Below are 245639 nucleotides of genomic sequence, written 5' to 3' on the forward strand. Positions count from 1 at the left end.
GTAGTCTCCAAAACCGTTGCGAGTTTGGCAATATCTCGCCAAATTAGCGAGATAGTCAATGTTAATAGAGTTGCTCCTGTACTCTTATTTTTCGGGCAGAGCAACGTCTCTTTAAATTTTCCTGTGACATTATACAGAGAAAAATACAACAGTTTCACATATAATTCCACTAAATTATCTGCATATGTACAAATTTGTAAAATATGTATAAATATTATCTGTTTCAATATTTATACATATAGCAATATGTATAAATATTAAAACAGAAGAGAAACACGCCAAAGTGAAACATAAAAGGAGTAAATCAACAATCTTGTTTCTAGCGTAGTTCGAGTTCTTGTCAGCATCTACGCCAAACAGAAGGTTGTTGCTTTGATAATTTTATATAAAGGTTACTTTCATAAATGAGGGTCTGATGATTACTGCAGATATCAACCCAAATGTGTCAGATGCAGCGGCCCCCACTACATTAAGGACTGCCCGGACAAAAATACCCCGATAAGCCCCTCTGTTGCACAAATTGCAATGAGATTCACACTTCTAGCTTTAAAGGGTGCGAAAAGTACCCTAAAAATGAATCTGATAAAAGCGAGAAACCTAAAACTTTCTCCAATAGGATCATAGAAGGGAAATCGTACTCCCAAGCTATTTCGACAAGAATATACTGTGAAACGATCAACGAAGCGAAGAAAGTATTCTCAGACTTGGCAGACGTGGTAAGTATTATTAAAAGTGCGGGTTTCCTCCAATTAACCCAGCAAGTCAAAAACTTGAGCAAAAACAATCCGGAAATTGAAAATGTTGAAACTGATCATAATGGAGACACAATAACACGCCGAATAAATACTAATTCTGAAGTCAAACAACAAAAATCAGTGTTATATTTTCAAAATTTTCACAGGACTAGTTTCGATGGTTTTACGGAACCACCATCCTCAGCTGCAAAACCGCAAATGAACAAGATAAGAAATAATGATTAGATAAGATAAGAAAGCCTGGACAAGAATAAGCTGTAGGGTTTATATTTATTTTAACTAACATTTATTTTAAGTTTAAACTATCTTTCCTGTCAAGCCTTACTTTCCCCTGGAACTGCCAATGCCAGAATATGTAAATTTGAGTAGAACACGCAAGCATTCAAACTATCAGCGGAAGTAGTATGATTTAAATAGAAGGAAACAAGTTCAGTTAGAGTTATTCTTACTTAGCGAGCGCGGAGGTAGTTATCGAGAATTGAAGAACCCCGCGTTGCGGCCTATGTGCTTGGAGGGAAGTAGTGGCAATTGTTCCAGTGAGCTTCAAGTCTGCTGAATTAGCTGCGGTATTTGTAAAACGCGGTGAGTTAGTTATTTTAGAGAGCCTCGTAGTTAGAATATTGTCTTTACTTTCTTTTCAGGTTTTTATTTTTATTTGACTGCCTAGTGGGCACAGTCTGTAAGCGTCAAGAGGACGCCATTGTAATTTATTACGTTGAATAAAAAAGGACTTAAACCCTTTACAAGACTCTGTGGTTTATACAAGCTTTCACAGTCACCTCTTGGTTGCGTGCTAGTTAGAGGCGCGCAACGTTATATTGGCGCCCGAACACTTATCGAACTGAAATGGCCGAAAACTGGATGGAAGCCGCTGGACAACACCAAGAAATGACAACGCAGTTAGAAGGATTTGGATACCTGGTCCAGACTTTGAGAGCATCAATCAAGCCAAACGTCTATTTCGACGGAAAAAATTCGGTGTCCGTATTTTTAGAAGGTATAGAAAACCACTTTCAGCTCTATCCTGTGCCTGAAAGACAAAAAGCTGCTATTGCCACATCAGCACTAAGAGGACAGGCCGCGCTATGGTGGAAAAATATAGGCAAATTTCTTCTAGGTGAATTTGGAAGCCCGACGTATACTTTTGAAAATTTCAAAAAATCGTTAGTAAAGGCCTTCCCCATAGTGAAAGATCGCGCACGGCTGGAAGCCGAGCTATATAGTTTCTATCAACGGGATACAGCACAATTGACGGACTTTATTTTACGAAAAATCAAACTAACGGATATGTTGTATGGGAAAAAACCTGATGCGGAGATAATTGAAATAATATTACCAAGATTGTTACCCGCTGTCCAAGACTACTTTGAAATTAGAAACCCAACCACATTGCAGGAACTTTTCGAATTGGCGGTGAAATTTCAAAATCGCAGAATAGCGGAAAGAGCGAGAGGGGAAACATATTCTCAAAGTACCAAAAGGAAGGAGGAAACCAGAAATGGAAATCGCTCATATGGGGGAAAAAACTATCAAGCTAACGCATCGAAACTCGAAGGTCAAGGCCCAAAAAGAAAATTTGAAAATAAGCATCCGCGTACCCAGAAGACACAGATTGAAAGGAAAGCTTTAAACGACTAGAGGGGCCTGTGAAAGGGAGGGTCCAGACCCCGGAAGTTTTAGAAAAACCCTCAAATAGACATCTAAATACAGTCATCGTAAAAAACTCACAGCTACCAATTATACAAGTCCTGGTTGGCGATGTACCAGTAGAAGCCCTCATCGATACAGGGGCAGAAGGAAATTTCATGAGTGAAAAGTTCTTCAAAAAGAATTTTTTTAGGATACGACTCTTTAAAACCAGAAATACGGAAATTATAGCGGCGCAAGGAAAAACATGTCACTGCATCGGGAAAGTATCATTAAACTTACAGATAAAAGAGGAAAATCTCAAAGTATTAATTTTTGTGGTGAAAGACCTCCAACACTCTCTTATTTTAGGTATGGACTTTTTAAGGGCCGCGAGGGCCAAATTAAATTTTCAAGATAGTTCCGTGGTGCTGGAGATGGACCAGAGGGTGGTGGAACCTGCGGAGACACCTGAATTGGACCTTAGCCATCTGAATGACCAGGAAAGTAAAGCAATACAGCAAGTGGTGAGTAATTTTTCTCATTTGTTTTCAGAAAAACAGGGAAACTGTCAGATCGTGACTCACAAGATTCAATTAAATGCCGAAAAACCTTGTAGGACTAAACCGTATCGCTATGATAAACAAAAATACTTAATCATCGAAGAACATATTCAGGAGATGTTAAAGAATAAAATAATAACGCCCATAAATAGTGAATACGCGAGTCCAGTCGTACTATGTAGGAAAAAGAACGAGTTTCCTCCTTCGGATAAAAGGGCTTGGAGGTTTGCTATCGATTATAGAAAACTAAATAGCATAACTAAATTCCCAGTTTACCCTTTGCCGGTTATAGACGAGATCATTAGACAGATCAAATCGACGAGATATATGTCTACTTTGGACTTAACGTCTGGCTACTATCAAATAGCTATGAGACCCGAAGATATACATAAAACCGCGTTTATAACAAAATCGGGCACTTATGCATTTTTACGCATGCCTTTTGGGTTGTGTGGGGCCCCATCAACATTCCAGAGAGCTATGGACATTGTTCTAAAGCCTGTCCTAGGAAAATCAACCTTAATTTATCTAGATGATATAATTATAACGAGTAATACGTTGGAACAACACATTAATGACCTCGAACAAGTTTTTAAATTATTAAAAGAGGCCGGGCTTACAATTAATGCCTCAAAATGCAAGTTCGCAACTAAAGAACTTAAATATCTCGGTTATAAAATTTCGCAAAAGGGTATAGAAACGCAAGATTCAAAAATAAAAGCTATTAAGAATTTCCCACCGCCCAACACCGCCAAGAAACTTTCGTCTTTCCTTGGACTATGTTCTTACTATCGATCTTTCATAAAAGATTTCGCTAATATTGTTGAACCACTCTTAGTAATCAAAAGAAAAAAGAGTAAATTTACGTGGACAGCTGAAGCTAACACAGCTTTTGAAAGATTAAAAGAAGCGCTTATTAATGCCCCTGTTTTAAAATTCCCTGAGGGGGACGAAAACCTGGAAATTGCGGCAGATGCATCAGACTATGCGGTGGGTGCGGTTCTTATGCAAAATAACCATCCGCTGGCATTTTTTAGTAAAACATTGAATCAAACACAAAGGAATTATACAGCTACAGAAAGAGAAACATTAGCCGTATTAATGGCTGTACACAAATTTCGAGTTTATTTCGGCAAATCGCCAGTAACAGTCTTTTCGGATCATGCGGCTGTTGGTAGACTTTACTCGGGAAAAAACCTAACGCCCAGGTTAATAAGATGGGCTTTAAAACTCCAAGAATATAATATCACAATAAAATATAAACCGGGTAAGGAAAACAATGTAGCTGACGCACTTTCTCGTATAAAACTGGACGATGAAGGTAATGAACTTAAATGCGCTGTGTTGACTTCAAAAATTTTAGATTCTAAAGATACGGTTATTACTGAACTGAAAGCTGATCCTGAATTTGGAAATATCTATGCTTATTTGAAAGACCCCGAAAGCTTTGAGCATACAGATATCGATGCGATAAGAAATAGAGCAAAAAACTATGAAATAATAGATAACTTATTATTCTATACGAAAACAACAAACGAAAATCTTGAGTATAAGCCAGTCATCCCAGCCTCGCTTCGATTAAGCATTTTGAAGGAGTTGCACGAAAAAAAAAAACAGCGGGCCACCTCGGGGTCAGAAAGACTATAAAAAGGGTACGCGAGGCGGTATATTTCCCGCAATTATACAAAATAGTAACGGCGTATGTCAGGTCCTGCAATCAATGTCAGTTAATAAATGATATTAATTACAGCCCGGCCGGGTACTTAAATAGCATTCGCGCTACATTTCCGAATGAAATTTTAGGCATAGATCTCCTTGGTCCCTTCCCCCAGAGCGAGTTAAATAAAAATCGTTTTCTTTTAGTAATAGTAGATCATTTTTCAAAATGGATAGAAATTGTTCCACTTAAACGCGCGTCAGCCAAAACAGTCGCAGATGCATTCTTACACAGATACATTTTAAAATACGGTGCACCGATAAAAGTCATTAGCGATAACGGAAAACAATTCATTAGTCAAATATTTGAAAACATATGCAATGGACTTGATATACGCCATATCAAAATGGTTCCGTATAGACCACAGGCTAACATAGCAGAAAGAGTTAATAAAAACATTGTAAAAATAATTCGCAGTTACGTTAGCACACATCACAAGCGCTGGGATGGCTACATAAATGAATTAGCTTATGCTTTAAGAACGGCATATCATGATACTACGGGAAAAACTCCAGCAGAATTATTTTTAGGCAGAAAGTTAATTACGCCTTTAGATAAATTATTCTTTGTGCAACAAAGAACGCAGGAATTTAGACAAAAAGACGTGCAAAAGCTAATTGATCAGGCGCTTAAAACCTCGGATACGGCAAGAAATAGGCAGAAACTTTATTATGATAGAAAACGCCGTGAAGCAGATTTTAAAGTTGGGGATAAAGTATTGAAGCGGAAATTTTCTTTATCAAGTGCCCCAGACAATTTTATGGCAAAGCTAGCTCCAAAGTTTGAAGGCCCCTATGTAATTCAGGAAATCAAAGGAGTAGTCTTATATCTTAAAAACGAGAGAGGGGAAATCTGTAAAGCAAGTCCCGACCAGGTGAAAAAAGAGATTTTAGTTAGTAATAAGAATTTTAGTTCCAGTGCCGCCAGCTTGGCGAAGAATGAGTAAAGTAAAAATTTATTTTCTCTTATTCATTTTATGGTAAATTGTAAAAAGCATATGTATTAAAAATTTGTAAATGTATGTAAATACTTGAAGGTTATGTAAAAGTAGAATTTAGTCTAGAAGCATAAAATTGTAGATGCTAAAAGTGAATGCTTAAAAGCAATGAAGTCAAAATTTAAGTAGTAAATTGTAGATAAAGTCATGCTTTAGAGCGAAAGCCTGCATGTTTAAAGATGAATGAGAAGGAAGTTAGAATGAATGTGTTTTGTAGGGTTCTCCACCTACATTTGAATTTTTAAGACTATTAAAGTAGCTCATTGAGTTGTAGAATGTCGAGTAAGGTGTGTCTATTTGGTTGTTGAATTCTAACAAATCATGGTGGTTAGGGAAAGTGTTGTAAGACTAAAACACGAATATTCCCGTTTGACACCACACATGGTGGAGAGCCAGGGTAAAGTTAAATTAATGCTTGAAAAATTGAATGAATGTGAAGTAAGCAATAACTAAGAAAGACGAAACGTTAAAAACAAAAATTTATTGTGTCAAGAAAGTGTAAATTATAATGTATGTAGAAAGATACTGATACTTATTCCTTCCAGATGCTGGAAGGAAAGACCAAGATTGATTGATGAAGTCCAGGAAAAGTTGCTGTAAGAAGAAAGCTTTGTAACGAATAACAGAATTTTAATATATAATTGTTACATAAGATTTTTTTTGTGTAAACGAGGCTTTCGCCAGTTAGTTCAGAATTAGATAAACTTACAACAGGTCGTTTGTAGGACCTGCTTCCAAGTTTTCCAAATTCTGGCAGCGGCAAATGTAGGGTTTATATTTATTTTAACTAACATTTATTTTAAGTTTAAACTATCTTTCCTGTCAAGCCTTACTTTCCCCTGGAACTGCCAATGCCAGAATATGTAAATTTTAGTAGAACGCGCAAGGATTCAAATTATCAGCGGAAGTATTCTGATTTAAATAGAAGGAAACAAGTTCGGTGAGAGTGAGATTCTTACTTAGCGAGCGCGGAGGTAGTTATCGAGAATTGAAGAACCCCGCGTTGCGGCCTATGTGCTTGGAGGGAAGTAGTGGCAATTGTTCCAGTGAGCTTCAAGTCTGCTGAATTAGCTGCGGTATTTGTAAAACGCGGTGAGTTAGTTATTTTAGAGAGCCTCGTAGTTAGAATATTGTCTTTACTTTCTTTTCAGGTTTTTATTTTTATTTGACTGCCTAGTGGGCACAGTCTGTAAGCGTCAAGAGGACGCCATTGTAATTTATTACGTTGAATAAAAAGGGACTTAAACCCTTTACAAGACTCTGTGGTTTATACAAGCTTTCACAGTCACCTCTTGGTTGCGTGCTAGTTAGAGGCGCGCAACGTTATAAAGCAAGTGGTGCCATCTGTTGGTGAAACCAGAACTAAAACATAATTTCTTTAAAGGCCGAAGGCAAAGATGGATTGTAATTAGGATCGTTAACTAGAACAAAAAGATTTTTTGAATGTGAAATGCCTCTAGAAAATCCAGTTCTCCAATGGAAGATGTTTTTCGAATAATTTTGGCAGCAGAAAAATTGAAAGTGTGATTTTAGGACCAACAATGTTGAGCAACAGAAGACTTCTGTGGTTCCTTTTTTCTAACATATGCCTCATGTTCCTTGACGCGAAATTTTAAGGCTCTCTTAGTTTGGCCAATGTAAAAAAGCGCCCATACAGTGGATTAAAAGGGCGCCCATACAGTGTGGTTTGATTTACACGAATCCGTTCTTTTCGACTGGGTTCAAATGACGTATCCTACAACTCAATGCGCATGCGTGGTTAATGTTGGTGCGAATCAAGGTCCGTAGAAAGGTTTCTACGGACCTTGGGTGCGAATAGCTCAAGCGGCTAATCGCACCGCTGGTGCGAATAGCATCGGCCGGGAAAGCACCAGGTAGAAAAGAGACGCATGCGTGTGAACTGCCGATGTCTGAGTGCAGGGTTGTTAAGGTTACTTCGATGTGAAAGAAGTAGAGTAACAGTAAATTCAAATTTAAAAATCAGCTAATAGTCAAATTCAGCATAAATCAATTTAAGTGAAGTTAACTCAAAAATCTAACCGGCCTAAGTATTCAAATATCGGCAATTATAATGCACGACCGAAGACTACAAATCTCCTCTGAACTAGCAGCAACTAAGTAACGTGACCTAGAGAGGGGAACATGCTTAGAATTAATCTGCTGAAACCTTCCCTTTAAAGACTACCTCATTTACATTCTGGTCAGGAAATGGAATCAAAAAAAAAATGATAGTAAAGATCCAAAACATAAAATAATTGGATAGTGAAAAATAACAAACTAATGTTTGTGAAAACATGATGATCACTGGCGAAGGCTTACTAAGTGCTTTGTTGCTCACTATTCTCCACGATATTTTTTTCCTTTTTCAGTGATAATAAACGTTACATCTATGAATTTATTTATGGAAATATGTTACAACAGCCATTTAAAACGAAAACATAATTTAATATATTATTACCATTTATTGAATAACCCATTCCTAATTTCAAGGAGCAGAAAAATTTTCTGCTTCCCTCACTTACAGCTAAAACTGAAGGTCTTCGAACTACAGTCTTTTGCGAGCTTGACCGTGGCCTTCGAGAACAAGGCCTTACAGCTCAGTGACGTAGAGCGCGTGATGTCAGTACAGAGAGTGCACCCTTCTTTGGGTTTGAGGGCAGCGTTGGGTCCAAAGAATCTATAGTCCCCTAGAGATTCTTTGGTTGGGTCAAAGGTTATTGTTAGTCGCCATTGCTACGAGAGAATCTTGGCATATATCGTGCTTTTTTCGTAGTCGGACACTTTAAATTTGAGTTTTTTCCAATTTGTGGGTTGTTCCAGAAGCAATATAATGTCTTACATGTCTTCAGTGCCGCGATGTAACGGAAATTACAATACATATTTTCGCTTTTCCTGTTGATGCAGATGTGAAAGTGGATACGTGCAATAAAACGGAAGGACTTCATTCGGACTAAAAACAGCAGGGTGAGGTTTCATTACTATGATTTTATTGATATTTAAAGAAAACTAGATTAAATATTCGATACGTTTAATGTGTTTGTTTTTAAAGCTAAAATGATTTCTACTGAAAAACTAGTGTAAAATATTAAAAAAATAAACAATAACTAGTGTAAAATATAAAAGTAAACAATAAATTAATTAAGTCCATAATACTACAGGATTATTTAATGTATAGTAAATTTTGTTTCCTGTATTGCTGAAACGCTTTGCATTATGATTATATATTAATCATATAGCATTAAATGATTTGTAATATCTAATTTATTTCAGTTTTATTTTTAATGTACTTGTCATTATAAATTTAAAGATTTTAAAGTAATAATGTTTTTCATTTAAAAATTCAAATTTGTGTTTTTCACATTACCCTTTTTTTAAACTTTTTTTGCCATTTTTCAAAATTATTGTGAAAATTGTAATTAAAATTATATTTTTAAAAATATATAAACAAAACTTGAAAACAATATTGTTGCACCAGTTGCTTATAAAGCTTAGAATTTTTTTATCCTAAAATTTTGCTGTTACGTTTTTTAAATTAAACTTCATACATTAGCTACATTTTTGAAAAGCTATAGAGTATATGATGTTTTAAATGGATACAATAGAATAAAGATTAAATATACTGGGAGAATGAAGTTCTTTTGCAAGGGACGTCCGGTATCTTAAATTATCATTTCACTTTCCTGATCTGATATAGGCTCTACCACGTGCGCTTCGGTAACGAGATGTGGAAACCTGGGCTAACTGCCTTGCAAAATTTAAAATTTAAAATATAATTTTGCAGTGTGTTCCTTTCAAAATGTTGTCTATTAAATTTTCAGTGAATTATTATTTTTCCCCCCTTTACAATTCCTTAACGATACGCATAAGTGATCCAAAAAATCAAAACTCACACATAGGTGCAGGCACAACTTTCGAAATTAACTATTATGATCATAAATTCTAACGTGGACATATCAAGATTTCGCTAAAGAGTAATATAGAATAGTAAGAATTAATATTGCAATTAAAAAAAGTGTTTAATAAAGACTGTCGGCAAAATTAAAGTAAAATGATTTTCTGTGACAGATTAAAAATAGATCTTTGGTTTTTATTCTGTAAGAATCTGCATCACTGCAAGTTTAATAATTATTTTATTTTAATAATAACAATAGCCCCATTTGACAGTTTAAAACAATGTTGACATTAAAAATTATCATTAAAAATAAATTTTAATATATTTATATCGATAAATAAATGATGAAATATTCCTTTTTAATATTTAGTTTATTGTAAAAGATCTTCTACACTAAAATTTGCTTTAAAAATTAATGTAATAACAGAAAATGCTAGTTCTTTCATTTTATCGCCATACTGAAGAAAATTAAATATTATTTAAAAAAGTTTGTAAGAAAAAGGTTGGTTCTTGTAAAATGCTCTTTTTTTATTCATATTTTTCACGTTTACATGTGAAAGAAAAATAATATGAAATGTTTCGTTTGCAGTTCGAAGACCAGTGGCGTAGCGAGCATAACTGGCGCCCAGGGCAAAATACCTTTTTGGCGCCCCCCCTCTCCCGAAAAAAACACGGTAATATGATGAAAATCTTGTTTGGAGACCATATGGCGCCCCTCTGCGAGCGGCGCCCGGGGCATCATACACCCCCTTGCCCCCCCTCGCTACGCCACTGTCGAAGACTTAACATTTTCGCGTTATGAAGTGTTGGAAAGTTTATCCAATCTATGGAAAATAAAAGGAGACTAATATAAATAATTATTGAGCATCTAGGTGAAAATTTTTATCAAGTATTAAGAAAAATAAGCTCAGATATCTGAAGTCTTAAAGCATGATATATAATAAATGTTAAGATAGTACATTTATTTAATAATATCATCTAATTTTACATCAGAATAACATAAAACTAACTTCTCTGATAAATTAGCGGGCTGTGGGTTCACTCGCTTCGAATGCAGGAGAGAGATTTCTTCGCACGCCTCATCGTGACGTCACGAGAGAGCTGGATCAAGGTAGAGCTACTAGAGATAGTAGTATATATATAGTATATATATATAGTAGCCTTTATAGTAGCCTTAGATCAAGGCCAACTGCGTTGTAGTGTGGTTGTGGTGTAACGAATTGTTCCAGTCCTGAAAACGAAAGAAATATATTTCTTTTAATGTGTACAACTTTATTTACTTTATCCCATAGAAAATTCCCTCCAAAGTAATCTACAGCAACAGGTGTGTGTTGTTTCTCGAACGTCACGGCTTGACGCTCCCCTCACGGTGCGAGTGGGGGGGGGGAGAAGTATGCAAACAAAACTTCAATAGCGTGAGTACGGACGTTATGGAAAAAAGAACCAAATGCATACAAAAAGTTAAAAAAAGTAATAAGATCATAAATGCTGAGCAGTAAAAGCTAATATAAGTGAAGAAGAAGAAAGGAAAAAATCCTACCTTGATCACGGGATTTCAGATTAAGTCCATAATAGAACATTTTAAATTCTTGGAAGGAACAAAGACAGCAAAAGAACATTTTTTTCCACAACAGCTGGAGAACGGTAACGCTCATCAATGAAAAAAAAAAAAAAAAAAAAAAAAAAAAGGAAAAACATTCCGGTCTTTCCAAACTTTAAAATAAGCACATTAAGAAAAGACAAATTTAGGAACAACTCCAGAATGATCCATTCTCCCAACTCCAACCCCCGTCTCCATAATCGCTGTGATGGACAGTTCAAGTTTCTGTCGACGGACAAATGCTTGAAGTCCATGGTTGTTGATGATAATACTCATAAAGTAAATTAAAGTTTACACCCCTTTAGACTGTAAATTGTACTTCAACCGAGTGGAAGGTTATTTCCTCCTTTTATCGCAATGGAGTAAACAAGCCACTTGTATCCTCCAAAAGGAGCGAAAAATAAATTTTAGTATTATAATTAAAATATAAAATGGTTGTAATTTCTTACGAGTGGTTGAACTTAGGCACTTACTTAGGCACTTTATTTTGTGCGGCCCTAATTTATACTCTAATCAAATATGACTTGATATCAGTGTTGATCTGTTCTAAGGTATCGTGTTTGTTGATATTTGGTGTTGGCTGAAGTTGTACATTATCTATATATTATATTTTAAATTATTTAGCTTTTGTATTTTACCGGAACAAGAAAGTTGGTAAAGTAATAAGTGAACTTCTTAAATCCAGTTGTTTAAAACTACCTATCAGAATTTTCATGATTATTAAGATGTTTGTAAATACCCCTGTTCGATTCATATGGAAATTGAACAATTTTCGTATTGTGCGGTACTCGCAGTTCTTTACATCATTTCCGAAGGTAATTTTGCACCATGTTTTTATGTATTTCATTCTGCGTGTATTTAAAAATTTTTCTGTTGTAATATGAAATTTAGGTGGTGACTGAGGAGTAGCTATCTTTCTATGCTTCGTAAACCATTTCAGTCCTAAGATTTTGATTTATCAGTAGCGCACGAAACTGGTGAATATATCAAAAAGAAATTTGTATGCAATAAGTCCGGGAAAACCGGTAACTGAACAACGCTCTAAAAGCCACTGTAATTTACTTGTAATATAAAATAAGAATAACAATAACAAAAAAGTTTAAATTTGGAAGTAGTATTATAATGAAACAGCTAATGAAAACCAATAATAAACAAATTTTCATGAAAAGATCGTAGAATCGTGGGGCAAAACATAGAGGTTTTATGTATCCCATGTCATTTTCATCTTAGGGTTGGTTTCTCAAGAAGTGTAAAAAAAAGCCCCCCTTTTTTTTTTGAATTTCCTGTTTGTTACATTTGTTTGCATTACTCTTTTTTTTTTTTTTTTTTTTCTTTTGCAAAATATGGTAAAATGAAAAATAGATACTTTTGAATTGCTGAAATGTAAAAAAAAAGTCTTATTGCTTTCATCAGACTGATTTGCTGAATTTCTTCAGTACTATTATTGTTTCATAAAAGGTAAAAGTATTATGAATTTTATGAAATTATTACATTAAAAACATCACAGTTTCGTCATTATTTTGTATGTGTGTGTGTGTATATACAGATGCTTAGAAGTAAGAGTCTAAAATTTGATAACCAACAAAAAAAAAAAAAAAAAAAAAAATTCCCTACTTCATTGATATATAAAAATTCCACAGAGTAATTAATTTTTCCATGAATTTAAGATAATATTTTTACCATGTACTCAACTGTTAATCACCCAAATTAGCAATTATTGTTTTGCTGTTTCTTCAAAAATTTGTCTGAAAATGTTGAGTTTTGATCTGTATTAAAAATATGGGTAATTTTGTATTTGACTTACTGAAGCATAAGAATATTTTGCTAAGTTAATTGAAGCATGAGGATATTTTGCTGAGTTAAAGTAACTTATTAAAGCATAATTTATGTTCTCCTGTGCCCATACAAAATAGATTTTATATTTGCAGAACCAGAAGTTCACATTGATCAGATTTCCTAAAATGCTATGTTTTCATTAATAGTGTCTATGATCAGTCATTTAATAGAGTCTGATCAGTATTTAAATAAGCTACAGTCGCATTTTTTCAAATATTCTGTGCAACTCATCTAGTAAATTTTGGTAAAAGTTTACAATTGGGTGCCACTTGTTTTTTGGCGATTCTTTTTTGACGCCAAGATCGGCGCCAGGAAGACACAATTTCAAGATGGCCCCTACGCAAAACCAAAATAAGAAGTCAAAGAATTGCATAAACTCTTATGTCCATGTACACATCGATCTGTTTTCACTTAAAAAAAAAAAAATCCAAGAATTGCACAAACTAGGCATTGTGCACTGCTTTAAATTTGTCCATGTACACATCAGTCTATTTTTATTTAAAAAAAATCAGGAGGCTAAAGCAAAGTTAAACTATCATGGTAACCAGAAATGAGATTTCATCGCCAAAATTTTACAAAAAATTGTCGATAATCGAAGGGGCACCCAATTCTACACTAGAGTCTAAATTTTTCCCATTTCATACTTTTGGTCTAGAAATATTTGTGTGGTTGGTAGTGCAAGAGCTTACTTTATTTTAACTCCTGTATTATTTAATACACACACATATATATTATAGTTGTTACAGGAGTAAAATTCTCTGTTCATTTAAGATAATGGAAGGACTTTGCCAGTTCAGTGTAGCTGCTGCTTAAAATAATTTTCATTCTGTGAAGTGCTCATTAGAGCTGAATTTTAATATTTATTTAGGCAATATATTGCTGCTTCAGAGCTAATTTTATTGTTTATTTAAGCAATCTTTTAATTTCATCACTGCATGAGAGTATTATTTTAATGTAGGGAAAATGAAATTTTATACTGATAGGTCAATCATGAACATTGTTTATTTTTTTATTTAAGTTTCAAGTGGTGAAATTTATGTCTCTTGAGCACTTGCAAGCATATATTTGGTAAAAGTATATTTACGGGTACCCCTTGTCAAAAATTGCCAACCGAGTTTGTGCAGTTCTTTGACTTGTTATTTTGGCTTTGTGTAGCAGCGATTTTAGCGCCAAAAATCGTCGCTACACAAAGACAAAATAACAACTCAAAGAATTGCACAAACTCGGTATTCATGTGCACATTGACCTACTTAAACAAAATCGCAGAATTGCACAAACTAGGCATAGCACACTCCCTTGACTTTATCCATGTACATGCCGACCTATTTTCACTTTAAAAAATTCAGAGAATTGTACAAACTTGACATTGTGCACTCCCTTGACTTTGTCTATGTACACATCGATATATTTTCACTTAAAACATCAAAGGAGCACCCAATTCTAGGTAAAACTATACAGAACATTCAGCTACTCAGGTTACCATAAATGAAACAACAACTTCATGATAATACAAGGGCTACCCTTCAGTCTACTCTTACCATATATTTCATATTCAAGTAATGCATTTTTTTCATGTTAAAATATTTTAAATCAGAAGTAATTCGACCTTACAAATCTGAAGTTCTAATCTGTTTGATAAAAAAATTCAAGTTGTCTTTTTCTTGCATCATGTGTGTTGGTATAATGCAAATAAAAAGTGTTCTTGTGTATATTATATCTTAATATGTAGGAGATAGAGTGTATATGAAAAGTATGTTATGATGGCCACTCGCATTATATAACAGCATTGAAAAGCTTTAATATTATTCTGATCTTTATTTTCATTCTTCTTGTATCTAAATTGAGAGTACTTGCTGATTATGTGCATCGTGATAAAAATTTCCTAATAAATACTGATGACTTTGTGAATTGGAGACAAAGATTTGTTTAGCTTGTTTACACCTCATTAACTATGTTCCACTCATAAGTAATATTAAAAACAGTATTTTATGAGGAATAAAAATTTTATGAGAATGAACAAAAGTCTGTATAGCTGATATGTACATTTATACAGCCAGAGACTACTGTTCAGTGAAATGACAGCTATATATATAAAATGTGTAAATCCACATGTACTCAAGCATGTGTTATAGTACACATATGTATGAGTTGGCTGTTGGTGCATGTCAATTTGAAAATGCAACAAAAAAAAAAAAAAAAAAAAAAAAAATTCTACCGATTATTGCAACTATGAGTCAAAGTAATCTGTCAACTCAATACTTTTTTTTTTAAAGTTTATTTTAGTTCTAAATGAATTATATATTTATAGATTGATCCTAATTCCAAAGATCATGGAGGAAATTTGGTTGCTGAAGTACTTAAGGTAACTAGACTTTTTTTTTAATTGTTTTCATCATTGTATTTTAAATATGCTAATTATTTAAAAATGTTTAAGTTTTTCACTTATTCTTTGAAACTTTCTGTGTAATTTTGTTAAATAACAATTAATTAAATGTAACTGTGAACTCTTCTAAACATCCTCTTTATTTTTTTATACAAATGATTGAAGAATTAATTAATTTTCATAGCCACCCTGGATGAAATTAATGGTGCTATTAATGGTCCTAACTTTATTATTGTTTCATATATTCCAATACTTATATTCTAAAGCTACTGAGTTCTCTTTAACTTTGCTCTAATGCACAGTATAGTAGGTAGCAAAGCCTCTTTACCATGTATCTGGTGATGATGATGATGTCGTGTCTATGGCAAAGTGCAATTATATAGCTCCGAAGCTGTCAAAGACAGCTTTTGCAACCTTGGCAGCTCTATCAGTATAAAGTAGGTCCACTGGGTCTTCAATGCGGATGCTAAACAGTCGCCTGGATTGCCGGGCAGCTGAAGATGTGATAGCGAGACAGTGGGATGTCATCTGGGCAATGAGGACAAATGTTGGTGTAACTACGCTGTCCGTCTGCAGAAATCCTCATCCCTTTTAAGTGATGTATCTGGTCTTTGGTTCATATGCCGTATGCATTTAAGCAAACTGTACAATACAGTGAGTACATGGAAAAATCTGGCACGACAGGCTTATTTACTAGTTCATGAGGTTTTTGTCTTTCGGCTTATTAAATGAGCTCGTATTTGACCAGAATGAATGTTGCGCATGCATTCAGTTTTAGTTCTAATTTTTGCATTATTCAAAAAGAAGGAGTAAAATACTTTTATAATTATTAAAAACATAGTCACGGAATTTTGATTTCTGTCTGCAGAAATAAAATGGATTTGGTAACAAATTAATTTATTATTACATTTTGAATAATCGAGCCCACCAGTGGGCGAGTAGTAAAGTTGCTAAACACTGGTAGTTCAATCCGAGGTTTGAATCCCGCAAATGGACTGGCTGCATGGGTGTTTTTTTTTTACCCATGTGTAATGTGTGGTGACTAGACAAAAGCCCACTGGACGAAAGCGCATGCGCCAAAAGACCCCACTAGACCCCATGCGACTAATACCCAAACCGATGAAAGAGCACATTGATAAAATCCCACATTGATAAAGCCCGCATAGATATAAGCCCACATTGATAAAAGCCCACAGAGATATAAGCCCACATTGATAAAAGCCCATACTCACAAAAACCCGCACCAATATATATGCTACATTAAAATGAATTTTTTTCCCCCTTTTTTCTTCAGCTGCACAAAGTAGATTAATGAATAAAGATAAAAAAAAAAAAAAATAATAACAAGTAGAGAGTCAATCAAAATAATGTAATTAAAACATATATATGTAATCTATTCAGGAGCATGAATTTTGATGGCGTTGAAGTATTGATCCATAATGACTAGAAAATTGGAGGCGAAGGCAGATTAAATCTTCAGGTTTATTTTCAGCAACATGTTGCAGCTACACATAAGTCGGCACATTAAATGTGCCTGTTCTAAAAGGCTTACATTTTTGATAGATTTGCAGCAAAAAAGATGAAGCAGACAGACTGCAGTCCAGCTAAGCCTGGGGAAAGAAAGTGCGTAATGTTCAGGATGAAATCTGAAGTCAAACTGAGTTAGTTTTGTTTCTCAAAGCATTTTGATTCGATAGTTAATATTGCTGCAAAATTATTATTGGCTGCTTGAGCTTTAGTTCCATTTACATCACCAGAATTACGTAAGAGCCACATGACATAGATTTTTCTCGAAATGACGCAGTGCAAATAGATGTTACTCTTTTTAGAAGGAAATTTAATTTATGCTTCTAATTTAATCTTTTACATATTCTTTATTTTCCTTACATATCCCCCCCTTCAAGAAGAAAAAGGCGTTAAAGCACTAGCAAATGCAAAAAAACATAAATCATAAAATTTTGCCTGTAAAGTACAATTTATAAATATCAATTTTTTAAAATAAATTAAAAATTTTTAGAGTCCTATTGAATTTTTCAGCATTTCAGTTCAAAAGTTTTTTTTATTTGAGAGTTCACATAATCATAATTCTTCAGGTAAGGTTCTTGTTATCACAGAATATCACAAAATAAAACTTTTACATAATCGTTACTTATAATTAAATGTAGCACACATAAATATTTATGATACTAATTTCTATACTGATAAATTATATTTTAACACTGTAAATATAATAGAAGTAACAGTTTCAGAAATTATGGTTTGACTGTTAATATCTTTCATTTACAATTCCTGATTTTACCAAATTGGAAGGCTTCGCAGTACTTCTAAACAAGCATATCCATCAATAGGGCTGTCCTTTTGAACCAGTCTGTTCTATGCACTGGTGGCCCAGGGTGCCTAGGCAGTTATTTGAAAAGGCCTCCATTCCTCGCATAAGGTAACTGGCCTTTGAGAACTGCACTAATACATTCCACAATAAAAAAAGTATAATAATATTTAAAAAAATTACAGACACTCATAAGAATGAGAGCCTCCAACATTATCTTACATGAAGAGGGTAAAAGGAACAACTGTACAGAGGTAATTACAGGCCTCTGTGTAGGAACCAGTACACCCTCATCATACTTCATATTTAACATACAATCACCCATAAATTTTAACATGTATTTACCATAATTTCATATCACGTATCTGCACTAATTTCACTTATTTTTTATATCAACTTTATTTTTAGAATAATTATAAAATTCCTATTCAAAATTTTCAACAAAATTTCAAAAATATAAAAACTTACCTTAATAGCCTTCCTGAAAATAATTAAAAATCTAAGAATTATTTACTTATTTTGCTAAATTATTAGAATTCAAATTTCTAATATTATTAAATTATATTTCTTTATAGCACAGTGTTCATTTTTAATGTCCAATTTATTAAGGAAAAAAAATCAGTTCCCAATGTAGATTCAGTTACGCAAAAGCAGAAGCGAAAATAATTTTCTGGCACCTACTTTAAGTGTAAATGTAATCCCATAACTGCGAATTTATTCGCATAAGAGCCGGATCAAGATATGCAGTTCGATGACCTTGAAAGCACTAGAATGATTTGAAACGTTGACACTTGGAAAACATTCGTCATTCTACAATAAACAAACCCTGGATTAATTTTGAAAGGCTGGCACTAGATTTCATTTTTAAGCACTCGCAGCAAATCTATTATTCGATTTTTTTTTTCACATTTTTATATTGCTGTTGAATTACGTTGAACTTATTAAATCACCGCAAATGTTGAATTAAATTTCAAAGCATGGATTTTGACTTTAAATACACTTGTTTGTGAACGATTCGATGTAGTTGACTCGCTGATACCAGGTTTACCAGGTTGCGCACATAGATTGACGAAGCCATACGTATATTGAAGATACAGGCATTAATTAACTAATTCACTTTCACAGTCATAGCCACAATTTGAATGATAACACTTCTGTGAAGAACAGGCACATTTTGATGATTTAAAACACTTTTCTGTTTTTCTTCTAAACATTTAAGAGATTGCTGTACACTGATGTTAGCACTTTTGGACTTGCAGGTACTCGATATCCATTATGAATTTCCGTTACACATAGAAGATAGATGATATATACAAAAGACTTCCAATAGCTTGGCGAAATTTATCATTTGAAGTTAGGAGATTTTCTTCCTTGTTTAGGTTATAATAGTTCATTTCCATTGGTGTGCTAGCGTGTTTTGCTTCTTCAAGTTGAAATTGCTTGACAAGTTGATTTATTTTATTTTTCTGTGATAAGAGATAACTTCCATCTTCCTTGCGATTTATTTCCATGCCTAAGAAATATTTAGCTTCACCAAGATGCGTTATTTGGTAACGTTTCTTTAAATCATTAATTGTTTGAAGAATTAGTCCTTCTTCTGTAGAACTTATTAGGATGTCATCAACATACACTATTAAATTAATTCTTTTATCACGAACCACTTTTGTGAAAAGACACGGATCTGCTTTGCTTTGACTGAACCCCAGATTCTTCAGTGTATTATCAATTTCTGCATTCCAGCACCTAGCTGCTTGTTTGAGACCATAAATCGACTTCTGTAATTTACAAACTTTATGTCTTTCTTCCGGAACCACGAATCCTTCTGGTTGTTCCATATATATTTCTTCATTTAAGTTGCCGTACAAAAAAGCTGTTTTAACATCTAGTTGATGTACCTTGGCATTATTATACGCAATCACTGCCATATTTTTGAGTAAATCCTTTGGCTACTAAGCGTGCTTTGTATTTTATATTTTTATCAGTTTCATCATATTTTGTCTTAAACACCCATTTGCTGCCTACTGCATGTTTTCCTGGTGGTAATTCTGTAAGTTTATAGGTTTCATTTTCTTTTAGAGAATGTATTTCTTCTTGCATAGGCTTGATCCAAGCTTCTTGTTCACGTTTTGGTAAGTTTAGAATTTCTTCAAAGCTTTCTGGATCTTTAATTTTAAGTAAGATTGATTCTTCGTCTTCTGCTTTATAAGAGAATCTTTCCGGTGGGACCCCTTTGGTTGATCTGCTAGAAACCCTTCTTTCTACATTTTCTTCACATTTAATTAACTCTTCGGAACTTTTTGAATCTTCTGTAAAATCATCGCCAAGAGATGTTTCTTCATTATTTTCTTCATCTTCTTGCGAGTTATTGAAGTGAATTAATTCTAAATCTTCAGCATTATTTTCTGCAAGTTTGTAAGGTAAAGACGCGTTTTCTGAAAATTTAACAGTTCTACTTGCTATTATTTTTCTTCCACCTACATAAATCCTGTATCCCTTACTTCGTAAATCGTATCCTACGAATATTCCTTCTTCAGCTCTGTTGTCGAATTTACGCCATTTTTGTTTGTTCACATAATAAAATGCTGTACAGCCAAATACTCGTAAGTGACTTAAGTTTGGTTTTCTACCATTCCACAATTCATATGGTGTTCTATCTGTGGCTTTAGTTGGTAACCTATTTTGAAGATATGCAGCAGTAGCTGCTGCTTCAGCCCAGAATCCTTTTGGTAATTTAGAGTTTATTAGCATAGCTTTTGTCATTTCTATTAAAGAGCGATTTTTCCTTTCTGCGACGCCGTTCTGTGCCGGACAATAAGGAACCGAAGTTTGGTGAAAAATGCCGAGTTTCTTTAAATAATTTTCAGTACTTTCGTTACAGTATTCTGTACCATTGTCGGATCTGAGAACCTTTATTTTCTTTCTAAATTTATTTGTTGTCGATGCAACATACTGTTAAAGTTTGTCGAATACTTCATCTTTTGAAGTAATAAAATAAATTTGAGTATAACGCGAATAGTCATCAATGAAAGTTACGAAATATCTTTTCCCTCCTAAGCTGTTGACTTCAATTGGCCCACACACATCTGTGTGCAGTAAATCCAGTGGATTTTTAGATCTAAAATTAGTTTTGGGATAAGGTGTTTCAGTTAGTTTCGCTTTTACACAAGTAGAACATTCAACACTATGAGTGCATTTGCCAAGTTTAATGCCGTCTGCCAAATCATTTTTCTCAAGTGTTTTTATGGCATCTATATTTCTGTGGCCTAATCTTTGATGCCATTTTAGTATACAGTTCGTATTTGAACATGAAACATTATTAGCTAAGTATAATTGGGTTTACGATCAATTTATATAAACCTTGCTGAGCGTTGCCGTCGGCTACGAGTATATTGTTACGCTTTATGTAACACTTATTACTATCAAATGTAACAATGCAACCTTTATTGGTAACAGATTGAACAGAAAGTAAATTACTATCTAAACCTGGTACATACAATACATTTTCCAATTTTATTTGTGTAACCTGACCCTTTAAGTTTTGAACTTTAAAATAGCCTTCACCAATACCATAAGAATTTAATTTAGCACCATTGGCTACAGTTACTATTTGTTTATTAGAGTCATTTAACTGAGAGAAAAAATTCTTATCACTCGTCATATGAGTTGAGGCTCCCGAGTCGATAACCCATTCTTGCGTTTGCGTGTTTTCATGTTTATTTTCCACTTTTAGAACTTGATTAAACTGAATCTGTGTATTTTCAGTTTCAATACTTTTAAAATACTTATTTTCTTTAAGTTTTGTTATGTTTTCTACACTTTGTGTATTTGCTATTTGGCATGCATTACTTTTATAATTTTGAGAATAATTTCTTACTTTACTATTATTTACATCTGTTTTCGGGGAAGTTCTAGCGTTGCGTTTTAAATGAAAACAGTCATTTATTGTATGGTTATTTCTCTTACAATAAGTACAAAATTGTGTAACATACTTTGGTTTATTTTCGCTTTTACTTTTTAAAGCAACTGAATCGTACTTTTGAACTTTCTTAGTTTCCACACGTCTACAATACTCATCTATTAGTTTGTTTTTAACATATTCTAGCAACAATTCAGCTTCCGATTTACTTTCTATTGCAGTTATTAAGGAGTTGTATGAATTTGGTAAAGAACATAGTAGTATTGCTATTAAGTTATTTTCTTTAATTTCTTCACCTATACTATGCAGCTTTTCAGCCAACTCTAGTACTCCTTTGATATGTTCCTGCATTTTAGAACTTTCATTATATCTAATGGAATAAAGTTTTCTAAGAAGAAATAACTTATTTGTTAAATTTACACGTTCATGGACACATTTTAACTTCTGCCAAACTTCTTTTGCAGATTTACTATGTAAAACATGGATAATTTGCGAATCCGAAATGTTTAGACATATTAAAGCTTTAGCTTTACGATCATTCTTTAACCAAATATCAGTATCATTTTCCGGTTTTTCTTCGAATACAACATCATCTAAACCTTCTTTTATTAGAAGTTGTTTTATTTTAAATTTCCACACTGAATAATTTTCATCTGTTAATTTTTCTATACAAATTGATTCTTTTAGAATAGACATTATTACTTGTTACAATTATTCTTATAAACTTTGTAACTAGTTTTTTTTTTTTTTTTTTTTTTTTTTTCAACAAAGAGTTTTAACACTTTATGCCCCTGGAATCTTACAACATTACAAAATTTCAATTTCTCAATCTCATAATCTTTTGTTGGTTGTGCATTAGCACTGAAGGCGTAATGAGTCCTTTTCCTCAAGCACAGAATTAAAGAATCATAAGTCAAAAGATTAACTACGAAATCTTTATTTAATAAAATAGGATAATTTTGCTTAACTTAAGCATAACAAAAAGTAATAATGTTCAAGGACATTAAAATTGAAGCATTCAAAAGAATAACTTACATAGAATCATCATCAGTACTAAATATCATTAGGCTTACCTATATTAGGCAATAAGAAAAATAAACAGGAACATACTTTGCCATCGTACCTGAAAGAGAAGAAAGTACTACTGGATTAGACCTTTGGCCAGGTACAAGTAGCTAGGGTGAAAATCAAATATACTGCATTGCACACGAGCTTTACTTTCTCTCGTCAATATATACCTTGGCGCACGTTCGTTTCGTATGCCTTTCGAGTTTCATTATGCAAAATACCTAAATTTATGCTAACAGTTAGCAGATGTTTCCACTAGAATTCCAGCGCACTGGACATGTGTCCTGTCGACTCAGTTGTTATTCAGGAGCAGGAATTTCGATGGCGTAGAAGTGTTGATCCATAATGACTAGGAAATTCGAGGTGAAGGCAGATTAAATCTTCAGTTTTATTTTCAGCAACATGTTGCGGCTACACACAAGTCAGCACGTTAAATGCGCCTTTCCAAAAGGCTTACATTTTTTATAGATTTGCAGAAAAAAAGAAGAAGCAGACAGACTGCAGTTCAGCTAAGCCTGGGGAAAGAAAGTGCGTAATGTTCAGGATGAAATCTGAAGTCAAACTGAGTTAGTTTTGTTTCTCAAAGCATTTTGATTGGATAGTTAATATTGCTGTAAAATTATTATTGGCTGCTTGAGTTTTAGTTCAATTTACATCACCAGAATTACATAAGAGCCATATGACATAGATTTTTCTCGAAATGACGCAGTGTAACTAGATGTTGCTATTTTTAGAACAGAGAAAGGAAATTAATTTACTCTTCTAATTTAATCTTTTACATATTCTTTATTTTTCTTACATACATGTATGTGTAACTTTGTTATTATATTTACGCTACAAATGGAAGTGTCCTCGTATGAGTCCGACAAAGGGAGGTAAAAGGGAAGTAATACTGGCCACACTGCTTCTTTTAATTCTACAAAATTATAAGGAGTATAAAATGTAATTTTTTATCATATACAGAGAATAATGTATTTATGAATAATTTAACAGTGTATGAAATTTTGCATATAATCAATTTAATATGGAGAATTAAAGCCGAACTTTCATTTCAAAGAAAAAAATAAAATCACCGTATCCTATTAATATTAAGAAAACATTTGTGTGCACTATCACAAATACTGTTTTCATAGTGAATTAAAAGCACGGTTTCAAATAATCTAGTTAAATTTTGACAACTCGGATTTTATATAAATTAATTTCATACCCACTTGAAATTTAATTTTTAATCATAATAATTATTGTTCGTAAAATTTTTCAGTCATAGCTATTTTGGGTTTGCTGAAAATGTGTGCTGTTTTTAAGTGGGCATTCATCTTGTGGGCTTTTGTCATGCAATTTTCTAACTAGCTGATGGCTATTCAGGCGGGAAACCATTGCTTTCCTTTTCTTTTGCCCCCAGCTGAGTGAAAAAGCAGTTAAAGAGAGGAGAGGCATGCTTAAATGCTTTATTCCCTATCGAACCGGGTATGCCAAAGAACAGCCTCAGAAGCATGGTCCATGCTAAGAAGAGAGGGGTTGGCGAGAGAGCAATTCGAGGTTAGTAAGAAATAAATTAGATTTTAGATATTTTTTGTTAGTAACTAGAAAAAACAATATCTGAAATTCCACTTGTAAGTTAAGTTAATCCTTGTTTTCCATTTCTTTTAGTCTAGTTCTTGAATAACTTTTCTCTAAGGATTTAGTTAGAATTTCAATTATTTTAAAATTTTCAATAACTGCAAAACGAAAGGAATTAAATATTTCTTAACCATTTTAAAAGGATAATTCCCTGTTTTTGCAGTAAAACAGCAGAGTGGAAAATATGCTAGTTCCTGATTCGATAGTGTCTCTAACAACTTTTTAGTGAAACATGCCTGTTATATCATGTTATAAACATGCCTGTTAAAAGTGCCTGTTAAAAGCCGTTGTTTAAAAGTAAAACTACTGAACAATTTCTAAAAAAATTAAATTATTACAAATATTAAATTTACGTAAAAGTAATATTTTTCATTTTAACTTTCGTATGCTTGAAAACGCATTTAACTATTTGAATGATATTACTAACGAAGGTTTCTGAACTCAAGAACAAGAGAATTTAAGAACCATGAGCCCAGCATTGTAAGAAAAGTAATCTTGCACATTAAAAATAAATTTTATTTCAATAAAAAATATGTTACTTGATTAACTGTAAACGCTTAAAAAACAATTTATTTTAATTTACCGTAATTATTTATATATAAAAACTTTCAGTGAAACAAATTTAAAGAGCATTTAGAAACTGGATTTCACTGGAACACTTTTTTTGTGAGTTTTATGCTGTTATTACATGTTAAATATTATTTCGCCTAGATCAGTGATTCTCAACCACTGTGCCGTGGCACTTTTGTGTACCTCCAAATTCTTAAAGTGTGCCACCAAATTTTAGAAATGTATATACAAGTCATAAAAATTATAATGTAATCTTAGTATACGGTACACATGGGAATTGGCGAAATTCGGTTTTTGAGACATTAATAAGCACACCAATTGTGGTATCCAAGCCGATTTTGGTGCCGAAGACCTTCTGTATTTGAATTAACTTTGAATGAAGAGGAGAAACTAATTTTGCTTTCTGATAATCGAGTTTTAATTTTAAAATATTTGGAAGAATAATTTAATCCATTTTGGATTAACAGTAAATGCGATTAACAGTAAATCATAATTAACTTTGCTGACTAGTAAGAAGTCACCAGCGATCTTACAGAAGGTCATTGACAATTTGCATGCTCCCGTGAACAATTAGATCTTATAATTTGTTTGTTAGCTCCATTCTTGAAGCTAACATTCAAACATAAAAATTAAATAATTATTGGGGTTAGTTTCACAAAAAAAATTTCTATTGATTTCAACAAAGAAAAAAAAAAAAAAAATTGAGCATTTGTTGAGATAAGCAGTATGTATAACAACTTACATACATTGCATTCTAAATGTGAAAAAAATTTTTTGATTGGTAGAATGTATCTCATCTAAGACTTAATCATTTGCTTTCGATTCGCAAAACTTTCAAGCCATTGTTCCCTTGAAAATAAATCTGAGAAAAAGTTCAAATATCGGAAAAAATAAATAATTAGTTAGATCAATAAAAATTAAATAAAAGATGAAATAAAAGCTGTGTATTAAGAAAGCATCATTCATCCAATTCTTAAGCTTTTCATGTAGGCACAAGGCTTACCAGCAGCCAAATGGTAAAAACGATGAACACTTTTAGTTCGGTCCAGGGTTCAAATCCGGTGGAAAGGCTGACTGCATGGGCGCTTTCATGGTTTTCCCGTTGCATAACACGTTTACGAGCGAGTTTCCTTTAAAGCGTCCTCCATGAAGGCATGCCTTCCCTTGGCTTAGTGCCATTTCGTCCTTTCTCTTTTCATGCTGAGTTCTAAATAGTGTCGTTTCGTCAGCTGCCATCTTCACTTATTCTGTCTTTTCCATTTTAAAAATTTTTTATTGTTCATAAAGTCATTTTATGTCTTAAAGAAAATATATATTCAGACAAAATGACTCTTACTACATTGACCTGACTTAGCCTTTGAGTTCTAATATTTATTAAACATTTCCATTAGATAAATTTATTCCGAGCAGAATAATGAATTTCAGGCATGTTCAAGAGACGTGTTTTTGAATCTAATTCCATTTTTGTCATATAGTGTCCATTTTTAAATTTCATTTACTTTTAAAGAAATAGAACCACTGTTCCTCTGCTTTGACAGAAAATCAAAATGCAGCAAGTTTATAATTAAGATGTACATGTTTTATTAAAAATATAGTGAGTCCTCTATAAACGTGACCGTTCATGGTTTTAAAGGATTTTGGTTGTAGATATGATGGTCTTAGAAATGTGATATTCAGTGGCAATGTTTATTTATGTTCACAAAAAATACAGGTCTCTTTCAAAAGGCAACCTCTTAGAAATGTCGTATATAGATATACACTGAAGTGACAAAAGTCATGGGATACCTCCTAATATTTTGTCAGTCCTCCTTTTGCCCGGCGAAGTGCAGCAACTCGACATGGCATGGACTCAACAAGTCGTTGGAAGTTCCCTGCAGGAATATTGAGCCATGCTGCTTCTATAGACATCTATAATTGTGAAAGTGTTGACGGGGCATGTATATATTGGTCACGAACTGACCAATATATATATGCCAATATATAGATAAATATACATATTGGGCACGAACTGACCTCTCGATGATGTCCCATAAATGTTCGATGGGATTCATGTCGGGCGATCTAGATGGCCAGATCATTTGCTGGAATTGTCCAGAATGTTCTTCTAACCAATCACGAACAATTGTGGCCCAGTGACATGGCGCATTGTCATCCATAAAAATCCCATCGTTGTTTGAGTACGTGAAGTCCATGAATTGCTGTAAATGATCTCCAAGTAGCTGAAGGTATCCATTTCCAGCCAATGATCGGTTCATTTGCACCAGAGGACTGAGTCCATGCCATTTAAAAACAGCTTAGACCATTATGGAACAACCACCAGCTTGAACAGTGCCTTGTTGACAACTTGGGTCCATGGCTTCGTGGGGTCTGCGCCACACTCGAACCCTACCATCAACTCTTACCAACTGAAATCGTGACTCATCTGACCAAGCCACAGTTTTCCATTCGTTTAGGGACCAACCGATATGCTCACGAGCCCACGAGAGTCGCTGCAGGCGATGTCGTGCTGTCAGTAAAGGCACTCGAGTCGGTCTTCTGCTGGCATAGCCCAAGGAAGACAAATTTCGCCGCACTGTCCTATCGGACACGTCCCTCGTACGTCCCACGTTGATTTCTCTCTGGTCTCGGTCGTTTAGTGCAGGTGGTTGGCCACTGCGCTGTCCATGGTGGGATGTTATGCCTGAAATTAGATACTCTCGGCACACTCTTGACACTGTGGATCTCAGAATGTTGAATTCCCTAACAATATCCGAAATGGAATGACCCATGCTTCTAGCTCCAACTGCCATTCCGCGTTCAAAGTCTGTTAATTCACGTCGTGTGGCCATAATCACGTCAAAGCCTTTTCACATGAATAACTTGAACACAAATGAAAGCCCTGCCAAAGCACTTCGCATTTATACATTTTCTATGCGATACTACTGCCATCTGTATATTTGCATATTGCTATCCCATGACTTTTGTCACTTCAGTGTAATTCACTATAATTATTTTCTAATGGATAATGGAATTAATTTAATCTAATGTCAATTAGAAAACGGCTATTTACAATAGGAAGATTTAAAAGCACTATAACTGTAATTTTTCTTTTACAATCGGTTGTTATATAAGATTAGCTGCTTTCTGTGTATTTTTCATGTTTTATAACTGATATCCATACGTCTTGAACAAATATACAGCAAATGCAAGACAAATTATTAAAAAAGTTGCAATTTGAAACATTAATACTAATTTTCTATTACTATACATAATACTATTAATGAATGATGAATTTATATAATATGTATACTTAGTATCTAAAAACGATGAACTTTGAATCTGATGACTCTATATATATTCATGTAGTTACAAAATTTTATTAGATGTTATTATTTGCATAGTTCTTTGTAATCTTCACAAACCCTAATAAAATGCTACATATTTATTATTATAGATTGAGATGCCTGTACTTAAATTTCTAGATATGTTGACTTCTAAGAGTTGTTCCATCCTCCCCACAAAAATAAATAAATAAATAAAATTAAAATTAAAAACATTATTCCAAATTTCTGTAGTTGAAAGATTAAGAGGTTACACTTGGAATTAATTCATTTTCTGTCAGGGTTTCAGCTGGCAGTTTTAATTTAAATCAGAAATCTGAAAGAAAATATTTCTAGAATATCACCAGATTATAATTGTTACATTCAAAAAAGCTTTCAATGAGAAATATGTTTAAACTTTGATAATAAGCTCAGCCTAAAGTAAAGAATAAAATATCTCTTAGCCAAATTTTAATTGTGCTTATCTGTTTTAATATTACCCTACTAAAAAGGAACTAAAAGGAAAACTAAGAAGGAAGAAAATAAAATTCAAGTGTTTTTTTAATTAAAAAGTTAATATTTTTTATAATGAAACATAATTATATTTAATTTCAGCCATATTACCTTAAAAATAGCATTTGAGAAACTTCACAATGATATTTTTCATTTTCACATACACATACCAAAGTTAAATAAGTAAATAAATAATAAAATGCAATTTCAGATTTATCATCGAAATATTATAGCTAATTACTTAATCAGAGAGCAGAAAGTTTGCTTTCAACCTAATAAGTTAAACAAATAAAGTAGTGAAACAGACATATATTTGAGACATTAAAATTCAGATCTGGATACTCCATTTATTATAATTAAAATTATAAATACATTTTATAGTAATAAAAACCATAAGTCCCTTTTGATTATGTGCACATTTATCAGTGTATGCTTTTTCTTAGCATGAGCTTATATCTATGTGGGCATTTATCAATGTGGGCTTTTATCAGTATGGGCTTTTATCAATGTGCACTTTTATTACTGTGGGTATTTGTTGCGTGGGCAATTATCATAGTGGGCTTTTGTCGTGCGTGCTTTCGTCTAGTGGGCTTCTGTCTGGGAACCGTAATGTGTATATGAGCTAGTTTCTCTTAGAAAGTCCTCCAGAAAGGCTTCCTTCAACCTAGGCAAATAGTCTTGAGGCTTTGCCATAATCACATAAAACAAACAAAACCATTTTGAATAATCAGAAATCAGAAATTAATTTGCCCTTGACATTGCTTAATATTGCCTGTCGATAGCTACACTACTGTCTAAAACTTTGGTCAAGATGCAAATGCCAATGCACATATGAATTGCTATGCACATGGAAATGAGTTTCATTAACTTATGTAGAAAATTTAAATATAATTTTTATGTTCATGTTATGTTTATTTTTATGTTTTATTTGTCATTAAAAGTGATGTTATTGCTTTGCGTTTAAATCACTAATTTTTTTTTTTTTCTTTGTGTGATGCTCTTTTTATTTTGCAGTCTCATAATGTTACCCATTTATTCACTCTGATTGGAGGGCATATTTCACCACTTATTGTAGCTTCTGAAAAATTGGGTATCCGTGTGATTGATACTAGGCAAGAGGTAGCTAAAATTGTTAATTATCTGCTGAATTCAAATTTACTGCAATAAAACCTACATTGTGAAAAAACTGTACATATATTTCACTGTTTGCTGAACTATTTATTCAGAATTTTCTCTTTGTATTATTGGCCATAGGTTACTGCAGTGTTTGCTGCAGATGCTTTTGCTCGCATCTCTGGAACCATTGGAGTTGCTGCTGTAACTGCTGGGCCAGGTACATTTATTATATTTAATATGTTGTAAATAATGTTAAATTTTTACATTATAATTATTATTCCTACAAAATAGTTCTATACTAGATTTAGAAGCAAGCTATACAGTATCTTTTCAGAAAAACATCCAGTTCGTTTTTTAGACTAAAAAGTGTTTTCATCATTGGGAAAGCTGGGGGCCATAAATTTTTAGTATCTATGTTCTTAGTAAAAGTTATCAAATTTTATGAATGATCCAAACTCTGGCAACCATGTGTATAACTACTCTTTATTTTTTTAACAAGCAATTTTGACATTTTCGTTGTATTAAGTTCTAAACAATTTCTGTAAATGAATCTTTGTTGTTTTTTTTTCTTAAACTCAGTTTTTCAGTATACATTTGTGGGATTTATCTGCAGTGGAAAAACTGCAGTAGAATTCTGCTGAAATGTAGTAATTGCTGCAGAGTTGTTAAAGAGAACATTTGTTTTGAGCCTATTCTTGAAGTTATTTTTATGAAATTTTCACCATAACATAGGAAAAGAAGATGCTTATAAATAGATTTACTGACTGAAAAAAATAAAATGCAGGTGCAGTAAATAAGTAGGTTTATTGATTTATTTTCTAATCAAAAGTACACATGTAATTATATATGTAATAAATATTTTTTTGCAATTATGTAATTTGTTTTCTTCTGTAAAAGTTCGCTAAATTGTGGCAAGGTGGTTGCATTAATACTGTTATGAAATGCCCAAGTGCGGTAAGATAGCTTCCCAGTAAAGCAGGTTTGGGGTTGCCAGAAAACGGCAAGGAAATGCAGGGTTGCCAGATTTGTCACAGAGTCACCATTTTGGCGATATGCCGTAGACGGAGGGAGAACATTCTGGAACAAATTCATTCCGGTTTACCCCCTGAATGTTCTCGAAGACAGGTCAAAAACTATATAAATCTCACCTGTACGCAAAGTCTGGAGCTATACTCTAGCGCTTTGCCGTGAAACTGTCTTCACTGTTATAGCCTGAAAGCTGTGTTGCTGATTGTTTCAGCGTGTTTATCACAGTTTTTTAATGACTAACGTTTTTAATGACTTAAAATTTCTTCATACTTAAGATTGTTCTATATTTTGCATTAAATGTGATAAATTTTTTTCCTTATTTTTTCAGCAACAGCCATATTTAATTTAAAAATAAAGTTTATTTCTGTATCAGATGTGTATATGAGTGGAGAGGATTAAGGATTATTAGAAATGAGCTGCCTTTCATTAGTATTTTGGATGTCAACAAACTTGACAATTCAAGATTATTATGTAACAATTTTAACAGTTAAACAATTGGTGTTTTGTTTTAAAGTCTTGAAAGGGGGAAAAATCATTTTCCTAAACTTTAGAAGAGTGTTTATTTTCATGTAATTACATCAATCGGTTTTTAAATAAAGGGCCAAGTTTAAGTTTGGTTCAGTATAAAGGTGTAGGCTTAAAAAAGGAGAATCAGTGAATGAAACTATGTATTAAAAATATGAAATAACAATTTTTGGTGTTCGTTTTTCACATAGTCTTTATATTTTTACAGTATTTTTCTCAGAGATGTTCAAAAAGTTGTAATAATCATTGATTTTGTTGTGATTTAAGGTAGCTCAAAGGATTAATAATAAAATTCAACAAAATTGCAATCCTACGTATTGTAAGCAGTGAAAGCGCAAATTTCAGAATTTTCCTGTTATCTGTCTCTTCTTGTAAAAATAGAAAAAAAGGATAAAAGTAAATATTTCTCTAATTTTTATGATTGATTGATGATTCTCTAATTTTGATTTTGAATATCTCTGATGAAAATATATATTTCTCTAATTTTGTTTGAAATATAAAATATTTGAAACAAATCTGTGACTTCCTGAAATAAAAACCGCTTTGTAACACACTTTCAAAACTATAGTGTTGTTTGACAGTTTATTCATTAACTGCTAATAGAAACTTTTGTTGCTATCATCAAGGTAGTGATAACTTACTTATAAATGTCTGCTTCCTTGTTTCAGAACTGCCTTCAAATCTTTGACTTTGTCTGTTAACCATATGTATCATTTTATTAGCTTTTGTATTATATTGTTTTATTAGCTTTGTATTATCATGTATTTTTTATTAGCTTTAGTTTGCTTCATGTTTTTTATTTCTTTAATGGGCACCAAGAATTTTGGGTGCTATTCCGTTTTGAGGGCCATAAAAAAATTGCAGCGAAAATGTATGCGCAAAAGTGCCCATTTAACAGCGTGCCAAATCTAGCGTACATGCTGATTTCAGATTGCATAAGTTTATATAGTTCTATATTTCTTAAGACGCCCTTGAGATACTAGTTTAATTTTTAAATCCTTTTTTTGATATCCTAGGGATATAACAATTTGGGAATTGCCCATGACAAAACGTCTGCGATAGAATTTTGAGTAAAGTGCAGAATACCCACTACTTGACGTGTTTTTAAGAATTGCACATACTCGGTATCCATGTATACATCAACTTATTTTCACTTTAAAAAAAAATCCCAGAATTGCACAAAAATGGCACTGCACACACCCTTGACTTTATCTATGTACACATTGACCTATTGTCACTTAAAAAGTAAAAGAAAAATGACAAAAATCCAATTGTTTTTACCCTTGTAAAAAGCGGCAAACAAATAAGTGGGCGATTCTGCACTTTACCGAGAATGTTTTCAAAGAAAAGGCATCATTCATTATAGAAAATTATGTTTGAACAACCAACGAGCTGACATTATGCTTTAGCAATAACTAGGTAGCGAAATAGTAATGCAGGCATCCATTCAGTTATGTTTAGCAATTTTTATATACTAAATTATAATAGTGATCTGAATAGTTATTTACGCTTATGCTTCCATTCAGTCATGTTTAGCCTTTTATATATAAATTATAATAAGAAAAAATATTATATGAAATTAACCTTTCATCTAGATTAAAACATCAATCTTAAATAGTTATTTACTATTATACTTCCTTTCTTGCCTTAGAGTTGCCGCAATTATTTTTGGCAGCACTGGCATCAACAATAGTTTGGTGATTTTTTACGGCCCTCAAAACCGAATAGTACCAAATTTTGGTATGTAATGAAATGGTCAGAATATTATTGAGCAACTTAGAATTGTGTAATTTTAATGTGATGGAAGTGTACATCACTAAAAATAGAATTAATGTGCTATGAGTTCAAAATTAAATGATACTGTCTTAATTGATGCTTTAAATCAGGGACTTCTTCAGCAGCAGAGGATGTTGCTCACTGTGCTAAATGTAAATACAGTTTAAGGAATGGATAACTTTGGCTAGAAAAATTTCTCTTAGTTCCAATTGTTCTACCTCAGAGTCAATAAAACAAATTCAAACAACACAAAATTTTCCAACTCCTGGACAAAATGTACCATCAAATATGTTTCAACCAAGTTTTTACCAGCCGAAGTACCAGGTCTCCAAGACCATTTTTTAAACCTAGATACAATAATCAGGTCTGGAGAAATTTCCACCCTCAGCAAATCACTTAACCATATAGATCATTTCTTTCTATAAATTATTACAATCAAAATTCTCAACATATTGAGCAAAGCAGAAAATGCTTATACAGTCAAATGTCTTTAATCCGGAGATTCCGGATTATAGATCATCAGTTTAAATCTGGTTAGATGGCATGCAGAAATTATAAAATTAAAAATGTGAAACCGTAATTTATGAAATAAAGAGCAATTAGGATATAAAGGGTATCAAAATTTACAAAAAAAAAAAAAGTGCTTGTTTACTTTATTAAACATTTCTTTCAATGCGCGCATGCGTAAAGCATACATTACGCATAGTCGAAATTAGAAAATTGCAACCAGAAAACTATTTGATTTGTATTCGTAATATTTATAATGACGAGGAATTTGATTTAAATCATATCAAAGACGGAGTACATCGAGATGATACATTATAAGCCGAAATTATAAGAGGAATAAAATAATAACATCTGCTCTGAAGATAAGGATAGTTCTGACAGATCAACTTCCAATACATTGCGTGCCGCGACGTCCCCCCTCCCCTCCGCACAGAGCAGCGTGAAATTGATAAACAGATTTCGTAATGGTTAGAGAATCAAAGGAGTCTTTATCCATTTTTTTGCACCAATTCCACTTTTTGTTTCATGGACATCGAAACATGCTTTCCATTTTTGTAGATCCAGCATCGGAAATACTATTTGAAATAATCGAAAGTTCGAACTTACTTTTATAAAATTGCTCTAACAGTCTGCAAAAAATAATAAACCGGTTCCAATTCGAAGATTAAGGAACAACGCAATCTGCAACATTAACTGAAATACGTAATTTTAGCTTAGGTTATACCGTGTGCTGTACATTAAACGCGCATGCATAAATGTATTATGCGCATATGTAAAGGTATTACGCGCATTGCATTGCTGCACGCGCAACGCATTTGTGTTGACGCATGCGCAGAAAGTTTGTAGCTTTGAGGTCCGGATTAACGACTTTTGACTGTATTTTAAAATAAATGTTCAAATTAATCAAAAAGAAGTACCAGCAGTTATTGACATTGATACCCAAATAAATAATTTCTGAAAAAGTCTTAAATTCTATTGATGCAAAAATTGAGGTTGTACAAAATAAAATAATCCTAATACTTGACTGTGTCCATTAGCAGGAAGTCTTTTTATGACTAAAATAATTAAGTTGTACAAAAAAGGTAAAATTAGTAATACTATAGTATTTTATGTTGTAAATTCTAGTTTAACTTATTTATTATCATCATCTTGTGTTTCCTTATTTAAATTATATTTAAATTTTAATAATTATGAAGAATATCAATTTAAGCATATGATAAGTAAAGGTGTTCAACTAGATAAATTTTTTCAGAATAATTTTGTATATCAAAATAATATAAGTACTAAAAATTTTTATGATCAGGTTGAAAATAATGAATTTGATAATGATCAATTGCAAAAATTAAATAACTATAATCATATATTTGCTAAAAATAAATATGTAGGTTGTATTAATATGGAACCTCCAAGAGTAATTTTAACCTCAGAATTACCTATTGCTTCTCAACAATACAGAACCTTTCCCAGATATAAAAGTGAAATTAAAAAGCAAATAGATGAACTGTTAAATGCTGGTATAATAAAACCCTTTTAGGGTTCCAACCATTTCTCTAACACCTAAGTGTGTAGGAATCTTGTGAACTGGTAAGCGAATAATCACTTTAGTTCAGGAACAGAGACGTAAACTCAGGAAGGGTTAATTACCCTTTATTTCTCAAAATAAGAATTTAACAGTCGGCTCCTTTCTCAGAGCATACAGAAAAGCATCCACTTGGGCTTGAACTCAAGAGTACTAAGAAATAAATCTTAACTAATGCTTAACCAAAAAGATATAGCTGAAGCTATCAAAATTCTAAGTAGTTGGCCCGTAAATATCAACTAAACTGGTGAAGCTATCAAGGGCCTGAAATATGGTCGTGCGTAGTAATAGCTTAGAGAGAGTGTAGTCACAAGGCAAATGCACGCTAGTCAGAATCTCTGGCTCTCTAATGAAGTCCGTGGCACTTCGACTTAAATAACACTGTTACTCATTTGCATTAACTGTTATTCTAAAAACACATTCTGGTAGGAAATTTTAAGCTGATATTAGGAGGGATAGGAAAGTAGCTTCAACTAAAGATAACTGTTAAAACCTTAGGATAAACCTTACACCCTCATTTTAGTCCTTACCCTGCACCTGTGACTTTAGCTTTTAAAAAAGATGAACAAAATCTAGATTATGTATTGATTTTCGGAAACTTAATCGAATTACTAAAACTGATTCAGAACCTATTCCTAGAATTGATGTTGTATTAGATCAATTAACAAATGCAAAAATATTTTCCACATTTTACTTACCATAAGGTTATTGGCATATCAAATTAAATGAAAAAAGATACTGAACAATTGGCATTTACTACAAATTTTGATTTGTATGAATTTACTAGATTACCTTTTGGTTGGAAAAATTCCCCAGCTGTTTTTCAAAGAACCCTTAGGCAGATTTTAAACAAGTATTAAATTCAGTTTGCTTTAAATTATTTTGATGACGTTATAGTATTTTCTCTAAAGTTTGATGAACATCTTAAAGTTATATTTGAAATATGTGAAAAAAAGGATATAAAATTGAAACAATCTAAGTGTAATTTGGCTAAAGAAAAATAAATTTTTTAGTATATGAGGTTCAAGCAGGAAAATATCAACCCAGCAATACAAATATCGAGGTTATTAAGAAATTACAACCCCCTAAAAATGTTAAAGAATTACAAAGATTTTTAGGAAGTTTAAACGTATATCATAAATTTATTCAAAATTATGAAAAAATTAGAGCTCCTGAAACGAATTTATTTAAAAAAAGATACTCCCTATAAGTGGAATAATGAGTGTCAAATAGCTTTTCAAAATTTAAAAGATGCATTAATTTCAAGGCCAATTTTAACTTTGTTTAATCCAAAATATCCTTGTCATGTATTTGTTGACACATCTAAAGAAGCTGTTGGTGCAGTTTTAAAACAAGAACATTTAGATGGCAATCTACATCCAATTGCTTTTCATTTTAGAAAATTAAGGTCTTAAGAACAAAATTATGCAATAATTGAATTAGAGAGTTTAGCTATTATTGATGTTATCGATAAATTTTATTATTATTTACATGGTAATCATTTTACTGTACATACTGATCATGCTGCTCTAGTTTGGCTAAAAATATTAAACATCTTTCAGGTAGATTATTTAGATGGTCTTTAATAAAATTACCTATGTATGACTTTGATATTAACTACAAGAAAGGTTCTACTAATGTTGAAGCTGGTTTGTGAACTAGAAACCCAATATGACTTTGATATTAACTAAAAGAAAGGTTCTACTAATATTGAAACTGGTTTGTTAACTAGAAACCCAATTTGTCAACATTTAAGTTTGCAGGTTAATTTATTATCATTAGGAGAAATTAAAGAACATGAAAATTTAGATAATGTAGGCAATCCCAAGTATAAGAAAATTAATGATGTGTTAACTATTAAAAAACAAGGACTGGTAAAGTTGTAATCCCAATATCTCTTCGTACTAAACTACTTGAAAAAGCACATCTACAATTTGGGCATATTGGTGTGTCCTCAATACTAAATTTATTATCTCAGTATTATTGGCCAAGAATTGTTGAAGATGTTAGAAATTATTGCAAACATTGTGAAGTATGTCAATTTAATAAGAAGAGTAAACAAAAGAAACTTTGTCTAATGCAAACTTTATCATCCATTAGTGAACCTTTTGAAATATTGTCTGTTGATACTGTTGGTGGACTAAATTATTATAATTCTGCTAAAATATATATTCACATAATTATTGATCATTCTACTAGATATATTTGGACTTTTGCTCCTAAAAGTGTAACTTTTGATACTTACATAAATTGTTTAAGACAAATTTTTCAAATTCAAGTACCAAAGAAAATTTTAACTGATAGGAATGCTGCTTTTTCATCTTCAAAATTTAAGCACTTTTTAAAGAATCATAATGTAAAACAATTATTAACTACTGCAAATAGACCCAAAACTAATGGTAAGGTTGAACAAGTTAATCAAACAATTATAACTAGACTAAAATGTAAAGTAAATTCTTATCAAGATAATAATAGCATGGACAAAATTATTACCTCATGTTACTGAAGAATATAATAATAATACTCCTCATTGTGTAACAAAATTCCCACCATCATATTTAATGCATAGAAAATTACCTTATGATTCCTTACTTCAAAATCAATAATTACACCCACCAATTGAAGAAGCTAGAAAAATTGCTCAAAGAAGGTCTGATGATTATCATAATGTAAATAAAGAGAGATATGATACTCATTAAAAACCTAGAATTTTAAAGTAGGTGATTGAGTCATGTATGAAGAATTTCAATATCCTAATACTCGTCAACTTTCTCTCCCCTTTTCAGGCCCTTACAAAATTTTAAAACAATATTCTGAAGTTACTTTTGAATTTGATAAACCTAATCCTCTAACTAAAAAGAAATCAGAAATTGTACATTCAACCAGACTCAGACCTTTTAATCTGGCAAGTGAATTTAAATTAACTGTTAGAAATAGTAGAATTCCAGTTTCTGTGCAAAATTAATTTATTTTTAACTTTCCAAAATTCTTTATTAAAATTTTTTTCCTGATCATGACATTTAAAACCTGATTTAAACTTTAAACCTTAACTAGACAAATTATTTTTCCCGATCTTGACCTTTCCCAGTCTGGCTCCTTTCATATCCTGCTGAAATTTTTTAGAAAACCTTAAATTGTCATAGATTTCTGAAACTCAAACTTTATGTGAATCAATTTCAGGGGTGACTAATTTAAGCCGGTCATCTTCATAGGTGAAAAAAATGTTCAGGAGAGTTTTTTGCTGATGAGGTGACATATGTCTGTCATCCTTGAGACTGATAGAATTCTGTGTAAATTAATAATTGCTGTTAGTTTTATTTTGAATATAATGCTAATTATATTACTTAGAAAATAAAAAAAAAAAAAAAAAAAAAAAAAAAAAAAATTAACTGTGCCATGTTTCTTTTGCACTGTTTTTTTTGATGAAGATTGTCTTTCTCATGCACATTTTTATTCTTTCTGATTCTAGGTGTAACCAATACTATTACTGCTGTGAAAAATGCACAGATGGCTGAAACTCCCTTACTTTTGTTGGGAGGTGCTGCTGCAAGTTTGCTTAAAGTAAATGGTGTCATTTATTAGTATATAATTTTTGTTTTAAAATACTTTAAATATTTTTTTGTGAATGAATCTTGTTGTATTAAGTAAAATTTCATGTTACTGTTGGGGAAATTCACAAATTATAGAAGCTTAAGGAATTCCTCTCCTTTAAGGGAAGAGGAGCTTTGCAGGATATTGATCAGTTGTCTCTATTGAAATCTATATGCAAATATACTAAAACTGTTACTTGTGTGAGGCATCTGGTTCCTGTTTTACAAAAGGCCATTCAGATAGCTTACTCTGGAACACCTGGTGAGTATATTTTACTTACATTATTCAATAAATAAATATGAATGTGACTAATTTATAATAATGAAAGTATTATATATGATGCATTATTCTGCTTAAAAAGAGCAGAAAGACATATTTATATAAAAAGGAGTTCCACATTTCAGGATAAGTTTTAAGATCTAAAAATGTGAGTGAATATTTTTTTGTCTTATAATAATTCCATGAAAGAGAATCTTAGGTTATTATCCTAATTTAATAAGCAGAATGGTACTTGAGGACTTGCCAAAGAAGTAGCTTACAAGCGTCTGCGAATGTATAATCGTGTATAACATAATTGTCAGTTCTAGTTGGCCGTAGAAATTCTGGAAAGTAAAATTAAAAAGTTATATATATAATATTTAGATTTTTTGCATAATTATTTATATTGATTGTGTTTATTTACCATAAGGACCAGTGTTTGTTGAGCTACCCTTGGATATTCTGTATCCATACCAATTAGTTAAACAAGAAATGAAAATTAAAGAAAATCCTAAAGGAATTCTTCAGAATGTGACTACAATGTAAGTTATTTTTAACTGCACTTATTTCAATAAAAACTACTGTTGATTGTAGATGTTTTTATGAATTATTTGTAAACAACTATGTACCTTATATATAGACATTTTTAACTGAGTGGTTCATTAGCCATAGATCGTTGAACATTCATAAATTTGTGAGTTCTCACTGTACATTTGTCCGATTTTGTCATCCCTCAAACCTGAACTATGTCTCTCAGATAAAAGCAAAGTGAGGACTAATGAGAGTTTCTAAATATGTGCCATCAGTATTTTGAAAATTTATGGTTAGTGCTATTTTGTGTGCTACCTTTAGGAATGTAGATGGTCTTTTCGTCTACAGAATCAAGTGATTTGACATCACAAAAGGCATCTGAACTTTTTACACTGCACCATGTAAAACCTACCTTTCATTTTTTGTCATGCCATCTGTAGACATTGCAGCATGCCAGATCGATATTTATTGATTTATTGGCCACAGTTAAATGAATAATATTGAATATTGTACTGATTATTTAAAATAAAAACGTGCACATCAATTTTATATTTCTGAGAAACAAAATTAAACAATATTTTAAAATTATGATATGCAGTACAATGTCCGAGATATGGACGTCTAAAATTCGGACCTCAAAGTCACCACCAACCTTTTCTTTTAGGATCCCCCCCTTCTAGTGCTTTATGCATGTTCATTTGATCCCCTCTCCTGTAATAAAACATGCAGAGAGTCGCGATTCTTAAATTCACTTCGATGCTAAATAAAATACCTTGTTATTGAAGAAACAATAATTTTAGCATAAATTTGTTTGATCACTAATTTAACTTCGTAGCTGTGTAACTGTTTGGCATACATCTCAGACTGAAACATCCTATATAGAACCATCATTGATTTTACTCCAACTAATATTTTATATCCCTGATGCCAAATGGCGAATCATTATGTATTATATTTGGCTTTCATCACTGCATGTTTGTCAGCACATGACAACTTGTGTAATGACTCATGCAGCAATGCCTAAACATACTTTTTTATATTAGTAATTGAATAACAAAGAATATGGTAAACTTTTCTGTTGACATTATGCTTGGCAGTGATTACAGATTTAAGTTAAATGCGCTAAGAAATGTTGACGAGGAAAAATTTAACCGCTTCCCTTACAAATTTTTTTGAAAAAAATGCAAAAAATCATCACATTTTTTTTATTTTATTATTAAATACAATGAAACGAAACAAATCAAAATATGTAGGTTTTAAGTTGAATTTTTAATTTTTTGAAGGTGTAAAAGCATTTATTTTTAATATTAGTTTACTATCCTGAGTTATCTTGGGCAAGCAAAAAAAGTTAAATATTAATCTTTGTATGATAGTTTTTGAAACAAGGGACAACACAGTGATACCTGATGTTCTACACTGGTATCTGGTCTCTTTTCTTCCTGGCTTACCGCTGGAATCTCTTTCACGGGAGCACAGAGTATACTGTCTCGTTGGATTTGATTTTTTTTTTTAAAATTTTTTCCCCACCTTTTCATAATCACTATCTGAAAAATCATCGCTTTCGCTATCTTCCATTATGGCCATTATTTTATTTTTTTCCAATGCATGCATCCTTCTTTATACATTACTAATCCACAAGCCAACGTATACTATATAATAGGGAAACAAGCAACCAGCCCCTCTAAAAGAACCGCACAACCAACAAAATTTGGCAAACTGCCAATCAAAGCTAAATATTTCCTTTCATTTCCTCCAGACTGAGTAAAACCGTGATAAAAGAAATCATACTAACAAATTCTGCTTCACCCGAGTTTTCTCGGGATAATAATTAACTGCAATTTATACGAACCCGAGATAATTCGGGATAATCAGGCAAGCGGTTAATAAAAATTTATTTCCATATGCTAAAAATAGATCTTGTTAATGATACTCACAGGCCAAAAGATTACATTAGTGCTATTTGAATTAAGAGTAGCTGATTTGTTATTCACATAAACCCAGAACCAACGCCAGAGCTCGTATGGCTGCACCGGGTGGCAGAATTTAGGGAAATAAAATTTTTATAATTTAGAGAAGGCACTGGGACCCAAAATTTATAGATTTTAGGGAGGCACTTGTTAGCAGAATTTAGGACCTGCAGAGACTGCATTAGGTGATACGATATTTAACAACGGCCCTCGATAAGCTTTATGTATATGTGGGAATTTATTTATTCAGGACTCGGATAAGCCTTAAGCATGTGCAAGAAATAGACGTAAGTATAATAAATAACTAAAATAATACAATTCGGGCTTTATTCTCTCAGTGCGCGATAGAAGCAAGATAAAATATAGCAAAACAACTTGTCTTTCATTGCCAATCTCATGATAGCTGATATTGAAGCTGCTGAAATATTTGCAGATGAACTCACTAATAGTGAAATGTTATCTCAACAAATTTACAATGCTGATGAAACTATTTTTTTCTGGCAGTATGTACCGCGAAATACCTTCACAAACTACAGAAAAATCTGCAACTGGTGTCAAAGATGCCAAAGCAAGATAAATGATTTTAGCACGCGCAAGTGCTGCAGGAATGGATAAGTATGAACTTTTCATAATTGGAAAAAATGCACAACCTCGAGCATTTTAAGGAGTAAGGATTTTCCCCGTTATATATTTTGTCAATAAAAGGGCATGGATGACAAAAGCATTAATGAATGTTTTTTTTTTTAAATCATTTCATCCTCGAGACTCTAACATTTGAATTCGGTTGGTTTACCTGATGATGCAAAAATTGTCCTGATTGTAGTTGACTGTATGGCTCATACTTCACTTAAAGTTTTTAGTGAAAGATAATGTATCTGCATTATTCTTTCCTCCAAATTTTATGTCCATCATTCAGCCTATAGATATTGGAATAGTTTGTGAGCTGAAATGTGAATATATAAAGTAGCATTTTTAAAGTCCATGTTAAATTTTCTTGAATAATGGCAAGACTATTTAAGAATTTCTGAAATACGTTAGCATAAAATCTGCTGTGTGGAGTATCGGAAGGTCATGGGAGGATGTCTTCAGATATTTTTTAAAATGCTTGACATAATTTATGCCCAGCTACCATATTCCATGGTGAGGATGATGAAGATAATAGCCATGAATTTGAAGGTTTTTTTTTTTGGATGTTGCAAACCAAATATGAAATTTTCCAGTTAATGGGTTTTGTAAAGACCGTGTTAAATGGAGAAGTGGTAATAAATGAAGGTGATATAACAGAAGTTTTTCATCGTAATGAAACGAAAAAATTTTGATTGACAAGCTATTTGGAATTTTTGACACAGCAATTGCAGGACTTGAAGAATGGAACTTTGTAACTGAACAAGAAATGAAATCCATCTACAGAATTAAAGAGAAAGTATTGGGGGGAATGACCTTGAACAACTTACATTGAAAGAAATGTTTAACAAAGTAAACAAATAAATATTAAACTTTTTTCTGTAAATTTTGATACCCTTTAGATCATAAATGCTTCATTATTTCATAAATCACAATTTCATATTTTTATTTTATAATTTCTACATGCCATCTTAGTAGATTTAAACTGATGATCTAATATCCGGAAAAATCCCAAATCTGGGATTACTGAAGTCCCGACGAGTCCAGATCTCAGACTTTGTACTGTATATATATATTATTGCATGAAACTTGTGATTCTCTTAACATGATGACACATGATTTTTAACATCTACCTACTTACAAGGTTGTCACTGGGTTTTAAAAATTCACTGCATATACAATGAAGCTTCATAACATCATGTGCTGACAGAGATGAAAATTACTTGCTAAATCTTATGAAAATTTTTCATTCATTCGTCAACTTCTTTTCACATAACTTCCTCGCTCTACATCTCATCTCCATCGTCCTTCGCCTTTTCATCTTTTTGGTTTCCTGGCTGATGTCTGAGTTATAATGAATAAACAGAGTGTTGTAATGTTTTTGGCTTTTCTTGAAGAAAGTACAATTTTATCATTAAATTCTGCCCAGCAGACTGCATCTTTATGCAGAGTTATATTTCAGCACCACCACAATAAAACAAAATATGAAACTTAGGACAAAGTTCATTTTAAGAAATTTTTATTTATTGTAAATATAAGATATATCTATGGGTACGTAAAAGCAAATCATCTCAAATAATGAAAATTCAGTTATCACAACTTATTAATATATTTTTACATAATGATATATATTACCTATTTTTTCTTCTAAGAATTTTATAGTTTTTACCTCTAAAAAATCCTTAATAACATTTTTTAGATTTAAACAGTCCACAATTCTATTTTGTGTTGATATTCTTGGTACAGTAGTGAAATGTTTTTCGAAAATTGTTGATCATAAATGATCTTTTATCTTTGAAAAGCTTCCCTCCCCCAGAAGATGCAGATAGAAGTAGTATGTAATATATGACAGCATTTGAAAATTTATTGATTAATTTATTTTTCATGTAAATATTTTATAATACCAAGAAGAGCCATACACAGCATATATAGTAAATTTTAGGATTAAATTCATAAAAAGTTGAAGTCTGAAGAAATAACCTTATCATTGTTTAGCCTTTTGTGTATGCATTCCATTTGATGCTACACATTTCCTTCTGGATTGCCCTGCAGAAGTCAACTCTTGAAAAGAGAAAGTAGTTCTCAGGTATTCAAATCTGCTGAGTAAAGGAATTATTAACCTTCTAAGTTGCTAAACCATATACAGTCAAAAGTCGTTAAATTCGGACACTCATAATCCTTAATGATCTATAATCCGGACCTCAAAGCTACAAACTTTCTGCGCATGCGTCGCGTTGACGCATGCGAGTAAGACCTTTACGGCTGTGAATGTGCATGTGCGCATGCGCAAAATATGTTTACGAATGCGCGTTTATTGTATAACGGACGGTATAAGCTAAGCTAAAATTATCGAATTCAGTTAATGTTGCAGATTGCGTTGTTCCATAATCTTCGAATTGGATCTGGCTTATTATTTTTTGCAGACTGTTAGAGCAATTTTATAAAAGTAAGCCTGAACTTTCTATTATGTCAAATAGAATTTCTGATATATACTTACAAATATGTAAAGGATCCACAAAGCGAAAGTATGTTTCGAAGTCCATTAAACAAAAAGTGGAATTGCTGCAAAAAATGGATAAAGGATAATGGATTTGTTTTATCTAACCATTCCGAAATCTGTTTATCAATTTCACGCTGCTCTGCATGTGTGTGTGTGGGGGGGGAATGTCACGGCGTGCAATGAACTGGAAGTTGATCTGTCAGCACTATCCTTATCTTCAGAGCAGATGTTTTTATTTTATTTGGCTTATAATTCCTTACTAAATGTAGTATTTCATCTCGATGTACTCCGTCTTTGATATGATTTAAATCAAATTCCTCGTCATTATAATTCGCTTCCGATAGCGACACTTTCTTCGAAAATGAAAAAATTTCGATTGACAAATTAGTCGGTATTCTCGACACAGCAGTTATAGGACTTGAACAGCGGAACTTTGTAACTGAACAGCAAACATGTCTGTTTATAGAATCAAAGAGAAAGTATTATCACATAAAAAATGAAGCAACTTAAACAACTTACATTGAAAGAAATGTTTAATAAAGTAAACAAATAAATATTAAGCTTTTTTTTTTGTAAATTTTGATACCCTTTAGATCATAATTGTTCTTTATTTCATAAGTTATGGTTTCATAATTTTAATTTTATAATTTCTGCATGCTGCCTTACCAGATTTAAAACAGATGATCTATAATCCGGAAAAATCGATAATCCGGAATCTCCGAAGCCCCGACGAGTCCGGATTAACGACTTTTGACTGTATATACATTCTACTAAAATCACACACTAAGCTGCCAGTAAGCATATAGAGGGTGAATCTGAAAAAAATGGGCAAAACTTTACAGGGTGATGGAACACAGCTATATGGGCAATAAATATTCATCACAGAATGTACGGTCAGAACACAAGCGACGAGAAGTTAAATGGTGCTTTTCCGTTGTTATATTTAAAGAACTAACACAAGAATGAGATGAGATACTTCAGAAAACGTTTTATTAACAGGAATGTAATTGATGTACATGCTGAAAGAAATTTCTCAAAATACCTTCCGCCAGCTGTAATGCAGGAATCACACCTGTGGGATAAGGACGGATGCACATTTGTGAAGACACCAGGCATTTCCCGAGTATCACCAGTAAATCGGTAACCCTGGCGACTAGATCCATATTGGTTTCAAAGCAGCACTCGTAGATTAGGCTTTTCATATGGCCCCACAGGAAAAAATCCAAACACAAGAGATCCGGTGATCTTGATAACCAAGCTATGGGACCACCTGGACCAATCCCTTGAACTAGAAATTTCATGGTTCGTATAACTAGCCATCCTCTGGGCAATCCACAGTAGAAAGTGCCGCTGGGTGTGAGGACTGACCCTTTTTATATGATTTACAGTGCACCTAGTGGTTCACTGTTTGCTTTCTGTGCAGTCTTTCTCTGATGAATATTGCTTGTATAGCTGCATTCTATCACCCCGTAAAGTTTTGCTCACTTTTCCAGATACACCAAGCAGCCAACGTGAAGATGTTAATCTTCTTCTTCTTCTAATTTTCCATACTTTAGCCAGTATTTAGTTAAGTTTTGATATACCAATTAAATCAAGTTCATTAAACTTTTAATATTTTCTTTCATCAAATTTAAGTTTTATTTAACTTCCTAAAGGAATTTTTGAGAAATTTCTGGGAATTTTTAGAGGTTTTTTTAAGGACTTCATTTCAAAAAAATTTTGGAAAATTTTACTTTAAAACTTTAATATTAAAACATTTCAGTTTTTCTTAATTACTTTAATTTTTTGCAATTTTCACACAAAATATTTTTCACTTAATTTTTTTAACAATTTTCACAATTTTTCAACAGAACACACATTTCAAATTACATACAGTTTACATTTTTTTCACATACCACTTCACTTTAATTTTTTTCACATACCACATCACTTTAATTTCTTTCAAGCAAACATACATCTCTTGATTGGCTCAGTTACTTAACTCCCTAAATAATTAATATTACTACCTTTGGGATTTTTAATTTAATTTAATTTAATTAATATTAATATTTACAAAAAATTTTTACTATAACAAAGATAACAACTTGACACTCAACTTTACCTACATAAGCGCCATCTATATAATTTGAAGAACACACTTACTTCTCTTTCACAACACTTTTGCAGACCCCAACACTCATATAGTAGGTAAGTTAGAATTAAAACTTACTTTTTACTTGCTTTAAGTATTTTTTTTTTTAAATTTTTATGTAGTATCTAAGTATTTTCTAAATATGAAATTATATTTTTAAATATATATTTATTTTAAAAATTGTGAATTAGTTCTTTTTGTTACTTTTTGTTTCTTATTGGTTTATATGGATTATGTATAGTTCTTTTAATTGATATGCATATTCGTGTAGGGGAAGTTTCTGTAGACAAGGATTTCTAAAATACATTGGTTTCTAAATTTTTTTTATTATTCTTTAAAAAATTAATTTTTAAAAAATTTAATTTTTTAAGAAAAAGTTTAATTCTTGACTTTACTTACTTGTTTCTCAAAAGACTTAATTAATTTTCCTTTTTGAACTTTAATTCTTAAATGTTAATACTTAAATGTTAATTTGTAAGGGTACCACTTTATTGGAATTACTTTTGGTTTTGACATTTACCCTTGCCTGCATGAATGACGAAACACAAATTGAATGATTGGAGACTTAGGTTTGGAGGCAACTTCCCCTTGATAAGTCTGTCTCCTGCCTACTCTACGATCATTCACATATGCATTTTTAAAAAAAATTGTTTAATTTAATTTTAATTTATTAAATTAGTAGATTTATTTTCATGGATAGATTTTACACTTGATTTGCTTATGCTTCTGAATTTAAATGATATTGTAGATTAGTTCAAGAATTAAATCTTTTACATGTTTGCATATTTTTAAATTATTTTAAATTATTTTGGCTTTTTTCCTTTTTTTAGAATTTAAATTTGCTTTTCTACTTTTTTACTTTTATACGTATTTGTTTAGAATTTAAATTTGTTTAAATTTAAATTTCATTCCTTGCAGCAATGGTGCAAAGAATATTTAATTAAATATGTATTTAAATTTTTTAAAATTAAACTCAATTTATTCTTTTGAAACAATATATATATATATATAAGTATATATATATATGCTTGTCTTAGGTTTTCTTTCTCCCAGTAATTTTGACAGGAGCAATTGTAATAGACATCCTGCTGTGCATTTTTATCTACTCAGTATTATTAGCATGTTTTTTGTTTCCCTGAAATTTCGCTTGTTATTTTGGGAATGCTGCTCATTATTGTTTTGTCATCAAAAATCTATGTTTTTTTTTCTCATTTTTGTTACTGAATTGGCTAAGAGAATGGAAATACTTTCAACATGTACTGAAAATAAAAATTGGATATATTTTATCATTCAATATCTGATATGAAAATAAAATTAATTGAATAAGAAGTCTTTACTTGCTCTTCAAGTAAAATCTGGTGTGACAGTTTAAAGGCAATATATAAAGCCAAAGTACATATTCAGAGTTCCTTTTTTATTTTAGAAATGAATCTCCACTATAAAATAAAATGAACAGTATCATTGAAATAAATTACAAAATTTAAATGATTTAATGCACCTTAACATTTAATGAAGATTCACTATAATAAAAGCATATCAGTAGTGTATTCAAAGTTGTGTATGCAATAATGTTTTAGTGACCGACTTTTGACAGCATAAGATTGGGATTTCTTAAATTTTAAATGTAGAAAGCATCTTTACTATCGGAAATAATAGAATAATAAACATGCTAAAAGAATTTCATATAATCATAAGCTTTAAACAGATACTACTTGCAATCAGGGCTAGTGCCAGAGCTGGTGTGGCTGCATTGAGTGGCAGAATTAAAGGGTGGAGAATTTGTAGAATTTACAAAAATGCTGAATAGAAAAATTGAGATATGACAAAAATTTTAGAATTTAGGTAATACACTGGCAGCACGATCTAGGAGTGGTAAAAATTTAAAAATCTAGTAAGGCATGTCTCAGCAAAATTTAAAACCCCCAGAAGTTGCTCTGGCCAACAAAATGCCAAGCACTGGCTGTAGTTGGCAACATTTCAATATATATTATCATAAGTTAGAGGTTGTGAACTTTGTTTAGTAAGCATAATAATGAGCAAAAAGATCCCTATTAACACATTACCGACCGGTAGGCTATTAATCGGCTTTTTATCACCAATGTTTACCGACCGATCACCTATTAATCGGCTTTTTTTAGGCAACTCCTGCCGACCGATAGCCTATTAATTGGCTTTTTTCGCCAATGCCTATCAACCGATAGACTATTCATCACTTTTTTCTCGCAGCTACCTAAAAATAGCCTATCAATTGGTAGCCATGGCGATAAACAATTGCCATTTGCTATATCATCTGTATTTTATTATTAGTATTGAGGTACATAGCTCACTTGCGTTAACTGCGTTGCTTCGTAAACTCCCACATTTTCACACCGTTTTTTAAAAAAATTACTGTTCACGAGGAACAAAAAAAATGGTACTGGAGAGTTTTATTTAGACGATTTATCAGATTGTCCTGACAGTTATTTAAATTCCTAGCCTTAGTAAATGCCCTACCATTGCCTGAGTGGATAAGTCCACTGAATATCGGTAATTAAGCTGGGATTAAAATCCCAGAGAATGGGTGTCTACATAGTCACTTTGCTTTTTACCCCACGTGCAACATGAACACGAGCTAGTTGCCATTCAAAAATCCTGCCTGTAAGCATCTATTACCTTAGGCAAACAGCCCTTGTCTGTTATATTAAGTGCACCACAAACTGATGAAAGGTTTTGTTCTTTCTTAATATTCAATAATCAAACCTAATCATAGTGATTATGGATGCTTCAGAGATTATTCAGGTAAAAAGAAAATACTACTAGTGCCTTGTAATTGTTACTAGAACTGAATTTTTGATGACATTAAGAAAACTAATCTGTAGTATATGCATTAATGAAAAACTCTGAAATTTCATTCATGTCAACATGATATAACCAAATCTTTAATTAAAAAATACATATTTATAACAAAAACGATCAAAAGAAGAAAATATTTCAATTTTCCAATTTCATTGTAAAGAAATAGGAAAATGCAATGAAGGCTTTGGTATGTATTAAGAAAATCCACCAGTTTCATAGTATACAGGCCTTTTAGCGACTGAGTGGAGAAGTCACTGAATACTGGTAGTTTGACCTGGGTTCAAACCCTAGTGAACAGGCTGGCTGCATGGGAGTTTTCATGGTTTTTCTCTTGTGTAACATACAGTGGATGGACAAAAATATGGAAACACCTTGTGAAATGCATGTTTAAAAAGAAAGATTGATTTTAATGAAATATGTAGGTGGCGCTGGTGTTTTTGACTACTGACGCCACCTATACAACTTCGTAAATGTGCTAAACAGTTCAGTTGTTGTCGGAGTACTGTTATGTGAGGTTGTCATTGCATTATGTCAGAGTTAACAGACTTCGAACGTGGGCAAATTGTTGGAGCACGTATGGTAGGTGCTTCCGTAAGCAAGGTAGCCGAGGTGATTAGTGTTTCAAGAGGTACTGTATCGAAGATTTATTCCGCATATTTGAAAAGCGGAAAAACATCATCTGCTAAATCACAGCGTAGACGAAAGTGTGTCCTGAGTGATTATGACAGACGATCATTAAGGGCAATTGTGACGAAAAATAAGAAGACAACAGCTGCAAAAGTTACTGCTGAAATGAATGTTGTGTTACCGAACCCTGTGAGTACCAAAACAATTAGAAGGGAGCTTCATAAACAGGGAATTGCTGGCCGTGCTGCAATTGAGAAGCCACTCATCAGTGATGCTAATGCCCTTAACAGGAAAAGGTGGTGTTTATGTCATAAAGCCTGGACGATAGAGCAGTGGAAGCGAGTAATATGGTCTGACGAGTCTTCTTTCACATTGTTTCCCACTTCTGGCCGAGTTTACGTCTGTAGAACGCCATCTGAAGCCTGTAATACAGACTGCTTGTTGCCAAGAGTGAAACATGGCGGGGGTTCTGTTATGGTTTGGGCAGCCATATCGTGGTTCTCTGCTAGCCCCATGATAACTGTGTCAGGGCACATGACTGCCAAGACTTATGTGAACATTTTGGCCGATCAAGTTCATCCCATGGTACAAACTTTGTTCCCCGATGGTGATGGTGTCTTTCAAGACGACAAAGCCCCTGTTCACACAGCTCACATTGTCCAGGACTGGTTTTCTGAGCACGAGGATGAGTTGTCCCATCTCCCCTGGCCACCCCAGTCACCAGACCTGAATATTATCGAACCTTTGTGGTCTACATTGGAACGGAAAGTGCGTTTTCGTTATCCACCGCCAACATCGTTATCTGAACTTGCCACCGTTTTGCAGGAAGAATGGTATAATATTCCCTTGGCAAACATACAGGAACTATATTTATCCATTCCGAGAAGACTGCAAGCTGTTTTGGATGCCAACGGGTTTCCTACACCATATTAAGCAAAGAAACATGTTTTTTTAAAGGTGTTTCCATATTTTTGTCCAACCCCTGTAGATGCTTGATATTTTCTCTTAAAATGTGCAGAAGTCAACTCTTGAAGTACTCTTTTATTCTATTACTATGGTTTTCTTAGTTTCTTTCTTCCTTAGTTAAATATGGCAAAGTACAATGAGAGTTCATGAAAGCATCCCTTTCCATTGGCTTTCGAGTTACTTTTAGTCTCTTAATGAATTAACCTAACCTAACTATCATAGTGTCCAAGCTTAGCTATACTATTCTAAGCAAGGCACCAAAGAATATATATTCTAGATGTTTTTATTCATGTGGATGGTTTAGTGATTCTGAAAGAACTGTAAAATATGAATTATAACTTACCCTTTCTATTTGATGATACAAGGGTAGTCAAATTTTGGCCTTTTCAAATGAAAGGAAGAGAAATAATAAAAGTAGTGTTCTTTATTTATGCAAATTTTAATACTTTTTGAAGTATTTTTCCGAGATTTGTTATTAATATTGAGATTGAAATCATTTCTAATTTTGATAAATGTTGTTGTTCTGCTGTTATCATTATTCCTTTGGTTAAAGATTATATTAATGATCAGTGTTCTAAAGAAATCATTATTACCGTATTTACCGACGTATAAGACACACCCCCTTTTTATACACATTTTTGAAGGATAAAGCTTTATTACTGATCATTACAATGAATTTACAGTATTTGAAATATAAAGTAATACTGTCTGCAAAACCCAATCTATCTGTGAAAGAACACCTTTTAATCTTCTTTATCAAAACCCAGACACTCATCTCCAGAGCTAAATGAAGAGTCACTTGAAACCTCTACTAAATCAGCATTTGAGTCCTTATATAATTTATCCTCTGTATCATCTAGTATATTACTAATGCCACATTTCTTAAATGTTTTAACCACTGTCTCTTTTCACAGCATCCCATGAATCTTTGACCCATTCACAAACTTGCAAAATGCCAGGCCTCTTCCTTCTTTCTGATGGCGTAACCTCAAAATTTGAATACTGCATCCAACTATTTCACTTCTCTTCAAATTTAAGAAAATTGAGCAGTAGAAATTTCACACACTTAAAAGTCGTTTTATAAAAATCGGAAAGTTTAAATGAACCGAACTCTGATCGTCAGTGAGTGTATGCGCATTCACTGAACTCTGCATAACTGTAATATTCCCACACTCTGCAAGGAAACAAGGGGGAAAAAATCGCATAACTCCAAATAGAGGTAATTTCTGGAAAGGAATGCAATAAAAAAACTAAGTATCAGTGTACAGGATGCGCCCCGTTTTTCAGATCTCTTTTGAAAGAATAAAAAGTGCATCTTATACGTCGACAAATACGGTAATTTTGAAGTTATAATTTTATTATTTTGCACATTTGAAAATACAGTACAAAGTCCAAAATCCGGAATGATCTGAAATCTGGACCTCAAAGCCACAGACTTTTTTTTTGTATGCTTTACGCATGCGCATTTGATTTTTCCTTCCGTATTACATGTGGAGATTTTCACTTAAAAATTCCGATTCTTAATTTCACTTATGCACTAAATAAGATACCTCGTTATGTAAAAACAATTATGTAAGCATAAATTTGTGAGATTAATAATTTGGCTCTGTAACTGAGTATCCGCTTGGCTTACATCTCAAACTGAAACATTCACATATTTTATATCCCTTACGCCGACCTGGCGAGTCATTATTTATTATAATTTCCTTTCATCACGGCATGTTTATCAATACAGGACAGATTCAGTAATCATTCGATCTTGATCCTTCGTGGATGTAGGTTGCCCGAATATGTCAGAGCCAGCTGAAGTAATTATGCCTAACGGCAGCAGTGGTTATCCCAACGCTGATATGAGTCGCCCTCTTACTGCAGTTCAATCCCGTGAAAGCTGTGTTGGTCTTTCCCACATGAATTCTGGATCACTGACAGAAAATGAAAATTCGGACTTGGAAATGGAGATTAGTCGTCAAAAACTTAAGGAGTTGGAAGATGAGATCGAGTCAGTACGAGCCAGTTTAGATACCACCAGAAACGCCGTCTAGTTATAGAAGAGGATGTTATTACCACCCCAATGTTTAAAGTTCTGAAGGACTGAAAGCCGAAGCAGTTGCATTAAGTGGTAAGTGCAACTTTTGTAGTTTGTCAGGCATTAACCGCCCTCTAAACCAAAAAAGCAGGGAAAAAATTCTGAAGTAAATAGTAAATGTAAATTAAATGCTAATCCTTAAAAATATTGGCTTCCAATTAGAAAAGGTTAAAATTAGAAAAGGAATTGAGGGAAGACGAAATTTTTGGAATTTGGGGCAGCACCGAGTGGCAAAATTAACGGATGAGAAGTTTTTATGATTTAGGGAAAGCACTGGGATCCAAAGTTTAAGTGCGATGAAAATTTAGAACTTAGGAAAGCACTTTTAGCAGAATTTAGGACCCGTAGAGACTGCACCAGGTGGTATCGAGTGCCGGGCCCTAGATAAAGCTTTAAGTATATGTGTGAGTTTATTTATTTAGGACTCAGATTAGTTTTAAGCATATGCAAGAAATAAGCGTAGTTATAGTAAATAACTAAGCTAATACAATTCAGGCTTAATTCAGTACGCAATATGAGCAAGACAAAATTTAGCAAAACAACTTGGCTTTTGTCGCTAATCTTGTGATACACAGCTAATAATGTGTAACGGATGCTATTAACCTTTCACACGCCAAACTATGATGCGAAAGTAAAGTAAACATTTTGTTGTGAAAAATCGATTTAAAACTCAAATATAAGAATTATGAAAAAAGATAAAAAAATGTTTTTAATGATTTATGACATGTTCCATAAATGGAACATTGGCGGGAAACAGTTTTTTTACATGATTTTTGTAAAACATGATTATCGACATTCTAATTTGAAGCTTCATTTTTGTCTGCTGTTTTGCAGCATTAGCAAGTGAATTTGTCAATGTTATTTGGAAGTAACATAGATTAAGCAGAAAATTAGGGAGCCTACACCTTTATAACCGCAAAGCTACTCCACCAAAATTTCTTAGGAGAAGATATGAAGCTTCCACAGAAAAAAGCTTTTGTAATAAATTAAAACAAAAATTACATAGTTGATAAGCAAAAATTTATAAAAGAATTCTATATTAACTGTTAGCAGTTTATACTGAAACAAGGAAAAGAGTTGTTGAAATAAGTAACAAATAATCTCCATACAAAAATTCACACTGCAGGAATGGAAGATGCCGAACCGTTGAAAGTTTTTTTCCACTTCTTCATAAAAAGGAGAAACCTTTACTGTTTTATCTCCTAATGCCAACTTGGTATTATTTATAATATAAAAATATTTTTTCAGTTTTCAAAATCTATTTCTTGGCATTACAGAAGAAACTACTACTAGGACAGATGAATCTTCTTGAGTGCTCCAGTATAAATCTTCGCCGGGTACTCCATGATACCCACTAAACAACAGTAATCCAAAAAACTGTCCAATATCATTTTCATTTACTGCTAAAACTTCTCCTTTCTGCATCGCGTAAAGACCTATCATATTTGCTAAATGCAGCAAATATTCTCTAGTTAGGAATTTGTGAAAATTTTCAACTGGAGATAAAGTAACTAGTTCAGGAAACACTTCGCAAATATTTTCAATGCTGCCAGTTTTTAGAATTTTGTTAAAATTAAAATTTTTCCCCCACCTGTTCACTGTTTTTCTCTTTCACATTTAGTTTTCGCTTCAAATTCTTCCTTCTCTTTGAAGATGAAGGTTCTTGAGGATCGAATGAAATTTCTTGAGATATTTCATCATCCATTTTATTAGGAATTTCGATTTTTTCACATACATCCGCTGACAGAATCTGCATTTACATCTTCCTCGTCTGTCAAACATCCAGTTTCTTTTGGAAGCAGTTGACAAATATCAATACACTCTTCATCATCTGATAATGTATAAAAATATACCAATGCTTCTTCAATAGACTGAGATGGTTTGAATGAGCCATCTTATCAGTGTAGCGTATCTTCAAGAACTGAAAAAAATGCAAACAATGGGAAAATAATGAAATCCACATTCCAAAATATATGCCTTTTTCACTGAGTCATAAACAAGCTCTAGCGTCTAGCCTATCAAGAAACGCCACATGCTTTTCTCTAGCAGCTGTGAATAACTCACTTCCTTATGGGAATGTGTGAAAGGAGAGGAGGGAGATATACGGGAGTCGAAAACAGATTAACAGTCATAAACGTCTGTTTTCCACACTTACTGGAACGTTTCACAGTTTGAAAATCTTTCTCCATGCCTCTATTCACGGCAATCAAAGTAATTTCATCATGTTAAAAAATATACCTTTACACGCCAATGTTCCCTTTCTGGAACATCACATTTCTTACCTCATAGTAAAAAATAATAATCATCTTTCTATGATAACTTACGGTTTATGCATAAAATGATCCTTTTTAAATATCCTCATTGAGTTTTAAAAACATTTGTTGAATTTTTAATTTTATATGAATTTTTGGATTTTGCTCTTAGAAAAGAAGGAAAAAAGGTGAAATAATGAATTTTTTTATCAAGATAATTTTCCTTTTAGAAGAATTATATTGCTACTAAAACATCAATCCATATTTACTTTCCATGTAATAATTTATACAAATCAATATTAATAAAATTGTGTTTTTTATAAAATTTTAAATTTGATGTTCTATTTATGGAACATTGGTGTGTAAAAGGTTAAACTATGCTAAAATTATCTTGACGGATTCTAAGGCATTTCAGTTAATGTAGCAGACTGCGCTGCTCCCTAATCTTCTAATTTGAATCAGCTTATTATTTTTTGCAGACTGTTATTATTACGGCAATTTTATAAAAACTAAGCTTGAACTTTCGATTATGTCGAAAAGAATTTCTAATTCTGGAGCTGCCAAAGGATCTACAAAGCAAAACCATGTTTTGATGTCTATTAAACAAAAAGTGGAATTGCTGCAAAAAATGGATAAAGGCATATCCGTCTCAAAATTATGCGAGGAGTATGGTATTGGAAAGTGAACTGTATATGACATAAGAAAAAAGAAAAAGGAACTTTTTGAATTTTTTGTGGCAGTAACTTAAACAACTTACATTGAAAGAAATGTTTAATAAAGTAAACAAATAAATATTAAGCCTTTTTTTGTAAATTTTGATATCCTTTAGATCATAATTGTTATAAATTACGATTTCATATTTTTACTTGTGTAATTTCTGTATGCCATCTTACTAGATTTCAATTGATGATCTAATATCCAGAAAAATCCCAAATGCAGAATCGCCAAAGTTCCGACTAGTCCGGATTTCGGACTTTGTACCGTAGTTGTTTTAAGAATTTTTTTCTTCTTTCATGAAAATAAAAGATCTGGTTTTTACTCAGATCGATGCATTAGGGAAAAGAAATAAGATTTAACATTGCAAACATACATGAAAACAATGAGCAAATTAGAATACATTTCAGGATGCCTGGAATCACTACATACATTCTCTAAGACTATATCAAAGATGAATCACTAAATTATGTAATGGAATTCATAACTGATAAAAGATTAAAAGACCTTTTGCAATTACCTTCTGCATTATTGACTTCAAAGTGATATCCTAATGATGCATGTGTGGAACTGCTATTAAAAAGTACGTAAGATACATGTAAGGTTGAATTATTTTGCCAGTGATGGGGACTTCAAATTTCAAAACTGATGAAATTACTGTGAAAGAAGCTATAGAAAATGAAGTTTTTATTTATCAATATTATTTATATTCTGAGAATAAAAGAAGGAAAAGAATAATAGTGAACATATTTAGACATTATTCTTTAAATTGTTTTGCATTATTCATTAGATAATTCTTTGGAAGAATTTGAAGAATAATCTATGGGTTTCACTTATCATGCAATATCAGAAAATCTTTACTATATATTTTCGTTTCCATAAGTTGTTGCAACAAACAGTAGTTTTATTTTTGAAATGTAATTTTAACCTTGAAACAGAGATTGAATCTAAAAACTTTATTGTCTGATGAATAAATAACTAGAGAAATTATAAATTTTTATTATCTTCTTGAATTGTTTATGTTTTGAAAGTTTTTATTATTGTAAAGATTGTTTAATCTGCATCTTTCCTTTTGAGTATTTTTATTGTAATACAGGGCAATGCCAGAAATGTCTGAATGTAGCAGGGGGTCTTTTTGATTGCAGGAGATTCTAGTCTTCTTTTTTTTCCCATTCTGTAATGAGTCTCTCATTTTGACTGAGGGTAATAAAAAGTTCCTGTACTGGTTGCTTGGTTTTGATGACTGAAACGTTTTCAGCTTTTTTTTCCCCTTTTGAGAGGTTTTCGAAGCTTTAAATAAAGAAAAATTGTGATGTTTTGAAATTTTTGATCAATTGTCTAAATTCGACAAATAATAGTAAATAATCTTCCAAATAGGGAAGTTAAAAGTTCAAAGCAGTGTTGATGTTATACACATTGATAAAATGCGTACACATTTTAAAATTAGGTTCTGTTATATGACCAACACTGCGATAACCACTAAAATTTGGTGTACATCTACTTCCAGTTAAATCTTTCTTGTCATTATGGAAGCCTGTTGGACAAAGGACTGAGACGTGTTAATACTCCCTGCTTAACTATGGTCATTTGATTGAGGGTGAGGCAAATAAACAAAGTTGGACTACAGCTGCTTTTAGTATTAATATGGATACAGAATTGGGCAGGAAAAATGTAGACTTTGGCTTCTTTTCATCATATGAGAGGAGTTTTATTGGGAAACCTTGTCCATTTGAAGGTGGTTAAGAGGCATAGGATTGTCTTTTTCTTGAAATGAACTTGTACATGATGCCATTTTGTAAATTTTGCTCAGAATATTAATATTTTTAATTTGATTGATTTTTAGCAGGGTCATATGCATGTTTATGAATCTCATTATTCAGTCAATATTTATTGGTTTTAGGGTAAAATAGTAAAATTGACTTTTAATATGTATTTTTAATTTTTTAGGTATTTAAAAGCTTTTTTACATTATCAGTTTGCTTCAGGTTTTATTGAGAGGAATACATCACCTTTGCCTGTACATTTCCCACTTGCTTCAAATCATCAAGGCAAGTGTATATATATAATTTTTTTTTGCCATGTGTATTTTTATAGTAATTATATGATTTTGCGTTCTTTGTGAAATGAAATCAATTGTTTTTGAGTTTATTGTTAAGTATTTTCTGTTTTACTTAATTAAATATTTCTCTTGTTAGTTCCTGCTTTTAATATAATATGTATTTATATTTCAAAACTAGTTCAAAAAGCCCAAGAGTTGCTGTCAAAATCCAAGAGGCCTCTCTTCTTATTAGGTAGTCAAGCATTAATTCCCCCAACTTCAGCTAAAAGATTAAAACAGGCACTGGAAGTTAGTATAAAATCTACCTTTTCTGCTGTTAGTATAAAATCTACCTTTTCTACCTTAAAACTGCTCTAAGCAGTTTTCAACATTTTCATATTTTCTGTGTTACTTTCAAAATTCATATCTATTTCTTTTACTGGATGAAAATCTGCAGACTTATATTGTGGACTGATATGCACCAGCGTTACTGTACTAAATAAAATGACTGCCTACAAATAAGTTTAAAATGATTTGTTTAACCCTTTGAGGGGTGGTATATAAAATAATTCAAATTATGATAAAATTTTTCATGAACTTGTAACTTGTGGAACCTAAGGACACAAAATTGAGACTTAAAAAAAATCTAGAATGAAATCCTAAATTTGAGAGCCGGTATATATTTTATACTGGCGCCCCTCTAAGACATTTTTTCCCAGATAGCTGCTAATAGCTCATTTTTGTTTTTAAAATTAATTTTGCATTCTTTTGATGTGCATCTGTAGAGATGGGTACTTGAATATAGTTATGCAAGTCTGAAGACAAAAACTTTTAAAATTTTGGTGGAAATTTAAAACTTTAAAAATAAAATTTATGTTTTTATGCACATTGATGATGCCACCCAGCTGAACATACTTATGTAAAATATAGATAAAAAGCTCTTGAACTTGATTTAAATTCAATGTTATTATTTTATTTAAAAAAATTAGCAAATACAACACTGCATGTGTAAATTGTATCATGCTGTAACTTAACTAGTATAATACAGTCAAAAGTTGTTAATTCGGACACCCATAATCTGGAATGATCTATAATCCGGACCTCAAAGCTACAAACTTTCTGCGCATGTGTCACATTGACGCATGCATGTAAGACCTTTACGGCTGTGAATGTGCGTGCGCGCATAATATGTTTACGCATACGCGTTTAATGTATAATGGACGGTATAAGCTAAGCTAAAATTATCTAATTCCGTTAATGTTGCAGATTGCGTTGTTCCATAATCTTCGAATTGGATCCGGCTTATTATTTTTTTGCAGACTGCTAGAGCAATTTTATAAAAGTAAGCTTGAACTTTCGATTATGTCAACTAGAATTTCCGATATATATTTACTAATATGTGAAGGATCTACAAAGCGAAAGTATGTTTCGAAGTCCATTAAACAAAAAGTGGAATTGCTGCAAAAAATGGATAAAGGCATATCTCTAACCATTTCGAAATCTGTTTATCAATTTCACGCTGCGCTGCGGCTGGGGAGGGGGGGACACGCCACGGCGCGCAATGAACTGGAAGTTGATCTGTCAGCACTATCCTTATATTCAGGGCAGATGTTTTTATTATATTTGGCTTATAATTCCTTACTAAATGTAGTATTTCATCTCGATGTACTCCGTCTTTGATACGATTTAAATCAAATTCCTCGTCATTATAATTTACTTCCGATAGTGAAGAAAGTGACACAGAGGTTATTGAAAACGAAAAAATTTCGATTGACAAATTAGTCGGTATTCTTGACACAGCAATTATAGGACTTGAACAGCGGAACTTTGTAACTGAACAAGAAATGATGTCTGTTTATAGAATTAAAGAGAAAGTATTATCACATAAAACGAAGCAACTTAAACAACTTACACTGAAAGAAATGTTTAATAAAGTAAACAAATAAATATTAAGCTTTTTTTTTGTAAATTTTGATACCCTTTAGATCATAATTGTTCTTTTTTCATAAATTAAAGTTTCATATTTAAAATTTTATAATTTCTGCATGCCATCTTACCAGATTTAAGCTGCTAATCTATAATCCGGAAAAATCGATAATCCGGAATTGCCGAAGTCTCGACGAGTCCAGATTAATGACTTTTGACTGTATTACAACGAGATATAACTCAGCTGAAGAATTAAAAAATTGAAAAATGAAATGCTATGACTCAGATGAGAAAGATATTGCATTTTTGAAGTTATATCTTATGCTTGAGATAATATGTAAAAAAGCCATGGTTCATGCTATGATATCAAGTATCGCTCCTCCCCACACACTTCAGATTATCGAGGACCGTAAGAGCCCCTTTCTTATTTTTTGTAAATATAGATTGTAATATATCTTTTTGTTCAGGAAGAAACGCTGTTAAACAGTTTTATTATTTGATACACCTCAAAGCTCTTATTTTGATTTTCAACCCCTTTGGCTTCCTAGGGGCTCCTTTTCAACTTTTGGTAAATTCTAGTTTGCATCTAAAATGAGCCTTAGAAATATTTTCCCTCCTTTCACCAACTGTGAAATTTATTAAAAAAAAAAAAAAAAAACTATTTGTATTCTATCCCAGAGAGCAAATTTCTCTTGCATTCCCTAGTCTTTCATCTGAAATTAAAAAAGACGATAAGAATAAAAGCATGATTTCAAATCAGCAGATTTTGTTATTACATTAAGAGATGGACCTTAAGTGCACTTCCATTTCCCGTATTTTTAAGTGAGCCGTCTCATTGTGTGATCTTATCACACCACACAAAGGGAAGAAGGCGTGACTCCCGAATGACAAATCAGTTGTCAATCATCTCTTCATTATCCTTGCGTTGTAGGATTTTGGAAAACATGAAACAACGGGTGTATTTTGGGGGCTAATATGCCACATTTAACTCCTACAATTATGTAAAATTTTGACCCCAGATGGAAATTTTGAAATCGATGAGTCTTTCTCTTGGGAAAGGGTGAAGTCTGAAATTAAAATTTTAGCTAAACAAAGAGAGACTCAAGTGGAATAAAAAGAAGCTAATATACTTGTATTCAGTTCTAGTGTTGGGTCAGTAAACTCCCCATACCTTCATGAACATAATATTGAATCCTAAACAACTTATAAATTAATCATAAAAAATTATTACTTCATAAACGGTTATAAAGGAATTCTGAAGACTGGTGCTGCCATTTATTGGCATGGTATCCTCAGTGTGGGCATTGGTATATATTATATACCGGTTTTAAAATCATTTAAATAATATTCTGTTAATTATCACTTCTAACTGAAATGAAGTAAATGTATAAGATTCAGCATGTGTTCGTCATATATTTCCAGATTTTGAATTTTTTTCTTTCCCTCCAATATAATTTATCAATCTTCAAACATGATACCTTAGACTGAGGTATATTAATTCCAATACCTGAAAAATATTGAGTATTTATAGGGTGATGCTGCCATTTAGAATCAAAAGGAAACACTAGACACTTACGACACTTTAGGTAGAGAAAAATTAGCATTTTTTTGGAGGTTAAAAAATTGCGGTGCCCTTCAAAGGGTTAATGCTGTCATTTCTTTGTACCTTGATATAATAGTTGTAAAGCCTTTGTACCTTGACGTAATAGTTGTTAATTTGTGAATGAGACATCAACATGTGTTTGTTTTTTAATTTATAGATATTATGAACTATTAACCCCTTAACTGCCACAGGCATATATATACGCCTTTCTCAGCCGATGCGTTAACTGCCCCGGGTATATATATATATACGCCCTTCCAAACTACTATCATTTGCTTTGCGCTGTTATCCATAAAATTATTCGCAGAGATTGGGAATGCAACACCACAATGACCTTGACAAAGTATGCAAAGGAGGAGACTATTTCAGAGAAATGTGGGGAGAAATTGGAGAGAGGGGTGTGTCTAAAGCGGTGAAGGTAATGACTGCGCGGTATTGGCTGATGTTTCAGTAAAACGTATTTTTTTTAATTCAGTGTCCTCCATTTTCGTTTACTTTTGTAGTAGGTTACAGAAATAAAGAAAGGTATAACGGACGTTTCAAACCCATTTATCTTTTTTGAATTATTTTTTGATGAAGTGCGAGTGCTTCGTATTGTTACTGAAACTAACCCTTTTGTAGAAGAGTATATGAACCAACACCTTGCAAACAAGAAATCAAGAATAAAATCGTGGCATTCAACCAGTTCAGAAGAAATATACGTTTTTTTAGGCATACTGATTTCACAAGGTAGAACACTGAAACCTGATACAGTCAAAAGTCGTTAATTCGGACACCCATAATCCGGAATGATCTATAATCCGGACTTCAAAGCTAAAGTCTTTCTGCGCATGCACCGCGTTGACGCGTGCGCGTTTAATGTATAACGGACAGTATAAGCTAAAATTATCTAATTATCTATTTCAGTTAATGTTGATCATTGCGTTGTTCCTTAATCTTCGAATTGGATCCGGCTTATTATTTTTTGCAGACTGTAAGAGCAATTTTATAAAAGTAAGCTTGAACTTTCGATTATGTCAAATAGAATTTCCGATGCTGGAGCTCCCAAAGGATCTAGAAAACGAAACTATGTTTCGATGTTCATGAAAAAAAAAAGTGGAATTGCTGCAAAAAATGGATAAAGGCACATCCTTTGTTTATCTAACCGTTCCAAAATCTGTTTATCAATTTCACGCTGCTCTGCGCAGGGGGGGGGACGTCGCGGCGCGCAATGAACTGGAAGTTGATCTGTCAGCACTATCTTCATCTTCAGGGCAGATGTTTTTATTTTATTCGGCTTATAATTCCATACTAAATGTGGTATTTCATCTCGATGTACTCCGTCTTTGATATGATTTAAATCAAATTCCTCGTCATTATAAATATTACGAATACAAATCAAATAGTTTTCTGGTTGCAATTTTCTAATTTCAGCTATGCGTAAGGTATGCTTTACGCATGCGCGCATTGAAAGAAATGTTTAATAAAGTAAACAAATAAATATTAAGCTTCTTTTTTTGTAAATTTTGATACCCTTTAGATCATAATTGCTCATTATTTTATAAATTACGGTTTCATATTTTTAATTTTATAATTTCTGCATGCCATCTTACCAGATTTAAACTGATGATCGATAATCCGGAATTGCCGAAGTCCCGACGAGTCCGGATTAAAGACTTTTGACTGTATTACACTTTACTGGTCTAAAAATGAATTGATTGAAACTCCATTTTAGGGATATTTTTTTATTATACTTACATCTTTTTATTATACGTTTACTCAAAACACTAAATTCTGTGCATTCATTTTTTTTCTTTTATTCTTTATTTCGTGAAAGTAAAAAGTTTTTAGAAAGTAAAACTTGCACTTATTTTCCCCCTAATACATCGCATAACTATGCACGACTGTGTGAAAAACCGTTGCACTGGGAAATGAATCTTGTACGTTTTCCGCGGCAGTTAAGGGGTTAACATACTAGTAGTTAAGAGATGAAAAATTCTTATGTGGAGTTTGATATTAATGCTGATGTATTTTCCTAGAATACCAAGAGTTGAATAAATAAATGGAATAATGAATAAAAAAGGAATATGTTTTGTAACATTAATACAATGAATTGTTGGCTTTTGCCTGACTTTATGGCTGATTTTGTTAAAGCACATTCAGTCAACAATTCTTACTCAGTTAAAATGAAGTGTTGAATAGCAAATGAAACATTTCAGCTTGGCAAATGAATTAAATAGCAAGATATTTGATTTTGGCACCTTCAACAGATTTGGAAACACCACACGTTGTTCACAGGTTATTGCCACACCTCACCATTCAGTCAGAGCATGTGTATCAGTTCTTGTGGCAAATTCATTCTTAATTAACATATAAAATTGCTCCAGAAAGAAAATCGACATCCCCTAGCAATTAAGAAGTTAAAAAAGAGAATAAAGGTGACTAATTTAGACATGAAAATGAAAGTGCTATATGAAGTTTGGAAAAAAATTTGATGTGATTGCAACATGAGGCTAGCTCATTCCGTAGTGCTGATGATTTTGAAGGACAAAGAGAATTTGCAGTGGTGCCAAAAGATCTGCTTCTATGCAATTGATGATAATTACTAAGCAATGAATTGGACTAATTCATGAAATAGAAAAATTATTAAATACTTGGATTACCCAGCTGCAAAAAACAGTAGCATTATCATTGATTTCTATTCAAACGAAAACATGTGACTTATTTCAAACTTTAAAAGTCCATGCTGATGATAATTACAGCCAAAATTTCATAGCTAGCACAGCTTTGTTCAAATATGTTTTGTTGCATAATATTTGCAAAGTGTTTTGTTGCATAATATTTGTGTGAGAGGCAAGGCAGCTGGTTAAGATGCTGAAGGAGCATGTAAATCTGTAGAATTTTATAACATAATTATTGATGGTGATTATGAGCCCCAATAAATTTTCATCCTTGATGAAAATTGGTTTGTTGCATATCTACTAGATCCTATATTTATAAAGAAGCAAAAAATATGCCAGGGTTTAAAACTTTTGAGGGATGGTTAATTGTTTTGTTTTATGGGAATATTGCAGGTTTTAAACTTAAGCCATTCCTAATTTATCATTAAAAAAATCAAAGAATATTTTAAATGGTGATAAGAATACACTACCAGTTTATTTTTGTTGCACTATCAAAGCATGGATGACACAACCTGTGTGTGAAAGGTGGTTTTTAACCTTCTGAATTGCATAGTTGGCTTTATTGGTCAGGAGTTTTTTTTGGTCTCTTGGTATATACATTGGTGTGCAAAAATTAAGGACGAGACGGTTTTTTCAATATAACTTTGTACAAAATTTTTCCAAATCAACACATTTAATACCGTAAGATCCCCAATACGTAAGGACATGAGTAATGTAAGCAACACTTACTAAAAGAGAAATCAGAGGGATAAAATGAAGCTTTATTGAAAAAGTACCATGGAGCGCAATGCGACTGAAGGTTAAAACATTCCCGTGATGGGTGTCCAGCAAGAAACATCCGGTCTTTAATAAGGGATATGATCTCCCCTGACTGCTAGGCAGGTTTCACAGCTTCTGCCCATGCTGAGAATAAGGGTGTCAATGAGTTGTTGAGGCATTGCTGCCCATTCGTCTCGCAGCGCCAATCGAAGCTCCGGAATCGTTACTGGTGGTAAGGTACGAGCTGCCAAGCGTCTGCCTAGAAAATCCCATACATGCTCGATGGGATTGAGATCCGGAGATCGTGCCGGCCAATCCATACGTTCAATATACTCACTCTCTAAGAGGTGTTCGGCAGCTACTGTGCGATGACATGGTGCATTGTCGTCCATGAAAAGGAACGGCGGACCCATAGAGCCTCTAAAAAGACGCACATATGGATGAAGAATCTCGTTACATTAACGGGTCCCGTTGACTGAACCTGCTTCGAAGATGTGAAGGTCTGTACGACTACCAAGCATGATGCCTCCCCAAATGAGAACACCACCACCTCCATACCTGTCCCTTTCAATGATTTTCAAGGGATGATTGCGGCTTCCCTGCTCTCTCCAGATGAGTATGCGATGAGAATCGCTACTCAGACTGAATCTGCTCTCATCTGTAAAGAGTACTCGTCCCCATTCATTGTCTCTCCAATTCCGGTGTTCCTGGCACCACAGAGAACGCCTTCTCCGATGGGCAGGCGTTAGAGGTACACACCGTACAGGGCGTCGTGCAAACAGACCACCACCGTGCAGTCTTCTGGCCACGGTAAAACGGGATATCGGTCGTCCAGCCGCCTGTGTCGTGTGTCTAGCGATTTCTCCTGCTGTCTGCTGCCTGTTTCTTCTGGCCTGTAAGGCAATATACCGGTCATCTGCGGGTGTGGTTCCTCGTGGACGACCACTACTAAACCCCAGGATAGCTGTTCCTGTAGTTTGAAATTGTCTCCAAAGTCGTGAAACTATGGTGTGAGCAATTCCGAACTCTGCAGCCACACTTGTCACACTGCGGCCTTTCTCCAACTTCTCAATGATTCGACCTCGGGTAAAAGCATCCAGATGTCGTCTAACAGATTGATTATTCGCCATTTCTCGCTGAGGCAGCAACTCGGTGTGATTTTAACTGCTATACGGCGTGCAATCTCTTTGCCAGAAATACTGATCTTACACCGACAACGTGCTTTATACTACTCAGACACTCCCCCATTACGTCTACCTGCATATCTACGCATGTGCTACCGTACATCACCTTACTTAATCTCCTGATTGGTCTTTCTGTCTGCTCTGCCTCTTCGTTCAGCTGGATATGCTAATTTTTCGACTTCGTTCTTAATTTTTGCACACCAGTGTAGTAGCTTATAATTTAAAATATTTTGCTTTTTTACTTTCTGTAATAATGTAAATATCAATTTAAGAATGGAAGTTTATTAAAAGAGACTAAAATGAGTAATTCTACAAAGAGCCATGCCACTTGGCTGTTTCATTCCACAAACATGAAAATATTGCTTGGAGAAAAGGGTTCCTTTCAAAATTTTAATATTCCTCTATAATACACCTGGCCATACTATGCATTTGACAGATTTAAATCTCGATGTGGATGTTGCTTTCTCCTTCCAAATTCCAACACTGTTGTTCCAATGCATCGCTCTGGGTTGCATTGTGATACTTAAGACAAATTAACTATTTGTTACCCTATCTGTTGCAACAACTGATAAAGGTTCTCAGCTTTTGTGGAGTGATTTTTGAAAACAATGACATTTTGAATTGCATTAAAAAATCTTGCTGTTGCTTGGGAAAATGTTACTGTCAGGGGCATGAATGGAATTTGGAAAAAGTGTGTTAAGGGTTTTATAAATAAATTTGAATGTATTTATAGCGAGAACAATCTTCAGAGTTCATGAACAAAATGTTACTCTTGCTAAAGATCTTTCTTTAGAATATGAAGTTAAATTGGACATTTCAGCTCAACCTGTAATAAATACCTTTTAGCGATTTTGATAAGGGTTTGGTTTATTTCATTATGGCACAGTATGCAAGGGTTATTGCTAGACCAAAAGTGTAATGAACGAGGAATTGATTGAATAGAATGCAAAAAGAACTGAAGATGAAAAGAGAGAAAGAAGATGAAGAAATTGAACCGAAGAAAAGGTACCACACAAGGTTTTTCTGAATGCTTTAAAATACTAAATCAACTTATTGCTATATTGGAAGCCATGCATCTAAACTTTGAGAGATTTACAAGAGTAAAAAAATTGGAAGTGAGAATTGACAACTCTGTCATGAAGTTTTATGATGAAAAGAAAGGAACAAACAGTTCAGACAAAACTAAGAATGTTTATGAAAGAACCAGAGCAATAGATCAGAAGTACAGCTGCAACAACAGTCATATTTGATGACCGTCAGTTTTCTTTAGCAATAATTCACGTAATTAAAAAGTCAGTTTCTTCTGTAAACTTTGTACCTGCTTGGTGATTTAACTTTTTTCTATTATTTTTTGGTTGAGATTGCAATGCCATATTGATGTGTTACTGGTCAGTTAAAACCAAATGTGGCTGTAAGTTAACAACTCCGTGCATATATATTCATTCAAGTTTATAAAAAATAGAGAGAGCGAAATCAGTGAACGAATGGTAATTTTGCCTAAGATTAAATTTCTGGGCATGGAAGTGTCTGGTTGCGGGGTGTAGTTTATTTCCATTATAAATACTGGTTTATTTCTTACAAGAAATCCTTCCTTAAAATGCTTTATTTCTTGAAAGCTTTGCCATACATTACCAAGCTATAAAAAACATTTTCATATCCTATGTGTATATGTTGCTCTTTTTTTCGTTTTGTTTATTATGTATGAATATTTCAGTTTTATGAAATTATTGACAACTTTGGATTCTTTTAAAGGGCATTATAATTAAAACTTTAACAATAAACATTAATTTTTAAAAGAACCACATTGTAAGAATTATGAAAAATGTGTATTTGTTTTTAAAGGCTCTGAATATTCCTTGCTTCCTTGGAGGAATGTCACGGGGTTTACTTGGTCGACAAAACCCATTACATATCAGACAGAAGCGAAGAGAAGCTTTACAGGAGGCTGATTTAGTCCTTTTAGCAGGTATGTGAACCAGGTTTATGATGCTAATCTAGAAGTATGTGCATATTTTGATACTTCATGTTAAAGTACTTTGCAGTCAAAAATTGTTTTCCCATATGTTATATATCTGCATGCACTATTTTCTAAATTAATTACTGAGTGTAGTTATTCATGGTTGATTTTAGCCTGAGCATTTTTAACAGTACTGTTACAGATTGAAATCTTCTTTTATTTCAGTTAAAAGCAAAGAGCATGTGAGAGGAAACTGTGTTTTAAAAGAAAAACAATTTCGCACATGTGTTTAAATAAGATAGCTTAAATGAAATCTACATTGCATGTTTAGTTACTCTAAAATCTGCAGTATTTGAGTTCTGTCTAACTGATATATAATGGTTTATTATACAGTACAAAATCAAGATCCAAAAACACTGAGACTTCCACAATTCTGTTTTTCTGAAATTTCTGTATTTTAGTTTGTTAATTGAAATATAAGGTGACATGCAAAAATTATAAAAAAAATGGAGCTATGAAGTGGTTTGTTGTGAAATAACAAAGGCTCTTTATGGCCTGAAAGAAACCAAAATTTACGAAGAAAAAGGCTCAGTGTTAGCATTTTTTTTTAATTAAACAATTCTTTCAACGTAAGTTTTTTAATCAGTGTTGTTTTTTGTGTTAATATTTATTCTTAATAATCTTCTTGTGACTTTCTTCATTATCAGTGACAATAATTTCTGGATTGCAAGTCATATTACAGATTTTGAAATTTGTTGATAAATGATCGAGGTATTGCCACTGCAATGAAGGCTACAGTTATATTGTCTTCATTTAGCATTTATTTCCACTTCTTTAGACATTCATTTAATCAAAATTTTGCTGTTTTTTTAATACAAAAGCACTCTAAGAATGTTTAAAGTTTTCATTCCATAGACTGTTAGCAGCATAGCATGCTATTTATTTTCATCAGTTGATCATTCTGTTAGCTTCTAAGGCAAATTTAACTTGATGTTTGATACTGCCAATTTTACCAATAACAGACATTATTAATCAAAATCAAGATTTAGCTTGAGATGACTTTAGTTAAAAGCAAAAGTACTTCCTGTTTACAAATTATTATATCATTCGATCCCGTCATTTCATCATCACTAAAGTGAACACATATAAGAATGAAACAACACCATTTAATGATACAAACATTTAATCATAGAGTGTGATCTAAGTTAAAAAACAGCACACTAAATAAATCTAGGAGTAGTATATGTTGCTGAATGGCAATAACCGTTCGCGGACATTTAGCCAACAACCACATAGCCGATGGGGAACTTAACCGACACCAGTTAGCCGTCAAGACACTTAGCCAACAGCACATTTAGTCGACAGGACATTTAGCTGACATGGACACTTAGCCGACAAGGACACTTAGCTGACTAGGGATATGACTTAGCCGATATGACACTTAGTTGACACGGACAGTTAGCTGACATGACATTAAGCCAACAATGAGTCTCGCTCTTCCCAATGGTTTTAGATTTCTAATACTTTCACATTTCATTACTACTTTCCTCAACACATCACACTAATTTCATTCAACTCAACCTGTAATAAATACCTTTTAGCGATTTTGATAAGGGTTCGGTTTATTTCATTATGGCACAGTATGCAAGGGTTATTGCTAGACCAAAAGTGTAATGAACGAGGAATTGATTGAATAGAATGCAAAAAGAACTGAAGATGAAAAAAGAGAAAGAAGATGAAGAAATTCATTTCGCAGTCGTTTCGCTCCTCCCACTAATGAAATTTCCTTTCCCTGTGAAGAAGTAAAGTGATTCGCCCTACTACTTGCCACACTGGAACTAATTTGTTTAATCTAAAATGCTATTTACAGGTTAGGCATCGCATATTTATTAATCTGGGATAGGGCTCCGGCACAGGAATTCGTAACTCGTGGCCTGCAGCCACCTAACAGAAGTAGGTTTGTTTTATGTAATTACGGCAAAGCCAGAGGGCTATCTGCCTAACGGGAGGGATACCTTCGTGGACGACTTTCTCAGGAAAACTGGCTAGTATACGTGTTACACATGGGGAAAAACATGAAAACACCCATGCAGCCTGTCCCTTCACGGGATTCAAAATTCGGATCAAACTGCCAGTGTTCAGCGACTTTACTGCTCAGCCACTGCTGGGCCTAACAGAAATAGAGTGACCATATTACTTAATATACTATAACCAGTCTCTTCCAATAAAATTTCCTGTTTAGGCTAGAACTTTATAAATGCATTCGGGAAAATGGGCACCAAAATTTCCCTATTACCATATAGCTAAAACAGAAACGAGAAAGAATGAAAGAGGGAAAAAAAATAAATAAAAATGAAATGAAAAGTGAAATGAAAATTTATACATTTTTAACAGATATTGAGGAAGTTAAATTTTATGATAAAAGCATTAAACAATATAACATATTATATTGAGAATTACACATCGCGTCTTTCAAAACAGAGTACATAATATTATCTAGTTAAATCCATCATCGATAGATGGCAGCACATTATGGTAACTTTTCAGGATGTCTCGCTTTGCTCCGCCCTGCTTGGTACTCCTCCTCCTACAGATTCCGGAGAAATCAGAGTTTCTCTTCGGAGATTTTCCAACATCCGGAATTTCTTATCAATAACATTTTCGATATATGAAGAGTGAAGCATGTAGTTTTTGCAGAAATGTATTCAGTTATGAATGTAATAAAACCTTAAAGAATATTTTGCTTTTAAATTAAACATCATGCACCAGTTTAGTGCTAGAAACATTAACCTAAGTAAGTAGTTTCAGTGAGAGGCGTTGTCAATAATATGTTACAGAATTTTTATCTCAAGTATGGTGGCATGAACAGCCCATTATAGAGGTCAATAATTTTACCTTTGCTTGTCTTAAAAATTCACTTTTTTTTAACTGTTTCTAATAATAAAATAATATATATTTTGAAACTAACCCTTCACGACCATATGTTACTATAAAAAGTATAATTCAAGAATAACAATAATTTTTATTGCATTATTCAGATTTTTCATTACAGGGAAAAGAAATTTCATTAGTGGGAGGAGCGAAACGATTTTGTAAGGGAAAGATGTGTATTCAATATGTATTGAGTAAAATAGTAATCAAACGTAAAGTTATTAGAAATTTGAAAGTATTTGGAAGAGCCAGATTGGAAAATTAATGTAAGTAAACAAGAAAAATTATTAATGATGTGAAAGTGTTCAAAGGAACCCAGATGATTAAATGAAGAAGCTTTATGGATAATTTCTGAAGATCCCAAATGTAATTAAGTGACCGCCGTACTTAGCTAAAAAAAAATTCTTTTTTCTTTTCGAAATTTAATTCATATTACCTGATGAGAAATTTCAGCGCATTTTCAATTTGGCCAATATACACCAAACAGCATGATACGTATCAAACAATGCTAAATTATCCTAATGATATGAGATATTTAAGAATCGAAAAATGAATTTTACTGATAGGTGAAAAAATAACTTAAATATTGAACTTATGGATAAGTCGAGAAATTTTGTAATTCATAGTAAGTTTAAATAATTATTGGGTACGAGTCAGCTAAACGTCACTGTCGGCTTAGTGTCCTGTTGACTAAATGTCTTGACAGTTAAGTGTCCCGTAGCTAAATGTCCTGACAGCTAACTCTTTGTGTTGGCCAAGTGTCCTGTCGGCTAACTGTCCCTGTCGGCTAAGTGTCCGTGTCGGCTAAATGTCTTGTCGACTAAGCGACCTGTCAGCTAAGCGCCCGTGTCAACTAAATGTCCTGTCGGCTAACTGGTGTCGGTTTAGTGTCCCATCGGCTAAATGGTTGTCGGCTAAGTGTCACGGACCCGGCAAATACAAATCAGTCAAATGTATGAAAGAAACAATTGTTGTCATATGCGTATATAAATCATAATAGCTTATTTTCTGCCTTTTTTACTTGAGCGTTTTACTTTAAATGCCTGCAGTCGTCCATCGGTTTTATTTGGACAAATGTGCCCAGTGGCGAATCTGCTGATTGATGTTCATGTGCTAATAGTGATTGCAGTTGTCACATTGTTTAAGACATTTTATTAAATTTTGTAAAATTAATCTTTGTTTTGCCTTTTGGCATAAGATGAAAGTATTAATGGTCCAATGGATAAATTGCAGTCTCAGTTTTGAAGTTTACAATTAGAAAACTGGTATAAAGTTACATAATCAACAAAAATTAATATTTATTGGTAACTAATCAAAAAGTTGAAAACTGGTGATGGAAATTGAATGTGTAGTTACGTCTCTAAAATAATGTTCATCATTTTGATCAATCCAAACAACTGTGGCGAGTGTGAAGTATTTTTCAGATTAATTGTTTTTTTTTTTTTTTTTTTTTTTTTTTTTTTTAAGTAATGATTAAATGGAATTAGATCCAATATGAATGATGATACAGTGGGAAACATTTTATTAGCAGAAAAGGATCAATGAGGCAATTGCTAAGAGGAAAATTAATCTGTTTCTTAAAGAAAGTAAAATCTGTTATTGTTAGTAATTATATGAAAATACATTAAATTATTATTCACGTATAAAATGCTTGAAATAATAAAAAAGTTTAATATATAAGCATATTTTTTATTACTGCATTTATAACTTAGACTGCACTTTCAGATACTAATTAAATGGTATTTATAGAGTATTATTTAAAAAATATTTCTTTTTATATATTTTTACTGTTTAAAAATTATTTTTGCTAGTGAAAACATTCTCCTGATTTTTGAGTGTGGCAGGTTGGCCTGTCCGCTTTACACAGTCCATTCTACTCAATGACATTCCCATTTTAATCACTTGAGATTCTGGATTCTGTTTTTCATGGATGAGTGGTTTCTTCACAGCCTTATAAGCTGTTAACCCTCTGAGCAGCCGAACCATATTTACACTTGAAAGCTATTAATTAATTTTCATATTTTAAAGTAAGAAACTTGCACTTGAAATGTATCCAATTAAACTATATTTGAAGTTAAAGAGTCAATGTACAAGTTGGGAGGATCAATTTTGATTTATAATCAAGAAAATATCTCTGACTAATTCTTTTCCTGGGAACTTTAAATATTTGGGACCAAACCTTTGGCCACTTGGGGTTAAGCTATTTTGATTGTTTCCAATTTGCAGTCTACTTGGAAATATTAACTGCCAGGTAGCTTCTACTTATACCTCAGATTCGTCAGTTCTCAAAGCACTTTTTTAAAGATCAAGAACACATAATTTTGTATCATGATTTTCCTTACCCTGTGCCAATCTTCCAGATTTTTTTGTAAATTACAGTAAATGCATCTACTAAGAACTGAAGGATGAAGTTACATTTCACAGCGAAGCGATGGCAAAATAACCTTCATTATATAGAGCGGTAATTTTTTACACATGATTATTTTTTCAAAGAACGTTTTAAAAATTAATATGAAAGAAATTCATTGTTGCAACAGAATTCTTAGCATCAAAAACATTAAAGCAAGCAACAGTCATCCTTTTATATGCAGAATTGAAATACTGCAAAAGCTGTAGTGGACTGCAAAAGCAATTTAAATTTTTTATTGGTTGTTTTTTGAGCCATTATTTATGTCATAACTTTTGAAGTAATTTTGGTATTTTAGATTATTAAAATAATTTGATTTTTTATAAAATTATCTTTAAAATGATGTATGATTTCTTAAATCTGGAATTTAAGTTAATTTAGTTAATAAGTCCATTTTTGTAAAATGTTGGACATCTTTTGCACAAAACTGTATATGCCAAGCAATTTGAAATATTAGCTAGTAATGAATTTAGTATTTCATTAAAAAATATTATCAGTACCTTATGGATCTTCTAAAACACATGGTAAATAAACAGTTATATCCGGGACAACTGTCAGAAATAGAGCCAGCAAATAAGAGACTAAAGTAGTGGTTTTTTTTTTTTTTTTTTTTTCAAAATATATATATTTTTATTTTGGGTAATTTTTTTTAATGATAATAGAATGAGAAAATATGTTCTTTATGGTAAAAAGCACTTGAGAATAAGGAGGAAACATATTTTATGTTTGAAGAAAAATACTATTAAATTTATCTGTTTAAAAACAATAGATAAAGAGAAAAGGAATGATATTAAGGTATTTTAAATATATAAAGTAGTAAATATAAAAGAATCGAGCATGTCCTCTTCATATTGCCTTCCAGTTGCTAACTGGATAAGTTGATCATTACATCCCTAAGATATATGGAAACCCCTAAGATACATGGAAAGCTGAGTAGTTTTGTTAAATTTTGCAACAGAGTGTTTTCATGGACTATGGAGTACTTAGTATTATGCAATCTATGCTACTTTGCACAGTGCTTTTATTATTAATTTATTTTTAGGTACTGTTTGTGATTTCCGTTTATCATATGGAAGAGTAATCAACCCAAAGTCAAAAGTCATTGCAGTTAATATGGACAAGAAACAGCTTTACAAGGTATTTAATTCTTTTTAGAAATATAGATGTGTTTTAGATGTGAAATGTTTCCAAGTTCAAATTTTGAAGACTGGTAAAGTGGTAGTTTTCTGTACGTTTCTACTTGTATGCCTCTCATGTAGCAGGCTAATATTCTGTAGCAAAAATGTAGCAATGTATTGGGAAGTTTAACATTGAAAGGAAAAATTTATATCGGAATTACCAATGGTTCTAAAACTAGAAATGTTTTTACATACTAGGTCACTGGACAGTGACATGGAACTTTTTTATTTTTTTTTTTTTAAGCTTTCTGAATTCATATATCTGTTACTAAGGAATGCATTTGAAATGATGTGTGTAATGACTGACATAATGAACTTTTCATAATGACAAAGTTCATTATGAAAAGCATACAGCAAATTAGCCTAAAAAAATAAGCTTTTAATTTTGATTTTGGCAATGAAACGAAGCTTTTTAAATTAGTAGATTCAGTTACACAAGGTGTGCTGTACTTTAGTCATGATTGCTCGTATACTGACAGAGATTTTTCACTTTCTAAAACATATAGGAAGTAAATTAAAAAAAAAAAAATGTGTAATTTAGGAAATGGTTGAACATTATATGTGTATTATGAAAGCAAGGAGAGCAGTTCCTCCCCCTCAGCATCTAGTGCCAGTCAGAGATTTAATAGTAAACTTTATAATATCCATTGAAACCTGCTTGAAGTGAAAACTTATGAAATTGAAAAAATGGTCATCTTTATCAAACAAAATAATTTAAATTACTTGAAATTTTCACGGTAAAAGTGTCTAAATAAATAAAAAAATAAATAAAATAAGTAAAAGTCAATAAAATAAGTAAGTCAAAAATAAGTAAATAAGTAAATAAAAAAGTAAAAAAAAGGGGAGGAACTCATTAAAGCTGGTATCTAGATTTTGCCTGGAGGTTTGTATCTAATGTTGAATCTGCCGATGAAAATTGCCATTAAAAACAAACTAGTTTTTTGGACCTTTAATATTATAAAAGAACTGATATCTTATAGTGACATATATTCAAACTCATTATCAGTTTGTTACAAGCTTGTAAACATACTAGTTTGTAACATTTTTTATTGAAATTTACTGTACAAGGCTATTTCTTGTTAAAAAATACTGTACCAAGTTAATCTGAAGTTTTCTGTTTGAATAGAATGGCTATAAAAATTATTGCTGAATAGACAGCGTATCTTTTCCTTCCTCCACCTGTTATCTTTTAGTTGATAATACTATCAGTTTGTTACAAGCTTGTAAACATTTTTTATTGAAATTTACTGTACAGGGCTATTTCTTGTTAAAAATACCAAGTGAATCTGAAGTTTTCTGTTTGAACAGAATGGCTGTAAAAATTATTGCTGAATAGACAGTGTATCTTATCCTTCCCCCACCTGTTATCTTTATCTGAGAATACTGCAAATATAGATCAGGTTATGTTATACTGATGTACTGCTATTTAGTCTCCTCACATTTTAAAATAAACTCTGTGAATGAATGGTCAAGCTCTTTCTCAACTTCAGGGCAAGTTTAACACTTCTCAATGATTTACTATCACTTCCTGTTATAAGAGTCTATTCAAAGCTTGTCAGTTTATATGGAGTCTGAGGATGGTATTACTAATGCTACTATTTTGTTCATATGATGCAGAAATTTGTATCTCCTTCTAAAGTTATCTTGGTATAGTTATTTTTTCCTTTCTATACATTACTTTATACATCAAATTTAACAAGAATTTAGCAATTAAACATTTCTTAATTTATATGATAACATTTTTACAATTGTAAATTTAGCTCATGTGGAAGAAAATGTTTTGTCACTATTTTAAAAAAGTATGTAAGTAAATGTTAAGGAATGCACTGGGGAAGTAGTTTCTAACTCATCTGGAAATTCCTGGAAAGTGAGGAAAATGAAAGATGGCCAAAAGCATAAACATTTTCAAAAACATCTGTTTGAAATGAACTCTGTAAATTCAAGCGAGTTAAAAATAAATGTATATGAGAGCTTTTAAGCAATAAAAGGATTCAAATAGTATACAAAAAAAGTTCAAAAAGAAAATGTAAAGGTCTACTGGGAAGTTCTGTTTGATAATGTTATTTCAAATTCCACTACGCATGCGTTTATTTGAGATATATATATGGCTGTTACTGTCATTGCATTTATGCACATGCGCTCTTCTAAATTAACTGAAACGAAAGTTTCTCATATCAATATTAAGTGAGATATGATCAAGTTCTTTTACAACTTTGTATTTTGTACTAATTATAGTAAGAAAAAATAATGTAGTTAGCATGTTGAAATTTGGTGAAAATTTTTGCTGGAAGGGCAGTTTCAGGTAGAACGTCCACAATATGGCTTGAATAATTTAAGCAGGGGATTTCAAATTTAATAATAAGCCAAGTTCTAAGCAGGCATCTTTAATCAATGACGCTATTGTCAAGGCCATTATACAGCAAGCCCTTTTTTGACAACATTGAAGATTGCAGAAAAGCTTAAGTCAGGTCACCAAACCATTTTGGACCATATTTGTAATGCCGCATTAGTTAAGTAAGAAAAGTTTGCATGATCAAGTTATCATGTACACATCTCTGTGTCCTTGGAATGAAAATGAACCTTTCTTTGACTGAATGATAATTGGGAGGGAAAAGTGGATTACCTAAGAAAATATCATTAAGAAAAGAGCATACTGGAGAATCTGCCGCTGGAACCTGGACAACCTGCCGCTAGTACCTTGAATAAGAGATTGCTGTGTATATGATGGGATGTCCGAGGTCCAGTACATTATAAGCTTCTGAAACCTAATGAAAAGCTCAATTCGGAAAGATACTGTCTGCAAATAGATTATTTAAATAACACAGTTGAAGAAAAGAGAACGATTCATTAGAAACTGCATCATACTGCATTAGGTTGAAAAATTCTGCCACATCCATCCTACCTCCCAAATCTAGCACTCTCTAGTTATCTTTTTCTCTTGCAAAATTTTTTAAAGAGAGAAAAATTCAAAACAAGCAGATGTCAGCCAAGTAGTACTTGAGTTCCTCTAAAATGTTATTTACAAATTACCATCATGCTTGTAAGAGGTCATAAGTAATGATAGAAATTTTAATGCACAATAAATATTATTAAAGGTATTGACATAATTTTCCAGTAGAACTTGTGAATGAGTTATGTGATCTCATCCGCCCCCTAGGAAGTTTCTGCTACCCAAAGGTCAACTGAACCCAAAACAAGTGAAATCTCCCATGTCTGGCAGATGATCGCTGTAGATCACCAACAGCATGACAGATGGCATTGCTTTCCTCTGCTGCTATAGTTTATATATTTATATATTTATATATATATAAGGTACGTACGTATTAACGCAACCAGGCCAAAATTCGCATAAATTGCCAAATTTGGCGACCCTACTTACGGCAACCCTACGTGTTATACGTAGTTTTGTAAAAAGAGCATGTGGAGATTTACAAAATTTTTCTGCATTTTCGTGCAAATTTTTGTAATTTATGAGAAAATAGCAGTGTACATGGATAAAGTCAAGAGTGTGCGCAATGCCATTTTTGTGCAATTCTGGGATGTTTTTTTAAGTAAAAATAAGTCGACGTGTACATGGTTATGGCGAATAGGGTTTTCAATCAGTGCTAAAAGCAATAGCCAAAAGATTTCCGCCGAAAAAATAATTCTGCAACTTATTAAAATTCGAAACCGGAAGTGATTAATTTCTGTTTTATATTTAAAAAAAAATAATATAAAAAACTGTATTAAAAATTATCTGTAATTAATAAATGTACATTTTCTTTCTATTCATACTTTTTTACTGAAACTTACAAATAGCGCCAACCTGGTTGCGATAATACGTAAGTACCATATCTAATGCTCATTTAAAATACATTTGTTTCTAACTTTATTAGAATTCTGGGATATTTTGGAATCCAACGATTGCTTTTCAAGCGAATGTACCTGACTTCATCAGTAGACTTTCTGAGAGCGTTTCACAAAATAAATTTGAAAAAGATTGGCTTTCTAGGCTTCAAGAAAGAGATAATGCTACAGAAAAAAGCTATAGGTATTTTCTTCTTTGTTATTTTATGTGTGTAAGCTCATTGAATGTCTATTATAATGTGCAGGTTCTTTTATGAAATGGTACACTTAACTAACCTGTGCTGATACAGTCTATGATGCATTTACAAAACACACATATCTTATTTCACATGTACTTAAGAAAGTAAATTTCAGAATGGCCATCAAAAATTAGCATTTCAGTTAATAAAAAAATATAAAACACTTAAAGTTATTTGTTGCCAATTGCAGGCTACAAACTAATGTTTTAATGAAAGTTTCCCAACCCCGGAAATATCATGTGTGCAAACAGTTCATATTGACGTGTATAATCATATCTTTTCAAAGGAATTTTGGTATTTGAAAGAAAGAGACTTGCTTTAGAACACCATGTTATGAAATTTGTAAAAAAGTATTATCAAGGTGTCTGAAATGGAACTTTCACTATACAAGATTGGAACCATCATTTACTTCCAGTTCTGTTGCAAAACATCAGCTACAGAATGTCACCAAATCGTGTGTACAGCTTTCTGGACCAAAGGTTTTGAAAAACTGCCAAAACATTGGCAGAAAATTTATAGATTTGGGTGGTGATTACTACTCACACTAAAGGTATTGTTTTCATGTTTCTGGTTTTTCTTCCCTAACTTTATCAAGAACAGTGTTTAGCGGAAAACTTTCATTACAACTAGATATCACTGCTACTGGCAGGATTTCAGATCAACACAAAGTATTTAAGATTGCAGATACAAGCAGGCAAGACATCAGAAATTGTACAGGTATGGTTCTGCTGCTTTAATCTTGAAACTCTGCCCGAGTTTTAATGGAGAACACCCCAAGAATGGTTTGAACATCTCCCACCCCTCTTCCTCTACCACCAAACTACTCAAGAAGTCTCCATGCTTGCCAGTATTTTAAATGTCCCCATGCTGCATAGGCACTATACACTTACAAATATCCATGCTGTCTCCAGGATTTGAACCTGGGCCTAGTGGTATAGCAGGGAGTGTCACTAACTGTTGTATCGATCAGGGTGGCTATTTAAGACTAAAGCACACGATGTATTTTAGACTTCAAGTTTTCAAACGAGAATATATCTACAAAGTGTTTCTATAACAGCTCTCTTCGACCAATTCATTTGAATTCTTGGTTTTTTTCATCTGAGCCATCATTATAGACATTGCAAAATATATTTTAATTTCATTAGAATCACAGGAAACTAAGTGTTGTTGATTATTCATATTCTGTTTGGATTGGTTTGTATTTGGTCTATGTATCAATTGGTCTGGATTACAATATTCTCCCAGAATATGTTATCAGATATTATATTAAATATATCTAATTCTCTTTTATTTCCTCCAAAGTGCTGTAAAGCTCTTTAATGTCAGGAGTCATTCTATAGTTACAGATTTTTGGACTGTGTATTTCTTTCCAAATCCAGGGTTCTGGTAGTTGATCTTCGTCAGATGTATCATCATTAACTAATGGCTGGTATTTTTTTTCTACAGAACGTATAATGTCACTACTCTCACTTTCGGTAGCAGAAGCATCAACATAACTCTCACTGTTCTCATCACAAAATCATCTTTTTGAAAACATCATGTCAGAATACTTCTGTAATATTTAAGTAAGTATATTTCAAAGTACGAACATAACCAAAAATAACATCTAACTGATTATGATACAAATATTTAATAAGAATCTATAATGAGCCTGGTTTGTGCTGTGTGTAGTGGGGCAAATTACAAACTGCAACCGTCGCACCATGGGCCATGCCTGTGATATTTACATTTTGGCTCGATCATTGTACTACGGGCCATGCCCATGATAATCAGTTTTGCCCTGTGTTCAAGACCGCATGTATCACACGTTGTTGTAGCTTAAGGGGTTTAAAAAAAATCAGTTAATTTTGCTTCGTTTCTGGAAATGTTTAAAATATTTATCGAATTTTACTGCATATTTTTATAAGTGCTATTTTATCATTGCATTCAAATCCCCTTTGTTAGATGAAGTTTTTTGTGTAACAATATTATGAGAACATTGTGTGCCAATTCCATGTTCTTCCACGAACTTTGTAGTCGATTTGCCACATTCAGATCTTTAAATTAATGTTTTTGTTTTAATGTTGAAACAACTTTGTTGCATGCTACTTGTAACATGTGCTTTAGTCAGTTTTTAATTTTAAATTGGTATTTAAAAGTAGAAGAAAAAATATGCATGAAAATACATATGAAAAAAATGTCTCAAAATAATATAAGTATTGGTCATTAAATAAGTTGCAGTCCGCAAAACCATTTTCTTACTTTGCAGAGAAAAAGTGAGAAACTCTGAATCAGATTTCCTTGATCCAGTGCATTTGCTGTATGAACTAGAAAGTGCTTTACCTGAAAATACTGTTTTAGTTGCAGATGGAGGAGATTTTGTGTCTACTGCAGCATATATTATCAGGTAAGTCTTAACTTTCTTTTACCAGAATTCCCTTCCTTCATTTGCTTCTTGAAAATTAATTTGTGTCATGATATAATGTAATCCCAGATACATATTAATAAATAATATGTAAAACATTTTTTTTTGTAATTTCTTTAATTTCAGAAAATATGTTGCGTTGAGCATGTTTCTTACAGAGAATATTGTGAATTCACAAGGGGAAGAAGAATATTGTTTAAATAATGTTCTTTCTTTTCTAGGTTTTAATGTATGTTAATAGTTCTACATGACACACTATTCATATTTACAGGCCCAGAGGTGCATTAAAATGGCTTGATCCCGGTGCCTTTGGAACGCTAGGTGTTGGAGCTGGATTTGCTATTGGGGCAAAGCTCTGTTATCCTGATTGCAATGTTGTAATTCTGTATGGAGATGGTTCTTTGGGTTATAGCTTAATAGAATTTGATACATTTATTAGACACAAGGTAAGTAAATATGTCAAATATGTTATTTTTACTCATTATTGAATAAGCATTTAATAGTACTACAATGTATGTAAGTTTCATCAGAAAAATATAAACACTGTTTAATGAAAGAAAATTCTTCATTGCTTGTTAGTACCAAACATAATTATATGTTGATGTAATCATACAATATCGTAGGTTAGATTTAATGAAATCTTTCTACACCTGTACAGCTAAAGTGTCAATTCCCAAAACCAAAAGGTTGATTATTTATCATCATTGGTGTTTCATACCTAGATGACGTGCCTTGGAATTTGCGATGATCAAAATCAAATCCTTTCAGACACGACTCCTTATTTTATCCTTAATTAATCACTGTAAAGAGGGAATCACATATCGACCTTGAGTAGTAGCAAGAATGTATGTCTTCAAAAAATACTAAACTGTTTTGATACAAATTATTGCTAATTATTGTGATTAGCATGTCAGCTATATGCACTATAAGGCATAAGTTGCAGTTAATTAGTCTAGCTTTTAAAGTCCGTTTTTTTGTGCTTTTAATTTACTTAGTTTTCTGATTTGAGTGGTTATGTGTGACATGAATCAAAGGGAAGATAAGAACAGTATTTAAATTAAGCTTAACTATTAGTGAAACTTAAATAATTATTGTCCATCAGTGGCCGAGCGATAAAGTTGCTGAACACTGGCAGCTTGACCTGGGTTTGAGTCCCTGCAAATGAGCTGGATGCATGTGCATTTTTGTAGTTTTCCCCATGTGTAATGTGGATATGAGCCATTTCCCTTACGAAGTCTCCCATGAACATATCCCCTCTCCTTAGGCAAATAACTTTTGTGTTCTTTACAGTAGTCAAATTAACCAAACCTTAAATATGTGTCTCAGCTATAACAGATGGTCTGGTTCTGTTTTTCCTATTTTGCATTTGGTTGACCATGTTCTTTGAAATATACCAAGGCATTTTGGACAATAAAGTATTTTCCTTGCTATGGCAGAAATTTGGAGTTGTTTCTTGATTTAGTTTAATAATGCAACTGAAGATTTCCAGTAAAGGGTGTTGTGGTTCCATCTAATTGGATAGCACATAAGCAATAGATTGTGACACACAGGACCTTTATTTTCATTCAAGCAGTACAACCCTGTGAAATTACAAAGTTTATACATTACAATCATTATAAGGGGTGATTTACTTTATTTGGCAATATGTGTGTGCTGAGCTTTATGCATTTACCCTGTCTTTGGCTTGCATTATCAACACCGTGCTGCTGAAGGGAAGAAAACTTTTTAAATTTTGTGATTAGAATATGTGCTCATGAAAATGCTTGACTGGCTAGACTAAAGCCATGAACTCAACCTTGTTTATCATCTTTAGGAGGAGCTTTAGGCTATTTCTTGGTCTCACCATGTTTTTAGAGAAACGACGTCCTGCGGTCTAACCTCATGGTGAGCTATGGAAATTTTAACAAAGGGCTTACTGTTTATCTTATACAAATAAAATATCATAGTCTTATTAAATGTTTTATTTTTGACAAAAATAGAAATAATAAATAATTATGTATAAAAAAAACATTTTAAAATTGAAAGAAAAATGTCACAAAGTATTAAAGAAATTCTATAAAATAGTGAATGGGTTTAATTATGTGGCACAATTTATTCCAGAAGCTTCCACACTTTATTTTCATCATTTTTCAATTCAGTAGATCTTCTAGGAGGCTCTAAGGCTAACGATGTACAGCGTTTAGTATAATACTCTTAAAGGGTTTCCTCTTACAAGGTATTTCTTCTGCCTTTTTAGCATGCCTTCATAGTGTAGTGGTCTGCACGTTGGGTGCATATTCCAGAGGTCCGTGGTTTGATTCCCTGGGAGGGTGTTGCTCATTTTCTCATCTCCTGCTTCCAAAAAATACATAATGTCTCTACAGTGGCACCCAGCCTAAAAGTGTGGTGGATGATGATTCTCCACACCCAGGATTTGGCGATTGGGTTCCATAAAAATCCCAGTCGCCCTTTAAAAAGGGAAGTATATAAGGTAATTCTCCTGCCCTCTTAGCATGCCTTTGTGGTGTGGTGGACTGCACGCTGGGCACGTATTCCAGAGGTCTGAGGTTAAATTCCTGGGGAAGGCATTGCTCATTTTTCATCTTGCCTGCTTCTAAAATACTTGTCTCTACAACCTTAATATAACTATAGCTTTCTTTACTGCTAGGAATCGCACTATGCAGTTTTCCTGTTAAAGGCCATCTTAATGAAATCCTGAAAATAATTTATTTCATGCTTAAGTACGATATGTAATGCTTGTGAAAGTATGATTATGACATGCAAGACATATATTTATCAAGCAAACAAAAGGAACAAGGGGCTTGCAGATTAGCGACAAATTAAACAGTGCTTAGGGAGCTTCTTATAGCTTCCCAGATTTACTATTAACAATACATCAGTACTAGGTATTCAGTGAATATTGGCTATCTGTTGAGATTTAGGCAAAAGTTTATTGTGGCCGAGAAAGAGCTAAACTACAGTAAAACACAGCAGGGGAAATTATTATTGATTCCATAAAGAGTTAACTTTTCCCTAGCAAAAATAGTGGTAGTTTTAAATAGAGCACCAGGATAATTATGCTTCAGGTTTCAACGTAACTGGGGGGGGGGGAATTCTTAAAAATAACTCATTATACATGGGTTTTTCACTTTTCACATACCTTTCCCTTCATTCTCAGATTCCAGTTGTTGCAGTTGTTGGAAATGATGCATGCTGGACACAGATAGCAAGAGAACAAGTCCCTCGATTTGGAAGTGATATTGCCTGTAATTTAACAGTAAGTCTTACATTTTGGTGAAATAATCAAATATATAGATTAGTGGAATTTTTCTGTTTTATGATTTTAAACTGTTTCCTTATTTTGTACTTTTTGCAAAATGTGATACAGAGGAAACTTTACTTGTTCTAAGTAAAATGAAAAAGATATGCAAATTTAGATATCTGTGTACATTTCTGTCAGATTTATTATTTATCTTTTGGTTGGTTTTGATCTGTAAAACTGCAATGTTTCTGATTTCTTATTCATATTAGAATACTCCCTCGCCCCAAAATAAAGATTAAAATAAACGAGCCCCTTAATAGAGCTATTATTATAAAGCTACATAAAAAGAGAGAATTTATTTAAGAAGTTCCTAGCATGCTGTGGTTCAGTGCTATGAAAGTCTAGAACTATCTTGCATCAAAGCCATATGAGTAACAAATTAATTATGGAACAGAGCCAAAATAAATTAATTTTTGTTTGACTTACATAATGGGGAGAAAGGTGATATTTCATCACGTATGAAATAACTGTTGCTGCACAACTCAGAATAGAGAAGAAATATTAGATGTGGCTTTAGAATATGTCACTCTGTGGGGTTTCAACATTGCCAAAATTCATACATTGTGGCTAAAGGTGTTCTGCGACCTGCTGTTTTCTTTCTTTTATACTGCCTCTGGGAATTGTTACTTGCACGTATAGTTTGCATAAGTGCTAATCGGTTTTGTCCGTTCACATTCATTTGTGTATTGTGCAGATTTTAGATCAGTTGTTGCCTTTTCTGATGTTGCAATTTTAATGGCAGTAGTGTAAAAATATTCAGGTTATTTTGAGAATTGGGTGTATGATATGACGTAAATTTTTTATGTAAATAGCATGCAACCAACAGGACAAGTTAGGTATTTGAATCAAATGAAAAAATAGAAAATGCTATGGAAATTCACAAATTGGTGTAAAAAAATATGATAGTCAATTTTCATCTTTACACATCAAGAAGTATTAAAATAATTCTGTGTTATAATCAATCCAGCCGAACTAAGAGAATTGATAACATTAATTTATTCTGAAAAATGAGTATTTTGTACTACAATACTATATTATATATACTGACATTAAAATTTATTATTGGAACTAATGTATTGAAGCTAATTTATGCTTTTTTATATTAAAGTACTGAGTTGCATAAACTGACTAGCCCAGAAAACACTATGCTGTTCCCATTTGGAATTCTCTACCACTTTCCTTTAACTGGAACTAGAAATTTTATAACTCACTTCTCCATATCAAACTTTCTAAAGTTTACTAACTGGGTATAGGCGGCGATGCAGAAGCCTAAAATTTATTGGAACAGATCCAATGTATAATGTGCTGTTAAAGAAGCTTTGGAAGATTAAACAAGGATGTTTGAAAATAAAATCTAAAACGTTATAATTCATTTGCTTCAATTTTTTTCTGTAAAATATGTCATTGATAAGGTGTGTGTTCAAGGGGTTTTTTTGGTTGCATCTATACAGTCAAAAGTCTTTAATCTGGACTCGTCAGGACTTCGGCGATTCCGGATTATCGGTTTTTCTGGATTATAGATCATCAGTTTAAATCTGGTAAGATGGCATGCAGAAATTATAAAATTAAAAATATGAAACCGTATTTTATGAAATAAAGAGCAATTATCTAAAGGGTATCAAAATTTACAAAAAAAAAGCTTAATATTTATTTGTTTACTATATTAAACATTTCTTTCAATGTGCGCATGCGTAAAGCATACATTACGCATAGTAAAAAATAATAAAAACATCTGCCCTGAAGATAAGGATAGTGCTGACAGATCCACTTCCAGTTCTTTCCGTGCCACGACATCCCCTCCCCCCCACAGAGCAGCATGAACTTGATAAACAGATTTCGAAATGGTTAGAGAAACTAATCACCTCTCTGTCACTTTCTTCATGTGTTTATCCATTTTTTGCAGCAATTCCACTTTTTGTTTAATGGACATCGAAACATGCTTTCACTTTGTAGATCCAGAATCGGAAATTCTTTTTGACATAATCGGAAGTTCAAGCTTACTTTTATAAAATTGTTCTAACAGTCTGCAAAAAATAATAAGCCGGATCCAATTAGAAGATTAAGGAACAACGCAATCTGCAACATTAACTGAAATAGATAATTTGAGCTTAGCTTATACCGTCTGTTCGTTATACATGAAACGAGCATGCGTAAACATATTACGTGCATGTGTAAACGTATTATGCACATGCATAAATGCATAATGCGTTTACGCATGCACTGAAAGTTTGTAACTTTGAGGTCTGGATTATGGACGTCTGGATTAAAGACTTTTTGACTGTATTTGGTTTGCACTGGAACTGTTTGATTGTTTTCATTCATGGTTATTTTTGGAGCAGTTGATGCATATTGCTGGACTGATTAAATGAATTACCGTATTAGTCTGTCTCATTCTTTGCCAAGACTGGATATAAACATATTAGCTGAGACATGGCTACTCTCTTTTGTTTTTGAGTTGTCCTGCTGTTTATAATGAAACAGCAAAATTAATTGTTTAGTTTCAAAAAAGTTAAGGTAGTAGTAAAACATCAAATTTTTCATAGAAGACTTCAAACAAACTATTTTGGATTACTTGATTGTAGCTGATACTGATTTAAAATCACACACAAAAAATAATTCATTTCATTGATTATAATATAACTGATCTAAAGATATATTTGAAAGAAATATGTTTCTTTCTGAAGAAATTTAGCAAAATACAATTTCAGAAAGCTTAAAACATGAAGAAGAAACAACAAATCAGTGTAATAATGCTGTTGATTTAAAGATTAAAAAAAAAAAGTTCAAATGAAGCATTAAAGCCAGTTAGACTTGGTGAAAAATTGTTTATTGCTGTGAATAAAAATTAGTCTCAAACACCTATCTTATTTGCAAACTTTAACACATTGAAGCGTCTTCAGATTATTGAAAAGGCAGGATAAGTATAAACTATTGAAACATCATTAAATCTTATTCATTTTAAGGTTGTGCTTATAGTGTAGTAGTGAGTAGGGCTATGATGGGAATGATAACATAAAAAAATAATACGATTTCTATTATCATAGTTAAATTAGAATTAGTTGGCATATAATGTGTTAGCTAGTTTTTTTAGCCTGGCTTTCGGCTCAAGATTAAACAAGCCTTTCATGCAAGAGAAGCTCATTTGACTAGTGAAAGATGTGTAAATATTAAAGTCTGGTTCATTGCTTAATTCATTATACACTGGTGTGCAAAACTTAAGCAACAGCAGAGTTTTTTGCCATAACTCCACGAGAAATCAACTCAGAGGCACGAAATGCAGAAATGAAGGAGAGTATTATACGTAAAGGTTGACGAAAGCGTCAGAGCTGGAAAAAAAATACAATGCATACGGTATGGAATCAAACAAAAACAAGCTTTATTGAATGCATAGTATCATGACTCATGATTGTCTATCCAAGAGAAAGAACAAGCAGATGTTCCTTAATATGGGATATGTCCTCCCTTCACTGCAGTGGTTGCTTCGCACCGTCTCCGCATACTCAGAACCAACTGGTGCAACATTTCTTGAGGTAGGAGTGCCCATTCCTCAATCAGCATCTGTTTGAGTTGTTGGGTGTTCTTCGGAGGATGTAAGCGTGCTACAATGCGTCTCCCCAAAGCGTCCCACACATGTTCGATGGGATTTAAATCTGAGGAGTACTCTGGCCAATCCATTCGAGTGATATCTTCACTTTCCAGTAGCTCCTCAACTGCAAGAGTCCGATGTGGCCGTGCATTGTCATCCATAAAAATTAAATCTGGGCCAATGGCACCTCGGAACAGATGCACATGGGGAAGGAGTACCTCCTCACAATAGTGATCTCCGGTTACAGACCCTCTGTCGAAAACATGGAGCTCAGTTCGCCCGTTAGCATAATGACTCCCCAGACAAGAATTCCAGGCCCACCGTTACGGTATCTTTCCTTGATGTTACTGGGATAAAACCAGTTCCCGACCTCTCTGCAAATCAAAACACGTTGAGAATCGCTTCTGGTACTAAACCGACTCTTATCCGTAAAGAGGACACGACTCCATTGATCAGTTGTCCAGTTTTTGTCCTCTCTGCACCACTGAAAACAGTGGCGTCGGTGGCCAACTTTCAACGGGAGGCAGGGTTCAGGACGGCAGGCGAATAGGCCCCCTTTGTGAAGCCGTCTAGCCACAGTAAACTGCGCCACTTGTCGCCCCATTGCTGTACAGAGTTGCTGAGCAATGGCTCTTGCTGACTGCTGTCGGCTTCTTTTCGCCGGCAGGACGATATATCGGTCATCTCCTGCAGTTGTCGTCCTCGGGAGGTTACCACTAACCTTTCTAACAGCTGTACATGTGGTTTAAGCACGCGAAATGACACTTTTGTTGATTCCGAACTCTGCAGCTACGCTGGTGACAGTACGCCCCTCCTCCAGTTTTCCGATCATTCTTCCACATGTGAAGTTGTCTAGGTGATTTCTTCTAGCCATATTTCACGAACTGACTCACTGGCACTTGCAGCGAATATGTTGAATTGCGTCTCCGTCCTTCCTTTTATTCTACTGTTGAGCTCCGACATCACACGTTTTGTGTACACTCACGTCGCCTCTGACGTTTTGTTCCTAATATTTGCATACGCATGATGTTTCTACTGACTTACGTGTTCATTGTACTGATCTCCAGACCTCCTTTTCTGCAATTTCATGGTTATCTGCCGAAAACTCCGATATGGTTTAAGTTAGTTTTTTTTATTATTCCAGAGCTTGTGTAGTGTTTTTTTTTATTGATCTTGATGGTAGCCTGTTCTGTAGATAGGTGGCTGTCATTACAGCTTCGCCCCAAAATTCTCTTTTGAGTGCCGAATCGAGTAGGAGGCACCTTGTCATTTCCATTAAGCATAGATTTCTTCCTTCTGCTCTATCGTACTGTTGCGGTGAATATGCTATAGAGGTTTGATGTTCAATTCCCTCTTCATTACATATTCTTCAATCTCTTTGTATAGTCTCCTCCATTGTGTGTTTGGCTTCTTTCCAAATTTGTTTTTCGTCATGATTACAAATTGTTTTAACTTGGAGAAAGCTTCGTCTTTTGTAGCGTTGTGTATTTTGAATGATCGTCAATGAATGTTATGAAGTATTTCTTTCCTTCTAGTGATGTTGTACTGATTGGTCCACAAATTTCTGAATGTATCAAGTCTAGAACTGACTTTGCTGTGTAGTTGTTTAGCTTCGAATACAGTAATTCAGACATTTTGCTTCTGATACAGCATTCTTATTATTTTTCCTTTTTAGTTTCTCAGTTGTTCCTTATTCCAGTTGCCAAGTCATCATTCTTTAACCTCTTGATTGCTTCATAATTTCTGTGTCCTAGTCTATGCCAAAGATCTATGCTATTTTAACTTCCTTCTGCAGCTGCAGTTTTGCTTTTCTTCTATGCGATTCAATTATGGTATATAAATTTCATTCTGCTTTAGCAATTCCTATGGTTTTATTTTTCTTCTTTATTCTGAAAATATCTTCTTCAAATGCAACTGTAAACACTTTGTAATTTTTTGTATGGATATTAATCGTCCTTCTAGGTCAGAAACGTATAGAACATCTACAAGTCTTACTTCTATTTCATTATCTTCATCGCCTGTACAGTATAAATATCCTTCTCCAGTGCATTTGGACTTCATCTGAGTACCAATAGCAATTGTTATTTGCTCAATTTTGCTTCTGTCTAATTTTGTGAAAAAGTTTATTTTATCTGTCATATGACAAATGGCTTCTGAGTCAACTGACCAGTTTATATTTTGAAATTTTCTTTCTCTGGTGACTTTGAACGTGTAATTCTCAGTCTTCTCGAGTTTCTTATTTTTGTTTTCACCTTTGTGTGTATCCTCATTTACAGCAGCTTTCATTCTTTGTTTATTTCCATAATTTCCTTTATTCCCTTGCTTTCCATTTTTGAAATTGAAAAATTTGAAAAATGAGTTATTTTCATTTTTGTCTTTTTCTTTCTGGTTATTTAAGAATCTGCATTCCTTTTCGAAGTGTCCCGATTTTTTGCAATAATTGCATCTTTGTTGGTTGAAATGCTTCAATTTTGTGTTGAAATTCATTTTGAAGGCAATTGTTTCTTCTTGTTTGCATGCCTTTTTTTCTTTTTAAGCATTTGTCAGTGACTTTCGTTTTTACGTATTCCAACGTTAGTTCTTCTGTGCATGCTTCTAAAGCTGTAATAAAATTTTTGCAGCGTTTTGGTAAGCCACATAGTAAGAGTGCTGCAATGTGGTTGTTCTTTTTTCTTCACCAATTCCTCACAGTTTGTCTACGATTTCAAGTCTTTTGTTGATGTGTTCCTTGAGCTTGTATTCGTTTTCTGCTTTTAACTATATAGCTTTCCGAGAAAGTAAAGCTTACTGGAAAGATTTTTTTCTTTTGTGAATTTTCTTTTAATTCATTCTATTTTTGAATATATAAAGCTATGATTAAATATTGTAAGAATTATATTATGATTTGAAATTTGGTTAATTTTAATGAATATAAAAGTATACAGATATAGTTAACTTTCACTGTGTATGTCGTATATATTTCTTGGTTCTCCTTGGTCTGTATATATTTCTTAATTTTTTGTTATTAGCACCAGACATGCTATTAGTCTCGATCCTCACTTTTTTCTTCATATCATTTTTCAAATAAAAGGTTGTTGCCACTAAATATTATTGCCATGTGTTATTTTTAAAGAAATTATATGGTGAATATAAAAAATAAACCTATATTTTATGTGTGATAACTATATATAATAATATATGTAAAAATTCTAAAAATACATTTCTTCTAAAAATTTTGTAATTTTACTATTGAATTTTATGTCATAAGTGTGAAGATAATAGTTTCTAATAATAAAATTTTAAAAAGACTAAAATGTTGTTAGCGGGAGTGAGTCAAAGACGACTGGTAAACTGTGAGCTCACTGAGAGTATAAAAACCTTAACAAACCCTCTAGTATGATGTCAAAATCTGAACTGTTTTAGATATTCATTTTTCTTTTCTTTTCATTTATTTTTGGTCATCAAATGGCCAGACATCTTTCATTGTATATAGGGGCAGGCATTCACCTCTTTGCCTGTGGTGAAAGAGTTTGTAGGCAGAACTATAATTTAGATAATAATAAGTCTCCTGAAATTCATTAAATTAAAATTCCTGTTTTAAATTCTTTAAGTATTTCATTTTTTGTTATATTTTGCTGTTAATTCATGAGGGTTTTAACTGTTTTACCTACATTTTTAACTGTTCATTCTTCATATTTCATATTTGATAGTGCAAATGCAGTGTAATAGGTTCAACTTGGAGGGGGATTGTTCAGTAGATATTTTGGTTGTCTGAGTTTCTTTGGTACTTAATTTTACTACTAAAATGTGTTCTTTCTGAATAACTGTTTTTAAATAACTGTCTTTTTCTCACTCAGTATAATGACTATCACAAAATTGTTGAAGCCCTTGGAGGAAAAGGTATTTATTTGTCTGGTAAAGATAAAGATGACTTGGTCTCAAAATTTAAGCATGCTATTGAATTGTCATCTTCTGGGAACAGTGTCCTGGTAAATGCTACTATTGGCAAAACAGACTTCAGGTCTGGAAGTATTTCAATATAAATTTAAATATTAATATTATATAATGTGTGTTTATTATATTGAGATGGTAGCTGTATCTAATATTGCCATTTTTATATTATAACAGTTTTTAATTATGTATGTTTTCAGCTGTATTTAGTTTTAGCTGCATAATTCTGAATGCTTTTTCTATATCTGAGTGATGCCATAATTTTTACTTTTTAATTTTTGGTGAATGCTTGAAAATATTCTTGAGTTATTCATGCAGGAGTTAATTTTGCATGAAAGAAGGAAATTACACTTTAAGAAAATAACTTGAGATTTAACAAGAGCTTATATCTGAATTTTTTTCTTGTAAATGTTACTTTAATATTTATTTCTTGTAAATGTTACTTCTGCAATAAATTCAGACAGCAGAAGATAAATATTAATGAATTTACTGTGAGACATTGGTGATTATTTGTGTTTGAGATTGTTATAATGGAAATAGTGAAAATGTTCCTGCAAGCAGAGAACACCAGAAATCTGGTTGATCATGTCACTTGCAATTAAAATTTTTATAATATGAAAAATAATTTTAAATTTTAAACTTAAGAAGAACTTGTCTTGTAAAAATGATTTTCTTTCACTAAAAACATTTAGAACTCAACTTTATTGTTATTACTTGTATGATGTTAAAATACACAAGTCATGCTTGATAGTTTCTAAAGTGTTTTATTGTGCTCATATCAGCACCATAATATTTTTTAAGCTGTTAGCATATTTTAATTGCTATTAGTGAATTTTTTATTGTATTTCACTAAAACATAGTGAAGCAGAATTGCAGCATCATTACAGATTAATTTTTATTTAATTATTATAACTCCTTCTAAAGCAGGCTTGTTTTTGTTGTATCTGTTTTGATATTTTTTATTTCATCCATTGCTTATATAATGAACAAAGATTCAGTTTTACTTGTTCCATTTAAATAATGGCATGAAATTGTAATTAAATATTTATAAATTAATAATAATTTATTCATTTTATATAAAATTCCATTTAAATGTACATCATGTAATGGAAGTGCAGTTACTTAGTTTTATATATATTCTGCCTGGTGTTGAATAAATATGATTTTATGTAAAATGTTGAAGAAATGCATTCACATGCATATAAACTATTATTTTTGTAAGATTTTTATATTCATATAATGTGTGTTTGAATATTGATTAATGAGTATGTGACAAAGTGTTTGATTCATATGAGATGTAATGAAATAAATAAATTTTTGTTAAAGGTTTTTGAATAAAATATATCTTAGAAAATATTTGATTGTGCTTCAATTAAATGCATAGTATTTTTTAATGTGTATCTTTATTGCATTATTCTTTAAAATATTAACTCTTAAGAAATCAATTAGGAAACTGGATTGATTGTAGTTAATTTATGGCATTTTTAAACTCTCAGGCTATCGGTGAACTGTGATTAAATATTAAAATCATCTTGATGCCCTAGAATTTAAAGATTTTAGAATGAAATTTTATATTTGCATCAAGATATAAAAGCTTAGGAATTTAACATATCATACAATTTTGTCAGAGCATAAGGACTGGTTTCTGTATTGTCCACTCAGTTCAAAGCATTTGGTTTTTAATATGATCTTCCCTGCATTGATGCAATCAATGCATACTGATCAAGACCTACTACTTTTCATATTGGCATTGGTCTGAGGTTTTATTTTCAGATCACTTTGGCTAGCAGTGAAAGAAACAGTTGCTCATTAGGAATTGTGTTAGCAAGGGGCTGTTGCTGTAAAGCTCTTTTTTGATTATCCAACAGAACTGAAAGATGCATACGTCTGTCTACCTGTGGTTTGAGATGACCACTGCTCCTGCCATTTATTCATAAAGGGCACATTTATAAGGTGCTTAAGATAAGACAGTGAGAGGAGTATTGAATATAACCTTCAATACATATTATTTGAAGAAGAAAAATTATATGATTTGTAGTTTCATAGTAATGTTCAGATGTGTATTCATAGTGATGTATTCAATATGATACACACTTTGCATCATAACAATTCATATTTCTCTTTTCCAAAGCATCCTTTCAAATTATGGAAATTTTCCTTCATGTTATTCACAGATTACACTCCGTGTGCTATATACAGATTGCACTCTGTGTACTACAGAGTGATATTTGTAAGGTCTTGTTTAATTTTTAACCAGCTAATTTATGTTAATTAACTTATTTATGTTAATTATTCCCATCTTCCACAATTTCATTTTCTTGCCAGAATATAAATTTCTAGTTTGCACGACATTCAAAGGAGCTAGAAAGGAGAGCGTATTGAAAGAAAGGTTTTAGAGGGTAGAATTAGAAAGTATTCTGCCTAATTGCTAATTTTGATTCTCATGAGAGCAGTTATTCTGTGGCCTTGCATTATTCTCACCATTAAGCTTGTCACGTGGAGCTTTATGGCATAGCCAGCCTTGCATGTTACTTAATTATTGTAGCCATTAGACTAACTTACTTCACCTAGTTAAGCCAATCCAGTATCTTTCATTTAAGCCATAACTGCTGGCTATACATTTTGTAAGCATGAGTGGTGCCGTCTGTTAACTTTTATTTGAGTTAAATAAAGTTACACCCTTGAGAGTGACATGCTCTGGCTGCTTTTTTTTTCTGTCAGAATATGTGTTGCGTTTGTGTTTTAATTATGTTTCTTTTGAGAAAAAGAAATAGTGTTGCAAAGAACAATGATTCATCGTACTGAAAATATGCATCACACGAATCATCCCACATACAACATATAAAATTAACTTTTCTGTTAGGAAATTTCATAATGTGATTATACGAACAATCAGCAAGGTTTATGACTGACTACATGCACTATGTAGTATTGCTTAAAGATGGAATTATGTTTCTAGGAGTTTAAATATAAATCAATTTAAATGTCAGAACCCATTACATGTGTTGATTATACTGATGCTTATAATTTCCTATACTGATCAAAAACAAATTATGTATCAGATACATTTGTAGCATTTAGGTCAATCAGTTTTTAAGAAAAGGATTTTCAATGAGTTTCTGAATGCTGTATTGATTTTTATGGATGAATATTTAGTCTACTAACTAATTTTGCTTGCTACTGTGTGAGAACAAACTGAAATGTACGTATTGTAAAAGTTATTTATTGCAGTTGACAGATTTGATTAATAAAAAGTATGAATTGATTAAAAATTTAGACAGCAGAAGATTAACATATCCACGAGAAGATATAACTGTAATTGTACACAGTTACATTATCCAAACTGATAAGATCTTAATCTGAAATATATTTCCAAAGTGTTAAAAAGGCATGATGATACTGGGAATCAAATTACAGAAGAACAATAATTTGGCGATGAAAGGTATTTGCCATTTGAATTTTGCAAAAAATCAGAACATTCATCAAGTATACTCAACAACTTCATGCATGTGTCCATTAATATATGAATTAAGAATTTTCTTAAATTAATGAATAAAGCCATGTCCAGATAAAGAGGAAAGAAATAGAAAATTCAAGTTTTTAATGCTAAGACAAGATTTTATGTTATCGTGATAGTTTAATTCTTCTGTGGTTATATCAATATTCTATTTTCATATATTTTAAAAAATTTGATTGCTCCAAGTTAAAAAACTCATTTTCTAATTAAAGTCTGAAATTTACTGGAAAGGTGTTACTTGATATTAATTTGTATGAAAAGTCTAAAATTTAATAAGCCTATTTTCAGAATCTTATTTAATTTATTGATAAAAAAGTGTGAACATTTAAACAATTATGAATTTCATTGACAGAACTAGAAAATGAAGGAATGCTGTTGCAAGGAACCTCTAATGTATCATGTCTTAGCATTTCTTCTGACTTGGTATTAGTTCTGCCGTGTTAATTCTGGTAATGAAGGTGTTAAACTTTCACCTAATACATTGCTATTTTTTTTTAAATAAGGAATTATAATAACAGCTGGTTATATATGTGTATATCAAATGAATTTCCTGAAGATAATTTTTTTCTGTTTCCCCCTTTTTTGCTTAGAAATAGTATTGCTTACAAATTTTAAATGCTAATCTTCTTCATTTTTATTTTGCATATGATGCAGCTAGAGGCACTGAGTACAATTAACACAGAAAAATTTTTCATTGAGTTTATTCTCTTCAAATGCTCCTTAAAGTGTTATTTTTACTATAAATATATAAAAGAAATCTAATTATTGGTATATATTTTTGTGCTGCATTGTAAATATTTTTCAGTGTTATATCCGCTAATGAATTGAAAATATATTTCTTCATATACATGTAATAATTTAGAACAGAAGATTCAGACTGTTGCAAATGTGACCGATCTAATATTTCTTTTTTCTTGAGAGGCATGTTCTTAATATGCATTATATATCGTAATGGACATAATCTGTGTGCTCATTCTTGATTACAAATTTGTCTGTTATATCTTGTATGACAATATGATTGATAAAAGAGAAAGGTCAATGGTGACAGGTTCAAGGATGGACAGCAAACAAGGTCAAAAGTGCAAGGTTATCTAAGATGAAATTTAGATTCAAAATTATTTGAATTTTTGTTCCCAGTTTCCCTGTTGGTTGCTAATAAAGAAATCGGTTCCCAATTGAAATCACTTTCGCTGAGACATGTATGTGTGTGCATCATTAGTACTATGTAAGAATCATATGAAAGGGATTAATTTTCAAATTATGCAATTCAGAGAGCAATTATTATAAGCAGTTACTGTTTTTAAGACGAGGAAAATTAGTCAAATTAAATTGGAGATTGAAGAGACAACTGCAAATTAAAATTAGAATTTTGCCTTTTACATATTTTATCTGGTATATATATATATAGTACAAAGTCTTTAATCCGGATGTCCATAATCCGGAATGGTCTATAATCCGAACCTGAAAGCTACAGACTTTCTACACATGCGTAGCGTTTACGCATGCACATAATACCTTTATGCATGTGCATATGCATTGACGCATGCACGTTTAATGTATAACGGACTGTATAAGCTAGCCTAAAGTTATCTCAGTTAATGTTGCAGATTGCATTGTGCCTTAATCTTTCGCTCCAGTAGTTTATAGTATTAACGAATTATATAAAGCCTAATAATACAAGGGCTGGCTCATTTATTCAAAAAATTAACTTTTATGTGAATTTTGAAAATTTATGGCAAAAGATAATCATAAATACTATAAACTACTGGAGCAAACATAATTATGAGAAATTTTTAATTGAAAATTATGAAAAACAAGACAAGCATACCTTTCCTTTAACCCCCATACCAGGAGAATGATTCAATTGCTTAAAGATATTGCTTTTTGGCAAAATATAACAAACTAAAAAAAAAATTTTACGACTGAACAATTTATTTTTCAACTTTGAATAACAAATTAAATCATTAATTCTTGATTTAGAATATTCTTTTTGATTTAATTTAGTTTGACTAATTAGTTTGTTTTAGCATCTTTTAGTTTTTTTTATTATTCGAGTACGAATGCATATAGGGAAAAGACCTGAACATTTGAGAACTTTTAGAATTTTGTTTTGAAATGAAAGTTTCATACTTAAAAGCGGTTTTCAGCCTCAAATGATTCAGAAAAACGAAACATATATTCAGATCTCATTAATCAACTTGATATATTACAGCTTCAAAACGCATTTTCCTTGACAAGTTTCTGTTTAAAGCGTTTAACAGTGGAGATTAATAAAATAAAAGTTTTGTTATATATAATGTTTTGTAAATTATTAAAAAGTTTTCTCTTTTCACAGAATAATTTTCATTTAAAAATCCCGTTTATGAAAGTTTTGTTAATGTACGTTTACTCAGTTAGGTAAGTTTTAACTGGCGAAGAAAGGTTAGACCTTCATATAGAAAGAACAGAATTTTATTCATCTTTGTTTTGACTTTTATTTTTAAGATGAAATTGTAATACTTTTCATAGCTTTTTAAAACTCTTTTTTTGTTGGCTATTTTACTCTTCTAAAAATAACAGTATGCATGTAATAAATCTATGTCTGGGGTGTCATTTCAAAACTAATTCCTGTCATATGTATCTTATGTAACTCTAATGATGCATGTATTTATATAATGGTAAAAGTGAAAATGAAATCTCTTAATCAATAGCAATGAAATAAATGTAAACGAATGTTTTTAACCATCCAGTAGAAACAAAGCGGAAAATATAACTTCGCTGTTCTTAATCTGGTATTGATATTGTAAGTAATCTTCGCTCTCTTTTTACGTTTCTCTATTCTGCTAAGGTGTTGTACGTCGTCTCTCTTCTATTGCTAATTACAATTCTGTAAATGTAGAAATGAAAGTTAAGTATTATGGAGTGGAGGTTGCTCATTTTGATAATTTAGCTGTGTATTTTTAATGAGTGTCATGAAAAAAAATAAGGAAATGTTCAAATAACCACGATTATTTCTTTTGTATAACATACAGCTTTCATCACATTCATCATTATCATCATCTACGACAAACTCAAAATTTGGTTTACGTATAATGGGTATGTTAAAAACTGCCAGCTGTAAAATTTCGAAAGAAATTCATATAGCTCATAGTATAATCCATGGGTGCGACCTGTTTAAAACCGAGTAAGATATGGTTAAGGAAAAATTATAACAGTATTTCTTTCAAATCTGTGAACAAAGCATTCAAAATTTATTAATCTTCTTAATGCTAAAAAATAATCTTTGGATAAGATTTTTTTTTCATCTAAAAATTAATAAATCTTATCTGAATGGAAAAAGAAGTATATGGAATATAAAAAAAAATTTGCAAAATTTTTCTGTCATAGTTACAATATGACAATGCATAATGCAAATTATATACAGCTAAATTATTCTGTTCTATGTTTGGTGATATTTACAAAAGTAGGGGTCTTTAAAATGTTAAATTCAATAATTTTCTTTTATTCGAAGCGCCAAATTTACAAAGTATTTACATTTTAATAAATGGTGCAGGTATAAAGAAAAGGAACATACTGCAAGGAACCTTGATAAATTTTATATAAAGTAAAACAGTAAAGCAAGCCATAATAATGGCTGCATATTTGCTTGTATGATATAAACTGTTTTACATAGAGCTAAATTGTACATGAGGCACTATGATATCAGCTTTTCTATAACTGAGATGGCAACATAAAAGCACTGCAGTATGCTCAATGTAATACAAGTTTTGCATAATTCGAGTTTAAAATATTACAGCTTATTTGAAAATTTGTTTTAACAAAATAGCTTTCATTTCATTAAAATCATATTCTTGTATACTTGATAGATAAAATTTTACAATGCAAATTCAGAACAAATAAAAAGACATATGAATATAATATACCCATTAATGCCACTAACATTCTATATAAATGAAACCAAGTTTTACAATGGCATCATTGATTAGATCATTTAAATTTAGTGAAATTTCCTGGATATAAAATAGTTTTGTAGTTCACATTAAAAGAATGACATCAAAGCCATAAAAATGAATTCACATCGGTGTCCTATGAGTATCTTTCTTCAGACGTCCTGTTTTTGCATCACTAATAGCGCCCCACAGATCAAATATAAAATCATCTGTGAATCCAAATGCTTCAAGATCTGAACTATCTATGGCTGTCACAAAATCATGAGGATTCGCCTTGTCATGTCCAAGGTCCCATATCTGTGTTGCTAAGAAGGAATAAAAAAAAAATATTACTTTTTAGAATGAAAGCTATACATCTAAGTAAATTAAGTCATAAAATTTCAGCTGCCGTATATGATTTAATTATATTTCCAACAGGTCATCTTTACATTCCTTTCAATTTCCTCATAAAATTTCCTTCAGAACATTACAAAAATATGTAAATGAACTGAGAAATGAGCAGTGCTGTGAAAGTAAACGCCATTTTATGATTTGGAATATGAGCATTACTAGCTTTTTAATTAGTCGTGTATTTTCTACCTTTCGCATGCCATGCTTTGTTGTATTTACAAAGGAAAAGTAGCTGCTGTAGATCTAAAGCCTGAATATCAGTGTTAAGTTGATTTGAATTCGGATAAGTTTTGTTTGATTAGAACGTACTTTTTTTTGCAAATTTCTATGCATGATGCTTTTAGATTTGACATGTTGCGTTTGTATTTTATATATACATTGTGTCCCCAAAACCATTCTGAGTTTTATATCGAATCAAACATTTTAATGAAGCAGGTATGAAATCAGTATATATTCTAGAAAGGTCTTATAACATTTCATTAAAAATTTTGACTAAATTTCACAGCACAAAATATCATTATTTATTTATTATTTGATCTTAATACTGGGTCAAAATAATAGAATCGTTTATCGTTCAAACAATTTCGAATAGGAGGCGAAAACCGAAGGAAATGCGACTTAAATATGACATACGATTTGTTTTGTTAAAATTTAGTTTCTCAGTTTCGGTTTAGTTTGAATTTGATTCATTGTACGATATGAAAAATATTAATAGTATAAAATTTTTATTAATTGTACTGGGAACAATTGTCGCTTCTAAGGATTTTGTGATTCATGATATATTCCTGTTATACTATTTCTAATTATTTAAAATTCAATGGATTATATGGAAAACAACAAATATGCTGTTCATTATTTAATGTTGACAATATGTCAAGAAAGAACGATTTTACACCAAAAAAGTGACCCACTTGCTAGTATCATGCAAGTTCCAACGTATCAAAGGTCCTTAAACCTACAATGCATTACATTTTGGAAAACAGTAAAAATATTCTTCATCAAAAAATGTTATGTTGTCCTTGTCTGACCAAGCATCATAAAGAAGAAAGAATTGATTTGGCTATATATCACAAGGTATGAATTCAAAATGAGATATAATTTGAAATGATAATTTGAATTCACATATTCCTGATGGTTAGAATTATTTGTGATGACTCTAGATTCCCCCCCCCCCCCCCGGGTTGACTGGGGAGAGGGACAACTCCCAAGGTTCTGGCTAGGACCTGTATCTAGGCAGCGACTTCTGGGATAAATAATTAGTATTCACAGTGACTAGAACTATCGTTTATTCGGTGGTAGATTCAAGCTCAACAGGGACCATACTGGTATTGTTTTGTCTTCCCCTTGATTATGGGGACGATTATGTGGCTTGATATTGAAGGCTGTCATTAGGGGTTCGGATCCCCTTGATCAATACTTGGCAATGGTCTATGGTGTATTCTTTATTTTGATGGTGAATGCTAGACGTCCACCTTTGACTTGCAAATCATATACCCAGACTGTGTGTATCACATAAGTCCTCCAGGGTTGATCAGGGGAGGGTTATGCCTTCTTGGATCACCTCTAGGGGTTGGAGAGTTGTTAAGGCAATTATTAAGCCAGGTCTGGAAGCCCCTTTTTTTGTATTGCACTGTCATGACTCTAGAAAAGAGGACTATGCTATGCCGCCTAACCAGGATAGTGGTTAGCGAAGCTGAGTGATGTACTGAAGGGTCAGGATTCGAATACCGAAGAAGGCATGGATTTTTGTAAATAGTGTCTATGTGACATGGAGGCACTCTAAATATGTGGCGAGCTGAAAGTCCTCTCAAGAGGTTAGTGGTAGGGAAATAAGGGGGAACCCTCGAGCCCATTTCCCCGGGGCGCTCTGCATCAAAATTGGGGGCTAAATTAAGCAAAGTCTTACTGTCACTTGTTGTTGTTGTTGTTACTAATCTCCATGTCTAGGAATATACTAGACAAGGTCCACAAGTTCATCCACTTTCAGAAAATCAAAAACAATCTTAGGAGACTTGTAAAAGTCATCAAGAGACAACTCCAGGCACTTAAGGATATGTGCTAGTGATGCCAGTTGATTTTGACATTTAGAACAAATTGGGTGCATCTTGAGACCTATCTCAAAAGTAAAGTCCTTTCAGGTGTCCACTGAAGAATCGGGAAAATGTTGTCTGAACACATCTATCGCAATCAATAGCAAGAGATCTTCCAGGACAATCAACTTGATACCAGGGATGATTCGGGGGGAACGAGCCACATTTGGCCTGTCTGCATGTCTTCTAATGGAATACAGTTCAAGATATGTCAATGAATTGGTAACTGGTAATGGTTCTTCAGAACCCTTCTTCGCCAACTGTCACTTGTATGGTGTTTAAGGTTGTTTCCAATGACAAGCGCAATCTTGCACTCCTTGCCATGACGAATTTTATGGGCTTGTTCTGATATTACTGTCAGATAAATGAGGTAAACTACAACATATTATGTTATGATGTTTGGTCAGACAAGGACGACTTTTTTTTTTCTGGTGGAGAATATTTTTAAAGATTTTTCAAAATGCAATGCATTATAAATCTAGAGACTTTCGCGTCTGCAGATGATGGATCTGCCTGTGATTTAAAAGTGAACCACTAATTTGGCGAGAAATCTCAACGCAACAATGGCCGGTATACTTTTTATTTGCCACCTAATTTATTCAGCTTTAAATTATTAGCAAACGCCATGTGGGGAACGATTAATGAACTTAGAAACACCTCGAATCGACAGTTTGTTTCAATACCGTTTAGCAGAATTGCGTCGTTCTGCTGTTATTAATATTTTCCACAACCCATACTGAATTAAATTCAAATCTAAGTTTGATAAAAGAAACTTCCGATCAAATATTTTTATCACAATAAATTAGTATATATCATTCAGTTCTTGCATTTTAGTGAATTTATTTTGATTTCACGCTTCTTCATAATTTTTTATTTGATATCAAATTCAGTTTCTAGAATGGATCTATCATTTTAGGAAACACGGTACACACATAATGAACAAGTAACTTTTGGCTCCTCAATAATATGTTACCTCACACCCCTCGAGTACGTAGCCGTAATGAACCAATCAATGTTTTAATCTACAGATTATAGAAACACCGTTTCTTCCATTTATTTTTATAAATTTAAAAGACTGTAAATTCGCATTTTAATGAACTTCTATTTTGGAACTTTAAGTCACTGTAAGATGTTAGTTAAGAGTTTATAAGGAATTAACGCATTCGCCTTTACGCGCTACTATGGTACAAGTGGCTAACACATCCAGAAGTAATTAGAATATAGAGGCATGTACGAGCTAAAATATGAAGGATAATAATTTGTCACCAGCTGGAATCGGACGATTGGATCGCTTTCCATTGAAGCAGGGAAGAATATAAGGAATTATAGCACTCGCTCGTGTGTGGTTTGGTGGTGCAAGTGGTTAGACATTTACCCAGCAACGGGGAAGATCCACCGTTCGAATCCAGCAAGGGCGCAGTTGATTCTGCATAATAGTCTTTACAAATCAGGGATAAGAGATGTTAGCAGCATCATTTATAATCGTAAATTGTATGATTAATAGTTGACCACAAAGCAGAAAAAATGAAAATTATCAGAGGAATGATCTAATGTTTGTCATCAAGATTCATTATATGCGAAAGCCAGATTTTCTTCCATTGTTCATCTGATGGAAAACGAAATCCGTTTGATGTTATAAAATAAAAACAGTAAGTATTTGCCACAAGTGTATAAAAGACTTTTTATATCGTTGGGACTATTCAGTTTATTGTACTATGTGCGTTAGAGATTAATATACCTTTGTTCTGAACGGAATATATCGAACAATTTGAAGTCTCTCAATGCTTTTACTTTGATGAGGAAATAAAATCTAATTATATAAAAGGCAGATACCCGTACTTTATTAGTTCTGGATAGCATAAACTGTCAATATGATTATTTCATACTTCTATACTAATAAAATTAATAAAAGGGGCCTTTCGGTAAGAACAAGTGTAGTAAAAATAATTAGTTAATTAATTGCAACGTAGAACTCTTTAGCTTATTAGCTTTAGCCATTAATTTGCATTATTTTTTACGCATGTTTGTTATCTTTATTAATTTATTATCAAAATGCCTCAATTTTTAATTAGATTCTGCAAATGTTTTTAATTAGAAACGTATTAATTCTTATTTTACTACATACTTAGCTACTAACGCTTCATTTTACGAGTACATTAAAGTATTTCTGAAGTCCTTAAAGAGGGAGAGATTTTCTTAGTTCTGCTACTTTGTAACGTATATACGGGCCAGTTTCCATTAAAATGTTCTCCAGGAAAGCATTTCTCTTCACCGGCCGAAGCCGTAACTTTTCTTATTATAATAAAGTAACTCAGATTTTGAAGCAGGGGAATGGAGCTTCAAAAAGGATAATAGTTTATGTAGGGTGACAATAATTGAACTATATGAAATAAAACTGTCATAACTTCTGAACGGTTTGCATGATGAAGTTCAAACTTCGTGGTTGGCCTCAGGGCATGATGGGAACTAGTATGAGCATGCGCACGCTTATTATTGTCGACCATTTTCAAGTGAAAATGTCACGGGACAGCGTGCCTGAGCGTATAGCACTTGTGAAGGCCTATTATGTGAGCAATAACAGCCCGATTGCGGCTCAAAGGAAGTTTGCGACCGAGTACAAGCTGAAGACAAACGGTCCAAGTGCGCTAACAATCAAGAATTTGATTCGCAAGTTTGAGAGAACTGGTAGTGTTGGTGATGACAGTATTGGCAATGTGTGTAACGGAATTCAGTCTTCGCTTCAGTTGCATTATAATTATTACCTTGTTCAATTCTATTATCATAATTGCTTCATTCAATAGAGTAAGTAATATTAATAGCACCTTCAATGCATTGTTCAATAGTGTTTTGTGAAGTTAGTCTGAAAGTGGTATAAAATATGATAAGCATTCTAAATATTAAGTCATTTATCTGCAGTCTCATGTATCTTAGATTGTAATACTGTAACAGTGCTTGTTAAGTCCTAAACTTACAACCAGTAATCTCTAATCTTTATCTGAACACAGGACCATCAGTGATCTCACTTAGTCAGTGTTTAGCACAAGACTGTGTAGCCTGTGAGGACTTAAGCATCGCTGTAAACAGCCTTGTGAATTTCTTTTTCATCATGTGTTTGTAGCAGTCTGTTCTGCCGGCCCTCCTGCGGAGGGGACGCAGCAGCATTAGATCGCTTCTGCAAGGAGGACAATAATGCTGTGAGGCAAATTTTATAGCCCTCTTCTGCGGCGTAAAAGTATTGGCAATGTCGGTCTACAAACAAGTGTGAAAACATCGATAAGACACGCGCTGTGTTTCAAACCAGTCCAAGAAAATCGATCAGACGAGGTGCACAACAGGTGGGAATCAACTGGGAGACCCTCCGACAAATTTTTGAAGAACTGCATATCTTCCCATACAGAATTCAAACCCATCAGCCATTAAGTCCCATGACCATGGAACAGCGGTTGTTTTTCGACAAAACTATTGTCGAGAGAATTGACGAATAGGAATATGATGTGAATATGGTTTGGTTTAGCGACGAAGCCCACTTTCATTTGGATGTGTTCGTCAGTAAGCAAAATTGGCGCGTTTGAGTGACTGAGAATCCGCAATTCGCAATCGAGAAGTCTCTCCCTCAACAGTGACTGTGTGGTGTGCATTGTCCTCTCCCGGAATAATCGGTGCGATATTCGCTGATGGCACGGCGACTACTAAACAATATGTAAAGGTTTTGGAAAATGATTTCATCCCCATTATTTATCCCAGTGCTCCTGATTTCGACAAGATGTGGTTTATACAAGACGGAGCTCGACCCCATCGGACCAAGAAAGTGTTTGATGTCCTGGAGGAGCACTCTGGGGACCGCATTCTGGTTCTGCGGGTACCCAGAGGCCACTGGAATGGGATTCGCTTGGCCGCCATATTCTCCTGATCTGAACACGCGTGACTAATTTCTGTGGGGCTAATTAAAGACAATGTGTACAGAAATAACCCCAAATCCATAAGCTGAGTTGAAAACTGCTATTCAGGAGGTCATCGACAGCATTGATGATCCGGCACTTCAGCGGGTCATGCAGAATTTTGCTATTGTCTGCACCACACCGTAGCCAAAGATAGCAGGCATATCGAACATGTCATAACCTAAATCCGAGTATGTGCAGTGACGTTTACATGTTGATTAAAGTTTGTGCACTCAGTAGTTTTTATATAATTTCCGTTTTATTTCATATAGTTCAATAATTGTCACCCTCTATTTATTTAATTTTAACTCTCTATCTTTTAAGAATATTTATTTATTGGGAATATTATTAAAATAATCCAATAAAATGTAATCATATATCAGGGCTTTTAATATAATTAAAGTATAAAAAAATAACTAGACCTTGGCTTTTGATCATACGTCAGCTAAGAACCTTAAGTTATTAATTCGACTTGTCCTCGCACTTAACTTTTATATAATCAGTCATTTGAGATTTGAAAGACAATTGATTGAAAAATGTAACAAGAATTAATTATTAACTCTAAAATTAAAATAGGCCAAAATCAAATCAGATGCAGCATTATAACAGTAGTGTTGTCTCGGTATACGTCCGCTTTGAAATATATCAAACTTTGTATACATCCTGCATGAAGGCGAAAGTTTTTATTTGGTATACGATATTTGTTTAGAATACGACTCGAGTTCTATGAGTCGCACACACTAAAGTTGTTTACCCCTTTCGAAACAGTTCTACGGCTGTTCATGAGCATCAGTACGTCTGCTACTATTATTCAGTAAACAAATCGCGCTATGACTCTGAATGTTCAAGGGATTTTGCGTTTTTTCGCATAAAGCTTTCGTGAATTCATTAAGACTGAGTTTTAGGGAAGTTAATAAAACATCGATAAGACACGCGATGTGTTTCAAACCAGCCCAAGAAAATCGATCAGACGAGCTGCTCAACAGGTGGGAATCAACTGGGAGACCCTGCGACAAATTGTTGTTGAAGAACTGCATATCTTCCCATACAGAATTCAAACCCATCAGCCATTAAGTCCCATGACCATGGAACAGCGGTTGTTTTTCGACAAAACTATTGTCGAGAGAATTGACGAATAGGAATATGATGTGAATATGGTTTGGTTTAGCGACGAAGTCCACTTTCATTTGGATGTGTTCGTCAATAAGCAAAATTGGCGCATTTGGGGGAATGAAGAAAGTCAAGAACGAAGAAAGTTATTAGGATCACCACGGAGAAAAGAGATTGTTAAAAAGTATGAAGATGGCATGCTTATCCGAGACTTAGCTCTTGCATACCGTAGACCGAGTACTATGCTGTCTACAATCGTGAAAGACAAAGATGCTTTTAAATAGGCTCCTCGATATCACTCCTTTCACTACGATAGCCTATTTAAAATAGTGATATCGATTGTAAAAAAAATATCAGACACGTTACGGAACGTTAGAAAATTGCTTTTGATCAGGATAGCCGAAAAGCATTTATGTACAATATCTTGTGGAGTGTTTCATTTATGTGCAGTACATATTTCACCCACTGCACTTGTATTTGAGTATGAAATAGTGTTATAATGACAATAATAGGATATTTTTATTTTTTCTAAGAACGGGTTAATTATTTCCTCTTTATTTTTGTAAAAAATCATTTGGTGTACGTCCAAGGATCTGGAACGGATTAATGACTTCTCTGAATTATTTTTTCATCGGTATTTAAAATTTTAGCATTATAGTCCAAAATAATTCACGTTATTATGCCGCAATTTCGAACATAATTGAGACTGGGTTTCTTTCATGTAAAATAAAGCCGATACCATATGTACTATACACCAACTTCTAAATCTTCCAATTCTGGAAAAGTCGCTGAACACTGGTAGATCGACCTGGGTTCGTTTGGTTTATGTGATTATGGTAAAGCCTCTAGGGTTATCTGCCTAAGGGGAGGGAAGCCTTCGTGGAGGACTTTCTAAAGGAAACTGGCTTGTATACATGTGAACTTGATTCGAGTTTAGGCCATCGGTCTAGCTGCGTGGGCAGTTTTGCGGTTTTCGCCAGTTGTTAAACGTAGGTACAGCATGTTTATCTTAAAAGTCCTCCATGAATTCACTGTACTACAGGTGGGTTCATTCTCTGTAACTTAGTGATACTGGAAACAGAAGTAACTTTAATACATTAAAGCACAAATTCCTAACTTATGTATACTAAATTAGCAATAATTCATAAAATATTAAAAAATGAAAATGAAAACTAGCAACACTATATGCTTAATATGAAAAGGACTTTTGATAAATTCCATTTACCTAATTAGGAGCCATCATCAATTATAGTACTTACATTTACTGGGAAAAAAATGCAGATAATAGAACGAAGAAAAACGCAGAAAGAAAAACGTATCAGTGACATATGATAATAAAAATGCATTTTTTTATCGCCAGGTTTTTGTAAAGTGTCATTAGCTAATTGAAACTTCGATGGTCAAAATTAGATCGAACGCTTTATACATTTTATATATATATATATTTTTACTTTATTAATTTTATATATATATTTACTTTCCATTAGAAGATAAACAACTAGATTGAACATTTTATACTATCCATTAGAAGATAAACAACTAGATTGAACACTTTATACTATCCATTAGAAGATAAACAACAGCAGAAAATTAGTTTTTGGACCAAGATTTTCTGAAGTGAAAGATATCAAAGACAGATAAGTAATTAACACAGCTTAAATTTTAAAATGTCTGAACATGCAACGTGAACTAGATTTTTCTAAGGCGTTTTATTGAAAGCAAATTTTAAAGTAATGAAATCGGTTTACGTGTATTTGATTGGGTGGCACACATAGTACCGATAAAATACTAATTCAAATGGGATATGACGTTAATTCAGATCAGTAGCCGTTTAGATGAATTCGATTGCATTATTCAGTCACGGCAACGCACACTATGGCTATCTGCCTATAGGAAGAGATTGTCTTCGCGGAGCACTCTGCCATGGAAATTTACCCGTATTGAAAACGTCAAAAGTTTCCTTATAAGAGCTGATAATAGTTTTGTGAAGAATAAGACTTATTGAAACGGATTTGAAAGAAGCTTATAATTAATTAACATCAGAAACAGCTTCGAGAAAATTAACAATAATTATTGCTTATAAAGATTATGTGAGTATATTCAGTTACGAAAAGGATTTCTTCAACTTCTTCAATATTTCCAAAAGAAGTGGATGCTGTTTGACTGTCTGAGATGTTAATAACTTTTAGCTTATTAATGCTTTTCTGTCAGAAAGCTCTTCGCTGTGACGGAGTTCAGTTATATATACAACTGACGTTCATTATACTGGCCCCTCATATCCTAAAGAAAAAATCTGCTATGACGAGTGGTCCCTGTAACGACAGTGAATTTAATATAGTCCTATTATTTTAGGACTTTTGGTAATGGTCATTGCAACAGAACGGTCATTATAACGAAGGACCACCGTTGTGTATTGTTTAAGCTTCTGAACGTGATTTATAATCTTTGGGGGTAAAGTACTATTTAGTTCTAAAAAAAACTTTACGAAAATTTAAGATACTTGGATGTGTATTACTTTTATGATAAAAATATTCGCAAATATAAGTATTAATGTCACTTACCAAGTTCAGAGTCATTAATACCCATAAAAGATTCCAAGAGACTATTGATTTTCTCCACCGCTGCTTGCACAACATCAGTTGGCTATTTAAAAACACACAAAATTTACAAAATCATCATAATTTTTGCACAAATATTTGAATTAACTTGCATTAAAATTTAACAACTTGCGAAACATATACAATTAAAAATCTGAAATTAAAAGACATATAGCTATAATAAATAAGTAGTAATAAATAAAAGCAGTAAATAGTAAATATTTAGACCACAATTAAATGATACAAAAATATTAGATTTAATTTAATTTAACATTTAATTTAGAAATTAAATGATACAAAAGGTTACTGATCTAGACAAAAGTGAAAATAAAATACATATATGTATGTTAAAATATTAATAAACGAAACGCTAGAATATTCGTTGTCTGACATTCTAAATACAGAAAAATGATCACTGAAGATACATACTGCTTTTTCAATCGTTGCTGGTCCTTTTGCTCGTAAGCGAAGTGTTTCTTTTCCAGAGCCTAAATTCCCTTTTTTATTGCTGCCTCCAGACACCGTTCCACTTCGGGGTCCAATATGAGCTACACAACCACAAATAAAAACAATTAATGAAAAATAATTCTAGATTAAAATTTTGGTTCATTAACTTTATGAAAAAGTGTTAACTCGAAAGCAATATTTTTGGGGTGAGGCTAATAATGTATGAAGGTTACATTAATGTACAAAAGTACTAATAGACTGCAGTTTAATATTAACTGAAGTTTATATGTTGTTGTTGTTACTGTGAATTATCTCACTTGTCTGACTGTACATCAAAACAAGCGCACGAAATTCATCGTGGCAAGCAGTGCTAGATTGCGCCTGTCATTGCCAAGAGCTTTGAGCACCAGACAGGTGACAGTACGACTTCGCTTAGCACTGCTATCAACCAACCTCTCGAGAGAACTTTCAGCTCGCCGCATGTTTAGAGTGCCCCCATGCCACACGGACACTATACATTTACAAACACCCATGCCTCGGCCCCTTCGATACCGCAGTAAGCCACTATACCGTCTGGGCGGCATTTAAATTTATGTCAGAAAGGAATGTAGATAAGTACATTATTTCATGTCCCTAGTTGGGGGGGGGGGAATTGGTTCCGGTGTTCTGCATTTTTGTTTGAATAAAATACAATGAAAATGAACATTTGTAAACATAATAAATATAAGTAATATTATCTTTTGCTGCAGTGAAATATTTATTACATATTTTTAATTACAAAGACATCAATATTATGCTGCTACAATACAAGCAGTAACAGTACATGCAATCATATTACTTATCATCCTTAGAAGAAGTTAAAATGACTCTTAACTCTCATGAAATGGAGAAAAAAAGTATTATCCTTGATATAATGTATCTATGTTTTTCGTGCTTTGGAAAATCAAGATGTATGTTTGGATGCATTAGAAATGCTGATACAATTTTTTTTAAAAAAAAATCTGCTTAGTAATACAACTATATATTTGTAACTTAAGTACTGCAGTAACTGTTGAAATTGAAAACATATAACTATATGTTGAAATAATCTTTAGATAAAGTATTTATTAGCCCAAAGGGGAAATTTACCCAGAAGGGTATTAATTTCGTTTTGCATTTTGTGTTGCTTCACTATAAACGGCGTTTTATTTTTCAAATTGTTCCCATCAAATATTAGAACTCTGCATTATATTTAAAGAAATTAAATAATGAAGAATCTGCATGAATGTGTGTATGTTTCTCGCACTGCGAAAAAACAACAGTTAATAAATCACACTTTTCAAAATTAAGAAAGGGATAAAACTTCAGAAAGAAATGTGTAATTCCACTTGCACAGTTTTATTTCACTCCATGAAAAAAAAAAAAAAAAAACTTTAAGAATGAAAACACCATTATAAATTAAAACCTTGAATAAACTATTTCACTATGAAAGGTTTTAATACACTACTGCAGTTGATTCTGAAATCATTTGCGTCGATTATTTATAATTTTGCAGCAAATATAATACGCAATTAATGAATTTTTTCTTCTTTTTTCCCCATGTATAGCATAATTAAATGTATATAATAGCATAAAATTATATATGCATTAGCATCACATTAATTTCAAAAATCAAATCCGTTACAATTGAATTATTTATGACATTTTATAATTTTAATTCATTTTTTTCCAACGACACCTCGTTGGCATATAGTCTTTGAATGTTTCTCGATAATCTGAAGGAGTTCAGAGGGTGACTGTCTTTCATTCGGCAACAGTTGAGCTCCTGTCAGCATACGGTCTTGTACCTGAAACAGATCGCATGAGAACTATTTATAGATACGGAAGCAGCAGGGATTATATCGCAATTTCAAGAGATTTCATCGTTTCCAAATTGGCAGCAATAACTATCAGAAACCGCTGGCTGTTAAAAATTATGGTTTCTCATGTGTACTGGTAGTTCTGAATATAAGCAGAACTACAGCTGATACTTTGTTGTCTACCTTTACTTGCCCACACGCCAAGCAATTAAAGGAGAGATTTTCATTTCTAGAGATAGCTTGCATTATTATAAGTTACAAGGACTTTTTTTATTTTGCTCTACTGTAAATATATAAGATGATGAGGAACAGGTAGTGGAAAATAAATGAGAAGAAATGAGTCATTTTAACTTCTTCTAAGGATAAGTAATATGATTGCATGTACTGTTACTGCTTGTATTGTAGCAGCATAATATTGATGTCTTTGTAATTAAAAATATGTAATAAATATTTCACTGCAGCAAAAGATAATATTACTTATATTTATTATGTTTACAAATGTTCATTTTCATTGTATTTTATTCAAACAAAAATGCAGAACACCGGAACCAATTCATACGTGAATCTATTCCCCCCCCCCCAACTAGGGACATGAAATAATGTACTTATCTACATTCCTTTCTGACATAAATTTAAACGCCGCCCAGACGGTATAGTGGCCTACTGCGGTATCGAAGGGGCCGAGGCATGGGTGTTTGTAAATGTATAGTGTCCGTGTGGACCCACATCTTACAGTAACAAAAAGACCCACATCTTACAGTAAAAATCAGATCGTGCAGACAGAGATCAGTAACGACAAGGATAATATCTTTATGCTGCAATATTCCGTTCCATGACAGTCCTATCCCGCAGAACTTGTTGCTAGAGATAGTGCACAATTTTGACTGCTTCTTATGGAACAGCCATAATACTCGCGTTGCTAGGCTTCTGTTATCCCTTGCTGGTGCCTGTAGTGTAAATGGTCCAGCCGCTTACAAAATTTATAACAATGTAAATAAATGCAAAGAATGGCATATCTGGAACAATAGTGACGATAATTATGCATCTCCCTCTTTGTATTCACAGTGGATTCTGAAATTCCCAGCTTATCATATTTCCTAAAACGTGTTAATTTACGAAGTTAATCATTTGATTCATTATGCGGCGTCTGTTTAGTCCACTTCGAAAGTTTTAGCAAAGTTACTCATTCCATTGTGAATACGTAAGTTAGATTGAAAAATAAACCATAAAACTGGAATTTTTGATTGGACTACAAAGCCACTTCCAAGAAAAGAGAATGATTATATTTATTAATCGTGAAAATTATTGACTTATAAAATATATAACAGCTTCCTCCTTGCCTACAGATAGCTTATAAAGAATCTATGAATGTTAAGAAAATCTCATCATATAAATTTATCTTTCCTTAATTTGGGAATTAATATTTTTTATGAAAGGGCACCAAGATAAGACGCATTTAAAAAGATGTAGATTTCAGTTGCTTTTCCTTCTTGAAAACTTGGTAGAAAAGCCTCGTTTCTCAAGGCTCTAATTTTCGGACAATAAGAGATTCTCGAAGTTTGCCTTTATGACCCTCTTAGATTTACAAAATAAATAAATAAATAAATATCAAATTAACTGCGTATACCACACTATAGTTGAAAATCTCAGAGTCTGTAAATTGCTCATTGCAATCGTCCATCACTTTCTCCATCACAAGGCTGACAATTTATGAAATTTATTATCAGTTATCCTACCTACGGACTTTCCACTCTAGTCTTAGTAAGAGAAGAGGAATTTAAAGCACTGTGATTGTGGTGCTTCTTATCAGCTTACAATCCAAACAGAGAACAGCAATGAAAGAACAGACAGGTTTGTCCGTCTCATTAATGCGAGTGCCAACATTTATGTAATTTTTAGTTAATAAGACAAAGATTATCCAAACAACTCTAATTGCCTTACATTATTAAAAACGAACAAAAATATTTTCTATTACTTAATTACTTAATATAAATATAAAATTAAAAGAATTTTAATTCATATTACTTTAAAACTTAAGCATACTGGTAGCAAAAGCTAAAAAATTACTTTCGAAAGAAGCAAAAGTTAATTTATTATTAATTACTAATTATTACTACTGCGGCATTCCTTTCTTTTCGCTTAAGCTTTCATCCTGTTAACACGCTTTGCTGCAGTCATCTATGAGTTGAGTTGAGTTGAGTTGAGAGCAGAATCTGGACACCCGTGCGGCTTACTAAGACTATTCGGGTCTAGTCCAGGTTCCGCAACTATTCGGGGCAACACCTCATGGGGCCTATAAGGGCATACATTGGTCCTGTATACATGCTTACGTAGTTACATAGTTCATAATATATGTTTACATAGTTACATAGTTCATAGTACATGCTTATATACAAGTAGTTCATAATACATAGATCTTTCATAATACTTGCTTATATAGTTCATACATATACATGCTTACATAGTTCATAATATATTGAGCCTGTTACATAATACATACATAGTAGTTCATAATAATTTTCATTGGTCATAGTACATACATGTTTCATAATATATACAGTGGGCCGTAATACATACATGTTTCATAATATATACAATAAAAATAAAATAATAATAATAATAAATTAAAAAAAAAGATAGAAGAGAGAGAGAAGAGAGATTGACAGGGAACTACTCCACACTGCACAAATCTGTTCCCAATTCCTCCAGTTTCTGCATTATCTTGCATATTTTGATGCGAAATGCTGGCTGTTTGATCAGATAACGCTTATGAGAAGTTGCCTGTTCCGGAAGCTGCACATGCCACTGTGCGGTTAGAGGGCATTGGGTCAAGTAATGGTCTGGTATACCAATGCCTCCACAGACACAACTTTCGGTATTTGCAATTCCTCTCTCATAGTAATAGGAGGGGAAAGGCCCGTGCCCCGTCACAAATCTCGTTATTTGTGGGGATGATTCGAGACGATCGAGCGAAACTTTATGGTAATATTCATAGGTCTTCCTGCTTTGTTCGGTAGAATCCCATTCCCATTGCCACTGGTGCTGAGTTGCTGTCCTTGTCACTTTTTTAAGGTGAGACCACGGGAGTTTGGTAATTACGCATTGTGCATCTATATTGCGAGCTGCTTCTTTTGCTAGCCTGTCGGCTTCCTCATTACCTTGAATGCCGGCATGTGCCTTTATCCAAGATATGAGGATATTCATTGTCGACGAACGCTCCTTCAGCGTGTCCTGAATCTCCGCTATAATAGGAGAAGGATGTCTGGGATTTCGTAAGGCATATATGACCGAGAGGCTGTCTGTGAAAATATTAACAGTGGATCCTACTGGGGGGCTTGTTAACTCGATAGCTTTACGAATCGCAATTGCTTCAGCCTGGAAAACTGAATTATTCTGTCCCATATGATCTTTCCATGTTATCAGCGTTTCCTTGTTCTTAGTTACTATAAGGCCACAGCCTACTTGTCCGTCAACTTTTGAACCATCCGTATAAACATAATATTGATCCTTTATGTCAGAGTCATCTTTCCATGATGTGTGGGCCGAGACTTCTTTTCCGTAGTTAGACGAATGGATGACATTTACTGGCCTTATTTTTTCATGGAGGCTGTGCTGAGAGGTGGTGTGTGCTACAACCCCTTTTCAATGGTGTGAAGGATGGGTTGCATTCATGAGACGTTTTGTTTCATACTCCTCTGGATCATAGCATAGCGGTCCAAAAGTACTGCAGAGATGTAATTGGAGAACAGTCGTTACTGCTGCTTCTTGTGCTGCTCTAATATGTAATGGCAAAAGTCCCGCCAGTATTGTGGCTCCCGCTGTCGATGTTGTACGGTATCCTTTTGTAATAGCCAGAGCCAAGGGGCGTTGTATACTACTGAGCAATTTCCTTTTCCTTTTGTTCATTGGAGTTCCCCAGATTGCCGCTCCATAGAGGGCCATTTTTTCCACGACGGACTGATAGAGGATTTTTAGGATATGTGGTCTAAGGCCCCAGTCTGAGCCTTGAAGCCTCCTTAAGGTATTTGCAATTGCGTGTGTCCTCGCGCGGACTGCTCTGAGATGAGGCAGCCAGGAGAACTTTTCATCGATTATAAGCCCCAGCAGTTTTAGCTCCCGAGTTCCTTTGATTGTACGGCCCTTTAGTTTCAAAACTGGATTTCTTGCAAGAGTTTGACCTGGTTTGTGTACGATCAAATACTTAAGACCCCTTTAAGACAGGGCAAGTTATTCTTTTCCAAAAGAAAGAAAAGGACCCGAACGATCCGGCCTCATTCCGGCCCATCTGTCTCCCGCCCGCCATAGGGAAAATTTATGAGAAACTTTTAGTTCAGAGTATTACTTGGAGATTAAGGGTGAGATCACGGACTCTCAGTATGGTTTTCGAGAGCAGCGCTCAACTATCCAAGCTCTTAGTGCCATACAAAAGGGAAGCTATGACGCGTATGACTCTAACAACCATGTAGCCGTACTCAGTCTGGATCTGAAAAGTGCGTTCGATTCCCTGTCGTGGCCAGCAATCCTGGAAGCACTTCACGACGCTCAGATCCCTGATAATCTGCTGCAGGTGTGCAAAAGTTATCTCTCTGATCGCACTCTTGTAGCAGTGCATGACGGAGGAGTTGTTGAGAGAAAGCAGACCAGGGGCTGCCCTCAGGGTTCATGTGCAGGTCCTGACCTATGGAATGCAACTTTTAATTCCATTCTCAAAGCACTGTGGCCAACCCACACAAAGGTGATTGCTTTTGTTGATGACGCGACATTTATCATCAGAGGCAAATCGAGAGACCAGCTGGAAAGTAACAGTAATGAGACCATAGCACAATTTGTACGGCTCTGTGAAGGCAAGAAACTCACCATCTCGGAGCAAAAGTCAAAGTCATCTATGAGCTGCTCTGATAGCTTCTACCGGTATAGTATCAAAATAGTGAATGTTTTGGAAGTGGGCACGATTGGAGTGCCAAGTGAATTGTGGCCACAAAATGTGAATTTAAATAAATATGCAATTTAATGCAGAGTCAGAAGGGACGAAGTGAAAGTTTTTGGTTTACAATTATTTTGATTGGGCCAGAGACATTTGCAGTAAGCGCTACGTACGATCGCTTGATTAATTTGAATGACGCAGTTTAGACTTATGGCGCTATTTTTAGACTGAGAGAAGTCCCCAAATTAAATAAAACTAAAAGAGGTTATTGCCAATTAAAATTAAAGTTTGCTTTTATATTTTTTATCTTGCATGTATATATGTTACCGTGAAAGACCGAAATTGGAGAATGTCGACTTTCACCGGAGAATGTCAACATTCACCAAATGCGTTGGTGAAAGATCGAATATTGCATTACATTCTTGTACATTCGGACCCTCACCGGTGTATGTCGACAATCACAGATATGCTCTGGTGTAGGTCGAAAAGAGAGGAGTATATGTACGTGCTGTCATTGCAAAAGGAAGTGTTCCACAAATAAATGCAGTTGTAAAAGCAAGGACCTCTTGTGTAATTCAAAGTGTCCTAATAGTTTAAGTTGTTGCAGTAAATAAGATTTGAATCACATAATTTAGTAAATTTTTAACTTCTATTATTTTCCTTTCTCATTTTGAATGTACTGTGTGTTTTAAGTTCTTATATTCTTAAGTTCTCATTTTAAGTCTCAAGTGCGTTTTTTCGAGACTGAATTACGGAGAAGAAAATATAATATTCTTATATGTTCAACATTCACTATTAGCGCATAGTGAATGTCGACATTTACCGGTGTAAGTCAGAAATAAGAGTATTTGGAAAATATTTCGGACATGCACCAAGCGACTATGTGAATGTTGACATTCACCGGTGAAAGTCGACATTCTCCAGATTTCGGTGTTTCACCGTAACATATACACACAGATCTAATAAGTCATATATTTACATACACATAGAGAGAGAGATGCAATGGCTTTTAGAAGTTGTTGATGTATGTTTATTAGTATTAATGTAATGAATAAGATTTATATTATTGAATGCATATACAAATGTTTTTCATTATTCATAATAATAAATGTTTCCAATGTTTCAATATGTAGCATTTATAATAAAAATATAGTTCTTAATGTATTTGTGATCTAAAAGTATTTCATTAATAACATGAAAATAATAGCGTACAAATTTTGTATATTATTATTATTACATAAGTTGTGTTTTCCTTTTCTACCCACATTTTATATTGTTTACTGTATGTCGCTGATTATGCAATTTCAGTTTAAAAGTAGTAAAAGTAATTAGCTGAAAAGTAGTAAAAGTAATTAGCTGAAAAGTAAAGTCGCGCTTATACAAACAGATTTAAAAAAATTATTCATCTTAAATTTAAGAAAAAAATCTATTATATAACAATAACATTTCTTTTCACACAATCAGTACGAAATACGACAAATTTGGCGAACTTTCAGCGGCGAATAATTTGTAAACAAATCATCAGAAATAGCACGTCAATAATATACTGTCTACTCTAAAATTTCCACGATTATAAATTTAATGAATATATAAACATTTTAAAAATGACCTAGACAGTTATACTACAACAAAACAGCAATATATGTATGGATTTTTCCAAATTTCTTCAATTAAATCGGCTTCTATTTTCACCGTTCAGGATCTCACAGTTGCAGCCATCGCAATATTGAAAATTACCCGTGATCCTTCAGAAGTAGAACTTTAGTCTGATTGGTTGATCTCTACGTGGAACATAGCTGCAAACGAAATATTTTCGGAAAAGTTTCAAAATGTTCCTCCTAGCCGGGACATCTCTTCCTCGACTGGATGGAACATTTCTCGGAAACCTGCCGTTTAAACCAGTGCTGCTAGTATCTCGTTTCTCGGAAATGTTCCACCTAGCCGCGCGCGTCGCTAGATATAATAGAGCTTTTACTATCAAAGACAAACTCTCATAAACTACCTGCAAAGGTCACGTCGCATCTTGCTTTTCTAATTATTGAAATTCATGCCAGCTTAATAGAAGAACCGACCAATCACAACGAAACAAACACGAATCGACATTTAGCTTATGATTTCCTGAGTAAACTGCACATGCACCTTCTATAATTATTTATGGATGATTTAAGGCCTACGTATGACAGACAGCAATAAGAATGGTCGCGATTAAAGTTACACGGAAGTAGAAATGAACATACCTAATTATATATTTTAATGTTTATATTGCTTTGCATTCTTATTGTAACGTACGTTTCTTTAATACTGTTATAGTTACAGGTAGTTTATCCATGAATACTTTTCATTCTTACTGTAATTGCGCCCTTCGGAAATTAAATTATTCGTATAATTTTTCCTATCTCGATTTTCGGAGGATAAAATTAGTTAAAAAAAAAAGGAAACTACGCGAAGAAATTCGGCAATTCTGTGCTAATAGTAAATGATGTTGCATTATAAATTCTTATGTTATGGTTATAATAAAAACTACAGAAGCCAACTCAGGTAGAAATAAAATCTATTTAGTTATGCATCACAGAAGTTTCTAATGTGTTATGTGCTGGAAGTTTGAGTTTATGATGAATATAAATAAAGCTGCCACAGTAGCAATATCTTGTGATATTTTTATGCACAGATTTATCCATGTCTAGTTCAGTGAACTACACTGTAATTTGAATTTTTAGTTCAAAATTTTAATTAAATCTGGAGTAAATGTTTGTATTTAATTGCAAAATTTCCTCAGAATAAACAAACTGTTTTAAAATTATTGGAATACTTGATAATTTTTTAACAATTTATCTTACTTATTCAATCTTGTAATACTGCTTTCCTTTTATGATACATATATACTATAAGCAGTTTTACGTAAAATAATTGTTATATCACTAGATAAATAGTTCTAAAATGTAGTCTATCCACTTTTCTCGAGTGGAATATGTGTAAAACTATTGCAATGTGATATTTGATTGAATAGTAGGATAACAAGGATTTATTGCTCAAACTGGAATCGAAGCCAGAACATAAAACCAAGATTCTGTTAAGAGATTCATTCGGCCCTGTTATTTTGTAAATTCTGAGGCCTTTAAGTAAGTCATCTTCCTCAAAAATAAAAATAAATTAGCCAAAATATGAGCCCTCCAATTCGCGGAGCCCAGGGCACAGTCCATGCTTTAAGACGGCATTGTGTGCAACTTAAGATAGCTTCAGTGGATCATGTAATCTGTCCCTATTAAACAAAAGGCTACAACGTTAACAACACATGAGAAAGCAATTTCTGCTTAAAGACATTATAAGGTATTTCTCCCGCCTTCCTAGCGTGCCTTCGTGGTGTAGTGGTTCTGCACGCTGGGCCGGTATTCCAGAGATCCGTGGTTCGATTCCCGGAGAAGGCGATTGCTCATTTTTCATCTTGCCTGCTTTCAAAAAGATCCTAGTGTCTCTACAGTGGCGCCCGAACTAAAAGGGTTGGGGATGATGACTTTCCACACCCAGGATTTGGCGATTGGGTCCCCTAAAAACCCCAGTCGCCCTTTAAAAGGAGGGTATATAATTTATTTCTCCCGCCTTCTTAGCGTGCTTTCATGGTGTAGTGGTTCTGCACGCTGGGCCGGTATTCCAGAGGTCCGTGGTTCGATTCTCGGCGAAGGCGATTGCTCATTTTTCATCTTGCCTTCTTTCAAGAAGATCCTAATGTCTCTACAACATGACAATGCAATTGAGGGAAAGCAGCGAAAGCAACAAAAAAATATGTAAACTTATACTTTAATTTCAAGTCTACTTTAATTTCGTGTAAAATATTTGCTTGAATTTCAAGAAAAGAATATAAAATATTTAAACTTTACTTACAGAAACCAGCTCTCAACGGTTCAATTAACCTGAGAGTGAAAACGTATCCCTTGGGTATGTCCTTCAGTTGTTTAGCAACTTCGAAGTGCCGACAGCCAACCATTGACACGTCATTAATTTTTTCAATATGATCACCAACCTAAAATAATAGCCAAAAAATGTTATTATATTTAAGCTTGCTTTAAATAGAAAGTTTTTCTTTCAAGTTAATTAAAGTAAATGTTTACATTTTAAAACAAATTTTCCTCTTGAGTTAATTTTACTATGGCGTATAAAGGTAAAAACGAAATTGAACATATTCACATTATTTTCTATAAAATTTTGTCTAGTTAGTTTCCCGAATTATAATTATAAGATTAATTATTCAGGGTTAAGAAAGCTTCCGGGATTTGCCGAAAGCACTGTACTACTTATTTATTTGAAAAGCATAATTTATTTTTTAAATGCTCATACATAGGTTGAAACTTTAATAGTGCCGGCACTGCTGTATATACACCATGAAAAGGAACTAGTGCTACTCACTTCACTTCATGTTAGTTCCGTACGAGTTTATTTTTCTCTTCCAATGTTAGATCTTGTGCTGTGACGATAAAAACAAAATCTCTTGTGAGTTGGCAATCTACGTAGCTAATGCTGTTCTTGGAGCAGGTTAGGTTATTTAAATATGCACATAATGATTACCTCCCTGATGGATGCCTTTCTAAGGGCAATCGGCTCGTATTCAAGTAATTGCATGAGGAAAACCACAAAAAACACCCACGCAGTGTCTGAATTAGGGCCAAAGTACCGGTGTTCAGCGGTCTTAAGCTCTCGGAGATGGCTATGATGCGACGTTCCTTAAACCATTTGTAGCGCTATGAGATAAAAGAGAGGCTTTATAAAGGAAGATCATTACGCTATATGAGACATCGGCCAGAAGTGTTGGCCTTGTATAAGCGCAATTGGGTGTCATCAGTGAAAGCAGTTTGAGTGAATAAAGGGTTCTTTACACCCCTATCTTGAACTTCTATTGCACTCAAAGACCTTCCTCATACAATCTTTTACTGCTCGTTAGTTTATGCTCCCAAAGAGATCGAGATTCTATAATGCTATACTCGTATTTTTTGTCTTATCTCTGTCATATATTTGTCACACAGTATCGCTCACTGAAAGCTTTTAGCCACCGTTTCAGCGTTCTGAAGTGCAATGCGGATTCTTCGCATGTCTTAGTGAGACTTTGACAATACCGTGCTTACAAATAACCAGGGGCGTAGCTAGAGGAGATCAAGAGGGGACATCTGTCCCCGGGCGCAGCATCTAGGGGGCGCCAAACTGATGTTATGAAATTTTAGAATTAAATATTTTCCATTCTTGGCAAGCAGTAGGGTTCCAAATCTTCAGTTGTCTCTGGGTCACTGAAAATCCTAGCTACGACTCTGCAAGTAACTGCAAGGACTTTGAATCTTTGGCTCCATTATCCGTCTTTCAAGAACATCCAAGCTGCATAACTTTGAACCACCAACTCACCCGAAATTCTATCCTTTTTATCACGACGTATATATATATATATATAGCATAGTGGAAGCCAAAACTAGAACTCCAATAAAACAAGTAACATCACCAAGAATCATCGCAGTCATAAAAAGCTCATCAAAACCCTAATGTGAAGATTGAAGTGATTTACATCTAACGACTCTGGTGGCGTTATCATAATGCATATCGTATCGTATCTCTTTGTGTGCGGTGGGAATGAAGTGACAATATTTTTTACATAATTCTCCCTTCATTCAGTAAGACAATGCTTAGGTGCATGTAGCGTAACCTGTGGCTTATTTGTTCTATCCATGGAGCAGAGGTATGCTCTGCCTTCCATCATATGCTTCCAATTTAAGCACCTATTCCGATGATTTGGTTTTAAGATTAACAACTATTACTTTTAGCACCTATTATCTAAAAATTGTTTTACTACCAGTTCATTGGCATTTGAAAGGAAATCCAAAATTTGTTCATGACTTTGAAGTTTATTAACGGGCTTCATTTAACAGATTTCATTCACGCGAGACTTGACTTCCATTTACGCGATGCATTTAATTTAACCGGTTTCGGTATACATTGCCTAGAATTTTTTTATGTTTCTTCAACAGAAGATGACAGAGATGCTGGATATTTTAAACGGGAAGCACTTTTTTAATCCAGTCTTGCAACGAAATATTACGAAAATTCTACTTTCTATAAAATCAACCTTAAATAATGAAAGTATGGGAAAATGTGACTAGTGGACTCGAACTGCAAAGAAAATATTGATCTTCTTCCATAAAAATATATCAAGTATAAATATCACAGAGCTATGTTGACACGCTTATATTATCATTTATTTGTTCGTGAACAGGGCGTTTTAAAACTAGTGGAAAACCAAGAGGTGGCAGGACATATCGAAACAAGCATTTATCACAGAATGTATGGTCGCACGTTAGGTGATTAAGATCTGAAGGGTGTTTTATTTTTCCCCACATATGCCGTCTTTCGCAACGCGGACGAAGATGTCCACCTTTTTCTTATTCGAATAGCCATTTATTTCAAGTCTCTAACGACAGTGCATAAACTTTAAACCTAATGATTTAGTTTCGAATATAGCTCGAAGCACGTCGAATTCGGCTCAATAAGGCCCACCAGCGGCCGAGCGGTAAAGTCGCTGAACATTGGTATTTCAGTCTGAGGTTCGAATCGCGCGAACGGGCTGGCTGCATGGGCGTTTTCGTGGTTTTCCCCATGTGTGACGTGTATACGAGCCAGTTTCCCTTAGAAAGTCCTCCACGAAAGGCATCCCTCCTCTTAGGCAGATAGCCCTAGTGTGCTTTGCCATAATTAAATACACACACACACACCTCCACGAAGGCATCCCGCTCCTTAGGCAGATAGCCCTAGTGTGCTTTGCCATAATTAAATAAACCAAACCAATCGGCTCAATAAAAATAAGTTCATGATGATACATAACGCAGTTAAGTCTGGAACTAAAGGTTTTTCGGAATAGATGACAGAGGAAGGATGTGAAGAAGAGTGACTAGTGCCTTCTTATCAAACGTTACTTGGTTGGCTTGAGCTTTAGAGCCATTATTTAATAAAGAAAATTGAATATAAAAGTCAACTGAAATGTAAAGTCCTACCACAACTAAGGAGCACTTACAAACAAAACAGTTAAAAACAACAAATCACAAATACCAAAGAAAAAGAATGCAAAGAGAACAAGAATGGGACATGCGAAAATCACTGTTTTTATATACAAGAGTTCACTAAGCGGTGATTATTTTTCTTGAATAGCTATTTCCGGGAGTAATTATTTTAATTAAACTGACTGAAATGAAAGGAAGCCTGAACGACATAACTGCAATTACTGCATTTATAAGTTTCACGTGATTAAACTTTTAATTGCATTATGCTGCCAGATAATGCATTAAAATGATCAAGGAATTAAATTTACGTTGCAAATAAATAAATAAATAAATATGGTGGTAATTTGTTTCATCCTTTGACATGTGCAAGAACATGAAACTAAGAGTTGAAACATACGCTACGCTGATCGACAACTTGGGCAATACCAGCACAGTATGAAATACACCATAACATACAGATGTTATTATAAACAGAAGTAAAGTTTATATATATATATATATATATATATATATATATATATAACGAATTTAAAATGTGAACAAAGCTATTAAGGACTCATTTAATTAAGCTATTAAGGACAAGATTAATATTGCTAAACTAAAATATAACTTATATTAGAATTATTAGCTTCTTAAACTGCAAACCCAGACGAGATGGTCTCTTTCTTCAGTCTTTGGTGTCACTGGCTTCTTTAACCATGCGGTAAAATGTAGATTCTGTATACTTAATGTACATCTTAAATTGAAATGCGTGCACAAAGTAAAAATCAGTTAACCCAAGCATGTCAGCATCAGTCCAACCATTGTATCATCATATTTACTGTCTATAAAATTGTAATGATTCCTGAATACTCTCTGTTGGCTTTCGTTTAATACTCTGATTGAATCGTAATCTTCTATTTTAATTATGCATGCGGAAACCTATATTACTAAATAATCTCCGAATCAATTTTATTTTATTTCAGAAGAAAGTGGGTTTTTTTTTTTTTTTTTTTTTTTTTTTTTTTTTTCTCTTTTACCTGTATGTATCCTAGTCCATGTATTAGGCTGCCTTCTTTCACTCGTTTTATAAAGGCATATCCAGCACCATTGTCTGTGATAGTAAGCCCCAATGCATCTTCATTCTTTGTGATTTCGACTTCTTTTGCTTGGCCTTTGCGATGTACAAAGATGAAATCATCCAAACCTATTTGACCTCCTAATAACTTTGACATATCCACTTTGTGGGTGTTCAAGGTACAGAAAAGGATCTGTCAAGTAAAAAGAAAAAAAAAAAAAATCATTAACATGCGCAGATAATCAGTACATATAATGTGAAATATATAATACATTGTATAAATTGTGTTATATAAACATGATTAATGCCAATCATGCGTAAGGCCCACCAGCGGCAAAGCGGTATAGTCGCTAAACATTGGTAGTTCTGGTCCGAGGTTCGAATCCCGCGAACGGGCTGGCTGCATGGGCGATTTCGTGTTTTTCCCCATGTGTAACGTGTATACGAGCCATTTTCCCTTCTTCTTCCGCGAAGATCTTCCGCGAAGACATCCCTCCCCTTAGGCAGATAGCCCTCGAGTGTTTTGCGGTAATCGAATAAACCAAAACCAACCAATCGTGCGTAGTACCCTTGGAATGATGAAAAGCTTGTAGAGACATTAGGATTTTTAGGAAGCAAGAGAGATTGAAAAATTAGCAACGCTTTCGCCGGGAATCGAACCACGGACCTGTGAAATACCGGCTCAGGAAATACCGCTACACCACGAAGGCACGCTAGGAAGACGGGAGAAATACCTTATATACTCCTCCTTCTAAAGGGCGACTGTGGTTTTTAGGCGACCCAATCGCCAAATCCTGGGTGTGGTGAGTCCTCATCCAACACCCTTTTGGTTCGGGCGCCACTGTAGAGACATTAGGATTTTTTTGGAAGCAAGGGAGATTGAAAAATTAGCAACGCCTATTCCGGGAATCGAACCACGGACCTCTGAAATACCGACTCAATGTGCTGACCACTGCACCAGGAAGGCGGGAGAAATACCTTATAAGCTATATCACTAATATCCAACAGTTTTAATAATACTTACTAAAACGAACTTGCTTTTTCACATCATATAATAATGCTGTCTCTGTATGAGAGCAGTGCGACTTTTGCACTTCCTTAGGAAAACTATTAATCTGGCAACATCATATTTGGAGGAACGTTCTCAGCATTTATGTATCTGACGTTTTCTCAAGGGGCTTCAAGTTTTCTTACTGTTTCTAAATCTTTCAAAATTTCAATTTAAAATTTTTATACTGTCTTCGAAAACGAAAACAGCAAGGTATGATCGAAGAGCAAAGAAAACTTCAAAATGGTGTTGTAAAAAAAAATTAAGTTAGAGAGCGACTGCATTCGAAATGAAATTGCAACTATTACACATTAGGAGGTAAAACACTGGAATTCTGTCAGGATAAATCAATTTTGTAACCAATTTTTTCCCTGCGTGAAACATAAAAGCAAAAAAAATAAAAAATTCTTTAGGCCCAATTGTCGCATTAACATGCTATAACTCATATTTATTTCCTAATAATTATCTTTTATATTAAAAAGCAAATAAAACTTTTCGCAGACCCAAGGATATTTTAAGTTACGTTGTAGTCATTAATAAATATCAAATTCTCTATGTGACCTTTCGTTCCTCTAAGTGACCTCCGTTTTTCTCCCATTCATATCATTTAAACGTAAGTCATTGTGAAGTGATAATAGTCGCTTCACTGAACAATGCTGACCTCTGCTGATCTTAGTGTTGTGACGTCCTGTTTAACTCAAATTTATCGGGCTACTCTGTGTGATCGGTTGAACGAAGGACATAGGACAGACAATAAGACTTCTTCAATTAAATCCTTATCGGTGACACCAGCAGCAAACATTCTTTTTCCAGTTCCTATAAATTAGTTTATTATGATCTAAGGCAATATAGTGTTCTCTTTTCTTCGCGGCGAGAGAGCCAGGAAAGCCTTTTGAAGTGATAATATTTCTATCGCGAGTGGTGAAATGAAAGTTCAGTGTAAAAGAGATACATTGATCTCTTTAACACTGAACTTTCATTATTAACATTAATTCCACTGCCTGTGACTAATATTTAAACATTTTGCAATCTCAGCTGAGATAAACTAAAGCATAAGCATTATCCGATAACACTAATGAACAAAAGAAAACAAGATTTTTTGGAGGAAAGGATGACAACTGATATTTAATAAGTACTTTTAGAACCTTTATTACGAATGTTTAAATATCTTCAATACGAACTTAAAATTCCACTTCAGATTGCTAAGTTGCTAGTTCCGACGTGTAGACAGAGAAGATATTTTAATAATCCACTTATGCAAAACGAATAGACAGATTTCAAACTTGCGAAGCAATAAACCATTTCTTTCATCTGTAATATACATCCCGATTTCAATAAAATGCAAGGTACATCAGGAGAAAATTATTAAAATTTATTCGTATTTTCAATTGTAAAAAAAAAAAAAAAAAAAAAAAAAAAATTATATGTAGCTAAATTTTAAGTTTAATATTTTTCCTTACACCAGGTTAATTACTTTGCTTTTTAATACTTACTTAAAATGGAATAATTGAGGTACTGTTTTCATTGTTAAAAATAAGTGTAAAGAAGTCTGTTTTACTTGATTAAAAAATTATAGAAATATTTATGCAAATTATAGCGGATAAATTGCAAGTAGTTCCTCTTTTCGAAGAAAAACGGTATATTCATTAGTTTAGTTCAACAAAAAGTACTGTTTATTCTCATTAAGAGTAAAAATGCGTAATTACATGAACATAATGCAATTACATGAAGTCAAAAAACTATGTGGTAATTTTATCGCTAAGTTACTCTATTATTCAAGTACAGCAAATCATAAGAATACACTATAAATTCAAGTTTGTTTTTAAAGAAAAAAAATCTATTTATTTAGTTCTGTTAAATATATGTTAAATATTTTGTGGGCAGATTTTGTTTATTCGAAAGGCAATGAAAAGCATTATTAGCATATTAAAAATAGTTAAAAAAAAAAAAAAACCCGCTTTTGCTCTTTTTAATATTCAGTTAAAAAGCAGACATCAGTCAAGCAAATAAATTTTAAATTCCGTATTTACTCTAAATAAGCAGTTTTCGAATTTAAGATCCTCTCTACATTTAAGGATAAATTTAAGGAAATAAAAGCATTGCCGAATACTTATTTGATCTTGCAGTAATTCTGAGAAAGAACATCTCAGTCACTCCCACCTTCCTTCAGAATTTTCTAAAAATGACGGCACCTTTAGCTGTGGCTCAAGAGGATTGTGAATAACACATTGTCATGCATATCAGTGACCAGTGTAAAAGATGGGCCTGAATTGAAATTGGTCACTTAGACGTGGCTATTGTAATTAGCGATAGCTATGGTAGCATATTACCGAACAAAGCGATAAAATATACAGGATTGTAATCAGCCAATAGTAGTAAACTAACAGGAAGACACAGATTAAAAGCAATCGAAGCAAAAACTTAGAAAACAAAATAATTGAACCAAACGTAAATTAATACAAAAGTAAAACAAAAATATCGATGAACGTTAAATAATAATTAACACGTTAAGTACACAAAAATATCGATGAACGTTAAATAATAATTAACACGTTAAGCACCAAAGCCTGTTTAATCTTCCTTTCCGTTTAGTCTACGACAGCCATTTTTACTGATATGCTGGCGGCCGGAGATCTGTGTTGAATTTGATAGGTGCATATGATTTTTTACATAATATATCGTCAGTGAATATTGTCAGTCGCCGATAAATGACGTTGTTCGTACGGAAAATATAGTGTCCCTGACATGGTGACTGACATGGCGCTCATAGTGTTAGTACATAATAAATAGTAGTTCGCGATTCCTTCGTCTTCGGAAGGAGCTGACGAAAGAATTATCAAGTGAGCTGTGTTTCTCAGTTATATTTGTAGCTTTGTGGTAGTCTTTTGAACCCACCAACTGCAAATTCACATTCCAGTGATTGGATCGGGACTAAAGCAAGCAGTCATTGCAAGGTTCGGTAATCTGCAATCCCGGAGAGCTACTTTTTTTTTTTACGATCGAATTCTGAGACGTGTTGGTATGAGTTTTTTCTTACGGGAAGCATAACTCGATATTCAGTATAAAAAAGGCACGAGTAAAAGCAGTTTCCGAATGAAAAATTTCCGTTTCAGGATGTCTTTTTTGTACAGTATTAAGATGCCATTGTTACTGTCTATAATTTGTACTTGCCGTGAAATGATATTTGCTCCATATCAGCGCATCAATTACTATACAACCTTATAACTTCAAAGATGCACTTTGTATGCAAATATTCGAAAACACTACAGCGAAAAAAAATTCAAAATTTCCAGAACATTTTTAATTTCATGAAATTTTCAACGTTCAGTAAATGGGGATTTATAATTAATTAGGTTATTCAAATAACAAAGACATGTACAAAACAAAAGCAACTTGCTTTAGAAGGAACTGTAAGAGAGCTGATTCATAACTACATTATACGTGAAATAAGATATTGAAAGAGACGATTATCAACCGAGATTATAAACTCGGTGGGGGAAGGAGAAATATAAATTTAGGCTAAGGTAATACTGATTTCCCCAATACAAGGTAATTATAAAATAAATACGATTCGTTTTGATTCTTGTAATGTTTTTGTTTTATAAAATTTTATACTTTTGAGAAACGTTATTAGACATTTATGGCTAAATTCTTAATATATTTCTCTCATTGTTTCAGTACTTTCTCACGTTTGAGTATTTCTCATTGTTTGTTTGAAATGAGGAGCCTGAAAGCATTAAATTAGAAACGTGTAAGGTTAATAGCATTAAATCATTGATATGTCAGGTGTTTTCACTTACTTTTGGTCTGTGTTAAAAAAAATTCTTGATAGTTGAATTATTTTAAAGCACGGTTTGGAAACAATTTTTAAATCAGATTCGTAACTTCTAAGTTTCTCGCTTTTTTAATTTTTTATAATAATGATATTTATTATAACCAAACAAAGTATGATAGTCTTTCCAAAGATTTGTAAAACGTGTTTGAATTTCCGAGTTTGTAGTAACTTGAGCTTTACAAATGTCTTCATATAATTCGAAGTCTTTCCCATTCAATTCCAGGTCTGGAATGGAAAAAGTGCCTATTAGAATCAGGTCAGAGGAAAGAAAAACTGAATTAAAAAACATTGCTCGTTGTTTAGCTTAAAATGACCTCACGTTTTAAGGTACGTGAGTAAAAGTTTTACTGCTCAGCAACTGCTCCTTGACCTAATTTTGGCCTCTATTAATTTAAATTAATTTGTTATCATGTTAAATTTCGAGTAAAAGGCTTTGAAATTAGCTTGAAAGCTTTAGGCACAAACTTAAAGCAAGAATTTTTCTTCTTGCGAATACTTTCGAGGTTATTTTTCGTAAGTTTTAAGGCTTTTGATTCTTTTTCGATCTGGGTTTCATATGCATTACCAACAGATGTGCCTTTCTATAGCTTTCTAAACATTACATATGTTTTAAGCAATCCTATCATACTTGAACGTGGCCAACAACAACTTATCATGCCACTCTACTGTTTGATGACGTCAGCGCTCTTGAAGTTACGTTTTCGTTATAAACAGTCCGATGTTAGTCGCGATTTCGGTACGTTGTTTGAAAATACTTTTAAAATTTCATTTTATGAAAAGTTATTTTAATCGGCCTAAATCCTATATTATGCTAAATGTCTAGATTTTATATGCCTGACACTATAACGTTTTAACCAAAAAACTATTAATATGCATTTAAATTTATTCAAAGAAATTACAGGTAAAAATTTTCAGCATATGCACTCATACAATTTTTATATATAATTTATAAAATTCAATGCGTATAATCTCGATTGTTATTAAATAATGTAAATGCACTGAAAGTTCTCACTGATTTTTTTTGCGACTTCGTTAAAAACAGAATAAATAAATAAATAAATAAAAGCATGAGTTTTTGTACTTAAGAGTTGTGGTGTAATTTAAATTTGCTACACTGACTTTACGTTACTGATTTTATATTTTAAAAACATAAAAACTTGAATCAACAAAAACAACTTAAACGACTTAACAACTTAAACCAATAAGAACAAATATACATTTATGCTGATTCTACGTAGGTATTATACTTGATTATTCAAATATTTAATAGACATATTTTTGTATAATAACTAAGCTGCTATTAATACACATAATTTAAATTAGTAATTAGTATTCATATTATAGTGTATATGCTAGAAGATTACATGAAAAAAATATTATTTAAAATTAAACAAATCTTTTCATTCAACTGGTAATAAATTACTATTATATAATTTCATGTTAGTAGAATTCTGTACATAAAATACTAATAGTCATATAAAGATACTATTCTGAGCTAAATGATGGACCTTAATAATGAACATATACATAAATTATGGGTACATTCATGAATTAAGTTTTTACTTCTTTATTCGTTGTTAACTTTTTAAGGCATTTACAAATTTTTCTACTGAGGAAAAAAAAAAAAAAAAAAATGAGTTTCTTTAACAGAGATTCCCTTACAGTTTGTACTGTACAGTCAAATATTTAATAGGTACACTAATGTATATTTATGTACACTAATGTATGTAATAATTTTGATGGAGAGCACCCCGAAGAGGGAATCGGGTCCGAGGGGACCCCAACCAAAAACCTCCCTCCAACCTCTCGAGAGGACTTTCGGCTCGCTGCATATTTAGAGTGCCTCCTTGCCGCACGGACATTATACATTTACAAACATCCATGCCTTCTACGGGATTCGAACCTGGGTCCTTCGTCATGGTGGTCAGCGACGCTAACCACTATACCGGTTGGGCGGCAAAAGGAACGTCTCTAGTTCTGTGTCATGCTAAAAACAATTCATTCCCTGCATTCTCGCAGTGATAAATTTTGGCATTCCGGAAATTACATTTGAGTTGAAGAAATTCAGGAATTAATGAAGTGTAGTTCGCATTTCTTAATTCTGTCAGGAATTAAAGATTATTTATTATACCTTAAAATGTAAGCGAAAACTATTAATGGATTACATAACAGGAAATTGTGTAACAGGGAAATTTTAGTATTAATATTTAATGTTTCTTAATTACATTGCGGGAAAAAATGAAAGTTTTTCATCCAACGATTTGAACGATAATAAACGCCACAGCTATCTTTTAGCTATTTGTTTTTGCACTAGTCAAGGTCATGGTTGCCTGGATAATGCCTTCTCCGATTCGCTTTGCAGGAAATGCACACAAATGACTATTTTCCTTATTGCAGTAAAAATGGGGAGGAGGACTGACAGATATATAGAATCTTCGCATTTGGGGGGGGGGACGGAAACGGGTCAAAACCGAAAGAAAGTGAAGACAAAATTACCTTTTCACGCATCATTTACGCTTGTCTACACGCCAATATAAAAGTAATTATTCAGACTATTAAATCATTAAACTTAGAATTCAAGTTTGAAAAGAGAACGGATTTTTTTTTGGGGGGGGGTTCTGTTGTTAACTGTTAAAATAAAAAATGTAATTAAAAAGAGTTAAAACATTTATTGCAAAATTATTAATTTAGACGTAAATCAATTTGAAGGGAACTGCATATAATTTACAAATTTTATTTCCGTTATTAAATGCAAATTATTATAAGAAGTATACCTACAGATTTATAATTTTAGTTGTTTCATATAATAAAAATATAAATTCATATAAGTGTAGCTGATTGCTAGTAATAATTTTTTTTCGGTGGAAGATATTTTTTTCATATCGTCATAAAAATAAATGGTCTTAGAATTTAATTTTTAACCTAATGCTACTACTAAAAATGTTGTTAATGGTACATCACTAATCAGTGATAAAATTTTGATTAGTTTCGGTTTATTAAATTTTCTTTCTTAAAAGGCTACTCTAACTGTCATGCTAAAAACAATTCATTCTCAACTTCGATATTTTGGAAGGATATTCCACTATAAAAAATTTTCATAAACTTGTAAGATTCTGATATTTTCTGTATTGATCAAAATTTTCGCAATTTGTAATACTCAGGGAAATTTCTATTTGCAATTTTTTAAAATTTTATTTAGAAGAAAGCTGAAAATTACATGTATTTTCAATAATTTTACTTTCATCTCTGAAATCTACAACTCGTTAAGAAATCAAAATAAATATTTTCAGTAATAAATGCTTTGAAATTTTTAATTATCTTTTCGTTTGAGGGCTTGAAGCAAGAAAGGAAAGGAAGGACGAAATGTCTGTTTAAAGGAAGGTATGCCTCCTTCTTCACAAGGAATGCCGGCTCGTATTCACTATACATCAGGGAAACTACAAAAGCACCTGAGCAGCCACACGTTTCGCACGTTTTAACCACTCAGACAGCGGTGAACAATTATATTTTAATGATAAAAAGTTTATTAAACTATTTTTTTGTTTTTTGTTTTTGTTTTAGGATAAAATCATTTGTTTTAGGATAAATCTAAGAAGACCAGATCTTGTTATTACTACAATAATAAGCTGTCAATAATGCTTCATATTTGATTTGTATTTTTCACTTTCTTTATAGTATTACATTTTTTATTTGTATATACACCTTTTAATTTCAATAATTTAATTTATTATATTTAATATAAAATATTCGGAAAATCCATAATAATTGTCTGCACATTTTATTTATTTATTTTTCAAAAATGTATTCAGGGGATAATTTTAATACATTAAGTCATATTCAGAAAGTAGTAAACCTCTTGCTTAACCTCTAATTAAAGAAAATTTGTACTGAAATTTTTAGTCCATGTATGATTTAAAATTTGTTTAAATCGACTAATTTGTCTGATTTTTTAGTGACAGCTGCTACATTTAGCCATGCAGATATATAGGCCCTTTTCTAAAGCTTAATATCGCATGGTAGATACATAAAATTTAAAATCGATTGTCAGCTTGAGAAGATTTTTCATCAAAGAGTCTTTTTTACCAGTCTATTAGTTTAAAAATAATGTTTTGTTTTAAGTCTATATCACAGGATGGAATAGGAAATTTTTATATCTTCCTCCAACAATCTTCCCAAATAAAATGAGAATAATTTTAAAATTGCAGACCAAACTTTATTTTATTCCTTCCTAAAAACAGCTTGAAGTTTTAATTACACAAATCAAGTTTCAGAAATGATGCTGACTAGAGTTCTATTTTAGATGCGCGCATACGCGGCGCAGTACTGATTTTTGTGCTGCTTCACAAGATGCTTTCCAATTTCCGCGTACAATCGTCTTTAGCACATCAACATAAAAAACTCTTGCGATTACTTCGATAAAAACTGTTCAGTTATATTTCTGCTCTGTATAGCTATAAGAAAAATTACAATGGCATCCTTCTAATTTTAATTAGAAAACGAAATGAATCTGAGAAGAAGGATCAAATTAATGGCTTTCTTTTAATGAGTCTTTTTTTCCCTATAAGAAAGTATAGGTCTAATATCTAGAGTCTAAAATCTGAAAGAATTATATTTTTTATGCAGAAATTAACACAAGTCATTCTAAAACAAAACAATCAAAAACCGTAACTTATTTAAAAATATAATTTAAGAACTGAAACAGTTGTATCGCAACTAAGATTATGACAAATCAATCGGTAGGAGAATTTTTATTTCTGTTTGCTTAAAGATGTCACAGATTTATTTCCAATTTTCCATTGACACAAATTGAGATAGAATGAGCGAGCAGAAATTCCATTGCAGTGGCAAATTTTGCTAATTCTTACTATCCACCATGCTACAAAGAAGGCCTGCATAAAGATTTTTTTTTTCCTCTTTCATATCTCTTTTTGGGAAGTGGACATATAATAAGGATGCCCTCCATTTGCTGCTTTTACAGTATCTTATATGAAGGTTTTCGATCAAATTCGATGAACTCAAACGTAAAGAAAAAAGAAAGAAATTACTCTTAAAATGCAACGCGATTTGCTTCAATAATTTTTTCTTGTAGGCTTTACTAGAATAGATATCTATAAGTGTTTCCAACAGGTGAAACAATGGACACAGCATAACTGCAAACGAGGTCACATTCGTGATCACTTACGGGCTCTTTGTATTTCTATTCATCATGTTTAAAAGCCATCCCCAAGAAGATAATATCTTATAGAGTTCTTTTCTGTTTTCAAAGAAGTATTCAAAATCGCAAATGCTTTCATGTACTAAGCATTTGTTTTGTGATCGGAAGAATTGTTTCTCACTGTCTACTCTATTTGTGCTGGATACGTCAATAGCCTTTTGAGAAGTCCTAGACCTTGAAAAATGTGTGGAAGTAGATGAACTTAGATAAGAAAATTACGGAAACCATAATCTCGTGGGCGCTAGATTCATGGAATTCCTATTCTTCGAATGCATATTTAAATATTCAAAAGAATGTGTCAGTAAAACTCAAAAATCTTTAAAGAAATACCGAAAATTTAAGTCATTTAGATAAGGAAGCTCAGATTGCTATTTCTGTGTAATTAGTATTAATAATAGTTATGAACTAGAAATACATTAATTTTATTAACAGATACTATCTATAGTTGGTCAAAATAGGTGGTTCAAAATTTGGTAAATTAAAAAAGTTAATTCTAAAACAAAGATATAGTAGAGGCGTGCAAAAATTTCCAGGGCTACCTTCAGACAGTTCTATTAAACTGATTGTTGTAGTTTACGTGATTATGGCAAAATACTCGAGGGCTTTAAAAATTTCTTGAGGAGAAGATTTGGGGTAAGTGAGTTTAAGAATGAAGCCTGGTAATTACAATGGCATCTAAAAAATCAATAAAAAGATTAGGACATTATATGTCTGCAGTAGATGTGTGTTTATGTTTTAAAAATACCTCATGCATTTAACTACTTTTTATTTTCCAAAGGTGCACAGTGAGAAGGATATTTGGACAAGAATATCAGCAAAACAGATGCAAACTGAAAGTAGCAGGTCATTGTCATTATAGTTGATTTACTATAAACGAATCACGATTTTTTTTTGGGCAATAGTTACGAGAAAAATAGTTTGACTATTATGATTTATTATATGATTATTATGATTGGGATTTTTAATTGAAGGAAAAGAATAAAACGAAACCTGTTTACAACGGAGGAGAAGAAAAGCTTCCTAAACGCAAAGCAATATTGCAAGTTTAATGAATGTTTAAATGCTTGAAAACGGTTGAAAAAAAAAAAGCATTTATATAGGTAGTAAAAACGGCCTGCGCAATGAATAAAGAAAATACCAAATGTTTTAAATGCAGTGTCTAAATTTATGCATGCTTGGATAATGTGCAAAAAAGTCGGAGATTCCAAGACACATTAGGGCAATATAAAAACTCGGTTATAACGAGAACAACATGTTTTCATAAAACATTAATTTATTTATTTCTTAATGTTTTTTGCATATTAAATATTTTCTTTTGAAAGATTAATTAAGCATGCTGAAGTATTTTCTTTTGAAAGATTTATTTAGTGTGCTGAACTAATTTTTTTGAAAGATTTATTAAGTGTGCTGAACTATATTTAGTCTTTCAGCTAATTTTCCACGGCTTTTCATTTGCTGGCCACTCTTTCGATACGAAATGGATTACATTTTCAGAGCACTACCCCACATCATAGATGGAGATGTATTTGAGGTGTGGGTTGATGATGGTACTGAAGATGTAAAGAAAAATCATATTAAATGTCGAATAAAATCAGCTGTCATTTTTTTAGATAAAAGAAAAAGCAGTTAGCTGTAAAGTGTGTAGAGTCATTAGGTTAACTGGAAGCAGAAAAGATGAAAAATATGCAACCGCCTTTGCCGGGAATCGAACCACAGACCTCTGAAATACCGGGTCAGTGTGCAGAACCACTACACCACGAAGGACGCTAGGAAAGTGGAAGAAATACCTTATATACTCCCCTTTTTAGAGGGCGACTGGGGTTTTAGGGGACCTAGTCGCCAAATCCTGGGTGCGGAGAATCATCATCCACAAGCCTTTTAGTTCGGGCGCCATTTGTAGAGTCATTAGGATTTTTTTAGAGGCCAACGAGATGAAAAATTAGCAAACGCCTTCGCCGGGAATCGAACCGCGGACCTCTGAAATACCGGCTCAGTGTGTAGAACCACTACACCACAAAGGACGCTAGGAAAGTGGGAGAAATACCTTAGATTAGTTGGGGAAGTTGGTGGAAATTCTCATAAAAATGTGCTAATGCGCAAATTTTGGTTTCATCCTCCAATATACAAGTTGAAATATTTAGTTATTTGATAACCCTCATGATAGACAACAGATAACTCTCATTGCTTTCAAGAGGAGAAGTGATTTTGTGAAGGGTTTTCTAAGTAAAACTGGCTGGTATTCACAACACAGTTGGAAAAACCGTGAAGACCAACCATGTAACCAGCCCATTCGCCTGGGATCGAACCAAAATCAAGTTGCACTACTACTATTTAGCGGTCTTAATCTCTCTACCATTAGTGCGGCTCCCACAATAGTGCGGTCTTAATCTCTCTACCATTAGTGCGGCTCCCACAATAGTGCGGTCTTAATCTCTCTACCAGTAGTCGCACTACTACTATTCAGCGGTCTTAATCTCTCTACCATTAGTGCGGTATCTAAAAAGCAGTGGTTATACAACTCATATGTTATGGTAAAACTCAGTAATCCAACTATTTTGTGTAACAATGAGTCATCGGAAAATTTTCATGAATTTCACTAAGTCTTACTTTTATCAGAGATTTTACATTGGTAAATTTGACAAATATGGCAGAATTTCTTCTTTTTACTAGCATTTAAGTATGATTTCAGCCATGCTAAATTGCAGATTATGTATAATATTCGGTAAATTTGACTTATTAATTATATACCGTATTTGACGGCATATAAGACACACTGGCATATAAGGCGCACCCTTATTTAGACGGCCACACACAAGGAAACAAAGTTTCAATAGCGTGGTTTCTTTTAGTTCTCACGTTTCGTAAAAGCCAAATAAACAATTATTGAATGCAATTACCTTCACGTATAAGACTGTGTCCTTCACGTATAAGACGCAGGTAACTTTTTTGAGACCAAATTTAGGAAAAAAAGTGAGTCTTATATGCCGTCAAATACGGTATATGCTACTACGAACTGGCTAATATGCATAATCACTGGCAAATGTGACCAGTATATGAAAGAAACTTATCGAACTCAACAAGATGATTGGTAATAATAAATAATAATCGGCGATTAAGTATAATCTACGGATTAATCCTTTTTGACGTAACGACCATATCGGATATATGAATTCCAGTCTACAGAAAAATGACATAACCGCAGAAACATTCAGATTTTTTTTCCCTCTTAGTTCGTACAGTAACTAAGGAAAAGATGAATAACCTTGTGAGTTCTATTACTATCAATGATAACATCATGAACAGTACTTATTGTTTCTAATTAGACGTCTCCTTGCCGATTCTCTTCAGAATAAAACTCGATACGTCGGGATAAAAGATAAATACGATGACCAAAAGCAAAAACATATACAAAGTATTTGAAACTGCTGCGAAAAACAGTCATAGCAAAAATGACTTCTTGATGTTTTAACTGCCGATAGGCAATTGAGTGGGTGACTTTTATCCACGAAGAATGAATTTAAATATACAAACAAATTTTTTTGTAATTAATAGTTAGCTGCTGTTTGTGCTGAACTAATATGAATAAATTTTTTATAATTTTTAATGAGAAATACTTGTGCTGAACTAATATGAATAAATTTTTTATAATTTTTAATGAGAAATACTTGTGCTGAACTAATATGAATAAATTTTTTATAATTTTTAATGAGAAATACTTGTGCTGAACTAATATGAATAAATTTTTTATAATTTTTAATGAGAAATACTTGTGCTGAACTAATATGAATAAATTTTTTATAATTTTTAATGAGAAATACTCTCTTAAAATCAGAAAGTAGATCGATAATTTTCTTTGCATCAACTCCAGAGAAAGTGAGTGACTTGTAGAAATAAGATCTTCAAACGCCTCAAAGTGCCTTTTCGTGTAAGACAATGAATGCAATAGCGAACAATTTACCCGTATATAAATAAAAGGGAATAAAATGTGGATTTATTACAATTCTAAAAAATAATGCCTAAGCTAAGTCTAGGAATTGCAACTAATGTGTGGCTTATAAATATTCTCAATATTAATTTAAGCCGTAAATTTACGTTTCTTTTTCTTAATATGCTTAATTAAACACTTAAATTTACTCTTTGTCTGTTCATTTGTTACAATAGGCCAACTGATTTCCACAACGGAATGGCTGAATGTGAGAAATGAACAAAAAGACAGAGAAGAGAAAAATGCGGAGCACTGACCGTATAAATAATTCCCAACCATAATTTCGACAACTCTTGGAAACAGAAAACACGTCAATAAATAACGAAAAAAATAACAATAAAGGAAAAATCGGGAAAGTCTGAGCGCACGCGCTTGACATAAATGGCTTACTAACAATAAAAGGTTAAGTTAAAAAAATAAAAGAATAAAGCTGTAAAATATGGCGACTTCGGAGAATCAGCATTTTGCTTCCACGTAGTGCTTAATATAAATATTCACGTCACTTTCATACAACAGCTTTTTGCGTTTATTTCTGCTTAAATTTTCTTTTCCTACGTAAATGCAGAGTAAGGAAATTCTTCCTCCTCTTCCAAAATTTTGTCACTGTGAACTTTTAGCAATGTATAGATGAAAGGGAATTTATACATTTCATAAATAAAAAAAAAATAAATAAAATAAAAGATTAAAAAAATTTTAATATTAAAAGCCATATTTCGCGATTATAGAAAATGTTCTTACAGTAACATTGTAGAGATGTTACCGTGAAAGACCGAAATTGGAGAATGTCGACTTTCACCGGAGAATATCAACATTCACCAAATACGTCGGTGCAAGACCGAAGATTTCACTACATTCTTGTATATTCGGACCCTCACCGGTGTATGTCGACAATCACAGATATGCTCTGGTGAAAGTCGAAAAGAGAAGTCATAAAGTGCCATAATAGTTTAAGTTGTTGCAATAAATAAGATTTGAATCACATAATTTAGTAAGTTTTTTATTACTGTTATTTTATTTTCTCATTTAGAGCGTACTGTATAATTAAGTAAGTTTTAAACTTCTATTATTTTCCTTTCTCAATTTGAATGTATTGTGTGTTTTAGGTTCTCATGTTCTTAAGTTCTTATTTCAAGTCTCAAGTGCGTTTAATCGCGAATGAATTACGGAGAAGGAAATATAATATTCTTATATGTTCAACATTGACCATTAGTACATGGTGAATGTCGACATTGACCGGTGTAAGTCAGAAATAAGAGTATTTGGAAAATATTTCGGACATACACCAAGAGACTATGTGAATGTTGACATTCACCGGTGAAAGTCGACATTCTCCAGATTTCGATGTTTCACCGTAACAGAGACATTAGGTTATTTGGAAAAGCCGGAGAGATGAAAAATTAACAACCGCCTTCGCCGGGAATCGAACCACATACCTCTGGAATACCGGCCCAGCATGCAGAACCACTACACCAAGAAGGCACGCTAGGAAGGTGGGAGAAATACCTTATAACATATTGTCCAAAATTATCAGCACACAAATTTAAGTTCATGCGATTATTTTCTTATTTTTATATTTTGTTGCAATAAGCTTGACTTTTTACGTCAAATTTTTACATTCAGAACAATCGTAGATAATAACAGATTGACGGAAAAGATATTGATACAACAAAAATATTTAATACTTAGATACATATGAACAGAATTTTCGATAATTCTTATCATTTGACGTAAATAAACGCATACTACGTGTCACCACAAAAGTATTCAACAAAGTTGTTCCACTTTTCGAAGAATAGCTGCTTTAAACACTCAATTTTTTTCTGCTTTCTACAGATGGTATACTGCCTTGACTTTCCAGGAAACGCAGCTTGATCTCTTCTCGTTAAAAATGCGCATCTGAGTGAGAAGGACTTCTGCTGTGCAACTTTTGAGGCAGCAGTAGAATTTTTCTTAGTATCTCATTTAGAGGCATAGAGAACAGTGTAGATCCGTAATGCATCGGTTGTCCGGAATGTAACAGAAAAGCAGAGTGGCCTGAAGAAATGGCGAGCCTATTTTGTGAGTATAATCTGCCTCTTTAAAATATGTGAAACGAAACTAATTGTCGCAACCACTTATGAAAAGAAGTGAGAAGAAGCTGCTCATATGAACTGTGAACTGAGGCGAAATGAGCTTTATGCTCTGAATGTAAACAGTTCATGCAATCCTGTTGGTTATGTTCATACATCTGCATATATTTTATGCCATTAAATGTTGAAAGGAAATTAGGAATGCCTCTTCTTTCATCGAGGATGTTGTTTTTTTATTTAGGCTGCCTGTCATCAGAATCCATTATATTGTTAACGGTAAGATAATTTGTTTACGTTTAGTTTTCATTTCGTAAAATGTTTACGTGACACTAACTGCAGTTAGAGATTTGCTACGGATAAATTCTTCTTTACATAATTCTTGTTTAAAACCTTTAACGTTTACATTATTCTAGTTTTAAACCTTTAAAGAAAATAATTAACTCTGTTTTACTGTTCCTTGCATTAAATCAAAATATCAATGAAGTCATAATTATTTTTAGTCTGATGCATTTACCTTCCTACCTGAGGCCTCAGATTTATAGCCTTCGCGATTTTCAACACCTTGCACGTTTTTCTAAAAACCTCTTCCGAATTATTACTGATGACATTGTAAGGATCTTAAGTTTTACTAACGTTTATTTTATTTTAAATCTTTACTATCACTTCTTATTTTCTACTTCCGGCCAGAATTATAAGCGTGAAGGAGTTTATGCAAAGTTGTCTGGCGAACGCCAAGTATTTAAGTGTGGCCTTTTTGCCAAGCAGAGAGGAGAGGAAGCCGTGAGTTCGAAGCAGGCCGCTTACCTTAGAAGTTACGCAGTTGCTACTTTGCCTTCCAGGCCAGAGGTTTTAATCCTCTTGATAAATTAAACGTATTGTAGTGTTCACAGTCTCTGTGCTACATACGCTTTCTGTTATTATAAGGCCAATCTTATTCTAAAGTTAAATTAGAGTTTAGTTTTATTTTGATATCTTTTAAGTTAGACCCCGAGTGGAGGGTCATTGTATTCCGAAGTACGGAAGTCATTGTATATAAAGAAAAAAATAAAGGGTTTTGTATACCCTTCGTCTGTATCCTGTCTACTTACTACAATTAGTGAACATAGCTTTAGTAAGCTCTCTGTTCTAGTCAGGTCATTGTATGTTTCCGAAGAAGGTTAGAAGAAACATTGAACCTGATAGTGGCGCCCGACGAAGAATAACCATGGCCGAGTTTCAAGAAGAACCTGTGCTGCCTGCAGAAACAGCTCAGAATCCAGAAATGCCAGCTGCCGCCCTGGAAGGATTTGGGTATATTGTCCAGACCATGCGCGCTTCGATGAAACCAGAAGCAACGTTTAATGGAAACTCACAGGTAACCAGTTTTTTGGAAAAATTGGATGACCACTTCATGCTCTACCCCGTGCACGAGTTTCAAAAAGTTACCTTAGCTACCAGCGCTTTGAGGGGCCAAGCGCTTAACTGGTTCAAATGTATCGGCAGAAGTCTCTTGGGTCAAGTCTCACCTATACCTACGAAAATTTCAAGACTGCCCTACTAAAAGCCTTCCCTGTTGTAAGGGATCGTGCGAAATTAGAAACAGAACTTTTCAGTATATATCAACAAAGAATGGAAAACCTCTCCAGGTTTATTTTAAGAAAAATTCACGTTTTCAAGCTCTTGTATGGAAACCGTCCGGATCCTGAAATAATTCAAGTGATTTTGCCGAGGTTACTACCCCAAGTGCAAGACTTTATTGAATTGAGAAATCCGACTACACTGGAAAAATTATTTGAGCTAGCAATCCAGTTTGAAAGTAGAAGAACGGCGGACGTCGAAAGAAGACGCCAATATCAACAGCGAAACCAATTTGGTACGCCAAGACTACAGCAAACTCAAGCACATGGCTACGGAGAAAAAGCGAATCAGTGGGCAAGGAAACCCGAGCATTCAAAAACAGCCGGCGAACGTCGACAGTTCAATAGCAACCCAGAAAAAAAGTCTCAAGGCCAGTGGAGAAAGAAGGAAAGCACCGAAAGAAAAAATAATTTAAACTAAAACGGATTTCTGCTGACGAGAGGGTGCGGAAATCCGAAGGCCACGAAAACCCCTCTTCCTACAAGTTAAATACAGTAATGGTGAAAAATTTAACTCTTCCGAAGATTGAAGTCTTGGTAAATAATATCCCGGCCACCGCACTCCTGGATACCGGCGCGCAGTGTTCCTGTGTGGCAGAAGTCTTTTTTAGAAAGTATTTTCGCAAATACCGCATATATAATGCGGATAATACAACAGTATTAGCGGCGCAAGGAGAACAATGTAAGTGCGTAGGTAAAGTACCTTTGTACATCCGTATCAAGGACGAACAAGTAAAGGTGATGTTTTTTATAGTAAAGAATTTGCAAGCACACTTAATACTAGGAATAGACTTTCTTTCAGACGCACAAGCTACACTGGATTTTAATGAAGCGTCTCTTAAGCTGACGATGAAACCAGTGCGTGTAGAAAAGGTTGAACCGCCAAGGTTAAATCTCGACCACCTGCCTAACGACGAGCAAGATAGAATCCGACAAGTGGTAAGTGAATTTGCTTCGTTATTTAGTGATATTCCAGGATTTACCCAGGTTACTAACCATAGTATTGACACCGGAGATGCATTGCCGGTTCGTCAAAAACCATACCGGTATGATAAGAATAAGGAAAAAATTATAGAATGGCATATTACCGATATGCTACGTAAAAAGATCGTAACGCCTATCTCAAGTAGTTATGCTAGTCCGGTGGTTTTATGTAAGAAAAATAATGATTATCCTTTGGAGCATCCAAAAAGGTGGAGATTCGCTATTGATTACCGTAAATTAAATTCCATAACGAAATATCCGGTATATCCGTTACCGATTATAGAAGAAATTTTAAGGAACATAAAATCAACCAAATTTATGACAACTTTAGACTTAACGAATGGTTATTTTCAAATAGGGATCAGGCCTGAGGACGTGCCTAAGACTGCTTTTATAACCAAGTCTGGCACTTATGCATTTTTGCGAATGCCGTTTGGCCTTTCAGGCGCCCCAGCAACATTTCAGCGATGCATGGACATTGTGTTAAGACCTGTTCTTGGAAAGTCCACATTTATCTATTTAGACGATATCATTATTACTAGTGATAATCTAGACCAACATGTACAGGATTTAAGACAGGTGTTTTCTTTATTAAATGAGGCCGGTCTAAAAGTTAATGTCGAAAAATGCAAATTTGCAGCCCCTGAATTAAAATATTTAGGTTACAAAATATCGCAAAAAGGGATCGAGACAGATGAATCAAAAATAATCGCTGTACAAAAGTATCCGACTCCAAACACGGCAAAGAAGCTCTCTTCTTTTCTAGGACTTTGTTCATATTATAGGTCCTTTATAAAAGATTTTGCGGCTATCGCTGAGCCATTGTTAAAATTAAAAAGGAAAAAGGCAAGATTCTCGTGGACGGCCGAAGCCAATAGTGCTTTCGAAAAATTAAAACAAGCATTAACGCAAGCCCCTGTGTTGAAATTTCCTGAAAAGGATGAAAATTTAGAAATTTCAGCGGATGCTTCGGATTATGCGGTAGGAGCGGTACTTTCGCAAAATCAGCAGCCAGTAGCATTTTTTAGCCGAACTTTAAATCAAACACAAAGAAACTATTCCGCGACCGAGAGAGAGGCACTTGCAGTTCTGTTAGCAGTGCAAAAGTTCCGAGTCTATTTTGGAAAGGCGCCGATAACAGTATATTCTGATCATGCGGCGGTAACTAGATTGTACTCTGGAAAAAATTTATCCCCAAGGTTAATAAGATGGGCACTCAAGCTGCAAGAATATAATCTGGTAATCAAGCATACCCCCGGAAAGGAAAATATCGTAGCAGATGCCCTGTCACGAATTAAATTAGACGAACAGGGTAATACCGTAAAAGTTGCAATGCTGACAGCGTGTACAATAAATTCCCGAGAAACTGTAATAACCGAACTGGGTAAGGATCCTGAGTTTGGAAGTATTTATGAGTATTTGAAGGATCCTGAAAATTTTAGCCATCAAGATATTGTGGCGATAAGAAATAGGGCGGCCCATTACGAACTAATAGATGGTCTATTATTTTATACAAAAACTACGAATTCCAACAACGAATTTCGACCTGTTATCCCAGCTAGTCTTAGATTAAATATCCTGCAAGAGCTCCATGACAGCCCTTTAGCTTCTCATGCTGGTATTCGAAAAACTACTCAACGCGTACGCGAGGCAGTCTACTTTCCTGAACTGCAAAAGTTAACAAGGGCGTATGTCCAGTCCTGCCCAACATGTCAAGCCGTTAATTATATTAATTTCCGCCCGGCCGGGTTTCTAAATAGTATTAAATCCGAATTTCCAAATGAAATAATCGGCATCGATTTATTGGGCCCTTTCCCAAAAAGTCAGTTAAACAAAAGTCGCTATCTCCTTGTTATAGTTGATCATTTTAGTAAATGGACCGAAATTGTTCCCTTAAAACGAGCCTCCGCGAAATTAGTTACCGATTCTATTTTAAATAAATATATTTTAAAATACGGGGCGCCCCTAAAAGTTATATCGGATAATGGTCCTCAATTTGTAAGTAATATATTTGAAGACATGTGCCAAAAACTGGGCATACGTCATTTAAAAATGGTCCCGTATCGGCCGCAATCAAATATAGCGGAACGGGTCAACAGAAATATAGTGAAAATTATCCGTAGTTATGTTAAAAATTTTCATAAAAGCTGGGATAACTATGTCAATGAATTTGCTTTCGCCCTTAGGACCGCAAAACATGATACAACGGGAAAAACTCCTGCTGAGTTATTTCTAGGCAGAAAGATTATAACACCGTTAGATAAACTATTTTATGTGCAACAAAGAGCCCCAGAATTTAAAATGGGTGATATAGAAAAACTAATAAAAGAAGCAAAAAAGAATACAGAAGTAGCACAAAGAAAACAAAAATTGTATTATGACTTGAAACGACGGGGAGTAACTTATAAAGTAGGGGATGAAGTACTAAAAATTAAGCATTCACTTTCTTCAGCACCAGAAGATAAAACTGCCAAATTTTTCCCACGCTTTGAAGGACCATATGTTATAGAAAAAATAACTCACGCTGTTGTAGTATTAAAGGCAAGAAATGGTGAAACCTGTTCCGCAAACATTGACCAGATAAAACCATTCTATGACCGTAATAAAATGCAAATCTTTTCAGATCTTTTGCAGGATCCGGGACGGCAGACACCGCAGGTACAAGTTCCAGAGGTGGGAAAACGACAAGTACAAGGGCAAGCCAATGAGAGACAGAAGCAAGTGAAAAGAAAATTGCCCCGCGGAAAAATTGAAGGTACAAAGAAAAAGAAGCCGTTCCACCGTCCAAAAAACAGAGTTCACGAACACCCCCAGAATGAAGAAGGGAGAAGGACGACGTATGTGGAAAAGACCGGGAGAAAGGACGGCAACTATAACCCGGCTGTGAAACGGAAGATTGACTCATCCGACAGAACTCTCCGCAGCAAAAGTCGCCGAACTGCGGAAGGGCCATCAGCGGCGGAGGAAAAAGTACAAGAAAAATTTGAACGGCCAACAACGAGGTCCAAGCAGGATCACGACAGAAGTTTCCCGGTTCCACCAAGACCAGCTGCCTTCAAACGGCCAAGACCACAAGCAGAGGACAGAAGGAAGATGTTCAAGGGTGGCCGTAGTGGTGAAAAACGGAAGCTTCCAGAGGAAAGCACTGAAGGGCGAGCCCGTACAAGAAGGAGGATCAACCAAGCTACGGTCTGCAGCACCTTTAAAGACTGGGCCCAGAAAAGGATGTCTGAATATTACAAAGATAAGTAAAATTTTATGTTACTTTACAAACTTAAGTTAATCTTTCATTCTTACTGCAAGTGGCAGATATCAAGAAGTTTTACCTCATGCGAGGTGTACCTTTATCGCCAAAAGGGCGAGAAATGAGTTGTGACCGATTTTCTTATTATGTTTTTCAATTACTCGCGCGTAAAACTAAAGTTGATGTATAATAGCGTTGTATAAAGACTTAAATATTGTAAAAAGTTATTGTATAAATTTTATTTAAAACATTCTAACAAGAAAGAAGTTTTAGTCTGAAAGACTTTTTGAAATGTAGTATTATTTCAATGTAGAAAGAATTAGCACTTGCTTTGAAAAGAATAGAAGTTAACAATGTACTACTAATGTATGTTTTCAAATGTGTAAAATTAACGGCATCTTGATATGTTCTTGTATACATGTGAACTGTTATTTTGAATGTTTAGAAATACCGTGATATGGTAAAAGTGAAAGTAATGTTAAAAAATTTGTTATTCGTGTGACTGTAAAGATTAAATCATGGTGAATATGTGTTAAAGGTTGAATGATGTAGTTAGGCTCTCTGACGCTACACTTTAGAGTTAGCCACTTTCAGAATAGTACCTCAGGGTCTAGAGTTGAAATTAGGGTGTGTTAAGAGGTCTCGTATGTTGAATTTTAACACATTAGTGTTTTGATTGTAGGAGGAAGTGTTGAACACATAGACAGAAACACATTCGTGTTTGGTGTTTTTACAACACATGTCAGAGAGCACGGGGAGAGATAATTAAAATAGTCATGAATGAAATAAGAATGTTAAGAAAAGTATATTCTATATGTTATTTGCAATGTCATTCTGTAACATTTCATTAAACTAGTTTTCCTTCCAGATCTCTGGAAGGAACCAGAATTGAATAAAGCTCCTGTTTTGACGCAGTACAGATGAAAAAGAAAAAAGATTGTTGTATATTCCGGGAGCTGCTATTGTAACAAATTTCTTTCTTTTAAAATTTTCTAGTTTCTAGCTAAGTTATGTTTGTAAAAGTTTGGCCTCGCGTTAGTTTCTAGAGCTAAAAGTTTTCAACAAGGTCGTTTTAGACCTCAGTTTCAAACTAATTAACTCTGGCGGGAAGTATGTAAGGATCTTAAGTTTTACTAACGTTTATTTTATTTTAAATCTTTACTATCACTTCTTATTTTCTACTTCCGGCCAGAATTATAAGCGTGAAGGAGTTTATGCAAAGTTGTCTGGCGAACGCCAAGTATTTAAGTGTGGCCTTTTTGCCAAGCAGAGAGGAGAGGAAGCCGTGAGTTCGAAGCAGGCCGCTTACCTTAGAAGTTACGCAGTTGCTACTTTGCCTTCCAGGCCAGAGGTTTTAATCCTCTTGATAAATTAAACGTATTGTAGTGTTCACAGTCTCTGTGCTACATACGCTTTCTGTTATTATAAGGCCAATCTTATTCTAAAGTTAAATTAGAGTTTAGTTTTATTTTGATATCTTTTAAGTTAGACCCCGAGTGGAGGGTCATTGTATTCCGAAGTACGGAAGTCATTGTATATAAAGAAAAAAATAAAGGGTTTTGTATACCCTTCGTCTGTATCCTGTCTACTTACTACAATTAGTGAACATAGCTTTAGTAAGCTCTCTGTTCTAGTCAGGTCATTGTATGTTTCCGAAGAAGGTTAGAAGAAACATTGAACCTGATAACATTAATTATCGTAGAATATTTGCATATCTTTTCCAAACTCAGTCATTATTTTTTTACCTCTAATCCTAAAGCTGTAGCTACCATCAGCCATTTACTCTATACGCCTCTGAATTCCATCTTTGAAAGCTTTATTAAGTGAGAAGTCAAAGCGGCTTTAAGACTGAAGATACACATCTCCATAAATCAGTATTAGTACTTATTGGAAACCATTCTTAATTTCGCCATTTGCATTGTTTCGTTTAATGTATCCCGTCTTGAATTTATCGTGAGAAAAATACTTGGATATAAGTTTTTCTCCAAAATTATCTCACGAAATAAAGAACGAAAAAGATGCCATGGCAAAAAACAGTACTTTCCGAAATGCTGTAATATTCTTATACATGAATATTATACATGAGACTTCTTTCGCATACATAAATAAACAGCCTAAAACAATTAGGGGATATTATGAGTTAGGTATAAAGCAACCATATAATCGATGAGTGTTTTAACAGAAGTGAAAGAAAAGAGATTAGAAAAGAAAATTATGACGTTTACAAACTTCACAATATGCAAACTTTGTCTGCGATTTCGAAATTTATAAGTTTTCGATAAGGCTTGAAAAGGTATCTTCAGCATTCTTTATATAGGAGGAGAAAAGAAACAATTGACACACACTTAATACTTTGTAGAAATTAAACATTGTCTCAATACTATGACAGCTGAATTCGTAACCTGGAATAGGTTCAACACCATAGGTAGTTTAGAAACGGGTCAAACGCAACCTATTGAGCGGAAGCCTTTGAGTATCCCAAGGTGTCATTTTCAGACTATGAAATCGATTCTTGGAAATTGGAGAAAGGCTAAGTGAAGACTAGGAGAAGGTCGCATTCATACAACAGCACAAAGCGAACACCAATATTTAAAAGTAACGGCAAGAAAAAAAACCGCAGTATGAACTCCACTGTTTGTAATAGCACGTTTTGAGGGTTCCTGGCAGCAATGTCTTTTTAACTCAAGCTGTTTGTAACCTACTCTATAGTGTTGATTTGTTTGATCGCAAATCTATGGTTTGTGTTTCTTTAACAGCTTTACTACACAACTTGACAACAGACGGCTTATAATTTCGAGAGAACGTGGTAATCGGAATAATCCTGCACATATACACGAAAATCTCCTATTTGAAGAAGCAAAGTGATTACCTGGCCGGTATCTGTGTTAATGGGCGTACCGATATTTATATAGACAGAAATGGATTAATAAAGAGCTCAGCGTGATCCACGAACTTTAAGTGGTCTCTTAAGCTGCAGTAGCTGGGGGTTAATTCAAATTTATGGATGATAATGTTAAGCCACATCGTGTTCGAATAGCGGAACACTTCTTTTCAACAAAGGAGTTCTTCAAATGGAATGGTTTGGTTTAGTTTGGTTTTTATTTAATTAAAGCAATGCGCGCGAAGGCTCTGCGCCTAAGAGAAGAGATGTCTTAGTGGAAGACTTTGTATCGGAAAATGGCTCATATCCACGTTACATATGGGGAAAATCACGGAAACGCTCATGCAGCCAGTCCATTCTTTGAGCTTCGAACCGCGGTCGAAGTACAAGTGTTTAATAACGTTACCGCTTGGACTCCGGTGAGCACGAATGGATTGGACAGCATACTTAACGGACATGAACTGAACCAAAAATGTTTAAGGTATTATAGGAAAAAGAGCTGTTGGTCGATCCCACATCTACAGCAACTCAAAATTAAGACACAAGCCATTGCACGCAAAGCCCGTCAATTTCAAGGTATAAATTGGGGACGAAAACCAATATGGGCGAAGCCGATGCAAAGCCGGAAACGTAAACAACTACAGACCATCCAAAGACCTTTCGCACTAATGATGTGCAAAGGTTTTCGCACCACAGCCACCTCTGCGGCCATCATTCTTGCAGGCATACCGCCACTATATCTTAGAGCCGAGCAAGAAGCTACAATGACCAGAGTCCTGCAACTACGCAAAGACGCCACCTTCCACGATACAACCCACAGTCCGACCTTATATGAAAACCCTCGCCCCACCCAACGCCCACACCCGGGCATTCAAGGAAGAAACTTCCGCATCACCATAGACAACACTAGCAACTCTAGTATTCCCAACGCTACGTACGTCTACTACACCGATGGTTCCAAGATTGAAGACGGAGTTGGTAGCGCGTACATTTGCTACCACCAAAATGATGAACATACCAGTTGGAAGGCAACACTGCGACACTTCAATAGTGTGTTCCAGGCAGAAGCCTTGGCCACCAACGCCACCAACGACATACCAAGTAACGGCTACCACCAAGCATGCATCTGTACAGACAGCCAATCTTCACTCCTGGCAATTCAAAACTTAAGCCACACCTCCCCAATTATCTCCGAAATCCAAAAGCCACTCTCTGTAAACCACCAGCAACGCATTCACCTCACCTGGGTCAAGGCGCATGCTGGTCTAGTTGGAAACGAGGCAGCAGACATCCTAGCCAAAGAAGCCGCCATCAGTTCTGAAGTTCAGAAAATCCGTATCCGTGCACCACCATGGCATCTAAAGAGGCTTCTCAAAGAAGACCTACTCAAAATATGGCAAGAGGAATGGAACTCGTGTGACAACGGACGACGGACCTACAATCTCCTACCCAAAGTCTCTCTATCACGCTTCATAGCTATACCCCAACTCACCCGGTTCATAACGGGACATGGCCCCTATCCAGCGTATTATTATAGGCACAACATCTCCACTACAGATGCTTGCGTGTGCGGTCAACTTGGATCACCAGACCACTATATCTACTCTTGCCTACTCACAGCAGACAACCACATTAAGCATCCCACTCCTCCTACAGACGCCTTTCAACGGTTCATTATTAAAAACAAACCTGCAATCAATAAAATCTGTAAGGTCATTGACCAGCTCGCCGCTATGGGCCAAGATATATGCGACGCTGCATAATCCCACAACGTCCGCCACTAACAGAAGTCAACATGAACATCACCCTGTGCTGCTAACATGTCACCGCGCTCGGCATGCTCATATACTCAGCAACCTATGCGCTCCACAAATATATATTCGCCGGACCTCTACGTGTCCTCCATATCAATGTCCAGCAATCACATGTTATTCCCATCTTATGGCCCCTCGTCTGTAAACACACCCCACAATGTATAGTATATGTGATCAATGAGGCCAAATATGTATCTGACATGTGGTATATGTGTATTATTTTTTTAAGTGTGTTTTATTTTTCATAAGTCTTCAGTGTTAATCAAGTGTATCCCTCCCCCCCTTTTTTTCCCCCTCTGCGTGTGTGTTTTCTGTACATTTTCATGTTTTTGTGTTTTCATACATTTAGTACCTAGCTCTGAGCCCCTCACCTGTAAATCTGTCCCACAAGTCTCATACCTGTAATTATGTAATTAGTCAAGCAATGTTAATAAGTCGCCCCTGTTTGGCCATGTAAACTCTTGCACCCTTAATAAGCTCCCGGTGTGGACTCTTGAGGCCACAGGGAGTTGTTGCCATTAGATAGTGGAAGGCGAGGGACACATGCCTGTTTATCTCTGGTAGCCACCAGGCGTCCCCGTCTTCCGTCACCTACCTACCTACCTTATTACCTCCCCTCCGCTCCCCAAAAATAGTTCAGTAGTTGGAAACCGCTCTTCTACAGGAGTGGAAAAGACTACTCCAGTCCCTTCTTGAGAACCTTACTGATTCCATGCCCCACGGATATATAACATTACTTTCAGTAAGGGGATAGAATAAGCCTTATTAAAAATCCTTTCTATCCTAGAAACCATACATTTTTTCTTTTTTATGACGTGCAAAAAATATTACTTTTTTGCTTTCTGACAAAAGAACGAAAACTGAAGCTTAATTATTCCTATTTTCCTTGCGTATTTTTTCCCCCGATAGTTTTTAACACCCGTACTATACATGAGCTAATATAACTTTTCCTCATCATGATATATCCAGATCATAATATATAACGCTCATATAATCCAAAATCATAATATCTCTTAACTGTGTTGGGCTTTATATATATAAAGTAAACTTATAAATCATATTAAAATTCTGAAATACATTTCAGTTTTCAACATATTTAAAGTTAACTTATAAATCACACTAAAACTATAAAGCCAAAAAGCCAACTGAGCCAAAATATTTTTTCCAAAATAGTATTGGATCTTCTTAACTTTTGCTTTAAGTTTTTAAAATTTAATAGGTTTATTTTTGTACAATTTTCGAATTTTTCTAGGATGGTTTAATCTACTTCTATTAAATTATTAATTTAAATTTTTATATAGATATTTGTGTAAGATAAAAAAATGTAAATCTCAAAACTATAATTTAAACTAGGACCAGCCCCTTAATTTCTCCTCTCTATTCTAAAAATAGCAATGCCTTTTCTGGACTGCGTCATTTCTGGATCAATCCATATCACATAACTTGCATAACGCTGATGACATAGCTAATTCGGAACTTAAAGCGAAACTTTTTCTCTTATTAAGCTGCCATAATGGAAAACTTCGTAATTTTGCTTCTAGCTCTCTTGGCGTTAAGACGCTGGCGTGCTGCTTTTCTTTCTATCGCAAAAACTACTGAAATAAGAACGAAGATTTAATCTGCCGCTGCAGCCAGTTTCCTATTCATTATGGATTAACATTCTACGCAGTCAAAATTCTTGCTGTCCACTATGGATCTACGTTTCTAGGCTATCAACATTCTACGTATATGCCATCAGTATTTCTATAACATCAACAACTTCTAAGTTTGCTTTCTCCACATCGTGTGATTATATATATATATATGTTATATATGCATGCAGCAGATATTCTTCTCCTTCACATATTTGTTATTTCTTTTCTTTGTGATACACTCGAAAAGAAAGGAAAAGAAGCAATAGTTCTGCGATTTTAGGTCAAATGTACACAAAATTTTCTCCAAAATTATAAAATTTTAAATCATAGGAAAGATTTTCTTTAATATACTTTGATACAGTCAGAAGAGTTTATTAATTCATTGCTTTAAACTCATTAAGAAACTATTTTTTTTCAGCACTCTGATCAATATTTACCTTCTAGAATATATGAAGAGCAACAAGATATCCTTATTTTATGTGAAAAATGGGAGAACGGAGAGTAAAGGAGAAATAATGTAACGTTAACCAGAAAAGGATTTTAAAAGCATGAAGATAAAAAATTCTATCAGATTATCGGATTATTGTCTTTCAGGAAGTGAGTTGGGATCATTCCGCTATGGAAATGCTTCCTTTGACAAAGGAAATGGTGTTATTAATGTCGACACACTTGGCTTTTTATTGTTAGTTGACGGCTGATGGCAGGCAAGAAAAAGTTCTCTACTACATATTGTGAGTATTACTGATTTGTTAAAGCTGCTTTACGTGGTGATCAGTGTAATTTGCATCAATATATTATAAAGCATTTTTTTCTCCCTCGTTCCAGCAAGCCTTCATAGTGTAACGTTAGCACACTCGGCGCATATTGGAAAGGTGCAGGTTCGGGTCCCGGCGAGAGCATTGCTCTTTTTTTCATATCTCCTACTTCCAAATAACCTAATGACTCTAGAGTGGTGCCACGAACTAAAAGGTGGGGGACGATAATTCGTCACCACCATGATTTTAACGACTGGGTCCCCTAATCTCCACTCTCTCTTTGAAAGGGGGGAGTATATAAGGTATTTTCTCTCTCCTTCCAGCATGCCTTCGTGGTGTAACGGTAACACATTCGGCGCGTATTCGAAGAGGTCCAGGTTCGAGGAGTCACGAAGAGGGCATCACACATTTTTTACATCTCCTGCTTCAAAAACATCTAATCACTCTACAACTTCATTTGATGAATGGTGTAACTTGGCTTAACGGCAGAATTTATCTATTCTTACACATATTGCGATTTTTCAGAATAGCGCGAATTATTCATATCCTCAAACTACATTCTCGTTCTGAAAACCAATTACAGATTAGTACTCCTCAAAGTTAGGTGAGGGGATCATCTGCAATCGGAAGCTGAGTTCTGAATCATTAAATGGAGTTTAAAGACAAACGCATTGAAGCAAATAAAATAAAGATAATTTTGCTTTGATAATTTCGTAATAGCAACATATTTACAAAATAAAAGTTGATCCTTCAATGCTTACTTTTAGATTTTCATCTCTGGATTAATAGAAATTGTACAGTTTATCTTTCTAGAATATTCCCCACATGTGGAAAATGAAATCTCAGCACCAAGTCACAACAAAAATCCCCACACCCAAAATCAAAATCTAGACAGTAATAGAACGCAAAGCCCAATAATTACAGCTGCCAGAGCTGGCAGAAAACTAACACTTAGCGTTTGTGTGAAGCCAGAAAGAGACTCTGTCTTAGACTCCAAAAACCTCTATTTAAATATCAACCAACTCATTTGCATTCTGCTGAGGAATACGGAAATGAGAAGTTATAATAAAGACCGAAATCGTAATAATTAGTTAATTTACATAACAACGCTATAAATGGATATATTAATATTTCGGAATTTCATTTGTATACTATAATTATATACAATATTGTGTTTATAGAGTAATCATGAATCAGTTAGTATAATTATGTATCTAATCGTATGATTGCTAAGCATTCACTTTTATTTTAAAATTTCCAATTTTTGACCTTTAGATAAATTTTATAGCTTAAAACTTCTAAGTTCATATCTATACAGTAAAAAATGAAATATTTAATATTTAATATATTTTTGCACTAAAAGCTCCTATAAAGGAACTGTAAAGACAATAAATAGGCTGATATTTTTTTTTAAGTTTTGCATAAAATAAGTAAGGAATAAAATTTCTAATGCATGAAAATTCGAATATTAGTAAAACTTATGTCATTAAGAGTCCTTTTCTTCCCCCCTTCCTATGTGGGAGATAAACATTCACACGCTTGCTATTACCTGGCCTGTTCAGCTATAAATTGCATAAGTAGAAATCCTACTTTTATAACTTATATAACGTATTTGCGGGATTTAGGTCAGTGAATTACATTTCCATGAGAAATATTTCCAGCATGTTTCTGAACACTATGATGAAGAAACGGGTAAGAAAATAAAAGCTCCATTAAAACCAGTGCGATTGAAAGAAAATGCTATTCCGTCAAAATTCAGTGCTTGCTCTAAATATTTGTCTTCAACAAAATTATTTCATGAAGAACTGCAGAAGAAAAAGGAAAGAATGGAAAATGAGCAACTTAAAGCAGTAATATCTGAAAGCATAGCAGAACAGAAAGAATATGAAAAGAAATCCTGTCATAGCAATCTGAGCGAGTTTTTATCATGCCTAAAAATGTCAAGATACTTGATGATTTAACAATCGTGATTAAAGAAAATAGTGTATATTTTTCTCCAGATAAGCACAAAAATTGTTCCTTTTATTTCTGCATAAGTTGTTATTCATAACGATCTGCAAGAAAAAGCATATTTTCTATCGCCAAAAATTAATATCTATGAATTCCCTTTAAAAATTTATAATCTACATAGTCTTTATTCATTGCTTAAAAAGTTGTAGAAATTAAGCGTGATCACACTGAAAAGAGCTTTAAAAATTTATTATTTGCAACTCAAGACACTCTCCATGAATTAGAAAAATATGCTTCTGAACATAAAAAGAAAGTAATTCAATTTTCATTTGAGCAGCTATCATTACTCCTTTTGCATAAAAATAATAATAGCTAAAGTTCTGATCTGTCTATGAAGTTTGATGTTTTCAGTTTCTCCACAATGGTATAAATTTTTACGAAATAGTGCATATGTTTCTTATTCTTCATATTAAACATATTCATCTATATTAAAAAGATTGTGCTCTGAGTATAATGTTGATCCTCAAGTGGTGCAAACTGCTGAAAAATTCTTGAGTTATGCTAAAAAACAAAATCTGCTTTTTAGGCTAAAATGATAAGTATGTCACATTATAATGGTTGATAAAATTCAAGTTAAGCCCTTTTTAGATTTAAAAGGTGAAAACATAATAGGAATGGCATGTAACTGTGAAAAAGCTGCTAATTTTGCTTGTGTTTTCATGCCGCAGAGTATTAGATCTTCATATAAAGATGTTATGAAAATTGTCCTAGTAAGAGCATAATTATATAACGAAAATAACAAAAAGTTTAGAAAATTCAAATTTTAGTCTAATATGTATTGCTACAAATAAGAATGCTGTAAACAGACGATCTCTGTCATATTTTGCCAATCTTCTAAAACTTAAGTATTTATATTAACGCCTAATAGATCCTACTAGCCCATTATTTTGTATAGTTGGCAGTGTTTATGTACTTACATGTGCTCGCAATAATTGGCTTAAAGAACTTAGGTTAATGCATGTATTTTCCAAACTTTCCTGTAACACCAGAAACAAAATTTTCAGAAATTTTAAAACCAGCATCTTTATTGTGCTTTAAGGAAACTTCGTGAAATTGAATACAACAGTATTGTGAAATATGCTCCTAGTCTGACTACTAAGTCATTGCATCCGAGCAATCTAGAAAGACAAAATGCTAAGTTAGCTCTTCAGTTGTTTAATCTAAAAGTGGGTGAAAATCTTTGTATTGCTCATTTTATAAATGGTAATCAGAACTGGAAACAAACTGCTGAATACATTTGAATTATAAGCACCTGGTGCCACATAGTTAATGTAAATCTTTGTATCAGGATGAACATAAACTTGACGTTCTTCAAGAATGGATTACACATTCGGATGGTCAAAGAATTAAACATTTAAATATGTTCTTGAATTGGTTAGAAAAACGTGAAATCAGCAAAGTCAATACCTGTTGTTTTACTACAGAAACTCACCTTGCATTAAAGCATAATATGCATGTTATTACAGAAATTTTGAGAAAAGCAAAGAACAGCAAAACAAAAAATATGTTATAAAAGCAAAACTGCTAACAGGTAGTTTAGAAGATCGATTCATAGTAGGTAGTTTAGAAGTAACAGGTAGTTTAGAGGATCAATACAGACAGTTACGTAGATCTCAGTATAATGTATCTATTACATTATACTGAGACCTACGTTCTGATTACACGAGTATATGAAGCAGAGAAAAAGTTAACTTTCGCTCTCTTCTTCCACTAACTTTAAATTCTGTCATTCATGGTAAAAATATCATAAGTCAGACTAAAAGTGAACAAGAGATGGATGTTGATGTACAAGAAACAGAAGTATATAGATTCAAACTTGTTACAAACATTAGAAGGCAACAACAAGGCATTACAAACGTTTGGAACAAGACATTAAAAATAATAATGATAGTCTACTCACGTATATAGCAGTTATTGTGCACATTCTATGATGAAAATATTAAATCATGTATTTTGTAAATATCGCTTGTTAAGTTTAGACTGTGTGTGTGTTGAAATATGACGTGATGAAGTTATCATTATTATTATATATAACTACTTTGTTAGATTCCAGCTAATATCTTTTGAAAATGAATCTATTTTTTTAAAATATAAAATTCTAATGCAACTCAGCTTACTCTGGAACTATTATGCAGTAATGAAAAGTATTTGCCATCTGAGGTATGCATTTTTGGGCATATGAATATGGATCCAATATTATATCCGCGAATGAATTTAAAATATATATTTTCATCTCTCTCTCTAAATATATATAGATATATATATATTATATATTGCAAATTATGTTTATTTTTAAGAAAAGTATTGAACCAAAGGTAATAGTTATGTCGATTAATTATGCAAATATTCAGAGTCGAATACGTAAGCTTACGCGTCCTTGTCTGTAGACTATGATCGTGAAGAGGATATAAGCTCACGGGGGCCTTTCGGAATTTGTGTGCTCGTACTCCTTCCCGATATTCGCCTTGTTTCTTTCAAGAGTTGAGGAAATTTTATATGGTGTCAATTAAAATGAGTAGCCACGAACGTATGGATGACGGAATGAGATGGAGAATTGTCGGCAGATTGGACGGAGGCCAATCGCAGGCCCAGCTGGCTACAGAGCTCAGCGAAATGCCTAGTGTCGTCGCAATTTGTAGGATTCAGGCCCTAGATCCATATAGAGACCAGAACAATGTCGACCATGATCCAGAACGACGAATGAGAATCATTATTTGGCCCTCTCATCGCGGCAATACAAGACTGCTACATTTCCAAAGATCTGACGTGAGCTGTCTGCTGCCTCTGGAATCCGAGTTTGACGGTCTACAGTAGCCCGGAGGCTTCGTGGGATTGTATGCCAGAAGATCCGCTGTTTGCGTACGCTGAGTTTAAGACACAAGAGAGCACGTTTAGCATGGTGCATAACATATGCCTTGCACCAGATTTTAGTGACGCACCGTACTTTTTACAGATGAGTTGAGATTCAGCTTGGACACCGATTCTTGGCGTACCTTCATCTGGAGAGAATATGGAACACGACTGCATCGCTATCTCATTTGGGAAAAGTATCATTACGGTGGTGGTAGTGTAATGGTTTGGGCAGGCGTTATGGTGGGCAGCCGTACATCCCTGCATTTGCTCACAAGGGGTTTCTGGCTACTATTAGGTAGAGAGAGAGAAGCTGTTAAAGATCTCTGTTCGAATTCTCAGTTGCGGAGTTTGCCCTCGATTCCTGTCGCTCTTCCACATAGCGGCTCAGCTGATCGACCTGGAAAGTGAGGATATTCGCCGCATAGTTTGGGCAGCCAGATCACGTGACCTTAATTCTATACAGCATGTCTGGGATGCTCTTGAAAGAGCATCTCACCATCTCATTCCGAGAGCCATCCGGGAGTTGGAAGTTGCTTTGTTACAGGAGTGGGATCGAATGCCACAGGAACTCCTCAACTATTTCCTGACCAGTATGCCGTCACGCCACGTAACCTGTCTGGCCGTGAGAGGGAGCCATATTAGATATTTGATTTATTTTCAGTTTGATATTACAACATGAATTTTAGACAACCCTGTACTATGAGTTTTACTGATAATCATGCGCACATAAAATGACTTTTAAATGGTACACCTCTTTCATTGTAATAAATGTATATTCATGCCAATTTTTCTTAAAAATCTCTCCTTTAGTTTTTCAGAAATTCGACATAATGTGCACACACACACATGTATGTATATATATATATATACTATATATCATTAAAAGAAATTATCCTGTTAGTAAAGTTTTAGAAACTCATATACTTGTGCGGAAGTGGGTGACCAACGGCGGTTGTCAGCCGCCATTTCGTGACGTCATGGTCCAGTTGTCGGGCTTATGTTTAAGGAGGTATTAACTGAAGCCAACAGGCATGCACAGTGGATACATCCCTGCCAGTATCGCGAAAAGAAAATCCACCTCTTCCAATAGCCCTATTACATGGTCTCATTCAGACTCACTAAGCTGCTGATAATGTTTTCTTTGTCTCCTTAAAGGCATTTATAACATCTCTCAAAGTGCAAACATGCCTCCCAAATTTCCTTTATCTAGTACAATTCATTTTTGGTGTTGGGATTTCATTTTCCTTCAAGTGTATATATAAAATTTTAATACAGGATGTTTTTAAGAGCTTTAGTTTACAGATCTTAGATGATGAAGAACGTAAGTGTGTTGCTGGATAAAAATATTCTAATTAAATACGACGAAGAAATTTGAAACTTGGATGTCAGTCAGGTGTAAAAACTAAAATATTATTTAATAACGCCTAATGCGCGACATAACTAAATATTTCCCTTAATTGCTCAAAAATACTCATAGCATATATGCTACAAATGGCGTATAAGCTAATCATAATCCATAGCATATATGCTAATCTTGTGTTGCTTAATATTTTCCATATTTAAATTTTTATAGGGAAGTCAGTCTTAAATTTTTGAGCAGATGAATTGCTTTATAAAATAAACTGACTGAATTTTTGTAAATTGAAAAATCTGACTATTTTCCGAGGCTTAACAGAGGTAAAGAAAGAAATAAGTAGTAACAATCTGAACGCTGAACCTGTTACCTGCCGAATAAAGAGTACAGTTTGATAGTTCTTTCCGTCTTTAAAAGCAAGTAATTCCATCAAAGTCAGGAAAATTTAAGCGGACCGAAATTTAACCCGAATAAAAATTTATATTCTATGTAAGGAATACATCATCATCATGATATCATTTGTTTTTCTAATTTTTAAAACGTTACATTCACTTGAAGTATAAATTAATTAATTTGTGAATCCAATCAATCAAAGACTTAAACAAAAAGTATCCTTAAATATAAATGTGGTACTCAAAATAACTATCGCTTCATATGCCGGGCCCAGAAGTTAAAATTCTATGAAACTTGCATTTCTTAAACACCTACTTACTTTTATTTCTAAAGGACTGAAATAATTAAATAAATTCCGTATTTACTTTGTGAGTTAGATTCTGATTCTTTCAAATGATAAGAGATGGTATGGAGTAGATGATTCTTGCTTTAATTCACGATACATCATTCTCTACGAGACACTAATAATAATTATAGGGGGAATTCTGTATTTTTTATCAAAATTTTGTTATCATTTTTTTAATGGCGGGCACTAGCCATTTTTTAGGATTTCGCCACAACAAAGGCCGGAAGCGACGGTCATTTTATTATGGAGTCACCTAATAGACGGCCACCGTTACCTCTTCAGGACATTTTACATCCAATACCTTCTCCGGTATTCGAACCCGGTCCCTTCGGTATGTCAGTCAGAGTCATAATCATATTCCCGTCTGGATAGCAATTTTATTAGCTTAAAATGCTAAAAATATTAACAGAATCACATTTTTAAAATATTCACAACAGTATAGATACTTATTATATCATAACTTTTAGAGTGAACAGAAGAAAATCTGGGAATTGCATCATGTGCTTTTGAGATTACTGTTTGACCTCTAGGGAACCTACCTCATAAAACCTTTCATCAAGTTCGATACGTTTTATAGCTTAAGATCTTGAGGGTTGTTTTAAATCTGTGTTTCATAACGCATATAAAAGTATTTTACGAATTCTGCACCCTGAAATGCAAAACAGGCGATTACTAGTTCGTTTATCTAGACAACTGAAATGACAAACGCAAGATACCATTTTATTCAAAAGAATTCCTACATCAGTGTATTCTCTCCATTGCATTACATATGCGTTTGAATTTTATCCTATACTTTAGGAAACCACACTGGATATATTTTCATTTGCTTTCAAGGTTAAAATGCAAAATAGCATCTACTCTCGATAAGAAAGTGGATAATAATATTTTCAAGTTCTCACAGTGAGGGGGAGAGTGTATGTCTTGTGATGATATAGCATAGAAATAAACTGAGCCCTATATCTCCCGTAATACTACGGAAAATGCCTTCACTAAAAAAAAAAAAAAAAAAAAAAAAAGACTAATTAGTTAAAAAAAAATACTCCATTTAATGTTGAATATTATAGTAAAACTAAAACAAGAGTTTAAATTATTAAAATAACATGTAATCTCTGATCTTCATAACATCCTTCAATTTGAAAAGCTATTGTACGCTTCATTCGTGCAGTAACGGCACATTTCAAATAAAAATTCCTTTTTATTAAGGTGATAAATTCAAGTTATTTCGTCCTTAATTGTGTTTTAATGTAAATTATATATATGTTTTGTAGCTGAGTTTAATATTTGTATAAAAATAAATCTGAAAGTTTTCAGATTTTACATTACACCAGAGGGGCATTTTTTTAACGTTTTTTGTGTTAACTTTATTAAATATAATGTTCTTCGCACTTAAACCATAAAATTCAATTCAACAGCAATATCGCAAAATAATTTTAAAATGAGCCTATCTTTAGAATTTCCGATACACAGCCTCGCGCCCTAGAGATATTTTTTTTCCCCCTGCACAGTTCTCGCTTTGAAATCGTTGAGTTTGTTAATCAAAATTTCGCTAAAGTGTTACAAAATATGAAATCTATAACAAGACAAATTCCAAATTAGGGCTTCCAGAAGCCCATATTCGGTGGAGGATTACGTTATTCAAAATTTGATGGCCCTAGGTACGTTATTTTATCACAGTGCGAGAAACATACATATATTTATGCAGATTCTTCATTATTTAATTTCTTTAAATATAACACAGGGCGATAATAGTTAATGGTAATAATCTGAAAAGTGAAACGGAAATTTAAAGTTTTCAATGTAAAATGGCAAAACCAAATCAATGGCCCTTCTGCGCTAACGCCCTCTGGGCTAATAAGAAAAGACTAAACTTATTTTTTAAATTCATTAAAAATCTCTGTATATTGTTTAGAAATTATTAAAACTTTTTTTAAACGAAATAAATTTCGAATTCTCTTTTTGTGGCGGAGTGACTAAACCTCTGAAGCACAGATAATTAATTTCATTCTCTGTTCGATTCAAGACAACGAAACGGGTGCTATTCTGTTTTCCTGGATTTCCTTATGCATAATGCATATAATCCCTAAGTTCTGTCCGTAGGCTTCAGTTCGCTTTTAAATAAATAACCAGCAAATATTTTGGCTGAGTTATCCAGCCGAATTTTACATATGTTATTATTTTATTTATTTATTGAATATTAAAAGAAACAGATAAGAAGAGAAGCACTGGCAGATTTTCAAACTTAGGTTCCAGCAATATAAATGCTAGGAAACTTATTCAATTGAAAAAAAAATTGATATTTTTAGATCAGGCAGTTTTAAGTTTAAATGAAAAATCAACACATACGGAATTTACGTGTGAAAATAAGAGAGAGGGATTCTTCACCATAATCTGAAAGATATAAGTTGGAGACTCGGAAAAAATGAATAAACCCTTTTGAAACCTAAATAAATAGATGCCTGATCTTTGACGATGATAATAATATACAAATAGTGAATAAATACATAAGGAAAAATGAAGAAAAAAATAGCTTTCCTGACCTAAAGTCTCAATTTACAAAAGCCCCCCCCCTAAAAAAAATAATGTAATTTAATTTAGTAAAATTTGAAGTATTTCTAAGAACCATTTGGGCGGAATCTGTGATATCTATATATTTTTGTGTAAAATTTCCTTAATAAGATCTACTACTACCAGAAATACTGCGTAAAATACTTGCGTAAAATTTCCTTAATAAGATCTCCTACTTTGTAGGAAATTACTTAAATCTCATATTAAGTTTCTCTCCCAAGCTCCTAAATTAAAATAACAGCTGATGCTCGAAGAAAAGATGAACGAAAGCTAAGAAGCAATAAAGACATAATTTTCTACAATCATAACTTATTGTATTTGCAAATTTAAGAGCAGTAAAGAGAAGAAAAGAAACACTTTCGTATTTAATAATGAAAAAGACGATAAACGTAAAGCATACCTAAGATAAATGTTGGAAGTCTGTTACTCCCAAATTTAAAAAATATAATAACTTGTGGGGAATCAATGGAAAGAAATAACTACATGGAGTCATTGGCCTAACATTTCTTTCTTCTTCGGCAAATGAAAAAAAAAAAAAAAAAAAACTAGATCCTGCTTCCTAACAAACCAAGAACCCGAACAGTTAAAAAAAAAAAAGTATAAATTGCTTTCTCGTCTTGTTGCTTTTTCCTTGTATTGCCATATAGCAGCAACTATAGTCGGATAATATTTGTAACTTAAACTGTCAGAGAGAAGAAAGCAATATCGAAAGAAGCCACTGTTGTTATGTATCATGATACGTTCATCTGTAAAGCTTATTTTTCCGTTTTATCCGGGAAACCTAAGTCTGCACTGAAAGTTAAGTGACAGTATTAATATGCCATTATTAGAAGAAAATTCCATCAACAAGCGCATTCATATGCAACGCAAGACTCTAAATCTTGCATGCATTTAAATATTTCATTACGTTTTCATGAGAGAGATTCCTACCGCTGACCCGCACAGTATTAGAATAATTTTGAAAAGTGTACTTTTCCTGTTTTGGATAAATTCATCAATTTCAAAAAATTGTAACTATAAACTTCTGGTTTCTTTAGATGGAAACGTAGCGAGTAATATACATATTTTGACATACAAGTTTGCCGCCCAGACAGACTAGTGATTCTGACTGCCATACCGAAGGACCCGAACTCGAATCCCAGAAAATGCATGGATGTAGTTTGTCCGCCCCTTCATAGGAGGCGACGGTGGCCCACCTGTTAGGCGCCTCCATAATAAAGAGATCACCGCCGCCGGTCTTAGTAATGGCCAACGCCTATAAACGGCTAGACTCTATCATTAGGAAGAAAAATGTAAGTTGAGTGCCCTTCCAGCCTTTCTTTTCAGACATTCTATAATGTTTTGATAATACCAGCAATCGAAATGTCTATTATGTTATGCTCAATGCCTGATGTCATTTCCGTTCTATTACTACTTTCCTCTTTTATAAGCTATCCTATTAAAGCTCCATAAGAAACTCTTTCGAGGTTTCACTGACACACCTACGATGTAAACCACATATTTGTTGCATAAAGTTATGAAAACATAACTGTATTTAAAATCATCATGTTTGTTCACTTTGTAAGGTTTATTTTAATTTTATAACAGTTATTTTTAATTTTGAAACCCTTTCCTTTAAATTCTTGTTTCCCACTTACAACTCCCTACCAGAATAACTTTTTAGTATCGCGTTGCATGTTAATAAGGTAGAAGAAGTATTTAAGGAAGTTAAGCTTACTTTATTAGGAGAGCTTAGGAGGCTTTAGTGGCGCGTGTTTGTAGTTAGGCTACTTCGTAATTAAGCCAACTACGCTCGGCCGTATTGCACGTGCCTATTGATAATCGCTGGTTAATTTAATTAAGGGCCAATTACGTTAGGTAATTGTGTCTAACTTCGGATAAGTCAGTTTAGTTCAGTAATAGATTGGTTTCTTAATTCCTTACCTTGCTTTAAAGTCCAAGTGGAGGCTTTCCTGTAAGACCGAGAAAAGGTCAACTGTGATTATTTCTTTGAGTGAATAAAAGGGTATTTTAACCCTTCTCTGAACTTTGTCATTATATACTTGAACTGAACGATAAGTAGCTCCACAGTTCAATAAGTTCCTCTACGTTCAGCATAGACGAAGTAATTAGGTGGTGTGGTGTGGTGGTGTGGTGTATTTAATTATGGCAAAGCACACTAGGGCTATCTGCCTAAGGGGAGGGATGCCTTTCGTGGAGGACTTTCTAAGGAAAACTGGCTCGTATACACGTTACACATGGGGAAAACCACGAAAACGCCCATGCAGCCAGCCTGTTCGCGGAATTCGAACCTCGGACCGAACTACCAGTGTTCAGCGTCTTTACCGCTCGGCCGCTGGTGGGCACGAAGTAATTAGGAACATTAAAACTTAAAAAGGCCAGTTAAATATAGTAGATGATTTTTCTTTCTGTATGAAACATTCCAGCTAAAATACATCGCAAAACCTGTGTATCTTGCAATCGCTTTTAGAGAAATATTTTCTCTCTCTTCATTCACTTGTGTTAAGTATCCGCAACGGAAAAAGTAATGAAACAAAATCAAGTAAAAAATATTTTTCAGTAAAATTTTCGAAGATGTAAACATACCATCACAGCAAAATAAAATCTTTAACGGTAAGAAAAAAAAAAGCCGCATATCTATGAAAATAATATAGAGGCGAAATTTTTTTCTCACCCGAAAAAAAAGTCTATCTTTTAAGTTCACTGACTTAGCTGCAGGTCCCGACAAAGGAAGTCATGCGAGAAGTTAAGCTGAATTTTCATCTCAGTACAGAATGAGCCAGGGATGAGAAAATGCATGCGATGGTACTAGTCAGTCCCTGTTTTACACTGGCTTGCTGAAGACTTTTCTGTTGAAAATTTGTGCGTTGTAAAAAGGATTAGAAATATAGCAGAAATGACAATAATCTTTTCGTAAGTTGAGAAAGTTAAATGATCTACACAAAAATAAAAATTAAAAAAAATAAAAATATAAAAAAAATCAGGATTTTTTTCCCCCGAATGTCTTCAAGCTTGTACCACATTTTGAGAATAGAGCAGTTGACACGAAAACAGCTATACGTAAATGAAGAGACAATCACGGTGAAAAATGACTTATGTCAAAACTAAACAGCCGTGGAAACAAAGAACCGCGTACACTTAATTACCAGCCAAAATAAGGATTTTGTCATCTGAGTATATCCCAAAGAATGTCTTCAAATGGAGAAAGCATTTACCAGCTGTCTAACTGCAAGGAAAATACACCAATGTAAAACTTAAAATTAAGCGCAAAAGAGAGCCTTTGATCAACAAACATTTCGAAAAAAATTGAATAGATTTTGCAGAGTAATCAGCTCTCTTTGTTTAAGAAGTTTTTGTTCTTTTACATTATTTCGATAGTGACCGAAATTGCGCATCTCCGCTTCAGGAGCAAATTTGTTCTTGAAGCAGAAGGACTTGTATCTGATCTCTCTTGAAATCGATAGAGTTTTATTCAAAATATAAGCCAGCCAATTTGAGGTTGCTCCTTTGCCTGATTTAAAATTTTATTAATTATTTTGAATTACATTATTTTGTATTCTTAAAATACTTACGAATAAAGAAATGACATTTCTTTTGAATTCGGAAATGAAATCGGGAAAACTTTCAAGCGTTTACAATGTTTTGAATACATCTGTATCCTTTTCAACTAGAAAAGAAAGTAATTGTTTTTCGAGAAATAAAATCTGAGTGAAAAGAATAAAATGAATGTTAAATGACAGCGTAAAATTATGTTTCAAAGTTAATTTTAAAATGTTTCTCCTTAATTTTAGATAATTACTACGATATACTCAAAATGAGCCTTTCAGCAGTTTTTAAGCTGCCAACGCATGACATCATTCGGAACAGGAGGATCTTATAATACCCACGACCATGTCATTTAAACAATGACATTGGAAATTTAAATAAACGAGTGAAAGCACAAGCATCTGATATTACTCAGTTCTCGCAGTTTTCAGTGTCTAAACGTTCTTTTTGTCAGAAGCTACGATTTTGCTTTCCATAAGTAGTGAAAAATACTAAATAGAAACAAAAGCATATTAGAAGCCATTGTATTTTAAAAGTAATATTCATAATGTTAACAAAAGTATGTTGGTGTATTTAATTATGGCAAAGCACACGAGGGCTATCTGCCTAAAGGGAGGGATGCCTTTCGTGGAGGACTTTCTAAGGGAAACTGGCTCGTATACACGTTACACATGGGGAAAACCACGAAAACGCCCATGCAGCCAGTCCGTTCGCGGGATTCGAACCTCAGACCGAACTACCAGTGTTCAGCGTCTTTACCGCTCGGCCGCTGGTGGGCCCTTAACAAAAGTGAGTCGGGATCTAAACAATAATATTAATATTGAGCAAAAATTGATACTTATCTCATCTGGCATAGCGTTTTGGTGACATGAGTAAAGATGTTTTTTTAAAGTACTGTAATGATTTTTGTTTGTGTATTATAACTGTCTAGAAACAACTGGAAAACAAGTTATGCAACATTTATTTACAACACAAATAAAATTCCTAAATTGAATATAGGCTGGAATACGACATTCACAGAAAAATATTGTGAAAGGAATGATAGTTTCAAATCTCTTTGCTGTCTAATAAGAGGTCTATTTGATCGATTATGCCAAAGAATTCGAGAGTTGGCTCCTTAAGAGAAAGGTGTCTCCTCAAAGAGCTTACAAATAGAAATTTGTTAGGGATAAGGTTCTCATAAAGAACATAATTACACTTAAGGAAAACATAATTACAAACAAGGAAAACCACAAAGAAACCGCAGTGCAATTAGCTAGTCCGTCGATATTCGAACTCAGGTAGCCCAAGCTGGGTTCGGTAGTCTTACCTACTCAGCAATTACCTAAATAAGAAGAATTACGAACTTTACAAACTATGTATGTCCGCAATGCAGCCGTATTAGAAGGCCTTCTATTCTGTATAGCCTAAATAAATCTGACTTAAAAAATATGCGTATATACAAATTTCTCTTACAGAAATTTTATATAAATAGAAGTAAAACAGCGAACACGTTTAAAACATAAACAACTTGTCTTATTCATTTTATATTTCAGTGCTTAATCTAATCTAAAAGAAGTGTATTGTGTGCGTGCATGTATACTATATCTATACCTATTGCATGTATCCTATTGTCTTTTACAACGAATAAATCGGGTGTCTTCTGATATCCCGTGAAAATGTTTTTATTTCTGTAGTAATGGAATATTAATAGTTTATTATTTAAAATATGACTCAATGATCGCTACTGAGATTAAAGATTAAGAGTAGAAACTTTTCAAGGCTTACGCTAAGCTCAGTTTATTTGTGTAAAATTTAAGAAAGTATAATTGCCCTGTTCAGCGTTAATTTTATTAAATATTAATAAACTAACTTTTAAATGACCTTGTCAGAAAAATGTAATCATCTCCCGATTAAACGGGCAGATTAATAACCGAGCCATATCTAAAACCGTAAGGCCTGCTTATTGCAGAAAAATGGAAAAACTGTTATACCAAACAATGAGAATAAAGCAGAATTTCTACGAAAATGCAAAAAGGAAAAGAAAATGCGTGTGCTAACAGCAATGATAACAGCAATGATAGTGGATAATGTCGCAGCATTTTAAGAACTTTTTTATCCACAACATTACGTAATTTAATTGTATGTAATCTAGAATGTAAAAACACTGTTGAGTCATCCTTTGAACATAAATTGCTCTTCTTTACCACTGACTCCTATCAAATACAAAATTGATATAACCAAAAATATTGTTTTTCTTTTTAAATTTTGAAAAATGTTCCTTTTCTTTTGAAAGCTGATTTAATTTCCATAACCAATGTATCTTTTTTCCAAATTTAACTGCTAAAAATACATGTAAATTCTTAATAGTACTTTATATATAATAATAATAGGAATTATTCCTCTTTCCTGTGTATTTAACTCCCATCGGATTAACCGTGATTTTGGTCAGTCGTAGATACCATTTCATGTATTACCCCGGTTAATCGAGTTTACTGCATAGGATTTTTGGTAGCTTGAGGTATAAAGCACGCGTTAGTTTATTGTCGAAGAACTTTCTAAGTGAACTGATTCTTATTTATGTTATACAGAAGGAAAACCACGAAAGCCCCGTGTAATTAGCCCGTCTGCTGGGATTTGAGCTATTAGAGTTTATCGTCTTATCGAACTGAACTTCAGAAAAAAATATAGAAAATATTTTATTAAAAACAAAGTGTAAATAAAATAATAGTAAAAAGCAGCATTATTGTAATAAACATCAATAAATAACTGGTATCCTCATTTAACTATTTTTGTTTATATTTAAATTGCGCATTAGATTTAACATGACTGTCCCGTATACACATGTTATTCATAAAAATAAAAATGTGTAGGCCTAAGACAATGCAAAAGGTACAATTCAATGAAACACAGGATGAATTCAGATGCATTCCGAATGGGAAAAATGGCAAGAAATGAGGAATTTTTAATGGCTTGGATAAGATGCGCTAGGTGGAGAAACTTTAGTTTCTTTAAGTATTATAAATAGATATATCTAATTAAATTAATATATGGAAATAAACATGTAGCTTATTTTTAATAAACGATTTATCTTCGCAAATGATCAATTATTTTAAAGGAAGGCTATGAAGTCATGAAATTCAATAACAGGAATTTTGTTTTTTAAATAATAATTATAAGAAGGAAACTTTTAAAAGTGAATATATCTTCTTCGAAACAAAAAAGAAACATACATATTTTAAAAGAAAGTAAAAAACTGAGTTCGCAAGTTTGTCAACTTCACAGAAAAATCAAAGGCCATTCAAATCGTATTTACTTAAAAAGGCAAATACGAGTAGAATGGTTTACAGGCAAATCAGCACTAAGGAAATTGACCAGCATAACTGGCATTTATTATGCCAAGGATGATATAAATGCATGAGCCTGAAAAAGCAATGACAAATAAATAAAATGAAACCCCAACTCCGAATCAGCTTCCATTTTATTATGAATTAAAGTCATTTTATTACTTAATTAACGTTATTGTATTATGTCGAGTAATTTCTTTTCATTCTAGAAATTCTGGAAAAAATGAGGAAAAAAAAGAAGTAGCCTTAAACTATTATATATAAGCTTCCAGTTTACACTGTTAAAACCTAATCTACAATGCATCACCCTTTCAGAACATATCTTCTTTTCCCCATGACCTATTTCCTGGCAACGCTTTGTTTATGCTGTTGCTTAATTGTTTGTCATGTTGTTTGTTGTTGAGTTCATTGGTTTAGAACATTAATATTTATTTTATTAAGTTCTTGTTAAAAAAACTCTTAATTTCTCGCACAAATTTTCGCAACAAACAGATTTTTCTTTATTTGTTGGTATATTTCTGGGGCTTGTACTTCCGGGGCTTGTTGTTTCTGGGGCCATAAAAATGCCAGGATTTCTGTGCAAGATAACTTGTAGAAATATTTACCGCATTTGACGGCATATAAAACGCACTGGCATATAAGACGCACCCTTATTTAGAAGGCCACACACATGTAGATGTAAAAAAGTTATGTGTGTCTAGACCTTTATCCGGGCTAAAAATAGCATTCAGTACTGAAAGTTAACCTGTGTCCTTCACGTATAAGACGCAGGTAACTTTTTTGAGACCAAATTTAGGAAAAAATGTGCGTCTTATATACCGTCAAATACGGTATTCAATTTTTGGAAAATATAAGCGCATTTATTTATTTTCCTTTACATTTTAGATCGATTCTTGAAGACAAGTAACATTCTACTATAAGGATCCGATGCAATTCTTACCTTAAAAATTAATAAAAAATGTATGCACTGTGTATTTAAAGGCATTTCAAGGAAAAAGCAAAATGTTATGGAAATTAATATTGTTCGTACATAAAAACTTTGCGTGGTGGTTTAAAAATTAAACCATTTTTTAAATGCATATTATAATGCATATGTCCTGTTTCGAAAATTTAAGCTGAAACTTCAAAATGCATCATCAAGGAAACGATTCATTTATTAATTACGATGGCATGTGCTCGTATTGGGAAAATGAACGGTTGGATCAGTAAGGGAATAACTTGTACTGTTTTTAATGATATACTTCAAATCATTCATCGCTGAAAATTGTCGAAAATTTGTGTATAATCTCAGATGAGATTAAATTCTTCGAAAGTTCACAGCTGCTTTGAGATTTCAGTCTTTTACTAAACAGTCGATATTCGTATATTTGCTGAAGAAATTTAATTTGTAATTTTCGATAATTCCCTTTTCCTGCATGGAAAACAAAATTTGCCGCAGCGGGATCCTTAATTTTTATTGATGTTTTTTGTAATTATCTTTTCATTCCTCCTGGTTTGGCCTAGTTGCACAAAAGCTAATGAAATACCATTGAGACAGAAAAAAAGTGATATATTTTAAAAAGATCCAATACCGAACTGCTTTTTGACATTTTCTTGAATAGTGTGACTAAATATATATTACAGTACTGATGATTTTAAAAGGCCACCTATGCACATTTTGTCTACTAATTATCTTTTTGCGTGGTCCTCTTACACAAACGGCATTGCAGGCCAAAACCTTAATCATCTAAATAATTAATTCTATCATACACAGTCATAAATACTGAAATAGTAATACCACAGCTGCGTTATATAAATGTGTAACAGCAGTATTATATGCAATGTACTTAATAAAACATAGATATAGTACACATAATACAACAGAACTACATGACATACAGACAGTAAATATAGTACACATAGATAAAGTTCGTGAGTTACCAGTTATACATTCATTGTCTGTGATAAATCTCATAAATTCTTCGAATTCTTTTTTACGAGAATGAAACCGAAAAATCATATTTAGATTTATATTTTCCAGTGGCTATGAAAGAATGTTCTTCTCTTTTCTTCCAAAACAGGACAGTCTGTCTTTTATATTTTAGAAACTCTCTTTTGCTATTATAACAATATTTTTACGACATGTCATATATTTCAAATGCTTATACTAGGTGATTAAATCTTCATTTAACATAAAGCTTCTCTTTTTATCCCAACAACAAATAATTCTTATTGATTAACTATTTGCTTCAGTAGCTCCAAAATAACTGTGCCCATTATATTTCTGCCTTTTCTTATTTTTTTATTTCCGACAAATTCAGTGAATGTAAAGTAACTAACTGTTAAATACACACCCATAATAACATGTCTCAAATTTAGAGATATAAATTACCTGGAATTTTTCTACTTGTCTAAGTCTCACATTGTACTTACACGCTACGTTTGCAATTTGTTTTTTCAACCTACGCCTTCATATATAACTCATTTTAAGAACAAGGTGTAAAAGTGCGTAATAAACAAATAAAGCGCTTTCATTTTTTTTTCACTTTAAATAGATTACAAATACAAAAGAGAAACTGAAAGAAAGAGTAAATGCATTTTATGAAGCGAAAGGAAATCGAAAACATCCCCATCTGAGAAGGATTTTAAGAGTCCCTGTATTCATTCTTAAGAAAATCTTTGAGTTAGTGTAAGAGGAAATTTAAAAAATGAGCAATTTAAGTCTACGTTTGTAGCTAAGGTTACAAGAAGGCTGTTTCCCGGAAAATCTTGGAAAAAGAAAAAGTGCTGATAAAGGATCGGGTAAAAGGACAAGGTTCTACTTTACTAAACCACTTGCTCTTATGCATATAATGGAAAGAAAAAATAATCAAAAACGTGTAAAGTAACATTATTGTTATTTTTTCCCAACAAAATAAAATCGTAAAAAAATTAAACAAATAATACGTTGATATATATATATACATATGTGTCAACGTATTATTTATTTATTTTGCATTTGACTTTTGCTGCAAAAGTAAATTTTTAAAGTCTCATCACGGAATTTATCTCGACTAAAAATATTTACAGAGACTAAGGAATATAGTAAAATCTCTCATGACTGTAACCAAGCAGTTGGCAATATCAAAATAACGGCACTCTTGAAGACTTAATTTAAAGTCTGATATTTAAGCCTATGAGATAAAAAAAATATGTGACAGTCTAACAATCTGCCAACACTGTCGTTTTAAAGCACACGACTCCACAATATGGCTTCACCCTATCACAGTACTTCCTTTAGTTCATTGGCTAAGAGAGACCACGTGGTATACGGAGCCCGGAAACTGCACTATCAAACTGCATTCGCATCAAAAACTGCATCACTGCAATATATCAAATTGCACTCTAAGTCGATTAGTGCTCCTACATCTATTCCCAGGAAACGTAAGAGAAATTTTCTCACGCTTAAGTTAACACTAGAATTACTGTACAAAATGGAGGAAGAGTCATAAGAATGTAATTAATGGAGGAGTACAAAGAGTGAAGTTCAACTTTATAACAGGAAAGAAGCAAGATGACTAGCTTGCGAGATTCATGATGCAAACAGAATCTACAAAGGTTGCAGAACGTGGAAAAATGTTTCACTAATTCCTGTGTGAAGAATTAGATCGTGTGCCATACTAGTTGCCGTAAAAGATTAGAGAGAGCTTTTGTTTCTGGACCGAAGCTGCAAGAAAAACTGAAAGAATTGGATGGCAAAATGCATATAAAAAGCGAGTGTGGAGTTTTTCGTTGCTTTGCTCAACCTGTTTAAAGAAAGGGCATGGAATTCGGAGTTAGTTGTGTTATTAGCAGTACAGACGAAATATCTGCGAACAAGTGTGTAGTGCAGTTTCAAAGAATTGGGGAAAATAATAATGAACTGTTGAAAAAATACATAATGCCAATGAGAATGGATTATTAATGCAAATGGCTTCCGACGTCGACCTTAGCCTGTGCAAGGAAAGTTCTCCTCAAAGACTTTAAGCAAAGCATGGACAGCGCAACTGTCATGGTACAGGCAAACGCTGTAGGTACGCACAAAGTAAGATTGTTAGTCCTAGGCAATTATCGTAGGCTAAGTTAGGTTAATTGATTAAGGCAACGCAACTCGAGGGCTATCTGCCTATGGGGGAGAGATGTCTTCGTGGAGGACGTCTTACGGGAAACTGGTTCATATTCACGTTACACATGGAGAAAACCACCACGAAGGCAAACTATGCAGCCAGCCCGTTCGTCGAGATTCGATCCCAGGTCGAACGACTTGTATTTAGCGGCATTACCGCTCGGGCGCTGGTGGGGCAGCCCAGTACCGTAATCCACAATGGTTCAAAAATTGGAAAAAAAAACTTACTGTCCATTATCACTCTCAAAAGAGATCATGAATAATATAATGATCATGATGATCATGAATATATTCAAATAATGGCTTCTCAGTATTCGTACCAAGTCTGAAGGAGCATTTAAGGGAGAAAGATTTACCGCCCCCCCCCCCAGACTGAAAAGGGATTCTTTTGCTCGATAAATGCGAGCTCATTCTCCAGTTGAAGACTTAAATGTAGAAAATATTTGTGTGAGGTTTCTGCCACTTATCGTAACAGACCTTACCCTATCAATGGATCAAGGATTTATCCAGACTATAAAGATGAACAGCCGAACTCGTTTTATGCGTTGATACGTAAATTTTGAAAGCGGTGTCTGTTATTTCAGAAACAATTGACATTGAAATACGCCATATTTACTTTGCGTTTTGCTTGGAAAGATGTAAAAGAACAATAATTTATGTCGCTGTTGACGTAAATTGAAGCCTACGATCATGCTAATAGATGATGAGTTAAGAGACGAAGATTCTATTAGTTTTTAAAACATGCCTGATTCTCATGCCCATCTTCGATTTTTGCTGGATGCTCGGAGAAGGTTCATGTTAGTAAAGAAGAGGTGCAGGTTTGGGTGGATGCACATAATTCTGTTCCTATCACACTCTTTGAAAATGAGGAACAACTAACAGAGCATGGAGTAGGAAAGGAGAAAGTCGATGATCAGGAGAGAGGGGATAAAGATGAAGACGGCACCCAGAGAAAGAAAGTTATATAATGGGAAGCTGAGAAAAGATTGCAGACTTTCACGAGATTTCCCGAGCAATGTTCATTTATGTCAGCACATCATGCTACGTAGCTTCATTATATGCAAAGCGAATTTTTAAAACACCGGCGATAATCTTGTAAGCAGGCAGACATTCCAAGTTATATGTCATCACGCTACAAAATTGGTAACTTTCATGAGGGTAATTTTAAAATGTTGTTTAATTTTGCTCTTATGAATTTAAGTAATCTGTGCGATTTTCGATACTATTTACTTGATTGCGGCTGCTAGATCGAAAACATGACCAACGGACTTCCCACTAAGCAGTTTCTAAAGATGGAACCGATAAGAATTTCTATAGATGTATAGGAAAACATTAACCTATAGGTTCTAAAAATATTATTCAGTTATTCAAAAAAATCTCTTATCCGCAATCGGCAAGATCCCACTGTAGTCGGTTAAGAGAGATTATACTGTATTTTAATTTAAATTAAATGTAAATGGAATTGTAATAAAGGATATCAATTAAAAATCAAACATATTGGAAAATTAGATACAGCTGAAATAAATAAAAAGGACCAAAAATATGAAAGATTATTTGGAAAAAGGCCAATTTCTTAGAATTCTGGATCTTAAATATTTCTTGTCTAGATGAAAGTCATTTCAATGCATTGCAACCTTGATAAATTTATGTATCACTGCTCCTAATTTGTTAAAGTATTACCCGATAACGTCGTATGAACATCAGAATAAAAATTCATAAATTCTAAATTATTAAGTTCTGGCATAAAGTTTGGACCTAAGCTGTCAGTCATTTTCAAAAGCTTATTCCTCACATCAGTATTTATATGACAGACAGTTTAGCTTCGGAGCAATCAAGAGATCCAAAACAAAATGACAAACAGTTCTGTTCTAATTAAGAAATCCCAATCTTTACTTCATTACCAAATCAGCACACAGTCTCGTTGTAGCTAAACTGACAAGCTCGGTGAATACTAATATTACGACTGGAGTCCGAATCCTGACGAAAGGGGTATACATGGGTATTTTCATGGTTTTCCACATGCGTATTGCAAAAAATCATCCAATTTTCCTAAGTCCCCCCCACGAAATTATCTTAGTCAAATAGCCTTCGCGTGCTTTGCCTTAATCAAATGAAAAAACAGTTATTATCAAACCTTATATGATGAATACTTAACAGCGTAGCTTTAGCAAACAAGTTACTTAGAAGAAATATTGCAACCAGGTCAGAAAGTAATGCATTTATAACATTGCGTTCACAATTCCGAAAAACCATATAAACTACAAACTTGTACTTCCTAATTTGCGGAACGTATTATGAGAAATATGGCACAGCAAAACAATCTCACATACGAATAAAAATCACAGTAGCTTTGCAGAATCGGCTAAGCAGTTGAGGCTACAGCGCCAAATTTTGCAAGAAAAAAGCATTTTGCTAAACAAAGTCGAGAAGTTGTTGGCTCGGTTCGCACTGCATTTCGGTCGCTTTTACTCCCGAAATCGCTGTAATATCAACTGGAATATAAGCTACCTGTTTGGGCTATATGTTACCAGGTTCCAAAGGAGTATCGGAAATCCCAGAGTTCTAGGTGTTTAATGTAATTTCATTTAATTCGTACAAATTCAGGGATTTCAAACACATCATACAGGCATTTAGAGAATTATGCTGTAATTCTCTAAATGTAACTTTTCCATAAATTAATTCTACAAAAGTCAAAAGGATTGAAAAATCTCAAATGATAAATCGCATCTACCTTTTAGTAGACTATAAATTAGTTTTATATGCCATTCTAAAAACAGGCAGAATTTTTTCATCAATATAAAATGCATGTAGCCCATGCGTTTTAACAATAAAAATTAAAACTTATGAAAGATAAAAATCCTATAGAAAGTTAAAATTTCAATTTGTATCTTTTAACTGTATCAGTTAAAGATGTCAAATTCAAAATGAAAGCATATGTTTTGTTTGTTAATAATAACGCATCTGGTAATTTTCATAGCTTTATTTTATGTTATAACAGAGGAAAAATACATTTCTTTACAATTATTAACTGTTAGAATACGCCTCACTCTTTATCGCTGGTTCAACATCACTCTTCATTCAGTTACATACTATAACTACTTTAATCTTCACAGGAAAAACAAAACAAAGGAATGTCATATTCACTTTTTTCATGATGGTAAACAGTAAGCTCTAGAATAATGGTGAAACTGAAATTTAATCATTCTTCTTTTATTCAATACTTATTTGAAATTCTTTTATCAGTCAGCTAAATTTGATTCTAATTGCCTAAGTTTTAAAATAGATTTGATTTATTTTGTTTGTGTTTATTTGTTTTATAATAAATTTGATTCTAACAATTAAATGTCATAGTTTTTAAAGCTATCGAAGCCATTATCCGCATCCCCCCCCAATATAAATCAATTTTTCGTTGCTGAAGATTTTCTTCTCCATTAAAATTATCCTCGCAATGAATCCTGAAATTAAATTTTCTTTGAAGCGGCTTATAGCATCCCGCAGTAGTAATGATAATTTTTGAACCAGACAGGCTGGTTTCTTTTAACATTTACTTCATCTTATGCTTCAGAGATAAAAATGAGTTGTTTAAGGAAGTTATCAGTTTTTCTAGACCTCTTCAAGAATGAACTTTAAAATTTACTCATAATTTAAATCTTATGACAGTTATCTTGAGTCTGATTTCTCTTTTAACCTTTCTTCGATATCAATTCTTGAAGCTTAACAACTTCATCAGCTTTATTGTGTCTCAGTTATATATCATTCATGCTTGCTTACGTCTGTTTTGATAAGGCAGAACACGGAGCAGCGTTAAGTATTAACTGCGTAAGAAATTCATCTATTTCTTGTTTATTTCTAAGTGTTAGTAATATTATATACCTCTGAAGAGTAACAAAGAGATGAATAAGAAAACTCCGTGCCCTTTTGTTTCCTCACTAGTAAAATTTCAATCTTTTAATACAACATAATGGAAAAAAATTCAAGATGTTCATGCTGTTTCAATTTTAAATGATTTAAAAAAAGCTTATAAGTTATGTCTTATAAACTATATGATAGACTTGAATGAAGTTTCTTAAAAATGGGTGGAGCTCTTTAGGAAAATTGGGCATACTTAGAGTATATGACTTTGCTTGTATGAAATTTTCAAAAACAATTTTTAGCAAATCTTAGATGGTATCTTTGAAATGTAAAGTGTATTCTTTCTTTTTTAATTGAAAAATCTATAGTTTTCAGTTTATGCATACCATATGCTTAAAATAACATTTGAGTAAATTATGTGTATGAAGATAATTGATACAATCTGAAAAGCATAAAAATCGAATTCTTGCAGGGCTTGAACCGTCAAAGAGTTCACTTAATATATTACTAAACTTGTCATGTTCACTTACCTTATTACCGAATTGATTTAAAACAGAATTTCTTGAATATAAAATAGAAAACTCTATTGCATACATAAAACCACAAGAAGGATTCAGAATTTAAAACTACTTAAACTACATAATGCGTCAGGATGTCTGGACATAATAATCGAATTGCACGCAAGCACAAGTTTCATGGAAGGAATATCAACTAATCCATTAGACGGCACGTGGCATGAAAAGTCGTCAAATAGTTCCCGAGAATGAATGGCGGAATACACGCTTTGTTTATTAATTTTCGGCAAGGACTACATTTTAAGAGATAACTGAAATGAATCATGAAACGGAAGCTCAGAAACTACACAAAACTAAGGTGGAATGCAATTCAAGCAGAATCAAGAAAAAATACGAGAAATATATATATAACTGTGCATTGTTCATTATATATATATGCAGATAAGGAATGGAACAAACTGTGTTCGATGCATTGAGAAAATGAAGTTGTTTCTATGAAAGAGTCTGAAGTCTGTGTTTTTTCCCCCAATATTTCGCACTTAAAATTATCCTCGAAGTTTACAACGGTTATAGTTAATGCTGATACCGAAAGACATTTCTTTGGCGATTTTAAGGTAGCCAATAATTTTGGATATTTTCAAATCTTTGCGAATTAACTCATTACGGATAAAATAAGACGAGGAGATTCTCGTTCTGGAAAATTTTTAAAAGTTTCATGTCAATTATTACTGATTAGGGTAAAACATAGCAGAGATTTTTCAATACAATAATTTAGAAATAATATTTTCTTCTTTTAAAGTAAAGAAACATCTATGTATAAACTTTTTCAGGCTAATTTTTCTAGTTCAGTAACAAATTTTAATTAATGAATGAATTAAATCCTCATGAATAACTCAGGAAAATAACCAAAACTACTTTTAAATGACATTTAAACAGAGAAAGTTAATTTACAATTATTGAATGCAGTTTGCTTGTTTCCATACAACCATACAGACAATCAAAGATTTTGCTGAACATGTATTACATTTCCGCCTCTTTACAGCTGAATTACTCATATCTTTCCTAAAAAATGCGCCTTTTTTTAATTTCATGGCTGTGGGTATGGTGAAGGGACCACAAAACAACGCTCGACATAATCTGAAACAACTACGCGACCTTTGTAGTTCGGCTGCTCTTCTACAAACAAGGAAACTAGTTCTCGAATACTATAGCAGGGGGGGGGATATGTAATGTAAAGTTGATCTTTTTTCTGCTATTACTTTGTAAGGTCAGCGACAAAAAGTTGTCCTTTATTATGAAATAACGGAAAGGTAGGTGTGTGTTTGGCACGGCGATTCTTAAATTCCTTTCATAGCAGATATCAAGGTTTTTTATTACTTGTATGACTTATTTCGACGTTTATTCTACCATGTGGTCTATCTGGTTTTTATTTTATTTTCTTAGATCAATTCAAATTGCAAGCAGTGTTTCCGTCTTAATATTTCCTGAAGTTATTTGGAATGATTGAAACTTCATTGCAAGTTGTCATATGTATATAATGACTTTACTTGAAAGTTGAAGATTCGACCTTGAAGAAAGATTTAACGTGGTAATTTCAGGATATAAAATCTGCTTCAGTCCGCGAATGCCTTTTGATCGCGAAGAACACGCTCACGCAATAAATGAAGATAAAACGGAAATTTCTTTTTTAAATAAAAAGAAATGCCTGAGGTTTTCCAGACGAATAATATGATCTAGTTATGTTATTAGCAACAAAAATCTTTAAAAAAATGCAGCGAAATTCTTCGCTTTTAAAAAATATATATATAACTTAAAATTAAGTTACCAGATTTTTGCGGTATCTTGGGGAAAATTTAATTTTAAATGGACATTCTAACTCTTATTTCGAATTTTGAACTCATCAACTAGCGCCGCCTTGGATGGTTTGAGGGTAGCAGAGGCAACTAGACCTAAACCAGGGGTGTGTTTCAACTCTTCCGTAGGGCTTCTGAAGTGTATGAGAACTGTCCTTCTCCTTCCTTCGCGGATGCAATATCTGTTGCCTCCTGGTATAAATACTGAGCAACACTCTCGGTGATGAGACAGTTAAATGACCGATAGGTCTGGCCATTTCCGATGAAGCTTAACAGGAAAATATCCGGCCATTGGGAAACATATGCATAACGCAATGAAAATTATATAAGAGGAAAAAAATGGAAATGCAGGAAAGACTACATTATGTCTAAATAGAAAAATTCTTCTACTAATATGTAATATTTATGATATTTAATTATACTAGACATTCTTTTCCTTGTTTAGTCCATTCTTAAATTTTTCTTAAAACCATTTAGCTGATAGTTTGCCCTTACGCTTTTAAGTGAAGTAAGTATATTTCAGAATAATATTAGTAAATCGACCTATGACATACAACCCGGACATGTGCAACACTAATTAATTCTTCCATAATATATCCGAAAATATCCTGCATTAGAGAAAGTTCGATTCAGATATTCATTTGAAATACATTTCCTGCAAGAAATATTGATGTGGAATCGTCCTTTGCATGGCTTATTATTCCAATTGTTCCATTATTCAGTTATGCTTAGCTCTTAAAACTTCATTTTTATTGTCTTAGTTAAGTTTCCATAATTCGGTACTTGGAACGTGGAGCGGTTAAATTTCTTCCCCGTTTGCCTATTTTGCAGTATTGATAATTTGTACTTTATTTTTTTCAATGAACCTACATACATTGACTGCTGATGTATCTCAAGTTTTGCTGAACAATACAATGAATGGATATAGTTTTAATCTGCATTCTAAAAAATTAAACGTAGGTCGAATTCTGAATTCCCTCAAACTTGGATTCTAATCTTGAAAGATTGCCAGGTTTTTGAATACCCGATTGTTTGAATCCTTAAAATATGAATAAGAGGGAAATATTTAATACACTTAAAAAAAGCTTAGAAATTAAAAATTTTTAAATATAACAAAACTCGGATTCACATCCAACGAATTGAAAATTTAAGAATATATTTTTAGAATAATACAACTACATTTATTAAAAGGATTTTAAATGAAATTTAATACATTAAATTCTGCTTAAACTCTTGAATCCTGAGATTAATTTTCTCAGGCAAACTTACTTCACTAATAACCTCAGATTTCAATTACCAGTTAAAAGTTCAGCAACCGTGACCGAACTGTTGGTATTTCAGCTATCAGATATCACCAAAACTGCAATAAACGAGTTTTTTTTATTTTATTTTATTTATTTATTTATTTATTTTTTTAAGAGAACGCATCTACTAATCTTTCATTTTTCAGTAAAACTAATCTTTGTGTTTCCAAAGTTTTGAGTTAAAATGTACGGTAATTTCTTAGGATTCAAAAGATTGGGATCATAAAAAAGCGCTAAAATTATACTTTGGGAAGTTCAAAATCATTTTTAAGAATTGTAGGCTCTGAAGATTCAATTGTTCCATTTTTAATGAAACAAAAAGTGACTGATAATCCATTTCTCCTCTAAAGAATTAAATAAACTACTTAGGTTTGATATCTATTTTCGTCCTCGTGTTAATTTTATCAAAAAATTTAAATTACAACGTTTCACGCAAAATACCAGAAATGGGGACAGACTTTAAAAAAATTCTCCTTTCTCGAATAGCGTACATACGAGCTAGTTTCTTTTAGAAAGCTCTAAAGGAAGGCGTCCTCCTTCTTAAGCAAGTAGCTTCTCTTGCGCTTTGAAAGACTAAAACAAACAAAGCTTTTTTGAATAGCAATTAGCAATTTCTTGCACTGTGCGGCTTTAGCTGTCTTATTCTAGAAGTGCTTATTCTAGAAGGGCTGTCATAGAAGGGCGGTTGATTTAAAAGTAAAGAAAAATCACGGGATCTATTTTTCAAATTAATGTTTTATTCCTTCACTCAAACGAAAAGCTTATTATCTTACTGGACTCGCAAATCCAGTACGATTCCTTCTTTCAGTTTCAGTTTATTTCTGCTAAAGCCAGTTAACTGTTACAAACGTGTAGGGGAATGCTTGGTATTTCTGTCTGAAAAAAAAAAAAATGTTCGGTTGCATCATATAATAATTTCAAATTTATATATATCGTTGGAATAAACTTTCCTGAATATGGAATAGGAGAAATAAAGTTCTTATTTATGTAAATTATATAAAAATTCGGAATTTTCATTAATTTACGTCATACGTTTCATTTCATGAAAATCTATTTCATTACTTTTAAAAAAAATGTATATATGGAATTGTGGCTCTCAGAAAACGTAGCCGCGGCTCTCGAAATTTTCTGAATCCTAAAATGCGGCCCTCTAGTGTTTTGAATTTTTGTTATACCTCCTATAGACAGAGAGCATGGCGCAAGTAAAGGGGTCTCATCTCCAAGAATAGCCTATCACTTCTTCCATTCAAACTCAGCAATTTGAACTAATAACCCCATGATGGAGTTAATTCTAAAGATTGTTAACTTGCTGCTGCTCTACCTGCGCGATCCATGGTGACGTCTCTGATGCCTCGCCCATTTCTGTCTACCTACCTATTTACACATACTTTCAATACAAAAAAGAGGATGGAGAATTCTAACACGAAAGAAAACAGAAATAATCCCACTGAAAAGGAAAATGTAAATTACTTCATGCATAAAAGCGACATGCTTATGGAACCTTAAAGCCTTATGTTTTGATGAATCTTTTTTCTTTAACATCTAATAGCAGAAAAACAAAACCTTTGCATTACTTTAAATTAATATATATATATATATGATGTACCAGCTTTAGTCGTAGCTTAAATTATCAGACGATAAGTTAAAAAAAAAAAGATCCATTTATTATTATTCAGGAGAAATAGCAGTTACAAAATCAGATATCCGGAGTAAATAAAAAGAATTACTAATAACTTTTTGTATGAAGTTTACTGCATCGTGACATTCAAGAAAAAGCTCCCAATATTCCTTTTACGAGTCCTTTTATAGCCTCTGGAAAAACGGAGCTTCCAAGAAATGACGTCAGCCTCGTCAGCCAATCCAGTTCGCTTTAAATATCTCCAGAACATTCTATAACTGTACGTGTAAGAAAAGGCGGGAAAAACAACTTGACTACGGGGCTGTGGATTTAACTCCACGTACTAAATAAGAGAACGTCGCCATTAAAAATGAAAAGAACATACAGTTAGAATTTTAAGTGTATTCTTGACTATGGAATTTTATTATTACATATATATATCGAAATTATTGTCAAGAATTACTGATGACATAGCATGCCATTGTGATCAGAATGCGGATGACGGCCAATAAAAGAATGAACTGTGCTCGTTTCCGCCCTCAGGTTGGAGCATGATATCCACTTCATCTACTTCATAGTTTATATAAGCCTCAATTCTTCCTCTGTCAAAAACATACTCGAGTAGCTACCCTCCCCCCTTTTTTGACGAGGTACTGAAGCTTCCCATGCAAAGAAACAGTGAATATACAATTCCTGTATTGAACTAAAATGAAAGTTTACAGTGCGTAAAGACTTGGCTGCGATTGGGCGCTTTGCTCAAGCGGACGGTTCTGTCTTTGATATACAGAAGCTTGCAGTTAGCTTCGGATGTCCTATCGAGGTCTACGCAAGATGCAAATTTCAAGCCTATTGGGTGCTTCGTTCATGGTATTGTCTTTTGGGAGCATTATTACTTCTTAATAATAGTTAAGTTTAAAAAGGTCAAAATTAAGAAAGCAATTTAAACTTGTAAACAAGAAAAATATATTAAAATTTTTATAAATAAACTTTGTTAAAAATCAGAAGTGCAATGTAATGAATCCATTTGAGTGCAATTTTAAAATGTATGCAGTTTTTCATTGCCTTTCGTGTTTTCATCATCAAACGTTTTTTATGAAGCTGTAATAAAGAAAATTATAATATATAAAAATCTAAATTTTTTTGTTCATTTGTACACCTTTTACAAGGAAATAAGAAATGAATGCCTTATTAAACATTTTAAAGGAAACTTTAAATAGCTACGAGTGGGTCTTCTTCTTCGCTCAATGGATGATTTTGCTTTTAAGCTACGGAAATATGCAGGATAACCTTAGCAAAACCTTTGAATGAAGCTCGTGTGCTTTCTAACTCGACCTTGACTAGGATTATTATTTGAATAAATGTATCCTTCACAAGTATAGAGTTCTTTCAATATATCAATATATTTAAATACTAATAAGATTTTGCCACTTTTGAATAAAAATAGCTTCAGAATGCTAAGGAATTTATCTAGCTGATATTGAAGAGTAACATTTATGCAACGTTAGTAACAAGACTGAAAACTATGCGTAGGCAGACGTTTCATTCAATCTTACTGGCCCACCAGCGGCCGAACGGTAAAGCGCTGAACACTGGTAGTTCGGTCCGAGGTTCGAATCCAGCAAACGGGCTGGCTGCATGGGTGTTTTCGTGGTTTTTTCCCATGTGTAACGTGTATACGAGCCAGTTTCCCTTAGAAAGTCCTCCACGAAGGCATCCCTCCCCTTAGGCGGATAGCCCTCGTGTGCTTTGCCATAATTAAGTACTACTACATTCAATCTTATTACTTTTTACTCTTATAAAGTATATGCAATATAGAAAGAGCTTCTTACGGAAAGGTTCCTCGCTATTATGGAAAGAACGAATATAAAGAGTTTTTAAAAATAGCGAGATGTCTCTTAAGAAATACTTAAATACCTCAATCATTATTTTTATTATAATTTTGGATGATTGAGCAGCATATGCATAAAATTATTCTTGAATGAGTGATTATACTGTAACTGATGTAGAGTAGCAGATTACTGGCATCACACTTCGCTAATCGATACATTGGAATAAGTATGGCGTAAAAGTGAGCAAAACATATAAATACCTAATACTCTGAAATCAGAAATAATTTTCAGAATTTTATAAACATGTATTAACTTTTTTGGCATTTTAGTACAGAATGCTCAGAATATAAGAAAGTAAAACCATTTCTAGTATTTACGTACGTATTTTGCAGTCGAAATTGTTACTGCATTATTTTATTAAACAAAGAATGAGAAATAAGATGTGTTACAGGTATTATGACTATAAATTTGAAGAATTTTCATAAACTTTATGTGCAATATGCTCGAAATTAGAAGTCATAATATCGACATTCATAATGTAATTGCTTCCCATAAATGTACGATTTTACATGGTACAGAAGAAAACAAATTCTATGTATTCTATAAGTATTGAAGGAAACAAAGTCTATAACTATTGGTTGTGTTGGAACAACAATAGTTATGGACTTTGTTTCCTTCAATATCGGGCTCACCAGCGGCCGAGCGGTAAAGTCACTGAACACTGGTTGTTCGGTCCGAGGTTCGGATCCCGCGAACGGGCCGGCTGCATGGGTGTTTTCGTGGTTTTACCCATGTGTAACGTGTATACGAGCCAGTTTTCCTTAGAAAGTCCTCCACGAAAGGCATCCCTCCCCTTAGGCAGATAGCCCTAGTGTGCTTTGCCGTATTTAATACACCACCACACCACCTTCAATATCGATCCTATACATGCCGATAAATAAAGATCATACTGGCATGAGCTACAAAATGCGTCGTAGACATTTAACATTTTACAGCTCTGATCCCTTTACATAGTTTTCTCAAGCTAAGGTAGAAAAATTTCAGCATTGGAATTAAACACATTTTGTATATAAAATATTCATCAATTTATATAGCCACACTAGAACAGAATGCAATTAATGAAATATTCATTATGCTTTAGCAAGTTAAATTCCAAAACAAAGCAAACACACATACACACACAAACCCCCCTCCAAAAAAAAAAAAAAAAAAAAAAAAAAAAAAAAACTTCTTTTATTGAAAAAAATTAAGAGTGATGTTAGAGAGAGTGAAGTAACTGACTTAAATTTCTTTTCAAAATACATTTCCGTATGAAACTGAATAATACCGAAAACAAAAGTTGCTCACTCAAAATTATGCAGCTATAAAATAAAACAAAACAGCTTTAATTATTAACTTTCTAGCTACTCGGGGAAAATATTTGTTAAGGATTTTTCTGCAAATTTTACAGAGTACAAAGTACAGAATATTTTTACTTAATTTAATAGCGCATAATGAATACTAAACTAGCTCATTTTACTCTCATAAAAAGTTATTTTTATTGGCAATATCATTTATTATATCAAAGTTCGGATACTATCGTCCAATCAAATTAAAGAGACCAATATATACAAAGGGTTCCTTCGAGGTACGTACCTCGAGAATTGGGAATAAAATGAGGATGGTATGGGTGTGGGTTGAAAAATTTGTGGTAGATTTTTAACATTTTACTGTGTTTATCCCGGCATTTCGCTGAGATGTAACTGTGAACTGTTTTATGTTAATGATTTTCACGCTTAATTTTAATATGTTATAAGTTTTGTAGCTTGAACTAAGTTTTTCGCACTTGGTTTATGTTCTGACAAAGATTTGTTGCTGCTGCTCTGCTGATCTTTATAAGCTGGAATTTGAATACACTTTATACTTGCAAAAACCGTTGGTGCTGAAACTGTTTTCTTTAAATTTTCTGCTTTATTTTGGAAATGCCCGTATTTGAGAATGCATGTCAAAGATCGATATGAAGCTTGAAGATATTATAATAATTACAAGGAAAGCAATAATTTTAAAGTTATTTTGGTTTGCCTTATTCAGCTTATCATACCATAAACTCCACGATCATTTGTTTAAAGCACATACACTCTAAACCGTGCATTTTGATTACTTATTTCATTACGGAAAATGTCCGCCACATTAAATATACGTTCTCCAGGAAATAGGTTTAAAGTTACACAGAAAAAGTGTAATAAAATTTTAGTATGAGCTAGAAATTTTGGTTTCATGTGAATTGCATTTTAAAAAGTCTGAATCTGGCAATATATACAGGATGGTTTAAAAGTCATTTTAGATTTAAAAACATAATTGCGAAAAAAAAAAAAAAAAGAAAAGAAAAAGAAAAAAAGCTTAGAAATTCAAAGGTTAATCTTGTAACAGTAATTAAGAATTTTTTTTAATCATAACTAACTTCTAGAGTGTGAATCACATAATCTGCGTCTTAACTGAAACTGAGTATTTGACCGATTCTCAGTTTCAATTCAGTTATTAACTAAACTATATTTGCTTAGGTCTCATTGCCTAATTTATTCGTGATTTGAATTCTGCCTTGCTTTTCGCCTGCGGACACACACATTTTGTTTTTGGCATGCTTTCTCAAGAGTGTATTTTATGAAGAACAGTAGGATTACGAGACTGAACCCTCCAGACAAATCCTTTGTCGGGACATTCCCTGTGCTAATAGTCCCACAACAACTTTAGCCCAATCAATTTGAAAGAAGGCAAAATTTTTTATCACATTCACAGAAACTTCACTTGCGGCAGTAGCAAGTCTAGGGAAGATAAACTAATAACCCCATAAAGAAGGTCATTAATAGAATACCCCCCCCCGTAATTACTTTAGCAGTCTCTCTGTTTACTTCATTTTCCTGCTGTATGTACGTTTCTGTAATTTATTATTTAAATATGTCAAGGATTTTTGGATCGCTGTCTGTGAGGTTCACGGAGTTTGGCTTGATGCTAAGAAGAAAGATAAAAATTTTTGGAGTTTATTTTCTGCAACTTGCGTTGAATATTTATGTAGTTAGAACATAGTTATTATCGCGTTCTTCTCCTTTACTAGATTTAAATTTGCAAGTAAACTTAAAAGAATTTTTTCTCGCACATCTCTCATATATTTAACGATTTACATAGGAAAGCAGACTACCTTCATCATGTTTAAAATACCGAATTTTTAATATATATACTTACAAACACATACATTAATTATACACTTAAATTCTCATAATTTAGTGATGTTGTACATGTCTTTAGCACGGTCTTTTCAGAATTTTTGGATCTCTATTTTATAGTGTCGTGTATTTACCATCCACGTGACTAAACAATTGGTCCTATTATTTAAAATATAAAATCTCTTATCTTCTTCTCTGCCGGGATATAGCTAGGTTCCAGAACGTTGTCATTCGACGTTATATAAGATCTTTGATTTATCCCTCATATTACGATTCATTAACAAATTAAGCTATTTAAAAGCAATAAACACACTTTTTAATAATCTAAATATTTATGTTATTTTTGGATAGTATATCAAATTGATAGATGAGTAATTTACAATACGTTTAATTTATAATTATCTAATAATTAGGAGCATCAACAGCATTAATGCAATGCTTTGATGAAGAATCTTTCTTTAATTTTTAATAATTTAATTAACGTTTTTTCACAAGTTTAGAAGCATACTAACTTCTGCTTGTTAATATACTAATACTAATTAACTTGCTGAATTTAATTTATAATCAATTCATCAGTATATGAGTTTTCGTTGTCTGACAATATCTAATTTCCAGAGAAAGTCATAGAACATAAAAATGGTTACAAAAAAATCGTATTCATTGTTCGAGAACTATGTATAATAATAATTGTTTCGTTGCAGCTAAGTATGACTTAACATATGAAATGACACTTATACAATTCAATACATTTTCCTTTAACTCTTTTCTTATAATTATATCCATAACAGATCTTAAATATGCAGTTAATGTATAAAGAATTTTAACACTTTGAGTTTGAGGAATTTTATTATATAAGAAAAGCACACATATTTTCAAATTTACGGGAAACAAGTAAAACTAAGAGCTTGCTGTGTCAATCGAATATATATTTGTTACACATATCGGCTATATTAGCATAATTAAGTCATGCAAATAGTGAAAAACTGTAGACCTTCCCTTTCTTTGTATAATAATTATTAGTTTTATGAAATCGATTTCTGGCAGCAGTTTTAGGAACGTAGGAATTTTTTTTCGTTTAAATGGAAAAAAATAACCTGCGCAATATTTTATCTGTTAATTATGAAGATTCCTTTTTGTTGCACGGTTATCAGGCCTAAAATCTCCATTCTAAACCGGAACAGAATTAGGCCTAAATGGATTATTTTCCTAGGATAGACAGTTATTCCAAATGTTCAGTTATAATGATTGATCACCATATTGTTCACAGTCCTTAAGCATGACCTTGCGTGCCGATTTGTCATGTATCATGTTCTGCTTGATGATCATGAGAAAATCACAATTTCGTTTTGTTCCATTTCATCATGACCGACGTTTTTGATTTGTAGTCCGTTATTAACCGAGAAGCAAATTTCGTTCTCCAGGAGAATTTTCCGATCACGAAGATTTCTTTCTTGAATAATATTGCAGAATCACGGAACAGAAAAGCTCCCCCACCGCCCAGAAAAAGAGATTAAGAACTGTTCACGCAGATTACTTAAAATATTTCCTGACCGAAATCATAATTTAGGAAACTCTCTTTCAAAAACAATGCAGATGTAAGCAGTAGCAGTTTTGAAAAAAATATAAACTTCACTAGTTACTCTTTTTTGCATCTGTTATTTCATGCTGTCTCATTAGCCGATGCATTTTTTATGATCTAATTAAACAGTTTAGGTGATTTTCACCTTTGGAATTCGCTCACACCACGGTAATGTATTCTGTGTCAGTACTCATTACTAACTACTATAAATAATTTATTTCACTGATTTAAGTTTTATTTTTATTTGTTTGTTGGCAAAATGCATTGAAAATTTTCGGGTTTGTTCAGATAACAAACGAAGAACTTGTGTTGTGACTGACAGCACTTTTATTCTGATAGTGCAAATGTCCAATGAATATCAATTTACTAATTCTAAGGGAAAAGTTTTAAGAAAGTATTTATTAACAATGCAGCTTGCAGAAAACATATGAATGCTAAATTTGGCTACCAATAGTTTAATGTAAATCTTTTAGAAATTTGTTTTCTCCCACTTATCATGTATGTATAGCGAGTATTCATAATCATGATTGTTACACAAATATATTCGTGTAACAGTTTTCCAAATTGATTCAGAAATTCTCAAGTCAGGCACCTAAGTTCTTGAAGAGAATTTTTTTACAGCTGCTGACCTTTTTTTAGTATAGTAATTTTTTTTCTTCTTTCTATTCCTCGAAAATTACTTTTGCTTCAACTAAAGAAAACTAATAAGCCTTTTAGTTTTTCGAAGTCGTATTTCATTTCCGACGCATTTTGTAGAGCTCAGACACCTGATTAGAAATCTCTGATCTGCACTAACATAGTATACAAATACAATGCAACACAGAGTTTCCTAAAATATTTCGTTAACATCGTTTTGTTTTCTTTTTTGAATCAGGCCGTCCTTTAGAATTTTTCTAAATGTGTTGAGTCATTATGTTTTTATCTATGTGAAGAAAAATCCGCATTACTGTCGCCGTAATTCGAACTCCGGACCTTCAGATATGCATCATACGTGTTTCCAGTTACACCACAAAGGCACGCAGAAAGGAGGGAGAAAATACCTTATCTACGCCCCCTTTAAAAGGGCGAATGGAGATGAAATAACTCAAGTGCCAAATCCTGGTGGTGACGAATTATCGACCACCACCTTTTTTTTTCCCAGTTTGGGCGCCACTTTGGAGTTTTTATCGACGTCAGGAAACAGAAGAAATCCATGATGTCCTTGCCAGGATTCGAACTCTGTATCTCCCGATACGCGTCGGACGCGCTTCCAGCTACATTACGAAGGCACGCGGAAAGGAGGGAGGAAATATCTTATAAATAAACGGATGAAAATAAAAACTCTTGTGTATTTCAAATTCTTATATAAATTATTTGTTCTTTTAGCATTTCTGTTATTAAAATATATCCTATTTGTTTCAATTACTCAAATAAATTTAATTATGGAAATTTATCATAAAAGTCATAAAAGCAACAATTTTTCTTATATTATTTTCCTTGTGTTAAGTAAGTCTTCCTTTTTTTTTTTTTTTTTTTTTTTTTAAGCAAAAAAGTTTTTTAAATATTATATTATGACCTTAAAAAGATTTCGAATAGTCACAAATAGCAGACATAAACCAGACGTACTGGTTTGTACAGTAATTATTATTTAAATTTAACCAGGTGTTTATGATTTGGATCTGTACAATAATTTCCCCTTTCCGTTTTCCTCACCAGAATGTAAATGAGATTAGCTAGTATTTAAACTGAGATTTTTTGGATTGTAAGACAGAACGTGTTTATTGCACGCTACGGTTAGTTCTTGCCTACTTTGATGGCAACAATTTTCGGCTTTGCGCTCTTCACTGCCGACATTTCGATTTTGTGCTCCGGTTAGAATTACTAAGCCAGCTTAGAATAAAATTTAAACTGTGTAGCCCTTGACTACTATTCCACGTTTTAACTGGAATTTGATTGTTCCTTTAGTTGCACCACCACGAGATGTGGTTAACTTTCTCAGCACAAGGCAGTGTGTTTATGTTCTAAATTATGTTAAAATAAAAATGTGTTTAAATCTTTCCACGCCTTTGTAGTTATTCCAGAAATAGCGATAATTCGCTTTACGTCTGTGGGGGTCTATTTGAAATTTGCAGATAAAGAAAAGCCCCATAGTTTGTCAGACAACATGGAACAGACCGATGATTACTTATCAAAATAAAGGCGATAAACCAAAAACAACATTCTCTTAAAAATCTTGGGCGCGATAAAAGATAGAAATAATTATTGTACTGCGAATTCATTGCGAAACTATATCTTTTTACAGAGGTAAAATATTCAGGCATTATCATACACCATTTTGCTTCTTACATTATTGTAAGGATTATGTTAATTTTCCTAACAGTTGAATTTTGAGTTAAAGTTCCTTTCCTATCGCTTGTTAATTTCAACTTACAACTTCCGGGCAGAACGTAGTTTTAGAATCACGTTTGAATGCAAATTTGAGGAGTAGTATTTAACGGCAAAGTTCTACTGTTTTAGTCAGAGAGAGTAGTATTGAGGAGTAGTATTTAACGGCAAAGTTCTACTGTTTTAGTCAGAGTTTCTGGCTAGCACGCGTCCGCCTTTTTAAGCTACTCTCTCTTAAACTATTATTACACTCGGCCGTACTTTAGGCCCTTGATAGCTTCGCAGTTTATTAGCGTTAAGGGACCAACTCTGTTAGAAGTTTGATAGCTTCGGCTATATCTTTTTAGTTAAAATTCATTTAGTTTAGTTCTTAGTATCTTAAGTTCAACCCTGAGTGTCGGCTTTATTGTAAAACTCCAAGACAGAGTTATGTTAAACTTTAATTTGGAATAATAAAGAGTGTCTTTAACCCTTTTCAAGTCTTATTCACGTCTCACGAACTCAAGCGATTATTCGCTTACCAAGTTCTTAAGATTCTTCAAATTCAACTGTAACTTAAAAGTACACAATACAGAATCTTGCATTATAAACATTCAGTATTAAAATTATGTCATTGAGAAAGAAATGACAAGCCCATTACATTACATAGCGCACATTATAGCAGTTTACAACAGAAAAAAAAGATATGAAGGCTTTTAAAAGAAATGGTAATGGGTATTTTGGAAAGCTGATTATTATTTCTAGCATGGACTGGGTTCTTACAACAGGTTAGATAAATATTTAAAGTTTGGAGCATAGATTCCTTGCAAGTTATAAGTAAATTTCCATTAGATTAAAGCAATAAAAGATAAAAATGGACTCAATACTCCTCGAATATAAAGCCTGGATTATCGTATGGGGACGGAAATAGCAAGTTTCGAGAGAAACGTTCAAAGAAGCATAAGATATGGGAGAAAAATGCTGTTTATGCATGAATACATTAAAATGAAACCTCCCACAGCACTATTTTTTAAATCCCATATTCCCAGATATTCCCTGACTCTAAGCCTAACCTCACAGTTCCTATGCTGTACGCATGGTTCTGATGGTTACTCATGGTCCTTACGCGCAGGATTCCTATCGTGCTTGGTGCACTGATAATTGCAATTCTGCACTTAATAAAAGCATAATGTTATACAGCAGTCAAAACTGTTAAATAAAATAAACATTTAATATAACCTTCCTTGACCTTCCAAAGAATCTCATTTTTTATTTCAGCGCATTAAATGTGCTTCTTGTTTTCATTCAGCGAGCAAACATCATTTATTTTTCCCATCATCTCTGCATGTTTCCCATGTTTAAGTGAGTCCATGCTTCTGATTCTCTCTGCAGATATTCTTGTTTCGAGTGAATGACTTAAGGGTTATGAGGAGAGAGTGAAACGGAACAGAAAAGAAAAGGGGGCAACACCCGATGATACGAGCTTTCGCTCCCAATCAAATGCAAACAAGGAAGATGATACAATCCGGTTCTTCCTCTTTAGCATTCTCTATCGATAAAAAAACCACATCCATCTTCTCCTAAATAGGTCTTCTCATTTGTGTTTTAAATTATTACCCTGCATTTCTATCAGTAGTGAATTTGAATGCAGTAAAAATTGTGAACGCTTCTACAACAGAGGTATTCCTTTTGATTGCCAGCCGTTGTGAAATTTCGGTTACAAAAAGCATTTCAGCAAAAAATTATCACCTTATCATAGCCTAGATTAGAGAGTGCAGAACGAGTTGATGTTCCCAGAAAGTTGTAGCATTCCACTTACTCTATCTTTAGCAACAGCTGATAAAATGTAGTCGCGGACGACATAATATTTGACATAATATTTGTGTTCAGTTATAAGTGACACGTTAACGTTTTCAAAAAAGATTTTCCTGCGTTCCTTTCTTGTTTTGTATGCCTGATCGTTATACATGGACATGAAAATACTACTTTTATCGAATACTTTAATTTACTGCATTCTTTTTTTTTTTTTTTAGTTTGCATGTATTTTACTTCTCGAAAAAAAGGCGTAATATTTCGCCTATTGAAATATTACCCCTTTTTATTTTAAATTATTAATAAAATAAATATTATTTGAAATATCCTTTTGCATCTGTTATATGAAAGATGTCGCGATATTCTATAAATGAGAAATTTTCATTTCTTATCCTCAAAGACAATAAAATACAGTAAAACTACAATATAAATATGAGATGCAACTAATATTACTCCACATTTTTTAACTTTAGTGATGTATTTCCGAAGATAGAAATGCAAATTTGTTCAGGTTCGGGATATCTTTCCATACCAGATTGATATCAGAAAAGAATACTTTTAAGAGTAGCAAAATTTAAGATATAAACGGAAGTTTAGACAACGGAATCTAAATGGAAGTTCAGACATGATGTCTAACAGTGGAAATTTATACTAAGACATTGTGAAGGATGGTGGAAATTTCATCAGTAAAATATATCATATTTTAATACACTATATACATCGTCACTGAATTTTACAGAATTTATTAAATAGTTACTAAAGATTTAAACTACTGCTTGAGAAGTCGTCTGATTTGATATTTATTTTATTTTTCAGAGGTTATGCGCAGTGGTTTTCTTACTGGATACGTTTAGAAACAAGTCTAATTACTCCTTTCATACTGCTTGTAAGGTTTACTTTAACTAACGCGTTTTTGATTATTTAAAAGCTAGCCTATACTTCTATTGTTTCATCATCTCCACAAGAATATGTAAATTAAAGGCGTTTTAAATAGAGGTAATAAAGGAAAAAAAAACACAGAGAGAACTCTATTTTTATAAATTGTATCAATTAAATACACTCATGTCCATAAATTAAGGATGATGCAAAATCAGGCAAAGGTAGAGTTAGAAGCAAAACAAATTTGACTTATTTGTAAAGCTTATTTATTAATTATTTATTAAACAAAAGGTAAAGAGCAAAAAAAGATGCTATGTGTTTGATATTATTAAAAAATTTAGCGATTTTTTCTCCCTGGAGCAAATTACCTATTTACAAAAAAAAAAAAAAAAAAAAAAAAAAAAACCCCTATTTACAAAAAACCAATATTACATGGTTGGTATGATTATTAATACATTGTATGTCTCCCAGACGATGCAATACAGTCCGTACAACGCCTAGGCATGCTGAGTATCAAATTATCGATCTGATCTTGGGGGTTATTACACCACTCAAAAAGCAATGCTCTCCGAAGTTCCGGTAGACATGTAGGAGAAGGTTGACGGGCTGCAACTCGTCGGCCAAGCATATTCCACACGTGCTCTACTGGATTCAAGTCCGGTGAGAATGCTGGCCAGTCCATACGGGTGATATCCTCCGATTGAAGGCATTCGCTTACGATGTTTGCACGGTGAGGACGGGCGTTGTCATCCATAAACACAAATTGTGCGCACATGGCGCCCCGAAACAAACGTACATGTTGTTCCAGAATGACGACCCGATAGATTTGGCTTGTCATGGTTCCAATTTGAACACGCAGGTCAGTTCTGGAACCCAGAATAATTCCACCCCAAACGAGCACTCCTGCACCACCGTAAGTGTCGTTCAATGATGTTCTCTTGGTGGTAACGGGTACCTGGAGTTCTCCATATGAAAGTCCGTCGAAAATCAGACTGTAAGCTAAACCTGGACTCGTCGGAAAACATCACACAAGCCCACTGTTGCGGTGTCCACAATGCATGCTCTCTACTCCAGGCTAACCGCAGGCGACAGTGAGTTGCAGTAAGTGGAAGGCATCTGACAGGTCTACGAGCATATAGACCAATCTGCCCTAAGCGTCTGTACACGGTCTGCCTTGAAATTGTCGTACCAGTGGTTGAAGAGAGCTGACGAGACAGGTCTGAGGCTGTGCTACGCTTGTTTTTTTTTTTTTTTTTTTTTTGGCAGTAACTGCCAAATACCGGTCCTCATTCGGCGTTGTAACTCTGGGGCGACCTGTGGTGTAACGTCTACTCACATTACCATCATCTTGGAATCGTTGCCAAAGCCTGGAGATGACACTCTGGTCTGATACTTCCAGTTGGGTACGGCCACATTCCATTCTACCTCGTAAAAAAATGATCCAAATGCGTCCTTTGTGTCCTAACTATTCGGTTATTGCACTGAAATGCTTATAAAGCGCCTGCGAACAGTTCTACTTCTTTGCCTGTATTCCTTATATATCACTCTCTTACACTCTCGTCATTGTGACGTACCATCGGTGTCATCTGGTTACTTCCTGAAATTTGCATATGATTCTTGAAGATGTGTGTAGTGATTTTACAAGTGATATATTTATTTTAGAGTTCGATTTCCGCGTGACTCCGAATTATCCTTAATTTATGGACATGAGTGTATATCACAAGTTATAACAGCTATATTTTAAAAAATAAACTAAAGCTATACATTATTAAAAAGTACATTAATTACTTTTAATGTCCTTTTTTTATCAAGCGTGCACAAAAATCATTTGAAAAATAAATTGAAAATCTTATCCTGCATCGAATGACAACACTTTAGAACTGTCTGTTTGTAAACCCTTTTCCACACAAGGAACCTAAATTAAATAAATATTTTATGCCTCATGAAATGGCAAGAGCTACAAAGCGCTGGTTGACAAGCCCTGGCTCGACGCGATAAATGCCCTAGTTACATAATATAAAATCACCACCCAAAATGAGGATCACTGAATTACAGATAACATTTTATATCAAAAAGAAATTGAAAAATTAGAAACGTATAGTAGTTTATATGAATCTTAGAAAGGAACGATCCAGTTTTCTCGCATAAGAGGCAAAAACAGCTGTATATGTTTATTGTCACTTAAAACCAAAATAAAGTCATAGCCAGCACTAACTGAAATTCCTAATGATAAATCTAAAGCATTAATTGATAAATTCCGAACCTAAATTAGAGGAGCATAATAGCAAGAAGAAAAGTAAGGCTGCTATACGTTTAAGTCTACAAACTACACAAAAGTTGTTTCTATGTTATCCAAGTACTGACTACTCGGAACTGAGAAATTTTTTTTTTCCTGTGCATATTATGCTTTCCTAAAAATTGCAACGCCTGTAAAGAAAAGTCGCAAAGGAAAAAGTGTGATTACGATTAATTTGATTGTTGTAAAACTGCAAAGGAAAACGACTAATTACACATAAAATAAACCTAATTTTATACTTTATACTGATATGCATCTCGGAATTCGAGAATATAGCTTAAAATTCTGAAAAATTTGATTGCTACTGATATTACACAGATCAGCCTTGTTTAATATGAAAGGTACTGGCAAGTAACAGTTATCAAACTACTTAATCAAAAAGGTAACAAAATAATTATTTTAAGCATAAGAGACGCAATTATTGTTAATATTATCATTCATGAAGAATGGCGTGATTGAGGTAAGAATGGATTAAATATTGAAATTTAAGATCTCAGTCTAAAACTTGATATCTTAGTACGCATATCCGCGACATCACATATAAATCCTTAAATATAGTTACAATAACTTTCAGCCTTCAATCCAGTTACGAGAACTCTTACTCGGCAAAATATCCAGAGGAACAAGGTTCCTGCAGAAAAAAGATTTGTATTGCATATTTTATTTTAAAATTAGTTAGAAAAGTTTTCAATCCTCACCATCTTGAGCCTTTATTACTTCATGAGTTTTAATCATTAATTTGATGCAGTTAATACCTAAACATTTTGTATGGACTTTCAGTCTGCTTGCGGATCACATTCAAAGGACATCTAGTATTTTATTATTGCAAAAGTAGGTGGATGCTGAAAAAAAAATAGAAAAAAATATCTCGAAAAGGGAAGCGCTGAACTAAAAATCCAAGAAAACTATGAATTAAGGTGTCCATTAAAATAAACTGAAAGCTTTAGATTTAGATTTAGATAAGTTATTGAAGAACACTGCTGAAGGTTTCTCGCAAAGAAATTTAGCAAAATTGTACAACAGATAGTTGATGAAAATAGGATGGCTGATTCATTTATTAAAGTTCAAACTGTTTTAGAAAGGGAAGTAATGAAGCCGAATGAGAAAAATTATTAAAAGACCCCGGTAGGTGAATACTTTAACAAGCAGAGAGTGTTTCCTAAATTATTAAACGAAGTCTATAATTAAAGCCTTTGCGTTTTTTTTTTAACACAAGAAATCCATTTTCCGTATTTTAAAATATTGCTTACTTGAAATCAAATATTAAGATAATTCTTTTCTGTTGCATTATTTTGCTATTTATTAACTGTTGTTATTATGTCTATGTGTATGTTATATGCTTATAATCTGTTACATTATTTTTCTTGTTTCTTCATGTTACATTATTCGCTGCTTACCTTTGTAATTATTAATTTACAATTGATTAAAAGCATTAATAAACCGATGCATTCCATTTCTACTTCACTGATTTTCTTTACTTGGATTTATCTAAAATATCAGATATTGTCTCCTTGTTTCTATTTTATATGTTTTTTGTTTGTTTCTATTTTATATTTTCTGTATTTTTGTTTCGGCATCTTAATGTATCTAGCATTCAAACAAATTTTCTGAAATGTTTTAGTCTTTTTTTCCTTAGAAGAATTCTGTGTGCGAATACGTCTTCCCTTTGAGAACCAGAAAACAAAATTAAATTACCACATTTTATGAAAAAAATCTGAAAATTGAAACCAATTTTTTTGAAATTTTATGCAGAAACTAAACTGCATTTAAATCATACGATCGTTCGACTGAAAAGCTTAAGCCCAAAACCTTTTAACGCCTTAATATGTGACTTATTCCAGAACAGGAAGCGTAAAGACGCCAAAGCAATAGAGGAATCGCCTAATATTCAAGTGCGAAACCGTTTGATAATAAGTGCTCGAAACTTATTCGAATTATTCTGATCTGTAATTTAAGCGTGAATTATTATGGAATCAACATTTAATCACCTAGTTATATGCTACCAAACCTTTAATTGAGTTGATATCTGATACTACAGTTACTAGTCTTGCCTCCTGTTCCCCCCCCTTTTTTTTTCCATTTGTAGAAGTAGTTTGAACTGACCGATTAAAAGTTGAGGCACCAGTCCTATTACCTAATATAAAGATACTTTAATTCTCTTAGTGCTTTCTTTTATTTGGACAAGACTTCGAAGGGCAACTAAGAACTCGAACATATAAACCTGGACTAAAACGTCATTTAACACATTTCGGTGAAAAAAGCGGAAAGCATTTCATCATTTCCTGTCTTTTTTAGCTCTGAGAATTCCTGTTACGCAGAATCAAGCTGACACCCAACCAGGTCACTTCATTTCCAAAAAGATGTAGCTGTTAAAAAGTAGGCTGCGCTTAAACTCGATTCTACACTTTGATATTCAAGCCTGCAAGATGACCCTTTTCAGTACCTGCCTCAAGCTATGTGATATAAAAAACAGTTTAAAGATGGATGAAAAATTCGGAGCAATCTTACGGCACATATTTACGGCCATTGTTTTATGCGCAGTGAGTTTCATTGTTAGATCACGCCCATACATTCCGATCTGTAAACAATTCTCTAGTTTTATTGTGCAAGTTAATACTAACATTTGTGTGGTAATCTAATCGATTAAAGAAAGATTTTTTTCTAGTTATCTTTCATTACTTCTAATTAGCAGTGGACTTCTGCTAAGTTTTTATTCTCTCATTTATTTTACTTATGTTTGCTATCTCGTAAAATCTCTTTTACATAAAATTTTGTAAATTTTGCTTGTAAGTAAACATTTTCTCAACTGTTGCAGTAATAAACAGGAAATTTGTGTCAATTAGCAAATTATTCCCCATCTTTTGTGACAATAGCGATATCATTATCAGACTACATATATGTTTAAAGATGAAAAACTAGAAAAAGAAAAATCCAGATTATAACTACTTTATGTAATACAGGATTGCGAACGACTCCTGTCCGAGAACGTCCTTAACTCAAATATCTACGTAAAACGCATTCCTAACAAACAAGGTAGTCATAGTAATAGTATAATGGTTCAATGTTGTAGTAATAGTAACATGATGTAAGGCTGAAATAATAATAATATTTCTGTAATTCTAATAACAAACTGCAGAAGCTTGTAAGGTATCTTATGTTAATTGACAAGTTATTATAATTTAAGTCTATACTATAACTTCTCTTTTCTGCATTCCTCACTAAAATTCAAATTACAATTTTGTGCATTAAAGCTGAGGGTTTGAAATCTTTAGATGAGAAACTCCTGGTAATCGTGTGTTGCTATTATTATTCCCTCCAGCTCTCTGCTTAAAAGTGATATCCTGGCTTTAACATCTCGCTAGTCGATGTTTTAAAATAAGCGCCGGTAAAATATTTGAGCGTGCTTAAACTAGTCCATTTTATGTGTAATCTTATACTATGTTATCTTTGTTTAATTCAGTTTTCTGTTATGTTAATTTAAATATCCACAAGAAGTGGAAGTTTCGTTTGTAGCACAAGTTTCGCTTCTTCTGTTAAATTTAAGACTAAAAAAAGAAAGGTTATTTTAACCTTCTTCAGTATTCTGCAAGTTGTTTAAGACGTAGCGATAACTAATATATTTGTTTATTATGGAATGCAAGATTTTAACTCTAGCTTCCTGTTACAACAGAAACCTTACATACTATATTATTTTTTTAATTCAAAACAAATCAAGCACAAAATCAAACTCTCACAAAATACTTAGTAGGTAGGGATACTAAAACAAAATAAACTTTAACATTAATGTTGGTTCAACGTCATTTAGTGGAAGAGGCAGTTTTGAGGCAAGAAGTTAGTCTAACATGAATCGAAAAAGGTTGATGCGATACTACTGGAGAACAGAGAGTGGACGCCGAAGAACCAAAATTTAATTCGCTTTACATGCATGGCCATAACGATAAAAGGCTTAGAAAATTGAATGGAAAGCTAAGATAAAAATGATGCTGTGAGTAAGCGATAGTACAATAACTATTAATGGCATCTTCATATTTTATTAGTTGATTCTTAGTCTTAATGACTTTTTCCCCTTTTTTGGGGGGGGGGTTATGTAGAGGTATTTGTGATTCGCATAGAAATCCCGGAAAAAAAATAATCCACCTGCTGTGTACAACACTATAAGCTACTAGTGTAAAGATACGACACTAACCAACCTCTTACGCCACATATGTTGCTTACAGAAGAGGAAGAAATTAATTTCTGAATTATTTCTTTAAATATAAATTATCTTTTTGTGGAAACTTAGGAGCCCGATCCTCAGTACGAAACGCTTGTAAGTCGACACACCCGTATAGTTCTAAGATTTGTATAAAATCAAATTTTAATACAAAATTATAAAGGTTCCAACTAAAATCTCCATTAGCCATTCCATGAGTACGTATGAAGTGATTTTTAAGATTTCAAACAATACTGCAATTTAATCTTTCAATGGTATTTTCAAACACTTTATGTTATTAATTTAATAGTTAGTGAAATCAAACTGCAAAAGAAAACTACAAACTGAAATTTGAGCTGAAATTTGGGTAATTGTACACTTGAGTTGATTAATTACTGAAATTTCGGTAATTGTACAGCTTGAGCTGGTTAATTTGAGGGGACTTCAGCTTGAAATAATTAACTTAGAGCTAATTTTATAACTTCAAGGAAATAAATTTTCAGCAGGAAAAGTAAATTCAAAAGTTCTTTGTATGTCTTTGTAACGCATCGGTTTACACTTTCATATATTGCCCAAATGTCACAGTGAATAAAAGTAAAAGAAGTTTTACACTCCATGACTTTCCAAAAGCAGATTTTAACTTAAAGCTAATTTTAATAATTTTACCTAAAGCTAATTTTAATAACTTTACTTAAAGCTAATTTTAATAAATATTTTAAGCTAATTTTACTTAAAGCTAATTTTAATAATTAACTTAAAGCTAATTTTATAACTTCAAGGAAATAAACGTTCAGCAGGAAAAGTAAATTCAAAAGTTCTTTGTATGTCTTTGTTACGCATCGGTTTACACTTTCATATATTGCCCAAATGTCACAGTGAATAAAAGTAAAATAAGTTTTACATTCCATGACTTTTCAAAAGCTTAGAAACCAGATGAATAATAAAATATCTGATATCTTATACGGGAGAGGACTGAAAGTTCAAATGTACTCGTAAAAGGGCAGTTAAACTGAAAGAGGGATGAGCCAGTTGGTGGTCTCATACACAAAACTAGTTTATACATTTCCGGGAGCATATAAATCTTTCTAAACTGCTAGATAAAGCTCATGAATATGAATAAAGGGAATTTAATAACATTAAACTTTTTCTTATACATACTAAGACGATCCACAGATAAAAGAAAAGAAAAGTAAGGAAAGTAAGGAAATGGTAACATTTTCAAGGCATGTACTACAAATGTGTGTGTGTGTGATATTTTAAAGGGTGCAATGAGAATCGCAGTCGCAAACGTGGCGGGGAGTCTGATAGCAAATAGTTGGAAGTTGTTAAGTTGTAAATATCTGGAGGAAAAATCACGACTAGTTTGATGGTTGAAACATCATTTCATTTTTGAACAGGAACAGTTCTTTAGATGAACATTTTTTTCTTAGTTTATATAATACTAAGAGTGCTAACCGCGCCCTACAATTTGATATACTTACTTATATTTTAAAACAAAGGATAACGAATATATGTAAGTTAATAAAGGAAACAAAACAAAGGAAAAAAGGAATATGAACATATGTCAGTTAATTAAGTACGATCAAGTATAGAAAGAGAGTGCGTATATCGTGGCTGGAGTATTTATAATCTCGGAGCGTTTTGTTTTAATCCTGCACAGCGATTGGGCATTTCGCATTGTGGCTACTGCGAGGAAGTTGCAGATGCATTGAAGGAGGTTGTACTTTAATTGAAAATTACAAATTTAAAAGTCTATTGCCAATTAAATGTCCTTAAAATTTCATGTTTTACATATTTATTTATTTATTTAGATATTTGTGTGCGTGTGTGTGTGTGTACATGTAATATGCTGTAATCCTTCCTAGCTTATCTTTTTAATAGAATAATTAAATGCTGTGATAAATCTCAGTGAATACTTCCTTTCATTTTAATATTAAATGTACATGCACTATTTGAAAATTAGAAGCTATTTCTTTTGGAAGTATATTATTCTTTTTTTAGTTCCTGTCAAAATCCCTGCCATACAAACTTATCTCTTGAAATAAAAAAATTCTTTTCACGTGTATTTCGTTCATAATAATTTTTTGTGATTTCGTTTATATGTGAACTGTTAAGTTGCTTTGTTCTTCTAACCCTCTGAGAAATTAAAATCCTATTTTCGGAGTTCTTTCTGACATAATAACCGCATGTCGCGAGTTGAACACGATTTTTGTTATTTCAAATACAAAATGCAGAAAATAAAGTTATAGCTTCAATGAATTTCCTTTTCTAAACTTTTTGTTTCCCATATTTTCATGGGAAAAAAAGGTCTTATATTTTCGTTTCTAAAATTAACAGAACATAACAGAAACACACGAAAGAACGACAAGTGCTTATCAATTACATTATCTTATAATATGGCATCAATGACTGTTAATTTCTCTTCATTAGGAGTAAGAAATTGTCCTCTGACAAGGTTTAATATGAAAGGCCCGTCGAAACGTTTTCTTCTCTAATTAATCTAAAAATAGGATTAAATTTAGCATTTTAGCAAATTTCAAATCGGCTTGCTTATCATATGCTTCTTTTATCATGGGATCCATTTTCCCCCCTTAACTTACAGTAGGGAAATATTAATTTATTTTTATTTTCTTAATGTGCGTGAGATTACTGTGTAAAAGGTAAGACGATTTGAATTAACCATCTCTACATTTCGGCATGGATTCGTTAATTCTTAAATATTTTCTTTGGGTCAAGAGTTTTGGCCACTTTATCTGCAAGACCACATTTTGAATCTACATGCTATTTCAAGCAGTCATTTGCTTTTTGTTTTCTTCTGAATATAACTTTGCACCATCTAATGTAGTAAAGTTGTTAATAACTTCATTTGCTTTCATCTACTTTGATGTATGAACGATACGCTCGGGTAGAAATGTATAGTTTTTAATGGAATAATACAACTGGGGTATGTGCATCTCACATGTAGAAAGAAGGAAGAGATAATTTAAAATATACTTTTCAGATATTTATTGCAGTTACTTATACTCCAGCTAAAACTTCCGTCACTTAACCTAGTATGTCTTAATTGTGTATATAGATTACGTTATACACCTTTTGTTTGTCAGTTATTAACTAGATATCTAATTCTTTTGTAAAATGATAGATAAGTAGTAATGGCTTTTACATGATCGTGGTTCTGTGATAAAATGTCTTTACATTGCATTCTGCAGAACGTATCACCATCATATATCAAACTCTGACCTTCAATCTATGTAAAGATGTTACAGTATAGAAATCCGATAAGAAGCTGACAGAATTGCTGGTACACATAAAATCATCATAAAGAGTACATTATCCAAATGAAATGCGTTGTGTCATTCGCTCAAATGCATAAAATAAGGCAGAAATTGATTTAAAAATCTGCCACGCTCACATGTTATCCTGGGAACATAATGCAAAAGCAAGCGAGCAGATGTCAGTTTCTCTTTTAATAAACTCGGTCATGCCTTTTGTGATAACGGCTGCCGTTTCCGGTCAATGGAAATGGATGGAAACTTCGAATGCTGGTCACGAAAGATGACGATAAATGATACCATTGCAGTTCCAGTCCGGTGTTCTTTTGTGCACTCAACTACGAAATCGAAGTCAAATTTTGCGTTTGGTCCTCAAGAGAGTTCTCATTCCAGAAATAATTAATTAACTCTCAAATGGAATGTGTAATCTTCACGTCGCATCCAAATCAAAGGCTGTGAAGTATTTCTTTTATTCACAGTTGACATTAATTTCTCGTAACTGAAGTTGTAACCATTTTCATGCGTCATTCAGTTTTAAAATACTCATTTGGTGTTATGTGCAGATTCATGTTTCGCAGTATATACTTTAAAATGCTTCGTTTTCAACGTAATTTAATACTTTAGATTATTTCTAAATATCAATACACGTATTTTTATGTAATGCATCTAAGCTCAGGGCCGGCTCTAGAGTTTTTCGCGACTGCCTAAACGTTCAGAAATGGCGCATTTGAAAATTTTTTTTAATCTTTTATTCTTTGTGTATTACATGAGATTGTGAGGGGAATCGCTAAGTTAGGAAATATTAAATTATTATAGAACTCAGCAAATACTCAGAGTTTTTTCAATTTAGCTTTGCTGTAGATGCTTGTTTAATCCATACATATATTAATAAATGGAGCCCGTTAATGGTGCACATGTTTTAGTATATGTGGATTTGCACATTTATATTTAACTAAACAGTATTTTCCAGCTGTAAAATATAAATATTGGCCATATAGGTTTTTATTTTCCCTCAGCGAAGACGTGTTCTTTTGTAACTTAACAATATTTTTAAATGCTGCTAAATTTTTGTCAGAAAATTTGCTTTTTACAATTCAGAAACTTCCCATTCAGAAATGTTTTTAAAATTAGCAGTTTATTAGTAACTGATGTTCCTTTTCAAAGAATAGAACCAGAATTATTTTTTTAATCAATTTAAAGCTGAAGTTTGGGAGAATTTGCTTTTTAAAGAGCTTTAATTTTTTCCTCCCCTGAAATTTTTTTAAAGACGGCACTCAAATAACTGATGGTCCAAATTATCGACGTTCTATTGTTAAATAAAATTGTACCTTTTAAGAAATATTGAGTATTTTTAGATTTTTTATTTTTATACTGTAAAACAGAATATACACTACAAATAACATAAATTATGAAAATTATAGAGCTTATCAGCTGTTAGTATTTCATCTATGCTCTAAGCACTTTATTTCAGGACGGGATGATGTGGCATTTGGTGACTTTACAAAATCAGCCAATAAAATGTCTAGTGGATTTAGACACAGAGCAGTGTAGACGTACACTGGTGTGCAAAAATTAAGGACCAGACGGTTTTTTCAATATAACTTTGTACAAAAGCTTTCCAAATCAACACATTGAATACCGTAAGATCCCCAATACGTAAGGACATGAGTAATGTAAACAACACTTACTAAAAGAGAAATCAGAGGGATAAAAAGAAGCTTTATTGAAAAAGTAGCATAGAGCGCAATGCGACTGAAGGCCGAAACATCCCTGCGATGGGTGTCCAGCAAGAAACATCCGGTCTTTAATAGGGGATATGATCTCCCCTGACTGCTAGGCAGTTTTCACAGCGTCTGCCCATGCTGAGAATGAGGGTGTCAATGAGTTGTTGAGGCATTGCTGCCCATTCATCTTGCAGCTCCAATCGAAGCTCCGGAATCGTTACTGGTGGTAAGGTACGAGCTGCCAAGCGTCTGCCTAGAAAATCCCATACATGCTCGATGGGATTGAGATCCGGAGATCGTGCCGGCCAATCCATACGTTCAATATCCTCACTCTCTAAGAGCTGTTCGGCAGCTACTGTGCGATGACATGGTGCATTGTCGTCCATGAAAAGGAACTGCGGACCCATAGCGCCTCTAAAAAGACGCACATATGGAAGAAGAATCTCGTTACAATAACGGGTCCCGTTGACTGAACCTGCGTCGAAGATGTGAAGGTCTGTACGACTACCAAGCATGGTGCCTCCCCAAACGAGAACACCGCCACCTCCATACCTGTCCCTTTCAATGATGTTCGAGGGATGATTGCGGCTTCCCCGCTCTCTCCAGATGAGTATGCAATGAGAATCGCTACTCAGACTGAATCTGCTCTCATCTGTAAAGAGTACTCGTCCCCATTCATTGTCTCTCCAATTCCGGTGTTCCCGGCACCACAGAGAACGCCTTCTCCGATGGGCAGGCGTTAGAGGTACACACCGTACAGGGCGTCGTGCAAACAGACCACCACCGTGCAGTCTTCTGGCCACGGTAAAACGCGATATCGGTCGTCCAGTCGCCTGTGTCGTGTGTCTAGCGAGTTCTCCCGCTGTCTGCCGCCTGTTTCTTCTGGCTTGTAAGGCAATATACCGGTCATTTGCGGGTGTGGTTCCTCGTGGACGACCACTACTAACCCCCCCCCCCGGATAGCTGTTCCTGTAGTTTGAAATTGTCTCCAAAGTCGTGAAACTATGGTGTGAGCAATTCCGAACTCTGCAGCCACACTTGTCACACTGCGGCCTTTCTCCAACTTCTCAATGATTCGACCTCGGGTAAAAGCATCCAGATGTCGTCTAACAGATTGATTATTCGCCATTTCTCGCTGAGGCAGCAACTCGGTGTGATTTTAACTGCTATACGGCGTGCAATCTCTTTGCCAGAAATACTGATCTTACACCGACAACGTGCTTTATACTACTCAGACACTCCCCCATTACGTCTACCTGCATATCTACGCATGTGCTACCGTACATCACCTTACTTAATCTCCTGATTGGTCTTTCTGTCCGCTCTGCCTCTTCGTTCAGCTGATATGCTAATTTTTCGACTTCGTCCTTAATTTTTTGCACACCAGTGTAGTACAAAACGTATTAATTTTTAACCTTAGATTCTTACCACTTTTAATGCGCAGTAAAGCTGAATTTAACAGTACAAGTATTTATGTTTTATTACTTTAATTATTTTACAGGTACGCATTCATTTATAAAAAATTTTAATAAACCGTCGATCCACCCCGCCTGCGATGCAAGGCTTTTCAGGCCCCCTTTCGCCAGCTTTGGTTAAGCTCTTTAAATATTCAAATTTTATACACAAAAGAAAATTTAAAATTATGTTTTACGTAAACTTATTTATTAATTAATCAAAATATTTCGAAAATTGGGAGCAAAATGCTAACAGATGAAAGTTGATCTGCTTTCCGGATCAAATCTTACCCTAAGAATGAAAAGAAAAGTTGTAAGTAAACAAGATGTATGAATTGCTGAATAATTTAATGTTTCGAAATTAAAATAATTCAAAACCTTCCATCAGAATGTTATAGATCTGCTTTTCCGATCAATTTGTACTTTCTTAATGAAGAGAAGTACTGTCAAGTAAACAAAATATATGAATTACTGGATAATTTAGCGTATCTTTCATTAACTTTACTTATGAACATTACAAACATATTTTTAAAAAGAAAATATGTAAGACAGCCAGTGCGGATGGATTCTGATTTTCTTAGATTGAGACGGAAGAACTTTGAAGTTATCTTTAATTAAATTGTAGTCGAAGTGATTTTGGTAAATTAAGACACAATAACACCCCGAACAAATACTAATTCAGAAGTCAAACAACAAATATCAGCGTTATATTTTCAAATTTTCACAGGACTAGTTTCGATGGTTTTACCGAACCACCATCGTCAGTTGCAAAAGCTCAAATGAACGAGATAGAATATAATTATCAGATAAGATAAGAAAGCCTGGACAGAAGAAATGCCACTGGCGCCATCTGTTGATGAAACCAGAACTAAAACATAATTTATTTAAAGGCCGAAGGCAAAGATGCATTGGAATTAGGATCGTTAACTAGAACAGAAAGATTTTTTTGAATGTGAAATGCCTCTAGAAAATCCAGTTCTGCAATGGAAGATGTTTTTTGAATAATTTTGGCAGACGAAAAATTGAAAGTGTGATTTTCGGACCAACAATGTTAGGCAACAGAAGACTTCTGTGTTTCCTTTTTTCTAACATATGCCTCATGTTCCTTGACGCGAAATTTTAAGGCTCTCTTAGTTTGGCCAATATAAATTAAACCACACTGGCAAGGAATCCTATAAATACCCCAGGAATTAGGGTCTTAGAGTATGGAACTCGGAATTTTATTGATGGGAGAATAAACGACCCGAAAGTTAATTTCTGTAAAATATGTGCAACTTTATAGCTAATTGATGGAGAGAAGGGAATGACAACAGAATTTTTATAATCTCTTAAAACAAAAGTGTGCCTTTCAGTGTGTTGAGATGAGAATTTTTTAACTGCTTGATTGATAATGTTGGGTGAAAAGCCCCTGTCAACAGCTATTGCTTTTAAATAATTTAGTTCTTCATCAAGGGATAGTTTGGAGCAAACTGATTACACATAAAATAATTTATCTTCCATTACTACCTTACTATTAACTACATGCACCACCAGAGCGAGCACAGAGGAATGAGATGATTCCTTACAAGCATTTTTGCCTTGAGTTATGCTCCAGAACATATTTTTAACAAAATTACGTTATGTAAAATTATAAACAGAAATTAATGAAATTTAAAATGGTATTTAAATTTTACATATGGGGCATTTTGATGGCAGCATCAAATTACATTATTTAGCCATACTTCTAACGTTATGTGTTTAAACTTTTAAAGCTTAAAAGAGTAGAAATGTAATTGATAGCATTACATGCTACGGAAGTTAGCAATGTATAAAACGCTTAAATTAATATTTTTGCAATTTGATCGATTAATGAATTGTGTCTTAAAGAATTGTCTCTGAAATATAAAGCCTTCTTTAAAAAGTTTTTTAATAAGTCTCTCATTTCCATATAAGTCTGCTGTTTTCCATTTTGAAAGGTAATTAAAACAATCCTCCATTCAATCTTTGTTGGTATTTGAACATCATTATATTTCAGCCTTTTTTGAGGAAGGTGAAAGTCGAATAAGGAAAATCGTACTGTCCTCGTAAAATGCATTTATCTACTTCTCAGTGAAATGTCTTTGGCGAGCTGGGCTTGCTCAGTTTTTCTCCTTTCTCTCTATTATTATTTTTAAAAAGTAGGAAGTTTACCCTACTTCTTACTAGTTAAATGTACTTGTGCTATCATCGTTTCAACCTATCTTCCAGATGTACAAAATAATACGGGAATAAATTTCGTTATTATACTTTTAATTATTTATTAGAAAATTTATTTACAAAATAATTTTATGGGCATCTTTATTGCCAAGTCTGAATAGTAGACATGTGCACAAATATCAATCTTCTTTCCTTTGTCTTAATGTAACCCTTTGTGAAATGTTTTATCTGAGCCTTTTTTCAAATTATTAGAATGCCTTTTTCTATTGATAAATTTTGCCTTTTAATATTGGTTCTAATAGTCAAGTTTACTTAAATTTGTACAAACTAAACTTTTTACAACTTTAATTATGTGCTCGAAGTGTCGTAGTGCAATTCAATCAGCACTGACATCACAGCAAACCAGCATAATGCAAAGCCGGATAGTTACAACTATCAGTTCTGACAGGAACCAAACGTAGCGGCAAGTGCAGGCCAGAAACATAGAAACATGCTCAAACTCCCCCCCCCAAAAAAAAAACAAAAAAACCTCAGTTTAAATACTAGCTATCTCATTTCCATTCTGGTAAGGAAACGGAAAGGAGAAGTTATAGTAAAGGCTGATAAATTACTGATTAATTTAAATAATAACCTTACAAATTAAATAATTAAAATTACTGAAGCTAATTTCATAATAAAATCACATTCTGTTGGAAATAAGCTAAGAGAGTTATTTTAAGAAGAATGTGCTTCATTTCATAAACAGATCTTTAATAATACCATTAATCTAAAAATATATATAAAACTATTATGAACACTATTACGAAATATAAAACTATTATGAAAAAAATCTGGAAAAAGTGCGCAGCCAGACATTTCATTCGCTGAGAATGAAACTGGAAACGAAGTACCATTGTTTCACAGCTTTAGCCATTCAAACTTTGGTTAATCTAAAGAAGAGATATCCCAGTCTTGTCTGCATACAGTATTTCTATTAGATTAAGGTTAATCTGCGGTGTATTTTACTACATTTTAAAGATGAAGACAGGTTTAATCCGCAGTTGACAATAACTGCATATTAAGACTTTATGTCGACAAAATGAAGAGAGATAGTTATCAAACTCTCTAAAAATAAATATAAAATTTCATTAAAATGAATGTCATTCTAAAATAGAATTCTGAATAATTTAAAGTTGATACGTTTCACCAAATTGCCAGTATAATTTAGAAGATATTCCTCACTTGGGAAAAATAACGTTGGTAGAATGTTATAGACATTTAACAAAAACTCAGCTGCTAATTTTTTCTCAAGTATTCATTAACATTAGAACTTTCATTTTAATATAGTAAAATGAAAATGTTGTTTTAGCTTTTCTATGCATTATGACGATCATATTCTTTAGGTCAAAAGGATCAAGAACTTAATAATATTAAATTAATAACCAATAATTATAAAACTTAATAATATTTAATTTATTCGCATGAATGATAGTGGTAAGTGCAAAAATTAAAGCACTTAAGGTCTCTCTGGTTTCAGTCCCATTTTCAATAGAAATTCATATCTTTTTCCTTTAAAACACGAAACTATCCAGAACACACACATATACATAACTCAGAATTATACAACAAGCTATACATGCTTGAATATACTTAAACTTATTCTCTTAAACTAAGAACATTAATTTAAGAAGTGAATATTTATTCTAAAATTTGATGTAATATATTATTGTATATGTATATATATCAAAATCATAGATTAATTTCTTCTCTTGAGAAAGGTAGTGTTTTTATTTACTAAATGCAATCAAAAAGAACATTTCGGAACTACCAGTTTCCGACAAAATCACTACATTAATTAAATACTACAAGATCAAAAACTTATTTTTTCCAGTTGGTCCGAAACGAAAACGCATGGTTGAATTTGTAAGCAGAAAGAAGTTTTATAACATACAAGTATATTTCTAGCTTACTTAACTATGCTTTGCTTACTAACGTTTCAGATTATTGCACATGTGATATCTTTAACACAACCCTTATGATAACATGCAGATCAGAGACCGCATCCACCTGAAACTTTACTCGGTGCTTTCAAATAAGAATAGGCTGCCGGTATCCTTGAGACAGCTGAGAATGCAGCGCTACGTACAAGGCTTTCTTAATTGTTTCATGCCATTGACAGTTGTCTCCACCCATATCTAGGCGTTGTGGATTGTCAGTTTTTTCGCTGGTTTTTTTTTTTTTTTTTTTTTTTTTTTTTTTTTTTTTTGCAACGCCCTAATGAAACTGAAAAATTGAAACATTTTTGCTTAATTTCTATTCAAATGCCCAATAATTGCATGAACTTGTAAATCCCAATTGGTCGATTTCAGTTCTTAACACTATACCTCATTAACGAGGACTAGATAGTATTTTGACCATATCTGAAAAATGTTTACTCTGGGCAAGCTTAAGGAAAACATGCTGTTTTACCTCATAGAAACGAGGAAGCACTTTTTTCGACAGAATTAGAGGTCTCAAACCCAGTTTTATGCAGAAAAATCTTTTTCTTATCATACCGACGCTCATGGGTCCGATTCGGCTCATACTTGGTTTCTATATGAATCCGAGGTCCCTGATTGCGATTCTGGCATTATTTCCAACCGATGTCCTCTCTGCTTCGAAAGCCCTCCGGTAGAAGATGTTAGATAGATAGATATTCCAGTTCTCGATTTACACCCTAGCCGATCGGAGACACACGCATATATAAGAAGGTGAAAGAAATGAAATGTTAATTTTTGCGTTACTAGCGTCCTTAATTATAAACATCAACACTTACGAAAGTCCATTGGGAAAACCCGTAATGACTGAAAACTTAAGTTTAAAAACATCAACATATTATTTTACTATAAAAATCCTCTGATAACTTTATCTTACCCTGTCTAGCAACCTAAAAATAAGTGTTTTAATTCTGAAGACAGTTAAAACTGTTAAATTAAGACCAGGTGTTTCGACAATGAAAAAAAAAAAAAAAAAAAAAAATACGCTTGTGCAATACAAGAAACACTTTTTTAATGGGAATATAAGCCCATTTTTCTAAATGTGTTTAGTTTCTTAAATTATCTAACAGTGGAAGAAATACAATAGTTAGGTAATGATTGAGAAACTTTCGATATGGTGTCGACATTTCGGTTTCTAGTAACACAGGAGATATTGCAAGTTACACGTTCTGTCTCTTGTAATACAATAGATAATGCAGTTTACATGATCTGTCTTTTGTATTGCAAGCAATATTGTAAGTTACACATCATCGAGCCTTAGTCGAGAAGGTCGGATTTCGCACCTTTTCAAATTTCATCAGACTTACGCGAAATAGTATAAATTACATGATTAGGAATTACTCAATTATGTGTAACACTTTATAGATTTTTAAATCTATAAAGATTCTCTAGAAGAAATCTTTATAGATTAATTATCTTTAATCTATAAAGTTATGTGTAACACTTTATAGATTAAAGATAGATTTAAAACTATATCGTTAGCTTAAGTTATTTATTTTGCGTCCGTAACAAACTTTCTCGGCATTTTACAATATTAGTTCCTTTTCGTTCTCTTTACTAAGAAGATGAAATATATAACAATTTTTCCTTAAGAATGATTGATGTACAAATGAATGTTCATTCTTTGATGTTCAAACCGGATTGGTATTAAACGACCAAAATTTTTGCTTTCTGTGGTGATGAATCTTTACAAGATTATAAACCTAATATATTTTGTTTGAGTTTTATTTTATTTATTTTTTATTTATTTTTTTAGCATTGTTGGGACGTTTCACATCATCAATAAATTGATTAGTGTGCTTTCATATATAGCTTCATCTTGTACATGCACTTTGCATTATATATGCTGCAATTATATATGCCTCGTCTTGAATTACTACTCATTTAATAAATAGAGTGTGTGTACTACTATTTTGCTTGTTTTGAAGTGTAAAAGGATATGCCTCGAAAGAAGTGTTATAAGAACATGTTTTTACATATACGTATGAAGATAAATAATGATAATAATAATAATAAATTTTAAAAAGACTGCTATTTTATTTCTATTTTCGTCATGACTAGCTTTATTAAAATTCTATAATATAAAAAATTTGCATTATTAAAAGAAGGAAAGTTCTATATATATGAAATGTAATTGTTCCTATTAACGTATTCGTCCATTACATGCAAAAATTTCTGTTACAAGACCACGCAAAAAAAAACGTTCATGCCATTAAAGAGCGTTTCTTAGCAGCGCGATAGGCAATATTTTTATCGCAGAATTTGCGAAATATATTTGAACGAAAACACGTTCGTAAAAGATAAAGAAATCCTGAAAATACCGTCTGTGATGTCGCACCTCGAATACAATAAAATCGAAATAATTTTTCCTTCGGTTTTCTCCATAACTGCTAAGTATCAAAAAAGCAAAGCTAACCATATTTATGCAGCCATACTTGGAAGCTTCTCAGTGTTATATTATGCATTCTAAAATATTTTTTACTAACCGATTATTTTAAATTATGGTCTGATAACACACAATGCGAACACTGTTAACACTAGACGTTTAAAATTCACCTGCTACATCTACTTGCACTTGAGTATGAAACCTTATTCGATGGTATAAAGTACATACGTCTTGAACTGAAGAAAATCTTTTAATACTATTTGCAAATACTGCCAAAATAATGAACAACAGATCCGAGTCAAGGTGAAGCAAGTAAGGCACCTGTCTCAGGTGAACGGCTAGGAGAAGCACCAAATTAACTAGAAAAATTTTAGAAACATCTTTTTTTTTAAACCTTTTCTTAAAAAGTTTCTAAGAAAGGTATTTTAAAAAAAATAAATTATGATTGTTAATTTCCGATTTTGAAAGGCATGGAGAAACACCGTATGTTATTTAAAGCAATAAAAAGAGCGTTTTAAGCACTTCACGTGCTTTTTTTTAAATTTAACCAAACGAAATCAATACTTAATTAATTGTGAAGGATTAAATAATTATAACGAGACAGAAAAATCATTATCATGTATTTTACATAATTTTCAGATCGCCATTATTACCCTAAATCTATACAAGCTCAAATTCATATAAAGCCTCAAATAATAGATCATTGCAATGAGTAAAACTAATAATCTTTTTCAGGAAATCGATTTAAAATTTTAGATATGCCTTCGCTCAGTTTAGTACTGCAAGAAAAACAAAAGATCATCAAAGGTTTGCAATATCGCAATAAAAAATTTTATAAAGATACAGAAACCACACAGATTGATTAAAGCAATATCGGATCTTCGTGAATAGGTTGGCTGCATAGATATTTTCATTTTTCCCCCATGTGTAACCTAAATATGGACCGGTTTCCATTAGAAAGTCCTCCCCGAAGACATCTCGCTCCTTAGACAGATAGCCCTTGTATGCTTTGCCAATTAAACAAACAGATATCTCTTTCTACTATATCTGTTTCTTCTATCTACTGTTGGCAGATGTTAATTATTTCAGAGAAATATTTTTCACAGTAGAAATGAAAGAAGGGAGAGATATTTTAATTTTACAACTAAAATGCGGATATCAAAATTTAAACGTTATAGCTTTCGATTTGCAGTTTCTAGGGGGTGAAAAATTAATGTCATTAAATTTAAGTATTTTAAAAAGCAACAGCATAATTCTAGTCACTAAAGCAAAATTAGATCTTCTAAATATAGTTCAGGGGTTTGTGTTTTAGTTAAATCATATTTGAATTCGGAAATTAGCGTTAGGAATACTTTTAATGCTGTCAGTTACTAGGCTGTCAGTTACTAGGCTGTCAGTTACTATTAGGGTGAAAGAAGTATTGCTGTCAGTTACTATTAGGGTGAAAGAAGTTTCAGAAATCTTAAACTATAAAAAAAAAAACACTTTATGCAGTTTTAAAAACAAAATCTTCTCACATGAACAGAAGCTTTTAAATATCACTATTTTATCAAATAAATTAATTAAAAAAATGCTTTTTGACGTTTTCATTTTAAAATAATAAAGTATTACATGCATAATTATTACATATACTGTTTTTCTGACTATATAAATTTATGATTAAAATATTATAAGAAATTCCGTTTGATTTAGTGTAACTACCTTTGTTGAATATGAAAGCATACAGATACAATTATTTTCAGTGTTTATAAGGCCGTTCATTTACCACTTTGCCTCGGGGAAAAATACTTAAGCACGGCTCTGCTAAACAATAATCCTTTGGCAATTAGTTGGTAATTAAGTAAGGAGGAACTACATAAATTGGTGTAAGGCTAAATATGGCAATATTAAAGAGGTAACTTTGAAGACAAAAGAACAGTTCCGTCAACAACGACGCAAGCAAGCTTTTATTTCAGACTTGTTCTCTGCCGAAGAATAGAGATTGGTTTAATTGCAAGAGAAATAAGTTAACCTAGAATTTTAGGTTAGGCAAAAAAGCAACTTTAGATTTGAGTAGATTATGAATAAAATTCTGTTTTATTCAATTGTTAAACTCTGTTTTATTAAAGTTTTATTCAAAATCTACGCCATCTAATGCTGGCGACTTTCAGAAGGCTAGATAATTTGAATGTAGTCAATAAACGCAACAGTAGGTCTGAGGATTCCGAATATTACATTTTCTTTATTGCCAGAATTAGCAACAGCAGACATTAACTTCATCCTACAAGGCGCCACTTCGAATGCTGTGATGGTTGGCAGATGTTAACTGCCATGCCTCTGGGTTTAGCTTCTATTCCCAAAAATGAAATGCAGGCTTATGATTGCGTAGTGTCGCTTGTGATTGCAGAGTGTCATGCAGGCACTTAAAGACTGTAGATTCGAGATGTCCGCTCAAGAAGCTAGCTGTAATGCAATACTGATACATAATCCTTGAATTCTATCCACCGGGGGCTTGTGAAAATCAAAATGAGACTTAAGAAGTTAACCTCCATGTGTGGGTTAAGGATCCAATTCAATCTACAGGGTTGAAGCAATACTAGCACCTATGCATCCACGTAAGCATATTAGGTTTTCCCAGGCCTTGCTAACTACCAAACTTCTGTTTCGGATACAATTCCCAAGGAGAACATCCAGGGTGCAGTCCGAGGATCTTCCACCCCTCTTCTCTTACCATCAACCTCTTGGTTGATGGTAAGAGAAGAGGGGTCGCTTACCATCAACCTCTTGGTTGATGGTAAGCGAAGGTCCTAAAGAAGCTTGTGACCGCTAAAGATAGCGGTCACAAGATGCTTTAGGACAGTCCCCACTGAGGCTGTGCTTGTCTTGGCCGGATGGCCGCCCCTTTCAATTCTCTACGAATTCTTTATGGACAAATTCTTATTACGTACCAACCGAACTGATTTTAAAATATATAATAATTATATTGTCACAAAGTATGTGTTTGAGCGTTATAATATTCAACTTTTGCACCCATCTAAAAGAATTGGCTTTTCTTATGACAAAGAGATTGTTGATTCTAGTGCATATGATATATATACAGACGGGTCTGGGATTGAGGGGAGGGTTGGAGCAGCATTTGTTGTACATTATTTTAGTGTCGAAATCGACTATATGTAATTTAGATTAAATAACCATAATTCTGTCTTTCAGGCAGAATGCGAGGCTCTATATCAAGCCTTAATTTGGATTAACAGATGCGTTACCTTTCAAAATGCAATTAATATTTATACAGATTGTTTGTCACTGCTTCACTCTCTCCCGCCCAGAGAATGCCAATTCCATCATCTTGAAAATCAAAAACTGTTCACAAACTTTGAATGGGTATTTAGATGTAAAACTGCACTGGATCAAAGCTTATGTGGGGCATACTGGAAACGAGAGGACCGACTGTCTGGCCAAGGTGGCAGCCTCCGATATGGATATACGTTATCTTTGGATTATGGTAACTTGGCGATTTTTTGGCGAAAATCTGGCGACCAACTCTGCAATAGCAACCTGCTAGTTTTGTTTTATTAGACCCCATTTTGTTTTCACGAAAGGCTTTTTTTTTTTTTTTTTTTTCCCTCAACATTTTTTTCCAACAATCTGCTAGCCGAATTACGCTTATGCTAGCACTTTTATGGAACAAAAGTGTTTAATCATGACGAAGATTAGGTGCGAAATTGGGAGAAAGTGCAGAATCGCCCACTGAATCCGAAGCCTGCACTTCTTCTTGAACATGCTGAATGATAGTAGCTCCTCGTGGTGTAGGGTTTCCCTTAGTTCAATTAACCAATTATTCAAATTTTTGTTATCTTTCCTGAACTCCTCAACTTCCCCTCGCATTTCCTCATCAGGGTATAAATTTAAAGTTAAGTGAAGTGAGTATTTAAACGGGTGAATCTTGAAGTTTAATTCAGAGCGTGTTTTCACTAGCCAGCGCACGTTATGTTTCTGACCTTACTGTTACGCGGAGTTATTGATACGCCTTTTCGCCATATGAATAATTATTACGCCGGGTAGGTTGTCGAGTTAATCTAGTTAGCTGTAACTTAAAGTGTTAGTCCAGCACTACTCTTTTAGGCATGAATTTATTGTGTCACAATTGTTAAGTTCCACCGCAAGTTGTCGGTGTTACTGTAAAGTAATAGTAACACCGACAACTTGCGGTGGAACTTAACAGTTGTGACACAATAAAATAAGTAGTTGAGAATAATAAAAAGGGTTATTTCCCCTCTCCTTCTGTGCTGGTATTATTTCACGCCTGTGCGAGAAGTCGCTGGGTTTATTAGTAGGATCTAGTAGAGTGTTTATATGGTCAAAGAGAGGTGGTGTGGTGTGGCGTATTTAATTATGGCAAAGCACACTAGGGCTATCTGCCTAAGGGGAGGAATGCCTTTGTGGAGGACTTTCTAAGAGAAACTGGCTCGTATACACGTTACACAGGGGGAAAACCACGAAAACACCCATGCAGCCAGCCCGTTCGCGGGATTCGAACCTCGGACCGAACTACCAGTGTTCAGCGACTTTACCGCTCGGCCGCTGGTTGGGCGGTCAAAGAGAGGAATATCCTATAGTGGATGCTGCTACCCGTTAGCTATTTTATTTATTATTATTTTCTTTTTAAAGTTATTTTGAGTTCCCTTTTTTAACTAAATAAAAAAAAAATTTCAATAAATAATTATATAAGACATACATGGTAATTTTATAATGTAATTTATGCAACTTATAAACGATAATTTATAACCTTTTCATATTAACAAGCTATTAGTTTGTCCAGTGTAAAATCTGGTCTGTAGAGGTAGGTTATTTGGGAATCTTATGTAATTATATGCGATAACTATGTAGCAAGCTTAGCGAAATACAAATCTGGTTAATATGTATGATATGCAACAAGAACAAGAGCTCTCTAATAAACTCAACTACTATTTAAGCAACTAACTTACGGGAGGGGGAACTTTTGCTGTCCTTTTAGTAAAATAGCCAATATGGAATCTATGCAGATTAGAGATGAGAAAAATTATGCACAGTATAAACGTCAAAATTAAATGGGAGGGGGTACTTTTAAACTATCGGTAAGACAAAGTGAGAAATTATAAAGTATTATTTCATACTGAAAACGGTGCAAAAATAAAACCTTTGCGACAATCCTAAATTTTTACCACCTCACTTTAATAAAGTTACTGCACAGTGACGTTGTTACAAAGTAAAAACAACAATCCAACACATAAGGAGAAACTAAAATATATACACTAAATTCTTAACAACAACAACAAAAATGTCAAATTGTTAATATGATATATAGTACATATCTTAGCAGGGTGCCAAGCTCTTACTTTAGAATGACTGTTCACATACAAATTAACGAAAGTGCATAGTGCGTAACTGAATTTATGCACTTTTATTAATTTATATGTGAATATTTGCGTAGCATAGCTTAAGTTAAGAAAAGTCGACACAAATTAACGCAGTTTTGATTTGAATTGCAACTTATTTTTATTTCCTTGTTACTTTATTTATTTGAATTATTTAACGCCATTCGCATTGCTTTATGGAACTGAACAGAATTTTTTTTAAATTTTAATTTTTGGATTATTATTTTTTAATTATGCTACTGTTGTTAATATTATTTACTGTTAGATATATATACGCACACATATCTGAAATCTATATAAAATTGTGTTCGTAATTATTTTATGAACTATAAACACCATATATATTTAACTGCTGAATTAAGATCAGATAAGCTTTTTCTTTTATAAGTAATTTATAAATGTATGAGAGTAACTTACATCTGAGACAGGAAAGTCGTAGCACTCGGATATCTTTTGGTACAATTCTTTGATATTCGTGAAACCGGATATAATTCCTGTGGGGCTCCCCTGTGCTTGTTGGCAATGGAAAACTAATTTCGGTTTATGCACGGGAAGTTCTCGTACTTGCTCCGCATTGACCGGACTGACTTGTCCGTTCTGATGAAGATTGTTGGGTGTGTTCGAACGTACTGGAGTTCCAGGAGAACTCGGAGCAGTACAGGAATTCGTGCCATTCGTGTGATTATTCCTGAAATCTTCTTTCTTTTTCTTGGCGCTAAATAACGGCATAATGCTGGGATAAACAAAAAGACTAGAATATCCAATGGCGTAATTTACAGCAAAATATCAGAAGTATTTGACAGAAACAGAAAACCGAATGAATGGTTTTTACATCTTTTTGAAACACCTTGCTTGTTTCTTTTGTGAAATTAAAAAGATTGCACTAGTTATCTCAGACCTTTTTTTGCAGACGAACTCTTAACCAGACGCAGCTTCAAATACAGACTTGATTCTATGGAAGTGTGCAGCTAGAATAAACATCAATTGATGACACACCTCAGAAACACGTCATGAAAAAATTCCCACATATCATACGCACGAATAACAAACACTCTGTGTATAGCGTCACAACTTCGTACGTCGAAATGACGTCGCGAGCAAATGTTAATCTACCTGAAGAGAACTGAAAGCGATCATTGAAGTGACCACACACTCCTTTGCGAAGGGCCAATAACAAACGCTAAGCAGCTGGAGAGGAAACCGTAATGAAACAAGCAGCAAACGATTTCGGTTTGATGTCAAAACTTTTTTGGGTAGCAGCGACGGAAGCGGTCAACTCATTCAACGGCCCGTGAAGAGCAACCACCTGATGTGTCTAGTGGGGAAGGAGCATGGAGGGATGCTGCTTCTGATTGGTCGACGCGTTTCACAGGTGACACTCACGATGCAAGAGTATGGCTCCCCGGAGTTGAAACTCTCCGTCTGCCGTAGCGAGTAGAAAAATGTTCTCCGACGCATTCACAGGTAACAGTCAGGCGAATCTTGTCATAGTGGATGATTTAAACTTGAAAGTGAATTATGCGAATTCCACACAGGTCAAATTTTGTCGTTTCTCGTCTACTTTGGTTTATGGTATTTTGACAGGCGTTTTCGCGAAAGAAGTGGAAAATTTTGAGAACTAGTTCAAAGTTTTTTTTTTTTTTTTTTTTTTTTTCCGAATAACGATCATCATCAGTAAAATCAGTAGGTTATTTAAGTTAAGAGTTCTGTGCCATTATTCGGACTCTTAGTCATGCTTTTAACAAAGCGTTTTGTTGTGATAAGAGTATTTATAATTGATTTGTGAATCACGTTCATTAATTTGACAAAGCTTGCGAAGCTTGACCGCCCCGAAGCAGCGGTCGATTTGATAAGCTCGTTGATGACTGATAACTATTAGTTTTTCGGCAACGGAGTGAGCGGGTTTTGCGGAAGTATTTTCTTGTTTTTCACTACATTCGAGTTAGTTTCCCATAGACAGTTCTCTTCGTAAACATCCTTCTCAAGCTAGGTATGGCTCACCGCCAGAGCGGCAAAGTCGTTGAACACTGAGGTTTATCGATTTGGATTCAAATACCATGGGATGGGCTGGCTGCATGGAAGTTTTCGTGATTTTCCCCATGCGTAACGGAAGTACGAGAAAGTTTCTCTTAGAAAGTCCTCCACGAAGACATCCATTCCCTCGAGTTGCTTTGCCTTGATCGATTAATCTAACCTTAAGTCAAATATTCGTGAATATTTCGGCGTATTACTTATGTTCATTACTGTATTCAATATCGTAAGAATGTACTCATTTTGGGGGGGGGGGGTAAGCCGTTTGACTTTTTACTGAGTTTAGAAAGAAACTGAATGAAATAGACCACATAAAAGATTTCGAGATCTTGATTGCATGTCCTGTTCCGAGTTCTAGAATGTTAACCACCTCTTGAAGTTTGTGTGATATTTGTCTTAAGGTTTGTATAATACCTGTTCCTGGTGAATCTCAATCTTTTGAACTAAAATAGTAAACTTACTGAGGTCTTGGAATTAAATTTCGCAAACAGCTAGAACTGGTGGGAGAAAAACTACAAACAAAAACCGCGTTTTTCTTAATAACATTCAAGAACTATTTTTATCAATCTGTCTTTATGAGCAGTCGATTTCTGAAAAATACTTACTTTAGATTTTAAATACGTTTATCTAATAAAATTATGAATTCTGTAGAAAAGGTTTTAATTGCAAGATTTAATATACAACGCATAAAAGTTTTTGTTTCATTTCGCAAAAAACTAATTAAAGTAGCTAAAATATTTCAATGCGCGCAATATCTTAAAGTATAAGTAGCATAAATAAAAGAACTAGTTGCACTAGAATGTTGAACATCTATCTTACGAACGAAACAAGCATTTTTAAAAGTACGTACTTTGAGGTATTATTTCACACAGGCACGAAAGACACTGAGACAATCACATTCATTTTGTATACCCCCACCATAAACTTTTTTCTCTACGCCATTCAAAAATGCAGTTGTTGTTCAATATATTGTTATATTTGGAGTTCATTGTAGCAAAGTGCTCTTGACCGAACGCTTCTTTAATGTTTATGAAAAAATGTTAATCACTGGCAGCGAAGTCGGAGTTGTGTCGAAGCCTTCCATCGACTGTTCTGAAGCAGATGTTGTTGGTTGCGGCGATATGCTGCCAGACTTCATCTCTGAAGATGATCAGTTTTAGTAGAAAGTGCTTTGCTAACAACTGTTTGCCAGCAAACGGGAATTTCATTCTTCAGTGGAAGCCATATACCCTATATGTGTGTATGTGTATGTGTTATGAAAATTTAGGATAAGACGTAAAAGATGATGATGGCTGCCAAGGGGATAAAGATTGAGAAATCTTTCAATGAGGTTGAAATCATGGCCGGTTGATACAGTTCTTTATTTTTGTAATAGCATTACCAGAGCTTAAATTGCACCGGAGCTCATCGGAGCCCGGTAAGGTACTTCTTAGTCTTTGGGATAAATTCTAGACAGAACTCACCAAAGCCCTAAATAAGAAGTCTCCGGCACTTGTTTTATGTCACAGAACAATAATTTCAATAGAAATTTGATCTCGAAAATTTTATTTTTTGCAATAAAATTGCCTTACGAATATCTTATTAAATTTTAATTTATCTCTTTACATATTACTTAATTTTAATTATTTAATTACTTTAATCTTTAATAATTTAAATATTTTAATAATAATTAATTTGTTTAATTAAATAAAATATTAATTAATAAATATTAATTATTAATTAAATTGCGATAAACTAATTTGGTAATAATTAGTAAACATGCATAAGTAAAACGCCCCCCCCCGTTTAATAATTTCAAGAATATATTTTGCAATGTTACGGCATTATATTTGGGGATAGACAAAAGAGAATTAACAGACTACATCTTAACTGGGCAAACGCAGTGTTACTGATCTAGGCTGTTGTTACTGATCTAGGCTGTTGTTACTGATAAGGCTGTGTTACTGATTTCAGGCTGTGCTTTATTTTTCAATAGGATGCACGTAGTTTCTGTTTGAATAATATTAGATAAATGACTCCACTTTTATTTTTACAGTTACGTAAAAAGTGCTCCCCTTGCTGCCTTAAAAATGATGCTGTAATTCTGGAATAATCCACTTCAGACGGATTTATTACAAACAGCTACTACCTTTAGGATAAAAGAGGAAAATAGTCACAATAAAAATATTTTAAGGACTATTAAAACTTTAAAAAAATCGAATTAGTTAAAATTTATCTTACATGTATCTCTGGATCTCTCTATGTATGTGTGTGTGTGTGTAGTTGTTGTTAGAGGTAAAAGTCTGTCTTTCTTAATACATGAAGTAGTTTCCGTATCTCTGGCAGATATTTCCGCATCGCTGCGAGTAATACCGAACGCCGCATGAAACGCAATACTTGTGTAACATTCATAAATACAGTATGGTTTAATGGATAAATTACGCACTTGAATACTACTTACTACTTTCACTTTGTAAAAGTTATTTTAATTTATTTGTGCTTTCCTATCTTTCCTCGTTTCAACTTGCAACCCTCTACAAGAATGAGTTTTTAGAATCGCGTTGAATGCAAATGAGTAAGAAGTAGTTTTTAAGGAAGGTTCAACTTACTTCGTGAGAGAGAGCTATGAATCCTGAGTAGCGCGTGTTTGCCTTCGAGCTGTGCCTCTCTAAGCTGTTACGCTCGGCCGTATACTACGTGCCTTTTTGATATTCGCCGGCTAGTTTAAAATTAAGGGCCAACTAAGTTAGATTTGTGTTAGCTTCGGCTAAATTTCTTAGTCAAATATAGTTAGTTCTATATCTTATTTTTAAGCCCGAATAAAGGAGCCGACTGTTCACCTTATTTTGAGTGAAATAAAGGGTAGTTAACCCTTCTTGAGTTTACGATTTCTGTTATTTGAACTAAGCGATAAGTCGCTTAACAGTTCACTAGGTTTCTCGACATTTACTTTAGTACAATAAGAGTGAGGAACTCTACAGAGCAACGCAGAACTCTACAGAGAATTTCGATTTCTACTTTGTCGCTGCTAGTAACACTCCAAAAGGGGGAGAGAAGAAAGAAAGAAAGAGAATCAGAACATGTGAGGTACCTTGAAGATGCAGTCCCATTTACGTTGATCCATATGACGACAAGATAAATACAGGTAAGTTCTTGAAAAACTGTACACTCATTTCGAATACGGTACTTAAATTAGCAAACCTTATATCGATCTTCAAAAAGAATAAATGCTAGTCCAAGCGTTTTGTTCATTTTACTGCCATCTATAGAGCAAACCATATGAAAGCATTTTTCAGCAGTCCCTTCATAATCGCAGAAATTTATGGGCTCTAAAGTAGCTGTATGAGGAATATTAGGGAAGGGTGCCTTTCCATTTATGCAATCTTCCAAAGTATCAGTTACCAGTGCCTCGAAAATATTATTCCTACATCTAAAATTCGAATTCAATAGTCTTAATTCCTACAAAAACAAAAGTAGCCTCATAACTTAGTGTTCTATAACAACTAATAACATGAAAGAGAATTTTCCTATGAGTCTTTCTCAAATTTCCATTATTAATCTTCTTTCCAAGAATATGCCTTGATGCACGAAAACCGTACGAAATGCAGGGCACCATAAATTACTCATTTGTTTCCTGACTTCCTACCTCACTCTAAGAGTATTTTTGGCATTTTGGTGAAGACTATTAATAATTTTTTCACATTTAGTAGAAATTAATTCAAAGTACTTTTCCCACGTTAATTTTCGATCGACTGTGACACAAGGTACTTAAAATTGATCTTATTTTATCTTCCGTTTAATCTATAAAATATTACATATTGTGCGCCTTGTATTATAATCCAAATCTATGTTACATTATACGATCCGCTTAATACCTAAAATATTGTTGCGTGCGTACGGGTTCGTTACGAAATAAATGCACAAGTCCGATGAAAAATGAACAAAAATTTATTATTATCACAACAAATATGCTTAAATTTCCTCAAATTATCGTGCAGTATTACAATATCTTACAGTAGTTATCTTTTAACTACTCAAACGTTCAATAGAACTGAATTCAAAACAGCTGAAGAAAGCTAATCCGCGAATTCGCTACAATCAACAAGAGTAGTTTTCTAAACAAACTCTTAAAACAACAACAAACTAAGTAACTAACTAAAATCACCGAATTGAGAGGTTTTCCTCCTTTTATAAGATTTTAAATTGCGAGCCAGAATTTTCTGAAATTTTCTCGAAATCAAAAAGAGATATTTATTTAATGTTAAATGCACACTCTCTTGTATTTTCAATTTTTCGGCTCAGCTTTCCTTTAATATTCATCACGCGCTGCACTGGGCGAGGGAATAAAACAATTTAATTTATAATTCAACTAACATTAGCTATTTAAATACCAAATCTGTAACAATATTTTACAACATCCGCACCAAAATTTGCGCTTTTTTCCTACTCAAGTATGTTAAAGGATATCTGCTAACATTTGAGCGCATTTGGGTAGGAGGGGAGTTAATATCTTAAATATTTCGCTTACACTTTATAATATTTACTTTAAGTACCACGTTATTTTTATGCCCCCCCTTTCCTGTAACTTATGTCCTTCCGTCATCTTCATTAAAACGTAAATTAGGTAGAATTTGAATAGCGTGCGAAGGAATAATTTAGGGAGAGAATTTAGTCAGGAAAACTGTCACTCTCGTGAACTGCTCATCTATCATCCGAGTTGTTTTCGGTGAGTGCTTTCTTATATATTTATTAGCGCTTACGCGTAGAGGTCGCGAATAGCTGGAGACGGATTGTATAGATATCAAATCTATTTATTATGTAGTAAGCATTTAAGCACTTCGTATTGCCAAGACCCTGCAAAGAGAGATGTATAAGTTTTTAGTTGTACTTACAAATAGTAATATTAATAAACTTTTAGTTTAGATTTCTTGTTTGTGTTTCTTAGAGTTTTAAACTTCAAGTTAAAGTTCGAAGATGTTAAGTCGACGGTAGCACTTTACGTCCGCAGCACAGAAACAAGGTGTACTTTAAAAATCAACTGATTTTTAACCTTACAATTTAACTTTTGGCTTTTCCCAATATATGAGAGTAACTATTGATATTTACTAATCAGAACTATTAGAAGCTAATTCCATCTACTTTCACTCTGGGTTTTATGGCTAAATGCTTCGAAGATTTGGACACAAATGAGATGTAAATGCATAGCTACAGTGTTAGTAAACCCACAGCATTAATAAAGAGCGCTATTATGTTTTCAATCGGTCTCCTGCTTTCAATAACTGGCTGTCACGATAAGCATCACATGTGCAACAAATTTACCATGTCCTTATACTGAATAATTCTTTTCTTGTTTGCGTAAATTTTGATTGTTTAAAAAGCTTTTTCTTTTTAATTCTATAAAAAAAATAACTAAGGAGATTCTTTCAATAAATGAGCGTAATATTTTTTATTAATAAAGAATATAGTTATTTAGAATAAAAATAATAAAACACCGGCATATATTTATGCTTCAAAAATATTATTTCAATATTTAAAATAGGAAACAAGGAGGATAACTAATATTTTATAAGGAATTCTGATTTAGTGAGGGTCTGAAGTTTCTGTGAAATTTTCTTGCCACCGATATGAAAGGACTATTCTTGAAGAAGAATATACTAAAATATTATTTCCTTTTTGATATTCAGATGAAAACGTTTCTTCCGACGGAAGGAAATTATGATAAAAGTCCCCATAAAGTAAAACAAGGGAGTTTATGCCTAGCTCTTTTTGTGATTCACCAAAATCGGAGAGTGAAGGTACATGCTCAAATTGTAATGTTGCTCAGTCGGTACGACACATTTTGCAAGAAATCTCATATTTCGACATGCTTTGTGTGAGGTATTTTGGTTGCTCCGACCATTTAACTTGGTCTTGACCATTGAACTGGAAAAATACAAATTTTAAACTATTTCAGATTTTAAGGGAGATTGGGTCTTTATTATTTGATCTGAATTCTTTGTAAAACGTTTTAACGTATCTGTTGGTTTGGGATTGGGAAAGAAAATGGAAATCGTGCTGCAGCAGGGATGTTTGGTGTTAGTGAAAGCTTCATACGTGAATGGAAGTAAAATGAAATCTCAATAATTAATATGCTAGAATAAACGTGCTTTGAATAAAGGAGTAACGAAATGGCCTATTCTAGAAGAAAGTGTTGCGAGCTGGATCCTAGAAAATCGGCAGAATGAATTAATTATAACAAGAAACAGTGGGCAAGAAAAGGATGGAAGTGAAAGAGAAAACTTTAAAAAACTTTGATTTTGTTATTTGATTTATTCAATAATTTAGTTCTAGCTGAAGAAAGAGAAGTTTTGCAAAGGCTTCCAAAAGATTTGATAACAAATTGATAAGTTTCCAGAAGTAATTTATTGACCTGCGAACGAAAAAAAGATGCATATTTGTTATATATTGTAAATATGGATGGAACTCCAGTAATTTTTGATATGATAGGAAATAGAACAATTGATGTGAAAAGAAGAAAAACGGATCAGATGAAACAGCAAGTCACGAAACCTCTCATGTCACCGTAGTGCTTTCTTGCTTAGTGGAGAGCAAATAATTAAAACCCATGGTTATTTTTAAAATAAAGACGACTCCCAAATGTAATTTCGCAAAAGGACTTTTTTATTATGAGTAAAGGTGGATGGACTAAAACGATATTATCAACTGTTCATTCCTTTGATATTCAAATCCACATTTCCCACTGTGGATCAGTGGGAAATGTGGATAAGAAATGTTTGGCAAAAGCGTCCTGTTGCTTTTAAGAATCCAGAGAGTATTTTATTTTGGAATATGTTGAGATCCCATCTAACGGATAATACGAAGCAATTGGTGAAAGAGTGTAATACAGACAGGGCTATTATTCCGAACTAACGCCGTTAGTTCAGCCTTTAGATGTGTGAATCAATAAAACATTCAAAGAAAAATTAAAGTGGCAATGAAATACGTGGATATTAGAAGAAAAAAAACATTTACAAAAGAATGCAAATGCGTCATGCCAGTCTAGAAGTAGACTGTGAATGGATAATAAAAGCATGGAATGAAATTAAACCCGACATAATTCAAAAGTCATTTAAAAATTGTAGTATATTTAACAATCCAAATGGCACGGAAGATGATTATTTATTTATGGATCAGACTAACAGTTAGCGAAGATGAAGCAGAATTCGATGATGTTCCAGAAAATATAACGGAAGACGAATATGACGAATTTTTCATGCTATCCGATAATGAAAGTTTTTTAAGTTCATAAGGTATGTCATTTCTTGTAAATAAACAACTTTTTAGGTACATGTAGAAGTCTTAATTTTTGTATGCTAATTTTTTCCTTATTTTTAAAGCTATCATTTTTATATCCAGTGTATAACGCACACCGGCAAATTTCGATCTTATTTTTTGTAAAAGTACGCGTTATATACAAGAATATACGATAATTATTTGTTTCTCTCCTTGAGCATGCACTATCAGGTTCAATTGTTCCTTCTTACCTTCTTCGGGAACATACAAGGACCTGACTCGGAACAGAGAGCTTACTAAAGCTATGTTCACTAATTGTGGTAAGTAGACAGGATACAGACGAAGGGTATACAAAACCCTTTATTTTTTCTCTATATACAATAACTTCCGTACTTCGGAATACACTGACCCGCTACTTGGGGTCTAACGTAAAAGTATAAAAATAAAACTAAACTCTAATTTAACTTTAGAATAATAAACGTGGAAGATTGGCCTTATATTAACAGGAAGCGTATGTAGTACAGAGACTGTGAACACTACAATACGTTTAAATTTATCAAGAGGATTAAAACCTCTGGCCTGGAAGGCAAACAGCAACTGCGTAACTTCTAAGGTAAGCGGCCTGCTTTGACTCACTGCTTCCTCTCTCTCGCTTGGCAAAAAGCCACACTTAAATACTTGGCGTTCGCCAAACAAACTTTGCATAAAAACCTTAACGCTTGTAATTCTGGCCGGAAGTAGAAAATAAGAAGTGATAGTAAAGATTTAAAATAAAATAAACGTTAGTAAAACTTAAGATCCTTACATACTTCCCGCCAGAGTTAATTAGTTTGAAACTGAGGTCTAAAACGACCTTGTTGAAAACTTTTAGCTCTAGAATCTAACGCGAGGCCAATCTTTTACAAACATACTTCACTAGAAACTAGAAATTTAAAAGAAAGAATTTTTTTTTTTTTTTTTTTTTTTTTTTTTTTTTTTACAATAGCAGCTCCCAGGATATACAACAATTTTTTTTCATCTGTACTGCATCTAAACAGGAGCTTTTATTCAATTCTGGTTCCTTCCAGAGATCTGGAAGGAAAACTAGTTTAATGAAATGTTACACAATGAGATGGCAAGTAACATATACAATTATACTTCTCTTAACATTCTTATTTCATTCATGACTATTTTAATTATCTCTCCCCGTGCTCTCTGACTTGTGTTGTAAAAGAACACCAAACACGAATGTGTTTCTGTCTACGTGTTCCACACTTCCTCCTACAATCAAAACACTAACGTGTTAAAATTCAACATAACAAGACCTCTTAACACACCCTAATTTCAACTCTAAACCCTGAGGTACTATTCTGAAAGTGTCTAACTCTAAAGTGTAGCGTCAGAGAGCCTAACTACATCATTCAACCTTTAACACATATTCGCCATGCTTTAGTCTTTATACAGTCACACGAATAAAAAAATTTTAACATTCACTTTTACCATATCACGGTATTTCTTAACATTTAAAATAACAGTTCACATTGTATATAAGAACATATCAACATGCCGTTAATTTTACACATTTGAAAACATACATTAGTAGTACATTGTTAACTTCTATTCTTTTCAAAGCAAGTGCCAATTCTTTCTACATTGAAATACTACATTTCAAAAAGTCTTTCAGACTGAAACTTCTCTCTTGCTAGAATGTTTTAAATAAAATTTATACAATAACTTTTTTCAATATTTAAATCTTTACACAACGCTATTATACATCAACTTTAGTTTTACGCGCGAGTAATTTAAAAACATAATACGAAAATCGGTAACAACTCATTTCTCGCCCTTTTGGCGATAAAGGTAGAACTCGCATGAGGTAAAACTTCTTGAAATCTGCCACTTGCAGTAAGAATGAAAGATTAACTTAAGTTTGCAAAGTAACATAAAATTTTACTTATCTTTGTGATAATCGGACATCCTTTTCTGGGCCCAGTCTTTAAAGGTATTGCAGATAGTAGTTTGATTTATCCTCCTTCTTGTACGGGCTCGCCCTTCAGTGCTTTCCTCTGGAAGCTTCCTTTTTTCACCAGTTCGGCCACCCTTGAATACCTTCTTTTTCTCTTCTGCTTGTGGTCTTGGCCGTTTGATGGCAGCTGGTTTTGGCGGAACCGGGAAACTTCTTTCGTGTGCCTGCTTGGACCTCGTTGCTGGCCGTTCAAATTTTCCTTGTAACTTTTCCTCCGCCGCTGATGGCCCTTCCGCAGTTCGGCGACATTTACTGCAGAGAGTCCTGTCGGATGAGTAGATCTTCCGTTTTAGAGCCGGGTTATAGCTGCCGTCATTTCTCCTGGTTCTCTTCACATACGTCGTCCTTCTCCCTTCTTCATTCTGGGGGTGTTCGTGAACTCTCTTTTCTGGACGGTGGAACGGCTTCTTTTTCTTGCTCCCTTCAATTTTTTCGCGGGGCAATTTTCTTTTCACTTGCTCCTGCCTCTTATTGGCTTGCCCTTGTACTTGTCGTTTTTCCACCTCTGGAGCTTGTGCCTGCGATGTCTGCCGTGCCGGATCCTGCAAAAGATCTGAAAATATTTGCATTTTATTACGATCGAAGTAGGGCTTGATTTGATCAATGTTTGCGGAACAGGTTTCACCATTTCTGGCTTTTAACACTACTACAGCGTGAGTTATTTTTTCTATAACATATGGTCCTTCAAATCGTGGAAAAAATTTGGCAGTTTTATCTTCTGGTGCTGAAGAAAGTGAATGCTTAATTTTTAAAACTTCATCCCCTACTTTATAAGTTACTCCCCGTCGTTTCAAATCATAATAGAGATTCTGTTTTCTTTGTGCTACTTCCGTATTCTTTTTTGCTTCTTTTATTAGTTTTTCTATATCACCCATTTTAAATTCTGGGGCTCTTTGTTGCACATAAAATAATTTATCTAACGGCGTTATAATCTTTCTGCCTAGAAATAACTGAGCAGGAGTTTTGCCCGTTGTATCATGTTTTGCGGTCCTAAGGGCGAAAGCAAATTCATTGACATAGTTATCCCAGCTTTTATGAAAATTTTTAACATAACTACGGATAATTTTCACTATATTTCTATTGACCCGTTCCGCTATATTTGATTGCGGCCGATACGGGACCATTTTTAAATGACGTATGCCCAGTTTTTGGCACATGTCTTCAAATATATTACTTACAAATTGAGGACCATTATCCGATATAACTTTTAGGGGCGCCCCGTATTTTAAAATATATTTATTTAAAATAAAATCAGTAACTAATTTCGCGGAGGCTCGTTTTAAGGGAACAATTTCGGTCCATTTACTAAAATGATCAACCATAACAAGGAGATAGCGACTTTTATTTAACTGACTTTTTGGGAAAGGGCCCAATAAATCGATGCCAATTATTTCATTTGGAAATTCGGATTTAATACTATTTAGAAACCCGGCCGGGCGGAAATTAATATAATTAACTGCTTGACATGTTGGGCAGGACTGGACATACGCCCTTGTTAACTTTTGCAGTTCAGGAAAGTAGACTGCCTCGCGTACGCGTTGGATAGTTTTTCGAATACCAGCATGAGAAGCTAAAGGGCTGTCATGGAGCTCCTGCACGATATTTAATCTAAGACTAGCTGGGATAACAGGACGAAATTCGTTGTTGGAATTCGTAGTTTTTGTATAGAATAATAGACCATCTATTAGTTCGTAATGGGCCGCCCTATTTCTTATCGCCACAATAACTTGGTGGCTAAAATTTTCAGGATCCTTCAAATACTCATAAATGTTTCCAAACTCAGGATCCTTACCCAGTTCGGTTATTACAGTTTCTCGGGAATTTATTGTACATGCTGTAAGCATTGCCACCTTTACGGTATTACCTTGTTCGTCTATTTTAATTCTTGATAGAGCATCTGCTACGATATTTTCCTTTCCGGGGGTATGCTTGATTACCAGATTATATTCTTGCAGCTTGAGTGCCCATCTTATTAACCTGGGGGATAAATTTTTCCCTGAGTACAATCTAGTTACCGCCGCATGATCAGAGTACACTGTTATCGGCGCCTTTCCAAAATAGACTCGGAACTTTTGCACTGCTAACAGAACTGCAAGTGCCTCTCTCTCGGTCGCGGAATAGTTTCTTTGAGTTTGATTTAAAGTTCGGCTAAAAAATGCCACGGGCTGCTGATTTTGCGAAAGTACCGCTCCTACCGCATAATCCGAAGCATCCGCTGAAATTTCTAAATTCTCATCCTTTTCAGGAAATTTCAACACAGGGGCTTGCGTTAATGCTTGTTTTAATTTTTCGAAAGCACTATTGGCTTCGGCCGTCCACGAGAATCTTGCCTTTTTCCTTTTTAATTTTAACAATGGCTCAGCGATAGCCGCAAAATCTTTTATAAAGGACCTATAATATGAACAAAGTCCTAGAAAAGAAGAGAGCTTCTTTGCCGTGTTTGGAGTCGGATACTTTTGTACAGCGATTATTTTTGATTCATCTGTTTCGATCCCTTTTTGAGATATTTTTTAACCTAAATATTTTAATTCAGGGGCTACAAATTTGCACTTTTCGACATTAACTTTTAGACCGGCCTCATTTAATAAAGAAAACACCTGTCTTAAATCCTGTACATGTTGGTCGAGATTATCACTAGTAATAATGATATCGTCTAAATAGATAAATGTGGACTTTCAAAGAACAGGTCTTAACACAATGTCCATGCATCGCTGAAATGTTGCCGGGGCCCCTGAAAGGCCAAACGGCATACGCAAAAATCCATAAGTGCCAGACTTGGTTATAAAAGCAGTCTTAGGCACGTCCTCAGGCCTAACCCCTGTTTGAAAATAACCAGTCGTTAAGTCTAAAGTCGTCATAAATTTGGTTGATTTTATGTTCCTTAAAATTTCTTCTATGATCGGTAACGGATATACCGGATATTTAGTTATGGAGTTTAATTTACGGTAATCAATAGCGAATCTCCATCTTTTTGGATGCGTCAAAGGATAGTCATTATTTTTCTTACATAAAACCACCGGGCTAGCATAACTACTTAGATGGGCGTTATGATCTTTTTACGTAGCATATCGGTAATATGCCATTCTATAATTTTTTCCTTATTCTTATCATACCGGTATGGTTTTTGGCGAACTGGCATTGCATCTCCGGTGTCAATACTATGGTTAGTAACCTGAGTAAATCCTTTAATATCACTAAATAACGAAGCAAATTCACTTACCACTTGTCGGATTCTTCCTTGCTCGTCATTAGGCAGGTGGTCAAGATTTACCATCGGCGGTTCAGCCTTTTCAGTACGAACTGGTTTCATTGTCAGCTTAAGGGACGCTTCATTAAAATCCAGTGTTGCTTGTGCGTCTTAAAGAAAATCTATTCCTAAGATTAAATGTGCTTGCAGATTCTTTACTATAAAAAACATCACCTTTACTTGTTCGTCCTTGATACGGATATACAAAGGTACTTTACCTACGCACTTACATTTTTCTCCTTGCGCCGCTAACACTGTCGTATTATCCGAATTATATATGCGATATTTGCGAAAATACTTCCTAAAAAAATCTTCTGCCACACAGGAACACTGCGCGCCGGTATCCAGGAGTGCGGTGGCTGGGATATTATTCACCAAGACTTCAATCTTCGGAAGAGTCAAATTTTTCACCATTACTGTATTTAACTTGTAGGAAGAGGGGTTTTCGTGGCCTTCGGATTTCCGCACCCTCTCGTCAGCAGAAATCCGTTTTAGTTTAAATTATTTTTCCTTTCCGTGCTTTCCTTCTTTTTCCACTGGCCTTGCGACTTTTTTCCTGGGTTGCTATTGAACTGTCGACATTCTCCGGCTGTTTTTGAATGCTCGGGTTTCCTTGCCCACTGATTCGCTTTTTCTCCGTAGCCGTGTGCTTGAGTTTGCTGTAGTCTTGGCGTACCAAATTGGTTTCGCTGTTGATATTGGCGTCTTCTTTCGACGTCCGCCGTTCTTCTACTTTCAAACTGGATTGCTAGCTCAAATAACTTTTCCAGTGTAGTCGGATTTCTTAATTCAATAAAGTCTTGCACTTGGGGCAGTAACCTCGGCAAAATCACTTGAATTATTTCAGGATCCGGACGGTTTCCATACAAGAGCTTGAAAACGTGAATTTTTCTTAAAATAAAGCTCGAGAGGTTTTCGATTCTTTGTTGATATATACTGAAAAGTTCCGTTTCTAATTTCGCACGATCCCTTACAACAGGGAAGGCTTTTAGTAGGGCAGTCTTGAAATTTTCGTAAGTATAGGTGGGACTTCCTGCTTGACCCAAGAGACTTCTGCCTATACATTTGAACCAGTTAAGCGCTTGGCCCCTCAAAGCGCTGGTAGCTAAGGTAACTTTTTGAAACTCGTGCACGGGGTAGAGCATGAAGTGGTCATCCAATTTTTCCAAAAAACTGGTTACCGGTGAGTTTCCATTAAATGTTGCTTCTGGTTTCATCGAAGCGCGCATGGTCTAGACGATGTAACCAAATCCTTCCAGGGCGGCAGCTGGCATTTCTGGATTCTGAGCCGTTTCTGCAGGCAGCACAGGTTCTTCTTGAAACTCGGCCATGGTTATTCTTCTTCGTTGGGCGCCACTATCAGGGTCTTTTGTTCCTTCTTACCTTCTTCGGGAACATACAAGGACCTGACTCGGAACAGAGAGCTTACTAAAGCTATGTTCACTAATTGTGGTAAGTAGACAGGATACAGACGAAGGGTATACAAAACCCTTTATTTTTTCTCTATATACAATAACTTCCGTACTTCGGAATACACTGACCCGCTACTTGGGGTCTAACGTAAAAGTATAAAAATAAAACTAAACTCTAATTTAACTTTAGAATAATAAACGTGGAAGATTGGCCTTATATTAACAGGAAGCGTATGTAGTACAGAGACTGTGAACACTACAATACGTTTAAATTTATCAAGAGGATTAAAACCTCTGGCCTGGAAGGCAAACAGCAACTGCGTAACTTCTAAGGTAAGCGGCCTGCTTTGACTCACTGCTTCCTCTCTCGCTTGGCAAAAAGCCACACTTAAATACTTGGCGTTAGCCAGACAAACTTTGCATAAAAACCTTAACGCTTATAATTCTGGCCGGAAGTAGAAAATAAGAAGTGATAGTAAAGATTTAAAATAAAATAAACGTTAGTAAAACTTAAGATCCTTACAGCACATATAGAATTTAAATCAGATTGACATTCAAATGGCTCTAACTTTATCTTCTGTACCATCCCAAATCATTATAACATTCTTACTGCATCAAAGGCGATGGAACTTGAGTGTGTTGTTAGAGGCAAGGAATAAAGGCTTATTTATTCAATCTAATTCAATTTTCCATTCTAATTTTCTGGAATCCTAAATCTATATTTCAATACTTAACCCTAATTTATTACGTCTCAATCCAATTTATTCGCTTTTGATTGGAAATTTTGTGATCTAATAAATTAAGGAAGCATTCAAATCCATACTTTTATAGAAATTTATTATTATACATGTGATTCAAATATTTTTTATAGATACATGTCTACTTATGCACCTCTCTTTATTTTAAGCTTCAATTAAGAATTTTAAATAATCTTAAGTCTGTTGTTGATTTTCTCTTGAATTCCCAAATCTAAAGAAAATAAAATCATGTAACCGTTTTTATTTTACTACTCTTGTGACATAGTTATGGCTACGCAATAATAACCAAAGGTCTATGTAGTTTATGGCTTAAAATTAATACATTATTGATGATGGAAACGTAAGACTGAAGGTTATCTCGAATAATTAGTGATAATTAACGAACAAACACAAGGAAAAGAAATCACCAATAAAACGCAACTTGAATAAATGGCTGTTCAAGATTCTAATCGCAAAATATTTTAAGAAATACAATTTCACTCGGAAACAGTTTTCAAGATAAGTTTTGAAGCACTTAAAGACCAAGTAAGACTAGAAATATGTTAAACTCGAAACCAGGCTACAGTAAGCTCGCTTTAGTACGCCCCTCTATGTGATTATCCCATCCCAATAAAAGCCTCATAAGATAATGCCAACAGAACTTCCGTTTTAGTCTTATGTAACGTTCTTTTTATTTCAACAAAGCATTGATAAGTCGAAATCACGTTACAGAGATTGCTTTTAGTTCATGAAAAAGATAAAACTAAAGAATTTTTCCTGCTTGTAATAAAAAGCAAATTTCATTATGATTATCGCAGCCAATTTTCAAGACTTCTATCTTAAGTCACAATTCTTTCTTATTAGGAAAAGAACTAGAATGCCTCTTTAAAGGATTACAGAGTTGCACGTGAGGAAGAAATGCTTTATTTATATGAAAAATATATATATATATCAGCTTTTATTAAAAATTTATTTATTCTTATGTCAATATCAGAAAAGTCATTTTGCTTCTTCTTATTTTTTATCGAATAAATGAAGATGAGAGGAAATTCATGAATCTGAAATGTTTAGTTATTAGTTATCTTAGTTTTACGTATTTAAAAATGACTATTTAAATTACCTAATGATAGTTTAAGTTTTTGATTGTTTAAAAAATACTGATATATTCTAAAATACTGATATATTCTAAAATACTGATATATTCTAAAATACTGATATATGATTCCTCACTAACTTTGGAGTATAGGTTTGCATGTTAAAACCATTTGACATAACGTTCAATTTTTGGTCAGTCCGTAGAAGGTTTTTGTATCGCGAACTGACTACGGCATAAGGCAGAGGGAGCAGAGCGGATTGGATTGGATTATTTAATTATGGCAAAGCACACAAGGGCTATCTGCCTAAGGGGAGGCATGCCTTCGTGGAGGGCTTTCTAAGGGAAACTGGCTCGTATACACGAAACCACGAAAACGCCCATGCAGCCAGCCCGTTCGCGGGATTCGAACCTCAGGGAGCAGAGCGGAAAATGAATGACAGTAAAAATTGGTTCGATATGTTTGTGTGATACTTATTGCGAAGCTATGTTATTTGAAGATAAGATGGAAAAAATTTCTTAGCTGTATAATGACCCTTTGAAACTCCAGAGTAAAAAAAGAAAATGATCAAATATTTGAAACTCTGCGTTTCACCACATTTGAATGCTCATAGAAATAAAATTGCTTTCTCGTAATATTACTGAAAATAAATTATTATCACTACTTGAAACATTTAAAATATTTCTAATTTTAAAACTTAAATCTGAATATTTGTTTGCGTTATTAAGTCTCTTTGGTATATATTATAAGAAGTCCTCTATGACATATTAAAATCGAATATGAGCCCAAGTGCTTTCAATATGTAAAATAATTTTTAAGCATTGAACTAATACCCCAGTCTTCATTTCATAATCTCTTTCCATAACTAAGAACTTAATTGCCAATAATTTGCACTCACTTTCTTTCTTACAGAATATTTTGAATCTGATATACTATTTAATTAAATAATAAAAGGATAGTATTGTTTTATTTTGTATTTTAATACATACAGGAATCTTTAATAATGAATATTTCACTTTATCAATATTTGGGCTTATACTAGGAACGTATAATTTCGTTGAAAAACCTTATTTCTCACCGAACCGCAGAAGTAAACTAACGGCATTTCTTCTTTTGATAAAATGTAAAATATAAACATATCCTATCTGTATTTAATTCTAGTTGAAACGGAAGATAATGGTGCACATTTTCTACTGCTGTGTAGTACGACGCTACTAATGATCCACATACTAATTTTACTAATGATCCACGTACTGTAATGATTACTGTAATTATTGCAAATAATCATGCTTGAGTGCAAATTAAAAAAGGCGCTGACGATAGTGCGTGAAGAGAAATACTGCATGAGGAAGGAAGCACGAATTGAATTTTGTATATGAAGGATAGTGATTAGTTCAGTGGTGACAACCCTTATCAAGGTAGACGAGTATTTACCGAGGTGTCCATTAAAAGCATTTTCTGCTTTTTATATCAGCACAACTACATACTATTTCTAATTTGATGGAAGTTTCACATTTTTTATATTTCTTTTCCATTTTTTCACAAGTGTTAACTAATACCGAAGAACTCAAAATAAATGCTCATTTAAAAATACCTAATTAATATCAATTTAAATTTTAATCTTTCTGTTGTCTATACTGAGGCTTGGAATCTGGAAATTAACACTAAGTCTACTTGTATTAAATGTTAGTTTTCAATAAAAAAATATTGGTTTAGTTATATCTTATGAAGACGCTTATGTTTTAGTGATGGAAGTAATATATTACCTATTAATTTCTCTGTTTCGATGTAGTCCATTTCATCCGTACGTTTTTGAAATCCTTTAAGCATAATCACGAGGTAATGATTTTATCACGTATCCAATGACCTGAATGATCAATTAAGTATTTCGAAATCTAAATATCTATCAAAACTGTTGCGTGATTTCATTAGGAGATATTACATGAAAAGCTGGGCAGAATCAATTTGATATCTGTATGTCTCGCCTTAGAAGATGGAAGCACTCTACGGTTGCTTGGTGATCTGTCATGATAAAGGATTTCACACCTCTGAAAGACAGCGAATCTGTTTGCTTCGTTTTAAAACGTGTTCTTTCAGAACATCTAAACATCTGACCAATAATAAACTTCTGTAATTCCCGAAAGAGTTTCACTGTGCATTTTATATTGGGCTATCTTGACATTTCAGTCCTTAAAATCTCTTTACATTAACCAGCAACTCAACATTTTAGAAAAGTAAGCAAATCATTTTTCGCATTCATAAACTCTGATTGTTAAATAGTAACTGAAAAGATATTTCTTAAAATTTCAGAAATTCAATATCTGTTCAAAATTTTCATGCAGCATAAAAACGAAAGAACGAATTTTACAGAGAGACATTTGGAGGTTTTAGGAGCGGAATTTCTTGAAACATTCATTGTACCCTTACCAGGAATTGAACCCGGGGCTTCATAATACTGACTGATAGACAGAACTACGTATCCCAATAGCATATAAGAGGAATTACTTAATTCTTTACATCTTCCCACCTATTTGGAGATTAGAGTAAGGCGAACTTCAGCGGTACCATTAAATGATCCTCTCTGTGGTATTGAGAGATTGATGATTCTTAGCGAAGATGTAGTGAATTTCTTGAAAAATTTCCCTTCACCTTCTTTATTACAACAGAACATATCAGAAGTGCTTTATTTCCTTTTTAGAAATATAATCCAGACTATCGTACCAAACACAAAGCTATAAATACAGTATTGATCGAATAAAATTATCTTTCTTCAGAAGGTTGATATTATTACTTATTTAAAAAGATTACAAATAAATACCTTTATTCGGAATTGCTACTAAGATCAGCAAATGACTATTTCATTTCACCTATCTGTATGCACAGCAGCTATAGAATTAGTAGTTTAGCTACTATCTGGTGTTACACTTATTTCGATATTCAGTTCTTAATCTAGTTATAAATAACGTTGTAGATGTGCTGCTCAAGTAAAAACCAAAACGTTTTCTTCAACAGATGTGAAATCGTCACGCCTCGTTGTTCTTGGGATAATATTCGATCATCAGCTGTTAACATAATGCATGATGTCAGTGAATTTAAATAAATATTTACACCTACTTGTTCTTTATCATTTGGACTTTTGCTTGATTATAAAATAGTCTTTCTTTTCCCTACGTTGCATGCGTAGTTAGTTTACATCTTTATTTGAAAGTGTCTGTTAATATGAAATCCGCAAACTATAAAAGTGTTTTTACAATTATTCCAAAACATTTTATTCGACAAACTCCGAGATGTCGTAGAATATTTCGAAGTGCTCCTTAAATACCTGTTATACAATAATTTTCATTATCAACATCTAGGAACAATATTGCTAAATCATTTTAATGTAATCTATCATTATGAAGTAATCTAATTGGATCTTAAATTTTATTTGAATCAGTTTCATATTCAGGCAGAAGCTCCAGAAGAATTTGCATACATAATCAAATTTATTTCAACATTTAATTTTAGTAAGAGAGAAATTTGTACTAAGTAGATACAGGGTAATCAGCGAATAAGCCCTGATTTCAAAATTAAATATCTCTACATAGAATTATGCGGTAAACTGTACATTTATTAGCAAACTTGTAAAAATGGTCTACAGAAATTTAGAAAATTTAGTTACGGAAATCGGTAACAGATGGCGCTCTGCACTGAAAACTCTTTCTCTGAAAGGAGTAAAAAAAATAAAGTGAAGCAGCCTCTGCAATCAAAATACAATTTTTTCAAAATGTTCACCGTTCGAAACAATGAGGTGGCGTAAACGAACAATAAAATTTGACATCCCGTTTTGCAATGTCTGGACTGAAATGGAATCACATGCAACACCAATCAACGATTCAAGCTCATCTAGAGTAGCAGGATTATTGCGATAGACAGCGTCTCTCAATGCGCCCCACAGAAAGAAGTCACAAGGACTCAGATCGGGAGAATATGGAGGCGAAGCTATTCCTGTGTCAGTAAATTGAGGATAATCTAACGCAATTACTCTATTCCCAAAGTATTCATGAAGAAAGTGGAAAACTTTATTTGTTCGATGTGGTCGAGCCCCATCTTGCAGGAACCAGTCAATACCTGGTCGATCCTCCAACGCTAGTTGAGTGCTGACAAATTGTTCGAAAATTGTAACGTAACGTTCAGTAGTTATCGTTTCTCGTACGAAAAAGGGTCCGAAAGTGCCTTTGGCGCATACCGCAGCCCATGCCATAACTTTAGACGAATGCAGTGCTTTTTCTTCACACAAATGAAGATTTTCGGTACCCCAAAATCTCCAGTTTTGTTTATTAAAGATTCCATTCAAATGAAAATGTGCCTCATCTGTGAACCAGATGCAGCTCACATCAAATCTGCCGATGTCGATCATTGTTAGAATCTGATTCGTAAAGTCAACCCTTTGTTGCACAGCTTTCATGGGTATGGCCTGATGACTTTGGATTTTGTATGGAAACAGTCGTAGGCTATTTTTAAATATTTTTTGTGTGCTCGTGTACTTCAAACCTGTCTCTGATGCAATACGTCGGATGCTTTTCCTAGGATTTTGCTGAACAAATCCAGAAACTTTGGCAGCATTTTCAGGGGTGACTGTACTTTGCTTAGGCCCATCATTTCCCTTTCGATCATCAGTCACGCTGCCAGTTCATTCGAATTTCGCGAACAACATGCGAATGGTTTTCGCATCGGGTCCAACTGGAACATTGAATTGGTTTCGAAAACTGCGACGTGTTGCCGTAGGACTGTGTTCTAATTGGTGAAATTCCAGAACCGAAATACACGTTGTTCAATGGAATACATTATTTCACTTTCTACGCTAGCTTCTTTTCACTAGCCAACAGTGTTACTGATCACTTTCGACTTCGAAGCACATTTTAAAGGCTATTGATAGGTCGTTGCGATTAGAGCGCCATCTGTTAACGAATTTCATAAATAAATTTTATAAACTTTTGTACACCATTTTTGCAGTTTTACTAATAAACGTACAGTTTACCGCATAATTCTATCGATCTTTGTTGTAGAAATATTTAATTTTGAAATCAGGGCTTATTCGCTGATCACCCTGTATCTGTGGTATAGCTTTTACATGTCTAATGAACGCAAAGCTATAAATCTTTTACCCTGCACTGGGACACAGTGCGGGGCGGAACATAGTGCTTGCTTTATACAGAGTGCAGGGGAAAGGATACAGTGCTTGCTATATATGTCCCAGTGCTCCTTGCACTAACAACATATACCAGTTCAGTAGAAGAGGAATCTGATTCCATTTAGTTAGTTTTCAGCTTCCGTTATAGGATTAATAATGTTACGTTAAAAATATTTGATGTGGCCAGCTCATGACCTCCTGCCAATTCCATGTTAAGGTAGAACTGGTGGAATAGCAAAGGGCATTAAGTAATCTATCTCAAAGTTCCAACACTTCCGGTTGATCGTTTGTAAATAAAATCAAATTTTTTAATAAACTTTATGGCAATGTTAATTACAAACACTACTCATTTTTTATTGTTCTGTTCTCCTATAATGGAAAGTCATAACTATGTGTGCACATCCACTTCCATACTTTGATTTGAAAATATCGCATTGATTTCAGTATATCCTGACTTGACTAACAATCATAAAATTTTTATAAGAAGCATATCTTTAGAATTCATAATAAAATAGTGCCATATATTTATTTTTATATTCGTTATATTATTTATGTTTACTACATAATTTCTTTAAACATAGCATAATAATACATAGCAATAGCATTTAGTGGCAGCATCTTTATACTTGAAAAGTAATTTGACACAACAGACGGACACAAAATCGAGGACTGAAGCTAATACCATTGAATTACTTCTTAACGAAAGCTCGTCTTTATAATGAGTTTATTCTCGTTGCATTTAGCATAATTCGAAGAATGCATTTAATGCTTATGAATGTAATATGTTGTATATATCTCAGTCATGTACCTATTTCAAATATCAAATCTGAAAAGTTTTAGACTATCTCATAATATATTTTTTATGAAAATCAGTTGAGAGCTTCAAGTAGAATATCACTTCTGTTTTATCAATTGTAACCGAAATATAATATAAAAGTTTTACTAGATTTTCTGTTTTGCGTTTTGAGGAGGCGTGGTGAGGAGAACTATCATCCAACACCCTTTCAGTTTGGGCGTCACTGTAGAGACATTAGGTATTTTTGGAAGCAGGCAAGATGAAAAATGAGCAAACGCCTTCGCCGGGAATCAAACTACGGACCTCTGGAATACCGGCCCAGCGTGCAGACCACTATACCACGAAAGCTCGCTAAGAAGGCGGGAGAAATACCTTATAAAGTAAAGCGAGGAACCTACATCTCCGGACTACGCTCACCCAAATTGTTATCTTTACTCATAAAAGGAATGTCTCGGAAGTTTTGCCTGTTGCCTTTGTTTAAGCATTGCTTCCTGGACTTTCAAACAAACAGGATGATGGACATCGATTATATATTTGATGCTATCGAGATTTTGTTAGAACCCTTGACAGTTCTACAGGATTAGGGTGGCCATTATGTACGATTTTTATTCTTTCTGAGTTGCTATTTGGTGTGGCATGGAAGATGATGTTTGGTAATTTCTAATCCATCTTCTATTATCTGAATCCATTTATTCCGAAACATGCCATCGATTGAGCTATTGAAAATGCTTCTATTCTTGATTAATTTTGGGATGGTAGTGCTTTGTTCGTTTTTAACTATAGCTTCATTTTACTTCCTTGTACGAAGTAAAAAGGAACTATTGTAATCGCGAAAAGTTTCAGGCAGCATATTTCAACGAAAATATCCATTTTGACCGCTATCGAATGCAATTTAACGATGTTTTTGCGTGATATCTCTACGTAAGGACAGAATAAAATACTCTTTTCCTTCAAAAAAATTATAAAACTGCTTTAAAATTAATTCTGAAGAGAATTTTTCGTGGCGTCTGTACGAACGTATGTACGTATGTATCTCGCATAACTCAAAAACGAGTAGCCTCAGAACGTTGAAATTTCGTATATAGGACTGCTATAACATGTAGATGTGCACCTCGTATTTTGGTTGCAATCGGCCGCACCAAACGTATATAAATATATTTATATATATATCCACTCTGTTACCCGGCTCAGTGATCTCAGTTTCTTTACTCTTATATGTTTGTAAATTGTACATTTTTTGCTTTAAAAATGATTGTATTATGTTGTTTTTATCTTTCGGTTAAGGTTTTTATGCCTTTAGTAAATCTGTGTGCAATATTTTTAAAATTATCAACAATTTTAAAGTTGTCTAAGTGCCGCTAAGCCTTTTTTTAATGGCGGCCATTGATGTTTACATTTGAAACAGGAGACTAGTGGATTTGTTGACAATCTAGAGAAACTTAGCTTCGCAACAACAAAGATAACGCTTTCATTTATTATTGCCAATTAAATCATGCT

At 33.5% G+C, this 245639-nt stretch overlaps 2 protein-coding genes across 3 annotated transcripts; one reads left to right on the forward strand and one right to left on the reverse strand.

Moving 5' to 3' along the window:
• The first annotated feature begins 11328 nt into the window (after positions 1–11328).
• On the forward strand, positions 11329–94935 carry LOC118190568 (2-hydroxyacyl-CoA lyase 2-like). Of its 2 annotated transcripts, none has more exons than XM_035361306.2 (16): positions 11329–11701; positions 15295–15348; positions 29696–29800; positions 29936–30014; positions 38683–38774; positions 38927–39065; positions 39493–39604; positions 58243–58343; positions 58533–58642; positions 68308–68431; positions 74803–74897; positions 78814–78968; positions 81272–81409; positions 81699–81873; positions 84585–84683; positions 92151–94935. In XM_035361306.2, exons 1-16 carry the CDS (start codon positions 11582–11584, stop codon positions 92334–92336), a joined length of 1884 nt encoding a protein of 627 aa, XP_035217197.1. In that variant the 5' UTR covers positions 11329–11581; the 3' UTR covers positions 92337–94935. The 2 variants fall into 2 exon arrangements, with proteins under 2 accessions (XP_035217197.1, XP_035217198.1); XM_035361307.2 differs by having other exon boundaries at positions 11555–11965.
• A 4286-nt stretch (positions 94936–99221) lies between these two features.
• Positions 99222–221709, reverse strand: kermit (PDZ domain-containing protein GIPC-like protein kermit). Its single transcript, XM_035361308.2, has 6 exons — positions 220814–221709; positions 125072–125302; positions 120904–121042; positions 110245–110363; positions 109780–109861; positions 99222–99995 (listed from the first exon to the last, which is right to left on the reverse strand). The coding sequence occupies exons 1-6, from the start codon at positions 221123–221125 to the stop codon at positions 99814–99816; spliced, it is 1065 nt and encodes a 354-aa protein (XP_035217199.1). The 5' UTR covers positions 221126–221709; the 3' UTR covers positions 99222–99813.
• Positions 221710–245639: the final 23930 nt, after the last annotated feature.

Source organism: Stegodyphus dumicola, chromosome X1 (assembly GCF_044657685.1).
Source record: "Stegodyphus dumicola isolate Sdum_Otavi_A_Nest chromosome X1, ASM4465768v1".
Lineage (NCBI taxonomy): Eukaryota > Metazoa > Arthropoda > Arachnida > Araneae > Eresidae > Stegodyphus > Stegodyphus dumicola.

Coding starts and splice junctions, on each gene's coding strand:
- LOC118190568 (XM_035361306.2), top strand. CDS start 11,582: ATGGTTGTAATTTCTTACGAGTGGTTGAACTTAGGCACTTACTTAGGC. Junction 29,801..29,935: donor TGATTGATACTAGGCAAGAG/GTAGCTAAAATT, acceptor TATTGGCCATAG/GTTACTGCAGTGTTTGCTGC. Junction 81,410..81,698: donor ACTGCAGCATATATTATCAG/GTAAGTCTTAAC, acceptor TCATATTTACAG/GCCCAGAGGTGCATTAAAAT.
- kermit (XM_035361308.2), bottom strand. CDS start 221,125: ATGCCGTTATTTAGCGCCAAGAAAAAGAAAGAAGATTTCAGGAATAAT. Junction 125,303..220,813: donor ACGACTTTCCTGTCTCAGAT/GTAAGTTACTCT, acceptor TTTACTTGACAG/ATCCTTTTCTGTACCTTGAA. Junction 99,996..109,779: donor TATTAATGACTCTGAACTTG/GTAAGTGACATT, acceptor ATTCCTTCTTAG/CAACACAGATATGGGACCTT.